At 45.4% G+C, this 288,358-nt stretch overlaps 1 protein-coding gene across 1 annotated transcript; it reads right to left on the minus strand.

Moving 5' to 3' along the window:
* Window positions 1–39,533: 39,533 nt before the first annotated feature.
* LOC138247027 (extracellular calcium-sensing receptor-like) lies at window positions 39,534–187,949 on the minus strand. The gene is made up of 6 exons (XM_069201776.1): window positions 187,200–187,949; window positions 185,973–186,116; window positions 166,110–166,490; window positions 144,413–144,640; window positions 110,701–110,824; window positions 39,534–40,450 (listed from the first exon to the last, which is right to left on the minus strand). The coding sequence occupies exons 1-6, from the start codon at window positions 187,947–187,949 to the stop codon at window positions 39,534–39,536; spliced, it is 2,544 nt and encodes an 847-aa protein (XP_069057877.1).
* Window positions 187,950–288,358: the final 100,409 nt, after the last annotated feature.

The following is a 288,358-nucleotide window of genomic DNA, read 5'->3' on the forward strand; positions in this document are numbered from 1 at the left end:
TTTCCTCCAATGCTGCCCCAACCGCAGTCCCACCAAAGAATCAATTGTCAGTGGTGCGACAACCAGGGATTGCTAGAAAGAAAATTCTAAAGAAGTGTGGGCGGGAAGAGTGGTGGGCCCATTCAAATCCCCTGTATCTGCGACCCTGGTCTGCTCACCTCTTGGTCGGGTCCAAAAGAAAGAGAGTTCTGCTTCACAATTAATCCTTTCCTCCAAGGTTATCCATTAACAATGGTTTGGACCGGAGTTTGTGGTAGTGCTGTACTCTACCTTTGATGAAGCGATTTCCAAGCTGCCGAAGGTGGAGCAAGGACTTTGATATCCAAATCTGATATGGTAGCAGTTTTTCACCTTCTGCTAGTACACCCAAAGGATACCCACCTGCTGGGTTTTACCTTCGAGGGGCAATTATTCATCAACCTGTGCATGCCCATGGGGTGCTCCATTGCTTGCTTTTTATTTGAGACCTTCAGTATTTTCTTGGAGTGGGTGGTCCAAGACTTAGTGGCCTGCAATGATTGGGTGTATTACTTAGATTACTTTTTGTGCATGTGGCCTCTGGGCTCTTTGGTGTGGAGGAAGGCCATGCTGGGTTTCCGCGAACTTGCTCAAGCGATGGGAGTACTATTAGAGGAGGACAAGACACAGGGGCCCTAGACTTGTTTCCCCTTCCTGGACATATAAATAGATTCAGTAGCAGGGGTGTGTAGCCACCTCAAAGCAGGATGTCCGCCTTCAGGGCCTCCATAAAATCTTGCCTGGCGGTCACAAGGTGTGCGCCTTCAGAGCCTCCATTAAATCTTGCCAGGCAGTAAAGAAAGTCATGCTGTATCAATTGCAGATTCTGGTGGGTCAACTTACCTTTGCTCGCAGGGTGATCCCTATGGGGAGGGTGTTTGCTAAGAATATCACCAGTGCTATGTCCGGCCTCCAGGCCAAACACCACCACACCAGGCTCTCACACAAGGCCCGGGAGGATCTGCACGTATGGAGGGACTGACTTGCAAATTTTAATGGAACCCTCTTATGGCATCAGCCCGTGCAGTCCAACACAGAATTCGCCCTCCACACATGCTGGGGTCAGAGTTGGGTTTGGGAAGGTGTTTGGCACCAGGTGGTGCATGCAGCATTGGCTGGTGGGTTGGGTTTCCTCAGGGTTCACCCGCAACATTACCTTCCTGGACCTGTTCTCTATCATTGTGGCCTTGCAGCTTTGGGGTGCCTGCCTAGCCAATTGCAGGATCAGCTTCTGGTCAGACAGCATGTCGGCAGTTATGGTGATTAACAATCAAAGCGCTAGATGCCCTTTTGTGTTGAGGCTGTTCAAGGCCTCTCACTCATAAAGTGTATTTCTCTGCCAACCATGTCCTTGGGGTAGGTAATACGGTAGCGGATGCATTACCCCATTCTAAGTTGGCAGAGTTCAGATTATTGTGGCCACATGCTGATGAGGTAATGTTGGACTGCTCCAAGAAATTATGGAAGCTTGGTGCCCCATTGCCCTAGACTTAGGGTCTGGTTTAGAGTTTAGGGTTACTCCATCACAAATGTGTTGGATATCCCATCTGCCATTTTACAATACCATTATACCCTAGAGGGGTACGTAATACGGCGGATGGGATATCCATAGTATTTGTGACAGAGTAACCGTCCACCAAACTCTAAATCAGGTCCTTGATTGCGGCATCCCTAGCCCCCAGGACAAAACATGCATATAAGTCTGCTTAGTGTATGTACGTATCATCCTTTAGCTCACCCAACATTTCTGAGCATGTTACCCCAGAGGGTGTGTTGCATTTCATGGCTAGTCAGAGAGCTTGTGGTAGGTTGCTACTGTTAGTATAGAGGCAGATGTCAGCAATCGTCTTCTTCACAGGACTGAGGGGCATTAGGGATCTGACTAAAGACTTCAGGGTGTGAAAGGCCATCAAGGGATGGGAATCCTTGTTCCTGTAGCAGAGGACAGCATGAGGCCTATCAATGTAGCCAAGCTATTGTAGGAATTTTGCACTGGGTCTGCTCATCCCAGTGTGAAGTGTGCTTGTTTAGTCTTGCCTACTTCCTGGTCTTCTTTGGGGCCTTAAGGATTTCTAAGTTGGTAAAATCTTCCAGGTTAGGTCAAGGTTCCAGAGTTGACGTTAATGATGTCATTTTGTTGGGGGTTCCCTACATGTGAAGGTTAGGAGGTCGAAGACAGACCTGCTAGGGAAAAGGGCATGGGTGCACCTCTGCACAGCTCCGGGCACCCCTTAGTGCCCTGTGGCCTTGACTCAGGAATATCTGCATTTTTGCTTCACCTGCAGAAGCACCAAGCTATTGGTGCATGCAGATGGGGCCCAACTTACATGCTTTCAGTTTACACAGCTATGCAAACACTCTTCGGCCCTGCTGGGTGAAGAGAAGTCACAGTTTATCTTCCATTCCTTCTGCATCAGAGCAGCCAACACCACAGTGACTTTGACCCTATCCTCTGAGGCCATTGAAGGGGTGGATAAATGGATGTCATCATGCTTCGAAAGCTAAGTTATGCCACACCTGGCCTAGGGTACAGGCAGTCGAGTGACACAGGCCCTCTAGCTCCAAGTAACATTTTTTTCTTGCCTTTTCCACAGCCAGCCAACTGGTGAATGCGTGCAGGTGTGGTTACTCTTTTATTCGTAGAGCAGCTGAATATTTTCATGGATCCAAACTTGAGAGGGCCCAACTGGATGCAAGATTCAAGCATTGCTGGTTCGGTACTGGCTGGCTTAGAATAGAGAACCTTTTTGAACACCTACCGAGGGCACTTGAGGAGGGTGGCTTGCCCACCTAGGATATCCACACGGAGGGCAATCATATGATCCTATTGGTTGGGGGGGGGGGGTACAGGGACACATTATTTTTGTCTGTTTCTAAAGTAAGGAAGTGTTTACCGCAGGCCGCAATCCTGTGATCTGAGATTATACCACGGTAAGTCTGGCCCAGGGGGGCACCAATTAGGGCTATGAATGATTCAGTGTAGAAGTTTAACCACTTAATGCGATGAAACCTGGTGGGCTCCTCAATGGGAATGATACAGCACAGTTTACTTCAGTTAACCAAGGTGGAGCTGTTCCACAGGGATGGGGTTCGGTTGTCTTCCATGGGCCAGGAGCTCTTCATCCAGACTTTCTTAGGGGCCATTGCTGGTCTCTGCCAGTGACAGTGAAGCAAGTTTGCTAGTGTTCTCCTTGCCCTGTGGCGGTGGCCTTGGCAACAGAATAACGGGGGATACCAAGAATTGGACTCTATGCCTTGACTGACCCCTGGGCAGGGTGTTGTTTTGTGTCAGCACTGGGCTGGTGGGAGAGGGGACTCACCTGATGGTGAATCTGGACTTTCCTGGTCTACCCTGCAACGTCTGGTTGAAACTTCTTGGGGCGTCACCTGTGGACAGGTACCCAGGCAGGGCTGGTGCGTTGTGCGGTGCCATGGGTTTGATTTAGCCTGGTACCACTCTGGGATGGAGGGGCTGTGGTGTACTGAAGTTTGCCTTCCAAATGTCTCCTTTGTAATAGTTCTTGGATGTCCTAGGTAGAGAGCGTCTCAAGCTGGGGCCTTTTGACACAATGTACACAGCAGATCTCATGACAATGTGTTTCAAAAATGTGGAATCTGACATTATGTTCTGGAGTCTCGTTGCATCCTTTAAAGCTATGTTTTCTTGACTGTCTTTAGCACTGAGCAAAGTTTTTAAGGGAACTATACCAATAAAAGGCTATGCCATGGGTCAACCACAAAAATTGTATTTTCTTTCTTGCACATCTGCAGCAGGGGCATGTAAAAGTGGAGGCAGCGACTTGCACCTTGTGCAAGCACTATGAACAGGCGCCCCCTGCAACTCGAGGTCGGGGCGCCATTAGTCGCACTATGGGCAAGAACCCACCTCCAGAAGTGCGGCCGTTGGTGTGTCATGCAGAATGTGATTTCACCATGAGCTGGTGAGGGCTCAAGGGGCATTTAAACATGTTACCGGAGTGGCCCTCTTTTGCCCTCTTCATTGCGTGTGAGCAGCATTTTCTGGTTAATTGACTGAAGCAGTGTCCCTGGCAGCAGAATAAAGAGGGATACCCAAGAATTGGACTCTGTGACTTGACTGACCCCTGGGCAGGGTGTTGTTTTGTGTGGGCACAGGGCTGGCGGGATAGAGGGATGTCCTGATGGTGCTTCTGGACCCTCCTACCTTACTCCTCAATGTCTGGTTTGAACTTTTGGGGGCTTTGCCTGTAGACAGGTACCCCAGCAGGGTCAGTGCGCTATGCCGTACACTGGGTATGATTTAGATTGATACCCCTCTGGGATGCAGGGATTTGGTGAAGTTTTTACTAAAGTTTGCCTCCCAAATGTCTTCCTTGTATTAAATCATGGATGCCCCAGGTAGAAAGCCTGGGAGATGTATCAAGTTGGGGCCTTCTGGCACAATGCATGCAGCAGATCTCATGACAATGTGTTTTAAAGTGGTATAAATGTGGAATTTGGCGTAAGGTTCTGGAGTCTCGTTTTTTGTTTGCATCCTGTAACGCTATGTTTTCTTGGTTGTCTATCGCTGAACAAAGTTTTTAAGGTGACTATATGAATAAAAGTCTACACCAAGGGAGAACCAAAAAATTTTATTTTCTTTCTTGAGCATATGCAGTAGAGGATTGTAAAGGTGGGGCGGCCACTTGAATGTTGTGCACGCACTATTAATGACTGAATACTACTTTTGAAGTTTAGAGTGGAAAACAAAAGGTAGGTTACTGTCACCTAAGCCATTTTGCACCCTACTATATCTCGACGTTTCTGCCTTGCCACTTCTGTCTTTCTTTCAACATTCTCCTTTTCACTCCTCGATTTCTAGCCCTATTGTCCTGTAACTCTGGTGTCCTTCTGCTCTCCACTTTCCACTCTCCTCCTTTTCTATTGTCTTCTGTTACCTATGTCTCAATTTCTCTCTCACTCTGATTATTTCCTCAACAGTCCTTCGCCTTCTATTTATTTACCTCCCCTCTCTCCTTATTGTTCCCCTCACTCCTTCTGTTTCTCTGTTCAGTTTTGCTCAGAATTGAGCAATTCTGTATCCCTAGCGTTTTTGCCTTTCTTGCCCCCAGCAGGTGGTGAACAAGCCTATGCTCTACTAGTGATTATGCTCCATACTTGAACAAAGGACAGTGCTGGCACCTGATTCTCATGTTAATTTACATGGTAAGCGGTGCCAAGAAATGAGTGCCAGTGGGGCCAGCACTGCCAGAGGCGTAACACTGTCCCCTGCAGCCTCCATGGTGCAGGGGTGGCCCAGCTCTTCATGTGGCCCCCAGTCCTTCGGTGGGGGGGGGGCAATAAGCCCAAGGCCAATTAATATTGGTGAGATACGGAGACTCAGGGGCCTCTCATCACAGTTTGCAGGGGAGAGGCATAATTTTATTTATGTCACTGACCATTGCACTGCTCTGTGCTTACTCCACTGCACCACTCAGAGCCATACTACGCAATAATGTACCAGTCTACCCAGTGATATTCTGTACTGCATCATAACAAACATATATCTTGAGCGGGGTGGGCAATGACAGCATGCAGGATTGTACCTGTGCTACACTGCACCACACTGAGCTGAGCTACACTGCACTGCACTGCACTGCATTGTACCACACAGAGGCATGCTTCACAACACTCATGCTACAAAGAAACATTATATGCTGCATCCAGGGCATCCCGCTATGTACACTGAATAAGCAAGGTTGACAATGAGAGCATGGGGGGGGCAGCAATGCATTGCACTACACCACACTATATCAAGCAATACATTGCAGCATACTGCACATAGCCTAGTGAGAGCCTGTAAAGCACGCCATTCACTGTGCTGCACCACACTACATAGAAAGCATAACAATTCAAACATTACATGACAGCAAATCTATTGCAACCAGTTACAAAAACAGATAAATATTATAGTCACAGAACAAACAAAAGAAGAATTTATATGGTTATTATAAACCGGTAATAAACTTTCATGCTAAAGAAAATAAATGAAAAATAAATCACCCCCTTTCTGTTACTTTACTACCTTGCCGATCCCCTTACTTCATAATTTATTTTTCACATGGCGCACCAAGTTTGGCACACCAAGTTGGAGGACTTAGGGCCTGCTTTAGATTTCGGTGGATGGGTTATTCCATCACAACGGTGACAGATATCCCATCTGCTGAAATATAAATCCCATTATTTTCTATGGGATTTATATTTCAGCAGATGGGATATCCGTCACCGCTGTGATGGAGTAACCCATCAACCAAAATCTTAATCAGGCCCTTAATCTTGAACAAAGGGAGGGGTAGAGTCACCTTGACAAAGCTGAAGCTCCCCACGGAACAGAGAGAACAGAGGGAACTCAGGGTCCCAATGTGCAAGCACTATTATGCCAACGCCGCTTCAATGGTCAGACCACTGGCTGGCTGGCCGCAATTTGTCTGAAGTGAGTGGAAGTAACAAACGGGGCAATCAAACCATTGCTCATAAGCTCTTCATCCCTAAATCAACCCTACCTGAGTCCCCAGACAGACTGCTGCATATAGAACATTAGAACTATCATAGGGCCTTGGAGGTCGCTCCAAATGCCACATCCTATACTCTGGAAATCCCCCTTAAGGGCAAACATGCCTTCCAATGAGCTGGGGACGTTGTGCTGCAGGAATATCGGAGAGCTCTGTCATACGTTACACAGGTTAAATTCTCCATGATGGAGTTCTGAATCCCTTTGACACACTAACAGAGCTAACTAACTTCCAGGCGGGACAATATTTAACACAGGGACCACTTGTTGAAGAGCTAGAGTCCCTCTGGGGAGTTACTGACACAGAATCAGGTCTCACCCGTTGCTTGAATCGTTCTTTACTATTGGGTCTGGCCAGGGACTCATCTCCTGGCTAGCCAGAGCTATTCCAGGTAGGTCTGTAGACCCTTTTGTGATAATCCCCCATAAGAGGGAAACAAATATTGGCCAATCTCTAACCTTAAAATAATGAAATAGAGCACTCTCACACTCGCACAAAGTTTCCTCTGATGCATAATGTCAGTAAATACAACACAATATATTGCATAGAGCTTACTTCACCCCGGCTCGGCTTATCAAAATCTATCCTACTGTCACATCAGACTGTCCTTGCTGCCACACCTCAGATGCAACATTCTACAAATGTTTGGGGATTGCTCCCTTGCCCAAACCTTCTGGACTGTGGTCTGCACAATTCTTTTGCAACCCGCAGGCCTGTGTTAATTAAACTTTGCAGAGTGTTGTATATTGGGGCTCTATAAGCACCAAAAATATGGTGAGACGATAAGCCGATTACTTGATATGGCCATTCTCCTTCTTGACTAGGTGCACAATCACAATGAGATGGAAGGCTTTGTCACGGCCCTAAATTATCCAGTGGCATGACACAGTGATTCGCTGAGTGGAGACAGAGTCCATATCCGTAGCCGTGAAGACGCACATGGACTCTGGAAACGTCCCATTGCTTCCATGTGGATTGAACTGATCTTTTCATTCAAAAATGACTTAAAAGATGACATTAGACTGCACTAGGCTGCCTTATATGCTACACCATAGTTATTACTATGTGTACTCCTGTCATGTAGAATCCACCACACAGCCATAGCCACAGTTGGTCTTCCTTGATGGGAGATGAATGGTATGCATTTAGCATAGGTTTTATTTAAACGTAAACTTGTACTCTTTATTAATATGCATTTTTAATAGCAGATAAAAAATGCAGCAACATTAATCAGTATCACAGTTAGTGATCATAATCATTGTCTGGAACTTTCAGGAAGCAAAGGGATAGTTCCTTTATTAGTGGTGAGGAGTATGTAAATGGCAGCTAAAATAATGAAACCTGTGAGCAGATTTTCTAGAATCTTCTTTCTCTAAACCTCCAAAAAGTCTGTCCACCAAGGACTAGATATTTTGGCTGACTAAATAAAATCAATGATTTATTTTCATTAGTTCCTTAGCACTATTTCTAATATTATTTAAATATTCATGAGTGCTAATGGAAGCATTTGGTATAATAGAAAAAGACTCTGCACGAAATGTAGCACTTGGCAGCAAGGACGAAATCCATGATCATTTGCACTATGGCAGTTCTCTGACTCTGTAACTGTTCTGAAGTGAGTCCCAGTATGAGGGCTGTAGCATTCATGACTGCCTCCAAAACCTCAGTAAGTGTTTGAACTTAATTGTCATTTGAGACACATACATAGGAAACAGGATAACAAGGAAAATATCAATCTCTGAGTAGCTTCAGGTAGACTCAGAATGAGGCAGTTGGTTGGGAGTGTGACACTTGGCAGGGACAATAAGCTGTATAACAGATTCAGGACCATTGTCTGGGGTGACTATTCTTCATTACTGCAAACACAGTAAGTGATGTCATTTTGTTTAGGTTGTCCACAATTTTACAGGGCTTCTGTGTGCACTCGAAGTGGGAGCCCCAGTTCTGGATCATAGGTTGGGGCAGAGAAAATGAGGTGTTACTCACTATGTCCTGCAAAGATGCTATAGTTTCTGCCATCACATGCCATGACTACTTAATAGAAGCTCAGCTTGGTTTTCTTGAATGAATGGTACTGGTTGACCACAGTACCAGGGTCAGTGGATCAGACTACTTAAGGTGGGTTTCGACACCGATCTCAACTAATCTTTTCTTGATAGTATAATTGTACTGCCCAACTTTTCTCAAACACTCAGGATAATAATATATTATGCTTTATTCCTAGAGCTTAGCAGTCTGTCTTCATTAAAGACAAAGTGGGTCCCTCAAACAGTGTACAGCTTTAACAGGATCTCGTAACGAGATATGAAGTCCCTAGGTAGCTTTCTGATTACCATAGAAGGAACTGATTCACAAAGGTAAATTTACACTTTTTGTGTATCCACTAACTATAAGTTTAATTTTACTAATAGGAATTTTAAGACTGCAGATATTCGGCAGTTGGGGTGGGGAACGCTGCACATAAAAAGATAGAACAAGGCTATCTTTTTATGCACATAGTCTCCACCATGAGTACAGAGTCTCTGCTGTTGTAAATTGCTATTGGCAAAAATTAAACTTGCAGTTTAGTCTAACAATTATTTATACATAGAACCTATTTTTGATAGGTGAACTGGCAGAAGTAAGCAAATCCCTATAGAACCCTTAAGTCATGGCCCACTCCAAAGACATACTTGGACTCAGTAAATACAGTAGCAGTTGTATGCCATTCTAAAATAGATGCCTAGTGATGGTGAGGGTAACAAACTCAGTTACTTGAGCAGAATTGGCCTCAGCTAACTGTCAACTTTCTACTATGTCAAACAATGTACATACATCATGCACAGCAAGACAATTTCCATTATTATCTCCGAGACAAGATCCAGCCACATAATAAAAAAGTTAATGTTTAGTATTAGAGTACCAGCCGAATCAAGTCTGGGTTTATTTAAATGTTCTGTAACAAGGAGACAGTTGTGCCCCCCCCCCCCCCAGTATAGTGGGCATCAGGGAAGCCAAAATGAGTTCTGGGCAACAGAGTAATGTGATGTGGGAGCTAGAAAGTAATACAATCTCATTTTGAGAAAATGATGCAGTGTACACATGCTAGCTTTTCACTGTAGGTAACAGAGTAGAGGAGGAATATCAATTATGAAAGATGAGCCCAGCAGAATGTTTTCAAATGCTTCAAAAGTGAGATAGCCACAGTCCTCAAACATGGCTTTCATACAATCTGAAGACAGGTGGCTCTATTCAGTGGAGATGTTATGACCTAAACATTGAATATGGGGATGACAAAATTGTACCATCTCTTTTGAAGCCTTATGCCATTTCTTAGCTAATTCAGATTCAGCAGCTAGATGGAAGCAACTGTGCATTGGTCCTGAGTTGCAGAAGCTATTAGCATGTCATCAACCGTTTGGACAAGAGTTAACCCCTAAGGGACACTAGGGTGTCAAGATCCTTTTTTGAGGACTAGGGAAAAAAATAAAAGGGGATTCTGCAAATACCGGTGGGAGAGTCCCACACATCTGCTGCTGATTTGGACTGAGAAAAGATTTTGGCTGTCTTAATGAATAAGAATGGAGAAGAAGGCGCAACAGAAGTCAACAACAATGAAACATTTTAGCTGAAGCGATACTGCATGGCAGAATGGTAGTGGGAAGGGACACCACAGGGAAGCCAGGTATTACAATGTTATTGTTAGACCTGTCAGCCTTAGGATGGTCTTTACCTCAAACATGTTGCCTCACTGCCTCTATTTTTGTGGAATAATTTTTGTTGTCCTTAAGACTCTGTTCACTTTACCTCTGCTAACCACTGCTAAAGTGCTTGGCTCACTCCCCTAAAACATGGTTATACTGGCTTATACCCAATTTTCATATTTAATTACTTATACGTCCCCTGTAAAGTGGTATACCATTTACCCAGGGCCTATAAATTAAATGATACCAGCTTAGCACCTTAAAACATGTCCCAGGCTAGACACTGCAACATGAATTCAGTTTTAAGCTGCCATGTCAACACCAGACATGAAGCTAGACGTGAAGCAAGCCACGAGCTGAGTCGGCTGCTGGCTCCCCCTGAACCGTGAGTGAGCCACAAATCGATCGGCTACTGCTGCCGTTTTTTATCCTTGGTCCGCCATCTGATTCCTGTGTGGACTGACAGCCGCTGGCTCCCCCGCTATGAGCTGCGAGTCAGCACGGCTGCCACCGGCTGTTTGGTCTTCCATTCGGCACTTCTTGTGGGCCATCAAAGCCCACACACATCCCATGTGGGAACTGGACATCGGATATCAGAGTTTGGAGCCCCGCCGGCAGCAAGGAGCCCTGAGGAACTGTGAGGAGTGCGCAGAAGTGTGGTTCCAGGAGTGGCAACAGTTTCTACAGCCATAACACCCACAACATCCAGAACAGAGCCCGCAGTGTGGTGCACCTGATATCGGGAACCTGGTACCAGGTGACTCCGAGGTGCCCTGTCTTTGCCACCACGCGCCTGCACTTTCCTCTAGCTGCTCGTAAGTTGGACCTCACAGCAACACTGCCTTCTCCTGCTCCACTCTTCTAGTTGGGCACCGGCCCGGCGTCAGGTACTGGGAGGAGGTTGTTGGCCATCGCGGTGGAGGGGAACTACTGGAGCATGCAGTGGAAATTCTCCCGCCTGTCTATTTGCCTGCATCTGTTTTAGCTCCTGTTCCTGCCTTTTTCAGCGCTTCCTGTTCACCCATGCAATAAGGTACTGTTGACTCGCCAGTTCATACTGCCTCTATTTATCTTTAATGGCAACTTTGTTTTGCTTCTCATACTTAACTGACATCTGTGCCCGAAGCCCTCCAGCAGAGTTTCTCGCTTATTGGATCATTTCTTGTTGTGGCCCAAGGAAAACATCTATTAAAACCTCCTAAGACATAATGACTGCTAAAAAAGTGAGATCTGGCAGTCTACTGCCGGGGAGATCTTGTTCAAAAACCAAATCTAACCCTCTTTGCAACAAAGGAGCAGCCGTGTCAGGCCTAAAATGCAGAAACCTATTTTTCTCTCTGTGAGACAAAGAGAAGGCTCCCCTTAACCTCTCCAAGCCTGGATCTCTTTGCAGCAGAGACATTTTACCATCAGGAGAACCTCTGAATCTTAGGCCTCACCCTAAGGAATCAGCACGTTTCAATGTTTTGGAAGAATCAATCTGAGGCTTTTCCACGCCCCTAACATCTCCCTCTAATATCGAGGTTCCTGCTTCCTGCAAAGCCGTCTCATCATATCCTAGTGCAACCCTTCCTTCAGTCTATGACTCCACTGGTTTGGCCCCTGCAAGGGAGGACTTGCCTCTCAGAACTGTTAGTAATTCCCCCCTCCGATGTATTGGCCTGGACAACCCTCTGGTTGACTTTACCCGCCGGATTTAGATTTGGAGCTATTTAAAAGATATGGGTCTTGTCAGGTAGGGAAATCTCTCTTGCACCCCTCCCTACTTTCATCCACAGGTTTGCAGCTCTTTATTAGCACTCCCTCCAATTACACTTCATTATGTTCACATCTCTCAGTGACTCCCGATTTGAGCTTAAATGTTAATCTCCTAAGTAATCCCCCTGACCAAAATGTATTGGTCTCTTCCTCCCTTCTAAGCTTAGAGTGACTTTTATCCTCCATTTTAAATCCCTTAGAAAAAAATGGTTGGGGGATCTGACTGTATCTTCGACTCCATAACAGCCATATTAAAGGAACTAAACTCCGGCAAAGGAGTTAACTCTGAATTATCTGCACCACAAAAAGATGATCCTTTAGCACATCCATGTGCTTCTGTGAACATGGATATATTTCTTGGTACTGACTTTTGTTCCCAGGCTGGTGCACCCCAGATTGAGATACCACCTAAGAATCTAGTTTTCTCCAAAAGACCAGTAGACTCCATTAGATTTGTATTGAGAGATTTCTCATCAGGCAAAAGCCCGGTTCCTGATCTTCACAGCTCAGTCCAGGATGTTTCCCATCTTCCAAGCTCGACAAAAGGCAAAATCTATGATCGGAGTCTCTTGTCTTTCAGAGCAAATGCTAACGTGTAAAAGGAAAAAACCTAAGAGGGCTAAAAAAACAATCCGAAGGTTCTCTAAAAAAGGACAGAGAAAGGTGCTATTCTCTGAGGATTACTCTGAGCCACAAGAACCTCTAACCCCTGAAGCTCCAGTTCTCCAACATCACGCCGCAATTACTGACTCTTGAGTAATGGCCGTGCCTCTACGTTCCACCAGCATGCCAGATCAGGTCGACTCAATTTTGATCCAAGATTTGCCTATATCTTAATCACATAGGCTTCCTTTAAATCCCCTAGAACAACCTTTTGGAGTCCCTGCGGGGCTGAAGTTTAAGCCAGTTTTGTTGTATCCCTCAAAAAGGGAAAAGATGCAAAATTCTGAGGATACTTTGATTCTCGGTTTTATGCTCTTATTTGATACAGATCTTTTTTTAAATAGATCTCAATTGTTAAAGCGTTTTTCAGAGCCAGAAACACTCAGATTTATTGAAAGTAGTGACTTATGCTTGGTTACTCTAGAGGATTTGGGTTTTGGTCCCAAGTCCAGAGTGTCCTTTAATTCAAATCTGATTGTTAACAAAAGTTTAAATAATCCTGAATGCTTACAATGTAAAGGTATTGATGTGGTACCTATCTTGAGCGATGTGGGAAGCATGTTAGCTGATAGGGCCTCACAGTATCTTTACGATGGTGTGAGGAAACAAAGCTCTATATCTATTCCCCAGATAATTTTGACAACTATCCCTCTGATTATCAGGGTTACAAATATGGCTGGGAAGTGTCATTTAGGGATCCTCCAACGCGTTCACTCTATGATCTAAGCGTTAATTCCTATTCTTGGAACTGGCTACCAGCTGTGTTAAGTAGCTCATCCACAACTCCTCATCCAATAGCACTTTCACAGTAGCAATGAGCTTACCATCATATCCTGGAACGCGGCAGGTTTAAACAGTAAGGGGAAGAAAATTGCATTTTTGAACTCTTTAAATGCTGACATAATTTGCCTCCAAGAAACTTGGTCCACTGGGGAGTTACTGTGTGATAAATATTACTCACTCTGTTGTAATGCTACCCCTTCAAAGAGAGGTCATGCCAAGGGTGGGGTAGCATGTTTGCTGTCCAATAGGCTTCACTGGCAGTATGAATGCTTCAGAGACCCCAGCAATCTGTTTTTAGCTATAATTCTACACAGCACTGGTGAAGGAGCAGAGGTAATTTAACTTGCGTTGATAAACTCTTATGTCCCCCCTGGAGTCCCTTTCGACAGCCTCTTAGCTAAGGTATTTCATTTTGTTAAGGAGTTTTATGATACGGAGCCAGCAATGCAAGTTATTATGTTGGTGATCTAAATTGTACAATTTCTAATTTAGTCCACTCATCCTGCTGGGACGAGGAAAAAGAGGATGCATTTGGGATACAAACCTGCATTTTCCTCCATAAAATAAGGTCTGATAAGCGTGCAAAGCTTTTCCTTGAGCACCTGAAGGTAAATTATTCCCTTGTAGCAAATGGTAGATTTCCATCTGATTCTCCAGCCTGATTTATGCACAAATCTCTTAGGGTTGCTGCTATTTTGGATTACTTGGTTACAAGCTATCAGACATTTTCCTTGGTACAGGACATAAAAGTATTAGAGACCGTTCTTAGCGATCATGACATTTTGGTTGTTTCTCTTAGCTTAAAGGTGCTCCCTGTTGATCCCTGGAGTTTTGAAGGGCCGAATTCTCAGTTTATGGATCAAATCTGTTTATTGGTATAAAACATAGACAGACAAATACAGAACTCTGTGCCTACAAAACACAAAACAAAACTGTGCTTCCCCTTGCAGTCCCCAGCAGTGCCTCTATTCCTGCCCCCCCATCTCCCGTTCCACAGGAACAGCCCTGGTCCCATATCCCTCCTCTGCACCATTTTGCCACCACCCCTCAGGCATCTCCCAGCAGCCCCAACACCCTTAGATATGCAGGGCAAGTTAATTCGTTGAATTCCGCAGAGAGGATCTGAATGAACGGCCTCCAAATGTCTCCTACATCTCCCACCCTCTGCCTAGACGCCAGTGTTAGTTTCTCCATTGCCAAGATGAACTAGAGCTTATATAGCCAGGAGGTGTAAGTCGGGACCCTGTCCGAACCCCAAAGAGCCAATATCATCTGTAACGCTGCGTTGAGGACTAGAGCCATCTGCCATCTCCTCCGCGAGCGTAGAGGAAAGGTAAGAGGGTTGGGTAAGCCCAGAATAACATATGCCGGGAGTCTAGGAATCTCTGTCTGAAACACTCTGTCTATGTCATCAAGAATGCCTTTCCAGTATATGTTTAACTTGGGACAGTGCCATATTAGATGTATAAGTGTGCCAGTGTTGCCACACCCCCTCCAGCAGAGGTCAGACTTAGCAGGGTCTCATGCATGCACCCTAGCCAGGGTATAGTACCAATAAGTGGCAAGCTTGTGGGCAGTCTCTGTCCCTGACGTGTTGTAGACTGTGTGGTGCGCTCTATAGTGAACACTCTCCCTCTCCTCCTCTGTTAGCTTCCTCCCCAACTCTTCCTCCCATCTCCTCTGCCCCTTGGTTTAGCGGGCTGCGTCTCCGCCTGTAAGAGTTTGTACAATTCGGAAATCATCAGTTTGTTATCTTTTTTCCCCATCAGCTATTTCTCAAACAGAGTAAGCGGTCTGGCTACCAACGGCCTGATCGCCGGCTGGAGGGCCCAGTGCCGAACTTGGTAATACGCCAACCTGTCTGCTTCCGTGAGCCCATAAGTCTCCTTCATCTGGTCAAAGATCATTACTCCATTCACATCAAATAAGCTGGCAACCCTTTTACAGCCCCCTTCATACCAGCGCTGAAAGCGCTCCGCCTGAAGACCCGGGCCGAAGTCGGGGTTTTTGCAAATCGGAGACATCGGGGAGGGGAAGGTCGTCAAACCCCGCTTCGTCGCCAGAGCATCCCACACCCGGAGTGTCGCACCCGTAACCGGAGAGGAATAAAGTCCTGATGCTCTGTGCCTATGCCGGAGCCAGGGCTCCTTCCAGATATGAGACCCGGCCACCGCCTGGTCCATAAAACACCAGTGCTTTTCGGTGAGCGATCGACTCCAGTCCAGCAAGTAGCGTAGCTGGGCGGCTTGGAAATACCTCAGTAGACAAGGAGCAGCTAGGCCCCCCTCTGCCTGTGGACAGTACAGGACACGACGCGGCATCCGAGCAGGCCTTCCCCCCACACGAATTTCAAGATAGCTGACTGGAGGGTCACTATGGTGCGCGGCGGCGGGGTTAAAGGGAGCATCTGAAACACATAGAGTATGCGCGGCAATACTGTCAGCTTGATCGCAGAGACCCTGCCGAACCAAGAGAGTCCGTGTTTCCCCCACTTCTCCAGGTCCCCAAGTATCTCCCGAGATAGGGAAGCATAGTTCATGCTAGACATTCTCGCCGCCGACGTTGCAAAGGCAATGCCCAGATAAGGCACATGGGACGTTGACCATATGAAGCAGTATCGAGCCCGTAGGGCCTCTTCATGCGCTGGTAGAATTGACAAACTCAAGACTTGAGATTTCTGTGTATTCACTTTAAACCCAGATACACGGCCAAATGCGCTGAGGGCCTCCATGAGCGCCAGCAGCGAGACCATTGGATCCGCCAGGGTGAGAATCACATCGCCTGCATAGAGACTAATGAGGTGGTGGTCCCCCAATACTTGATGCCAGAGATATCAGTATCACCACAGAGGCACTGAGCAAGGGGCTCCATATAAAGCGCAAACAGTAGTGGAGAGAGCGGACACCCCTGCCTCGTCCTCCACCCTATCGGAAACGGAGGCGACAGAACCACATTCACGCGGACTGCAGATGTAGGCGCACTGTAAATACACTGAATCCAGGTCCGAAACGCCGGTCCGAGCCCAAAGCATTCCAGCACCCGGAGAAGATAGGGCCAATGCACACGGTTGAATGCTTTCTCCGCGTCAATGGAGAGGAGGAGCGCCTCCCTATGAGATCTATTAGTTTTATCTATTAAGTGTAGGAGCCGCTTCGTGTTGTCCCCGCACTGTCGGTGGGGAATGAAGCCTGCCTGATCCGGGTCAATGAGTCCCGGCATATAGGGATTAAGTCGCTGCGCTAGAATACCCGTAAATAACTTGGCATCAATATTTAGGAGCAAGATAGGCCGTTACGAACCACATTCCTCCGGGTTCTTCCCAGGCTTAGGTATGACCGTGATGGTAGCCTCTAACATGCTAGGCGTGAGGGATCCTGTTAGTAAGAAGGAGTTAAAGAGCCGCACCAAGAGCAGGGCCAACTCAGAGCAAAAAGTACAGTAAAGCCGTCAGGGCCAGACGACCTCCCAACCGTAAGGCGAGAAATCACCACAATCACCTCCTCTATTCGTATGGGCTGGTCAAGGGAGGCCGCATCTTGCTTACGGAGCAGGGCAATCTTACATTCCATGAGATAAAAGGTAGGATCCACTCTGCTCCCCGCGTCCGCCATATACAACTCTCTATAAAAAATCTGCAAACACCTCAGCTATTTGCTGATCTGACCTTACCCCCCTCAGCCGGGGAACGCACCATTTTTATCGCATTGGCCGATCACCGGGGCCCTCAATTTATGGGCAAGGAGTTTCCCGCAGCGATTACCCCCACGTAGAATTTATGCTTAAGCCGGGCAACTGCATACTCCGCCCGATCCCAATCGAGCCGTTTCAGCTTATGGTGCGCCTTCTCCAATTCCCTCCACACCCCAGGGGCACTAGTGTGCTTGTGAGAACGCTCTAAGGCAGACACTTTCTTCTCCAGGGCCTCTTTCAGCTCTCTCCTAGCTTTATTATCCTTGGCCGAGAGAGATATCACCTCCTCCGGATCACGGCCTTCAGCACCTCCCAAAGAGTCTCTAAGCTGGTCCTCCCATCGTCATTGTGACTAAGATAGTCAAGAATCGCTCGCAGCAGCGCCTCCTCCACCGGCCGAGACTGTAGCATAGTGTCCCTAAAATGCCAACTGGGGGCCCGAGCTCACCCGCATCAAGGTGGACCACCAATGTAATAGGGGTGTGATCCGTCAAGGCCCGGGGTTCAATCGCGCTGTCCCTGACTCGAGAACTAAGCTCTGAGGAGGCCAGAAAGAAATCTATGCGCGTGTATGTCCTGGAGGACGCCGAACAAAAATGAATAGTCCCGAAGAGTCGGGTGCGCCCTCCTCCAGACGTCCTCCAAGTCACAGTCAGCCAGCCACTGTCGCCCCGCCGCGTTAGCACCCCGTCTACCCAAAACGTTGTCCAGATCGGTCCAAGTCATTGTCCATAACCAAATTAAATTCCCCCCCACAAGTATAGCCCTGTCCGGTGTAGCGAGCATAGGGGATATAGCTTGTTTCATGAATGATTCTTGGCGGTCATTGGGGGCATATAATGTAGCTACTGTGAAGTGGAAGGACTGGACGGGCACTCTAATGGCCAGGAACCTACCCTTAACGTCATATATCTTAGCAAGTACTTCCCCAGGAAAGGCCCCCGAGATCAAGATCGCCACTCCAGCATGCTTTGTAGGCGCAGAAGACCAAAATTGTCAGGGAAACCACCTGGAGTGCATACAATAAGTGTTTGTAGACAGTAAGTGCGTTTCTTGTAGTAAGCATATATGGCTCCCGGATCGCTCCAGGGCAGAGAGGACTGCCAACCTCTTGTCGGGACTATCAAGCCCACGAACATTAAGGCTCAAACACTTAAAAGACATGGGTAGTTGAGGGAGTGAAGCTCGTCAACCATAGGCCTCCACCCAGGGACAGCCCCCGCATCCCACCCGGGGGAGGGCTCACCCATGAAAGAGCAGCGATCATGTCTCGGGCACCCAGGATTTCCGGAGGAAGCACTACAACATAAAACAAAGGTACACAACAGGTGTTCATCTAACTCGCACAAGTCCTCTAGCGAATGTCCAAACAGAGGCAAGTTCCAGACAGGCGTCGCCCACACCTCACAAGGTTGTTATTCGGCGCCCAGAGACCCCGCCGCCCAGACCCAACTCCAGCAGCTTCACCAATACTCTCAAACGACCCCAGACCTATGCAACGACCTTCAAGGACGGTCTGCATCTAGGCACTGGGCCCTGCCGCGAGGCTATTCAATACAGACTTTCTCTCCAGCGCTTGTTCAGTCGCAGACGGCCTTGGTTGCCTCTGCTTCTTCTCTTTCCGCCGCCAATGCGGCGGTCCTCGGAAGTAGCTTCTCCATGTGGCCCATCACTCCTCTCCGGCTCCTCCAGGCTCAGGATCCGACGTGCTTCCTGCAGCGATTTCACCTGGCCCAGCTGATCTCCCCAGCGAGCACAAGTCGAAAGGGGTGACCCCAGGTGTAGGTCGTCGAGTGCGCTCAAAGGTGCTCTGTGATGGGCTTAAGTTCTCGTTGCCTCTGAAATGTCCGCAGCGAGAGATCCTGGAACAGCTGTAACATGTTCCTCCTAAACTGAACCTGGGAAAGGTTGCGCCTTTTCTGCAGGATACTTTCTTTAGTCACAAAATTGTGCAGGCACGCTAAGATATCCGGAGGGCGCTTACTGGCTCCCCCCACCGCCCTGCTCTGTGGACCCGGTCGAGCATGATCTACTGTGAATCATCAGGTCCCAGTATGGAGCGGAACAGCGCCGTGACAAACTCTCTGATGTCTCCCCCTTCCGCCCCGGACCCGAATGTTGTGCCTTCTAGAGCGATTTTCCAAATCCTCCGTCGCAATCTGCAGAAGCTCCTGCTGATCACGAAGATGCAAGACCTCTTGCTGCAATTGTTCGACCTCTTCCCCCCGGGAGATCTCGTTGTCTTCCATACTCAACACCCTTTCCCCGAGTGACGTAATGTCCGCTCGCATGTCCCACATCTCCTGAGAAAGGTCTCTACGCAGCTCCTGCAGATCCATTCTGAGAGAGTCAAATAAAGAGGTGAGCGACCGGTGACCCTCCACCCTCCTCAGCTTCGCCCCTGTCATCTGGACCTCTAGCTAAGGTAGCCCCCTCTGGCTGCTTGCCCTGTGGCGGGTGAGACCGTGTCAGCATCTCCCTCACCGACTGGTCTCTCCTCGGCTTAGAGGACGCCATCAGAGTCATGCTCAACTGCCGTTGGTGAGGGAAAACCAGCACCTGTCGAAGTTCTCCACGCTGCTCCGCTATCTGGCTCCTCCACTGGGTCACCACCACTCACCGGAGCCGCCCAGTTCGGACCCGGGCTCACGACCCCACCGAGGCGAAGCAACTGACCTCTCCTCCTCTGCCCAAAGAGCGCCGGCACTCTGCTGCTTTCCCCGGTTGGGGGCCCACCGGGGGGTAGCCCACTACTACCTGGGCCCAGCAGACCGTCACCAGCCCAAGTACGTTGCGGCGCGGGCCGAAATGTCCCGCTGAGCTGCCACTCCGTCTTCTCCCTTAAGCGCTACAGGGCCTACAGTCCCTCACAGTCCTAGGGGACCACGGGAGCTCCAGCCCCCTTATGCCACCTTGCCACGGTCCCAAGCGGGCCCTCTTGGGGCCTGACAATCACCACTGCGGCAGATGGCCTATGCCACATGCTGCCGACTCCCAAGTGTGGCCCCATCCCCTGGCTCCGCACCTCCGTGGCCCGACTCCTGCCGCCAACTCCTCCGGGCCCATGCTCTGCTCAGGTCCGGAATGGGCCCACAGCCCCGTTGCCTCCTGCTCTGCCACCCCTCACTGTCGTAGCTCCCGGCCGCCGCGCCCGCAGCACTCGAGCGCAGCCTAGGCCCGCACCGTCTCTCAGCCCAGCTGCTCCGGTCGGGCCGCCATACACCCCGCCGAGCCCCGGGTTCCACTCACGGGGTATCTCTGTGACCTCCGGACACTGGGGCGGCCTCTCCAAAGGGTGCCCGGGGCCGCGTTGTGGCTGGAAAGGCCTGAGTGGCGGAGCTCGGAATCACACATCCGCTCACGCCGCCATCTTGGCCACGCCCCAGAATTCTCAGTTTAATGTCAAAACGGGCAGAACGCATTGGTCCCTCAGCAGGCATGAGGGGCTTAATGATATCTTAGAGATCATCTTGAATGACCTTGGTAATTGGGTAGTGAATGTTTTAGAGAGATTAATTGTGTTTATGCAGCAGCTAACTTTGACCACCCTCCAGAAGGCCCAGAGCAAGTATATGGTAAAATCCCACCCTCTACTTTTACTAAAGAGAGAAATTAACACTCTCTTTCGTAAGCAATATAGGGATTACATGTTAGAAAGGCAATGTCGGTTAGACTTATAAAAAAGGAGAAGGAAGCTTTCAAGAGCTCGTCTAAAAAAAGGATGTTATGGATGGATTCTGGTTTGCGGTAAGGGAAGCAGCCCCAATGGCCATACCAGGCATATCTGGTCATTGGTTGCAGACGGATGTGGCACGAGAACTAGATCGCTCCCAATTGCCATTAATGAATCCAGCCTTTATATTTGGCCTTTATACTTCTAATGGGAATACCGTGGAACTCCTGCAAGTCGGGGCAGATCCCTTATATACATACCCCACTTTAAAAGAAATCAAGGGTGTAATTAGAGGAATGCAAAGTTCTGCCACAATGGGTTCCGATGAAATCCTTATATTGGTAATAAACATGATATACCTTACTGGCGCAAGATTTTGTTCATGGTTTTTCAATATTGTTACGAAACCAGGAATAGCCCCTTGTCCTGGAAGGGTAGTATTATTGTTCCCTTATACAAGAAAGAGGACTGAAACTGCCCTGGGAATTATCGCCAGATCGCTCTTTTGGATGTGGTCGGGAATTTTTTTTCAAAATTTCTGCTTTGCCAGATTAATGATTGGGCACAAAGGAATAAAATGATCCCCCTGGAGCAGCCAGGCTTCAGGAAAAAACATGGTACTGTCGATAGCATCTCAGGCCTCCAAGTAATTAACGAGAAATATGTCTCCTTGAGAGGGGAGGTCATCTATGCTGCTTTCATTGACTTTTCAACCACATTTGATAAAGTAGATCATGGCATATTGTGGAAAAAGCTCTTAAGACTAGGCATGCCTGGCATTCTTTTTTGACCTGGTGATTGCCCTTAACTCCGCCACCTGGAGAAAGAGGCCTGTCACTTGAAATTACAACTGAGAATGGCAACTGAGAATGGCCTAAAACAAGGTTGTATGTTGGCCCAGTTGTTTTTCTCCTTGTACATCTCTGATTTACCCACCTATTTAACCCGGTGGAGGGTTTTGCCCCTAAATTGGGAGGTAGACCGTTATGTTGTCTGCTCTATGCGGATTACATAATTATACTGGACCGTACCCCGAAAGGGCTTAATAACCCTCTTCAAGTGCTTGGCCAATTCACTGAAGCACATTATTTAAACGTAAACTGCTCCAAAAGTAAAATCTTATGTTTTCATGGGAAACAAGGTTTAAATATAGCAGTTTCCATTGATCCTTGGGAGCCCAGCAAATTGAAAGAGTAAACTCATACACATTCTTGGGCAAATTCATCTGTGGGGATCTTAACGATAGGGAGCATATTGAACATAGTCAACATAAGGCTCTATCCCAGGCTAACGGGTTGAATGCCCTGTATAGGGCAACGGGTAGGAGACATTTCAAATACCTCCTAGAGGTTTATCAGGCAAAGATACCCCATCTCTGTTCTATGGCATAGAACATATTGACGTTTCCAAATGGGTATTTCTTGATAAACTCGAGGGACGTCTTTTGAGGAATCTCACATCCGTAAATTCCGCCTTTTTGGCAGCTATATTAAGGCGTGAGTTGGGCTTGAGCAGCGCTTTTATTCAAGGACTAGATGTGGTCATTTATTGGGTGATTAGCTTGATGTCGTGTGGTGGTGACTCTTTGCGGTCATTGTTAAAAAAAGAAATCTTGGCCAGCTGCAGAACGAAATATACTAGTAGCAGGAATTTCATATATGCCTTAGACCTCTTACAATTAAATCCCCCAACAATTTTTACGTCCTCTCCCATGCTGCTTAAATCTATAATTAGGCAAGCAACCTAGGCCATGAGTCTCCGCTTGGACAAGCAGGCTTGTGCATATAGGCAGAGTTTTCAATCTATATCCGATACCATACGATTGAGGGTAATGCAGCCCTTTCTCAGTTGGAACCTGCCTCATGAGGTGAGAAGATTCTGGCTCCTGCCGCAACAGGGGCTGCTTCCTCTTAATATGTTACAGGCTAGATGGTACGGCTCCTCAGCCATTTGTAACCTTTGGCAAAATGGTGCCCCAGATTTGAATCATGTATTTATTTGTCCGGCTTTGTCGCAAAATCGCCTTAGATGGCTGCGCCCCATTTGTCTCACTCTCTTACTACGCACTGCTTCAGAGTTATTGCAGGCTTTCTCCGTTCCGCCAAATGAAATGTTTTGTATTAGAATTTTTTATTATTTTAAGTGTTTTCTTATATTTGCATTAACTTATTTAGCTGTAAATGAAGGATCAGTTTTTATTTTATGTGTGTTTTATGTGGACCTCCTGTGGAGTTCTGTATCATAATAAATATCTACTGTATGTGACTTGGCATTTAAACCCCATAGTCAAGCCGGCAACTCCCCTTTTATTGCATTTGTCACCTCTAAGGTAGACCCTAGGTAACCCATAGAGCTAAATGGGGCACATAGCTATGTCATGTTTATGTCTTTGGAATTAGAATGAAAAACCCTATTTAATGGTAAAGTCAGGTTTTTAATAACAATTGTGAAAATGCGACTTGTAACTGACATACTTTGTGAATTCCACTCAGGCAGTTGGTCAATAGGGGGATTAGGTGTGTCTGAATGGGGCAAATACTGGCAGGATAGGGGGTGGAGCTGAACCCAGCCCCACTTGCAAATGAATAGGGTAGGCTCTTCTTTCACACAAAGGACCTATAACCTCTACATTGTCACTGTAGCCAGTTTGGAGCAAAAGCAGGGGAGTCAGGAAATTACATGAACTTCAAGGACACTGTCTACAAGCTTCTCCCATCTTCTAGAAGGAGTGTATCAGGGTATGAAAATAGGACCTTGGACTCTTCAGTTCATTCCTCGACCTGCAGCAAGTCTCTCAGAGGACTGCCTGCTCCTGTGACCTGCTGTGCACATCACAAGACTGCTTTGCTGTACCTGGAAGGGCAGCTTTGCTACCTAAAGCCTGCCTTTAACCCACAGAAGCCTGACTTGCTGTTACGCTCCGCACCATCCCCTGAAATCAGGACTACCAGAGTGACTCCAAGGGCTAGTTTGCTGGCCACCTGCTCAGAGCCACAGGGATACAATAGGCTCCAACAATCTTGAACACACACCTGGACTTAGCCTGAGTGAGCCGTGAACCCCTAAGTGGTACCCCATCAGTCCTGGACCCTTGATTGTGGGGCTAAAGATGCCCAGATGGCCAAATCCCAAAACTGAGGAGTTTATTGGCCCAAATCTACTCCGAGTACTAGGAGGAGACTGTGACCAACCAGCTCACCTATCTGCCAGATGTGCATCAATAGTCGGTTTTGACTTTCCTGCTTTTCCCACTACGTTCTTCTTCACAGCAGCAAATCTTGTTCAGCGTTTTTTTGCCAAAAGGGTATTTGGCCACCTTGAACTGTCTTTGGCTACAGCCCTCTGCCTCATCCCATTGCCGATTTTTGACTTCCAAAAAAGAGACCAAGGGCCTGATTATGACTCTGGTGGATGGGATACTCTGGCACAAATGTGACTGATATCCCACCCGCCGTTTTTCAAGTTCCATAGGATATAATGGAACTTGTAATACGGCAGACGGGATATCCATCACGTTTGTGACAGAGTATCCCATCCCCTAAGGTTATAATCAGGTCCTAAGTCCGTATGTAGAAATCCTCACAGAGGCTTTGACCCAAGGTTCGTCGAGGATGATGTTCCCAACTCCGACACAACCTGCCCCACTGAACTTTACCTTCTCAGGACATTGTTCTCAAAATTTCCTCTGTGTTCGAAGGTAAGCATTGTATGGGCTCAATCTACTTCTTGTATCCTAACCATTCTCCATCGAGGTTTGACATATTTTTTGACTTTCACCCAGTCTCGTGGACTAGATGTCAACGATTGGTGATTTGATCTTTTAGGCACTAGTTTTAACACAAATATTTAAAATTTCATAATTCGGGTTCTACTGACTGGATGTTTGATGTATTGTGTCCAGTAATTTATTAAAATGTATTCTATTTTAATAAATTGGTCCATGATATCTATTTTGTTGTCTTTTCTTTTTATTACTGTTTGTGTGCTGCATAAATACTTTACACATTTCCTTTAAGTAAAGCCTGACTGCTTTTTGTGCCAACCTACTCAGGGTTAACCACAGGTCTATTTAGTGAAAATGTGTGGTTTACCCTGCAAGGGATTGTGGCTGTAGATGACCAGGACCGGTTCTCCATTAAACCCAATTTCTCACATTTATTGATCAAGTACAAATCGAGCATAAATCTGTAAGAATTTTTCATTCTTGCCTTTAGATTGGTAATGGGGGTATTGCAGGAACTAGAGGGTGCTAACACTCCTTGATTTTTATAAAGTTGCAATGATAGGTCAGTTTCAGGATGTATAGGATACTTGAGGCTACAAGGCAGTTTTTTTATGCGATTAACCTTAATCTTAAGTGGATCAGCTGAAGTTAAACATCCTACATCATTTACATGCTGGAACCATAAAGAAGGTACTTGCTTGAGCATTTCTGCTAATACCTTTACATGACACATTTCCATTTTCTCATACAGCTCTTCAGATTCGCACAAAACTACTAAGATTTTTTTTTTGTTTACGTATACCCCATACGAGGTGCAGTAAGTCAAGCAATTAAATTTACATAACAAGTCTTAACCTAGTACATTTCCAGGTGAAGGTGGACTCAACAAAAAGCATGTTGATCAGTAATAGGTCCCAAAGTGATGGGATCCCATTCAATTATATGATGGAGAACTCACGTATTGGAAATGCCAAAAGCATCACTGAACAATCCCAAGAGAGGTAAAAAAGGAATCTCGGAGGTCTCCAGCGATGATCGGCTGCTGCCAGAATCAAACAAACATGTGTTGGCTCCTCAAGTGCTGTTCTAGTACTTTATGTATAAGGATGGCATTCTTTGGTTAAATGCAATGCAGATTTAGGTTTAGTGGTAGCATTAGAAACAAGATTAGGACAGGGAATTTCCAATGATTCACTTGGCCATAATTAAAACATAAATCTCCTCATCTACTCCCCATCTCCTTGTCCTCATCGCCTCACTCTCCTCCATTATTCCCTTGTTCTCCCATTGTGTTTATCACTTCCCTTTTCATCCCTTTTATGATTTGCTGAAATGATTCCATTTGAGAAACCGTTAGTTTTGATTTGTTTAAATCCTTATTTGTCTCTTTTACTTGGACACAGTGATTGCCAACATTGAGTGACTCAACAAAGCCTTTCTTGTGCCACTCAGTGCAGTTAGTGCTTCTGAATCTTTGCCAGTAATCCCTGCACAAAAGCAGCACTACAGCTTCCTGAACTTGTTCTACCAGTCGGGCAATGCCAGACTATATCGCTAGAACACATTTGTCAGTCTGCAAGTGATAATCCTTTATTTTGTTTACACTTAAATGTTTTCATTCAATCAGTCTTGACCGGAGACACATCTATCATATCATTTATCAGTTCATCCTTAGCATCTGCCAAGGCAAGGCAGCTTCATCAGCAGCAACACTTTGCAGCAAATTAGCTTTTTTGATCGATAGATCGCTCACTACACGTGGCGCCACTGAACTCAGCAACTAATTCACATCCGCCTAGTAACTCCTTACATAGGTGGTCATTACAACCCTGGCGGACGGTGTTAAAGCTGCGTAAATACCGCAAACAGGCCGGCGGACAAAACAAGGGAATTATGACCCTGGCAGTAACCGCCAACAAAGACAGCCACTTTAACACACCGCCCGCCACGGCGAAACAGGCACGCAGCGCGGCGGTTACCGCCAACAGACAGGCGGGAGACAATGTACCGCCCACACAATTACAACCCGCCAATCCGCCACCTTTTCCAGGGCAGATTCACCGTGGATAAAAACACTGCGGAAACAGCTTTTGCTATGGGAAAACGCTCACCTGAACACATCGCACGAGGAAGGAGGACACCATGGAGCCCGAATTACAAATCCTACCTGCCCTTGTCTTTCTGCTCCTCTACGACCAACAGCTACGTAGGCGCCGAAGACACTGGTGAGTACTGCACCTACGACACGGGGGAGGGGAGAGGCAAAAGTTAGGGGGACAACCAACAAACACCCCCTCCCCCACCCTTGCATATTACAACATACACACCAATGCAGTCACAAAAATCACAGTAACAACCCACAATCCCCCCGGAAGAATGAAAACACAAAGCGAATTTTGGGCAAACATTGTAATGTGTCAATATACATGTCATACAAAAATATACAGATATATATATCTCAAAATCACTCTTATTTACACATACAATCCGAGAAGTAGTGCAGATATGTACACAACAATGTCCGTGCACCAACAGTCCAAAAATGCATGGGCGAGGCCCACAAACTATACCTGACCAAAATTGGAGAGAACACTGCCGGGGCATCAGATAGAAACACTACAGGCACCTCAGGGGGAAGGGAAGGGGGGCCACTGTGCCATCCTGGGGAGTGCAAAGCCACAGTCTCACAAGTCTCTACAGTGGGTGGGTTGCCCACTGTGCCATCCTGGGGAGTGCAAAGCCACAGTCTCTCAAGTAGATGCAGTTCTCTACTGGTACTGGGTGGGACTGGTGCCCAGACTGGATGAGTCTCCCCGTGAAAGTTCATGTCCTGCCACTGTCCCAGCTGCACATGGGAGAAGGATGCCTGATGTGGCGGCCTCTTCATTCCTACACGGTGCATGCCCTGTTCAGCGGTGCTTTGACATGGCGGTCTTTGCCCTGTTCAGCGGTGCTTTGCCATGGCGGTCTTTGCCCTGTTCAGCGGTGCTTTGCCATGGCGGTCTTTGCCCTGTTCAGCGGTGCTTTGCCATGGCGGTTCTGAAATGTTCAGCGGTGCTTTGCCATAGCGGTCTTTGCCCTGTTCAGCGGTGCTTTGCCATAGCGGTCTTTGCCCTGTTCAGCGGTGCTTTGCCATGGCGGTTCTGGAGTGTTCAGCGGTGCTTTGCCATGGCGGTTCTGGACTGTTCAGCGGTGCTTTGCCATGTCGGTCTTTGCCCTGTTGAGCGGTGCTTTGCCATGGCGGTCTTTGCCCTGTTCAGCGGAGCTTTGACATGGCGGTTCTGATACGGACATTGGTGTGTGGCATGACGATCTCCACACTGGGCATTGCTGTGTGGCATGACGTTCTCTACAATGGGCATTGGTGTGTGGCATGACGTTCTCTACAATGGGCATTGGTGGGTGGCATGACGTTCTCTACAATGGGCATTGGTGGGTGGCATGACGTTCCATCATTGCCCAGCGGGGCTGTGGCATCCGGGCCCCTCCTGGCACTGACTCCGGCGGTGGTCTCCTGACCACTGACGATAGTTGGGTCCACCTGGGCTGTGACTCCGGCGGTGGTCTCCTGACCACTGACGATACTTTGGCCCTCCTGGGCTGTGACTCCGGTGGTGTCTCCTGACCAGTAACGATTCTTGGGCCCTCCTGGGCTGTGACTCCGGCGGTGGTCCCCTGACCAGTAACGATACTTGTGCCCTCCTGGGCTGTGACTCCGGCGGTGGTTTCTGGACCAGTGACGATACTTGGGCCCTCCTGGGCTGTGACTCCGGCGGTGGCAGTGGTCTCTGGACCAGTGACGATGGTGCTGGCGGTTGTGTCTGGACTGCCGGAAATGATGGCGCACTTCTCCGCCGTGACACTCACAACTGGCTGGGCAGACTTCCTCTGGACCTTCCCCACCTTTGTTGGAGTTACAGCTGACTCATCAATCCCCTTCGAACCCATGTCACTTGTTGTCCCACCAGGAGTCTTAACACGGTCCCGTCGGCCACTCTCCAATTTTAGTGCCTTTACAGGGGGTGGGCTGCCAGTGCCTTGGCTCCGGGTCCTACTGCCTGCCCTGGTGGCCGGTGCACTCCAAAAACCTTGAACACGCACCACTGGTATTGGAGGCTTTTAGCTGAGGCGCTACGACGGGACTGATGAATTGGAGGGGGTGGGGGTAAAAAGGTCAATTTGACATAGGGACAGTTTCTGACGGACACTGGGATGGGTAGCTGGAGGGGGTCTGGGAGTGGAGGAAGAGGAGGTGGTTGTAGGAGGTGTAACTTTAGGTGTTTTGGGTGCAGGTGCAGTTACTAGAGGCTGTCGTGAGGTGGATGGATGTTGGGTGAGTGATTGCCGGCATTTGTGTACTTTGGGAGGGGGCGTCACAGACACACTGGGAGAGGACACAGGGGACGTGTAAATGGCAGTGGAGGTGGTGAGTGCAGGTGAGCGGCTTGTGGTGCTGGGTGTCCTGGGGCGAGTCCTAGTGCCTGTAGATGTGGTGCATGCAGGTGTGTGTGTAGACGAGACTGGGAGGGAGGAGGGAGAAGAGGAGGAGGGGGACACAGTGGAGACAGTGGATGTTGCTGTGTCTGTATGTGGGTGAGGCTTGCGTGAGTGCCTGTGGTGTGTGTGGTGCCTATGTTTGCTTGAGCTACTTGTGTGTGTTGACTTGTGTGCATGCTGGTCTGTAGGTGTGCTTGGGATGGGCTGGGGTACAGGGGATTCGGTCTGGGTGGAGGAAGTTGGAGGGGGAGGCTGGACACAGGGACAATGGCTGCCATCAGTGCTGAGGCCAGAGATTGCAGGGTTCGCTGAAGGACAGCCTGACCAGAATGAATGCCCTCCAGGAATGCATTACCATGTTGCAACTCTCGTTCTACACCCTGGATGGCATTCACAATGGTAGACTGCCCAACAGTGAGTGACCTGAGGAGGTCAATGGCCTCCTCACTGAGGGCAGCTGGGGTGACTGGGGCAGGACCTGAGGTGCCTGGGGCAAAGGTGATGCCCACCCTCCTGGGTGAGCGGGCACGGGGCGAACGCTGAGGGGCTGCTGGGAGGGCGGTGCTGGTAGGGGAGGTGGCGGCTGTACCTGTAGAAATGAGGCGCATAGATGGTGCCGCCACCACAGGGGAGCTCCCATCGGCAGACGAGTCTGTGTCGCTGGTTGGTGATCCGGTGGCCGACCTGAAGCTCCCCTCGCCCTCCGTCTAACTGGTGCATTCAGAGTCTGTGGTGTGGCCCTCCATGGCCATGTGGGATGCAGCTCCCTCGTGCTCCGGTGCCACTGTACCTCCCCCTGATGATGCTGATGTACAAGAGGACAGGGAGAGCAGGAAAAGGGGGGGAGACAGAAGAAAGAGAGTTTTAGTGCATGGCATTCCGCTACCGTTGCCGGACAAGACAGACGCAGCAGCCCCCTGCATAACGCCGTGCTCCTGCCCTCTGCACATGCAATTTCTGGGATATGGCCTTCATGGCAATGGTGGACATCTGCGCACATGGATGCCACAGGGGCAACTATACCTCAACTTGGCACTCTGCTGAGGTGGGGTTGAGTGCCACATGGCCTACATTACGGAGGGGCCTTGCCTACCGATTTCGCCCTGGCCTAGGGACACCCACAGCCCACCTCCCGCACCTAGACCCCTCCACTGCACGCAAAGTCCGCAGAATGAGATTGTACTCACCCCCTTGTGTCTGCTGTGATGCCCTCAAGCACCCATCCAACTCCGGGTAGGCCACTGCCAGGATCTGGAACATCAGGGGGGTCATGGTGCAACGGGCACCCCTCCCACGTTGGGAGGCCATCCCCAGCTGAGCCTCCGCCGCCTTCTTGCTGCAGCGGCGAATGTCCTCCCATCTCTTCCGGCAGTGGGTGCCCCGTCTCTGGTGGGCCCCCAGGGTCCGGACCTCCTTGGCGATGGCACGCCAAATGTCTCTTTTCCGGTGGGCGCTGCCCTATATGACATGCACAAGGGAAGAGGAACAGTCATTACCAACTGCACCGTCAATGTGAGTGGCCCCTTCCCTACTCTGGCCATGTGGCCCATTCATTCACATGCATTAATGTTCTATGTACTCTGCCCCCTTCCCTCTTCCACCCAGCCCTCTCCACCCAGGCCTAGCCCATACAACGTGCTCCCTGTGTACTAACCTGTTGGTCTGGAGGACCGTAGAGTAGCGTGTACTGGGGGAGGACCCCATCCACAAGTTTCTCTAACTCCTGTGCAGTGAAGGCAGGGGCCCTTTCCCCAGACGCAGCAGCCATCGTCACTTCCAGACCGAGGTCACAGCAGCACTAGCAGTATAGGTCCTCTCCTGTCGAAGGTCAGGTATCTAGTGATTGAACAGATAGAAAATGGCGGTGACGTCCGCGGCGGTGACGTCCGCGGCGGAGCGCATCATCACCGCCGGCGCACCTGTTCATTGGCTCCTGGGACCCAGAGGGTCCAATGTTAACCAATGCAGCATTGCACCGCGGTCTACGACCGCCTACCGCGACGGTGTGCAACGCCAGCGCAGTTACCCCACAATCCCATTGTCCCAGTTTAGAGGTCAGTCAGCCGCCATTTCAGGGGCCCACATGGCTTTATTTACTACTGCGTCACACATAGCTAGGCCTACACTCAACACACATACAGGAAGGGTTTTGTGTCTGGTGTAGTCTTGTGTGTAACTGTGGGTACATACCTGGAGGAATAGTGACTGGTTCTTCACTGTTGTCCTTTGTAGGCACCGTCAGCTGGGACATATGAGAAGATGGTGGAATCCTCCGGTGTACTGACCGCTGGTGGACCTGTTGACAATGGAAGAAAGACATGTCATCGTCACCTACAGGTTTGACCGTGCCACTATCCAGGAACTACGTACCCAGTTGGAGCCAGACCTGATGTCACCGATCCGCCATCCAACTGGAATCCCCCCTGATGTGCAGGTGCTGTCAGTGCTCCATTTCCTTGCAAGTGGGTCATTTCAGACAACAGTGGCCATGGCATCAGGGATGTCCCAGCCTATGTTTTCCAACATCTTGTCCAGAGTGTTGTCTGCCCTGCTGAAACACGTAAGGAGATACATCATATTCCCTCAGGTGGAGGATTTACCTACAGTGAAAGGTGACTTCTATGCCCTTGGACATATCCCCAACGTCATAGGTGCCATTGATGGGACCCATGTAGCTCTGGTCCCCCCCCCGCAGGAGTGAACAGGTGTACAGGAACAGGAAGAGTTATCATTCCTTGAATGTCCAGATGGTCTGTTTGGCAGACCAGTACATCTCGCAGGTAAATGCTATGTTCCCTAGCTCTGTGCATGACGCCTACATCCTGCGCAATAGCAGCATCCCTGATATGATGGGTCAACTCCAGAGGCACCGTGTATGGCTATTGGGGGACTCTGGTTACCCCAACCTTTCCTGGCTATTGACCCCAGTGAGGAATCCCAGGACCAGGGCAGAGGAACGGTACCATGATGCCCATGGGCGGACTAGGAGGGTTATCGAACGCACCTTCGGCCTCCTTAAGGCCAGGTTCTGGTGCCTCCATATGACAGGTGGATCCCTATTCTACTCATCGAAGAAGGTGTGCGACATCATCGTCGCCTGCTCCATGCTCCATAATTTGGCATTGCAACGCCAGGTGCCTTTTCTGTAGGAGGATGATCCAGATGACGGTGTTGTAGCAGCTGAGGAGCCTGTGGAGCCTGTGGACAGTGATGAGGATGAAGCTGAGGAAGAAGAAAACGACGACAGGGAGTCAGTCATACAGCAATATTTCCAGTGACACACAGGTGAGAACATTTTCTGGTTTGACATTACATTAACTTTCACACGTCTACCTCTATCCTGTACCTACATTTCACTCACTATTTGTTAATTGAGTTGTACCCTTCCATTTCAGTTTCACAAGTGTGGTAACCTACGTGTCAACTGCTTGCATCCTTCAAGGGCTTGTGATGTGTGACATAGGTATGTTAGCCTTACAATGGGTAACCCATTATGACACTGTAATTGATAATACAAAGTACCAAATCATAGACTGACTCCAGATTTTTTGGTGTTTCAAGGGTGTTTATTTAAGTGCTCATAAAATGATGGGGGGTTGTAAAATGGTGATGGTGGAGGAATGTCCATGGCAAAGTCCAGTCTATTAGTCTCACAGGTGCACTGGCCATCTGGGCATTGGAAGTGGAGCTGGGGCAGTTCGAATATGGACAGGGTAACAAAGTGGGACAGTGGGGGGACAATCAGGGTGGTCTTATTTCCTGACGGGGGTATTGCTCTATCCTGTTCCTGGATCTCAGGGACCTCTTGCGTGGTGGCTGCCTGTCTGCAGGGGGTGGGGTGCTGGTGTGGTGGTCCTGTGGCGGGGCGTCCTGTCCACTAGCGCCGGCGGAGGTGGTGGGCAGTTCATCATCCTGGCTAGTGTCAGGGGCCCCTTGGAGTGCCACGGTGTCCCTCAAGGTCTTTTGAATGTCCGTCAGCACCACTACGATGGTGCCCAGGGCGGAGCCGATGGTCCTGAGCTCCTCCCTGAACCCCAAATACTGCTCCTCCTGCAGACGCAGGGTCTCCTGCAACTTGTCCAGGACCGTCGCCATCGTCTCCTGGGAGTGGTGGTAGACTCCCATGATGGAGGAGAGGGCCTCGTGGAGATTTGGTTCCCTTGGCCTGTCCTCCCTCTGTCGCACAGCAGCCCTCCCAGTTCCCCGTTGTTCCTGTGCCTCCGTCCCCTGGACCGTGTGCCCACTACCACTGCCACCAGGTCCCTGTTGTTGTTGGGGTGGTGGGTTAGCCTGGGTGCTCTGTAGTGGTGGACACACCGCTGATTGACCTGTCCTGGGTAGGGAGGTTTGGGCCCGCAGGGTGGGTGCTGTGCTGGTGTTACCAGAGGGTGGAAGCTCGTTGTTGGGGTGTGGCTGGGCAAGGGGAACCGACTGTCCTGAGGCCCACAATGGTCCGGGCTGGTCATCAAGATCCAGTGGGGCAGAGCTGCTGTCGTCACTGTGGGCCTCTTCTGGGGGTGGAGTGGTGTTGTCTGGACCCTCTGGTGTGGTGATGGACCTTCGGGTTCCTGCAGGGGTATAAGTACATGATTATTGCATGTGTGTGTTTCATGGTGTGCAATGGGTGGGTGTGTGTGAACCCCAGTGCAGGCATTCCTGTGTGGGGGCTTGTGTGATGATGGTTGGGAGGGTGTTCTGGGTATGTACAGTGAGCATGCTTTAGTGAGGGGTGACCATGCTTAGTTGTGTCATGCAGGGCTTGGTGTTGGGATGGGTGGTTTGTGTTATGGGTAGATTAGTGAGGATTTGGGGTGATAGGGGAGGGTGTGAGGGTGGGGGTGTGTGATAGCATGCAGGTTGGGTGGGGGATGTCATAGTTAAGATTTGACTTACCAGTGTCCCATCCTCCACCGACTCCTCCGAGGCTCTCAGGACGCAAGATGGTCAAGACTTGCTCCTCCCATGTTGTTAGTTGTGGGGGAGGAGGTGGGGGTCCGCCGCCAGTCCGCTGCACCGCGATGTTGTGCCTGGAGACCGTGGAACGCACCTTCCCCTGTAGGTCGTTCCACCTCTTCCTGATGTCCTCCCTATTTCTTGGGTGCTGTCCCACGGCGTTGACCCTGTCCACTATTCTGCGCCATAACTCCATCTTCCTGGCTATGGATGTGTGCTGTACCTGTGATCCAAATAGCTGTGGCTCTACCCGGACGATTTCCTCCACCATGACCCTGAGCTCCTCCTCGGAGAAGCGGGGGTGTCTTTGGCGTGACATGGGGTGGTGTGTGTGAGTGTGGGGTGGTGTATGTGGTGATGAGTGTGGTGAGTGTAGTGGTATGTGGTGTTTTGTGCGTGGATGTCGTGTGGGTGATGGTGTTGTGTGCCTCTGTGTGATGGGGTTGTCAATAGCTGTGCTCTCTCTCTCGCCTTCTCTCAGAATTTCTGGTTGTAGGGGTTTGTGGGTGATGTGGGTGTGTATTTTATATTGTGTTGGGTGTGTGGGAGTTGTGTGTGTATGTGTATAAGGTGTGTGTATTTGGAATTGTCCAATGTGGCAGTGTTTTGGAGCTGTGTGTGGATTTTGAGCGTGGCGGTGTGTACCGCCAATTGAATACCGTGGTTGAATGACCACAGCGTGGATTCGTGGGTCGTAATAGCATGGGCGTGTTTCTGTTGGCGTGGAGGTGGAGGATTTGTTTCCGCATGTTTATCGCTGACCTTTGGTGTGGCGGTGTTGTGTGGGTGTCTGAATTTCGGCAGATTCCGTGATGTGTGTCATAATTGCTGTGGCGGTCTACCGGCACCGCGGCAGTGTATTGGCGGTCTTCTGCACGGCGGTAAGCGCCTTATACCGCCAATGTTGTAATGACCCCCATAATCTTAAATGGATTTCATGGGTATTAGAAAATTGATTCTTGATGTTGATCAGGTCTCCGAGGGACAACAGGAGGTACATACATTATCCTTCCTGGATAAGGGTAATCTATTAGGCCCTATTTAGGAGCTCCACGTTGCTAGGCTGTTTTTATCTATTCTGTGCAGTAAAATCATGCCATTACTGTGCAATTATGAGTAAAACCCGACAGAATAGGGAATTACCATGTGGGGCTGTGAAACTACATGGAATGCCCCGAGCCGATGGTAAAAGTATGAGTGGGCTAATACATGCTATGAGAGGTCAGAGAGGCGTGGCGGAGGTAGGGGACAGAAGAGGATTTTTTTTAGCAGGAGAAAGCATTGTATGCTACAGCCAAGATCCCATTCAGTTTTTCCAGCCAGTTAGGAACTTCAGTAAATCCAGACGCGGACAAATCTAGCCACTAATAATCAGGCAGATCAAATTTAATGCATTGTTATCAGGCCATAAGAAGAGGGAGGGTTTTTGGAGAATCGCCTTAGGGGTCATCTTTATCACTGACACTAGAAGGTGGTATGTGCTGTTCTTCATGGTCTTTCGGCTTAGAAGCTGTATCTCATCGGCTCACAGTGCACCTAACACTCTCCTGGGAAAACGTCAGACTGTCATCCGAAGTTGTTTGGAGTCTAGCTGGGAGTGATTGGGCCAGAGGTCTAGACTGGGGGTGCTGATTTGCAGAGTACGCTAGAGCATTCCCACCAGTCATGCCGCTTGCTTGTTGGTTTTGTGCCCTTGGACAACCTGGATAGCCAGTGCTGCTCTACATATGGGACCTCCAGCTGACGCTCACCCATCATCACCCCAAAGCTTAGAGAAGCTTAAAACATCCAGTACATCATAGTTCTTTCCTTCCTCTGGTTCTAATTTGTTAGCAGTAGTCTAGGGATAAAATTATGGAGGAGGTGGGGCAGTGGATGATGAGCCTTAAGGCTACCCCTAATGCGGTTACTTAGGTATTTGGTACTGGAGTATCCTGTGAGTTTGCTTTATTCCTTGCATTTGTAACTTATGCTTTGTTTTGTTTGCTTCCTCATACCAAGTCAGGAAAACCAGCCATTGTTCATTATTTATCTTATTTTTAAGATCCTTCAACTGCCTTTTCAAGTTGCTGACGCATTCTAAATGAAGGGTACCTTCCTTCAGAAAGAATTCTTTCTTTTCTTCCTCGTTAGTGTGCACCACCCACTGTTTCAGAAACCCTAATGGTAGTACATGCTGGGGGGTTCTTCGTTCTTAGATATTGTCACCGTCATCATTAACTCACTTGTTAGAAACACACAAAGGTTTTCGCTAACCTGGGTTCTAACAGTTATCGGTTGAACTGCTCTTCTGGCGGGAGGACAGGAAGCACCTTAATAGGGTTTGGACACTCCATCATCTCGTCACCATATCCGTGCAATTTCTAGAGGCCACTTGCTCTGTAGTACAAAGGATTACATTCACATTCTCCGGCATCCTGTGACTTCCCCAAACCTAAATGCCAACACAGATTGTTCTGTCATCTCCCACCCAGATAATACTTCACCTTTGCCCAGCTTGCCCATTCAAAGCATCCGAATAGACATGTACAGATGTCTCATGTGTGGTTAATCACGAAATGATGTATGACCTGATCAAAGGGTCAAGTGCTGGGCCTCGCTCCACCCCCCATTGCTCTGGAGGAATCTTTACCTTTAGCCGCTGACACTCTTTCCTCACCTCAGTCAAGTGTAGGTAGTTCCCGGCCCAGGTACCAGATTGTCAAAGAGATACCACAAAATGCAAGTACACTTACCTGAACTATGCACACATTTATTTAGCAAGTCAGTCAAAGTATAATATTGCTATGCAATGCAACAGCAGGTCCTCTCTAATACAAAGAGCTTCTAATGCGGAACCCTCCCCAATTTGCATCACTTTTATAGGTGTTTTTAAATGAGGGTACATGTGACAGAAACTGAATCTCAAGATTGCAGATGCTCCCGATTCCTATGAAGAGTGCAAAAATAACTTGAAAAAGATACAAGACAACAAGAGCTAATAATTTATGAATCGTCATAAAGCCGCGCCAAACGTGGAAACTAGGACGAATACATCAGAAGGGAGAAAGCAGAGAAGAGCTGTGATTTACATGGGCACAATACAAAAGCAAGAGCTGAGCTAATATTGCAACATAGCGTTAACAATTGCAGTGGACTTTCATGCAGTTTCTCACACTAAAAAGCACTTGTTAAAATGAATGTTTTCTGGTCCAAAAAGTGGAGTGCCTCAGTGGGGTGTAGACTCCAAATGTTAACAGGCATTCAATTATTACATTATAATGTGATGTATAGCAGGCAGGGCTACTTGCCGAGCTATTGAGGGATGTATTCCACTTCCAACGGAGCCAGGAAATGAATCGGTAGCAAGCCTTTGCCAACGTGAGTTAATTTAAGCAAGACACAGTTTTAGACACCGGGCAGTAGAAAGAATGGCTGGCTTTACTGTAAAGCTGAGAAGAAGGACAAAAGAGGTTCGATTAATGTTAGTGGGTTTGATGTTGTTTGCTACGAGAACACTTCTGCTACAGAATAATCTCCTCTCTGAAGTAATATGTTTAGGTAGTTTTGTAGAATGTTTGAAAACACATTCTTGAAGAGTTGTTAGGGTGGCAGGTTCTAAGATTTTGAAAGTCGCAATACGGCCTTTTATTTATTGTTTTGATCAAGATAGTTTGTGAGAGAAAATAATAATTTCTGCCTTTAGCAGAAAATTTGGAAAATCTTTCATATGCTGATCAGCACAGGATTTTTACTCCTGTATAACAAGTGTGAGAAAAGTATCTACATTTGGAAGCAATTTGTAATAACTGGCATTCTTAAATTCTTCAATCTGTTCCCGGGAATACATTAAAAAAACAATTTTTATATTGTCAGAAAAATAGAATGTTAGTGCTTGAAAATCTGGCAATTAATTCGAAGGTCTTTGTATCTTCTTTTAACTATGTAAGATTGTAGACTCCTCTTGGCCCTTAAAATGGAAAAGTGTGCCGGCGCATGAAACGTTTTATTGCAGTGGTTCCCAACCTTTTGACTTCTGTGGACCCCTTTTATCAATACTGGAACCCGGGGACCCCCAATGAATCATTATTGGAATTCAGGGTCCTCCCCACTGAGTCATTACTGAAAGCTGGGGACTTAGGGCCTCATTATGACCCTGGCGGGCGGCGGAGGCCGCCCGCCAGGATCCCGCCCTCCAAATTACCGCGCCGCGGTCAAAAGACCGCGGCGGGTATTACGAGTTTTCCCCTGGGCTGGCGGGCGGTTCCAGTTAAACCGCCCGCCAGCCCAGGGGAAAACGACCTTCCCACGAGGATGCCGGCTCGTAATCGAGCCGGCGGAGTGGGAAGGTGCGACGGGTGCTACTGCACCCGTCGCGTATTTCACTGTCTGCAAGGCAGACAGTGAAATACATTTTGGGGCCCTCTTACGGGGGCCCCTGCCGTGCCCATGCCATTGGCATGGGCACGGCAGGGGCCCCCAGGGGCCCCGCGACCCCCCCTTCCGCCATCCTGTTCATGGCGGCTTTCCCGCCATGAACTGGATGGCGGTAGGGGGGGTCAGAATCCTCATGGCTGCGGAGCGCGCTCCGCAGCCATGGAGGATTCCAATGAGCAGCGGAAAGTCAGCGGGAGACCGCTGACTTTCCGCTTCTGACCGCGGCTGAACCGCCGCGGTCAGAATGCTCATTGGAGCACCGCCAGCCTGTCGGCGGTGCTCCCGTGGTCGGTGGCCCTGGCGGCCACCGGCCGCCAGGGTCAGAATGACCCTCTTAATCTGTTAATATTACTGAATTTTCTAAGCAGTCGCGGACCCCCTCAGGAGGCTTCGCAGACTCCCAGGGGTCCCCGGACCACAGGTTGGGAACCACTGTTTTATTGAATACATTCCAATTTTTCCTTCGTGTTTAAAAGATTTGACTGAAAGAGCAGTTGCAACATTAGAAAATTTAACTGTTTCAAGAAGTGATATGGAAAATATAGACAATGGTCACCCACTTATTTTAACCTACAGTTGGTATAGTTTTACAGTCCAACTTAATTCCAAGTAAACCATTTGACCATTTGATAAAACCCTTGTCCCATCAGATAAATATAGAATGGACCCACACAGAACAAGAGCAGAGTGAGTGTGATGCCAATCCTGCCCTGCCACCAGCCGGCAATGAGGTAAAACCTGGCCAAGCAAATACCAGGGACAATGGAAAAAAATAATTGTGCATCTGGGGTACAGGTTTTTTGGACATTCTGTGTAGCATTGAAATCCTACCATGTGGTAAAAATGTCTGATTGGTGCTTGAAGAATAAGGTTCAAACGATACACATTTCTGTAACATTCTTGAACAGGGATGACTATTGGAAAATGTACTCTGGAGGGAGGAGCTATCTTAGTGAAATAAGTTGTGTCTTTATTACATATTTTCATGTTGAAGTTTGTTTTATGACAATACTCTTCAGCGAAGGATGATCAGTTACTTGAGAATACATTGGTAACTATTTTAGCTTAATTGTCAAAGTTTTAGTGTAATAAAATGTAGGTGAACATGGAGTCTTCATATAGGTCCCGATTTTGTCCTGCAACTGCTATAATGTCGAATCAGCTCTACTCCTCCCTATTAAATGTTCTCGGGAGTTCATCTCAGGTCTCAGAAGAATAATATAAAGTTTGGGGAAGAATATACAGCAAAGCACTCCAGTGCTGGATGAGAGGATTGCAAATACTTCCTCAGCAACCACATATTTTCCTCTTGTGCTTAGATAGGTTGGGACAAACAACAACCAAACGCTGCAGAACACAAGCATGCTGAAGGTGATCAACTTTCCTTCATTAAAGCTGTCGGGCAACCTTCGTGCTAAGAAAGCAACGATGAAGCTAATGGAGGACAAAAAACCCAAGTATCCCAGGACACAGTAAAATATGATGAAAGAGCTTTCATTACACTCAATAGTTATCTTTCCCAATTCACTTTTCATGTTGTATTCTACAAATGGAGGATAAGTTGTCAACCAGACAATACAGATGATAATTTGTGGGCAGGAGCAGAGCACAATAAGATAGAAAGGCACCCTAGGTTTCATCCAAAGCCTCAGTCTACTTCCAGGTCTTGTAGCTCTGAAAGCAATTATCACTGTGATGGTCTTTGCAAGGATGGTTGAAACACAGACAGTAAAAACAATGGAAAAAACCACTTGGCGTAGTGTGCAGGTCTCTCTTTGGGGTTCACCAATAAATATCAGTGAGCAAAGAAAGCAAAGGACAAGTGCAAGCAGAAGAAGATAGCTGAGGGCCCGATTATTGGCCCTGACAATAGGAGTGTTGCGTTGATTTAAAAAAATGCACAGAATAGCAAATGTGAAGATGGCAAAAGAGATGCTGATGGAGGCCAGGGTTGCCCCCAAAGGTTCATGGTAAGATAGGAACTCTAACCGTTTGGCAATGCATTCTTTCTGTCCTTCATCAGGCCACAGGTGGTCCTGGCATTTTTCACACTCTGTGGCATCTAAAAAGCAATAAGACAAACACAGCCTATTCAGAGAAAGCAGAAACGGTAATGTCAAGACAATCTCTTGGAAATTCGTACATTTTTATAGTAATTTTATTTTTGTAAAACAAATCTTAGAGAGGCCTAAGAAAGGAAATTACTTTTTATGTGGTATTTTAATTTGGTTTTAAACAATATGTCTTTGGACCTTATTGTATTTTTCAAGCAGGTGCATGTCGGAAATTGGAGGAGGTTGTAGGACAAAATGGCCATTCACACTTGTGGTTCTTGGATAGAACGAACAGGGAATGACACAGAGGCCCTCTTTACGGGTTTGGTGGACGGCAGAGGCCTCCCGCCAAATTGGTACTGCCATCAGGCCACCTGTGCGACCAGAACACCACCAGCCCTATTAAGAGTTCACCGCAGGGCCGGGCCTGCGGTGAACAGGTCCTTAACATTGATGGTGCAACGGGTGCAGCAGCAGCCGTCGTGCTTTCCACTGCCCGTAATTCAGGCAGTGGAAATGGTGATGGGGCTGTCCCCTAGGCCTCGCTGCACTGCCCATGCCAAGTGCATGGGTCAGTGCAGGGGCCCCAATGGGACCCCCTTTCTGCCAGCCTTTGCATGGCTGGGCTACCGCCATGCAATGGCTGGTAGAAAGAGGACTTGTATTCTCCAGGAAAACGCTGCAAGCAGTGCTGCCCTGGTGGATTGAGACCACTGAGACTGCTAGGCTGTCACCTGTTGGCAACCTGGCGGTGTCAGCGGTCCAACCGTGGTGGCTCGCCAGGGTCATGTTTTCATGGTCGAAGGACCACTTTGGTAGTAGTCCAACCACGACCGTGACCCTGGCGGTCTGATAACTGCCAGGGTCATAATGAGGCCCAGAGTCTGCATGAGATTACTGCATTTCCCGATGGTTACAGGTGACAAGAAAATATAGTTCTCAAGAACAATATTTGTAAGTTAGTTTAATATGAAAGAAAGTCTAAAACTATGCAATGGAAGATCACTGGACATGCAAAACAAGTAAGGTGGCTACTGCATAAAATGAGAAGCTGCACAGATTCACAAAGATCTGCGCTGCAGCAAAGTGAGTTGGTTACCACTAAATTGTCCAGTTTCTTCCTTGTAGGCTGGTGTAGTAACTAAGGCGAATAGAAGTTCCAAGTATTTAAATTTGTCCTCATGGATATTGTGTGTTTGCCGTTGGTTTTATTAGAAAGCCATCTGATTAAACAAAAGCTGTCATAGTTCTGTGTTTCGTATTTCTACTTCTGTCTGCAAAGATGTTCTTTCATAAAGGTTTGGTTTTGCTGTTCTTGATTTCTCCTGGTAAAATGTGTGTTGGATCATTGGTGCCTATTTGAAAATCTGTCTGTGGCCTTCCTTTCAGTTTCCAAAGAAGCTGCTTTTGGATTTGAATTAGATTTTCTCACTGGAATTAGGCTACAACTGACTCATTCAGAAATTTGGATAATTCTGTGACCATTTCTGATTGCTTCTCTTTTCTGACAACTCATTTTTGTATTTCTTGCTATCATTTTTTTAACATCTCAAACTTTCCCTCATAGTGCCTTGAAGTGAAGGTGACACGCAGGCAAGAAAGGTAGCAGCAATAAAAGATTTATTGGCCGTAATAACAACACATAAGTAAAATGTGCTCAGAGCCCAGAAGACACCTCCAGATCCCAACTGCTCCGCTTGGTGTCTCACTGAATACTCTCCCTCAGAAATGTATGCATGTCCGTAGAGGGCTGGCCTGGTGTGTAGTGGGTACCTATGGTACTGACACTTTATACCAGGTCCAGTTATCTCTTATTAGTGTAGGGTAGGCAGTGCCTAGAAGCCAGTCTCTATAGAGGTAGCTATGGATGAGTAGCCAAGACTTATCTAGGAGTCATGCAAAGCTCATACAAGACCACTGTAGTCACACAGTACTCACTCACATGAATGAAAATACTCAGTGTTACAAAAATAAAGGTACTTTATTTTGGTGACACACATACCAAAAATACCATAGAGACTATAATCCCTTAGGAGGTAAGTAATACACAAATCATATACACTAGTATGCAGTAATAGACATAAAAATAGTTAGAAAACAGTGTTAGTAATAATCACAATAGTTAGAAATGGGCCTAGGGGGAGCACAAACCATATATTAAGAAAGTGGAATGTGAAAGTCAGTCCCCCACCTAGGCAAGTGTAGTGTGTAGAAGGGAGCTGGGAGTACTAGAAAAGCCCAAAGGTAAGTAGCACAACCCACCCTAGTGACCAGGAAAGCAGGAGTAAATCACAGTAACTTTCCCAGAACACACACAGAAACGAGAAGAAGAATTATGCAAAACCCAGAAGAGACTGCAAGACACCAACAGTGGATTCCTGGACAAGAAGACCTGTGGAAGAAGGGGACCAAGTCAAGAAGCACAGAGTCCAGAAAGAGCAGGAGCCCCTGGTAAACCAGATGAGGGTGCAAAAGGTGAAATACTGGTGTAGAAGAAAAGTCAGCACTGCACCAAAAAAGACGAAGTCAGGAATCTGGAGGGTGCAAGTGATGTCCCATGCTGGACGGAGGATTGCAGTCGGGTTTGTGTCATCGGATTCCGCCAACAAGCCTTGGCGCATACAAAGCTCGCGGTTAGCGGAAAATGACGCTGCTGGGGACCAGGAAGAACCAGGTGGACTCTTCTCAAGAGGGGAAGCCAGAGGGGGCCCTCAGCGACACAGGGAGCTCACAGAACACCAGGCAGCACACCACAGGATGGGGCAAGAAAGTTACAGAAGAGGCCAAGGCAGCGCAACGACAAAGGCTCCCATGCTGCTGGAGAACCACTCAGGAAGCTGTGAATTGCAGGATAGAGTGCTGAGGCCGGAGCTACAAGATTCACGAAGAACTTGGAGGAAGGATGCCAACAAGCCTTGGCAGCTGCAAAACATGATGTGCACGGGGTACTGTCTGATGCAGGATGAAGACAGGCTGTGTTTAGAGGATGCACGACGGGAAACTGTTGCAGCTGCTGGCAGGAGCTGAAGATACAATGTTGCAGGAGGTGTCTTGCTTCTAGGCGTCTTGCTTCTAGGCGGCTTGCTTCTTTGTTGCAGCTTGTAGGTTCCTGGAGGTTCCAGAAGCAGTTTCTTCAGTGAAAAGTCAAAGTGGAGGATGCAGAGGATTCCTGATGGAGTTTTGCAATCCAAATCTGAGGAACCACCCAAAGGAGAGACCCTAAATAGCCTTGAAAAAGGGACTGGTCACCTAGCTGGGTGACCACCTATCAGGAGGGGGCTCTGGCGTCACCTGCTGGCACTGGCCACTCAGATGCTCCCAGAGTTCCCTGCCAAACTTTAATCCAACATGACAAAACTCAGGAACCCTGTGGAGGAGCTCTGAGCACCACCCTTGGAGTGGTGATGGACAGGGGAGTGGTCACTCCCCTTTCCTTTGTCAAATTTCACGCCAGAGCAGGGACTGTGGGTCCCTGAGCTGGTGTAGACTGATTTATGCAAAGAGGGCACCACATGTGCACTTTAAAGCATTTCCAGTGGCTTGGGGAGGCTCCCCCTCCCATGCCTGTAACACCTATTCCCAAAGGGACAGGGTATAACACCCTTCTCCCAAATGAAATCCGTTGTTCTTCCTTCCTGGGCTCAAGCGTCTCAAGCAACAGGAGGGCAGAAACTTGTCTGTGAGGTGGCAGCAGCTGAGGCTGCATGGAAAACCTCAGAAGGCTGAAATGGCAATACTAGGGGTCCTCTTAAGGAGCCCCCAGAGTGCATGGAATCATACAACCAATGCTTGCAAAAGCCTTGGGGTATGATTTCAACATATTTGATACCGAACATGCCTATATTCGGAGTTACCATTTTGTAGCTCGACATAGGTAGCGACCAATGTCCAGTACATGCGTAAAATGGCGTCCCCGCACTCATGAAGTCTGGGAAATTGGGCTTGGAGTTCGTGGGGCACCTCTGCTAGTGCAGGGGTGCCCTCACACACAGGTACTTTGCACCCTGCTCTCAGGGCTGGAGGACCTGCTATAGGGGTGACTTATAAGTGACCTAGTGCAGTGAAAATGGCAGTGAAAGGGTGCTTGCACCTTTTCATGCAGGCTGCAATGGCAGTCTTGCAGAAGCCTTTGCATGGGCTCCCCAGGGGTGGCAAAATATCTGCTGTAGCCCATAGGGATCCCCTGGAACCCCAAAGACCTGGGTACCTAGGTACCATATACTAGGGACTTATAAGGGGGTACCAGTATGCCAATTGTGGGTGAAATACAGACTTTTGGGAGAGAGAGCATAATCACTGGAGTCCTGGGCAGCAGGAGCTCAGTGAATACAGTCAAACACGCTGACATCAGGCAGAAACTGGGGGTAACCATGCCAAGAAAGGGTACTTTTCTACACAACCGCCCCAAATGAGGGACAATAAGGTTAACCTTTCCCAGATGAGTCTTCATTGTCTGTTCCGACAATCCCAGAGTGGAACCTCACTATGTCACAGCTGCCACAAAAACAAATATATACAACTTTATCACACTTGGGGCCATATTTATAGTTTTTGACGCACAACTGCGCCAACCCAGTTGTGCGTCAAAACTTTTACCACCGGCTAACGCCATTCCTACGTGCCATGCGGGCGCCTTATTTAAGGAAGTACGTTAGCCGGCGCTGCAGACTGGTCTGAGTAAAAATAAAATTGCCTCAAACCAGGCAGCTCCGGCATAGGGGAAAATGGGGGTTGTGCGTCAAAAAATAGTGCAAGTCAGGTCTGAGACAAAAATCATGCCTCAAACCGGACTTGCGCCATTTTTTTACCCACAACCCCCATTGAAATGACTCCTGTCTTAGTAAAGACAGGAGTCATGCCCCCTGACCAATGGCCATGCCCAGGGGACTTCTGTCCCCTGGGCATGGTCAATGGGCACAGTGGCAGGTAGAGGGGCCCAAATTAGGCCCACCTATGCCACTTTAAAAAAAGAATAAAAAATACTTACCTCAACTTACATGTACTTACCTGGGATGGGTCCCCCATCCATAGGTGTCCTCCAGGGGTGGCCGAGGGTGGCAGTGGGGTGTCCCTGGGGGCAGGGAAGAGCACCTCTGGACTCCTTCCGAGCCCACACGTCCCTTAACGCCTGCCCTGAACCAGGCGTTAAAAAACGGCGCACATCAGGCTGCGCGCCGTTTTTTAAGGCCCACCCCCTCCTGTGCGTCAAAATGACGCTGGGGTATAAGTAAGGCGCACAGGCCTTAAAGTAATTTTTTGGGCGGGAACGCCTACCTTGCATATCATTAACGCAAGGCAGTTTCCCGCATCCAAAAAAGGACGCACACAGTGGAATTTTGACATCCGTGGGGTCGGGTGTCAGAGTTTAAATATGGGGCAAGCTTTGCACAGAATGTGCATCAAAATTTTTGACGCACATTCGCCGCAAACAGAGAATAAATATGCCCCTAGATGTTTTAGGTTTAGCAACACCCTTCAGTTCCACCCGCCCACATAAATGATCAGTCACTACAATAAAGTACTTCATATGTACAAGTAACACATGGAATGGGCCTAAAAAATCAGTAGACACTTTCTTCCAAACTCTATGAGGACTCAAAGCCACTCTGGGTTCTGGCACTGAACTTACCAAATGTTTGTCACTCAAACAACATTGAAAATACCTTTGCACTAGCACATCAACTACAGGGTCCATGGAAGGCTACCAAAACATGGGTCTCTCACGTCTTTTGGTGGCAGTCATGCCTAAATACCTTGCAGTGCTGTTTCAATGATTCTTTGTCTATAGCAAGTGGGAGGAATAAGCTTATCTCCTCTGAATAGGATGCTACTTTCTAACTATAATTCATCAGTAACTTTCCAGAATGGTTGTAAACAGACCGTGACACTCTTTTATCATGGCCATCCCTTTAACACGTTTCATGACTTTTTTAACTCACAATCCTTAACTGTAGCCTTAGGTTATTCCTCAAGACATTCACACATTACTTGGTCCTCAACCTTAGCAATCATACATTCTTCAATCTCCTCTTCATCCACAGTTTCTATTTGATCACTCAAATGAAATCTTGTTAAACAATCTGCCTTGCAATTTTGTCTCCCTGGAATGTAAGCCACATCAAAATTGAATTCTAGTAATTTTACAGATAGTCTTCCAATCTCGCTGTAGATTTCTTCACTTTAACCCTTTTTAGATTATCCAATAAAGGTCTGTAGTTTGTTTGTAGACAACATGCTCTCCCCCATGTAAACACCAGCATTTCTTTTTTAATAACGTAGTATCTGGTTTCAACATCTGTTAATCTCCTGGATGCAAAGCTCATCATTGTTTCTTTGCCTCTATTGCACTGGGACACAACTGCTCACAGGTCATATGCATTTGCATCTACAGTGATAAATGCTTTGCATCCTTCTATATATGGTTGTAATGCTGGAACTGACAATGTATTTTTTATGATATCAAAATTCTGTTCACATGTCGTAGACCACACAAAATCAGAATTCTTCTTTAGTAACTTTCTGAAAAATTCAGGTTATCAGAAAAATTGCTCTTGAACTTAGAGTTGAACTCACATACATCCAAAAAAGATATGAGTTGGTTCTTGTCTTTGGGACGAGAAGCCTTGAAAATAGCATCAATCAAACCTGATTTATATTTGACTCCTTTAGACAACAAGATACAGCCTAAATACTTAATTTCTTTGACAGAAAACACACATTTGTCTTTTCTTAAAGTGACGCCATTGTTACTTAAAGCAGTTGGCACCAGACATAGTTTAATTTTGTGTTTGTCCATATTATTTGCAAAAACGAACACGTCATCTTGGAAAACCACAATGTTTTTAATCCCCTGGAGGATTTTTGTAAACACTTTCTGAAAAACAGAAGCAGCAGAGGCCAAACCAAATGACATCCTACAAGGTCAATCAGGTGTCATAAAAGCTGTCAAATGATGAGATTCATTGTCCAGCACCACCTGATGATACGTTGCCTTTAAATCTAACTTGGTATACCATTTAGCCGGTCCACCATCATAATAAGATCTTCAATATGAGGAATGGGAACATTTTCCATCAAGATAGCATCATTAACACTTCTCAAGTCGACACGTAGTTCAAGTTTTCCTGAACTCTTTTTCAGCTAGAACAACTGGGGATAGCCATAGTGTTGCATCTACTGGCTCAATTATACCTTCCTGTTGCATTTGAGACAATACATTGGATCAATCTCCTCTTACGCCAAAAGGCACATTCCGCAATTTGTGTTTAACAGGGTTAGAATGCTTCTTAACCTTAATACAGTGCTCAAAATTTTGGATTTTTACAATCTGATCAGTGAAAACATTGGTAAACTCTGACACCCACTGAAGTCTTTCTTTGGACATAATTCCACCAACATTCTGTTCTTCATCAAGTGTCACAGGATTTTTTTTTCCAGGTCTAATAACAATACCAAAATCGGCTTGATGCCACCATCCAAGTACATTGATGCCTTTCTTTGCTACATAAACTTTTCCTTTGATTTCCTTGACAGAAAATTCAATATTTCTGACAAAAATAACACAGGAAATCAATTATACTTCCTTCAAAAGCTGCAGTTAACACATCTGGGGTAACAAAATGTAATCTTTCCAACTTTCATTACATTTAAAAATGTCAATAATAGTAATCCTGACTCCAGAATCCACCAAAAAGGGGCACTATAACTCGTGGCATTAACATCACTCTCAGTTTCTGAAACCTCTAAGGCTAACGCAAGTTCTTCTACCTTCTTTTCCAAACACTGTGGGGCATATTTAAGAGTCCCTAGTGCCAACGGAGCGTCACTTTTCGTGACGCTCCAATGGTGCTATGCCCTGTGCTGTATTTACAAGGTGGCGTTGAGTCACTTTTTGTTTCTGTAAGGCCACCTTGTAAATTCAGCCCGTTCACATGGAGCACTTTGCGTGGAAAGGGCATGCAATGGGTGTTGCTGTGGGTGTGCTACAGCAACACCCATTGCGTTTTGATGCTGCTTCAGAATTACGAGTTTTCGTAAACCTGAAGCAGCACCAAAATCTATCACCGCCCCAAGGGTGGCGTTAGCTTGGCACAACAAAGAGAAAAGCTTTAATTTCACCTTTTTTTAAAATCGCCATTTAAGATTGTTTTTGTGCAGGAAGGTGTTCCTTCTTGTACAAAAACAATCTCCCCGTCAACGAAACCATACTTGTACTATGGTGCAAGGGTTGTTGCGTTGGTACACAGCAGCAAATTTAGTGTCAGCACAGGGGGAAACACAGGTGTGCCATATTCTAGTAAATACGTTGAATCCCTCCGTTTTGAAAATGACGGTGCGCGAACCTGGCAAATTTGGTACTGCACACCATCATTTTCTATTACATCTGGCCCTGTTTATCTTCCATATTTTCTTGACTTGGTACAGTCCTCACATATGTACTTCTTATCATGCCTCGACTACTATCCGGACGTCTGCCCCCTCTACATTCTTTGCCAAAATGACATGGTTTATTACATTTCCAACACTCCTGCAAAATGGCTGGCCAATTCCTAAAACTTGAAACATGAGAAAACGACCCTCACCTAAAATAAATATGTTTGGGGTTCCCTTGCAGCCTAGTTGTACACAACCTGTCTGTTACCCTCTGTTAAAACCAGCGTTTACCAGAGCAACTTGTTGTAAATTAATTTCTAGTTCTTTAGAATCTTCCCTAGAAGATTCTTTGCTCTTTGGTATATTGACTGTCCCATCCAAATATGGATTCTTGCACTCCAACAATCTCTCCTGAATTTTCTTGGAAACTACATCCTGCCACTAGCTGATCCCTTATCAACTAGGAAGTGACACTTTAAAAATCACAGTATCTTGCCAACACCTTAAGAGCAGTCTCATATGTGTCAATGGATTCAGAGGGGGCTCTGTAAAGAACTTACGTCTGTGTACAACCAAATTAATTTTGCTTTTGAAGTGAACTTCTGTTTAACTGCACTTTGGTATTCGTCCAGCTCCTTATGTTTGGTATGGCTAGCATTCGGAAAATGGCCAAAAATATTTTCCCTCTCTTTGCCGAAACAGTAATACAATAAATTCCTCTTTCTATCAGATCTGAATCTCTGACCATCAATGGCACTAAGATAAGCATTTAATGACCTTATCCACAATTGCCATTTCAACAGAGGTTCTCCAGTTTCTTGGAGAAAGGACCTGAAGATGTAACTGTCTGCATCATTTTGACCCTATATGACATAAATATACTCTAAAAAAATATACTAAACCAGGGATACAAAAGTAACGGGATATAATGCATCATGTGATACTACACAAAATAAATCAATATTTCTACAAAAGTCAGCACTCAGCACGTTGATCAGCAGGAATTTAGTGTGCTGGTCACTGTCTTATAAAGTGTGCTAATCGCTGTCAGCACTATGCAAATTGATCAGCTGGATTTTAGTGTGCTGATCTTTGCCAAAAAACAGCAAGCCAATCGCTGTTGGCACAATCACACAAGTTAGTACACTTATAAGGTTTCAAAAGACAGAAAAATCTTCTGCACAAGTATGCAGATCGTGGACAACAAAGTTGTAGCATAGCACTGACTTGCAATTGCAATACTAAATACCCCAAGTAGGTGGTGCTGCAGACAGGGAGAATGTTAACATAAGTGCCGTTCTTCTTGCTTATATGGAGTAGACACTTTCTTGATGCAGAGACTGCAAGAGAAGTGAAGGAGATTACAAACCTGCAGCGCAACCAGCTGAGAGAATCTGGAAGCAGCGACAGTCAGATAATCTGGCAGTAGGAGAAAGATAACAAGCTGAAGGTGATTCAGAGGAACATGGCTAGGTGGAAGGTCTGCAAGCTGGAACAGATGTTTGATGAGGAGCTTAATGATGAGCTGGAGAAGCGAGTCTGAAGTCTGCCAATTGCAACAACAGCTCAGTGTGCAAGGGAGATGTATCATGTTCAAGGGGGAGTGGGGTTTGCATGCAACACACAATGCACAACACCAGTCCCATGGAACACAACACACAAAACAGGTATAAGCGTACCCAACATGGTTCTATTGCAGATCAAAAGTTATGGAAGTAAGGGGCAATGATTTTCAACATCGCACATATCCCACATGTGTGAACTGCATGTCAGACAAATCACACAATCACCATGCCCCTGAGGCACAAGCCGTGACTGGAAAGTGCATCATCACACACTAATACAACCATGAATGCAAATAGGAACATATACAAAGCCAGATGCAAGTCAGACTCTCCACTCCAATGACAAATACTGTGCCAGGACAGTTAGAAAGAAACACAGATGCAAGTCTGACACTGTTTCTCACCTTCCATTGTAGTGGACCAAGGTTACGGCATCCAGCCATGGGTCATGACCCCATATGGAAACCCACACACAGATGCTGATAAGGCTTACAATGACGCACACAAAAGGACCAGAACTGTGAAGAGGATATTTGGTATACTGAAATCCAGGTTCAGGTGCCTAGATATATCTGGAGAAAGGCTATTATATGCCCCACCCCTTTTGTGCAAAATAATACTAGCCTGTGCAATGTTGCACAACAACTGTATTTGCATCAATGTCCCCTGGGAGGAACAGGTCGCGGTCCCAAGTGGGGATGATGAGGACAATGATGCACAACTGGAGGATGGGGAAGAACAAAATTCTGCTGCTGGACCACGCATATGGGACAATATTGTGCAGAACTTCTTCACTGTAGAGACTGCACTTTGATCATCACTGAGCACAAATTTGTAAATAAATCACTTGAGCACAGATTTGTCTTGGAGTACTTCTTTTCACCTTCACAAGCTTTATCAACTCACCCACATCTTGGAAAGCATGATTAGGCCACAACAGTTAGAATACACTCAAGAACAACTAACTACACACAATGCACCTACTGTATAAATGAATGTGTGGGTGAAGCTTATGCATGTACAAATATTTTACATTGTAACACACATATCACACAAGTGTATCTGAATGACATTTGACAGCAGCCACACAGAAAAAATATGTGAAAACTACTGTTCAGATGTATGGCCTAGGTCGGACACGAGTAGTCAGTACCAACAACAGTAGGTCAGTGTCTGCTAATATCTGAATGTCACAATCACAGGCCACAGTTACAACATACCCCTTAGTGGCACTCACTTGTATGACAAATAGAGATTAAAATATACAGGACATCAAATCTGAATGTCTTGGTCTATCAGACTTTATCCATTTGGTATTTTACATGCAAGTCAAGCAATGTCAAAACAAGTCACACACCCTTGACAAAGTGTACGTGTGAATAAGGAGACAGACATGTTAAAACATGCATGTTTTGCTCATAACTGTCAGAAGTATTCACACAATCCAAACACACTTGTATTGCATGGGACAAAGAATGGTGACTAAAACTGTATGTGAATGCTCATATCAAAAAAACAAATGTGGAAGGACAGCTGAGACACTCCTCTACTTAACGTTGCCAGACAATATGTGGAGGTGACTCATACACTACACAAATGCGGTGGCTGGTGTTTAGTGGGGGTCAGTCATCTCATCTTGCAAACAATGGAAATGGTATGGCAAATCTTGCTTAGCCTGTAGAAGAAGCAATGTCAGTTAGTAAAGTTCACAAGTATGACGTGCATGAAGGAGAGGTCAGTGAGGATAAGGAAAATGAGCAACAAGGAAAATCTGCAACCTGGCTTCGATGTGTGAGTGATCACACAGTGTCAAATGCTCAATGAACAAAACAACATTGTAGCCATGTAAGCCCAGGCACATTTTCACACACATTGTGTAAAACAGTAAATATCAAAGTCACATTGCCATCAACTACACTTATGTCCTTGGCCAGCCCAAACAAGTGTGACTAATGAAAGGGGCAACTGATACTATCTGTACTCTGAGTCTGCAGACATGACCCTATTGCACTATCAACTAATGACCTAGCAAAAATATAAATTTTCCAAACATAGTTATGTCAGTCCCTAGTAAATGATAAGATAAATCCACCATGACCAACCTGTAAGTCCATAGGACATAATAGGGCAAGGCTGACATCAACAACCTGTAAGTCCCTAATACATAATATGGCAAGGCTGAGATCAACAACCTATGAGTCCTTAGTACATAATACGGCAAGGCCAACATCAACAACCTGTGTGTGCCTAGTACATAATAGGGAAAGGCCAACAACAACAACCTGTAAATCGCTAGAACATAACAGTGCAAAGCTGACAACAACAACCAATAAGTCCCCAGTACATAATCGGGCAGGGGACTTCAGTTGTGCAGTTGGATTTCTGAACTTGACTGTACACTGCATTGCTGAAATTAAACTTGAGGATGTCCCCCAACCCTTCCCCCTCATCTCCCCAGAGGGGGCTCCATCCACTCTGTATACTGTCAGGGGCCTGCCGCCTGTGCACAGTGAACTTTGCTGATGGGGCCACCTTGATCTCGAAACCGGATGAGCACTAATGGGGCTATGGAGGCATTTTAAATGCCACTGGTGCACTGATGACTGACCTGCCGTCCCTGTCTGATAGCAGCCCTGCCATGGAAAGTGTGTGCTAAAAGGGAAGTCCTTGCAAAACAACATGGTGAGTAATTGTGCAGTCAAAGTGTATGTGCCAACAATATTGACACAAAATTAATTCCCACATGTTCCCCCTAGGTGGCCCAGGCATGCAGTGGCCTGTAACTTTGAGCATGGACAGAGGAAAACATGCAACATATGGCATGGTGTTTGTGAAAAAAACTCTGAACATTTAGATACAGTACACATGTATCTACATAGGGGAACATGTTAAACACTGATATGAGCAAAGAGTTTTGCCACAATGGTGCGCAATTACCCAGGAAGGATTCCAAGGTATGTAGAAGTTACATCCTTATTCACTCCACTGTAGTAGGCATTACTGATCACACAGGAAGAACACATTCCACTCATTAGCATTTCACATAAATACCAAACATGACTCATGTCAGTCCACCATATCCAAATACTTCCATGCATGGGGAACTGTAATTTATGTGTGTTGCATCACATCATGATGTCAGGCCCTTGGTGTACACTACAGGTTTTTGTTAGAAATTGGGTTTTTGGTTGGCAGTCAGGTTACCCCCTGTCCAAGCAAAAGCCCTCACTTTAGTCAGGGTACGTCACACACAATCCAAGATTATCCTGTGCCCACCCTCTGGTAGCTTGGCACGAGCAATCAGGCTTAACTTAGAAGGCAATGTGTAAAGTATTTGTGCAATAAATCATACAATACCACCATATAGCACCACAAAAATACACCACACAGTGTTTAGAAAAATATAGAATATTTATCAGGATAATTGTAGGTCAAAAGAATAAAGTTGCAATGGGAAATTGTAGAGATATCACTGAAAAGTGATAGAAAGTGTCTTAAGTCTTTAGAATATAAACAAAGTCTCTTTCAAGCACAAGTACCTGGTTTGGAGTGGAAAAATCTCCTTAGAGGGCCACAAAGGAAGAGGTGCGTGGAAAAAGGGTGTGTGCGTCAATTTCTCCCCAGCACACACAGACTTGTGTCGTTATTTTCCACGCGGGGAAGTCGTGCGTCGTTTTCCGGCGCGCGGACAGTTTCTTTCTGTGGGTCGCGGGGATTACCAGATGTCCCGGGTCTGTGCGTGGATTTTCCTGCTTGTTTTCCGGCTGCGTGTCGTTCTGCGGGGCTGCGCGTCGAAATTACGATCTCACAGCAGGCGTCGCGTAGATTTCTCCTCTAGAGGTCGGGCGGCGTTGTCCTTGCGAAGCCGTGCGTCGGATTTTCGGTCGTCCCAAGAGCATCGCGTCGATCAGCGTCGGTGTGCGGCGTTTTTCTCGCCGCGGTACAAGCTGTGCATCGACATTTTCGGCGCACGGAGCGTCCAAGTGAAAAAGAGAAGTCTTTTTGGTCCTGAGACTTCAGGGAACAGGAGGCAAGCTCTATCCAAGCCCTTGGATAGCACTTTCACAGCCAGACAAGAGTTCAGCAAGGCAGCAGGCCAACAGCAAGGCAGCAGTCCTTTGTAGAAAGCAGACAGGTGAGTCCTTTGAGCAGCCAGGCAGTTCTTCTTGGCAAGATGTAGTTTCTGGTTCAGGTTTCTTCTCCAGCAAGTGTCTGATGAGGTAGGGCAGAGGCCCTGTTTTATACCCAAATGTGCCTTTGAAGTGGGGGAGACTTCAAAGAGTGGCTAAGAAGTGCACCAGATCCCCTTTCAGTTCAATCCTGTCTGCCGGGGTCCCAGTAGGGGATGTGGCAGTCCTTTGTGTGAGCCAGCCCAGGAAGACCCATTCAATATGCAGATGTATGCAAGTGAGGCTGAGTACCCTGTGTTTTGGGTGTGTCTGAGTGGATGCACAAGGAGCTGTCAACCAAGCCCAGCCAGACGTGGATTGTAAGGCACAGAAAGATTTAAGTGCACAGAAATGCTCACTTTCTAAAAGTGGCATTTCTAGAATAGTAATATTAAATCCAACTTCACCAGTCAGCAGGATTTTATATTACCATTCTGGCCATACTAAATATGACCTTCCTACTCCTTTCAGATCAGCAGCTACCACTTCAATACTGTATGAGGGCAGCCCCAATGTTAACCTATGAAGGGAGCAGGCCTCACAGTAGTGCAAAAACGAATTTAGGAGTTTTACACTACCAGGACATGTAAACTACCCAGGTACATGTCCTGCCTTTCACCCACACTGCACCCTGCTCTAGGGGTTACCTAGGGCACACATTAGAGGTGACTTATATGTGGAGAAAGGGGAGTTTTAGACTTGGCAAGTACTTTTAAATGCCAAGTCGAGGTGACAGTGAAACTGCACACACTGGCCTTGCAATGGCAGGCCTGAGACAAGGAAAAAGGGGCTACTTAAGTGGGTGGCACAACTAGTGCTGCAGGCCCACTAGTAGCATTTAATCTACCAGCCCTATGCACATAGAGTGCATATTACTAGGGACTTATAAGTAAATTAATAGTCCAATCAGGTATGATTCAAGGTTACCATGTTTTAAGGGAGAGAGCATATGCACTTTAGCACTGGTTAGCAGTGGTAAAGTGCGCAGAGTCTAAAAGCCAGCAAAAACAGTGTCCAAAAAGTGGAGGGAGGCAGGCAAAAAGTTAGGGGTGACTACCCTAAGGCTGTCAGGTCTAACAGTTTTCATACACATGCACATACATAGCTCTGGGTTAGTGGATCATATGCCAGACAGAGGGGGTCATTCTAAGTTTGGCGGGCGGCGGTCGCCGCCCGCCAAACTTACGCCACCAATTGACCGCTCCGCGGTCAGAAGACCGCGGGGGCCATTCAGACTTTCCCGCTGGGCCGGCGGGCACCCGCCAAGGGAGCGCCCGTTGGCCCAGTGGGAAAGGGCCTGCAACACAGAAGCCGGCTCCGAATGGAGCCGGCGGTGTTGCAGGGGTGCGACGGGTGCAGTTGCACCCGTCACGATTTTCACTGTCTGCTATGCAGACAGTGAAAATCATGCTGGGGCCCTGTTAGGGGGCCCTTGCACTGCCCATGCCAGTGGCATGGGCAGTGCAGGGGCCCCCAGGGGCCCCACGACACCCGTTCCCGCCATCCTGTTCCTGGCGTGAAAAACCGCCAGAAACAGGCTGGCGGGAAGGGGGTCGGAATCCCAGCGCCGCCGCCATGGAGGTTCAGCCCAGCCAGGGGAAATCCGTCGGGAAACCGCCGGATCCCCTTTTCTGACCGTGGCTTTACCACTGCTGTCAGAATGGGCAATAAAGCACCGCCAGCCTGTTGGGGGTGCTTCCGTTGCCCGCGGCCTTGGCGGTCTTGGACCGCCAGGGTCGGAATGAGGGCCAAAGTCACCAGCATCCCTAGGTATACAGTTGTCAAGGGTATTATGTGCATGAATCTATCTCACAAATGGGCCAGCTAGCAGAAGCTGTGTGGTGAAATAAGTAGTAGAAATGTAAAAACTGCATTGTGTAAGGCCAACAATGCAATTTTACTTACATATGTACACTTACAGTACACACATTGTACACATGTGAAAACATGTATGTATCATACACATGCTAACTTGCACCCAATATCACTCCTCCCATGCATCCCATAGACCAAAATACATAAAGTAACATGTTTGCATAAAGAAACAGCACATGCGGTAATTTTCAACCTTTGCGTATTCCAAAAATGACGTATCACACCTGCGCATAAAAATGTAAGCGTTATATCCTGTCAGCCATCCTTCAAAAAACTTGCATGGCTGTCACGCATCAAAAAATATGACGCATAACATCAAAACGTGACTCATACACCCTCGAAGGGATGCAATTGAGCTTCCTTGCTGTACACATGGAAAAGTGAACTTACTTTCACTTTCCCTTTACAGTCGTATTGTCTGTGCTTGGAAGAGATTGTGTGGTGCTGGTGTAAGGAGTGGTCTTTTGTGAGTATTTTGTGCTGGCTGCTTCCTCTGTTGTGTCCCTAAAGTCTTTTTTGTAGTGTATTTTGTTATTCTGTGCTGTCATTTACTGTGTTTTGTCCGGTGTTTGTTTCTGGGGTAGATAAGTTGGTTTGGGTAATTTTGTTTGTTTTTAGTTTGCACTGGAGTGTGGGTGCAACTTGTCAGGGAAGGGAAGGGCAATGTGAATAACTGATGATGAGCTGGGATTGTTCACTTGGCTGGTCTGCCACTACCTCCCCAATATGGTGGCTATCGTGGCCTTGAAGAGGAGCCTAGGAGTAAGGCTCCAAAACATGTAGACTAGGAAGTCAGGTACATTACATCCCCCACTTCCGCAGCCCCTTTTTAATCATACTGCCTCCAAGAGATCTATTAAATCATTGAAATTACTAGGAGACAGGTATTTTTAACCCACCCAAGACCCCACCACTCCTATCCCTCATGTGATTCACATTGATGAGACTACATCAGTTCTCCCATGTATCCTGTGGTTGTAGCACGCCACCCTACGTAGCGGAACAGGAAGAAACACAATGATGAAGCATGCCACAAAGGGGTAATCTTGGTGGGTGAGGGTTTTTCTATCCATCCATTGGTAGTCCTTTTAGCTGGGCCTCTGTTGTAATGTTATATAGGCTATAAGGAGGTCAGACCCAGCGCCCAACATCCTTTTCCCCCCTTTTTTTTTATACATCGGTGGGAGTGTAATCCTGGAGTACAAGACAGAGGCACGGAAGCTGCGGCAGGGTGTGGTGATATCTCAGTTGCCACGCATCTTTGGTGTGGAGCGCACAGACCACCAATTGAAGCACTGGTGGGCAGACCTACCTTACCAGGAACAGAACCTCCTGAGTCACTTGGAAATAGAGGTTGGCGGAACTGTTGGTAAGTACACCTTATATGCTGCTCATACCTAGTTTGAAATTGCATGACTGGTAGCGATAGGGGTTACTTTACCATGTCATGACAGAAGCCGGAGTAGTGTGTCTGTGCCAACCAGCATCCATGAGAAGGGCAGCAATGAACCGTCAGTAAGACAAAAGGCATATTCCTGTCCTTGTTCCCTGTATTTAGCCTGAAGATTTTGAAGTGCATCCAAGCTAACACATGGGTGTGATGGTGCATGAGTACTTGGCTACCAGGCACAACTGTCCATGTCTATCAAAGGCCAGGCCACTCTGGTATGTTGCATGATCATGTACATGTGATGACAAATATGACGCAGGAGTAGAGGTGGTAATGGATGAGTGTGTTCCATGAGTCATGTATTTTCAGAGTGACACAACAATGTGCTATGCTTGTGAAAAATGTCAGTTGACTGTCCTCTGCAAAACGTTACCATTGTAGCTGAGATATGTACATATGGTTCAAGTACATATCTGTACATGTTAGCCTGGCCTACCAATGGCTTTCAAATAGACATTTTGTAGGGCTCCTTGAATATTCCCTAAACTAACTCTTCTATGTTCGTCTGCAAAACATGTGTAATGTGTAACATTTGTCAATGGTGTTTATTGTTCAACATTCACAGTTCTATGTTTAATGTGATGTCTTGCAGGTGGACCCACCCACTACACCACTGGTGAGGTTGCAAGGTTTGCGGACCCCGATGCTACAAGTAAGTGTCATCCTGTATGTCTAATGTGTAGTGAAAGAGTTGTGTGTGATGTTGTATGATGTGTTCAATGGCATGTAATAATTCCGCGTGTGACAATTTGGACAACATTATCCTTCCTTGGATACTGACAGTATGTCAGATGTTATTTCGAGGATGTGGAGTACAACAAAGTAATGCACAGGTGGCAACGTGTGCTGCAATGGCTTTGTGACAGTTGGAAAATGTACATACGCAGACAAACTCAGTGATGACAGTCAAGACGTGCCAGAAGTGCTGGGTTATAAACATGTATGGAGGGTGGCAATATGTTGGTCACAGTAGATGATACTTCTCTGTGTGCCACACATAGCACACAGTAACTCAGGGCATGTTAGGATTAAGGACCATGTGATTAGATCACTAATGGCCAGATGTAGGTAACAGTTTGCACGTCGCAAACAGCCTTTTTTTTACTGTTTGCGACGTGCAAACTGCACTATGCAATGCACAAAACCCATTTTGCGATTTGGTAACCTGGTTATCGAATCGCAAAACGGGTTTGCGAGTCGCAATTAGGAAGGGGAGTCCCCTTCCTAATTGCGAGTCGCAGTGCAATGCCAGATTGCTTTGTGACCGCGAACGCAGTCGAAAACCAATCGCAGTTTGCACCCATTTGAAATGGGTGGTAACCCATTCGCAAAAGGGAACGGGTCCCCATGGGACCCCTTCCCCTTTGTGAATGGAACTGCAAAAAAAATTCAGAGCAGGCAGTGGTCCTATGAAAATGTTTAATTTTTTGTTTTTGTAATGCATCTCGTTTTCCTTTAACCCCTTCTGTGCCCAGGACGTAACCATTACGTACTGTGCACAGAGCCCAGAGGGAGCGCTAGCGCTCCCTCTGTGGGGTTCCCCCCCACCCCCCCCAAGTCAGGGATGGAAGGGGAAGCCCTTCCCCTCCCACCACCGACCCCCCCAACCCCCCCTGTGACGTCAGTGTCTCTCACAGGGTTTTGAAACCCCACTAGACACCAGGGATTTTTTTTTTCTTTTCTGAAACTTTCAAAAGGGAGCGACCCCTTGGGCAAGGGTCGCTCCCAGGGGGGGCATTGTTTTGGGAAGGCCTTTTCTGCCCCCCCTGGGGGCAGATCTGCCTATTTTTAGGCCGATCTGCCCCCAGGGGGGGCAGAAACCTCTAGACACCAGGGATTATTTTTCTTTTTTTTGTGATGTTTGCTTTTTTTTTTAGGTGGGGAGCGACCCCTTAGGCAAGGGTCGCTCCCCTAGGGGGCAATATATATTGAGGCCATTTCTGCCCCCCTTGGGGGCAGATTGGCCTATTTTGATGAGGCCAATCTGCCCCCAAAGGGGTCAGAAACCATTAGACACCAGGGAGTTTTTTTTTGCGTGCGAATTTCAAGCAACAGGAGCGACCCCTTGGGCAAGGGTCGCTCCCAGTGGGGGCATTGTTTTGGGAAGGCCTTTTCTGCCCCCCCTGGGGGCAGATCTGCCTATTATTAGGCCGATCTGCCCCCAGGGGGGGCAGAAACCTCTAGTCACCAGGGATAATTTCTTTTTTATTTTCCTTTTTGTTATGTTTTCTTTTTTTTTTAGGTGGGGAGCGACCCCTTAGGCAAGGGTCGCTCCCCTAGGGGGCAAATTATAGTTAGGCCATTTTTTTGATGGGGCCAATCTGCCCCCAAGGGGGGCAGAAACCATTAGACACCATGGACTTATTTTTTTTGCGTGAATTTCACGCAAGGGGAGCGACCCCTTAGGCAAGGGTCGCTCCCTGGGGGGGTGGGAATTATTTTAGGCCATTTCTGCCCCCCTGGGGGTAGATCAGCCTATTTTGATTAGGCTGATCTGCCCCCAAGGGGGGCAGAAACCACTAGGCACCAGGTTTTTTTTTTTTTGTTTGTTTTACAGATGGAGAGCGACCCCTTGGACAAGGGTCGCTCCCCTGGAGGGGCAAATTGTATTTAGGCCATTTCTGCCCGCTTTGGGGGCAGATCAGCCGATTTTAGGTCAATCTGCCCCCCAAGGGGGGCAGAAACCACTAGGCACCAGGGATTTATTTTTTGCGCCGTCACGCAAGGGGAGAAACCTTGTAGGCAAGGGTCGCTCCCCGGTGTGGGGGTGGGGGGGGCAAATTTATTTTAGGCCATCTCTGCCCCCTTGGGGGCAGATCGGCCTATTGGTATTAGGCCGATCTGCCCCCAGGGGGGGCAAAAACCTCTAGACGACAGGGCAATTTTTTTTTTTGTGTTTTTTTTTTTGTTTGTTTGTTTTTTTAGAGATGGGGAGCGACCCATCAGGCAAGGGTCGCTCCCCTGGGGGGCAAATTGTATTTAGACCATTTCTGCCCCCCTTGGGGGCAGATTGGTCGATTTTAGGTCAATCTGCCCCCAAGGGGGCAGAAACCACTAGGCACCGGTAATTTGTTTTTTGGCGCCAATATCACGCAGGGGGAGCGACCCCGTAGGCAAGGGTCGCTCCCAGGGGGGGGGGGGGGGGGGGTGAGGGTTCGGTGGGCAAATTTATTTGAGGCCATTTCTGCTCCCCCGGGGGCATAAACCTCTAGGCGCCAGGGCAAATTTTTTTTGTGTGTTTTTTTAGAGATGGGGAGCGACCCATCAGGCAAGGGTCGCTCCCCTGGGTGGCAAATTGTATTTAGATCATTTCTGCCCCTCTTGGGGACAGATTGGTCAATTTTAGGTCAATCTGCCCCCAAGGGGGCAGAAACCACTAGGCACCGGGGATTTGTTTGTTGGCGTCAATGTCACGCAGGGGGAGCGACCCCGTGGGCAAGAGTCGCTCCGGGGGGGTGCGGTTGGGGGGACAAGTTTATTTTAGGCCATTTCTGCCCCCCCGGGGGCAGAAACCTCTAGGCGCCAGGGCAATTTTTTTGGGGTTTTTTTTTTTTTTTGTTTGTTTGTTTTTTTAGAGATGGGGAGCGACCCATCAGGCAAGGGTCGCTCCCCTGGGTGGCAAATTGTATTTAGATCATTTCTGCCCCTCTTGGGGGCAGATTGGTCAATTTTAGGTCAATCTGCCCCCAAGGGGGCAGAAACAAATAGGCACCGGGGATTTGTTTTTTGGCGCTAATGTCACGCAGGGGGAGCGACCCCGTAGCCAAGGGTCGCTCCTGGGCAGGGGGGGTTTGGGGGGGGTGGGGGGTCAAATTTATTTTAGGGCATTTCTGCCCCCCCCCCCCAGGGCCGGCTGAGCTAGAGGCCAAAATCCACAGGTAGGCACTTTGCAAAAAACATGTTGTGTCCATGTTGTGTTTTGGGCCATTTCCTTTCGTGGGCGCTAGGCCTACCCACACAAGTGAGGTACCATTTTTATCAAGAGACTTAGGGGAACGCTGGGTGGAAGGAAATTTGTGGCTCCTCTCAGATTCCAGAACTTTCTGTCACCGAAATGAGAGGAAAAAGTGTTTTTTGGCCAAATTTTGATGTTTGCAAAGGATTCTGGGTAACAGAACCTGGTCAGAGCCCCGCAAGTCACCCCATCTTGGATTCCCCTAGGTCTCTAGTTTTCAAAAATTCGCTGGTTTGCTAGGTTTCCCCAGGTGCCGGCTGAGCTAGAGGCCAAAATCCACAGGTAGGCACTGTTTTCTATGAAAAAATGTGATGTGTCCACGTTGTGTTTTGGGCCATTTCCTGTCGCGAGCGCTAGGCCTACCCACACAAGTGAGGTATCATTTTTATCGGGAGACTTGGGAGAACGCTGGGTGGAAGGAAATTTGTGGCTCCTCTCAGATTCCAGAACTTTCTGTCACCGAAATGAGAGGAAAAAGTGTTTTTGGGCCAAATTTTGATGTTTGCAAAGGATTCTGGGTAACAGAACCTGGTCCGAGCCACACAAGTCACCCCATCTTGGATTCCCCTCGGTCTCTAGTTTTCAGAAATGCACAGGTTTGGTAGGTTTCCCTAGGTGGCGGCTGAGCTACAGGCCAAAATCTACAGGAAGGCACTTTGCAAAAAACACCTCTGTTTTCCTTCAAAAATTTGGATGTGTCCACGTTGCGCTTTGGGGCGTTTCCTGTCGCGGGCGCTACGCCTACCCACACAAGTGAGGTATCATTTTTATCGGGAGATGTCGGGGAACGCTGGGTGGAAGGAAATTTGTGGCTCCTCTCAGATTCCAGAACTTTCTGCCACAGAAATGTGAGGAACATGTGTTTTTTTAGCCAAATTTTGAGGTTTGCAAAGGATTCTGGGTAACAGAACCTGGTCCGAGCCACACAAGTCACCCCATCTTGGATTCCCCTAGGTCTCTAGTTTTCAGAAATGCACAGGTTTGGTAGGTTTCCCTAGGTGGCGGCTGAGCTACAGGCCAAAATCTACAGGTAGGCACTTTGCAAAAAACACCTCTGTTTTCCTTCAAAAATTTGGATGTGTCCACGTTGCGCTTTGGGGCGTTTCCTGTCGCCGGCGCTAGGCCTACCCGCACAAGTGAGGTATCATTTTTATCGGGAGACTTGGGGGAACGCTGGGTGGAAGGAAATTTGTGGCTCCTCTCAGATTCCAGAACTTTCTGTCACCGAAATGAGAGGAAAAAGTGTTTTTTGGCCAAATTTTGATGTTTGCAAAGGATTCTGGGTAACAGAACCTGGCCCGAGCCACACAAGTCACCCCATCCTGGATTCCCCTAGGTCTCTAGTTTTCAGAAATGCACAGGTTTGGTAGGTTTCCCTCGGTGGCGGCTGAGCTACAGGCCAAAATCTACAGGTAGGCACTTTGCAATAAACACCTCTGTTTTCCTTCAAAAATTTGGATGTGTCCACGTTGCGCTTTGGGGCGTTTCCTGTCGCGGGCGCTAGGCCTACCCACACAAGTGAGGTATCATTTTTATCGGGAGACGTCGGGGAACGCTGGGTGGAAGGAAATTTGTGGCTCCTCTCAGATTCCAGAACTTTCTGCCACAGAAATGTGAGGAACATGTGTTTTTTTAGCCAAATTTTGAGGTTTGCAAAGGATTCTGGGTAACAGAACCTGGTCCGAGCCACACAAGTCACCCCATCTTGGATTCCCCTAGGTCTCTAGTTTTCAGAAATGCACAGGTTTGGTAGGTTTCCCTAGGTGGCGGCTGAGCTACAGGCCAAAATCTACAGGTAGGCACTTTGCAAAAAACACCTCTGTTTTCCTTCAAAAATGTGGATGTGTCCACGTTGCGCTTTGGGGCGTTTCCTGTCGCCGGCGCTAGGCCTACCCGCACAAGTGAGGTATCATTTTTATCGGGAGACTTGGGGGAACGCTGGGTGGAAGGAAATTTGTGGCTCCTCTCAGATTCCAGAACTTTCTGTCACCGAAATGAGAGGAAAAAGTGTTTTTTGGCCAAATTTTGATGTTTGCAAAGGATTCTGGGTAACAGAACCTGGCCCGAGCCACACAAGTCACCCCATCCTGGATTCCCCTAGGTCTCTAGTTTTCAGAAATGCACAGGTTTGGTAGGTTTCCTTCGGTGGCGGCTGAGCTACAGGCCAAAATCTACAGGTAGGCACTTTGCAAAAAACACCTCTGTTTTCCTTCAAAAATTTGGATGTGTCCACGTTGCGCTTTGGGGCGTTTCCTTTTGCGGGCGCTAGGCCTACCCACACAAGTGAGGTATCATTTTTATCGGGAGACTTGGGGGAACGCTGGGTGGAAGGAAATTTGTGGCTCCTCTCAGATTCCAAAACTTTCTGCCACAGAAATGTGAGGAACATGTGTTTTTTAGCCACATTTTGAGGTTTGCAAAGGATTCTGGGTAACAGAACCTGGTCCGAGCCACACAAGTCACCCCATCTTGGATTCCCCTAGGTCTCTAGTTTTCAGAAATGCACAGGTTTGGTAGGTTTCCATAGGTGGCGGCTGAGCTACAGGCCAAAATCTACTGGTAGGCACTTTGCAAAAAACACCTCTGTTTTCCTTCAAAATTTTGGATGTGTCCACGTCGCGCTTTGGGGCGTTTCCTGTCACGGGCGCTAGGCCTACCCACACAAGTGAGGTATCATTTTTGTCGGGAGACGTGGGGGAACGCTGGGTGGAAGGAAATTTGTGGCTTCTCTCAGATTCCAGAACTTTCTGCCACAGAAATGTGAGGAACATGTGTTTTTTTAGCCAAATTTTGATGTTTGCAAAGGATTCTGGGTAACAGAACCTGGTCCGAGCCACACAAGTCACCCCATCTTGGATTCCTCTAGGTCTCTAGTTTTCAGAAATGCACAGGTTTGGTAGGTTTCCCTAGGTGCCGCCTGAGCTAGAGGCCAAAATCTACAGGTAGGCACTTTGCTAAAAACAGCTCTGTTTTCTGTGATGTGTCCACGTTGTGCTTTGGGGCATATCCTGTCGCGGGCGCTAGGCCTACCCACACAAGTGAGGTATCATTTTTATCGGGAGACTTGGGGGAACATAGAACAGCAAAACAAGTGTTATTGCCCCTTGTCTTTCTCTACATTTTTCCCTTCCAAATGTAAGACAGTGTGTAAAAAAGACATCTATTTGAGAAATGCCCTGTAATTCACATGCTAGTATGGGCACCCCGGAATTCAGAGATGTGCAAATAACCACTGCTTCTCAACACCTTATCTTGTGCCCATTTTGGAAATACAAAGGTTTTCTTGATAGCTAGTTTTACTCTTTATATTTCAGCAAATGAATTGCTGTATACCCGGCATAGAATGAAAACCCACTGCAGGGTGCAGGTCATTTATTGGCTCTGGGTACCTAGAGTTCTTGATGAACCTACAATTCCTATATATCCCTGCTACCAGAAGAGTCCAGCAGACGTAACGGTATATTGCTTTTGAAAATCTGACATTGCAGGAAAAAGTTACAGAGTAAAACGTAGAGAAAAATTGATGTTATTTTCACCTCAATTTCAATATTTTTCTTTTTCATTTGTTATTTTCTGTAGGAAACCCTTGTAGGATCTACACAAATTACCCCTTGCTGAATTCAGAATTTTGTCTACTTTTTAGAAATGTTGCGGTTTCTGGGATCCAACGCTGGTTTCATGCCCATTTCTGTCACTGACTGGAAGGAGGCTGAAAGCACAAAAAATCGTAAAAATAGGGTATGTCCCAGTAAAATGCCAAAATTGTGTTGAAAAATTGGGTTTTCTGATTCAAGTCTGCCTGTTCCTGAAAGCTGGGAAGCTGGTGATTGTAGCACCGCAAACCCTTTGTTGATGCCCTTTTCAGGGAACAAAACACAAGCCTTCTTCTGCAGCCCCTTTTTCGCATTTTTTTGAAAAAAAAGAAATTTTCAATGTATTTTGGCTAATTTCTTGGCCTCCTTCTGGAGAACCCACAAAGTCTGGGTACCTCTAGAATCCCTAGGATGTTAGAAAAAAAGGACGCAAATTTGGCGTGGGTAGCTTATGTGAACAAAAGGTTATGAGGGTCTAAGCGCGAACTGCTCCAAATAGCCAAAAAAAGGCTCGCACAGGAGGGGGGAAAGGCCTGGCAGCGAAGGGGTTAAGGGAAACGGGAAGCATTACAAAAAAAAAACTGCTTTATTAAAAAGCAGTCACAGACATGGTGGTCTGCTGTCAATAGCAGGCCACTATCCCTGTGAATGCCACCACTCGCAAGGGGGTCGCCAATTGCGACCCACCTCAATAATATTAATGAGGTGGGCCTTTGCGACCCCTTTGCGAGTCGCAGATGGTGTCAGGGGCACCGTCCTACATTACAATTTGCGACTCGCAATTTGCAAGTCGCAAATTGGAATCTTCCTACATCTGGCCCTAAGGGGCTTATCATTGAGCCCCTTGAGCCACCAGTGCTTCACTTTTTCCCCTATGGAGAGTGACACACCGGTGGTGCCAGTGGCTCATAAATAAGCACCTCAGATAGTCAGGACAAAGCTCATCATACCACTTATGAACACTGAATTTGATTTGCACACACACGTTGTTTAAACGCCATACTCTATGTTAGATGTGGCAACATTGACAACCCATGTCATCCTCATAGATCTTGACATGTGCGTATGAGGAATATCCATACAACATTGTCGTATGACATGACATTACTCAGTAAATTTTCAGAAAGGTCAGGTCCTGAGATTGTCCAATGATGTAATACAAACAGCTCCACACAATGAACAGTATCAGCCAGTGCTGTTACTAAATCACTGAGCCGATGAGATGTGGGGCATGCATGCACTCACATGTGAAATGGAGTGTCGTTGTGCAACATGCTGACCTGAACTTATTGTGTGACACACTGAGTTGTATTAGGACTCTGCATGTTGTCATGGCACAGACCATCACGTAGTGAGTTGAGTGGATATTGGAGTGGATTCATACATCTATATATCACATGAGTGAGTAATCCACACTACATTTCCACATACAATACATGTCACATGTAGATTCAATGTAGCAGTGTGTCCAGACATATGTCCTTGCCATATCAGGCACATAGGGGCTTCTTTACAAGCCCCTTGTGCAGACGGTGCGTCACCTTTTATATGTAAAAAGTGATGTTCTGGTGGCGCAGAGGGCTCGTATAGAAGCCCCATAGTTTGTTGAGTCCACATTTAAGTTGCTGGCCTTGTACAGATGCCTGTGGCCCATGTCAACGGATCTCAGGTAAATGACGTATGCAGAGGGACATTCACGAGCTATCCAGTATGATGAGTGTGACCAACAATGGTCACATAACCACTGTATAGGATGAGCATGGTGAATGTTTTCCTGGTAACTAGGAGAAGTTACAAGCTTCTGCATTGGTAGTGTGCAACATTGGTTAGCTTTGACACCTCGCACATGAACAATATGTAGATGATGGTGGTGATGCAGATGTGTTTTCGCCTTGGCCTTGATGATGGTATTGTAAGTTATGGTGGCCAACGTGTGTGATCTGAAGATGCTGTTACTAATGCATGCTTGCTTTTCCTCTGCCCAACGCACAATTTGATGACATGTTCCCTTAATGTTTCATCAGCCACCATGAATTCAACACAGAAGCGTGCTTTTGAGAAGCATGCTGAAAGGTATCGGCATAACTGTGCTGTTGCAAAAGGATACCGGAGGATGGGCCGGTGTTACAACATTGAGAAAACACTGTAGTCCTGGCGGACTTTTCCCCATCGAGGACCTCCCAAACAGCCAGCAACCAGCACCCACACACCAGGAAAGTCAATACAATAGGGCAGGGAGGCTCTGCAAGTTCTGCACCCTCAACCTCAGGAGGCCCTACTCCAGCAGCATCACATCCCCAGCAAGGACCTCCACTCATTGCTTCATCATTTGACTAGGAAATGAAAAAGAATTTGGACGCTTTTTGCTCTTGTTACCTTCCCTTCTTCATCCTCTGATGTGTGAGGGGCCTCCTGTGCCATGGGTGGTGCTGTTGTTGATGGTATGCACGCACACATCACGAGCTGGAGATGTGGTTTCAAAGGTGGAAAGATGAAAGGTATGGAAAGATGAAAGGCATCAAGGCATCAAAGAAGATCTGCTGGTTTCACAACACAGCAGCAACATCACAGTGGTAGGCAGCCAGAATGTCAGTGAGGGAGTCCAGCATCCAGTGCATGGACTCCAGGACAGTTTGGATAGCCCCGAGCCTGTTGTCAATCACACTGGTGGAACTTAGGAAGAGGATTTGTATGACCCTCTGCCTCAAGAAACCAGCTATGTCGGTCAGGGACTGCTGGAGAGTAGGTGCCTCTGATGGCAGCGGAGCTGTCCTTAGTTAGACCGAGGCACCTATGGACTCCCTCCATGTTTTGGAAGATAATTTCTGGTTCTTGAGTGTCCAGGGCTGTGGGTGAGGTGGCCAGTGGTGTATGTAGGGTGTTTGGTGGGTCACGTGGAGACCCCCCAATGCTGTGTGCCTCCCTGCGACTAGAAATGGTGTCCGGGTGGCACCCAGGATATCCTGGAAAGTGTTGGCATTGATGGTCTGCAGCTGGTCATCCAAATTATCAGAGAAATCCAGGATAGGCAGCTTGGCTGGAGGTAAGGCATCATTCTCTGCAACGGGATAGTGAAATGGCAGTCTTGGACTGTAGAAGCTGTTGACATAAGTCATAAGGTTCTAGATACTGGTGCCTTAGTGACATGGTGCAGAGCCACATATCAAGGCCATCCTTTATGGGCCGCTAGTGGCACACTGTACTGCCAGAGCTTCATTTTTAGATTTGCTCCATTGGCACAATCTGTCAGTCCCCAATTCCCATACTGTTATGCCCACCTTGCATGCCTTTTAATGGCCTGGTATTACATGCCCCTCTCACACCTGAATGTAGTTGACATTCCATGTGTATTGCTAGAAGTATTCCCATGCAACACATGTTTAACCCACGCAGCTTTTGATGCCTTCCAAATTTGTCACATCTGGGTTTACTTCAGCTTTAATCAACAACTCAAGGATGGTGAAGGAGTGACAAGAGGGTTTATGAGACCTTTGTATGTCCTGTGAATTTAGTTGTTTAATGTGTCTTGCACTGTGCATCACGCATAGGCCACAATGTGCATGGCAATGGTGCATCGATCCTGATGCAACACTTTTCTTGCGACCCCCCCTTGCCCCACCTAACAATACCATGGTAGCACCATATTTACAATAAGGTGCACCATGGCGGACTTTTCTACAGTAGCCTCATGAGTTATGGCACTATTGTGGTGCTTTACTGCATTAGCACCATAGATTATGGCACTAGTGCAGCTAAACACAAGGATATGCTTTGATTACAATGGGTGTGTCACTACGTCTGCCTTTGGTTGGCCTTACAATTAACATCAAAAGATCGCAGAGTGAAATATTTAGGAATCAACTGCCCCATTTTTTCTGCCTCCCCTGCGTAGGAACATCCTCCTTGCATACATCATATCTTGCACAGGCATATTGTGGTGCAAGGATTTACAAAGTGGTGCTATACATGCATTGTGCAACTATGTTCATATGGCAAACGGGGAGTGGCCACCTTAAGGCCACATTGGCATCAATCTAAGTGATGATGATGTTGCGCTAAGGCCTTGAAAATATGACCCCTAGTGAGACAGTAAGACCACTTGTAGCTGATGTTATGCAGGAAGGTGTCCCTTAGTGCACAACACCAACCATCCCCACTACACAAGCACTCTTGCAGCATGGTGATATGGCAGCTACTTGTACAGCAATAAGGATGATGATCATGGAAATTCCCAATATATGGTGTATTATCACATTTGTACCCATTCCCAATGGTGCTGGGAGGCATATCCTAGTTCTTGCTGGCCCACCCTCTGCAACAGGCCTTGTACATGTTGCCCAATGAGAGTTACATATGAGCAGCTGGTACTGCTGCCAAAGTGAAGGGAGTGATGGGAGGGTTGGGAAATGGTCTCTGCATTTAAGGGGGGGGGGGGCATGAGTGCCCATTACATGTGTTTAGCCATTATTGTGTCCCCATGCAACTGTTTTGCATGCATACAGGTGGCCTTATGTGCCTCCCCCTTCTGCCATTTGTTAGTTACCAATTGCCCCCCACTACAACTTACCCTGTATTTGCGATAGTTCTTGAAAGGCTGCACTGTCCTGTCCTGGGACTCCAATGACCAACTCCTCCAGGATGACTTCTGCCACCATGTCCTCTAGCTCATCCAGCTTCCCCTGGGGTGCCGGACTTCCACCTCCAGTCTGCAGTGCTGCCTTTTGGTCACTGGACAGTTTCTCTTTAGTTCTCCACTTGCAATCATGCCTGCCCTTCTTACAATCGGTCACAGTCCTCTACACCTCTGCCACACTGTTGACTTTATCGACTATAGACTACCATTTGGTCTCCTTCCTACCTATTGGCAATTTAGAGGTGACAAATAGTTGATGTTGGTGCTCCGTCAGCTCTCTGACCAAGATCTTATTCTCCTCCTCACTGAAGCAACACTTCCTCTTTCTTTTCCCCTTCTCCTGTGAGTCTGACTGTCCATTCTGGCTTGTACAGGGCTGATTGAGGTCTCTCTGGGGTCTCGCCTGTACTGCATTCTCTATCTTGGGTCCTCGTTGCTTGTGTTTGGTGTTTTCGCTGTCTTTTTCTATCCTTTCAATGCAAAAATGGCACTAGCACGATTAGCACAAGAAAACATGCAGCAAACCATGCTAGCACTACTTTTACAGCATTAGCATATTTTTTCTTTATGGTAGTCTTGTCTTAACGCCATGGTGCACCATTTTATAAATATGGTGCACACATGGAGCTAAGAAAAGTTGTAATGCAGCTTTAAATGACGCACAACTCCTCTAGTGCAGTTGTGCTTCATTTTTCATAAATATGCCCCTTAGTATTTATGCATATCATAGTGAAACCTCACTATGTCACAGCTGCAACAAGAAACTACAGTACAATAATGACAACACCACATGCCTACTTTGTATTGTCCAAGGAAGCAACATGAAAATGAGAATGTAAGGAGAAGGCTCAGTATATCTCTCCATAAATTGTATGATCAAGGAGACAATGTTCATATTCTGTCATCTAAAATACTTGTAGAAAATGCTATGTGACAGCATAAAGCGATCTGACTAAATGTATTCATTTATTTGTTTTTGGTGATCTAGAGGATGCTAAGTGTCATCGTGTGGCTACATGACATACTACAGTAATTTAGTACCAGTGAAGAAGTGCATGTGACAGTTAGGTTACTGCCAGAGACATGAGAACTGATCTGAATTATTAGAGTAAACAAGAGATACAGATGCCTTTTTAACAAAACCTTTTAAATGAAACATTCTCATTCCAAATATTCCCTGATTTCTGACTTCATAATAAGATAGGTTCAAAACATATAAGTCAAATGTTCAGTAAGTGACATAAGGATATATGCATACATATGTGCCCTATCTGTTTTGAGATGAAAGATGACAGGTGCTTGTGTATACATGGAAGTACCAGTGTGTGGTGTTGTGCCATCACTTGGGACATTTACTGAGCATGTGCTGCCTCCCTGTCATCACACAAGCAAACCTCAAGCTGAAAAGCTGGACCTAGGGGGTGTCCTGCTTACTTGGTATGCGATCTCCCTTTGTCGTAGGATTCTCATTGTACCAACAAGACTGCTGGATTTGGGCAACAGCACCAACAAGCGTCGGTGGACTGAGTCTGATCCCACACTGTGTGAAAGCTGTTGGCCTAACCCTTTTGGCTGGCTAGCAGTACCTCACCAGACCCCAAGAGTAAAGGTGATTTGTGGCAGTCTATTGCATGACCCTCTAAGACTTCTCAGTGGTGAAACAGATCATACCTCTTTCTCTTAGTTATACACATATCATACATGCAAAGACAAAACAGAAGCAGGGCTTGATTCAATACATTGATTGAAGCAACTGTGTTCTATGTAGAAAGACATGAATTGAGATAATTAGGACAATGAAACACATTACCATCAGAGCAATGACTAGGAAAGTGAAACAAAGGAAAAATCTCACCATACTGTCACAATAATTATTCTAAAATCCCTACCTGCTCTACTAAGATTCTACATGAGAGCGATAGCAGTGTTAGCCCCAATCTGCCCATCTAGTCCCCAGAATATACCCAACCCCCATATCTGTACTATAGGCAGAAAAGAGGTCTGTTGGTCTGCTGGGATTCCTCCCACATAGAGGAAGATAAGGCGCAGGGTTTCAGCAGAAACTGTGATGACAATGTGCAGCATGAGATGGAAAGCTGGCTGGAATGCCCCCTTTACAATGGTGGGGGAGAGTGGTGTTTCATAATAAAACATCTGATGTTCCAAGAACACCCCAGAATTGACAACATGTATATTGCCTGTGTAGGGGAGACATCATACTCTTTGTATAGGCAATACCCAGTAAACCATCATGTGCAACCTTGGGTTGAGCACAGGATCAAAATGCTGCCCAAAGAAATGAAATGGTGTTAAAGGGCAGCTGATAAAAATAATAAAACATCTGTACTATAATGAAGCTTGTGCTAAAATAATTAGAGGAATAAAATGCAACTAGGTGAAAGGGCATGTGTCGCAGGCCTACAGCTAAAATAATATGCCCATGTAAATGCTAAAATAACCCCACAACACTAGCAGCCCTTGTTCTTATCACCTGTGCAGGGCTGCGAGCAGCCAATATGGGACCAGTGCTCCACCTTACTCCAAGCATGGGCTCTTGGAGGAGTGATGAAGCAGAAAATGAAGGTTTTGATTTATTAACGCATAAACGTAGTGTGAAATAATCATGTGTGACTTTAACCGAACTAATAAAGATTGTACGGGGACAAAATGTGCCCTCAGAGTAGTTTGCCAACATTATACGCGTGCTATATAACGTAGTGTATTAGAATTGCACTAATCTGACATAATCATAAACGTGTGCTTCGATTTGCTTGTTTGAACTATGTTAGCTTAGCATTACTTTAGAGGAGGCTTTGGCCTAGTGGCCTGGTCTCACGGTTTAGATGCTCGTATTTTCCAATGTGCTATTAAACGTGTATTTCTGCTTGAAGCTGTACTTTTCCACAGAAACTGTTCACATGCTTATCTTAAAGTTTCGTGCCAGCCTGGCATATTTTCTCTTTAATTCAAGGTCGACTTGCAGGTGCGGACAATGGAGGCTCTGAAAGTGAGCTAATTGATAGACAATGTTGCGATTTGCGTACCCATCTCCAAGGATAATGTATGCTTAAGTAAAAGCTTGAGAACTGTCGTTTTTGATTGGACAATTTGAAGCTAACCTATGAACCCTCCAATGGAGACCCTACTGGATTCAAACTGTTGTCTATAAAAACCAGGTGCACGAGAGGAAAGTATCCATTATTGGACATCCCGCCATATTGCAGACTTCGTAGCTATTATGGCCCACTTTGCTGCGACGCCATTTTGAGAGACTTTGATGCTTTCTCTAGTCGAGAGAAAGAGACTTTAATGATTCTTGCCCTAGAGACTTTAACTTTGATTTGTCCCTTTGCATGAAGTAGTAGTCTTAACTTGCCGCCGTGAGGCGATTGCCCCGTCCACCCTTGCCCCTTTGTCCCGTCCCATGCTGATCGAGAAACGGTACCTGTGAGACGAAGACTTCCTTGTACGCTGATCGTAATTGGTAAATATGAAAGGAAATTGTAAAATTGCATTGTGTTTCTTTTAGGTAACCAACTGCTGATTTTTTATAAGATCCCTAGCTAGGAGTTTTTTCTAAATTAATGTTGCTAAATTGTTTTGCATGAAGTCCCACATGCTGATGCTAATTTGAGGTTAGATGAGGATTCCATATGTTGCACGATGCAATTTGAGATCTTGTTATGCTGACTAAATGTACGCAATTAGCCCATTACAGATTATCGTATTAGTGCTTTGCATTGCCATTATCGAATGCCTTGTGATTCAAATGCTACATAGATTACACTTGTTTCGACGATATGGACAGCTATTAATGTTCATCTATGTTTATCATTTGGTGTTGAGACACATTTATATTGTGCTAGCTTTGTTAATATAGGGAAATAAATTCACTAACTTTGCAATAAACTGGTGTGGTTATTCCTGACTGAAAGGTCAGGGTTCGCCGAAATGTATTCTGGATTAATCATTAAGTGTTATGTTGATCAAGGTATTGCTTATGTACGTTATTGATTATTGATTTGATGCGATTGATCGATTAAGAGTACAGAGAGTTCCCACTTAGTCAAAAGATCCATCGGCCTAAAGAGCGTCCGAACACAGGTAAATTGTTACCACGGTTCGCTCTATCAGGAGTACATGGACCTAATAAATAAACTGCTGTTGAAATGAGTGACATCAGATGGTTGCTCCCTGAATTTGGTTTTATCACAGATATGCAGTGAAAATTTGAGCTGGTGGTTGCCAGTTGGGCCCCCGGCACTAACTTTTTTAAACAGGTACTTACTTTAGCTCCTCAGGCAGCTACCAAGTGCAAGAAAGGGAAAACAAACAAAATGTAAGCACAAACGAAGGAACAGAAAAAACGTCCCAAAGAGAGACCGCAGAAACCTGCAAGAGTGAAATAAAAGGGCAGGAAGTGTCTGGAAATGGATTAAGAAGGCCTGAGGTAGATTTCTGACTATGAAGTCTTGGTATTCAACACGCTGGTGCCGCTGCTGGCTTCTGAGCACAGCTTTGGTCACTGGAACTTATTCTTCTACAAAATAAGCACTGCAGATGTGCATTTCAGTAGGAATTCACTGTACTATGAGGTGACAGTGTTCTTTGAATATAGTACTGAGTGGTGGTAATGTTTATCAAAATAATCTATGATGGGTGATTTAAATGTTCACATTTTAATCTGAACCTGACATATTTTCTGTTAAAGAAATTAGGATGAAAAGATTATGTTACACTGTGCTGTTGTAGGATTAATCAGACTGTGAATGTCGAAAAAAATACTTTTTCAGAGCAGGCAGTGGTCCTATGGGCCACTGCCTGCTCTGAAAAAAACTAAACCAAATGGTTTCGGTATTTTTTTCATTTTGCAACTCGTTTTCCTTTAAGGAAAACTGGCTGCAAAATGAAGAAAAAAAAACTGCTTTATTTAAAAAGCAGTCACAGACATCGAGGTCTGCTGACTACAGCAGGCCACCATCCCTGTGAGTGCAGGGACTCGCTATGGGGTCGCAAAATGCGACCCACCTCATGAATTATTGATGAGGTGGGTCTTTGCGACCCCATAGCGAGTCGCAGAAGGTTTCTGAGACACCATTCTGCATCCGATTTTGCGACTTGCAAATTGCGAGTTGCTCAGACTCGCAATTTGCAAGTCACAAAATCGGATTTTGCTACATCTGGCCCTAATTTACGTGACTTTTGCATTGTTAATATAGGGAAATCAATATTCTAACTTTTACATGAAGGTGTGGTTATTCATGACTGCAAGGTCATGGTGCGTCAATTACTGACTCCTTTTGACTACTAATGTTATTGATTATTGTTGATAACTAATGTTAATAATTGACAATTGGTTGTTGATCAACATTGGTACAGGGCCTATATGGTGGGAACATCTCAAGCGCTGGTCCAAAGGATCATTGACCTATTCGCGTCCCTTGGTAATTTTACTTATTTATTAAGGTCTGATGTGCCAATAGGGCCTAAGTATTTTGCTCTGGAAAGTTGGCTTTTCACTGCTGCAAATTCACTTTGCACCTTTTGTACATCAAAGGTGTGTTACTCGGGCGGAATCCTCACAAACACCTGCAGGTTTTGATGGAAAGTCCGATTTACTAAGGTAGAATGACTATCATAAGCTATTACCAAGATGGAGCAGACACTAAAAAAAGGGAATGCATTGATTTCCTGAAGAAATCGACACATTACATTTCTGCACCAGTGCGCAGTATGGCCCATATTTCAACTTTTTTTGTGCCTCATTTGCATCATTTTTTTGACGCAAAAGCAGTGCAAACTTACAAAATATAATTGTATTTTGTAAGTTAGCGCCGCTTTTGTATCAAAAAGTGACTCAAATGCGGGACAAAAAAATTATAAATATGGCCCTATGTATCTAAAGTTGTGACCCTGTGTTTGTCTATGAATAGGAATTTTGTACTGAAAGGGTATGTCTCCAGCTCCAGTCTTACAGTGGACAGTCCACGTTTGTCTCTGCGCCACGGTGTGAGGTTCGCATGATCCACAGCAGCCCATTTGTTCACTGTTGTAGGGAGTATCTTCAACAGCAAGCCAATCTTAGTACATATGACTCTGCACAGTGTTTTCCCCTTCATACAAAAAATTGGATTCTGCGCTGCATTCCTTAAATATAAACCTCGATGCTTTCATTTCACAGCCGATTGCTGTATCTTTCATTTTACAAGCTCGTTCATGCAGGTTTTAACAAACAGATTAGGATTTAAAGTTTCTGGTATCATTTTAAGCAGCCAGATAAGTATTTGCACAGTCACGTGCCCTTGAAAGAGGGATGGCGTTCCCTTGTTTTGCTGAGGTCGTTATGTTATATTCATTGGAAATGTCGTCAGCTCTACAGACCTCTAGCAATGACTTGACGTTCTGTAGCCTGCATTTGTGCCTGCATTTGTGTCTGAGTGCTGGGATTTCTAATAATGTCATTAGGAACTGTGTGCCTGTTGCAGCAAAATTTGTGTCTCACTCTACAGACCTCTAGCAAAGTCTTAATATATTGCAATCTGCTAGAGCAAGAATTTGTGTCTGACTCCAGGTCCCATTAGTACGTTTTAAGCACTGGGCCTGCATTTGTGCCTGACTCCACGTACTTTTAGTAACGGCGTTAGCTTAGGTTACCGAAGGCCTGCTACAGCAAGCATTTCTGTCTGGCTGCAGGGGCTTCCTGTAATGGCTTAAGGTACTTCACCCAACTTCAGCAAGCACTTCTGTCTACCTCAAAGGATCTCTAGTTATCGTTTAAGGTACTGAGGAATGACGCATGAGATATGTTTGTCTTACTCAAAGAACTTAGGAAAGATGCTGCTGCCTGCATTGCGAAGGGCTAATTGCAAATTGTCAGGGGCATGCAAATGTGCTTATTTGAAATGAGACATATTGGAACACCCACAAATAATGTTAAGGGAAGCAATATGGCAGCCGTGTGAGACAGCTGTGTGTGGCCCTCCTCCTGACCACTCAGCGGTAATGGATTGAGCAAGAGGCTGTTGCTCCTACTCCAGAGTATGTGCCCTGGAACAGCTAGCTGCCTTTGGCGCATACAGTGGTGGCTTGCAGAGACAGGATGGCTGATCTGCAGTGATAGTGAGGCAGCTGCACTGGCCCTTGCTCACGGCGGACACACTGAGGTCAGTGGTAGAGGGAAGCACCCACAAAGAGTAACTGCCGGCCTTATGAGCCGAAGAGCAGGGGTGCCACGGAAGCCAAAGGCATCGCAACGCGGGTTTTCTAAGGAGGAACAGGTGCCAGCATTGGGTGGGAGAAAACCTGCAGGAGCTCCTGGCCGGGAGTCCTGGCAAGCACCAAAATGGATAAGATGAACAGAGAGGAGAATACTGATGCAGCGAGCCTCATTCCACCCAGACTCTCAAGAGTATCTATTGTGGACGTATTAAGTAAGCCGCCAGTAAAGAAGAGACAAGTGGCGCATGGACGGGATGAGCAGCTCTCATACCTTGCATCGCAGGGCATTACTACGGTCAGAATCAAAGGTGCTACTTGAGGAATAGGACAAGTGCACTCTGCAGAGATGATCAACTTATAGAAGAAGGCATGGAGCAGGGAGAAGAAATGCCACTGCCGATAGATACAGAACCCCCGGAAAGGAATGACATTAGGCCCCCAGTTCACTCAGTCATAGGTGTCATGCCACTGATGTGGCAGACCAACATATTAGTTCCAACCTGTTGTGGGCGACTGGAGGGACTGTGGAGGAGTTACAAGTGCCCTGTGACTCTGAGACGGGGGAGGGCATCAGAGAGGAGACATCCCATGACAAGGGTACCTCTCTCGACCATGGGACAGGCTGCTGGGCAAAAGTGGTGAAGGGCAGCTGAAAGAGGGGAAGTGCTGTTGTAAGGAAAACAGGCTCAGGCCTGATGCGGCTGATGGTGGTTTTATTTTACTACCAGACAGGTCAGACTGGTCAGGTGATGACTGGGACTCCTCAGGAGGTGAATCTAAAGATAGCACATTGAGTGACATACGTGATACCCCTGACAGTAACATTTGGCTAACAGCCAGAAAGATCTCTAGTAAAGGTGCATGGAAAGGGGGTACTGGAAGAGATCTGAAAAGGGACTGAATCACACAGGGTCTAGGGAGAAGCACTACAGAGTCCCCAGACCAGCTAATCCTGGGGCTTTTGTGTCCATTTATTAAGGCATTCTGGCACATGGAGATGAGACTTGGGCTGACCGGCACAGAGCTAGGTCTATTACCAGGAAGCTACAAGGGGCAATACAAAAACTAGCTAAAACATGCTTAGTGATATCAGAGAGGAAGTCTGTGCTGGAAGACAGGGCCAAAAAACTAGAGACGGATGTGGCCGCCATTAAGGGATGAACAGAGGCACATGAGGCGCAGCTTATGGACACCCAATTCACGTTTGAAGATTTTGGTAACCGGCAATGCCGCAACAGCTTGAGAGTACTGGGAAGGAAGAAGGCTGGGAGGGGAACAATATAAGGAAGCTAATAGTCGACCTGTTCCAGGAGGCCTTCCCCGAACATGAGGGTTGGAGGTTTGGGCCAGTGAAATTCAAATAGAAATTGATTTCCATTAATCAGGAAGCAACTCAATCATGGGACAGAGACACCAAGAGCCATTCTATTTTTTTGAGGTACTTTCTCTTGAGATAGGTGGTGTTTGAGAAAGCTCTACCAGACTCTAAGCGCAGTGTGAATGGTTGGTCCTTCTTCGTGAGACCAGATTTTTGTCATATGATGCTTGAGAGACGTTGGAGGCTTAGGCAGTTGATCAAGCCTTTTCAAGATAAGAGTCCACAGGCCTTTCTGATGAATCAGGCCAGATTAAAAATGATCAAGAATGATGAAACTCACATGTTCATATCAGAAATCAAAACCAAAGAGTTTTGGGAAAAAAATGAATTAATAGGATTTTGCATGATTTGACAAAAGTTCTTGAGTCGGGGTCCTAGGCTCTGATTGCTGTTTGACTGTGTAAGGCTATGAAGGCCAATCTGGGGCAATGTAGGCTATACTATTTTTTATGATTCATTTTGTTTGCTTTATATTTACACAATAGTTTACTAATGGTGATCAATGAAGAATTAACAACAAGCTCTGGTTAGGGGCTGAAGGGTACACAAACCCTTGACAGACCAATCTTGGGTCTGAATGCTTCACTAGGGTGGATGGGAATGTGGAGGCGGGGGGGTGGGGTTTGGCTTGGGGGCAGAGAGGGCAGATGGGGTAAACGGGGGTACTGAAAAAAAGGAGCAAGAATGACCAACATTGGAAATTACCTTTGAATATGAATGGGCAGATTTTTGGTAATATAGGAGTTTGGCTGAATTAAATATGTGGGACACTCCCCCCTGTTTGGGAAGTAGGCTACCATTTTTTACTTGGATTGTTTTTTAACAGTTGGTTTTAATGATTCAAGCTAAAACAAATACATATTTGCACTGCCAATGTGTGGGGGTTAAATGACAGAACTAAAAGGCAGAATGTTGCTGAGGTGTTAAGAACTATGGGGGCGGACTTTATCTGTGAGCAAGAAACACACCGACCATGGGATACAAGAGACTGGTTGGAGATCAAGGGCTACACTTTCCTTGTGTTTAATTTCTCAGGGCTCCTCTACAAGGGAGGTGACAATCTTGGTCCCCTTGTCTCTAATTGGCTCCAGGTTGATTGCTGTCCCCAGTTCCGGGAAACCACATCGATCGTAGGTTTGCAGTTGGAACCACGTCTTCACATTAGTAAGTGTACTGGGTACGGGCTTTTTACTTTCCTTCTAGCCCCTTCTTCCCAGTAGTGAGTAAGATTTCACTTGATTTCTTTTACTTGTTCCGAGATGCGTTTCCGCATCGGAAGCACCTCCGATTCTACACCTAGCCCTTCGTGGGCTGGGATAGGGACGCGACTGCTAGCATCAGGGATAGGGACGCGCTAGTAGAGGGACGCGCTTGTTAGCATCAGAGATATTCTAGGGGTAACTAAAATACGCGTCAATCGACGCGCTCTACTACCTACCATCTCTATTCACTACCAACGGCTGCCGGCATTATTTAACCGGCTTTGCGCTTTTTTATGGACTATCTGAGCCCTTCCTTCTCCTTTACCTGAACTTACCGCCTACTTGGCATACCGCTAATGTTGCTGTGTGTGGGCCTTAGTTAACCCCTTTTTTTGACAGTGTTGTTCTTCATGCTTACTCTACCCGATATCTAACCATACTGTAATTCAGTAAACATCACACCTATGTGCTCGTGCATATACCCTGTTTGATGGGTTTCTAAACTTTTACTACTGCTTTTTGCAATATGTATTTTTATTATCTTTACTTTCCCCAGTCCTGCTAGCTGGGGAGGGTAGATTCTAGTAGAGGACCCCTGACTAGACCTGTTCATTATTTTGTATACCAAGGTCCTGCTTACATAAAATGTGATGATGATCAAACTACTTGTTTATTCAACATACGGCCTGTGTGTTTCTTTCATGCATATTTAGACCATAGAGGTTTCTTTCAACACGATGTTTGTCCCCCCAAGAGGCCCCGCATTTAGTTTTTCAAGGGTAAGCATCCAGGAAGTCACACTAATCTGTGCTTCCTCTTTTTAACCATTGTTTGTTGATAACACAGCACTTTTGGGTTTTATCACGAGTGGAGTTTGCATTTTTGTCAAAGCATTGAGTTTATGTCACCACTGTCCAAATTTTGTTTTTCTTGTTGTGATGTCCGTTTCTTTCTACTTTTTAGGTTCTGCTTTCCCTAGTATGGGCAGCCCAAGTATTTGAAGGATTAGGTACGTTTTTTGAGGTCCTGACCAATCGCATAGCGAGAAACATGTTGACCAGTGATGTAGAGTAACACAGGGGACCCTGTGTTTACCTCATTTCACTTATACCACTCCCTAGTATGAGAGGCAGTAGCTATAGATAGCATTTTTCACGTTTTATGGGGAGTGTAGACATTATTTTACTATATACCTAGTCTTTTGTTTTTAATCATGCCAGAGGTACTAACATTTAATTAAAGAATTCAACAGTTTTTACCTCTAGACATTTTTAACCTTTCCTATTCCAATCCTCGTTTTCTACTTTTGACCGGTACGCATTTTCACTCTAAAAGATCTCCGGCAAAGAGCCCTCGTGTGGGGCCCGTCAGGCATTGCAGCGCCGGCTTGACGAGGAGCACAGCCCTATGATGAAGCATGTCACCGAAAGGTGAGTGAGGGCTCGTGCTTACAACCTTTTGGTTTCCCTGATTTGCAGAACCGGTAGAGACTATTTCCCGCCTTTTGGAACTGTGTGTGCAATTTTTTGGTTTATACAGCTCCCTAGAAATAGGCTGTCCCCAATTTTAGATATTACTACTGGTCATCATTAATGCAGCATATCGGAATCCTCATCACAGAGAGAAGGGAAATTGGCACAGTACATCCAGGGTTACCATCTATATACGAATTGACCTTGGGGGCAGATGCCAAGGGATGTTTTACAAGGAATGTTGAGTATAGTTATTACACGAAAGTCACATTTAAGACAGTTGGTGTGGCTTTTAAAATATGAAAATTGATCATGACTAAAATAGGAATTACAAAACATTACAAATATACTTCGTTATGGAAATCATTCATAATTCCAGCGATTTTTTATGTTGAAGCCTGCAATGCATGGGTGCAAGTAGGGGTGGCCAGATTTGGGATTTATTCAGATATGGTTAACTTTACTAATTTACTGACCTCCAGCAAAAGCACAGCCTGGCACGTCAACATTTCTTGAAGTACTCGCAGATCAAGGACTTGATACTCAAGTTTGGTAGCGGTCAACGCTCTGTTGATAAAATCCTGCTCTTCGAACTCACAAGGAGCACTAAGGTAGGCAGAATTGGGAAAATGTAGTATTTCAGTGCTGGATGATATAGAGCATCAAGTCGAAAATGGGAGACAATAAGGCCCATGTTTATACTTTTTTAGCGCCACATTTGCATATTTTTTTTAGCAAAAGCAGCGCAAACTTACAAAATACAACTGTATTTTGTAAGTTTGCGTTGCTTTTGCATCAAAAAGCAGTGCAAATATGACGCTAAAAAAGCATAAATATGGGCCTAAGTCTCTCGAGGGGGGGCATGGAAGTGCTGCTTACCGCAGGTGAGGAGCCAACATTATATGACTGTCTTTAACTTGTATTACACTCCTCCCAAGATTCTTAGCTGGAGAAAGAGATCTGATGACAATTATCTTCTCTGTGGGAAGGGTCCGGCAGATGTAGTGCACAATTGTTCGTGTACAAAACTACAGGCATGAAGAGATGGAATTGAGGCATTCTTTAATGGCGTACTCATAGTGGAAGTGAGAGATTACCCCACCTTGATGCTAATTGGAATCGATCTGCATTTTTATGGGCGAGCACAAAGCACTCCATCCTATTCTGTAATCTCTCTTTGGGCTTCCAACCACGCATCTGTCACTTACATTGGTTCGTGGGGTTGCCTTTTAAAATCCACTTGCTTTCATTTGTGAAAGGCATGCATACATCATGCCTTTTCCGGTGTTTAACCCACCTACACAGCACCAGTAAACTACTAAAAACATACGAGGCTCGATGTTATCAGAATGGTGTCCGGACTACTTTATATGTTTATTTTCCACGCACCGCGATCGCAATGGTTTTTTTTTTAATTTACAACGCTAATAGCTCTAACTCGAGCAAATATGAGAGCCGTTGCATTGAAAATGCTTGTTTGTATAACTGCAGCTTGGGTTCCTCAATAGTGCAGCATTGGTTTTCACGAATGCTTTGTACGTGCAATCTGGAGAAACCCCTATATAACTGTCAGGGAAGATGGGTCTGGACTCCAGTGGCAGAATGCTTGGAGAACAAATTTAGAATCGGGGACTGGAGATTTTCGTGTGGGTTGAAAATTACGGTTAGCTAAAATGGCCATAAGAACTGTAGTATCTCGATCTATAATCAAACCTGATGATATATGTCAACAGTTGGGGAACAGGTACTAACAAAGGGGAGAAGGCAAATGCCAGATGTAGAAATCAATGGGAAAATGTTCTGCACATTCCCTATGTGTTAGCTTTCTTTGTTTTTGCTTCTTGTGTGTCTTCAATTCCAAGAATTAACTACTCGTGTATATATTTAGGAATGTAATTGAATTTGATGTGTAGCAAGGTGCTAGGGGCAAGAATACATTTGGGTGAAGGGGCTGGTTAAGCCAGAGCACACCCCAGAATTATATATAGCTATGTAGACGTTAAAGATTGTAGGGCACACTATACAACTCTACCTATGGTTATGTCCGAATGTATTGAATTGGAATGTATGACTTGAGCAGGTATATAATTGAATTGTTTTAGGGGCTGGGGGGGTATTCAAATATTTAAATATGAAATGTAGTATGATAATGAGCAGATAATATTTGTCTAGAATTGCTGCTGGTAGCCATATGTATGTAGACATGGGAAGGAATTTATATGATTTGTGTTCTATAATAAAATGTAAAAAATGGTGAGACATTAGTTTTGCCAAGGCTTGTTGATAGTGGCATTTTGTTTCTGCTTTGAATCACGCAAGCTTAAAATAGGCATGCTGAAGTGTAAATTTAAACCCTTACAGCTGCAGCAAATCCCTCAGTTCTTTGATAAAAGCACTTTGTAGAGGGATGGATGCCCGCCATGGAAGCATGTATATTGTTTTATTATCATTATAGTGCGTGGTTCAGAATGTTGCGAGAGATTTTAAGAATGAGGTTGAGATTTCAGTGTAAATAAATCCCATAAAACTTGAGGGTATTAATGCTTATTGACTCCAGTAGATCCGCCCTGTAATGCTGTATCTCACAACCAATAGATCTAGTTTTTGCGCTAGACTGGTAAAGATACCGACATACATTCTATGTAGTGACATTAAAAATGGTGATAAGGCTCCAATAAATTAAAAAAAACAATTGTTTTATGTTTATACTTTTGCAACAGTACGGTGGTCTGTGCAAGAGGTAGTCCGTATATCTAATATAATTTAAAAGTAGTTATTTATAGAGTAGTTATTAGTTGTTGGTTTCCAAAGTGTTTTTTTTCTGACTATTTATGGATCCTCTGATGTATTCAGAGCCTCACCAGATAGTGCGTGCCCCAACATAAATACATTAATTCAAAAAGAGGTCTGTTGCTTTGTATATATTTACAATCAAACAATCTTAGAAGTTTAATATACAAATATTATCATATACAGGTCTGGAAAGTTATAAACATGTTCTAATACTACCAAGAGTTTTCACAGGAATGTTTTATTCAACACCCCGTTGCTCATATGAGGGGTGCATGAAAATGTGCAGCAGTTTGCCACTGGGGCTAAATTATGAACAACACTCAAGTGAGGGTGGCGCGCCAATGTTGTTGTGACTGACTTGCACTAAAAACACTGTTTAAAGGCGATGGCAAATGTTGCGCCAAGGTGCAAAACCCAGCCAATACTGACGTGTGATATTTACACTCGAGGTGTACCCTGTAGCATAAATGTGGTGATATTTGCTCCTAGTATGCATTGGAGTGGGATGGGTTAGTGTCAACAGGATGCAGACAGTCTGCGGATGTGTTCCTAGTATGCATTACAGTTTGTTCAGTTACTGTCCCTTAACAAAAGTGCAGAGCAGTAGGATAGTATCCCTCGGATGCAGCACAGTATGGTGGTTTTGTAAGTTAACGTCCCTACCATGCAGACCCCACATACCAGCATCAGAACACAACATTGTTTAAAATAACTCACTGGGTATGTTACACGCAGCCGTGGTGTCTCTCATAGGTGATTGTTGCAGATAAATGGCAGTCCCTTCCAGATCTCATGTTGCAATGCATCATGACCAATTTCCGTCTGCCACAAGAAGTAGCTGAAGATATTCCTATCTTTCAAACATCCTGAGCACTTTATGATGCTTGTAAAGATTTTTTTTGTTTAAATCGCAAAGTCATCACTGCAACATCGAACACTCAAAGTGCAAACATTATATGGGCACTTTAAGGTAAATCGTTCTATTCCTCCAAGACGCTTATCCACCTTTTGACCATTTATATGTCGAGCCTAGATAGCGCTCCTGTGCGGTCTGCAACACCTGTTGGATGAAGTATAGGCATTTTCTCCTGCCTGCTGCTTACAATAGGTTAAAGCTAGTGTCGCTCTTGTTGTGCTGCCTCCTAACTGGGTTGGCAGCCAATACGTCACTTCCTGTACTTGGCTGAGGAGCACCGGGCAAATACAGTTTAATTACGCTTGGAAGGTTTTTCTGTTGTTTGGACGACAATTTTTCATTGTTTCCTGCCTCTCGTGTTTGTCAATAAGCACTCGTGTTCACGTGTGCAGTTTGTTTTTCCGCTTTTGCCCATTGTTAGAAATGGGGTCTCTAGTTGACAGAGGTATACACCCTTGTCCAAATAGGGACCACAATCCTAGTCAGGGTAAGTCACACACAGTCCAAATTATCCTGTGCCCACCCTCTGGTAGCTTGTCATGGAGCAGTCAGGCTTAACTTAGAAGGCAATGTGTAAATTATTTGTGCAATGTATCATACAGTAACAGAGTAAAACACCAGAAGAATACACCACACAGGTTAAGAATACTATATGATATTTATCTGATTAAATTAGGATCAAAACAGTAAAGATTCAATAAGCACATGTTGAAATATCAATTTTGAAGGATTAAAAAGAGTCTTAAACCTTAGAAATCAACAGTTGTCTCTTGTTAGCACAAAGTACCTGGTTTGTGTCAAAATTACCAACCACGAAGACCGCAGACGAGGAGATGCATGGAAAAATAAGATGTGCGCTGGATTTTCCGGCGCGGCACAGACAATTCTTTGTTTCTAACCACACTTCAAGGGGGTTTGCATTGATTTCTGGTGCGCAGCCTTGGTCCCTCTATGCGATGCGGGGATCTTTTGATGCCCAGGGATGATGCAGGGAAAATCCTGGGTGTGTGGGGCAAAATCACCGGCGTTGCATCAATCCAGTTGGCGATGCGTCAGAGTTTCTGTTGCACAGCAGGCGCTGCATCGATTCTTCACTCAGGAAGTTGGGCAGCGTTGTTCTGGCTCAGCTATGCGTCGAACCAGTAGGGCTGTGCATTGATGTTCCTGTCGCAACACACGCACTGTATCAATCTTCGCTCTGGAAGTCGGGCTGCGTCATTCCGGTTCGGCTGTGCGGCAATTTTCTCATCCCAGGGCAGGCTGTCCATCATTTCCAGCAGGCTGTGTGTCCATTTGTGTGCACACGGAGTTCCTTGAAGGGATGAAGTCTTTTTGGCCCTGAGACTTCAGAAAACAGGAGGCAAGCTCAATCCAAGCCCTTGGAGAGCACTTCTCAGCAAAGTCAGAGGGCAGCAGGCCAGAAAGGCAACAGCAGAGCAGCCGTCCTTCACAGTAAAGCAGTCCAGATGAGTCCTTTGGGCAGCCAGGCAGTTCCTCCTGACAGGTTGCAGGTTCAGGTCCCGAAGTGTCTGATTTAGTGGGGTCAGTGGCCCAGGTTAAATACCCAAAAATGCCTTTGAAGTCAGGGAGACTTCAAAGAGTGGTTTTGAAGTGCATAAGGTCCCCTTTCAGTACAGGTCTGTCTGTATAGCTTCCCAGTAGGGGGTTAGGCAGTCCATAGTGTGAGGGCAGGCCACTGGCCTTTGAAATGTAAGTGTCCACCCTCCTAGCCCAGGTAGAGCTATTCAGTATGCAGATGAGTGCAGGTGAGACTGAGTAGCCTGTGTTTGTGTTTGTCTGGGTGAAATGGAGCTGTCAACCAGATCAGCCAGATGTGAATTGGAGAAAGGCTGTAAGGAACAGATGGATATTAAGTGCAGAGAAATGCTCACTTTCTAAAAGTGGCATTTCTAAAGTAGTAAAATAAAATCCAACCCCACCAATAAACAGGATTTGTATTGCGATTCTGGCCATGCTAAGCATGGCCTGGTTACCCCTATCTGATCAGAATCTACCACTTAACCAGCATATGAGAGTAGCCCTAATATTATCCTATGAATGGAGCAGGCCTCACAGTAGTTTAGGAGTTTTGCACTACCAGGACATATAAAACACACATGTACATGTCCTGCCTTTTACCTAGATATCACCCTGCCCTATGGGTTACCTAGGGCCTACTTTAAGGGTGGCTTATATATAGAAAAAGGGAGTTTAAGGCTTGGCAAGGACCTTTAACTGCTAAGTCGAAGTGGCAGGGAAACTGAACACACAGGCCTTGCAATGGCAGGCCTGAGACATGTTTAAGGTGCTTCTTATGTGGGTGGCACAACCAGTGCTGCAGGCCCACTATTAGCATTCAATCTACAGGCCATGGGCACATGTAGTGCACTTTACTAGGGACTTACACGTAAATTAATTATGCTAATTTGGTATGAACCAAGGTTACCATGTTTACGGGAGAGAGCATATGCACTTCAGCACTGGTTAGCAGTGGTAAGGTGCACAGAGTCCTAAAACCAGCAAAAACTGTGTCCGAATAGTGGAGGGAGGCAGGTAAAAAAGTTGGGGGATGACCACCCTAAGGCTGTCATGTCTAGCACCCATCACTTGGTCCTTACTTTACATAATCAGTAATTACAAGTAGTTATGTCATGCATGTGTTTTGTACTTTTTTGTTGCTTTATATAGCATGAAATCGACCCAGGAATGAATCTTCAACAGAGGCTCTCCCAGCACAACGGGAGAGTTGATATTACAATATTCACTTCACTCAGGGAAACTCACCTCATAATGCTTTGCAGGCATTCTTTTTACAATACATTTTTGCCCAAAACTCAGCATGTGGTGGTCCTAGGGCAATGGGACCACCACCAAACTGGGTGAGAGGGGCCCCAAAACTCATAACCTCTTCCACCATTCAATGCATATTTAAATTCTCTCCTAGCTGAAACTTTTGTTTTTACAGCTGAGAGGAGTTTGTGTTATAAGGGCCTTGTTTGAAATAGTATTCTGATAGCCTTGGTTGGTCTGTAAATGTGTGAAACATTATGCTCTCCAAGGGCTAAAGGATAATAATTGCCCCAAGGCACTACTAACTCAGTTGGCTCCAGAGGGACATCTAGCCACAACCAGTGGTAATGCACCTTCTGCTAAAGTTTGTTTCTGATGTGCTTTTGGCTCCACAGAAACATCAAGCTACATCAGTGGATCTGCACCTTCTGCTGTTGACTCTACAGGAACATCTAGTAACAACCTTTTGGCACTGCACCCTTGTGCCACCGACTCCATAGTTAAATATTATTTAAAATGCCTGTAAGGCCTGAAAATGTGTGATACAGTATGCCCTCAAGAGGCTGATTATATGATTACACTGCAATATTCTTTATCATTCTTTTTATGTGATTATGCCGTGTAGGGGCTGAATACATGTTTACATGACCATGTTTCTTCCAAATGCTATTTTTACTGTGGTGCTCTGTAGGGGTTGTTCAGACCATTACAGCCACACAAACACAGTTTATTTCTGATAAAGGTTTAATGTTCTGCATGGCTAAATATTTATAAGGTCCCAAATGTGAGGCTGTCATTATCATTTACAATGCCAACAGCTCTAACTCTTGCTAATGTGAGACCTATTGCATTGCAAAGGCTTGTTTGCTCTAGTAATTTGATGTTTTCCCCTCTGCGTTCACTGAAGGCTGCTGAACAAGCATAGCCATCTGCGCATTCTTTTTTTTAAAATTATTGTTTATTGATTTTTAAGAATCCAACAAGCTTAAGCCCAACGAATGAAGGGCAACAGTGACAACTTAGCAACTTGAATATCGGTAGGTCACAGGGAGATTTCACATATAAGCCATCTGCTCCTTCTTTACTAAAATCACTATGGTAAGACAACTGTGTGTGCTCAGACATGGGAGACACGATCCAGCATTATATAGAACATCTATGAATTGAAGTTTCAGAACCAGAAACTACAGGCTCCCCAAACTAAGGGTGTCATTACACACCAGGGCTGTTTTGACAGAAGCACCGCCAACAGGCTGGTGGTGCATCCTGGGGAATTATGACCACAGTGGAAGCGCTGCGGTCTCACCACCGGGACCGGCAGTTTTCCGCCACTTTAGTCCCGGTGGTTTAAATCCCCCAGGGCAACGCTGCTTGCAGCGCTGCCCAGGGGATTGCGAGTCCCCCTCCCGCCAGCCTTTTCATGGTGGTTTGAACCGCCATGAAAAGGCTGGCAGAAAGGGGAGTCGCAGGGCCCCTGCGCTGCCCATGCAACTGGCATGGGCAGTGCAGGGGCCCCCTGCCACGGCTCCATGCAGCTTTTCACTGTCAGTGAAAAGTGCGACAGGTGCAACTGCACCCGTCGCACAGCCGCAATACTGCCGGCTCCATTTGGAGCCGGCTCCCGTGTTGCGGATGAGATCCCCGCTGGGCCGGCCGGAGGAAACCAGATTTGGGTAGCACATGTCATTTGAAGAGTAATGAATTTAAAAGAGGGCAGTCGGTGAAGCTGAGAAGCTGGTTAGAGAATTGTACATCATTTTGGTTTTTAGTGGTCCATTATTCTGTGATAGCTTTCTTTGCATGTACCACATCCATAGAAAAGGAAATGTATCACTTTGCTGAAAATCTAGGAGAGGACACTTCATGGCCTGCTGCAGCACTAAAGATTTCATGACTGCTTGATGAAATAGTGGGGAGCAGTGTCTCAAGGTCTGTGTTGATGTTCCCCTAAAGCATTTTTCAAGTCAATCAACTTTATATCGGTTCAAAGAATCATAAAGGTACATTGTATAAAACATAAACAGGCTTATTAAAAGTACAATTCAATATAATACAAGTCAAATAAAATAGATAAAATATGTTTGTCAGAGGGTGAACCAAAAGCAGTGCCCTCAAACTAAATACAGAGGATTTCAGCCTAAAGTGCCACAGAAAGTTCAAAAAGAGATATTAAAAACATATGTGTAGCAGGGATTGTAGTCAGTTAAAAAAACAATTTTACAGTTTTCAAACCACGTCGACCATCATGTCCCTTAATTCAATATAATCTAAAAACGCCTGGACTGAACACAGGTAAAACTGCATATGCATTTTAAAGCAACATTCCCACATTTTTGCTATATATCCATGCCTCTTCTAGGTATTGGCTAATTCCGAAAACCACAACCTGGCTTGTATCGTATCTAAGAATGTGATAAGCTACCCACTATTGCAACAGATTACATAATGGCTTGAATCATTTACGCCTGGGACTTGCCTACCTTGGACAGAAGAATAGAACATGTTCGACATCCTTGCTAGCATATCTACAAAATTCACAGGCTGCTGAAATGGGTTGGTGAGACTCCCACTTATTCGTAGACTTATTGACTAAAAGTATACCCAGCCTGAATTTTAAATATAGTGTATGGGCAATAGGTGGTTGAATCGGATCAAAATACATTTCCTTAGGTGGGGAAGTTTTGTAGTCTAAAAATGCTTCAGTCAGTCCTGCAGACTTTGTTTTGAGGTGATTGTAGGAAAGTACCTCTTTTGGCGTGGTTATCCCCCCTACCTTTTGCCTGATTTTGATGCTAACTTGACTGAGTGTGTGCTGGGATCCTACGAACCAGATCCCACCATCAGTGTTTGTTAGACCTGACAGCCTTAGGGTAGTCACCCCTAACTTTTTGCCTGCCTCCCTCCACTTTTTGGACACTGTTTTTGCTGGCTTTTAGACTCTGCGCACTTTACCACTGCTAACCAGTGCTAAAGTGCATATGCTCTCTCCCCTAAAATATGGTAACCTTGAATCATACCTGATTGGACTATTAATTTACTTATAAGTCCCTAGTAATGTGCACGTTATGTGCATAGGGCCGGTAGATTAAATGCTACTAGTGGGCCTGCAACACTGGTTGTGACACCCACTTAAGTAGCCCCTTTTCCTTGTCTCAGGCCCGCCATTGCAGGGCCTGTGTGTGCAGTTTCACTGCCACCTCGCCTTGGCATTTAAAGTACTTGCCAAGCCAAAACCTCCCCTTTCTCCACATATAAGTCACCTCTAATGTGTGCCCTAGGTAACCCCTAGAGCGGGGTGCTGTGTGGGTGAAAGGCAGGACATGTACCTGTGTAGCTTACATGTCCTGGTAGTGTAAAACTCCTAAATTCGTTTTGCACTACTGTGAAGCCTGCTCCCTTCATAGGCTAACATTGGGGCTGCCCTCATACAGTATTGAAGTGGTAGCTGCTGATCTGAAAAGGGTAGGAAGGTCATATTTAGTATGGCCAGAATGGTAATCTAAAATCCTGCTGACTGGTGAAGTTGGATTTAATATTACTATTCTAGAAATGCCACTTTTAGAAAGTAAGCATTTCTTTGCACTTAAATCCTTCTGTGCCTTACAATCCACGTCTGGCTGGGCTTAGTTGACAGCTCCTTGTGCATTCACTCAGACACACCCCAAACACAGGGTACTCAGCCTCACTTGCATACATCTGCATTTTGAATGGGTCTTCCTGGGCTGGGAGGGTGGAGGGCCTGCCCTCACACAAAGGACTGCCACACCCCCTACTGGGACCCTGGCAGACAGGATTGAACTGAAAGGGGACCTGGTGCACTTCTTAGCTACTCTTTGAAGCCTCCCCCACTTCAAAGGCACATTTGGGTATAAAACAGGGCCTCTGCCCTCCCTCATCAGACACGTGCTGGAGAAGAAACCTGAACCAGAAACTACACCCTGCCAAGAAGAACTGCCTGGCTGCTCAAAGGACTCACCTGTCTGCTTTTCTACAAAGGACTGCTGCCTTGCTGTTGTCCTGCTGCCTTGCTGAACTCTTGCCTGGCTGTAAGAGTGCTCTCCAAGGGCTTGGATAGAGCTTGCCTCCTGTTCCCTGAAGTCTCAGGACCAAAAAGACTTCTCTCTTTCACTTGGACGCTTCGTGCACCGAAATTTTCGACGCACAGCTTGTTCCGCGGCAAGAAAAACACTGCACACCGACGCTGATCGATGCAACGCCTTCGGGACGACCAAAACTTTGACGCACGGCCTCGCAAGGACAACGCCGCCCGACTTCCAAGGAGAAATCGACGCAACGCCTGCCGTGAGATCGAAACTTTGACGCACGGCTCGCAAGGACAACGCCGCCTGACTTCCAAGGAGAACTCAACGCGACGCCTGCCGTGAGATCGAAACTTCGACACGCAGCCCCGCAGAACGACGCGCAGCCGGAAAACAAGCAGGAAAATCCACGCACAGACCCGGGACATCTGGTAATCCCTGCGATCCACAGAAAGAGACTGTCCGCGCCGGAAAATGACGCACGACTTCCCCGCGTGAAAAATAACGGCGCAAGTCCGTGTGTGCTGGGGAGAAATCGACGCACACACCCTTTTTCCATGCATCTCTTCTTTTGTGGCCCTCTGAGGAGATTTTTCCACTCCAAACCAGGTACTTGTACTTGAAAGAGACTTTGTTTACATTTTAAAGACTTAAGACACTTTAAACCACTTTTCAGTGATATCTCTACAATTTCACATTGCAACTTTATTCTTTTGGACCTACAATTATCCTGATAAATATTATATATTTTTCTAAACACTGTGTGGTGTATTTTTGTGGTGCTATATGGTGGTATTGTATGATTTATTGCACAAATACTTTACACATTGCCTTCTAAGTTAAGCCTTACTGCTCGTGCCAAGCTACCAGAGGGTGGGCACAGGATAATCTTGGATTGTGTGTGACTTACCCTGACTAGAGTGAGGACTTTTGCTTGGACAGGGGGTAACCTGACTGCCAACCAAAAACCCAATTTCTAACATTGGTGATCAGCGGTGAGGATAGGACTTGTATTTGTGCAGTGACATACAGTAGCTAAGTATTTCACTACCTACCCACAGTTGAAGGTCAACTTGATTTTTATCTCTTTTTGCAAATTCGTTTTTTCCTGTCAGTTTTCAAAAACTAAATCCTCACTCAACATGTCTCTGACTGGGACTCAGATAGGAGACTTTGACCTAGTCCGGTGGGATACATATACGGTCAAACAACTAAGAGGATTCTGCAGGGCAATGAGGGTACCCACCCAAGGGGCCTCCAAAAAGGAGGACTTTCAAGTGGCACTGAGGGCCTGGGCAGAAGCCCATTTAGAGGATGAGGAAGAGGAGCCAGAAAATGGCCCCTCAGAGGATTTTTCACTATCTGTGGGTGGTGTTACCACTGCAATGGTGCCCCCTTCCAGACCAGGGAGCAGTGCCTCTGTGCAAAGCCTGACCGCAGAGGAAAGGAGAGAGGAAAGGGAGTTCCAATTGCAAATGGCAAAACTGAAAATTAAGGCTCAACAGGAGGAGAGAAGGGCAGAAAGAGAAGCCAAGCAAGCTGAGGCTGAAAGAGCAGCCCAACAGATTGCAGCTGAGAGAACCTTGGCTGAAAATAAACTGTTATTGGCTCATGAACTGAGTCTCAAGGAGCTGGACATCAAGGCAAAACAGACTGAATCCAGCAATAATGGTGGCAGCATACTGACAGGACCTGCTGGAGAAAAGAAGGTTTGTATACCCAAAAATGTGGTGCCCAGTTTTGTGGTGGGAGATGACATAGATAAATGGTTAGCTGCTTATGAAGTTGCACTAAGGGCTCATGAGGTTCCTGAAGGGCAATGGGGGGTAGCTATGTGGGGTTATGTACCGCCATTGGGGAGGGATACACTCCTCACATTGGATCAACCTGATCAAAACACATACCCACTTCAGAAAGCCACTTTACTTGCCAAGTTTGGGCTGACCCCTGAGGGATACCGTCAGAGGTTCAGGGACAGCACCAAACAAACCACACAAACATGGGTAGATTTCTTTGACTTCTCCAGTAAGGCACTGAATGGATGGGTGCGGGGCAACAAAGTAGCTGATTATAAAGGTTTATATGACTTGATTCTGAGAGAGCATATGCTTAATACTACTTATACAGAGTTGCGCCAGCACTTAGTGGATAGTAAGCTGACTGATCCCAGGAAGCTTGCTGAGGAGGCGGACCTCTGGGTTAGCACCAGAGTGTCCAAGAAGGTACCTGGGGGGGACACCCACAAAGGTGGTCAGGGTTCCCAACAGAAGAAAGAGGGGGGAGATAAACTTAGAGATAAGGAACTCTCCAAAGACCCCCAAAAGAATTCCCAGGGAGGGGGTGGCAACCCTTCCTTTTCCAGATTTGGGAAATAGCCAGGGACATATGACAGGTCAGGAAAATCCAACCCCAAATGCATGGAGTGTTACCAGTATGGTCACTATAAAGGCGACCCCCAGTGCTCCAGGAGAGGACCGTCCACTACCAGACAGGCACCTTGGTTGACTAGTGTAGCACTTGGGGGGGAGATGGGCCCAGATAGCTTTGGGGAACAGGTAGAGATTTCCCTAGTGTCCCTGGGAGAAGGAGAAATGGTGCCCAAAGCCCACATGCCCCAAAATACTTCCAAGTACAGGCAGTGGGTCACCATTGATGGGCAGAAGGTGGAGGCTCTGCGTGACACAGGAGCCAGTATGACTACTATCAAGAGTCAGCTGGTGTCAACAGAGCAGATAGTCCCTAATACATTCCACCAGGTCATAGTTGCTGACAATCGTGAGAGTCACCTACCGGTGGCTCTGGTTCCGTTGGAGTGGGGGGGGGTCTCTGGTACTCTGAAAGTAGCTGTGAGTCCTGCCATGCCTGTAGATTGTCTGTTAGGCAATGATCTTGAGCATACTGCTTGGAAAGAAGTGGAGCTCAGGTCTCACCTGGAAATGTTAGGGTTACCTGAGTGGGTCTGCATGACCACACGGTCCATGGCTGACCGAGAGGGAAGTCAAGGGCGTCTGGAGCCTGAAACAATGGCCCAGAGAGCTGCCAAGAGGAGGGGCAAGGGGCACGGGAAACCGGCCCCAGAAGTTCCCGCAGTGGCTGACGGGGCTCCTGAGGAGGAGTCTCCCGAGCCAACTGGTGAAGACATTGCCACCCTAGGTGACTTACCTGAGCTTGCTGGCTGTCAAGTTGAGGGTCGACCCACCAGGGAGGAATTCTGCAAGGCGCAGCGAGAATGTCCCACTCTGGAAGGTCTGAGGAAACAAGCCTCAAACCAGGCGGCCGGTGAAGCCTCTGGCGATCACCACATATATTGGGAGAATGATCTCCTCTACAGTGAGCCTAAGGTTCCGGCCTTTGGGTCAGCGCATATGCTGGTGGTCCCCCAGTGTTACCGAACCTTCCTACTGGGTCTGGCTCACGACATTCCCCTGGCAGGACATTTGGGGCAAGGCAAGACCTTTAACAGGCTTGTCACCCACTTTTATTGGCCCAGAATGAGGACAAACGCCGATAAATTTTGCAGATCTTGTCCTACCTGCCAGGCCAGTGGTAAAGCAGGAAAAAGGGTTAAAACCCCCCTGATTCCACATCCTGTCGTTGGCACCCCCTTTGAAAGTGTGGGCATCGACATTGTTGGTCCATTGGACCCCAAAACTGCCTTAGGCAACAGGTTCATCCTGGTTTTGGTGGACCATGCCACCCGTTACCCAGAGGCAATCCCTCTGAGGACCGTAACTGCACCAGTGGTGACCAGAACTCTGATGGGGATATTTACCCGTGTGGGTTTCCCCAAGGAGATAGTGTCTGACAGAGGCACTAACTTCATGTCTGCGTACATGAAATCTCTGTGGGATGCGTGTGGTGTAACCTACAAGTTCACCACACCCTATCACCCGAGTCTAATGGTCTTGTAGAGAGATTCAACAACTTGAAGGGCATGATTGGTGGCCTCCCTGAGGCCATGAGGCGTAAGTGGAACGTCCTCTTACCATGCCTTCTCTTTGCTTACAGAGAGGTCCCCCAGAGGGGGGTAGGGTTCAGTCCCTTTGAGCTTCTATATGGGTACCCTGTCAGGGGACCCTTAAGCATTGTCAAGGAGGGATTGGAGAAAGCTCCAAAGACACCCCCTCAGGATGTGGTCAGCTACATGTTGGCCCTCCGCAACCAGATGACCCGCTTCTGGAAAGAGGCCCAAAGTAACCTTGAGGCCAGTCAAGAGGTAATGAAACACTGGTATGACCAGAAGGCCACCCTGGTAGAGTTTCAACCTGGAGACAAAGTGTGGGTAATGGAGCCAGTAGAGCCCCGAGCTCTCCAGGACCGCTGGTCTGGCTCATTTGAAGTAAAGGAGCGGAAAAGGGAGGCCACTTACCTAGTGGACCTCCAAACCCCTAGGAACCCCCTAAGGGTGCTCCATGTTAACAGCTTAAAGGCTCATTTCGAGAGGTCGGAGATCAACATGCTTCTGGTCACAGATGAAGGAATGGAAGAGGAGAGTGAACCTCTCCCCGACCTCCTCTCTGCCCAAGAAGGGGATGGGTCAGTGAACGGGTCATTCTTTCTGACTCCCTGACTCTAAACCAGAAAGGAGACTGCTATGAGCTGTTGGAGCAGTTCTCCCCCCTGTTCTCCCTTACTCCTGGACTGACCCACCTCTGTGTTCATGACATTGACACCGGTGACAGTCTCCCTGTGAAGAACAAAATTTACAGGTTATCGGATAAGGTGAAGGCCAGCATCAAGGAGGAGGTCTCCAAGATGTTAACCCTAGGGGTTATCGAGAAATCCAGTAGTCCCTGGGCCAGCCCAGTGATGTTGGACCCTAAGGCTACTGCCCCAGGTGCGAAGCCAGAACTCCGGTTCTGTGTGGACTACCGGGGTCTCAACTCAGTCACACGGACTGATGCTCACCCCATCCCCCGAGCTGATGAGCTCGTTGACAGGCTGGGCGCTGCCAAGTTCCTGAGTACGTTTGATCTTACTTCAGGGTACTGGCAGATCGCCCTGACTGAGGGGGCTAAACAAAGATCCGCATTTTCAACCCCTAATGGCCATTACCAGTTCCGGGATTGAAAAATGGCCCGCTACCTTCCAACGGTTGGTTAACGGGGTCCTAGCTGGCAAGGATGCCTTCTGTGCAGCCTACCTGGATGACATAGCTGTCTACAGCTCCAGCTGCGAGGAACACCTGCTTCACCTCAAGGAGGTGCTTCAGGCCCTGCAACAGGCAGGCCTGACCATCAAGGCTAGTAAGTGCCAGATTGGGCAGGGTTCCGTGGTGCACTTGGGACACCTAGTGGGTGGTGGCAAGGTGCAGCCACTCCAGGCCAAGATTGAAACTATCAAGGCCTGGCAACCACCTAGAACTCAGACTGAGGTGAGAGCCTTTTTAGGCCTCACAGGATACTACCCCAGATTTGTCAAGGGCTATGGTACCATTGTGTCACCCTTGACAGAACTCACTTCCAAGAAACAACCTAGGTTGGTGAATTGGACAGAGGCTTGTCAGAAAGCCTTTGACGCCCTGAAGGAAGCCATGTGCACGGCCCCCGTGCTCAAGGCCCCTGACTACTCCCAGGAATTTATTGTGCAGACAGACGCTTCAGAGCATGGCATAGGGGCAGTCCTAGCTCAGCTAAATGAGGAGGGCCTAGATCAACCAGTAGTCTTTATTAGCAGAAGGCTATTACCACGGGAACAGAGGTGGAGTGCTATTGAGAGAGAAGCTTTTGCTGTGGTCTGGGCACTGAAGAAGCTAAGACCCTACCTGTTTGGGACTCACTTCCGGGTTCAGACAGACCACAGGCCCCTCATATGGCTCATGCAGATGAGGGGTGAGAATCCAAAACTCTTGAGGTGGTCCATTTCCCTACAGGGGATGGACTTTACGGTGGAACATCGCCCAGGGGTTGACCACGCCAATGCTGATGGTCTCTCCAGATACTTCCGCCTTAGCGATGAGAGCTCCCAGGAGGTCAGGTAGCTCTCCCCACTTTCAGCTGGGGGGGACACATGTTAGACCTCACAGCCTTAGGGTAGTCACCCCTAACTTTTTGCCTGCCTCCCTCCACTTTTTGGACACTGTTTTTGCTGGCTTTTAGACTCTGCGCACTTTACCACAGCTAACCAGTGCTAAAGTGTATATGCTCTCTCCCCTAAAACATGGTAACCTTGAATCATACCTGATTGGACTATTAATTTACTTATAAGTCCCTAGTAATGTGCACGTTATGTGCATAGGGCCGGTAGATTAAATGCTACTAGTGGGCCTGCAGCACTGGTTGTGCCACCCACTTAAGTAGCCCCTTTTCCTTGTCTGAGGCCCGCCATTGCAGGGCCTGTGTGTGCAGGTTCACTGCCACCTCGCCTTGGCATTTAAAAGTACTTGCCAAGCCAAAACCTCCCCTTTCTTCACATATAAGTCACCTCTAATGTGTGCCCTAGGTAACCCCTAGAGCAGGGTGCTGTGTGGGTGAAAGGCAGGACATGTACCTGTGTAGCTTACATGTCCTGGTAGTGTAAAACTCCTAAATTCGTTTTGCACTACTGTGAAGCCTGCTCCCTTCATAGGCTAACATTGGGGCTGCCCTCATACAGTATTGAAGTGGTAGCTGCTGATCTGAAAGGGATAGGAAGGTCATATTTAGTATGGCCAGAATGGTAATCTAAAATCCTGCTGACTGGTGAAGTTGGATTTAATATTACTATTCTAGAAATGCCACTTTTAGAAAGTGAGCATTTCTTTGCACTTAAATCCTTCTGTGCCTTACAATCCACATCTGGCTGGGCTTAGTTGAGAGCTCCTTGTGCATTCACTCAGACACACCCCAAACACGGGGTACTCAGCCTCACTTGCATACATCTGCATTATGAATGGGTCTTCCTGGGCTGGGAGGGTGGAGGGCCTGCCCTCACACAAAGGACTGCCACACCCCCTACTGGGACCCTGGCAGACAGGATTGAACTGAAAGGGGACCTGGTGCACTTCTTAGCCACTCTTTGAAGTCTCCCCCACTTCAAAGGCACATTTGGGTATAAAACAGGGCCTCAGCCCTACCTCATCAGACACTTGCTGGAGAAGAAACCTGAACCAGAAACTACACCCTGCCAAGAAGAACTGCCTGGCTGCTCAAAGGACTCACCTGTCTGCTTTTCTACAAAGGACTGCTGCCTTGCTGTTGGCCTGCTGCCTTGCTAAACTCTTGTCTGGCTCTAAGAGTTCTCTCCAAGGGCTTGGATAGAGCTTGCCTCCTGTTCCCTGAAGTCTCAGGACCAAAAAGACTTCTCTCTTTCACTTGGACGCTTTGTGCGCCGAAATTTTCGACGCACAGCTTGTTCCGCGGCAAGAAAAACACCGCACACCGACGCTGATTGACACAACGCCTTCGGGACGACTGAAACTTTGATGCACGGCCTCGCAAGGACAACGCCGCCCGACTTCCAAGGAGAAATCGACGCGACGCCTGCCGTGAGATCGAAACTTTGATGCACGGCCTCGCAAGGTCAACGCCGCCCGACTTCCAAGGAGAAATCGACGCAACGCCTGCCGTGAGATCGAAACTTCGACGCGCAGCCCCGCAGAACGGCGCGCAGCCGGAAAACAAGCAGGAAAATCCACGCACAGACCCGGGACATCAGAACAGAAAGAGACTGTCTGCGCGCCGGAAAACGACGCACGACTTCCCTGCTTGAAAAATATCAACGCAAGTCAGTGTGTGCTGGGGAGAAATCGACGCACACACCCTTTTTCCACACATCTCTTCTTTTGTGGCCCTCTGAGGAGATTTTCCACTCCAAACCAGGTACTTGTGCTTGAAAGAGACTTTGTTTACATTTTAAAGACTTAAGACACTTTGGCGGTCATTCTGACCCCGGCGGTCTGAGACCGCCGGGGCCAGGGTCGGCGGGAGCACCGCTGACAGACCGGCGGTGCCCCGCAGGGCATTCTGACCGCGGCGGTTCGGCCGCGGTCAGATGCAGGAAACCGGCGGTCTCCCGCCGGTTTCCCGCTGCCCTGCAGAATCCTCCATGGCGGCGGCGGAGCGCGCTCCGCTGCCATGGGGATTCTGACACCCCCTACCGCCATCCTGTTCCTGGCGGGTGTCCCGCCAGGAACAGGATGGCGGTAGGGGGTGCCGCGGGGCCCCTGGGGGCCCCTGCAGTGCCCATGCCAATGGCATGGGCACTGCAGGGGCCCCCGTAAGAGGGCCCCACAAAGTATTTCAGTGTCTGCTATGCAGACACTGAAATACGCGACGGGTGCCACTGCACCCGTCGCACCTTCCCACTACGCCGGCTCAATTCTGAGCCGGCGTCCTCGTGGGAAGGTTGATTTGCCCTGGGCTGGCGGGCGGCCTTTTGGCGGCCGCCCGCCAGCCCAGGGCAAATCCCAAAATACCCTCAGCGGTCTTTCGACCGCGGAGCGGTATTTTGGTGGGGGAACTTTGGCGGGCGGCCTCCGCCGCCCGCCGAAGTTAGAATCACCCCCTTTATATCACTTTTCAGTGATATCTCTACAATTTCACATTGCAACTTTATTCTTTTTGACCTACAATTATCCTGATAAATATTATATATTTTTCTAAACACTGTGTGGTGTATTTTTGTGGTGCTATATGGTGGTATTGTATGATTTATTGCACAAATACTTTACACATTGCCTTCTAAGTTAAGCCTGACTGCTCGTGCCAAGCTACCAGAGGGTGGGCACAGGATAATCTTGGATTGTGTGTGACTTACCCTGACTAGAGTATTACTTTTGCTTGGACAGGGGGTAACCTGACTACCAACCAAAAACCCCATTTCTAACAGTGTTCTTTCCCTAAACTGTACCATTGTTTCCACAATTGGCACATCCCTGGCACACAGCTAAAGCTCTTGTAAAAGGTACCAGTGGTACCAAGGGCTCTGTGGCCAGGGAGGGTCTCTAAAGTCTGCAGCATGCATTGTGCCACCCTAAGGGACCCCTCAGCAGACACATGCACACTGCCATAGCAGCTTGTGTAAGCGGGTGGGCAGAAAAAAGTAAAGTTGACATTGAATCCTCTCTTTGTGCCAGGGCTGCCAACCACTGCGTGTGGCATAGGTAAGTCACCCCTCTAGCAGACCTTACAGCCCCAAGGCAGGGGGTACCATACCACAAGTGAGGGCATGGCTGCATGAGCAATATGCCCCTACAGTGTCTAAGTCAATTCTTAATACATTGTAAGTGCAATGTGGCCATATTAAGTACATGGGCTGGGAGTCTGTCATTACAAACTCCACAGCTCCATAAAGGCTTCACTGAAGACTGGGAAGTTTAGTATCAAACGTCTCAGCACAATAATCCCACACTTATGCCATTGTTGTTTTCAATGTAGAATGCACCCAGAGGGCATCGTAGAGATGCCCCCTGCATTTCACCCAACCCTTTAGTGTAAGGCTGACCATTCTGTGCCAGCCTGCCACTAACAGACAGGTTTCTGACCCCATGGGGTGAGAGCCTTTGTGCTCTCTGGGGTCAGGAACAAAGCCTGCTCTGGGTGGAGGTGCTCCACACCTCCCCCCTGCAGGAAATGCAGCACTTGATGATAAGCCTTGAAGGCTCAGGCTTCCTGTTACAGTGCCCCAGGGCACTCCAGCTAGAGGAGGAGCTTACCACCCGGACCAAACCCCACTTTTAGCAGCAGGTCTGGTAGGAAAAAAAGGAAAAACAAGGAAGATTGACCACTGCAGCTGGGACCACCCCTAAGGTGTCCAGAGCTGAAGTGACCCACTTCTTGCTGAATCATCAACTTTGCCTTGGAGGAAAGTAGCCAATAGGGATAGGAATGTGCCCTCTCCCCAAAGGAAGTGGGCACAGGAAGGGTGTAGACACCCTCAGGGACGGTAGCCATTGGCTACTGCCATCTGACCCCATATCACCCCTAAGTCTAGCATGTAGGGTCATGCCTGAACCTTGCTCTTTAGATTCCTGGGTACTTCAAGAAGAAGAAGAAGAAAGACTGGAAAACCGACCCCGGCAGTGAAGACTCCAGACGACAAATGAATTAGCTCGAGCCCTACTAGCCTGTCTGCAGCTTCACTTCAACCTGTTACAAGAAGTCAACGCATCCTGCAGGACCAGTGACCTCTACAAACCCCAGAGGATGGCCTGCCCACCAGAGGACCAAGAACCCCCGAAGACTGCGGTCCTGTCCACAATAAACATCCAAGAAGGACTCCGGAACCTCCCCGGATCTGCGAGCTCTGCCCACTCTGAACCAGACACCCACGGCCTAAGTCCAGGTGGCCCACTAGTCCAGAGAAGGTCCCCAGGTGATTTCACCCTCAAGGCCACCCTGAGTTGACCCCTCCTTCCCACCCCTGACGGCGACTGGATCCAACGAAGATTCCTGATTCCCAAAGGTACCCCTTCACCTGTGGCTCCTTGTCCTTAGGATCTGACTGATGATTCAGCAATGTCCAGGCATCTCTTCTACTTGGCCAGCCTTTGGTTTCCCACAACCGACTCCCTAGACCTAGCCTAAAGCATCTTTGTGACCCCCAGAGTTCCCCCATTGAAAAGCATTAGGCGCCCAACTCTGTGGTTGCACCCTACACCCGGCCACCCCTGTACCGCTGATGGTGTTTGTTTGGTGCTGACCTGTGCCCCCCCCTCCCAGTGCTCACTTAAACCCCCTAGGTGTGTGCCTTGAAGTGGCAGGTACTTACCTGCAACATGTTTCTTTCCAAGTGTCCCCAGTCCTCATAGGGTTCCATTGAAAACCCAACCCAATTCTGCACCCGGTCAGCCCTGTGTTCCTGTGTGGCATAGGCTCTCATTATTCTAATGAGCCTACTGGATTTTGAGTGGCAGGATCGCCTGTGGTGCGGGAGATTGAGTCTGACCCACTACAGGTGACACCTGTCGCTCCAATCTGGGTTTTGCTCCGGCTAACTAGAAGTGCCTCATTTCCACCCAAGGGCAAGGATGATTGGGCAGACGAGCGCATGACATAACTGAGTTCTCAGGGAAACAGTGGTCACTCAGGTCTCATCGGTTTCTCTCAATTACATTAGTCTCACATACACAATGACAAACAGGGGCAGTATATGTTTCAATAATGTTTTAATGAATCAACTGCATCTTAGATAGCAAAGCATGGGCTGCAATAACCAGGGCGATACAGCATGACAAGATTAAGATGGTGACAAGGAGAGTAAAGCATAGAAATAAAGCTACCACATTTTCACTAGAGTCAATAGACTAAATCCTACCAAGGCTATAATAGAGCACAGCATATTAAGATCTAATTCTGCCCTTCAGGTTCCCCTGGGAAGAAATCATCCCCCATACCTGAGCAAAGGCCTGAAGTATTCATAAGCAGCAGTAACGAAGCATTCAGCAATCGGCATTCATTCGTGGTTCTCTGGCAGGAATCTCCCTTTAACGTGTAAGGGACAGGGAAGTGTTTTTATAATAAAACAGCTGATGTTCTGAGAAAATGTCCCAATGTAAGGATGTGTGTTTTTCTATGAATGTCAGAGACAAAACGTTGACCCCGTTCTCTGGCAACCTATCTTACTGCAGCCTTGGAAGAAGCACAGAGTAAGCAAGAATGTCTTGTTTAAGAACAGAGTGCTGGCCTAGGCAAAAACAGTTAGATATAGAGAAATAAAACAAGACTGTAAAAGTGGCTATTATAACAATAATAAAGCGAAGCCAAATAAAATATATCTAGGTTAAACTGCACAGCTGCAGGCCTAGTATGTTAAAATAATGTGCATGGAGCTATAACTAAAATGGCTACACAACAGCTGGTGGTGTACTTTTGGGGTCAACTTGAATCTTGACCTGTGGATAGCCTATCCCTCGAAGACCGGGACCATAAGTTGAGTACTTACAAGTAAACTGTGCTAACACTTTTTCTCCCCTAGGACTGCATTGGTTCCTGCGAGAAATTGTATACTTCTGAAATTGAAAAGTGTTACTTATTTGTAAATTATTTTAGCCGCAAAACACAGACAAGGTACATTTGATATATAAGCTTGATACAAACCTACAACTGTACTTGCCTGCAACAAAGATCCTTTTGTTTCTAGAAATAAAGTAACAAAATATATTTTTGCTATATAAAAGCATTGGCCTGCAATAAGTCATTGAGTGTGTGCCTTATTTCTTCAGTGTGTGTAAACAAGTGCTTTGCACTGTTGTATAGCTATTTTAGCCATGTTTTAGGCACATTATTTTAGCAAACTAGACCTGCTTTTGTGCACCTTAGCCCAGTTACATTTTGTTCAGCTTTGTTTCATTTTTCTAGCATTGGCCACATTTGGGGTGTTGTTTTATTTTCTCTATCTGGTTGTTCTGTCGCCTAGGAAAGCACCATGTTCTTAGCATTGCACTTTGTGCTTTCTTCAAGGTTGCAGTCAGATAGGGTTGCTGGCAAAAGTGGTACGCTGTGTCTCTGACATTCACAGAAACATATATATCCTTACGTGGGGACCCTTTCTTAGAACATCAGGGGCCAGATGTAGGAACCAGTTTGCGACTCGCAAACGGCAAAAATTGCCATTTGCGAGTCACAAACCGGAGTTTCCTATGCAGAAATGCATTTTGCGAGTCGGGACCGACTCGCAAAATGCATTTCCGACTCGCAAATAGGAAGGGGTGTTCCCTTCCTATTTGCGACTCGCAGTGGTATGCAATTAAGCGGTCGCAAATGGAGTCGCAGTTACCATCCACTTGAAGTGGATGGTAACCCACTCTCAAATTGGAAGGGGTCCTCATGGGACCCCTTCCCCTTTGTGAATGGACCCCAAAATATATTTTCAGGGCAGGTAGTGGTCCAAGGGACCACTACCTGCCCTGAAAAAATTCCGAAACAAAAGGTTTCGGATTTTTTTTTAAGTGCATCTTGTTTTCCTTTAAGGAAAACGGGCTACACTTGAAAAAAATAAACTGCTTTATTTACAAGCAGTCACAGACATGGAGGTCTGCTGACTACAGCAGGCCTCCATGTCAGTGAGTGCCCTGAGTCGCTATGGGGCCGCAATTTGCGACCCACCTCATTAATATTAATGAGGTGGGTCTTTGCGACCCCATACCGACTCGCAGACGGTGTCTGAGACACCGTTCTGCATTGCATATTGCGAGTTGCAATTTGCGAGTCGCTCGGACTCGCAAATTGCAACTCGCAATTTGCAAAGTACCTACATCTGGCCCCAGATGTTTTACTATAGAACACTTCTGTGTCCCAAACACATTAGAGGGAGACTGCAGCTAGATGACCATGACTGCATGCTGACTCCTGAATGTCGTCGCTACAGCTGCTTGCTTAGACTGCTGAATCCCTGGCCTCTATGGGGACATTGTCTTTCTAGACAATAGGCTTCCTTGCTCAGGTATGGGGGATGATGGGTTTATCACGCTGTGCTCTAACATAGCTTAGGTAGGAAATAGTGACAGTACGGTGGGACTGTTTTTGTATTTCACTCTTCTTGTCACCATTTTGCTTCTAGCGTGTGTTATCATCCTAGTTATTTCAATACATGCCATTTTATCTAAGATGAAATAACTTCGATAAACCTTATTGAACTATACTCTGCTTCTTTTTGTCTTTGCCTGTGTGAAACTACTGTAACTGAGAGAAAGGGATAAGATCTGATTGACCACGATTCCCTGAGGAGTCCCCTATGTCATGCGCCCGGTTGACACAATCAGCTCCATTCTTTGGTGGAGATGAGGCACTGTTATTTGGCCAGAAAACCTGTATTGTGCAGACAGGTGTCAGATGGTGTGGACTTGTACTCAGTACCCCACAATTCAGGTGATTCTGCCACCCAAATCCAGTAGTCTCATTAGAATAATGAGAACCTATGCAACAGCACCACCTTCTGATAAGCTTAACTGCTTAACCACACTAGCACAAATGAGAGCATTAGTATTGTCTACTTTAGCCTCTGTTAAGCCTTTGGGGATCCAGTGGATTCTGTACACACTATACCTCATTTTGGTATAGTATATACATAGCCAGCTTCCTACAGTGATGTTCATTGATTTTTTGTTCCAGAACTCAGCTTCAACTCTACTTTTGGTGTTAGCTTCAATATTGGAAAGATTACTCCAACACCCACTTAGACATAATCGTTAAGGTGAAACTTCATAAACTTAAACCAAGAAACCAAATGTGCTTTACTGTAGCTCAAGATGTCGTCCACCGCCAGCCTATAGTGGTGGAGGTCTGGGATAGACCACAACCTCACACACTACAGAAGACGTTTCAACATTGCTAAATCTCCCACCCTTTAAAGCCCTGTGTCAAAATATGGTGGTAGCAAAGGAGTACTATGTGGCAGGCTAAACAGAGATCTTAAAAACTTATTTTCTTTGGACATCATACCTTTGATAGCCAAAATTCCCCAGACTTCTGCCCTGTAAAGCACAGCACCCTGTGCTTTTGCCCTATAGACCTCTATGACGAGGATACAGATTTAGGTGCAGTTGCCTTAAACCGCTTGACAATTGCTGAGGCAGGGTGTATCAGCACCATTTCGCTTTTCTCGGTGTGTGATTTCCAAATCCTGCTCTTATTGATTCTCATCCCCACGCAGTTGAATTTGCCCACTAGCTGGAGGGCTCCTTTTTATCAGAAACCTCACTCTTCAGTCCTTGTATGGGTTGAATATCATGATCTGAGTTCTAGTGGTATCGACGGCCAGGCAGCGGGTGACACAAAACTCTGAGAGTTTGTTAGGGAGGTCTGTTTTGGAGCCTAGACAGAGTTTGAGAGAGAAGGAGAGTATCATCTATGAAAAGTGGTGCTGGGGTGAAGCAGCCAGCTAGCTTTGTAAAATCATGAACTAAATCACCTAAAAATGTGGCCACATTATTGATATGAGGTGAAAAAAGTGTTGGTGCAGGTACGCAGCCTTGTCTCACCCCTCGTTGTGCTGGTATGTGATCAGTTAGGTTGCCACCAGGCCCCCATCTAATGTGCGCAAACATATTGTCATGAAGAGTGTCCAACAGGGTGTAATCAATGCCCATATTGGCTACAGTGGTCCAGAGGAACTACTGCGGGACCACGTCAAAGGCTGCTCTGAGGTCCACAAAACCCACTTTTAAGTTGTCCTTGGAAAGCCTAAATTAGTTTGCCTCAATGAGGTAGAAGCAAAAGATGTGATGAACTATTCTCACCCTAGAGCGAACCCCCCTCCTACAAAGGTGTCAAAATAAAAGACTCATCAATCCAGTCTTGTAATCTAGCCAAGATCTGGACACAGACAACCTTCTGTAGGTTGTCTATGAGGCTAATGGGGCAATAATTATTTGGAATTCCTCTATCTACCTTTCTATAAATTGGAACAATCTCAGCGTTTTTACAAGATTCCAGGACTCATCTTCCTGCCAATATGTCATTTGAAAGCACATTTATATAAGGCCCCAAGACAAGAGGTTGAGAGCAGAACAGGTCACCAGGAATTCTGTCTAGGCCCGGAACCTTAAAGGGGGCCATAGCCTGAATAGCTCAAAGGGTTTCATGGAGGGTGAAGTGAGTCAGGCAGTTACAGTGACATTCTCCATATCTGATGCGCTTAACACTGGGGGAACCAGCCCGATACTGGGATGATCATAAATTTTAGAAAAATGTTCATCCAACTGTTAAGGTTGAATTGTACTTGTATGGGACTATTGGATTGGGGACATCCTTGCAAAAAGATATGCCAGAAAGTCTGGGAATCATTTTTGCTGGATGCCTCTACTAGAGCTAGCCAGTTTGAATCTATCCAATTCTGTTTTGTGCTTGTTATCATCTAATTGTAGTTTGCACGGGCATCCCACATTTCCTCATGGTCATTATTTTTGACAGCTTCAACAAGTTGGCCTTTTGCCTTCCGACACTCCTTAGTGTATCATGCAGGAGCCTGTGTGGAGAGGCGTTTTTTAAATCATTTTGAGCCTTAGTGCAATGAAGCTTCAGGGTAGCAAACAGGGCAAGATGATAGTCCTGTAATAGAGAAACATCACCGGGATGTTCAACAAGTGGTTTAAGGATGGCCTAAAATTGTCGCTAATGCCTGCTAGGGTACCCATGTCAGGGCATAGTTTCACCCATTTGATTGATTTCCTGCTGTTATTCGGGCTAACAATTGTTTCTGATTTGTCACCCTCGACAGCCGGATTCTAGAGAGAGGGGCCACCAAATGTGAGCCTCAGTGCACTGTGGTCAGTCTGTACTTCCAACGTTAAAGGTTTTGGCTGAGTTATGCAATGATGACTGAGTAAATGTATTTTCAAGGGCACTGTTTGTTTTGGCTTTGGAGGCCGTAGTGGTTCTCGGCGTCCTGTGATGACCTGCTTGCTTGGCTCTCTTTGTTCTCTTGGTCAAGGAATCTACGGTCACCATTAGGAGATGGCTAAATAAGGGGCATTATGCTTGAAGGTGAGGGATATTGCTGCAGATTTGGTGCAACAATCTCTTTCGTAGGACTTAATGGAATTGGGGGGGGGGGCTCTATATCACCCAACTCTCTGGATGTTCCCTGTGGACTCAAAAAGGACTCATCCAGCTCCTCTATTTTCATGGATAGGCGCTGTTCTGCTAAGGTGATTTTCTTATAAATAACCCCCACAACATGTTCCAGAAAAGAAAAGGGAAAGGCTTCCTTCTCTCCTGGTAGCTTTAGTTTCACCATTATCCGTATGCTTGGGTCAGTTGCCCACTTGACCTTCACTAAAAGACACACCATTTGCAGCTGAAGGACAAGGACCAAGGGGGTGGGCCAGCCTCTTCTGGGCGATGATGGGCACAGGATGGGCCTGCCCTTGGCCCTGGCTTTGCTCAGGCACTGTTTGAGCATGTCCCGCACTGTGGGTAGATGTGCCCAATTTTATGTGCCTGATGGCGCAGTGAGGCCAGTCCCTGCCTCTAGGCAGGACTCAAAGCAGTCTGGGACCTGTAGTCCTTGGTGACCCTGATGAATGCATCCATACAATAGGTAGATACAGCCAATTTTATGTGTGCAATTGTGGGGTGAGGCCAGTCCCCACCTCCAGGCTGTACTAAAATCAGTCTGCGACCCATAGCCCCTGGTGTCCCTGATGAGTGTGTCTCATGCTGCGGGTAGATGTTTATTTTATGCCCCCCATGGGGCGGTGAGGCCAGTCCCCTCGTCCAGGCCGCACTCAAAGCAGTCTGGGACCCATAGTCTCTGGTGTCCCTGATGAGCGCATCCCCATTTTCTTCCACGACTGGTTGGACCACTGCATTGTGGTGCAGAAGACCTGGAGCTTAAGCTCTTGTCTGTCTGGCAGAATTCCACTTGCTCAACTGGGGATGGAAATTTCTCATGGAGCTGACAGCAGAATAGTAAATTTTGGGATAGAAGACTGGAGTGTGAGGAACTAGTCTTCAATGTTTGAAGATGTTCCTTGCTAAGAGAAGTTACACAAAAATGTTACACCTAGAAGATAGGGAGCAGACCTGACAACACTGTCTGAAATGATATAACCTCTAATAAGGAATCCTAGCTTTTTTCCACTCGGAGTATTTTGCACCAACTCAACACTACAGTGATGTTGCTTACCTACTCAGATCCTTTCCCATTACAGCTTCTAGTCTTACCCTACTGAAGAGCTTCAAACTCCAAAAATGTTCTAAGTCCAAAGGCAAATATGTTCAACTGGACCGTAACCACCAACTTCAAGCTAAAACCTTGTTACGTGGGTCAGACCACCATGGACTCCACCCCGAAACCAGTTTACCTTTGCATATTGGATGGATTGAGCATTTTGTGAGCTCAAATTTAGCTTATATAAAGGCTAGAGCCCTTGCCTCCATAGACTAACAAGTACCTGATTCTCTCCACCTGCTCAGCGGGCATGGACTTCCTCAATACATAATTTAAGCAGTCTAGTTGCCATACAATGTTTTGTAGTTAAGTCTACAACCACTAGCTACTTCCCTGTTGGACATTCTTGTTTTAATTCAACACTGGACCGGAGATGAATAGAAGCTAACACTGAGAGAGACATGTGCATACAGTGTTCCTCTGCATACAGTGCCCCCCAAGTCACTTCTATGTCGAGACATCAAGTTCAAAAATATCAACATGCAAACATATGGGGTCCAAAATATCGTTAACCAGAATATAATTTAAATAAGTTTATTATATAGCATGGTAACTATAGATTTTCCGTACCATGAAGGCATAATTCTCTCAGTATACATATATGTAGGTAAGTATAGTAAAGCTATGCATATATTTATTCGAAATATACTGGCAGTCAATATTCTGGTCATGATATTTTTGTATGTCAATATTGAAAACTCTATATTCCCGGATCTATACCTCTGAGCCACAGCTATTAACCTATGAAGTAGAATGTAAGCAGTGACATGATGATACTCAAACTGGGAAAGGTCGGACCCAGAAATAATTAGGAACGGGTGTAACTGATGTAATTACTCGTAATTGCAACACAATTATTCCTAATTACAGGACAGGAACAACAGTAGTCAGCAGCCGATCGCTCTCTCTTTGTTTATTGTTCCTGTGCTCCTACGGTTTTGCACCAAATTAACCTTAATTATTCAAGCAGGCATAATCACGTAATTTTGGTATTTTCGCATCACAAGAGTAATACGAAATTACTCCGATTACTTCAATTTAGTTAAAATTTCACCCAGGCCTAGAAAAATGTTAAGTTAGTAACCCAAACGCTGTACGGTCAAAGATACTGTTATCGCAGAAAATTGAAATCTTTTAACACACTTTTGTGTATTTATAATCAGGTCTGAAAATTCTTCTCTTAGCCTCTGGCTAAACAACTGTACTGTATTTGTCAACTTACCTTTTCTCTTTCATAACCCTACCTGTTTGGTTTGAAATCTCACCGGCCGGACATGGGATGCAGTCAAAGCAACAGGTGGGCTGCCCGAGACGAGCAGCTCTTCTGTGGCCAGGGGGGCAGTTCTCCGTACACACTGAGCGGGGCAGCTGAAAGCACAGACAGACATCACCATAAATCTAGCAACAAGAAATCCACTATACGAGTTAGATGTTGTGATATGTACATGCCAACCGGTGAATTTCAAGTCAATTAGGCATCTGTCCCAATTTATAGGTAATTTTTCTTCAGTGAAAGCATCACACAAAAGTTAGGTTTGAAAGCAACACTGAGCCTTTCAGTCATACAATGCTACTTAATATCAGCTGCAATCAGCAGTCCAAATGTGTGTGTTCCATGTGCGCATTGTTAGACTTGACAGCCTTAGGGTGGTCACCCCTAACATTTTGCCTGCCTTTCTCCACTTTTGAGATACTGTTTTTGCTGGTTTTTAGACTCTGTGCACTTTACTACTGCTAACCAGTGCTAAAGTGCATATCATCTCTCCCTTTAAACATGCTAACATTGGATCACACCCAATTCAGCTATTTAATTTACTTATAAGTCCCTATTAGAGGGCAATGTATGTTCCCAGGGCCTGTAGATTAAAAGCTACTAGTGGACCTGCAGCACTGATTGTGCCACCCACTTCAGTAGCCCCTTAACCTTGTCACAGGCCTGCCATTGCAAGGCCTGTGTGTGCAGTTTCACTGACAATTCGACTTGGCATTAAAAAGTACTTGCTAAGCCTAAAACTCCCCTTTTTCTACATATAGGTCACCCATAAGGTGTGCCCTAGGTAACCCATAGAGCAGGGTGCTGTGTAGGTAAAAGGAAGGACATGTACCTGTGTAGTTTACATGTCCTGGTAGTGCAAAACTCCTAAATTCGTTTTTACACTACTGTGAGGCCTCCTCCTTTCATAGGATAACATTGGGGCTGCCCTCAAACATTGTTTGAGTGGTAGCTGTTGATCTGAAAGGAGTAGGAAGGTCATATTTAGTATGTCCAGAATGATAATACAAAATCCTGCTGACTGGTGAAGTTGGATTTAATATTACTATTTTAGAAATGCTACTTTTAGAAAGTGAGCATTTCTCTGCACTTAAATCTTTCTGTGCCTTACAATCCATGTGTGGCTGGGTTTAGTTGACAGCTCCTTGTGCATTCACTCAGACACACCCCAAACACATGATACTCAGCCTGACTTGCATCCATCTGCATTTTGAATGGGTCTTCCTGGGCTGGGAGGATGGAGGGCCTGCTCTCACACAAAGGACTGCCACACCACCTACTGGGAACCTGGCAGACAGGATTGAACTGAAAGAGGTCCTGGTGCACTTCTAAGCCATTCTTTGAAGTCTCCCCCACTTCAAAGGCACATTTGGGTATAAAAACAGGGCCTCTGCCCTACCACCTCAGACACTTCCTGGAGAAGAAACCAGAACCTGCACCCTGACAAGAAGAACTGCTGGCTGCCTAAAAGACTCACATGAATGCTTTCTGAAGAGGACTGCTGCCTTGCTGTTGCCCTGCTGTCTTGCTGCTCTCTTGTCTTGATGCAGAAGTGCTCTCCATGGGCTTGTATAGAGTGTGCCTCCTGTTCGCTGAAGTCTCAGGACCAAAAAGACTTCTCTCCTGCAGCTGAAATCCCTGTGCGGCAAAAATTCGATGCACCGCCTGTCAAGAACGATGCACAGCCTGCTCGTGGTGAAAATTTCACCGCACGCCGAGTCCAGTACGACGCAGCCCGACTTTGCAAACAGAAGATCGACGTAGTGCCAGTGTTATGACTGGAAATTCAATGCACAGCCCTACTGGATCGATGCAAGCCGATTCAGAATGACGCCTCCCGACTTCCTGAGAGGAATCGACGCAGCGCCTGCCGTGCGGAAGAAAATTCCACACATCCTCTACCGGAATCAACGCAGCTGCTTTGACTTCGCTCTGCAAGCCCAGGATTCCACGCATCCTCCCCGGGGCGTCTGAAAACCCTGCAACCTGAAGAGGATCCAAGTCCACGAGCCGGAAATTGACGCAACATCTTTCCCTCGTGGAAAATAACGATGCAAGTCCGTGTGCGAAGGGGCGAAACCGATGCACACTCACCGTTTTCCACACATCTCCTCCTCTGCAGTCTCTTGCGAGGATTTTTCAGCGCAAACCAGGTACTTTGCCCTGCAAGAGACACTCGTTGTTTCTAGGAGAACTTAAGACACTTTTTATTGCTTTTACAGTAATCTTTTAACTCTAAAGACACTTGATATCACTTTCAGTGATATCCCTACAATTGCTTATTTCATCTTTAATCATTTTGACCTGCATTTATTCAGATAAATATTATATATTTTTCTAAACACTGTGTGGTATATTTTTGTGGTGTTATGTTGTGGTATTGTATGATTCATTGTACAAATACTTTACACATTGCCTTCTAAGTTCAGCCTGACTGCTCAGTGCCAAGCTACCAGAGGGTTGGCACAGGATCATTTGGATTGTGTGTGACTTACCCTGACTAGAGTGAGGGTCCTAGCTTGGACAGGGGGGTAACCTGTCTGCCAACCAAATACCTCATTTCTAACACCCATGTTTTGAATTTGCAGCACATTGGATGTTACTTATAACGTCACAAGCAAAAGCAGGACATCTGCTCAGGCAAACAAAGGATCAGTGTCGTCAAAAAACTGAAACAGGTTCTTGCAGGACTAAATAGTCAATGATTATTTGAGTTCAGGATCAAAAATGTAAAAAAAAAAAACATTGCCAGTTTCAGACACGAATTCAATAAGTATAATAACACAGAAAGTGGTGAAAATGATTAAGTGGTTCAAAACATTTTGAGAAAGTTTAGTCAGTGCTTATTAATTTAATATTATAATACATTCCATCTGGGTTGCAGCATTTCCTAAGCATTTTTCTCCCTCCGTACAGGGACACACAATAACAGAAAAAATATCATCTTGTTATGTTCTGAAACCCAACAGTTTTTTTTTCCAAAGTGAAAGGTTTTCCTTAAAGGTCCAAATTAGGAATCCTGGTACACCCAGATTTCCAAGTTGGTTAGGTTTTTGGCTTCACAAATAATTCCAGTGAACTCAGCTCACGTTAGAAAGATAGTAGTGGTGATAACACGATTTATAAAATGTCCACTACGTCCTCCCAATGCTCAACCAGATAACTGGAATTTAAAACTAGCAACAGACCAGTTAGGTCATCTCGGATCAGACCTCAGTGGAGGTCATCATCCAAAGGTCCAAACAATAAACCAAAGCTGGGGTTACACATTTTCCCTAGTATAGACACATATTAAATTTATCATATATGCATTACATCTTGATGCAACATTTCTATAATGCACGGCATTATATGGTGTAGCATTTTGCATCAGCTATACCATCACACGTCCACTGCATGGGAGACATCTTGGGGCAGAGTTAAGAGCCCCTAGCGCCAGCTTAGCGCCGCCATAGCATCCTTTTTATATGCTAGGGTGGTGCTAAAATGGCATTTTCCTTGTGCCATATTTACAAAGTGGTGCAATGCATGCATTGCGCCACTTTATAAACCCTTGCTCCTCATCATGCCTGAGGGAGGCATAATGTATGCAAGGGGGCGTTCCCCCATTAGGGGGGGGCAGAGAAAATGGCACAAGGAACCTAAGAGTTTTCCTTGCTCCATTTTTTTCGGCACTTTTAACGCCTGCTCAGAGCAGGCGTTAAAAGGGGGATCACCATTGTTTACAATGGGCCCCTACTCTGCAGGAGTAGCGCCATAATTTGGCACTACTCCTGCAAAGTAAATCAATTGCATCATAAAAAATGACGCTATTTCCCCCTCCCTGTGACATGGTGTGCCATATTTTAAATATGACGCCACCATGGTGGCGTTAGGGGGGGCGGTAAAGGGCACAGGAAAAGTGGCACTGCACTGTGTGCAGTTCCACTTTTCTTAAATGTGTCCGCTGGAATTTTACGCTCAAACCAACTCAGAAAATGTAAGTGAATAAAACAAAAAGGGCCATATTTACAAGAAAGTTTTTTTTGCGGCACCCTTGCGTCCCCTAATACCACCATGGTAGTGTTGTATTTACAATGCAGCACACCATGACGCATGTTAGGGGCAATAGCATCATTTTTTTTACACTATTGTAGCGATATACTGGATTAATGTAAAAGAAATGACACTAATCCAGGACAGTGTTAAGAGGCCCATTGTAATCAATGGGAGCCTCATTTTAACACCTGCTTTAAGCAGGCATTAAAAATGAGGCTAGAAATGGTGCAATGGAATCTTGTAGATTCCATTGTTCCATGTTTAGAGACTCTCTAACAAGGAACGCCCCTTTGCCTACTTCATGCATATATTATGCATGAAGTGAAGCAAAAGGTTTACAATGTGGCGCAAACCTAGTTTGCGCCACCTTGTAAATATGGCGTTATGGTAGTGGCCCATTAGCGTCAAATTTGTGGCAAAAATGTTGCGACAAATGTGGCGCTAAGAGCTGCAAGGGCCTTGTAAATCTGGCCCAAAGTCTGGTTCTAAGTATTAACATATTAGCAGCATTACTTGCAGTTGGTTTGACCTGCAGTACCCCGACTCACAGAATCCCATCCCAGCAGTACTGTATACTGTAATGCAACATTTGCTAAACTCGACTTCTGCAGACTCATCTACCAAACAGCAATAATGTCCCTAATAGGTACCAATAACACTAACTGAAGCATAACATGCATTGATGTGAGCATGTGATAGCGAACGCACATCTGATTTGACCTCAAGCTTCTCCAAACTGCCATCTCACATCCATATCTGCCCCTCCGTTCTTCAGCCTCTGCACAGCAGTCAATGTAGCAATTTTGACCTATGTCCATTCCTTCAATCCCTTAACCATTTCAATGGTGGTGGATCCAATTTCAATTCCCCATTTTGTTAACTCCAAAGCCGAGTCTATAAATCTGCATACAAGCTTCATTCTCGTGATGCATTCATCACTCCCAACAGGCATTCTAGCAGGTCTTTTGGAATCCACTACCCGTCAATTCCATCGCACACTGCCGGATTCCCATCCAAAAATGAGAAACGACAAGGCAACTCCACACTATATGGTAAATGTTCACCTCATCACTCACACAATATGGACAAACAGCGATAGCCCTGAGAAACATAAGCCCAATAACCTTCGGAGCTAGGTATGTATGGTGGAGATTATTAAATTAAGTGCATTTCAATCTAGAATTACGTGAAATGGTCTTCACGTATAAGAGACATTTCGTCCAATTGTCGTCAGCCAAAGTCTGTGTCATGTGTGTCCCTCAGCAGCTTTCAGTTCCCCTAATTATTTAAGGTTTTATTGCAACAGAGCAGCCTATAAGGATGTAATGGCATTTTTGTCATATCTATGAGTCAAAAGCATCTGTTACAGTGGAGAAGTGTTCAACTTTTTTTGGGCACTGACCCATAATATGGCCCAAAGGCCAATGTTCCATATAACATAAATTGACCTTGCCCAATACTGTATATCTCCAATAGGTTATCAAAGGATCTCAGCTCCCTATGTTCTGTGATGTCATCCCGTGTCATTATCCCCACCTAGGATCTTGTTTTATATGAATCTCTCAGAGCTGCAAACTCAAGGAGCACCCACAGAGGCATCTCAGGTGTGAACAGTGGTTCCCATTCTCACATAAGTTTCCTTGCACCAATCCACCACCTTCATAAGGTTGTTTGTTGTTTCACAGTGTATCTTTCCCTCAAGCAATCATTCTATCATGCTACCTCCATTCAATTGCCATGGCCCATCCAAACATCCCAAACTTTCATCAGTAGCTAACCAGCACATCTGATATTGCAGCTAAGCTAAGCTACAGCACAGTACCATACATAGTTAGGGAATCCTAGGCACACCCATGCAAACACTGCTTACACGTTACCAACAGCAACCTTGCACGACTCTTTACCTCATATCAGTGAGGTATGTATTCTTTGCAGCTCTCAAAATTATGGGCCTGATTACGACTTCGGCATAGAGGGTTAATCCGTCCCAAATGTGAGGGATATTCCACCCGCACTATTACGAGTTCCATAGGATATAATGGACTCGTAATTCAGCGGGCAGGATATCCGTCACATTTGGGACGGATGAACCCTCTCCGCCGAAGTTGTAATCAGGCCCTATGTGTTTTGGAGTATTACTGGAAGTGCTGCATAGTAGTATGGCAGCCCAGAAAGTACCACAATTTGCGCTATTGCAACTTTTCTCATAGGCGACAATAGGAGTGTGTTCCAGAAGAACACAGAATCGCTGCCACCTGCTTCCCAAATAACTATTGATAGAGATCAAATTTTATAAATACATTAGGGGCATAGAGGTTAGCATGCAGTGATTTCTAAGCCTTCATTTAAAAGCCTTACAAAGGATTTAATATGAGATTTAAAATGTGCACATTTAAATAAGGGTGGACAATATGGCCTCCATTCGTATTTGACATCACGTTTTGCTATGAAAGATGTGCATACATAATTGAGTGAGATACTGACATGAATTAATATCAAAAGCATAATTATTAGATGAATATTATAAATGAACTATGTTAAATGAACAAGAATTAATTGTACTTATATTGACTTAATTGAATTTATTAACATGAGTGACGTGCAGAAAAATAAGTGCACATTTAAACTGTTTCTAATATGTCATAAATAATGTTTGCAATTAAATAGGTTGCTGGTGTATTGTTGAATGTCCCATTGTATTAAAGACTGAGAACCTGTTTTGATGTTAACAAAGTAACAGTATTTGTTCTGGCTGTTGAGCAAGACAGAAGGCCTTAATAATTTCACATGTAAATTCGTCAAATCATCCTGTATACAGTGATAAAGAATCCCAAAAGTTGCAATCAACTAGAAAATGTAATATTTTGGCAGAACTGTATGAATTCATCGAGATGACCACCCATTTTCCCTGAGAAAATCAAGAATAGTTGCACACTTGATGGTGTCAGCAACTATTATTGGATATTTATTGTTGTGTGCAAGATGAGCCCACTGGGAGGACCAATCGGAAACCCATGGACATTTCTAGTTAGGGAGATACTTTTTACATTTTTAGTTAGTCAGCTAGAGTCTGCTGCTGTCTGTTGAAGCTTGAGAGTTCTTCAGTGGTGTTCATGCTGTCACCTCCCTGTCCCTCTCCAAGTCTTCTGCCATACTTGTTTATGAGTTTCCTTTTAGTTCTGATTTCCCCACTTCCTTATGCTGTTCAGTACTAATATGCCCAATCAATTCTGAACTGTTGACCTGCCCTCTGTGCAGCCCGTGCTCTGCATTGCCCTGAAGGTCTGTCTGCTGAAATTGAGAAACAGTGAATGCTCTGGTTTATGAAACTTTCCTGTCTGCTGTCCTACGAAGAGAGGTATAACTCCTAATATTTTTATTGTTCTCACTTGCGCTTAGATAATTACACCAGTGTATTGTTATAGTTAGTTACCTTGGTTAGATGATTATTTCAAATTATTTTTGTCTTTTCTTTTGTTTTGCCTGAATGTGTTAGCCCGTTCCCACACATGCAAGTCCAGATTCGAATTAGAGATAAGGATGGCCCAGTTCTGAAAACTAATTATTATTAACCAAATGTTGATGATTTACTGATGTCACCATCATCTGCTTCAAAATCTGAATTTAATGTTCATTTTATAGTTTTGTTAATCTGTGTTATACTTTTGGAGTGTTTAATAGTATTGATGCTAAGTAAGCTTAATCTTGCAGGACATTTTCGGCAGCCTATGGTTTTCAAGTATGTTTACTATTTAGTCTTGCACACCATTTACATTACATTAACTCTGTCGTTGTAATAAAGCTCTACACTTTATTCAGATTTTTGTTTTATGGTTAAATTGGTCATGATGTTTAAAAGTGTTTATGTATCTCATGTTTTTGGTTTAAATTAAATAAATCCATTTGAGTCCCAAGATCCAGTCAACTTCCAGGGGTGGAATAAGGTATGGTGTCTCACCAGAGTGCTTGTGGTTTCTGAACCCAAGGTGGGAAGAAGACCTCCATGGGCATGCCAGCACTATCAATAAGTACAACCTGGTTATGGTAGTTGTTAACACACAAATATTTGATTTTCTCAAATGCCCACATTAATCTAGTATCAGGGAGAAATCAACACTGTTCACTCGATATGTTTTTGAGGGGAAAGAGTCACGATTTGCCCGAGTTTATTTGTAAGCCAAGCCTTGTCCTGCATTCAGCTAATGCTTCTATCATCACTGACAGTTATCTCAGGCCATTTCAGAGATAAATAAGCACATCATCTGTCTAGAGGGATATCATGTTTCATGTGTCATTAACCACTACTTCCTAATCCGAGCTCCTAGCCCTCAGCAAACATGGCAAAAGTTCCATCACCAATTATAGTTTAAAGAGAGGGCTAAGAGTATCAGGTGATTGGCAGTATCTTTCCAAGAATCTTATATTCAAGATTTAGTAGAAAAAGGGAATCAGTACAAGCTTACAATCATGGGATCTTTCTTTGGGTTGGGCAGGACTACTGTCAAGGCTAAAAGACTTCATGCATAGAGAAGGGCAGAGTCCTGGCATGCTTGCCTTCCTATGGACTTGAATCAATCGGGGAGGGGTACAGTGCTGATCTGTATGTCAAGTACAACTCAATGGGCAGGGAATCTGAACCTGACATCCTGCTTCTAGCCATTTCACCAATTGTCGATCGTATCTCCCCAACTGTTATGGGTTCCTCCAGCTCTAAGGGGCATATTGAAGAAAAGTGGCCCTGCACACCACAGTGCAGTGCCAGTTTTCTTGCACCGTTTAGCACCCCCCTACCACCACCATGTGTGCACCATATTTAAAATACGGCAGACCATGGCGCAAGGTAGGGGGCAATAGCATAATTTTTTTAATGCTATTGATGTACTCTGCAGGAGTAGCGCCACCATTTTGGCGCTACTCCTGCAGAGTACATAGGGGCCCACTGTATTCGATGTCATGCCCCCTTTTAATGCCTGCTCTGAGCAGGCTTTAAAAGTGCCAAAATAAATGACTCAAGGAAATAATTTTTTCGCCCCCCCCCCAATGGGGGCATGCCACTTTTGCATGCATTATGCCTGGCACAGGAATAATATAGTGCAAAGGGTTACAAAGTGGTGCAATGCATGCTTTGTTCCACTTTGTACATATGGTGTGGCGTTTTTGGCCTTTTAACGCCACATTAGCATAGAAAAATGACACTAATGTGGCATTAGAATGGAGCTAGGGGCTCTTAAATATGCCCCTAAGTGTATCATTAGTGGCAGCAATCAATATCTCCCTTAAATGATTATGCCCCCTTCACCTCCATGGGAGGTTTATACAACTTTGCATAATATTCCCTAAATATGTTATAAATATCTGTTTGTGCATTCATGGTCATTCCATTCTGGTTCTGAATGGCTCACATCAGTGCTCTGGAGCTTTCTACTTTCAATAGCCATGCAAGCATTCCAGCTGCCCTGCCCCCTTCCACATGTTTCCGGGCAACATGGATAATCTAAGTCGCATAGGGTATCTAACATATTGTGGTGCTCTAATCTCACTGCAGGCAATGTAGCATTTGTGAGGGACAGAATCTCTATTGGTAGGTCTCTAGTGATGCCCATTCTTTTTGCAGCACAACTGTAGTGTCAATTGTAGTTTTTATGCAAATACCTTATATAACTATCTGGATTGTATCCCATTCAACCAAGTTAGTCTATGGAGTGTCCTCATTTTCTGTGAAGTGCAAGCCTATGTGTTTTCACACATCAGCCCTGAAAGCTTGATCAGAGAGAGAGCTTCAGTCGACAGTCATCATGTATACATTCTTGGTTGCCCCCTTCCCCATTGCATAGCTAATTTAAGGGACTTACAGTCCTCTTAATTATTCTGAATCAACTACCCTCATAACAGCTCCATCATTGTACAAAAGCAATCAATCTTAGTGTATTAAACATACAACCAGGAATAAAATGAGTATTCTCTAAGTCTAAAATGGAAAGATCCTCAGGCTTCGGTCAACCAAGTGTGTCCCTACCATCATTGTAGTCTCTTAGTGGTGTTGATTGATTGTGCCACAACCAATGGTGAGTTTGATCTTTCCTAGTCTACACCTGGAATGCAACTGAAATCACCACCCCAAAAAGTGCATGTGTGTTGTGTATTAAAGCAGTGTTAAGGTAGACAGAAAGGAAGCAAGAACTGCATTGTGGGACATACACTGATATTGTTGTTATCAGCTCTCCATCCAGGAGACAATCCCACCAGCATAGCTCCCCATCTGTATCTATCCTAATGTGTTTCGGTATGAATGGGATCCCCAGATGATTCATATGAGTCCCTCACTGGCACGGTCAGAGTATGTGGTTCCAATTGATGTGCCTTGTCACCTCTTAGCAAACTTTGCCAACTCTCGAAAGGTGAAATGGGTCACCTGCAGATATGCAAAATGTATATGCCTCCATTTCAAATATATACATATTTTGTATCACTTTATCAGTTACTAATGCCTTTTACATTCCAGGTCAGGAAGTGGTACATTTCAGGAGATGTTGTGCCAAGTAAAAGTTATCATTCATGCATACTGCCAACATGTGCTGGTGAACCACAGATCCCATCTCATTTAATTGTATTATATACTGAGGTAAGCAACTCTGCAAGTATCCACTCATACATAAGCAAAATGATACCAAAATCCAATAAGGAGAATTAACTGGACATATGGCAGGCAATTGTTTGCACTAGAGTGGGATAAAGGTTAGTTTTGAGGCCAACCTGAATGGAGTGTTGCTCCGATGCAAGGAATAGGATGGTCTTGTTGAAAGAGTTACTTTCTTACTTAGATAATTTCTGAGAAAGTAGAGTCCTCAGTGCGGCAAGGCAGTAGGCTAAATCCAAAGACGGAGACATCAACGACAAGGTACCAAAGGAGGAGGTCTTGATGACGCGGTTGATGAAGACAGAAAAAACTTCGAGCTGGAAAAGACTGGAGCCCATGTCTGTGTGGCATTGGGTACAATTAAGATTTCTACCATGTGCCTGATTTATAATTTGGCAGATGGCCCACCCTCCGCCAGAGTGATGGAGTAAATTACTCTGTCACCTTGACGCAGATGCTGCTTGCCAAAATATTAAATGTCCGCTGGCCAAGCAGACTTTTCAAGAATTGACAGCCACCATTGTCACAATGCTTCCTGCCAATGCATTGTAACTTGACGGAGCTGTATATCAAAGTTAAAAAAATATATATTTTCAAAAAGAAAATCAAAATTCCCGCCTCTTTATTAGAGTTTCTCTCATGTCAAGGGGGCCATTGAGCCATTTTTAGAGTATATTACCGCCAGGGTTATGCTGGCAGTTCTGGACTTTGAAAAAGGGCTTAAAGGCCAACCATCTAAATTAGGTGGGCATACTTATAGCCAAACCCCAGACAGCCTTTACTCCATCGGGCCATCAGTGGAGACTGAGTAGTATCTGCCTTTGCAAACTACAGTGTGCCTAAATTTAAATTGAGCGGGCAGACCATAATCAAAGGGAAATGCCTCACCATTGCAACGGATTTCTCTCTCCGCCAAGATATACATCAGTCCCTTAGTCTGTTTTTCTGGAAGTCAGATTCCTTCAGCTAGGCAAGGAAGCAGGAGGAGTACACCCCAACACCAGTCAAGGGATCCAGGACCTCAGGAGCATCACTTGGAGGTCTGGACTCATTCCACAGATGCCACCAATAGGGTCCAGTGTAGGCCAACCTGGTCAGCTAGGTTCTTCAGGAAAGTGTACTTCTTGCAGCTTTGGTGTCCCTTCAGCTTAACATGAGGTCAGTCAACTGCCCCTTGGAGTCAACTTCTTTTTCCTGGGTACAAGTGGGAGCAGGTCTAGCTTCTAGGGTTCTCCTCACAGGTCACATCAGCATGTACAGTCCTTCTGCTGTCTTCCACAGGTCCAGTAGTGTTCTGAAGAGGGTGTCCCTGGTGCCACATGTATGTATGACACTACTCTGGTTGAGAGTGACACCTGGTCCCTCCCTGACCAATAGGAAAAAATATCAAGTTCTAATCCAATCCCCATTTGCAGCTGTTCCTGTGTGCCCTACTGTGAATAACCCCACAGTGCCCCTCTCTACATCAACCCAAAATGGCCAAACCTTTCATTCCCTGTGCAAAGTTTTTGTGCCCACACTATGCCACCAGATTCAAACGAGCCTGGCTGAAGAGGGGTGATACCCCAAAACAGGTCCCAGAATGCTTGTTTCTGTTCTAGGGAGGACCTTGCCTGGCAGTTCAGGCTGGACTGTTCTCATGGGGAACAGGGTCAAGACTGTTTTGCATTTGGCTGAGTCCAAACTGGAATTGCGTGGTGAGCAAAACAACTGATGGATTAAACCCAGATCTGTGATTGGGGGAGAATGTTTGATGTGGTCTACACTCCGTCCATCAACTGTTATTTTTGCATTTGTTGCCACAAGTGGGAAGGGTATACCCAGACATGGGTCCCATGCTCACTATGCCACCAGATCCAAGCTAGCGTGGCTGAAGAGGAGTGATACCCCGAAACCAGTCCCAGGATGCTTGTTTCTGGTCCAAAGAGGACCTTGCCTGGCAGTCCGAGCTGGACTGTTCTCATGGGGAACAGAGTCAAGACTGATTTGCATAAGGCTGGGTCCAAACTTGAATGGCATGGTGAGCAAAAAAAGTGATGGATTAAACCCAGAACTGTGACTGGGGGAGAATGTTTGATTTGGTCTACATTCCGTTTATCAACTGTTCTTTTTGCATTTGTCACCCCAAGTGGGAAGGGTATGCCCAGTCGTGGTCCCATGCTCACCATGCCGCCAGATTGTAGCTAGCCTGGCTGAAGATTGGTGATACCCCAAAACTGGTCCCAGGATGCTTGTTTCTGGTCCAGTGAGGACCTCGCATGGCAGTTCAGGCTGGACTGTTCTCATGGACAACAGGGTCAAGACTGATTTCCATATGGCTGGGTCGAAACTGGAATGGCTTGGTGAGCAAAACAACTGATGGATTAAACCCAGATTGGTGACTGGGGGAGAATGTTTGATTTGGTCTACATTCCATCCATCAACTTTTTTTTTGCATTTGTTGCCCCAAGTCAGAAGGGTATGCCCAGACGTGGGTCCCATGCTCACTATGCCACCACATTCAAGCAAGCCTGGCTGAAGAGGGGTGATACTCTGACACCGGTCCCAGGATGCTTGTTTCTGGTCCAGGGAGGACCTCGTCTGGCAGTTCAGGCTGGACTGTTCTCCTGGGGAACAGGGTCAAGACTGATTTGCATATGGCTGGGTCCAAACTGGAATGGCATGATGAGCAAAAAAACTGATGGATTAAACCCAGATCTGTTACTGGGGGAAAATGTTTGATTTGGTCTGCATTCCGTCCATCAACTGCTCTTTTTGCACGCCAAAGGTTTAGTCAGGGAAATAGTCACTTTAAACCAGTCCTGGGGACATATGAAAAAGTAGACAGGACTAAATGAGACCTACATCTACCAGTGACACAGCACCCAGGCAATCCTGCCAGGGAAAGGTCAACTTCTCCCCACAATCAAGCCCATTGTCTCAGGTCTGGGGGCAACTCACAGCTCATCAAGGTGCTATTCAACTCATGGTTGACAAGTGAAAGTTCAGGGGACTGGTCTTCTAGAGCCTTTAGGCAGGCAAAAGGAAACTTTTTAAAAGTACATTTGAAATACATTTGTTACAAATCCGACTTCACCAATGAATTGGATTTGTAATAAATATTTTAAAAAGTCCAATAAGTAACTTTTTTATCTAATTACTGGGCAGAGATAAAATTATTTAAGTTTAACCTTAACTCACAATTGTTAGACCTGACAGCCTTAGGGTGGTCACCCCCAACTTTTTGCCTGCATCCCTACAATTTTTGGACAGTGTTTGTGCTGGTTTTTAGACTCTGCGCACTTTACCCCTGCTAACCAGTGCTAAAGTGCATATGCTTTCTCCGTTTAAACATGATAACATTGGATCATACCCATTTGGACTATTTACTTTAAGTCCCTAGTACAGTGCACTATGGCCCTGATTTATACTTTTTGGGGCAAAACTGCAGCAACGCAGTTTTGCACCAAACAGTTTGCCACCAGCTTGCACCATTTCTGTCCACCAGGCAGGCACCATATTTATGGAATGATGCAAGCCAGTGCAAAGGTAGGCTAGTGTAAAAAAAAATGACGTTAGTCGATTGGGGCTGGCAGTGTGGAAGAAGGGAGTTTTGCACCAAAAAATGACGTTAGGCAGGTTAGTGTTAAAAAAATATGACTCTAACCTGCCTAGAGTCATTTTCTGACACAAAACCATTGATACCACATGAGTCCTGTCTTAGGAAAGACAGGAGTCATACCCACCACCCAAATGGCCAGCACAGGGGACCAGGGTCCCCTGGGCATGGCCATTGCACCCAGTGCCATGTAGGGGGCCCATTTCAGGGCCCCCTATGGCACTTTAAAAAATAAAATAAAATACTTACCTGTACTTACCTGAGATGGGGTCTCCCATCCTCCGCTGTCCCTCTGGTGTGGGTGGGGGTGTCCCTAGGGCCTGGGGAGGGCACCTGTGGGTATTCCACCATGGAAATAGGCCCACAGGTCCCCTAATGCCTGCCCTGACTCAGGCGTTAAATAATGGGGCAAAGCAAGCTTTGCCCCATTTATTTACCCCTCCACCCTCCTGTGCACCATTTTTGCATGGGAGTAGAAATATGGCGTTCAGGGCATAGAGTCATTTGTTGCAGAGGAACGCCTACCTTTCTTCTCATTAAGGCAAGGTAGGTTTCCACGTCCAAAAAATGACTTTAACTCCATAAATTTGGCGCAAGAACTGTCAACTCCAAAGTATAAATATGGAGTTAGTTTTGCACCGAATTAGAGTAAAATATTTGGTGCAAAAAATGCGGAGTAAAAAAAAATGGCGCTAATTCGGTGCAAACAGAGTATAAATATGCCCCAAAAGGTGCCCAGGGCCTGGAGATTAAATGCTACTAGTGGGCATGCAGCACTGATTGCGCCACCCACCTAAGTAGCCCCTTAACCTTGTCTCAGGCCTGCCAGTACAAGGCCTGTGTGTGCAGTTTCACTGCCAATTCGACTTGGCACTTTAAAGTACTTGCCAAGCCTGAAACTCCCTTTTTTCTACATATGACACCCCTAAGGTATGCCCTAGATAACCCAAAGGGCAGGGTGCTGTGTACTTGTCCTGGTAGTGTAAAACTCCTAAATTCGTTTTTACACTGCTGTGAGGCCTGCTCCCTTCATAAGCTAACATTGGGGTTGCCCTCACACATTGTTTGAGTGGTAACTGCTGATCTGAAAGGAGTAGGAAGGTCATATTTATTATGGCCAGAATGGTGATTTAAAATCCTGCTGACTGGTGAAGTTGGATCTAATATTACTATTTTAGAAATGCCATTTTTAGAAAGTGAGCATTTCTCTGCACTTAAATCTTTCTGTGCCTTACGATCCACGTGTGGCTGGGTTTAGTTGACAGCTCCTAGTGCATTCATTCAGACACACCCCAAACACAGGATACTCAGCCTCACTTGCATACATCTGCATTTTGAGTGGGTCTTCCTGGGCTGGGAGGGTGGAGGGCCTGCTCTCACACAAAGGACTGCCACACCCCCTACTGGGACCCTGGCAGACAGGATTGAACTGAAAGGGGACCTGCTACACTTCTAAGCCAAGCTTTGAAGTCTCCCCCACTTCAAAGGCACATTTGGGCATAGAAACAGGGCCTCTGCCCCTTCCAACTCAAACACTTCCTGGAGAGGAAACTTGTAACCAGAACGTGCATCCTGCCAAGTAGAACTGCCTGGCTGCCTAAAGGACTGCTTTCTGTGAAGGACTGCTGCCTTGCTGTTGCCCTGCAGCCTTACTACTCTCTGGCTGAGGTGAAGAGTGCTCTCCAAGGGCTTGGATAGAGCTTGGTTCCTGTTCCGTGAAGTTTCAGGACCAAAAAGACTTCATCTCTTCAAGAAGGACTCCTTGAGCGGCGAAATTCGACACACAGCCTGCCACAAACGACGCACAGCCTGCACCGCAGTGAAAATTTCACTGCATGCTGAACCGGAATGAAGCAGCCTGATTTTGTAACAAGAAGATCAACGCAGCACTAGCGTAGCGACCGGAACTTTGACGCACGGCCCACTGGATCGACGCATAGCCGAGCCGGAACGGCGCAGCCGACTTCCTGAGAGGAATCGACGCAGTGCCTGCTATGCAGTAGAAAATTTGATGCAGCGCCCACTGGATCGGCGCAGCTCCTGTGACTTTGTACTGCCAGTGCAGGAAATTCACGCACCCTCCCCGGGGTGTCTGAAAACCCGCAACCCGAAGAGGATCCATGACCGAGCACCGGAAATCAACGCACAGCCATCCCTGCGTGGAAACTAAACAACGCATCGCTGTGTGCGGCCTGAGAAATCAACGCACACCCATTTTTCATGAGAACCAGGTAGTTTGTGCTTGAAAGAGACTTTGTTTGCTTTTAAAAGACTTAAGTTACTTTATGTCACTTTTTGGTGATATCGCTACATTTACTTATTGCATCTTTGATCATTTTGACCTGCATCTATCCATATAAATATTATAAATTTTTCTAAACACTGTGGGATGTATGTTTGTGGTGCTATATGGAGTTATTGTATGATTTATTGCACAAATACTTTACACATTGCTGTCGCGGTTTTCAATGGTCTTACCGTCGCAGCTGAGAGGTGTAGGGGAACGGTCCTTGTTCCGACGGGTTCTGCTCTGGCCGAGGTAGGGGTGACCCCTTCCGGTAGCCACGGTGCTGTTTGGTATGAGCGAACCACTACAGTCCGTGCCCTCCAGAAGGAGTCCTAGAGGAAAAACCCCAGTAGGGTAAAAAACCTCCACAGGAACTCCCTGAAACGAAAAGGAGGACACCAGGGTATTAGGACCGTAGATCAGGAAGGCAGGAAAACAAGGCAGATCAGGAACAGACAAGATTCGCAGAAGGAAATCAAATAGGAGCGTGACTACCACCAAGAAGTGTTGCAACGCAATGGACAAGCAGTTGGAATCCCCTTATATACCCCTGGACAGGAAATAGAAAACAGGAAGTAGAACACCACCATCTTGGATTGGGAAAAAGAAAACAATAAAGAATTAGGTATGTGTGTTTAACAATGCATGCTGGGCAGAGAGGAAGTGGTAAGCATGCTGGGAAGAGAAAAAGGCGAGTATAAAGAACCCCAAGTGTAAGGGTTCGGTTTGTCCTAGGAACATCGGTAAGTGGTGGGCAGGAAATGGCATGCAGGAAAAATAAATGTTAAGCGCATGATGCGCTGTGTGCGGCCATGCCTGAAACCCCCTTTGGGGTTTCAGGCTCTGCCGCGTCTGCCTTTATGGCAGAACTTAAAAGAAGGGAAGCGGCGAGCGCCGCGGCCCCCAGACCGGCTCCCTGGAGCCTCCATGGCTCTCGCCGGAGCCGCGGCAACCCCCGCGACCTGGGCGTCCGCCGCGGCGTCTACCGCGAGCCGGGCGCCGGCCGCGGCAGAATTAACGTGCCGCGGCAACCTGAGTCCGCGGCCGCGGCATGACAGTATGCCCCCCCCTGAGGCCCCGGGTTTGTGAGGGAAGAGCCGAAAAAAGCGGCGGATCAAAAGAGGAGCATGGACTGAAGAGGCATCCTCCCAGGAACACTCACTCAAAGGATATCCCTTCCAATGAATAAGGTATGGGAGGTGACCATGGAAAAACCGAGAGTCACAGACTTCCTGCACTTCGTACTCAGGCACATTGTCAACCAACAGAGGAGGGGGACAGGGCAACTGCCTATGAAAAAGATCAGGACGGTAAGGTTTCAGTTGTGAGACATGGAATACTGGGTGGATCTTCCATGTCCGGGGTAGGCGAAGACGCATAGACACTGGGTTGATTTTCTTGAGAATGAGAAAGGGACCATAAAAGCGGGGTTTGAATTTGTTTTGGGTGAATCGGAGAGGTAGGAATCTAGAGGAGAGCCAGACCTTATCATGGACCTGATATAGAGGAGCCGCACAGCGTCTCCTATCTGCTATCTTCTTCATGCGGGACTTGGTGGACACAAGGTTGAAATGGATAATTCGTTGTATACCCCGTAGCTGTCGAACGAAGGAGGAGATGGCGGGAAGATTGGAGTTGTCTCTCAGGGGAGTTGGGAAGGCCCTGGGATGGAAAGCATAAGAGCCATAGAAAGGAGAGACTTTAGAGGCACTGTGTAGAGAGTTATTATAGGAAAATTCTGCAAGCGGTAAGTAGGAAGCCCAATTACTTTGTGTAGCGTTACAGAAGCTACGGAAGTACTGTTCGAGACCCTGATTGAGTCGTTCCGTTTGTCCATTGGTTTGAGGGTGGAACCCGGATGATAAGGCCACCTGGATCCCCAAGGTCTTGCAGAATTGATTCCAGAAACGGGAGATATATTGAGGACCCCTGTCCGATATAAAAACTTGGGGTAACCCATGTAGCCTGAAGATTTCTTGAGTAAAGATCTGACTTAACTCCTTTGCCGTAGGTAACTTTCTCAAGGCCGTGAAGTGGGCCATCTTGGTGAAGGAGTCCACAGTTACCATTATGACGTGGTTTCCCATTGAGGAAGGTAATGCGCACATAAAACCGGTGGATATGGTATGCCATGGGCCTGGGGGAACAGGTAATGGGCGGAGTAACCCCACAGGTCTGGTTCGGGGTGTCTTGGCTTGAGCACATGTAGGACAGGATAACACATATGCCTCAGTGTCAGCCTTGAGAGTTGGCCACCAGAAAGAGCGAAGCAAAAGATCTTGAGTCGCTTTCATTCCTCGATGACCTGCAATAGGGGAATCATGGCACATGCGTAAAGCTTCGATTTGCACTGTTTTAGTGGGTAAAAACAGGGCCTTATCATGATAATAGTAGTCATGATCTATGTGCAGCTGTGGACGTAACTTTTTTAGTTCTGTTTCGTGTAGACGGGCATATTCGGACTTGACTTGATCTAAAAAAGTCTGTGCTACCCCTATGATTTTATTGTTGTCAAATAAATTTTGAACCGCGGAATCACCGCACCCAGGATAACGTCGGGACAGGGCATCCGCTAGGATGTTCTGAGAACCAGGGATGTAGGTGATATAGAAATCATATTGGCTGAAGAAGAAGGCCCATCGAGCCTGCCGGCTATTTTGGCACTGGAAATTTCTTAAGCACTGTAGATTTCTGTGATCGGTCCGGGCTTCAAAGGGCTCCTTTGATCCCATCAAAAAGTGTCTCCATTCGGTGCACGCGACCTTTAAGGCGAGTAATTCGCATTCTAGCACGGAATAGTTTCGCTCAGAATCAGATAGAATGTGTGATAGATAAAATACAGGGTGTTCTAGGTCATCATCGTTTTTGTTTTTGTAACAAGGCAGCCCCAATGGCTCTTTCTGAGGCGTCTGTGGCAACAATGAATTGTTTGCTGGTGTCTGGGTGTTGAAGAATAGGGGCTTGAATAAAGGCTTTCTTTAAGTCCTGAAAAGCTGACTCAGCGCCTGGTGTCCAACAAAAACATTTCTTTAGATGTTCCTTTTTGAGGGTTTGAGTAATGAAGCTGGTTCTCTGGGCAAAGTCTGCTATGAACTGTCGGTAGAAGTTGGCTAGTCCCAGAAAACATTGAGTCTCCTTGATGGAAGAAGGAGATGGCCAATTCAATATAGCCTGTACTTTGTCTGAGTCCATGGCAACTCCGGTTTGGTCTATACAGTATCCCAAGTATTTTACTTCTATCTGATCAAACTCGCATTTTTCAGGCTTACAGAACAAATGATGTTGTCGGAGTCTCTCTAAGACTTGGCGAACGTGCTTGGAATGTTCCTCTGGATGAACTGAATAAATTAGGATATCGTCAAGATACACTACCACTGTTTGTTGCAAAAGATCAGAAAAGATAGAATCCATGAATCTTTGAAAGATGGACGGGGCATTAGTGAGTCCGAAGGGCATTACTCTATATTCGCAGTGACCAAAAGGTGTTATAAAGGCGGTCTTCCACTCATCACCTTCTCTGATTCTTAGTAGATGATAGGCTCCTCGGAGATCCAGTTTGGTGAATCTCTTGGCTCCTCTGACTGCTTCTAAGATGTCCTTGATGAGGGGTAACGGATACCGGTCTTTGATAGTGATCCTGTTTAACCCTCTGAAATCGATACAGGGACGCAGATCTTTGGTTTTCTTTGGTACAAAGAAAAGAGGAGCCCCGGCGGGTGAAGAGGAGGGAGTTATCAACCCACTTTGTAGATTCTCATCTAGGTACTCCTTTAAAACTTGTTTCTCTGGTTCTGTGAGGGAGTACATCCGCCCAAAAGGAACTACGGTGTCTGGTTCTAAAGGAATGGCACAGTCGTATTCTCTGTGGGGTGGCAATTCAGGTCTTTCTGGCTTCTGGAATACATCAATATAGTCCTGATAATGTCTGGGAACTCCCTGTAGGACATTAATGGATCCTCCCACCTGAGAAGGTGCTGTTGAGAGACTTTTTGGGGACCAGTAATCCCTGGCCGGATAGCAGGGGTGTTGACAAAAATGGGAGGATAACGAAATGGTTTTTGTTTCCCAGTTGATGTAAAGATTGTGCCGTGTAAGCCATGGAATTCCCAGGATCATGACATGGTGTGGTGATGAGATTAAGTCAAACGAGAGAATTTCCTGATGTTTACCAAACTGTAAACAGAAGGTAGGGGTGGTGTATTGTACAGGTCCAGAGGCCAAGAGTGACCCATCAACGGTATGTACCTATTCTGGTACTTCTTTGGGTATTTGTGTTATCTGTCGTTCTTTGGCCCAGGTTTCATCTAAATAGAGGCCACTGGCTCCGCAGTCCAATAAGGCCAAAGTTCTTGCTTCGCGGCCATCAGTTAAATGGAGGGTAACTGGTAAGAGAAAAAGAGCAGTTCCTTCCTCCCGGGAAGAGCAAATAGAAGGTATATCACGATATCCCGTCCTCACCCTTCTTACTGGGGACAGGAGTTGGCGTTTCCCAAGGGCTTGGTTGGACGAATGGGGCAGGCGCGAATTAGGTGACCAGCTGCACCACAATATAGGCAAAGCCCCTTCCTTCGTCTATGTTCCCTTTCACTGGCGGATAGAGGCCCGCGAGCTGTGTCAATCTGCATGGGCTCTTCCTCGGTATTCCCTTTGGATTCAGGACGGACTTCCTCGGTACGATGGGCGAAGGGACGAGATGGTACTGAGTGAGAAGGCAAACGACTCTTCTTTTTCTCCATTCTTCGTTCATTCAACCGATATTCTATCGTTATTGCCTGGTCCATCAATCCTTTGAGGTTTTCTATCCTGGCAGAATGTACTAGTTCATCTTTGATGTCCTCTCTGAGACCTCTACGGAAGAGTGTCACTAAGGTACGTTCCACCCAGGTTGTTTCTGCAGCTAATTGTCTGAAACGGGTATTGTAATACATCTTGACTCCCTTGTTGGACTTCGCAAAGAGCCTCTTCTGCTGACGCCTCGAGTCCAGGGCGTTCAAACATCTGTTTAAAAGTAGTGATAAAGGTGGAATAATTAGATAGACAGGGATCGTTTCTGGTTACTAGAGGTGTGGCCCAGGCCAAGGCTGGTCCTGATAAGGCACTAATCAATACCCCACCTTGGTCTTATCTTGTACAAATTGCGAGGGGCGAAAGGCAAAGTACACCGTCAAGGCATCCAGGAATTCTTTTAATGTGGTGGGATCCCCGGAAAATCGAGGTGTAGAGGCGGCTACTGCAGGGACATCTGTGGTCCTGGAGGCAAAGGCTTGTCGATAAACAGTATTCTCAGTACGTAATTGCTGGAGTTCTTGAGCCTGTTGTTGTATCGTCGCCAGTAGGTCCTGGTTAGTATGTTCCGTGTTTGCCACTGGGTTATCCATAGTTCCGGACTGCAACTGGAATTTTTGGCTTTGCAATCTGTTGCGGTTTTCAATGGTCTTACCGTCGCAGCTGAGAGGTGTAGGGGAACGGTCCTTGTTCCGACGGGTTCTGCTCTGGCCGAGGTAGGGGCGACCCCTTCCGGTAGCCACGGTGCTGTTTGGTATGAGCGAACCACTACAGTCCGTGCCCTCCAGAAGGAGTCCCAGAGGAAAAACCCCAGTAGGGTAAAAAACCTCCACAGGAACTCCCTGAAACGAAAAGGAGGACACCAGGGTATTAGGACCGTAGATCAGGAAGGCAGGAAAACAAGGCAGATCAGGAACAGACAAGATTCGCAGAAGGAAATCAAATAGGAGCGTGACTACCACCAAGAAGTGTTGCAACGCAATGGACAAGCAGTTGGAATCCCCTTATATACCCCTGGACAGGAAATAGAAAACAGGAAGTAGAACACCACCATCTTGGATTGGGAAAAAGAAAACAATAAAGAATTAGGTATGTGTGTTTAACAATGCATGCTGGGCAGAGAGGAAGTGGTAAGCATGCTGGGAAGAGAAAAAGGCGAGTATAAAGAACCCCAAGTGTAAGGGTTCGGTTTGTCCTAGGAACATCGGTAAGTGGTGGGCAGGAAATGGCATGCAGGAAAAATAAATGTTAAGCGCATGATGCGCTGTGTGCGGCCATGCCTGAAACCCCCTCGGGGTTTCAGGCTCTGCCGCGTCTGCCTTTATGGCAGAACTTGAAAGAAGGGAAGCGGCGAGCGCCGCGGCCCCCAGACCGGCTCCCTGGAGCCTCCATGGCTCTCGCCGGAGCCGCGGCAACCCCCGCGACCTGGGAGTCCGCCGCGGCGTCTACCGCGACCCGGGTGCCGGCCGCGGCAGAATTAACGTGCCGCGCCGCGGCAACCTGAGCCCGCGGCCGCGGCGAGCGCCGCGGCAAGCGCCGCGGCGAGCGCCGCAGCATGACAATTGCCTTCTAATTTAAGCCTGACTGCTCAGTGCCAAGCTACCAGAGGGTGGGCACAGGATAATTTGGATTGTGTGTGACTTACCCTGACTAGAGTGAGGGTCCTTGCTTGGACGGGGGTAACCTGACTGCCAACCAAAGACCCCATTTCTAACAGCAACGCTTTCCCAGCTACACTGAAAATAGCTTTTTAGGCCTTTCACTGTAAGGACATGTCTTACTTCTAAAAATTACAGGTTCTACTCTCAAATACCATGAACCCTGCACTTAAGTCTAACTTATGGGTGATTTATTAATATTTAAAAATAGAGTTTAGGTTTGTTAGTATCATGTTTAGATTCAGAGGTGGTTTTAAAATCTGTAATAGTCTGTAAAAGTTATCAAATTTACTTGTCTGGTGTGAGGAACGTAATGTATTATATGGTGTCCCTGGGCAGCGGTGGATTCAAGCTTAAACAAAGGAGCAATTGTTAAATATTTGAACCACACCAAAACAATTGACATTCCCAAGGTCAGCAGGGCAGTCCTTCTTCAGTCCTCTTCTCTAGTACGGTGAGATCTGATCTCTGGGAGCCATTCACATGTCTCCCCAGGAGGGCAGAAAACTGTCCTGTGGCCAACATCTGCTAATGACCACTGAAAAACATTTATTAATGTAAACATCCCACAAGGGGACCATTTATGAGAGATACCGGTTCATTTTGTATATTTAGACTCCAAAAGGTGGCACCTTGACGTAGGGCCTCATTACAACCTCGGCGGTCTTTCAAAAAGACTGCCGAGGCTGCGGGAGCCAGAATACCGCCATTGCCGGCGATATTCCTGGCTCCCTATTATGACTTTTCTGCTGGCCCAGCGGAAAAGTCACATAAAAATTGCTGCCGGCTCGTAATAGAGCCGGCGGCAATGCTGATGTGTAGCGGGTGCAGTAGCACCCATCGCGCATTTCACTGCCCGAAAATCGGGCAGTGAAATGCGCGACGGGGCTATGACTGGGGGCCCCTGCATGGCCAGTGCAGGGGCCCCCAAGGGCACCCCAAGTCCCCTTACCGCCAGCCTTTCCATGGCGGTGTTTACCGCCACAGACAGGCTGTCGGTCGGGGATTATGTTGGAGGGGCCGGCGGTATGGTCGTGGCTATTGCGCCACGGTCATAATAGCTGGCGGAACACCGCCAGCATGTTGGCAGTGTTACCACCAGCTTACCGCCGGCCGCCAGGGTCGTAATGACCCCCTTAATCTGGTGATGATATCAATGAATACAAATATAGATGATCAAAAAGAAGGAGAAAACAAGTGTACATGAGGAAAGAAAATCTATGTTCTTAGTGAAGTTAATACCAATTACAAGCATTTTCTGGCAGTGCACTTTGGTAATATCATCATTACATGTTTGAAAGTGTTTAACCATGCCACATGCCTTTTCTTATATATGATGAGCCACTTAAACTATGCTGCATTTGTTTATTGGTATTTATATCATTTTCATTAATTATCCATCAGGGTTATGTGACTAATTTCTGTAGCCAATACTGTACTGAGAATGGTCTCATGGAATGAGTACATTAGAGGCAGAAATGTTGAGGTTGTTTCCACGTCTTCTACATCTGCATCCTTGAATTCTTTGTTCTACACTAAGGACTGGTATCTGATACCAGAGTGAAATGGTTATACATTACTTTGTGATCCCTGATTTTGCAGATTGATCCTTTCAATCTGACTGGTGTATGATTGTTTTGAGTGTTATGGACCCCATTTTAAATAATTGTTTTGCAATGTATTTGCATTTGCAGAGAACTTTAATGAGAATATTTTTTTCCTTCGCATACACCAGTTTCTTCTTCTTTTTGATCATCTCTATTTTCTATTAATTGATATCACCATTCGATTGGGTAAAGAAGCCACCTTTTGAAGCATTAACATACAGAATTAATCAATATATTTCATACATGATACCCTTGTGGGCAGTTTACCTTAATACTGTCGAACACCAAAGCTTGCAAGGGGTTATTGGGTTGCCTTTTTGTTTGGATTACTTGGGCAACAGAGAGGTGACTTGCTAAAAGTTGCTTTTTCTGAACAGTTTTTTTTAATTTGAACTGAGCATTAAGTCAGGTTTAATGTAACAATTAGCTTGATTCCTTGAAGTACCAACTTTGGCAGTCCCATTCAGGAGCTGGCACAGCTGAGTTGTCAACATGGAACCCTACACTGGCTAATAATCAATCAATCAATTAGGGGATTTGTAAAGTGCACTACTCACCCATGAGGGTCTCAAGGCGCTGAGGAGGGGAGGGGGAGAAGAAAGGGGGGAGGTGCTGCTACTGCTCGAACAGCCAGGTCTTGAGAAATTTCCACAAGGTAAGGAGGTCTTTGGTCTGGCACAGGTGGGTGGGAAGAGTGTTTCACGTTTTGATGGCAAGGTGTGAAAAAGGTCTACCGCCAGTTGTAGTTCTGAGGACGCATGGGACGTTGCAAGGGCGAGGTCAGCAGAGCGGAGATGCCGGGTCACGGTGTAGAAGGAGAGTCATTTGTTGAGGTATTCTGGTCCGTTATTGTGCAGTGCTTTGTGAGCATGGGTGAGAAGTTTGAAGGTGATTCTCTTGTTGACTGGGAGCCAGTGTAGGTCTTTCAGGTGGTCTGTGTTGTGGCAGTGGCGGGAAATGTCCAGGATCAATCAATCAATCAATCAAGGATTTATAGAGCGCACTAATCACCCGTTAGTGTCTCAAGGCGCTGGGGGGAGAGCTACTAGTCAAAGAGCCATGTCTTGAGGCGTTTCCTGAATGTCAAGAGGTGCGATTCAGCCTCTTCTGGAGTTTGGCCTTGGTTCCTGCGTAGAGGGCATTGCCGTAGTCCACTTTGCTGCTTACGAGGGCTTGGGTGACTGTTCTTCTGGTTTCAGTGGGTATCCATTTGTAGATCTTTCGGAGCATGCGCAGGGAGTTGAAGCAGGAGGAGGAGATGGCCTTGACTTCCTGGGTCATGGATAGTGAGGGGTCCAAGATGAATCCTATGTTGCGTGCGTGGACGGTGGGATTTGGAGCGGTTCAGAGAGTGGCAGACCACCAGGAGTCATCCCATGCGGAGGGGGTGGAGACAAAGATAAGGACTTCCGTCTTGTCTGAATTGAGTTTGAGGCAGCTGCTCATCATCCATTTGGCGATGGCCTTCATTGCTTCGTGTAGGTTGGTCTTGGCGGAGTCCTTGGTGAGAGAGAGGATCAGCTGGGTATCGTCGGCGTAGGAGATGATGTTGAGGTTGTGGGATCAGGCGATGTTAGCGAGCGGGGCCATGTAGACATTGAAGAGGGTCGGGCTGAGGGACGAACCCTGGGGTATGCAGCAGATGATTTTGGTGACCTCTGAGTGGAATGGGGGGAGGCGAACTCTCTGGGTCCTGCCGGTGAGAAAGGAGGTGACCCAGTCCAGGGCTCTGTCATGGAATCCAGCATTGCTGAGGCGTGAGCGTAGGGTGTGTTGGCAGACAGTGTCGAACATGGCCGAGAGGTCCAGGAGGATGAGGGCGTGGTTTTGCCGCTGTCCAGTATGGTTCTTATGTCGTCGGTGGCGGCGATGAGGGTGGTTTTGATGCTGTGGTTGCTGCGGAATCTGGATTGGGAAGGGTCCTGGGTGCAGTTCTCCTCTAGGAAGTGGGTTAGTTGTCTATTGACAGCCTTCTCGATGACTTTTGCCAGGAAGGGGAGCAGGGAGATATGCCGGAAGTTCTTGAGGTCCTTTGGGTCCGCCTTGTGTTTTTTGAGGAGGGCGTTGATCTCGCCGTGTTTCCAGCTCTCCAGGAAGGTGGCAGACTCGAAGGAACTGTTGATGATCATCCGTAGTTGGGGTGCGACAACGGAGCTTGCTTTGTTGAGGATGTGGTGAGGGCAGGGGTCAGATGGAGAACCAGAGTGGATGGTGTTCATGATTTCGATAGTGTCATTGTTGTTGACAGGGGTCCAGGAGAGCAGGAGGTTGGTCGGAGGTGGATCTGTGGTGTTGGCGGTTGCCAGGGGTGTCTGGGTGCTGATGATGTCGTAGATGTCTGCAATCTTGCGGTGGAAGTAGGAGGCTAGGGAGTCACAGAGATCTTGGGATGGCAGGATGTCGTTGATGTTGGAGCTAGGATTGGAAAGTTCCTTCACAACGTTGAAGAGCTCCTTATGACAGTGTGCGTTGTTGTGGATTTGGTCTTTGAAGGCGGTTCTTTTGGTGGCTCAGATGAGTTGGTGGTGTCTGCGGATGGCGTTTGTGAAGGCTGTGTTGGTAGTCCAGAGTCTGATCTTGGAGTCTGATCTAAGGCTATTAGTCTTTCCGCAGTGAATTCAACAATTTGTTTTTTTTTATTGGTAGGACACACAAAAATACATGTCCTACTTTTAAATATACAGCACCCTGCCTTAGGATCCGGTGGACCAATCTTAGGGTTGACTTATGTATGTTAAATAGGGAGGTTCAGACTTTGTCACTGGTTTAAATGGAAAAGTCAAGTTAGCAGTTTTAAACTGCTCTACCAGTCTGCAATGGCAGCTGGGATACATGTTCTACTTTGTCACAGCCAGGGTGGCACAATAAGTGCTGCAGCCCATGAGGGATACTGTAACTTACAGGCCCTGGGTAACCCTAGTACCATATATTAGGGACTTATACGTAAATTAAATTATGCCAATATGTTGTAGCTAATGAAACATACATATTTAAAGGGTCAGGTCACATGCACTTAGTCCTGTTTAACAGGGCTCAGGGAATTCCAGAGTTCTTACACTAGAGCCTAGTAGTCAAAATGAAGGCAAACAATTGGGTTTGAACCTGCAAAGAGCCTGTTTTCTCAATTTTGGTTTTGAAGAGTATTTTCTATCTGGCTCATTGGAGCACCTGCCTCCTTGCCTCCCATGCACAATGACATAAAATTACCCAGGGCCCCCTTTTTTGGTGGCTTTTGGCTTTCCTATATTGGATGGTCAAGCTACCAACGCTTGGCAGGAGGCCATAAGTCATCATTCAAATATTCATCTTAGAACAGAAGGCTGTAGCAGGCATTACAAATAATATTACAGGCAATATTGTATATAGTGTGTAAACCTGGCACATAATGGTGTTTGTAGCATAGCTTCAATTATGCAATCTCTTAACAAGCAACCAAAAAAATGTCTGATTACAACAGCTCCTCCAATAGGCACCCCAGCATAGTCAAGGCATCCAACAATGGCTGTCACATAAACTTTTGACTGCCTTTTATGTGTTCTCAGGAGGAATTTGTCTAAGATGTCTAAGGAAGCTGTTTCCATATGATTTGAAATTACCTAAGTAATCATAAGAGGGGTGATTGGCGATGATGTGCTCTTTAAGTTTATCACATGCCTTTGCAATGGTCTTGGTGATTACTGGTAGGTGAGTAATAGATTGATAGTTAGCAAAGTTGATCAGGGTACAGTGAGGGGATATGTCCTGTGTTGAGAGCTTATGGTGAGTGCTTTTGAGTCATGTGTATTGTCAGTAGAAAAAAACAATGTTAATAAGTATTCTTTATGTTATATCTGATGAACTTGTTACTCTAAAAATCATTAAGATCACGGACTCAGGGCCTTATTTAGATACTGGCGGATGGAATACTCCTTCACAAATGTGAGAGACATCCCATCTGCCGTATTATGATCCCCATAGGACATAATGAGTATTTGTCCACCAGGATCTTAATCAGGCTCTTAATTTTCAAATCAATAGAGGTAGCTATTTAAATAGAAATGCATATTATACTTCTAGTTATTTTGTAGATTTAGAATAAAGGTTTAATTTTTATTTCAGCTTACATTATTATCATTTTTTTTAATTCCGTGTCCTGTTACTTGACATTCCTGAAATAATGCCATTAAGCCAGCGCCTTGAAACCCTATGGGTGATTAGCCGCACTGTACAAATCCTTGATTGATTGATTGGTTGATTGAAATGACAGATTTCCATTTTGTTTAATTATGTGTGAATTCTCACAATTTTGCAGTCATTTTGTGCATTTATGCAAAAGCAAATTATGTGAATTTAGCACACCTGTAGTTTAGACCAACCAGAGAGAGTCGGTTATGTACAGATTGTCATCAGGTATTTCATATATCTTAATGGGAAAGAGAATTGGAATGTGAGTACTTAAGTAGAAGAAGGGTTATTTCTTGTTACATGCATCAAAGCTTCTGCAGTGTATAATGAGCCTAACTTTAAGAAGAAGCAGAGTGAAGATTTACTATTTCTATGTTTCTCTCTCTCATATCACATTCCTCTTTCTCTGTAACTGCTGCTGACCAGCATGAACATCCTTTGCAGTGGGTTCATGCAAGTATGCTCCTGTTTCTGCTGGATCGGGATTTTCAGTTTAATGCAAAACGTACAAAGGAACACTGTCAATATTTTTTTGGCTCTATTTTTGTGATTACATGTGAGAGACACCTGTACTATCAAGTCAGACCTACAGAATTTGCATATTCAGTAGGTGGGAGAATTACCTTCAGACAAATCCAAGAAGCTAATGCACAAACTGCATTTTGTAATAGGTATAATTATACTACAGTAGTACTACTCATGAACACATGTATTACAAAATGCTATTCACAAACCTTTCCTCTCATATATTGCTAGAAATTGGGTCTTTGGTTGGCAGTTAGGTTACCCCCTGTCCAAGCAAGGACCCTCTCTCTAGTCAGGGTAAGTCACACACAATCCAAATTATCCTGTGCTCACCCTCTGATAGCTTGGCACTGAGAAGTCAGGCTTAACTTAGAAGGTAATGTGTAAAGTATTAGTGCAAACAATCATGCAATAACACAGTATAAACTCCACAAAAAATCCACCACACAGGTTTAGAAAACTATTGAATATTTATCTGAGTGGATTAAGGTCAAAATGATCAAGATTTGATAAATACAAGTTGAAATATCACTCTTGAAATGACCAATAAATTCTTTAGTGCTTAAAAAGCAATGTGTCTCTTGCAAGCACAAAGTACCTGGTTTGCGTCTAAATTATCCGCACAGGACTGCAGAGGAGGAGATGCGTGGAAAAAGGCGAGGTGTGCGTCGGTTTCTCCGGGCGCACACAGACATCAATGTTTTTCCACGCAGCAAGGGCTTTGTGTCGATTTCCCATGCACAGGCTTGGATCCTCTTCTGGTTGCGGAGTATTTGGATGCCCCGGGGGCGATGCGAAGAAATCCTGGGCGTGCAGGACGAAGTCACAGGAACTGCGTCGATCCAGTGGGCGATGCAGGGAAATTTCTGTCAGGCGGCAGGCACTACGTCGATTTTTCTCGCAAGAAGTCGAGCTGCATCGTTCTGGGTCAGTGATGCATTGATCCAGTGGGCCGTGCGTCAAAGTTCCGGTCACAACGTTGGCACTGCATCAATCTCCACTCGGGGAGCTAGGCTGTGTCATTCTAGTTCGGCGTGCAGTGATTTTCTCTCTGCAAGGCAGGCTGTGCATCGATTCCAGCAGCCTGTGCGTCGATTTTCGTTGCACAAGGAGTCCTTTGCAGAGATTAGGTCTTTTTCGCCCTGAGACTTCAGGAAACAGGAAGCAAGCTCAATCCGAGCCCTTGGAGAGCACTTTTTAGCAGAGCCAGAGGGCAGCAAGGCGGCAGAGCAACAACAAGGCAGCAGGTCATTTCAGCAAAGCAGTCAGGTGAGTCCTTTGGGCAGCCAGACAGCTTCTCTTACCAGGTTGCAGGTTCTTGTTCAGAGTCCCTTTCCCAGTAGGTATCTTTTCAAGAAGTGTCTGAGTTGGTAGGGTCAGAGACCCGGTTTAAATACCCAAATGTGCCTTTGAAGTGGGGGAGACTTCAAGGAGTGGCTTAGAACTGCACAAGGTCCCCTTTCAGTTCCATCCTGTCTGCCATGGTCCCAGTAGGGGGTTTGGCAGTCCATTGTGTGAGGGCAGGCCACTGTCCTTTCAAATGTAAGTGTCAGGCCCTTCACTATCGCAGCCCAGGAAGATCCATTCAGTATGCTGATGTGTGCAGGTGTGACTGAGCATCCTGTGGTTGGGGTTGTCTGAGTGTAATGCACAGGAGAGCTGTCAACTAACGCAGCCAGACATGGATTGTAAGGCACAGAAGGATTTAAGTGTAGAGAAATGCTCACTTTCTAAATGTGGCATTTCTAGAATAGTAATTTAAAATCCAACTTCACCAATAAGCAGGATTTTCTATTACCATTCTGGCCATACTAAATATGACCTGGTTACTCCTTTCAGATCAGAATCTATCACTTAAACAGTATAATAGGGTATCCCTAATGCTATCCTATGAAAGGAGCAGGCCTTACAGCAGTGTAAAACAAATTAAAGAGTTTTACACTACCAGGACATATAGTAGACACATGTTTATGTCCTGTCTTTTACCTACATAGCACCCTGCCCTATGGGCTACCTAGGGCATACCTTAGGGTGACCTATATGTAAAAAAAGGGGAGTTTATGGTTTGGCAATTACTTTTAAATGCCAAGTCGAAGTGGCAGTGAAACTGCACATACAGGCCTGAAACATGGTTAAGGGCTACTTATGTGGGTGGCACAACTAGTGCTGCAGGATCACTGGTAGTATTTAATTTACAGGCTCTGGGCACATGTAGTGCACTTGCTAGGGACTTACAAGTAAATAAAATATGCCTATTGGGTATGAGCCAATGTCACCATGTTTTAGGGTGAGAGCATATGTATTTTAGCACTGATTACCAGTGGTACGCAGAGTCCTAAAGCCAGCAAAAAATGAGGTCAGAAAAAGTGAAGGAGGAAGGCAAAACGTTTGGGAGTGAGCCTGCAGAAAGACCATTTCCAACATATATTTTCTGTACAGAGATGTTGTTGTAATAAATGCGGGAGTAGCAGAGAAGTGGCTGTAGAATGGTGAATACATCCTACTAAATGGGGATGGTGGGTTAGGGATGTTTAAGGATGGATTTAGGGTGGTGTAAGTGGGTAAGAGACATACCAATTCAAACACCCTTCCAGAAAAGACTAAGGGCCTCAATTATGAGGCCCTTGCTCCACCAGAGAATCACTTTTAGTGATGCTGTACCCTGCTCCATATTCACAAGGCGACGTTAAGTCAACGTGCAATGGATGTTTCTGTGGGCGTGCCCACGCAACACCCACTACACTTTGATGCTGCCCCATATTTTCGAGACATTGTAAACCGGAGGCAGTGCCAAAAATGAACGCTTTCCTAGGGATAGCATTAGAGTGGCGTAACAAGGAGAAATACTTTCTGCAACACACATAGAAGGAGCAAATCGCTATTAATGATTGTTTATGTATAGGAAGGTATCCTTCCTATACATAAACAATCCCTCCTGCAACGCAGGCATCCTTGGACCATGGAACAAGGGTGCCTGCGTTGGCGCTAGGCAACTGATTCAGCGACTTGAAAACACGTTTTGGAAATGACGCAGCTTGGCGCAAAAATACTGATTGCGCCATCGCGCTGCACCATTTCCTAATAAATGAGGCCCTAAGGGTCTAATTATGAGTTTGGCCGTCCAGGAATGGCTAAACTCATGGGGGCCAACGGGCTTGCGCAATCCTGGAGGGCTGACCGCTGCCTTACAATTCTGGTGATCAGACCGCCCGGAGACCGCCTCCTCTGCCGGATCAGGGATCCCGACAGGTTTGCAGCGGTAAAAGTTGTGGTCAGTCACTGCTGTGCTGATCACAACTTTGCTTTCCGCCAGCCTTTTCTTGGTAGCCTCACCACCACCATATTGAAGTTGTGACGGTTGAACCGCCTAACTCGTAATCAGGCCCTGAGACCATTGCTGTTTCACAAACTACACTTTCAAAACTACTACAGCCCTCTACGTCACAATACAGTAGTAATGTACTTAAGCCCAGTCGTGGAGGAAGTCTAGTATAACATATGGCAACTCAAATGAACTCCAACACACTCCCATAGAACCTTTTCACTCATAAAAATATAGAGAATATTAATTTTGAATTATTTTGTTATTTTAAAAAAGGAATAGACAACTTTTAGATAAACATTAAATAAAATGTTTCTGTATTAAATGTACAAAAATGTTTACCATTGATTAAACACACATTTTAATTAGAGTTATTAAACATGTTTTTATTTTGTTCAAAAATATTTATAAAACTATTTAATATATTTAAAATATTTAATCGCTTAAGAAACATGCAATGTGTAGAGTTTGATTCCTTTAACATTTTATTTTGTTCTAGGGCATAACTAATTATTTTAATTAATTGTACATGTTTAAGTTCCATTAAAATATGTTTAATATAGATTTTCAAATTAATACACTTTGCTAATTTCCCCCACAATTTCCCATAAGAATACTTCTGCCACAGTGTTGGAGATTTCCACCTGCGTATGAAAAGTCTAGTAGTATCTTTACATTTGGAAACTCACTTTTAGATGTCCCTACCCTGTGAGCTGAGGGGAATGGGGGCAATAAATCTACACTCCAACATGGTGAATAGCGAAAAAGTACAGAATAGTATCTAGATGCAGAAGAACATTAGCCTTTGTTAATAGGGTTCTGTGTACATCTGAAGGGCAGTAAGTGAAAAGTGCCATTATAGCAGATCGTCTGATCCTCATTCACTGGTATATTTTAAACCTCAGCTGCAAGTTTCATTATTTGGGGTAAAGTTTCTAACAATGAAAGGGCTCAGATTGAAAATCGAAAAACTCACACTGTTGGTGAATGACAACCAACACCTATGTTAAAAAATAACACAGCACACTCAAGTGCATTCACATTGACGCATATTATTATTACCTCTGCGTATCCCCCGCTCCAAATGATGGCGCTGACATTAATGGTGATAGCGTGATTTTCATCCCGCGTGGAATCATATTGTCCAACTTTTATAAATCGGCTGGTGTGATCGGGTAGCAGCTGCCAGTTTAAAATGTCATAAATGGCAGGAAAATCGCCATTGTGATCAAAAAATAATGTGTCCCCATCTGAACTGTGTAAGACAACATTTCGTATGTGTCGGAGCAGCTGGCGAGATAAAACGTTTTAAAACCGAATGTTAGTGGCATAATAAGTTAAATTAGCATCTGAAATAAATATGACCGAGTTTGAGCAGTCACCTTAATTCCATTTTGATTTCCATTTTGACTAACAGATCACACTAGTGCCTTACCAAAGACCTTCGCCAGCATAAGTTCTTCACCAGCACAAACGTGAACCACTGATTATTAATCTGGGCACACTATTAGAGCGCCTCAGGCCAGTTGCCAAAAGATGGGGGTAGCCGGGGCACCACTTATGCTCACACCATGTTTACAGATGCCCGCGAAGGTAGCACTGTTTTTCCACTGCTGCAACTCCTGCTTCTACTATACACGCTCCTTTAGACAGACCCGCCAGGATATTGCGGCATCGATTTGCAAATTGGAAAAAATTGGAAAAAATTGGAAATTTTGCTGCACAAAAAAGGACATTTTGCGGCATTACAGGGAGTGCAGAATTATTAGGCAAGTTGTATTTTTGAGGATTAATTTTATTATTGAACAACAACCATGTTCTCAATGAACCCAAAAAACTCATTAATATCAAAGCTGAATATTTTTGGAAGTAGTTTTTAGTTTGTTTTTAGTTTTAGCTATGTTAGGGGGATATCTGTGTGTGCAGGTGACTATTACTGTGCATAATTATTAGGCAACTTAACCAAAAAAAAATATATACCCATTTCAATTATTTATTATTACCAGTGAAACCAATATAACATCTCAACATTCACAAATATATATTTCTGACATTCAAAAACAAAACAAAAACAAATCAGTGACCAATATAGCCACCTTTCTTTGCAAGGACACTCAAAAGCCTGCCATCCATGGATTCTGTCAGTGTTTTGATCTGTTCACCATCAACATTGCGTGCAGCAGCAACCACAGCCTCCCAGACACTGTTCAGAGAGGTGTACTGTTTTCCCTCCTTGTAAATCTCACATTTGATGATGGACCACAGGTTCTCAATGGGGTTCAGATCAGGTGAACAAGGAGGCCATGTCATTAGATTTCCTTCTTTTATACCCTTTCTTGCCAGCCACGCTGTGGAGTACTTGGACGCGTGTGATGGAGCATTGTCCTGCATGAAAATCATGTTTTTCTTGAAGGATGCAGACTTCTTCCTGTACCACTGCTTGAAGAAGGTGTCTTCCAGGAACTGGCAGTAGGACTGGGAGTTGAGCTTGACTCCATCCTCAACCCGAAAAGGCCCCACAAGCTCATCTTTGATGATACCAGCCCAAACCAGTACTCCACCTCCACCTTGCTGGCGTCTGAGTCGGACTGGAGCTCTCTGCCCTTTACCAATCCAGCCACGGGCCCATCCATCTGGCCCATCAAGACTCACTCTCATTTCATCAGTCCATAAAACCTTATAAAAATCAGTCTTGAGATATTTCTTGGCCCAGTCTTGACGTTTCAGCTTGTGTGTCTTGTTCAGTGGTGGTCGTCTTTCAGCCTTTCTTACCTTGGCCATGTCTCTGAGTATTGCACACCTTGTGCTTTTGGGCACTCCAGTGATGTTGCAGCTCTGAAATATGGCCAAACTGGTGGCAAGTGGCATCGTGGCAGCTGCACGCTTGACTTTTCTCAGTTCATGGGCAGTTATTTTGCGCCTTGGATTTTCCACACGCTTCTTGCGACCCTGTTGACTATTTTGAATGAAACGCTTGATTGTTCGATGATCACGCTTCAGAAGCTTTGCAATTTTAAGAGTGCTGCATCCCTCTGCAAGATATCTCACTATTTTGGACTTTTCTGAGCCTGTCAAGTCCTTCTTTTGACCCATTTTGCCAAAGGAAAGGAAGTTGCCTAATAATTATGCACACCTGATATAGGGTGTTGATGTCATTAGACCACACCCCTTCTCATTACAGAGATGCACATCACCTAATATGCTTAATTGGTAGTAGGCTTTCGAGCCTATACAGCTTGGAGTAAGACAACATGCATAAAGAGGATGATGTGGTCAAAATACTCATTTGCCTAATAATTATGCACTCCCTGTATAGCAGCACTTTAATTTACTTTGATCATTCCTTTTCAGTCTTAAATCAATGGAAACTGTTTTAGCAGCAAATTACGGAAAAAGGAGCAATAGCCGGCATGCATTGGTGGCATGGTACACTAGTTAGTCAACACTTTTTAATATGGGATTGTTTTCTATATGGCACATACTAGCTCTTAGAACATCAGTGCCTTTCATAACACAGCAACACATTTACTTATGCAGCTGGGGCAGTCTATGGGAAGGTCAATGAGTGAGATCAGTGGAATCAGTTATAAATGCACACAGACTATTCAAGAACAGGATAAATCCCAGGATTTTTCAGCAATTAGTGTTGCCCTTGATATTAAGATAAATGCATTTAAGGAACACATGAAGAAGACATGGGGCCTGATTACGGGTTTAGTGGATGGATTACTCCGTAACAAATGTGGTAGCTATGCCAACTGCTGTAAACACGTTCCATAGGATACAATAGAATTGTAATTTGGCGGATGAGATATCCGTCACGTTTGTGACGCAGTAACCCTGTACTTCAAACTTGTTATCAGGCCCATAATCTGCAACAATGAACCTACTATGTACAAGCAGATCATTACAGAGGCTTCGTTGAATGAAAGAGTCAAACATCCAACCATTCCCTTACCTCAGGGAATATGCATAGTGCAATAACATACAGCAAGATTTTGCAGTTGATTAGGGATCTTGTGAACAAAGCAGGCAACTTTAAAAATGGACCGCCCACCAATATCCAAACCAGCTTAACTAAGGCAACATTGGGGTGATGCAGTCAGCCCATGAGGCCAGACGGGCAGCAGCATGTAGTAAGACTTTCATCTGAGCAATATATGCTTTGGGGATCCCAGATACTATGGTAATCCCAAAGTCCAGTCTGGATAGATTTACACAGTGTATCACATTTTTCATGTCTTGTGTGGATAGGTAAGGTTTGATACCTCATATGAGTTTGAGTTGGTAATTTGCCACTCTTGTTGACACATTAATGGCCTTGAGGAAATTTATTTTTTTACAGGGTGAAATCTAGAGATTTGGCTTTTTCTGGGATAGTAGCTGGGAAGTCTGGGAGGGTGTTTGAGGCTAGTCATTCTCCAAGAGGCATAGCAGATGCACTAGGTGTAAGAAGAAGTCTTCTGGGTATTTAATTTGAGATGGTGAGTTTTCACTAGGATTGTATACTGTCAAGAGTTTCGCCCAGTTTGTATATGTCAGCGAGGGAGGAGATTCTCAGATATAGTTGTGTATCCTCTGCAAATTGATGATAATATATATCTGAGTTCTTTAGGAGATTACTTAAAGGTTCCAGATAGGTACTGGACATAGCAGGAGCTAAATTGAAGCCTTTGTGGCCTCCTTTAGAGACTTTCATAGAGTTCAACAATGCATTCTCTACTTTGATCAGTTGAGAATGGTTTTTCGGGGATGATTTGCACCTTTCCAGGACCCTTGAGAGAGCGCAATTTAAATATTACATGTTGTAGACGTGAAAAGCTTATGTTTAACAATGCTGCATTAATAATTGAAATGTATTCATAAACGTAGAGAATTGTTCACCTGTGTAAAACTAATGTTAACTAGAAGAAATAATCATTTACAACAGAGCACATTAACACGTATAAAACTGCATTCATTAGAACTCGTATATCTTAAGTTAGCGTGAGTTGAAAATTAGCTGTGTAACTCTCATATTGAAGCATATTTTCTGTTTCTCCAGTGTGCTGACTTGCAAAAGGCCATGACCCAGCGATTGTTCTTTCTTCTTATTTATTCGCAACAATGCCCAACTCTCTCATCCGCATGCTAGTAGCTTTATTATAACATTTATAGGCTTTGCAACAAACATGGACACTTTCAAGGACAATAAAGCGAGGAGAAGAGAACTCTTGACCCGAAGTGTGTGCCAAGGAAATGAAGTAACCCGGGATATGCCACCTACGAAAAACATCAATTATGAAGACGAATTAGGTTTTAGAGAAATATCGAGAAATGACAAATGCATTACTTAATGTATAATTTGATTGGTTACCAATAGTGGAGTATAGTGACTGACCAATAGAAATTTGGGGGAAGGTATCCTCGAAAATGGATAAAAACCCATGACACGGGAGACTCGAGAGACTTAGGTAGGGAATGATATCGATTGCATCCAGAAACTCTGTCACTCTGTTTGCTGACTTGAGACTTAATGAACCATCCTTGTACATAGACTGCCCAGTTGCACTTTTCCTCCTTAAGGGGAGAGTGTCCCTTGCTTTTAACTTAGGTAGACTGATGGCGACCTAACTGATGTCCTGAAGACGAAGACTAATCCTGTATGCTGACCTATTTCGAGGAGGGTAACTATCATTAATGAAATCTATTTTGCCTTTTCTTTCTAGGTGCCATCTGCTGTATAATTTTGTTTGGAGACATTAGCTAGATGTTTTCCAAATTGGTGTTCTAAATTGTTTTTGCATGAAGCCCAACATGCTGATGCTAATTAGTGGGTAGATGAGGCATTCATCTTGACTGACAAAACTGACGTGACTGACTTGATGTTATGCTGAACTAAATACTTACGAGGCTTTACGCATTAGATTTGTTAATCTTTTCATGTTACTATCCTCTGTTGGAGATCTTTGCATTATTGTCGCAATCATGTTTATGCCTTTGTTTCTTGATTAATCCATTTGCTATTAGATTGTAATCAATAGGGAATAAAATTCACAAAACTTTAATAAGGTGTGGTTATTCATGACTGAAAGGTCATGGTTGCGTCGAAAGGTTTAACTAATGTGTAAAGTGAACTATATTGTGGTGTTATATGTTGAAAATGTTATCAATGTATTGATTGGTATATTGATCAGTTATCTCGTCTTACGGTGTCTCACCACTGGGTCCAAAGATTCATCGGCCTAAAACGAGTCACGATGTGTATAAATTAACATAGACGGACCCGTTATCAGTTCTGGTAGCAGAGCGACGGTTTGGCCCTTGGGGGCCCTAGGACGGAGTTTCATTGTTTGATTTGTTTTTCTATGATAATACAATTTGGAGAGATGATGAGTGGCTAGGTTTGCCATGGTTTTCCCGGGATCTCGGAGCCTGCCTAAATGAGTTGGGAATGTTCTCCGCGGCATAGTATGCGTGGTTAGGGTCTTTGCGCTTATTAAATCTTATGCATCTTGCAGGTGGTTGTGGAAATTTGCGTGTGTCTAGGACAAATTAAGTGTTGATTAGAAGGAGTGGGCGTACTCCACAGTATGAGAGTAGGGAAGTCGGCGTACTTCATGTGAATGCAGCACTTAATGCTAAAAATTATCCACGTGGTTGGTTGTTGTATACGGACCTACTGAGGTCTAAGACTCCGGAGTATGATGGTAAATATGGTTTATGTTGTAATCTGTGCGGTTTAATAGGTCAATCGGGCGTGGTTGACAAGTCAAGTTTCGAGTTTTAATGGATGTGTGAAACCTTCGATGGAGATTTGACAAATTCTAAAGTACACTAGAAGGAGTCATTGACAAGTCGAAAGTAGGATTTGCAGGTCGAATTCTGCTTGCGTATGTGGGAACTGAGAAGGAGAAAGTAGCGGCCGAGGCTTCAAGTGAAATCTCTGTAAAGTTCTGAAGCGAATGTGTTACCCTTCCTGTAGTAAACCGACAGATTTGTGTTGTCATTTTAAGGTGCTTGCAATAATTCGCATTAGTTTGTATGAATCGTAAGGAGTTAATGAGGTGTGAACAAGCCGCAAGACTTTGTCAGCCGCAGTGTGTGTGAGTGTGACGTCAGTGGTGCCGCGCTGAGATAGGTCAGATGTCTAGAGGGGTCGCGAACGGATTGGCTGCCGTCCGTGAGAGGCAATAGGTTGAAAAAAGGGTAGGTGAAGAGTGTCCTGGGAATTAAGCCGCTTTCTGATTAAATACAAAATAAAAGAATTGCAAAAATGAATTTTGTTAAGGCATTCAAAAGCGCTTTGAAAGGAGACGTATATATTGTCGCAACCGATGGGGAACCTACACCACCTGAGGGTACTCCAGCTTACACAGTTATGGAGGAGAAGGGTGTTGCACCTTGTTTATGGATGAAACAATGGCGCAAATTAACAGAGAAAGAGGGGTGTCTAGCGTTTCCAGAACATGGAACATTCAATCCGAAGGTGTTAGAAAACTTGATGTGGATGTTAAGTACGCAGAAACCACCTCCGAGACCGGCACAATACGAGGCTTTGGCGATTTGGGACCTGATGGCTCTTAAACATAGGCAAGAAAGGTTTCACAGAAGATTGACAAGAGCAGAAAAATCCTATGCAGAAGCGAGATGGGACAATGAGAATAAAATGTGGAGACGAGGAATAGTAGATGGGTTAAAGCTGTTTCCAGCAATAACACAGGGAGAAGAGACACAGGGAAAGAAAGCTTCTTGTAAAACCAACAAAGATTCAGGTAAAATTAAAGAGAACAAAAGGTCCTGGGAAGAAGAAGATGATTCGGATGATGAGGCGTTTATGGATAGATTGTTACATGATCGACCGCCACCGTATGCGGTGAGCGACAGTGTTCCGAGTACTAGCTTGGATCCTGGGAACCAGACGCAAGAGAAGGGAGTTACTGATACAGTACAGACTAGTGATACAGCCTCGATACAGAGTGGTGACAGTGTACCCACTGCACCAGACTTACCGATACAGTTGCAGCCTCCACCGCAGATAAAGAGAATTTACCCTGATGTCCCAGTGCTTGAAACTACTACAAACTTGATGGTGCCGCCCGACCCGATATACACAAAGCCAAGGCTGATTCAGATTGAGTCAACTCCAAAGCTGGTGTCTCAACCACCACAGCTGATACCGGGGTATAACCCTGTAGCAGGACCACCATTAGTACCTGTTCCGGGTACGCTGGAACAGACCTATGGTGTTGCTGCCCCAAGGAGTCTGGGTCCAGGCCAGACACCGTCTGCTATATCGCTACCTATTACTGTTGGTCCCCCAGTACCGTTATATGGGCAAGGTAAAACAGGGGTGTGCGATCAAGGAGTGATGACACAGGAAGCGATAAGAGGAGGGCCTATGGGAACTCCACAGATAATGGCTCCTGGAGAACAAGTAAATGAGGTGCCGAGACCCCTGATGGATCTTAGTCCAGTCGGGGCACCTCTTGAAGCGATGCGTCAGGCAGGTTTGGGAGTCTTAACTCCCCAAACTATGAGTACAAATACCTCCCACACTCCAATGATACATGCAGGGAACATTTCACTACAGGGGTTTACAGTACAACAGTTAAATGAGTGGTTAGAGAAAACTTGTGCTTCACAAAAGACTACAGTGACCACAATCGATCCGGAAAAGAAAAAACAAGATGAATATCTGAATTTTGTACAATTAGGAGCAGAAGCTGCTGAATTGGTGGAAGGAACTATGGGAGTGAATAGGTTGGAATCATACACTGAGGCAGAATTGAGATACCTATGTCCCAAGATCACAAAAGAGGTGGGAAAAATACATCAGAGATTAGCAAACCTGGCAGACAAATATAACATCGATATCGGAAACACTAAACATCTAAAGAGAAGTTACAGATTAGATTTTGACACTAAAGATTTTGAACACATGAGATCTGCAGGCATGAAGACACACTTGAAAGAGTTGTTGCAAAGTGCACAAATTTGGGGAGCACTAGAGAAATGGGAAGGCCGGTGGGCAAAGAAAAGAGTTAAGGGGAAAAAAGATAGCCCAGGGTCTAATGAAGTAACAACCACACCCAATTTAGATTCGGTAAAAATCCTACCTATGAGAGAAACAGCTGGTGGTGTCTTAGTCCATGTGCCTTGGTCCAGGGGAGACATTTTGTCCTTTATGAATGATTACCCTAGGTTAAGAGAAAAAACGATCGAGTGGTATCAACAGACAGATAGATTCGTGAAGCTTGCAAAGTGTCTTTGGGAAGACTTGAATACTTTATTTGAGATCATTGTTCCACCAGACTTGTGGCTCGAGTGCAAGAGAGGGGTAGATTGGCCCACGAAAGAGCCGGCAAAGGATAAGGTGACTGGAGCACATTCTGAAGAGGTGATGAAATATTATCATAAAGTGATTGAGTTTTTGAAACAAAAGGTGTCGCCGAAGGTGACTGATTGGCAGAAAATTGACCGGACCTCTCAAGAGGTTAAAGAATCAATACATGCGTATTATGAGAGATTGTTGAAAGCGTTCAAACATTACAGTGGTACTGAGACCATCGAACCAAAGGACATGAATCATCTTGTGTTTAGGTTTGTCGAAGGGCTGAGACCGGAGGTCAGCCAGATGATTAAAAATCATTTGATTTGTTGGCAAGCTAAACCAATTGATGAAGTGTTGCAGTATGCAAAATACTGTAGTGATGAAATTGAGTTGAAGCAGAAAAAGTTGAAGGAGAAGGTGATGGTGATGCAGATAAGGGCTGCACAAGCTGGAATTCAGGGAAATGGTGTTCAGCAGATGATACAACAACAACCGCAAATGAATGGTGTGTTTCAGGCACAGCTGACAGGTAGAGGTCGAGGTTTTGTGAACCGTAATTCTGACATGAATAATGTTGTTATTCAAAATGACGGTCAGGTAATGAAGAAGATGTCACCTTGTCATGCGTGCGGGGGCATGGGGCATTGGAAACGGGATTGTCCGAATATGGTGCAGGATGGTACAGTTCAGCAGAGCATCAATGCCGGTACACTACAAAATACACGAGGTCCAAGAATGAGATACCAGAACCCGAATTTTCAGAATACTTTGGTGCAAATGCCAGGGGTACATCCCATGCAGCAAATACAAATGCCGCGTTACCAAACAGTGTCAGTACAACCGATGCAACAGCAGATCCCTATGGTGCCTAGACAGCAAATGCAGTTACCTCTAGCTCCGATGGGACAGCAACAGGTGACGCTTCCTCAGCAGGTCACAGGCCAGGTAACAAATCAAAATAACACTGTACAACAATTCCCATTACGAGGTGAAAGTGACATGAATGAAGAATGGTCAGACGACAGCTCAGACAGTGAAGACTGTAGGCTTGCAGCATCTTTAGAGGTAGATCAAAGAGGCCCATATGTAGAGGAAAAAGTAATGGGCTATAAGGTTTCATTTTTGGTTGACACAGGAGCTACACGCTCTACAGTTCGCAGTGTAGAAGTACCGAGATTACCTCTTTCAGGGCGCACCATACAAGTGGTTGGTGTGGCTAACCAGTACCTGACAAATCCAATTACTGACCCAGTGCAGGTTGAAATTGGAAATTTCCAAGGCCTGCATAGATTTGTTGTATGCGATTCAAGTCCAGTGTCCTTACTAGGAAGGGACTTACTATGTAAGACCAAATGTTCGATTACCTGTTCCAACGATGGAATAGAAGTTCAGACAAATAGTGATGATGAAGGAGATGAGGGTCAATTAATAGAAGGAGGAGAGACGAATGAAGATTACCCTCTAATTACTCTATTCCCAGTATTTACTTTGATCGATCTACCTGCTGATCTACAAGGGTCGGTAACAGAGAAAGTGTGGAATTTGACTGGAAAAGAGGTTGGATTAATCAAGGGAGTAGGGCCAGTCAAAGTGCAAATAAAACCAAACGCAGTGTTCCCACAAGTACCACAATACCACATGACTCAAGATGTCCTCATCGAAGTGACACAGATAATTGCAGATTTTCTCAGACAGGGAGTTTTAAAAGAAGTTCTGAGCAGCCCATGTAACTCACCTATTATGGGTTTAAAGAAGCCCTGTGGAAAGGTTCGAATTGTGCAGGATTTGAGAAAAATAAACGAAATTGTGATAAAATGCTGCCCTGTGGTACCTAACCCAGCGGTAATAATGTTCCAGGTTCCTTGTGATGCTGAATGGTTTACTGTAGTAGACCTATCACAAGCATTTTTCTCAATACCTTTTCACGAAGATAGCCAATTTTTGTTCGGTTTCAAATTCCTGGATAAGGTGTACAGCTGGTGCAGAATTCCTCAGGGGTTTTCTGAGTCACCATCCATCTTCAATCAGATATTGAAGAAGGATTTGGAACCTCTTGTGCTGCCTTTTAATTCGACTCTTGTGCAGTACATTCATGATTTGTTGATTGCATCCAAAACCAGAGACAGCTGTAAATACGATACCATTGCATTATTGAATCATTTGGGAAAGAATGGAGACAAAGTGTCACCTAAGAAGTTGCAGTACTGCCAAAAAGAAGTGAAATATTTGGGACATCTGATTGAGAAAGGATCCCGAAGAATATCAAAAGAAAGAATAACAGCTGTTTTACAATTGAACCCCCCAACAACAAAGAGAGATGTCAGGATGTTTCTGGGAATGGTAGGCTACTGTCGCCAGTGGATACCCAATTTCTCGATCATCTCAAAACCCTTAATAAAATTGACAGGAAAAGAGGTCAAGGATGAACCATACACAATCACTTTGACAAAAGAAGAGCTTGAGTCATTCTTAGAGCTGAAGGAGTGCATGTGCAGGGCTCCAGCACTAGGAATGCCTGATTATGAGAAACCTTTTCTGTTGTTCTGTCATGAACGTGATGCTTGTTCTTTGTCTGTTTTAACACAGGTCCACGGAGATGCAAATCGCCCTGTAGCATATTTTTCAGCTACTTTGGACCCTGTCGCAGCAGCCTTACCGGGTTGTTTGCGAGCAGTCGCAGCAGTTGGTCAAAGCCTTTCACAATGTGAGGGCATAGTCATGGGATACCCTTTGACAGTATTGGTTCCGCATTCTGTTGAAATTCTGTTGACCCGAACTAAGACGCAACACATGACAAATGCACGACTTACCAAATATGAGACGATTATTTTGAGGTCACCAAATGTTACACTAAAAAGATGCACTGTGCTGAACCCGGCAACTCTACTTCCCAATGAGAATACAGAAATCAAAGATGGGGAAGAATTTGAGCATGATTGTCTTGAGGTGACTGAGCTCTGTACCAAACCTCGCCCAGATATACAGGATACCCAGTTAAAAGAAAACGATTGCATTATGTTCGTTGATGGGTCCTGTTTAAGAGATTCAACAGGAACATTGAGAGCAGGTTACGCAGTATGTACCATATCTGGCATAGTCGAGGCCTCTTGGTTCGAGAAAGTGTTTTCTGCACAGGTGGCAGAATTAATAGCTCTTACAAAAGCCTGCCACGCTGCTGTGAATTTGAAAGTCACAATCTATACTGACAGCAGATATGGATTTGGAATTGTGCATGATTTTGGCCCTCTGGTCACAGAGGGGTTTCATGACATCCTCTGGTTCACCAGTAAAAAATGGAGAACAAATAAGAGATTTGTTACATGCGATTCAGTTACCTTTTGAAATTGCCGTGGTGAAGTGCAGTGCTCACACCAGATCACAAGACTTTGTGTCAATGGGAAACGGTTACGCAGATCAAGTTGCAAGATTTTGTGCATTAAACTGTATATCATTTAAGGAACAGTGGGAATTGTTACCACAACCTGAGAACGACACAACCCTAAGCCTGGCATTACGAGTGGTTGATACCCTAGACGAATTAAAGACATTACAGAGCCGTGCTAGCAAAGAAGAAAAACGTTCCTGGCAGAAAAGGCAGTGTGTACAAAGAGCAGATGATATGTGGGTTTCAGAGGAAGGAAAACTGGTTCTGCCAAATAGTCTTCTGTCACAATTTGCTCGATTATATCATGGGCAGGCACATTTAGGAAGAGATGCCATGATCAGATCTTTTAAAATTGATTGGTTCAATCCAAAATTCAGACATGCCGCAGAAATTACTTGTCACAGGTGCATCATCTGTCAACAGATGAATGCGGGAAAAGGAACAGTGGTAACTTTGAGCCACATTGGAAGAGCTGGAGGTCCATTTAACAAAATGCAAATGGATTTGATTGAAATGCCTGTTTGTGGAGGATTGAAGTACGTGTTGTTGATTGTGTGTGTTTTCAGTCATTGGATTGAGGCATACCCCACACGTAGGAATGACAGTCTTACAGTTGCAAAACTATTACTCAGAGAGTTAATACCAAGGTTCGGGTTTCCGGTTTCTATAGAATCAGATAGGGGAAGACACTTCGACAATGAGGTGATCAAACTTCTGTGTGCCGCACTCAACATTGAGCAGAAGTTGCACTGTAACTATCGCCCTGAAGCACCAGGACTAGTTGAACAGATGAATGGTACCTTAAAATCAAGAATAGCAAAAATGTGTGCAGCAACAAACATGAAATGGCCAGATGCATTACCTCTAGTACTGATGTCTATGAGAAACACGCCAGATAAGAAAACAGGACTGTCCCCCCAAGAAATCCTCATGGGTAGAGCAATGAGGTTACCAGCAGTACCTGCAAATGCACTACTAAATATTACAGATGATATGGTGTTGGACTACTGCAAAGGTTTGTCTGACGTGATTCGCTCTTTCTCTCACCACGTGGAAGCTAACACATTGCTGCCAAACGGCGAACCAGGACATTCTTTGCAAGCAGGAGATTGGGTGGTTGTCAAGAAGCACGTGAGGAAATCGTGTCTTGAGCCACGTTGGAAAGGGCCATATCAAATAATATTGACAACCACTACTGCTGTGAAGTGTGCCGGGGTTCCCAACTGGATACATGCCAGTCACACAAAGAAGGTAACGTGTCCTGTTGAAGAGGAACTTGAAGATTCCGGTACAGCAACTTCAGGAGGAGAAGTCTCAGAGTCAGAGATCAGTCAAGAAAGATCTGAGACTGCGGGAGAGCCCACTGAGAACAGCCTCGTCCCTCAAGCTAACAGTGAGTTCGAGAGAGGTGACAGAGTGCCTATCTCAGTTGAGGCAGCAGGAGAACTGAGACAAGGAGAGGTTCTCCCAGAAGCAGACGAATACAATTCAGAGCCTGAGTACAGTGTAGAACCGGAAGACGACAGAGACGGAGAAGTTGAACCGGTTGCAAGTCCGTCAAGAGAAAACACCATATCACAAGAGGAGGGTACTGTTCAACGTCCCGAAAGAAAACATCGAAACAAACCACACAGAGGTGATAATTGCCCAGACAAGCCACATCTCAGAATAAGGGAAATAGCAAACGAGACAATAATAGAAGAAAGTGATACTTCACAGGCAGATGATCTGAGTGAAGGAGAACAACAAGGTGAATGAAAATTAAAAAGAAAGAGGATAGCAAACTGAAGATACACAGGTCCTGAATGGGCATATGCTACAACCTCTGAATGGCAACAAGAATTCTTAGCATTCTGCTTTGATCGAGAGGTGCCAGGCCAATACTACGGTACCTGAAGGTGTTCTGCAAGAAAATTCGGATAGAATTGAAATCGTGAAAGCTGAAAAGAGAAAGAGACTTTAGAAAACTACTGGAAAGTGACATTAAACAGGATTTGACTTTAAGAAAACTTGATTATGACAAGCTGCTAACCTGAATTGACGAAAAGGGTCCTGGAGTGAGTGAAGACGCTGTAAAATACGCAGAAAGAGTTTGCCTTCTTAAGTTGATTGTTGATCTACTATTCTGATTCTATACAAACATGGCTTATAGTAGCAAAGGAAGTAAAGTATGTGGTTGGTTAGGTCTTATAATAGGTGTTGTATGTGCAATAATGATTGTAGGAGTGATTGTGGGAATGCTATAGAGGGAGAAAGAAACTATTAACGCAACTTCAAAACATGAAACTACCACTTCTAAACTATCACCATGGGAGAGGTTTGAGCAAGACGCAAGACACTTGCATGAGGGAACTAACGCAAAAGGGGAACTCTCTACTAATGTCTTCTATCGCTTATTGAATGAATATGTGGAAACTATGGATGCAAAAGATTGTTATGTGTGTACAAAAAATCCTTCATCTGTGCAGGAGGGAGTTACTTATCACAGCCTCCCTCTTATTTATGGGATTAGCTGCAGCTTGCTATTAACAAGATTCTATAATCAAGAGCATGTGCAATACTTTTATTCAAACTTGAATGTTGTGTTCTCTTTTGTGCCTGTGATTGAGTTCTTAAATAAGTTAGCTAAAGAGCATGATATTAAAATAGTTAGAGGTTTATTTGAGCCAACACTTACATTTGGAACTGCTTATGCACATCGCAATAATCTGACTTGCTTATTGTCTCCTGTAGAGAAAAGCTTTTTAGACCACACAGACGATAGACGCAAAGCATTGAAGGAAAGGTTAGAAAGAGGCTTAGAAAAACGCACTTATGCAAATAATTATGCTTACACGGCAATTAAAACACAAGGTAAATTAGCTATGGATGCATTACATGTAGGTAGACTATGGGGGTGATTATGACCTTGGCGGACGGCGGAGGCCGTCCGCCAAGGTACCGCCACCAAATGACCGCACCGCGGTCAAAAGTCCGCGGCGGCCATTCAGACATTTCCTCTGGGCCGGCGGGCGCTCTCCAAAAGAGCGCCCGTCGGCCCAGAGGAAATGCCCCTGCAACGAGGACGCCGGCTCAGAATTGAGCCGGCGTAGTTGCAGGGGTGCGACGGGTGCAGTTTGCACCCGTCGCGTATTTCAGTGTCTGCATTGCAGACACTGAAATACACAGTGGGGCCCTCTTACGGGGGCCCCTGCAGTGCCCATGCCATTGGCATGGGCACTGCAGGGGCCCCCAGGGGCCCCGCGGCACCCCCTACCACCATCCTGTTCCTGGCGGGAGACCCGCCAGGAACAGGATGGCGGTAGGGGGTGTCAGAATCCCCATGGCGGCGGAGCGCGCTCCGCCGCCATGGAGGATTCCCCCGAGCAGCGGGAAGTCGGCGGGAGACCGCCGACTTTCCGCTTCTGACCGCGGCTGAACCGCCGCGGTCAGAATGCTCGTGGGAGCACCTCCAGCCTGTTGGCGGTGCTCCCGTGGTCGGTGGCCCCGGCCGGACCCCCTATGTATATATAGGCCAAAATCTGATCAAGACAATCTATTTGTAGGTACGAGTGAATGTAGACATGTGTTTCTGTTTCAGAGTAAATGGACCTTTATGTTAAATGGACAAGACCCCGCGCTTCCTGGAATCTATTACATCTGTGGGTTAAATGCATATTATCGTCTCCCTAAGGGATGGTATGGGACATGTTATTTGGGAATAGTATTCCCAAAGATATACCAGATTGATGACTTAAAACAAATACCTAAAACGTCTGAAATACAACATACTAGACAAAAGCGAGAATCAGTGGCGGCTGTCATTGGTGACATATTTGGAGCTATAATCCCATCAGTAGGGGTTATCTTGAATTCTATGAAAATTCAAAGGTTGTCTACTATTGTGGATAACATGCTGACAAATTTTACAGGAGCTATACTTCTGATGGATACTGAACTTGCTGCAGAAAGAGCTATGACTCTTCAAAATCGGCTTTCTTTAGACATTCTTTTAGCACAGAGTGGAGGAGTTTGCAAAATGCTTAATGAACGACATTGTTGTTCATATATACCGGATAACAGTAAGAAAATTAGAAACATGCTTACTAACCTTACTAGAGATAGCACAGATTTAAAGGATCTAAAAGAACCTGGTGTTTGGGAGAAATTTGGAAAAGGAATTGCCCGAGTGGGAAGCTGGTTTACAAACATTTAGAATGGGGTACTTGCAAAAATTATGTTGGGTCTATTAATTGTCTTAGTTTGTTTATTAGGATTATGGGGGGCATGTAAAATTAATGATAAAATAAAAAGAAATTGAACTAAAAGAACCAGAAGAAATGAAGAAAGTGAAAGAGAGAAAATGTTCAATGAGATATGGGAAAGCTCACATAAAGGGCAAGATGTTGAAATGCGTATCATGCGCAAGGTGAAAAATTAAAATAAAAAATTGTATGATGACGAGCATCATCAGAGGAGGGACTGAGAGAGCGTAATTTAAATATTACATGTTATAGACGTGAAAAGCTTATGTTTAACAATGCTGCATTAATAATTGAAATGTATTCATAAACGTAGAGAATTGTTCACCTGTGTAAAACTAATGTTAACTAGAAGAAATAATCATTTAAAACTGAGCACATTAACACGTATAAAACCGCATTCATTAGAACTCGTATATCTTAAGTTAGCGTGAGTTAAAAATTAGCTGTGTAACTCTCATATTGAAGCATATTTTCTGTTTCTCCAGTGTGCTGACTTGCAAAAGGCCATGACCCAGCGATTGTTCTTTCTTCTTATTTATTCGCAACAATGCCCAACTCTCTCATCCGCATGCTAGTAGCTTTATTATAAAATTTATAGGCTTTGCAACAAACATGGACACTTTCAAGGACAATAAAGCGAGGAGAAGAGAACTCTTGACCCGAAGTGTGTGCCAAGGAAATGAAGTAACCCCGGATATGCCACCTACGAAAAACGTCAATTATGAAGACCAATTAGGTTTTAGAGAAATATCGAGAAATGACAAATGCATTACTTAATGTATAATTTGATTGGTTACCAATAGTGGGGTATAGTGACTGACCAATAGAAATTTGGGGGAAGGTATCCTCGAAAAGGGATAAAAACCCATGACACGGGAGACTCGAGAGACCTAGGTAGGGAATGATATTGATTGCATCTAGAAACTCTGTCACTCTGTTTGCTGACTTGAGACTTAATGAACCATCCTTGCCCATAGACTGCCCCGTTGCACTTTTCCCCCTTAAGGGGAGAGTGTCCCTTGCTTTTAACTTAGATAGACTGATGATGATCTAACTGATGTCCTGAAGACGAAGACTAATCCTGTATGCTGACCTATTTCGAAGAGGGTAACTATCATTAATGAAATCTATTTTGCCTTTTCTTTCTAGGTGGCAACTGCTGTATAATTTTGTTTAGAGACCTTAGCTAGATGTTTTCCAAATTGGTGTTCTAAATTTTTTTTGCATGAAGCCCAACATGCTGATGCTAATTAGTGGGTAGATGAGGCATTCATCTTGACTGACAAAACTGACGTGACTGACTTGATGTTATGCTGAACTAAATACTTACGAGGCTTTACGCATTAGATTTGTTAATCTTTTCATGTTACTATCCTCTGTTGGAGATCTTTGCATTATTGTCACAATCATGTTTATGCCTTTGTTTCTTGATTAATCCATTTGCTATTATATTGTAATCAATAGGGAATAAAATTCACAAAACTTCAATAAGGTGTGGTTATTCATGACTGAAAGGTCATGGTTGCGTCGAAAGGTTTAACTAATGTGTAAAGTGAACTATATTGTGGTGTTATATGTTGAAAATGTTATCAATGTATTGATTGGTATATTGATCAGTTATCTCGTCTTACGGTGTCTCACCACTGGGTCCAAAGATTCATCGGCCTAAAACGAGTCCTGATGTGTATAAATTAACATAGACGGACGCGTTATCACCCTCCTTTCCATCCTCATGTGGTCATTCAAGATAGACAAGGATAATATGTTTGCAGGCTGAATGCAGCTGAGAGGCCACTTAAGATAAGCACGTACAAGCCTTCATTATCCATTACTGTAAGTGCATTAGCATTTATTTGCAAGAAGGCTATCTCTGGATCTGATGTTCTTGAAATCCTGATTGAAACTCATCAAGCTGATTATTACCTTTAACAAGGCAATGGGCAGCAACGGGTTGGCCACGCATGAGGTTGGCCACTCTTGGGCCAGAGCCAGGCCCTGTCGGAAGCCAACCATGTTGCATGCCCAAGAGCAGTGCTTAATAGGGGAGTTGGGTGAATATGAAAAAAACAACTGGAAAGTCATCAGAAAAAAAAAAGCTTAAAGTGACATCATAATTAGGCATGGTAATAGGATTTTAGGTTATGTTAAAACAACCTAAAAATGAACTGAAAAACTAAAAGTTTAATTGATGTTAATATGTAAAATAATTTTCCGTGAAGCAAAGGGACCTTTGTTGCAGTGCATGGGAAACATGAGAACATTTTTCTTGACTGGTTCCGGCATGCAAAGTATGGTCGTCCTGGACAGGTAGTCAGCTGGCAGACATGATGTTGGAAGGATTGTCTTTGATAGGGCAAGCCTTCAGCACTATGCCCCTAATGAATGTTCAATGGTGAGGGTTTTCCAGATGGCAGAACCAAGGCAGCTTTGCATAAAGTTGGGTTCTTAGGTGTCATGGTGACATGGTGGGCAAAAACATAATGCACTAGAATGCATCCCAAGTGCCAGTGGCTGAAATGAATTCAAGCATTTCACCCCTCATTTTTTTGTTTTCCTCAATGCATCAACCTTAAACATGCCCAGACATGGGTCCCATGCTCACCATGCCATAGGAGTCAAGCTGCACATTTTTGATGAAGCCGAAATAGGCCAAAACTAGTCTGGTATTTCTTGTGTTTCTGTGCAGAGGGAAGCTCGCCTGGCAATTTGGTCTGGGCTGTTTCTAATGGAGCAGGGCACAGGGCTGATTTGCATATGCTTGATTACTCTCTTAGGTGACATGGTGGGTAAAAAAATGGTGGACTGGAACGTGACTATGAGTTATTAACAATGGCTGAGCCTTCAGAACTGGTGACTGAGCCAGTAGCATCTCCAAACATTTGCTCCAGTTACCTTTTAATGAAACAGAAAAACGAATTTCTCATAGTTCTCTTTTTTTTTAAGTCTTTCTTCATTTTGTGATAATAACCAATGGAACATTCTTCTTCATGTGCTTGTGCTGGTTTGTACATCCCTTATTTGATTAACTGTATTGGTGTTGCATTTTTAAACTATTATCAATGAGTGAGTCGTGGATACGTTTAAGGGACATTTGGTTAGTCTATGGACACCATTGTCAAGTCATCCATCTACTGTCTTCTGAGAGGTGCTCAACGTTATTGAGAAATATGTTTTCCCATGTACATGATCTTTGACATTTAGCGATGGGACTGTATTTTAACCACACAGGCTATCATCCAGTAATCCTGCCAGACACAATGCCATCACTGCCCACAATTTTGATGGCCTATTTACTAAATTGCATGTGCAGTTCATCTTACCAACCTCCACAGTAACCCGCCCAAGCAGAAGAACATGTTAAGACATTTGCCTATAGAAACTAAAGAACTACACCAATGTTTTCCCTTGGTGCCCAAATGTAAATGCAATTACAAAGAATATGTCATACATTTGCATAGTTCATGAGTCCACATCCTGTTGTCCTTTGTCAGTCAATGGTGATTGTTCTCAATTATTATGATTAGGTTTCATTGGGTCGTCATGGTTTTTATGAGTACCTGAGTGGGTTGAAAAGAAGCCCTGAGATAATTTGGGAACTGGAGATTAGGGACCCTCCACTGGACACATGTATAGATGTTAGGTTGATGTCACTGAGAGTATGAAGACAAGTAGATTGTGAAACTCGAGAAAAAACAATGATGAGAACATAAACCACCAAAATAGAGGTTGGAACAGTGCACAGGATGATATCTCAACTTGAAATGATTCAGGGGCATATTTATACTCCGTTTGCGCCGAATTTGCGTTGTTTTTTTCGACGCAAATTCGACGCAAAACTAACTCCATATTTATACTTTGGCGTTAGACGCGTCTAGCGCCAAAGTTCATGGAGTTAGCGTCATTTTTTGGCGTGAACACCTTCCTTGCGTTAATGAGATGCAAGGTAGGCGTTCCCGTCTTAAAAAATGACTCCCAGGCATGTGCGTGGTATTTATACTCCCGGGCAAAAATGACGCCCGGGAGTGGGCGGGGCAAAAAACCCCGCATTTGCGCCTCTTTTTAACGCCTGGGTCAGGGCAGGCGTTAAGGGACCTGTGGGCTCAGAATGAGCCCAGAGGTGCCCTCCCCTGCCCCCAGGGACACCCCCTGCCACCCTAGCCCACCCCAGGAGGACACCCAAGGATGGAGGGACCCATCCCAGGGAAGAAAAGGTAAGTTGTGGTAAGTATTTTTTTTTATTTTTTTTGTGGCATAGGTGGGCCTGATTTGTGCCCCCCTACATGCCACTATGCCCAATGACCATGCCCAGGTGACATAAGTCACCTGGGCATGGCCACTGGGCAAGGGGGCATGACTCCTGTCTTTGCTAAGACAGGAGTCATGTTAATGGCGTCTGGGCGCCCCAAAAAAATGGCGCAAATCAGGTTAAGACGATTTTTTTGCCTCAGCCTGACTTGCCCTATTTTGGGACGCCCAAACGCCATTTTTCCCTACGCCGGCGCTGCCTGGTGTACGTCGTTTTTTTTCACGCACACCTGGCAGCGCCGGTCAGCTAACACCGGCTAACGCCATTCAATAAATACGGCGCCCGCATGGCGCTTCAGAATGGCGTTAGCCGGCGCTAATTTTTTTGGCGCAAAACTGCGTCAGCGCAGTTTTGCATCAAAAAGTATAAATATGGCCCTCAATCTCTAATCAGGTGTAAACGGACAATCAACATTGTATATTCTGTGTTCTTCACAACATGTCTGTTAGTATGCTTAGTTGGACCAGGGTGGGTTCTCTATAAATATTTGTGTATGTTAATTTCAGGTGTCCCAGAGAATATGAATACTGGACAAGAATGAGAGCCCGTGACTGTACAGGTTAGCATTAAACTACAGGCCAAAATGTCACCCAAGAGGGGTAGTTAGTTGTTATAAGCTACAGTGATGAATATCATTTATTCTACTCTGTAATGTTACAAATCAATGCTGAATCGTTCTTGTAAATAAAGAAATCTCTATGTATCTACCATGCACTGTATCTTCACATTTATCCTATATTAGTAAGAATTGAAATAAATATCCACCTGAGTAAATACTAATGCATTATTATTTCTTTTTTTGCTCTCTTTTGCTTTCAAACATTTATTTTAGATATATGAAGTATGACCATGGAGTATCACTGTCACACTGTATTTGTGCACTGTCAAAAAGAAATGTGCTATGGAACAACTGTTCTGCCATCATTATTCTAACCATAATTTGCCTCCTGCCTATTTCTTCGTGATGAAGCTGGGGTTTGAGTGCATCTTGTAAGCAAAATATTTAAAGAATCAAGAACTGCATTGAAGACGTGGTAATGGATTCTTACCTCCCAAGGAGTGATTGTCATTATTTTGTCCCATGCTCCTGTATCAAAGGATTGGTATCTGCCAGAGGATAATAGATGATGCAATCCAAGTGCTACAGCATATACAGCAGTGTAAACACTGTACACTGCTCTAGAGTTGTGAATGTCATATATGTTTACATCAAGAGTGGACACCAATTCTTCTCCAGTGCATGTTCTAGGTTGCTCCTTAGTCCCAGCACTGTTTAAGCTTGCAGAATGTGAATCATTGTTTGTCCAGCGACAAGCAAAAACATTCTCCCAAAATGAGTAAATGAATATGTCTCTTTGGTGTTTAGAAGGATGAACTAGGGAAAGGAATGTACTGAATCCAGGTATTGCTCCCTCATGGAGCGCAAAAACAATAGTGCCATGGAAGATACTCCACAGTTCTTTCCGAACAAAAGCAGGGAATGCACTCCAGCTGGTGACACCTAGCCAAACCTTCCCACTGACATTCTCTCTCAGGAACGCCTCCATTAATGGAATAACTTGCAATTTGGTTACATATATTACAATTGCCTTAACAGATGATTTCTTAATGATTTGGACAAGTTTAAGAATCTTGGCTCCGGGATTTTGCACTGGAAAGGTCTCAAAGAAGTCAACACAAACTTCACGTTTTTTCACTTCTTCATAGAATGTAAGAGCTCCAACTTGCCCAAAGTCATTGTCTGATGCAATGATCCCAATCCATGTCCAACCAAAGTGTGCTACCAGTCGTGCTAGTCCTGCAGACTGAAAATTATTATTGGGCACAGTGCGAAGAAAAGCTGGGAACTCAAGTTTGTTACTCAGGTAAGACAGTGATGAGGCATAACTAATCTGAAAAATAATGATATAAACATTGCTCGTGCTTATTAAGGTTCGCAAGCTATTTTAAGCATGTCAGAAGAAAACTATGTAGTACATATGCATAGTCTTATATGTAGTTTGAACATATCACTACTTTTCCACAGTTGTGGAGGAGTACCTTCCCTACCAAACTTGCAGTTCCCACGGTCTATTTGGAATTGGTGAAACTGACACGTTTTGCTGGTAGATCCTCTTTTTGTTCCTGTGGCAGAAAATGTGGACCATCTTCAGGACCTTCTGACATTTGGCCATCGATCAAAATACCTCAGACCACCCACCCTTTGTTGGGTGATAGCCTAATGTATTCAATTTACTTTTTACTACCAACGACAACGCTTGATGGTCCCTACCAGGAAAATAAATAACTGACTTCCAGACATTGGAGAAAACTCTCAGAATGCTAGAGGCATTTACTTTCAAAGCAAATAAATAAACACTGCTTTGCAGTTTGTTTTTTAAAAAACAAAAAAAGTTTTTGTGTAGGCACATTGAACATGGCACATGCACAGCAATGCACCCACTGTGGCAACAGCTCCTCTGAAGGCACGGAGATCTCGGACTGTCTTTTCAGAAAGGGATGCAGATTAGCAATCTTTAAATGAAGTCTATTGATTTAAAACATGTTACGAGTCCATGTCATGTATATATTATAGATTTAATATATGTATTTTAAATGTATGTATGTAGAGCGAGAGGGGTAGAGAGAATGCATGATGGATAACTATATAATGTCGGCCTATAAGAGATTATGGTGGGGTTTATAAACCATGAGGCTGAAGGCTAATGTTTCTTCAAGGCTAATATTAAGGTACAACATATGTTTATTTTGACAGACTCATTTCCAGTCTGTTTCTGCACTAAACTCCCCGAGATCGTCAAACAATCAATTCTGTTCAGGTTTCTTTGAGAATTCTGTGCAGAAATGCAAGGACTGTCATGAAGAGGAATATGAAAGATATGGGACTGAACAAATGAGAGCTGTACCTGTAATGAGGTGTTGTGCATTAGTTAAAATCTATGTCTTCCTTTAGAAGAGCAAGGAAATACAAGGCAAAATGTTACACTGAGAACGAGTCTGTCAAAATAACCATCAGTTATTTCTCAAAATTAGCCCTTTAGAAGCATTGTAAATATGTCACTTGTTAGCTGTGATCAGAAGGCTGTGGTCAAAGGAAATAAAGTCTGTTTGGGCCCAGTAAAACCTTATGTGTGAGGATCATGTATGCAGCTTCTTTTATCCATTCTATAAAAACAACAAGGAAAAGGGTGATGAAATCAAATGACGTGGTATCAGAAATCACCTGTATCTGTTAAGTGTAACATTCAAATAAGTGTTACTGATTTAGACCTTTATCGAGGGTCAACATAAAATCAACAAGACTTTAGAGTTTTAATCAGTAAATTATAGATAACATTATATCTTGAAAAACAATTTAAAAAGTGGGAAACAAAATGTCAATAGGTTAGAGCATACAAACTTAGGAGGAGACATTACTGAATTAATCAGTACATCACTTTTTGTTATATTACATTTAAAATAGAGTGCAAGGGTATAACACTTCCTTGTTTGAATGACAGCAACATCAGAGCAAATAAAATGTACATGCTTTAAGTCTTGTGTTCCTCCATAGCAGAGGTCACATATACTATCCACATTTCACAAATTGGACAATTTCTTTTTATAGAATTTCAAAGGGAAAGTACCCAAACGAAGCATTAATATTACACCTCTTATGATATGATTGAAAGACAAGAATAAATATTTTTCAGGCAGCTTAAAAACAACTATACCAGGAATAGCCTTGCACAGTTTCAGGTTCCTGCAATAAGTACTATCATTTAGATAACTTAACCTAGAGGTTGCTATAAACAAAATACAAAAATAAAAAAACCCTACTTTGAGCAGGTAACCAGGACTGTAAGTAGTCTATTGTACATTCTAGTTTGATAAAACAAACCTGGGATTAGTGTTAAAAGTAGAATCCCTTGTGCACATGTAAAATGTTTCTTGCTTCAACAAATCTCTTGAAGTGCCATCTGGTGCATGAAGAAGATTACAGGTCAACCTTAGTATACATATCATTGCTAGAGAAGCTGAACTAATTAATGCAAGTTCCATATGCAATGTGTGCATAGAAATGGCCTGACATACCAACTTTCATTTGCACAGTATCTTCCCTTCATACATAGTCAAAGGAGACTATTTATCATAGGTATGCATTCCAATGCATATGGCAGTGTAGGTAAAAGTGTAGCTTTAGAAAATTCCATTAGTGACTTAAAATGCTGTCTGCCTGATGAATTGTTTACTCTAATCAAGTATGTTAAAGTCCCATTAAGAGATGGTGTTAGCATCCTGCCAAAATAGGTATTCAGTGTCACTGTTTCAAAGGGGATTCCACCTAAATCCCAATGGGAAAAAAGGTGCTGCGTTTTCCCTTTAAATGGCATCACTTAAATTTTTTCAATGTTAATTTTCAGAAAATGTTCAAAGATAATTACATCATCTGTGTAAATCAGGACCTATATGTCTTTAGTAGAGAGACTTAGGGGACTGGAAGGTCATGCAGAAAACAATAAAAGGGCTAACACACAGCCCTGTTTCAGGAAATTTCATGTTCACATTTTTGGAGTTAGGCCTTTATCCTTGCCCATTAGAATTTTGTACCAGGTGAAAAAGTGTAGGGCAATGATCAGGCTCAACAAATTTGGTGTATTTCTAACTCAAGCAGTTTCTTTCAGAGAGGTGGTCTACCCACTTTACCAAACGCTGTTGAGAAATTGACAAAACCAGAGTACCGAATTTGAGATCTGAATACTACATACTTACAATCTGAGATTGCACAATTATCAGTTACTGAATGATTAGCTCTAAAATCCACTTGTACCAAGGAATCATACCTCTTGCTTTAGACCAATCTTTAAGATGTTCTAGGGCACAATACATGAAAAACTTTCCGACCGCGTCAAGTAAAGCGATCTGGCAATAATTTCCTGGGATCAAACAGTAATTTGTTTTATGGGTAGAACCGCTATACTTTAGGATCAAGAATACAAGGTTTGACCCATTTCATAACAATGTTCAAAAAAGGAGGTGTTAACCCCTTCTGTGCCCAGGACGTAATGGTTACGTCCTGAGGCACAATGCTGCTGTGCCCAGGATGTAACCATTATGTCCTGGGCACAGAGCCCAGAGGGAGCGCTAGCCGTCACAGAAGGGGAGCGACCCCGTAGGCAAGGGTCGCTCCCCTGGATGGGCAAATTGTATTTAGGCCATTTCTGCCTGCTTTGGGGGCAGATCGGCTGATTTTAGATCAATCTGCCCCCAAGGGGGGCAGAAACCACTATGCACCAGGGATCCTTTTTTTTTGCGCCGTCACAGAAGGGGAGCGACCCCATAGGCAAGGGTCGCTCCCCAAGGTGGGGATGGGGGGGGCAAATTTATTTTAGCCATTTCTGCCCCCGAGGGCAGATCGGCCTATTGTTATTAGGCCGATCTGCCCCCAGGGGGGGGGCAGAAACCTCTAGTCGCCAGGGCTAACTTTTTTTTTGTGTTTTTTTTTTAATTTGTTTGTTTTTTTAGAGCTGGGGAGCGACCCCTTAAGTAAGGGTCGCTCCCCGGGGTAGGCTTGGGAGGGCAAATTTATTTTAGGCCATTTCTGCCCCCCCTGGGGCAGATAGGCCTATTGTTATTAGGCTGATTCGCCCCTGGGGGGGAGAAACCTCTAGGCGCAAGGGCTAATTTTTTCTTGTGTATTTTTTTTTTGTTTCTTTCTTTTTTTAGAGATGGGGAGCGACCCCTTAGGCAAGGGTCGCTCAACTGGAGGGGCAAATTGAATTTAGGCCATTTCTGCTTGGTTTGGGGGCAGATCAGCCGATTTTAGATCAATCTGCCCCAAAGGGGGGCAGAAACCACTAGGCACCAGGGATCTTTTTTTTTGCCCCGTCACACAAGGGGAGCGACCCCGTAGGCAAGGGTCTCTCCCCGGGGGGGGGATTTATTTTAGGCAATTTCGGCCTATTGTTATTAGGCCGATCTGCCCCCGGGGGGGCAGAAACCTCTAGGCGCCAGGGCTAATTTTTTCTTGTGTATTTTTTTTTGTTTCTTTCTTTTTTTAGAGATGGGGAGTGACCCCTTAGGCAAGGGTCGCTCCCCTGGAGGGGCAAATTGTATTTAGGCCATTTTTGCTCGCTTTGGGGGCAGATCAGCCGATTTTTGATCAATCTGCCCCCAAGGGGGGCAGAAACCACTAGGCACCAGGGATCTTTTTTTTGCACCGTCACACAAGGGGAGCGACACCGTAGGCAAGGGTCGCTCCCCGGGGGGGTGGGGGAAAATGTATTTTAGGCAATTCTGCCCCCCCTGGGGGCAGAAACCTATAGGCGCCAGGGCTAAAAAACAATTGTTGTTTTTTTTTTTTGTTTGTTTGTTTTTTTAGAGATGGGGAGCGACCCCTTAGGCAAGGATCGCTCCCCTGGAGGGGCATATTGTATTTAGGCCATTTCTGCCCGCTTTGGAGGCAGATCGGCTGATTTTAGGTCAATCTGCCCCCAAGGGGGGCAGAAACCACTAGGCACCAGGGATCTTTTTTTTTGCGCCATCACACAAGGGGAGCGACCCCGTAGGCAAGGGTCGCTCCCCAGGGGGGGAGTGGGGGGGGGGATTTATTTTAGGTAATTTCGGCCTATAGTTATTAGGCCGATCTGCCCCTGGGGGGGGGAGAAACCTCTAGGCGCCAGGGCTAAAAAAAATGTATGTTTTCTTTTTTTTGTTTGTTTTTATTAGAGATGGGGAGCGACCCCTAAGGCAAGGGTCACTCCCCGGGAGGGGTGGGGGGGCAAATTTATTTTAGGCCATTTCTGCCCCTCCTGGGGGCAGATCAGCCTATTGTTATTAGGCTGATCTGCCCCCAGGGGGGGCAGAAACCTCTAGGCGGCAGGGCTAATTTTTTTTGTGTGTTTTTTATTTTGCTTGTTTGTTTTTTTAGAGATGGGGAGCGACCCCTTAGGCAAGGGTTGCTGTCCTGAAGGGGCAAATTGTATTTAGGCCATTTCTGCTTGCTTTAGGGGCAGATCAGCCGATTTTAGATCAATCTGCCCCCAAGGGGGGCAGAAACCACTAGGCACCAGGGATCTTTTTTTTTGCACCGTCACACAAGGGGAGCGACCCCGTAGGCAAGGGTCGCTCCCCGGGGGGTGGGGGAAAAATTTTTTTTAGGCAATTTCTGCCCCCCTGGGGGCTGATCGGCCTATTGTTATTAGGCCGATCTGCCCCCAGGGCGGGCAGAAACCTCTAGGCGCCAGGGCTAACTTTTTTTGGGTGTTTTTGTTTTTTGTTTGTTTGTTTTTTTAGAGCTGGGGAGCGACCCATTTGGCAAGGGTCGCTCCCCAGGGGGGGTTTGGGAGGGCAAATTTAATTTAGGCCATTTCTGCCCCCCCGGGGGCTGATCGGCCTATTGTTATTAGGCCGATCTGCCCCTGGGGGGCAGAAACCTCTAGGAGCCAGGGCTAATTTTTTCTTGTGTATTTTTTTTTGTTTCTTTCTTTTTTTAGAGATGGGGAGCAACCCCTTAGGCAAGGGTCGCTCCCCTGGAGGGGCAAATTGTATTTAGGCCATTTCTGCTCGCTTTGGGGGCAGATCAGCTGATTTTAGGTCAATCTGCCCCCAAGGGGTCAGAAACCACTAGGCAACAGGGATCTTTTTTTTGCGCCATCACACAAGGGGAGCGACCCCGTATTCAAGGGTTGGTCCCCGGGGGGGGGGGATTTATTTTAGGCAATTTCGGCCTATTGTTATGAGGCCAATCTGCCCCCGGGGGTCAGAAACCTCTAGGCGCCAGTTTTGTTTGTTTGTTTTTTTACAGATGGGGAGCGACCCATTAGGCAAGGGTCGCTCCCCTGGGGGGCAAATTTTATTTAGAGCATTTCTGCCCCCCTTTGGGGCAAATCGGCCGATTTTAGGTCAATCTGCCCCCAAGGGGGGCAGAAACAACTAGGCACCGGGGATCTTTTTTTTTGCGCCAATGTCACACAGGGGCGACCCCGTAGGCAACGGTCGCTCCCTGGAGGGGTTGGGGGGGCAAATGAATTTTAGGCCATTTCTGCCCCCCCTGTGGCCGGCTGAGCTAGAGGCCAAAATCCACAGGTAGGCACTTTGCAAAAAACACCACTGTTTTATGTGATGTGTCCACATTGTGTTTTGGGCCATTTCCTTTTGTGGGCGCTAGGCCTACCCACACAAGTGAGGTACCATTTTTATCTGGAGACTTGGGGGAATGCTGGGTGGAAGGACATTTGTGGCTCCTCTCAGATTCCAGAACTTTCTGTCACTGAAATGAGAGGAAAAAGTGTTTTTTGGGCCAGATTTTGAGGTTTGCAAAGGATTCTGGGTAACAGAACCTGGTCAGAGCCCCACAAGTCACCCCATCTTGGAGTCCCCTAGGTGTCTAGTTTTCAAAAATGCGCTGGTTTGCTAGGTTTCCCCAGGTGCCGGCTGAGCTAGAGGCCAAAATCCACAGGTAGGCACTGTTTTCTGTGAAAATATGTGGTGTGTCCACGTTGGGTTTTGGGCCATTTCCTTTAGTGGGCGCTAGGCCTACGCACACAAGTGAGGTACCAGAACGGATTCTGGGTAACAGAACCTGGTCAGAGCCCCACAAGTCACCCCATCTTGGATTCCCCTAGGTCTCTAGTTTTCAAAAATGCACAGGTATGGTAGGTTTGCCTAGGTGCCGGCTGAGCTAGAGGCCAAAATCTACAGGTAGGCACTTGGCAAAAAACACCTCTGTTTTCTGTCAAAAAATGGGATGTGTCAACGTTGTGTTTTGGGGCATTGCCTGTCGCGGGCGCTAGGCCTACCCACACAAGTGAGGTATCATTTATATCGGGAGACTTGGGGCAACGCTGGGTGGAAGGAAATTTGTGGCTCCTCTCAGATTCCAGAACTTTCTGTCACCGAAATGTGAGGAAAATGTGTTTTTTTAGCCAGATTTTGAGGTTTGCAAAGGATTCTGGGTAACAGAACCTGGTCAGAGCCCCACAAGTCACCCCATCTTGGATTCCCCTAGGTCTCTAGTTTTCAGTAATGCACAGGTTTGGTAGATTTCCCTAGGTGCCGGCTGAGCTTGAGGCCAAAATCTACAGGTAGGCACTTTGCAAAAAACACCTCTGTTTTCTGTCAAAAAATAGGATGTGTCCACATTGTGTTTTGGGGCATTTCCTGTCGCGGGCGCTAGGCCTACCCACACAAGTGAGGTACCATTTTTATCAGGAGGCTTGGGGGAACATAGAATAGCAAAACAAGTGTTATTGCCCCTTGTCTTTATCTACATTTTTTCCTTCCAAATATAAGAGAGTGTGTAAAAAAGACGTCTATTTGAGAAATGCCCTGTAATTCACATGCTAGTATGGGCACCCCGGAATTCAGAGATGTGCAAATAACCACTGCTCCTTAACACCTTATCTTGTGCCCATTTTGGAAATACAAAGGTTTTCTTGATAACAATTTTTTACTCTTTATATTTCAGCAAATTAATTGCTGTATTCCCGGTATAGAATGAAAACCCACTGCAGGATGCAGGTCATTTATTGGCTACAAGCCCTATATATCCCCGCAACCAGAAAAGTCCAGCAGACGTAACAGTATATTGCTTTCAAAGATCTGACATTGCAGGAAAAAGTTACAGAGTAAAACGTCGAGAAAAATTTTAGTTTTTTTACCTCAATTTCAATATTTGTTTTTTCAGTTGTTATTTTCTGTAGAAAACCCTTGTAGGATCTACAAAATTTACCCCTTGCTGAATTCAGAATTGTGTCTACTTTTCAGAAATGTTTCGGTTTCTGGGATCCAGCACTGGTTTCCCACCCATTTCTGTCACTGACTGAAAGGAGACTGAAAGCACAAAAATCGTAAAAATGGGGTATGTCCCAGTAAAATGCCAAAATTGTGTTGAAAAATTGTGTTTTCTAATTCAAGTCTGCCTGTTCCTGAAAGCTGGGAAGCTGGTGATTTTAGCACTGCAAACCCTTTGTTGATGCAATTTTCAGGGAAAAAACCACAAGCCTTCTTCTGCAGCCCCTTTTTCCCATTTCTTTGAAAAAAACACAATTTTCACTGTATTTTTTCTAATTTCTTGGCCTCCTTCTGGGGAACCCACAAAGTCTGGGTACCTCTAGAATCCCTAGGATGTTGGAAAAAATGGACGCAAATTTGGGGTGGGTAGCTTATGAGAACAAAAAGTTATGAGGGCCTAAGCGTGAACTGCCCCAAATAGCCAAAAAAGGCTCAGCACAGGAGGGGGAAAAGGCCTGGCAGCGAAGGGCATAAAAGCTTGCCCCAAACTTCAGGGCCCTCTTTCAGGACTTTTACCAGGATCTGGTCATAATATAAAAATTACATTGACGGGACCAATAGTATCGATAAATTATAGATTGTGGATTAAGATATATTTTAACGTTTATATGTATATAAAGAGCACATGAATATTAGTTGCTGGTAAATTTTTTGTATAAAATAAAATGTAAAAAACTTTCTATCTATGTAATTTAATTTTGGAGATTTCTGTTTACATCACCCCAAGAGAGAGTAATTAAAGGTATGTCATGGGGTTTCTCAGGGCTCCATTCTTTCCTCACTTTAATTCAATATTTATGAGACATTGCTTTCCCATCCTCTTCAGTCCTTTGGTTTTGATTTGATTAACTTATACTGACAATTCCAGTGATTTGATTAATGCTGCTGCCCATCTCAGGGACTGTCTATGAAATATTGAGTCCCAAATGTGTTGTCACTGTTTAAAAACATGTACCTTCATCATGTGTGAAGAACATGGCCGTCAAATTTTACTCTGCATTGACCAAAGCTGATCTGGTTGAGGCTATTTTTAGTTCCTGTTTATATCAACTGTGAATCTTGAAACAAATTCTATGATTGCTCTCCTTTTCTCAGAAGAACCAAATTTAAAATTATTTAGTTTTAGCATAAGTAAATTATTATTTCAACTTAATTGGATGTTCTTTCCTTTGTCAACCATATCGCCAAGTATAGCAAGATAGTAGGCAATTCATGAAAAGATTATTTTAACAAAAGACATCTAACACAGAAAACCCCCCACAAAACACATTTTATCTTCTTAAATATTTTGTTATTGTGTTTTTTTAAATACAAGTCTCCCACAACCTAAACTTTTTTTGAGTTGCTCCTACTGAGGCTGGATACATATGTTCTTGATCTGTGACTCTCTTCATGTTAGCCAAACACTTCGAGCTATGAGCATGGAAACAAGTCTCAACTTACTGCACTTGTCTGACAGTCCCATTAAAAATTTGTGTCTGGGTAACATCTTTGCACAATTATGTGGCAATTTAATATTTAACTTATCTGCACAGGATTTCAAGACTACTTTCCAGTAAAGATCTAACATGGAACATCCAAATGTAACATGAGACCATTTTCCCTTTTCTCCTGAATCAAGCCTGAATGAACTCACTGAAGGTTCAGTGTTAATCTTATTTAAAAACAAGGGAGTGCAATAAATTTACTATTTTGCATAAAATTGCATCTCACAGTAAGTGCCCCTCTTAAAACTCAAAAATATATATTTTCTTTGTTTTCCACATGTACAGTGTTAACATGAAATTCTCTTCCTTTCTTTCATTTATCAGACACTATAGTGAACATTTCTGATTCTTTTAGATTGTCAAAATAAAGTTTCCAGAAGCCAGCAGACCTCATGTTTGAGTTTCCAACTATATCTGAGATCAAGACAGTATTACAAAACTACATACCCAAGCCAATTTTGAGTAAAAAAGGATACAAAATATTATAGGATGGGGTCAGCCATTCTGTACATTTCTTAATCAATGGTTTTGGACTTGCCCAAGATCACAATGAGCCATTTATTAAAAAGGCTTGCAACTTCAAAAATAATAATAATTTGCCATATAGATATTGTGACAATTATCCAGGAATGGCTATTGTGTCATGTTTATCTCTCTAAAATGAGTAGCAGCATTTTTATATGGAATGTAAAAATTCTTTAAAAAAAAGATCTTTCTTTCTTTTCTTTGCAAGGAAGTTTCTTAAGTGATTTTGTGAGCTTCATAATACCCATAATTCTATTTTTCTCATGTACTGTAATCATCAAATAATTATCAAAATACTTATGGGAAAGATGCATGCTTGTACAAGATGGATCATGAAGATATGCATCCAAAAGTTGCAAAAACATATGTTTTCACATTCAGATGGGCTACACCTCACTCAGCTAAAGGTCCATAGAAAGTGCCAACTGATAATTTGTGAGTTATTACATATATAAATGAGGAGAACAAACTCTTAACTTCTTTGAAAAAACTATAATACAACACACATGGAACAGTGGCAAAGACAAATTTGAATAATGGCAGAACTGGCATTCTAATTAGGACTATTCTGCCAAGAATGGAAGAAGAGAGAGGATTCCATCTGGATAACAATGATTTTATTTAAAAAAAATATTGGTTTATAATTTAAATCTTAAAGGTACACTAAATATGATGTAAGATAAATCCCCAAGTAGTGCTTAGCTCTGTTATTAAATGGCCTTTCAATTTCAGTGGCTAAAATGTCTAAAGTACATTTATATAACAAACTACTCATTTTTGATTTGTTATGTTTATATACACTTAGCTTTGAAACTGTATAAACATCTTAAAAGTTCTCTCCTGTATTCCCATTTCTGGTTACAAAAATAATGTGCTGTTCTCTGCTCACAATTTACTTTAAGCCATTCTTGAAATGGAAGGGTTAATAGTTTTCTGAGCCAAATTGCTATAGCGAGAGGCTCTATGAAAAAAGCTACTAAAATCAGGGATAGTGAGCATTCCAGTCTGATTCATCAATCTACATTTAAATTGCCAATGTCTAATTAGTTCATTATTAGTCTAACCTTATCCTCTATAAATGTTGCTGAAGACCGTAGTGAGGGGAGAAAAAGCAAACATTTGTAAAATGAAAAAGCTCCTGAGGTTGAAAGCCTTCACAATGGCATGGCCCAGGAAACCAAAGCAGCTCTGGCATATTTTGTCAGACCAGTCCCCATAGGGTGCATAGCGAGTGAGCCTGCCCACTAGGTTCTACCCCCAAAAGACAATTTGGGAAAAAGTGGCAACAATGGTGCATTCTATAACATATTTTTCATTATATATTCAATTGTGTTATTTTTAAAGCTTAGTAAATGATGACCTTACAGTGCACCAGGATACAGCAATCTTTATTGGGGTTCTTCAATGATTTCCTCACCATCACCCTCTAACAGTGCCCCTAATCTCTCCGTAGCCCCTCTCTCAGACGCATATACATATTGACCCTCTGTGCTACCTTAGATGAGTCAAAACTGCCACTAGACAAAATCCTTGATCTCTCTCCAGTAGGTACATTATTCACCAGAGTTATCTTGGCACTTTTATTGTTGCTTGAAACATGTTGGATATACCAGTAACTCTGCAGTGCTTTTAAAATGACTGCACTGCTACAAAACTGTCCCCCAGAAACAAAGCAGCCCCCCACCATTCCAGCCTCCTGGGGATACACCCGATGCCTGATATGGCCAGGCTGTCCTTGTACAATGTTCAATAAAAACACTATTCCTTTAATTTGCATAGTGTTAAATTGAACATTTAAGGCTTCTATTAAGCAGTTTGTATTTTCAAACAATTGATGCACAACAATAAAACCATTTTGATCTTTATGGACCAGTTTAGCAGTGAGTCTATTTATTTTATTGGGTATTAATGTAGTAATAATTTTATAATATGAGTTCAGCAAGCTGATTAATTGATATGAATTCAAGTCTTCCAAATTTTTATCTTTTTTAAAAAACTTACCACCATAGCTATATCAAAAAATGGTGAAATATCACATCTGTTTAAACATAATTTTCCAATTTTAAAAGGATTTAAACCTTTCCTAAATGTTTTGAAAAATAAGTTTAAAAGCTTCTTCTCCACTGGCTTTCCCATTTGGCAGAGATAGAGCTACAAAGTCAAGCTCTTCAATTGTGAAGGGTTCTATTAAGCTAAGTGCTGATTCTTGAAATAGGACAGGAATAAGCAACACTTTAAGAACATTTTCCAGGTTCATTATTTGAGTTTCCCAACACTGATTATAAATATTTTTATTATGTTCAAAACCATGACCTTAATTTTATCTATATCATTAATTTTAATTTTGTTTATTGGGTAATTTTGGGCCTCCTTACGAGGCTGGCGGTCTTAAGACCGCCAGCCTCACAATGGTGGTCGGACCGCTGCAGACAGGGTGGTCTGACTGCCCCATTATGACCCTGGCAGTGCCACCACGGTCAAACCGCCAACACTGCCAGGCTGCAGCCAGCCTGTAGCCTGGCGGTCCAGGTGGTTGTAATCCGCCAGGGCAGCGCTGCCCTGGGGATTACGAGTCCCCAGCCGCCATCCTTTCCATGGCGGTAAACACCACCATGGAAAGGCTGGCGAAATGGGAGTGTCAGGGGCCCCTGCAGCTCCTGCCCTGCCCATGCGCTTGGCCCCCATGCACAGCCCTAATTCAATTACGAGCCGGCGTCAATGTTGTGGTGAGTGTTCTGCTTGGCCAGTGGGCGAAAACAATGTGTTTGCCTGTTGGCCCAGCAGAACACTCCTAATATGGCAGGAAAAAGACCTTCATTACTGGTGGTCTTTTGCCTGCAGAGGCTTTGGCGGTCCTGTGAAAGGACCGCCGAAGTCGTAATGAGGCCCATAGTGATTTAACAGTTTTTTTCAGTGGACTTCTTTGAGAACCCACTTTTTCCTGGGTTTTTCAACCCTTTTGCTGGTAGCTCCCCTCCCCCTGGCCATCTCATTCTGAGTGCTTTTTTTCACTATTTGGGGTAATTTGCACAAAGGGTTCCATAACTTTTAGTCCACATAAATTATCCATGCCAAATTTGCATCCATTTTTTCCAAACATCCTGGGCATTCTAAATACACCCAGGCTTTATGAAGTTCCTTTGACGATTGAGCATCTCACCAGGAAGAGGATCCCTAGTGGCAAGGAGTGCATAACTAATGGCCCATCTAGTCTTCCAGATGCTAATCCTGCCTGGAGTCTCCCAGGACCAATGTCTGAGGTACTGATGCTGGTTGCAAGCACCAAGGCTTGTATGTGTTCAGCCGGAACACCACCACCAAATAAACTTACTTGCATTTCAAGGGTTTTCAACAGAGGCCAGCTACACGCCAGACGTTGTTCTTCTGTGTTTCTTTCCCCTAGTCTGCAAGAACCCCAAGAATCGTGAGTGCCTCTAACTTGCCAACCTGCCAGAGAAAACTCCTATGCACCTCAGCCCCATAGACCGGGCTAATTGAAACCAACAGTGTCTCTGTGGAGCTGAGAGCCTCAAGAACTGAGCCACGCCATGGGCTCAGCTGGAATGGTCACCACAGCCCCTACTTGCAGCCTTTTTCTACAGGTACTGCTCCCATATACATCAACCCCTAGCGTTTGAGGCTACCACCGCTAGGAGCACCTCTCACCCAGACACACTAGGGCAGACTATCCGAAACTGCTGGTCGTTCTGAGGACCTTGGCCACTATTTACCTTAAGTCCAGAAGAACAGTCCTGTAAGTCATTTGCAAGTAACCCTGTGCAGTATCTGTTTTCCCCATAGGATAACATAATTGTGTTTGTGGATCATGCCTCAAATCTGACAGCTGTATTTTCTGTATGTCTTAAAACTTATCTTGCTAACTTGAAAAGTACTAACCTGATATTGTAGATCTTGATGTCTAAATTAATATAAAAAGTCTGTGCTATTTGTCTATATTGGTCTTGAGTTTCTTTGTGAGTGTGTGTCTCATTTATTGACCCTGTGTGTTCAACAAATGCTTAACACTATCCTCTGATAAGCCTGAACTGCTCACCCACCCTATCACAAAAAGAGCATTTGTGAGTATTAATTTAAGCCCTGTAAACCAATAAGGGTCGACTAGACTATCTGCATAGTGTACCCCTAAATTGGTACACTATATATATTGCCAACTTCCTACACATAGGTTATCTTCTTGGATTTCTGCTATAGTCAGTTCTAATCTTGTTTGAATTACTGAAACATTTCACAAGTTCAAAACCTGATGACATTAAAAAACATATTTGTTTCTGCAGCTGATTTATGCCTAGTTGGAATTCAGACCCTCAATTTTAATGCATCCACCGAATGACAATGCAGTGTATACAAATATGCAAATACATCTTATATGTATGTTCAAACATACTCCTATTTAGCTGTGTGTTATCAAATTAAAGTGCAAATGTGCAAATATACACATACTCCACATGCACGAAATGGAACTGTCTAACTCTTGCTAATACAAAATACAAAACTAAAAAAAACACACATCTTATATTTTCCGATGTGGGAATGCTTACACTCCTTACCCTACACCCAGCCTGTTCTTGGCTCCATCCTATACCAGTGATACATGGCCCTTGTTGCCCATGTTTCCTGTGTTCCCATTGACCTCCTCTTCTGCAAATTTTGCCCTCAGGCATGTAGGCCTAAGAATTACCTAAAATAGCATCAAGCATCAACGCAACAAACCTCATTCTCGAAGGTCTGCACTTCTTTGACTACAGTGAAGATGTGAAATTGGCCCTTGTGGCGAACCTTTATCTTAGCTTGTTGCACTAAGAAGGCTTGATTGAGCTCCTACTTCAGGAAACTGTGATAACATATGCCCGTATTTATACTTTTTTAGCACTGTATTTGCGTCATTTTTAGATGCAAAAACAGCACAAATTTACAAAATACAGTTGTATTTTGTAAGTTTGCGCCGCTTTTGCGTCAACACACGACGCAAATGCGGCCCTAAAAAAGTATAAATATGGTCCATATTTTTCAACTCCCTGCGCCTGCAAGCAGTTTCCACATGCATATCTGAAAAGATTTGAAATGAGTGTTCTATTCATTGTTCAAAGACCTTTTCTCAAATTACTTTGATAAGTATCAGTCGCTTGACCCTCTAATCGGAAAAACTGACCAACGTTCTCAGCATGTGGTACAATGTGTACGGCATCTTTATGTGCCTGCATTGTAGTAATATCTTGAGAGTACTCTGGAAGGACGTGTCCTTATTAGTGCCTCTCCATAGGAAATAACGCCAATAGTATCCTCCTTGGGATGCCTGTAATTCAGCGGTGTAACAAAGGCCCCCACAGCCCCTACAGGGGGGCCCTGAGATCCAGGGCCCCCCCTCAGCACAGTACACTGTGCATGGGCAGCGGAAGGCAAATGACTGAAACCAAATTACAGGCGGGAGGTTAAGCTACCAAAAGTCACATTGATTCATTATCCTTTGGATCTGACCCAACGTTAACAACGTTGACATTCCTGAACTCCCAGTTGGAAGTGTTATCATATTGTTCGTGCTCCTTACAGAGTGAGGTTTAAACACTCTCTTTGACTGTTTGTCTACAAGCTTTCCACCTCCCCCTCCCCCCCCCCCCGGCACTCCTTCACACAACGCAATGTTTCTCCGAGATAGAGATATGCTGAACGTGATGACGTATGGAGAGAATTGAGAGGTGGGTGCTTTTACTCAGCCACTGTGTTCGGAGGGGCAGACTTTTCAATAATTTATAGTTTATTTAACTGGTATTTTATCTGCGGTGCACACACACAAAGCTCTCCTACCCTATCTGCACTCGCAGTCTCATACCATAGACACACATACGCTTCCACATAATTTTTAACTATTTATATTTCATTATCTCTCTCTCTCTTTTAACAAACCGCTTCTTTCTCTCTCTCTGTCTTGCTCACTCACTCTTCTCTCTTGTGGTTGATCTTTCCCTGCCTCTCTTTTACTCTCCACCTCAACTGTCTCTCTCTCCCCCGGCCATTTTCTCTTTCTCTCTGGCTGTCTGTCAAGGTTAGATGACTCCCAGTACGTGCAGTTGAATGGCTGCTATACAATCCATCCACTCAGATGCTTTCGTTATCTATGGATTGTGTGGCACTTTTATCAAGCACCGGGGCCTTGGCACCACACCCAACACAGAGGCCTGCTGAAGAATGGATCTGTGTTAGCTCTGAAGGCCACTGTTTTCCAACAGAAAGCAGACGAACATTCTCACGTTGGCCTGCTAGTATTCTTTCACTTAACAAGGCGACACTACAAAGAAATATTGAATGTTTTATCTGTTTAGGGGCTTCACCCCTTCCTCTGCATGGGCTTTTTTAACCTCCGGCCAGCTGTCCAGTCAGGCCATGGTTAAAAGCCACAGATAAGCAAGCATTTCAGGGTCTGAAACCCCACTTCACATGCTCATTCCAGAAATTCCCTTAGCCCTCGGACCGGGGTAAGGACAGAGAAATATCATGCTAGCCACAGAATGCAAGGAGCATGCCTTTTGTCCCTCAGGCTTTCTAAATATAGCTCAGAATGAGGGGGGGATATAATGTGGCTCTGTGTCAGCCGGGGTGACCCGCTGCCCCTTGCAAACAGGCTTCCAGGCTGAACATGTATATGAGATTTTGAAAAACACAAACAATGCCGCCCCAACCTCCTCCCCTCAAAATGGTGCACATTACGCTGTTCCAGTGATTTGTGTAGCTCACATTCTTTGGTGTGGCCTTGTAACACTACATTAGGAAAATCAATCAATCAATCAGGAATTTGTAAAGTGCACTACTCACCTGTGAGGGTCTCAAGGTACTGAGGAGGGGGGGGTGGAGGGGAGAGGAGCTGCTACTGCTCGAACAGCCAGGTCTTGAGAAGTTTCCTGAAGGTAAGGAGGTCTTTGGTCTGGCGCAAGTGGGTGGAAAGAGTGCTCCACATTTTGGTGGGGCGGTGCAAGAATGATCTACCGCCGGTTGTAGTTCTGCGGACGCGTAGGACAGTTGCGAGGACGAGGTCAGCGGAGAGGGGCTGCTGGGTCGGGGTGTAGAAGGAGAGCCGTCTGTTCAAGTATTCTGGTCCGGTGTTGTGCAATGCTTTGTGAGCGTGGGTGAGGAGTTTGAAGATGATGCTCTTGTTGACTGGGAGCCAGTGCAGGTTTCTTAGGTGGTCTATGATGTGGCAGTGGCGGGGGATGTCCAGGATGAGGCGTGCAGAGGCGTTCTGGATTCGTTGCAGCCTCTTCTGGAGTTTGGCCGTGGTTCCTGCGTAGAGGGCATTGCCATAGTCCAAATTGCTGCTTACGAGGGCTTGGGTGAATGTTCTTCTGGTTTCGGTGGGTATCCATTTGTAGTTCTTTCGGAGCATGCGGAGGGTGTTGAAGCAGGAGGAGGAGATGGCGTTGACTGGCTGGCTCATGGATAATGAGGAGTCCAAGATGAATCCTAGGTTGCATGCACGGTCAGTGGGAGTAGGAGCGGCTCTGAGAGTGACAGGCCACCAGGACTCATCCCATGCGGAGAGGGTGGAGCCGAAGATGAGGACTTCCGTCTTGTCGAACTTGAGTTTGAGGCAGCTGCTCTTCATCCATTTGGCGATGGCCTTCATTCTTTCATGGAGGTTGGTCTTGGTGAGGGAGAAGATCAGCTGGGTGTCGTTGGCGTATGAGGTGATGTTTTGGTTGTGGGATCGGGCGATGTTAGCGAGCGGGGCCATGTAGACATTGAGGGTGGGCATTGTCCAGTATGGTTCTGATGTCGTCGGTGGCGATGATGAGGGTGGTTTCGGTACTGTGGTTGCTGCGGAATCCGGATTGGGAAGGGTCCAGGTTGCAGTTCTCCTTGAGGAAGTGGGTTAGTGTAAAGATGAGGACACACGTAATCTTGTATTTCTTAAGTTTATTTTCTCAAGCTGGTCCACACATCCTTTCTCAACCGTCTCCCATATCAGAATGCCTCAACCTCCAACCCCCAGGTTCCATCTCCCCACATTCTACATTCCACCCCTCAACCTTCCACTATACTTAAACATACAACACACTTTCCCTCCTTAAACAAAACTAACAAAAGAAATATAAACATTAAAATACATATAACAACAGAATACAGAAAATGTATTGTAAATCAAAACATAATGTAAACACCATACTTTTTTCTAAACAAAGTCTTTGAGCTTTGCAGGCTGTCGTCTCGTCCTGACATAGGACTTTACACGTGACGCAACAGAATTATAATTCACAGGATGATAATTCACAACAGAATGATCATCCATAGTAACATTACCATTACTGTCACCCAACTCCATATTAGCCTCTCCTTCACAAGAACCATTCTCCATGACTTCCTGTTGTTCACAACTTGCCCCTTTTTTTATACAAACACCAGATTGCATCCCACTTCCAAACATCACTAACGGATCAGTTCCACAATTTCCGTCATGATACTCAAAATTACCAGCACATTTTGCCAATCTGCTCACATTCCACACTTTACCATCCTGTGTAACAACACTTTTTTTGAACACTTTTACAACCTTCAAAGCCCTGCCAAACTTAGATGCACCTTTCCTCACAAAACCTGGCTCACGCACCTTTACCCAATCACCAACCGAAAAACTAGGTTCCCTCACCTTCCACTTGTCATCATATCTCTTCTTAAATTTCTCTTGTTTCCCCCTCACCCTTTCTCTAACTTCCTCCACTGAGATATCCTCCCAGTCCTTACTCAGTTTCTTCTTTAACCACCACGGACACAATTTAGACACAGGATGTCTTCCTTTCAGTAATTTGAATGGACTCACTTCCGTGGTACTTTGCGGGGTAATGCGATAATACCACAACTTCTCCCTTAATTTCTCTTTCCACATTCCCCCAAATCCTCTTGCCCAGCAAATACTATCCTAAGAACTCGATTGAATCTCTCTACTTGACCATTCCCTTGAGGATCATACAGAGGTGTAGTAACATGTTTGATATTACTATATTTAAAAAAACTTTGCATTTCACCAGAAGTCAGTTGGACGCCATTATCCGAAATCAACACCTCCGGATATCCTTCCCTAGAAAACACCTCCTTGAAAAACTCAATAATAGTTGCAGATGTCACCTGAGCAACCAACTTCACCTCTGGCCATTTGGAAAAATAGTCAATTAACACCAAAGCATAACGTGTATCTGTTGGAAGAGAAAAAAATGGGCCAGAAACATCAAAACCTAACTTCTGCCACGGACAATTCGGCCAGGGAATAGGTTCAAGGGGAGCAGGTACTGTTCTCAGCATTTTCTCCGCATTTACACACACACAACACTCCCTCACAACCCGATCTGCCATTTTGTCTAAACCAGGCCACCAAAAACAAGTGCGTATCAATCTTTTCATAGAAGACATTCCAGGATGACCACGATGGGCCAGTTTCAAAATCACATCTCGCATACCCTTGGGTGGAATGCACTTCCCATTCTTAAACAACAACCCACTCTCTATATGCAATTCATCCCTAACTTTACCATATGGTTCTAACTCAGCAGCTATACAATTCCTTCCTGGCCAACCGTCCCTCACATATCTCTTAACCTCTTGGAAAACTAAATCCTCATCACACTTCATCCACTCATCTTCATGTATACTACCAAACTCGGCAGACATGTATCCAGACACAGAAGATACCACATCCCTTTCCACAATACTCACACCTTTCCCTTCATCCTGTGGAAGACGCGACAAACAATCCGCTACAGCATTACTTCTACCCAGCACATACTCCATTTTAAAACAATACTCTTGCAACCTGAAAACAAGTCTGGCAATACGGGCAGTGGCATTCCAACCTCCCCCAGGAGATAAAATACCTACTAAAGGCTTATGATCTGTCTGCAGAATGAAATTGGACCCCCAAATATAGTCCCGAAAGTGCTCCACAGCCCAAATGCATGCTAGCAATTCCTTCTCAATTACTGCATACCTTCTTTCTGCATCCGTCAATGTGCGAGAAGCAAACGTAACATTCCATTTGTCTCTCCCACATCTCTGAGATAAAACCCCACCAATCCCATACATGCTTGCATCAACAGTAACTATGCATTGTGCCCCCACACAAAAAGGTCTCAAAGTAGGCGCCTGTATTATCTCTTTCTTAATCCTCTCAAATGCATTACTCTGTTTTTCTGTCCATACATATTGGACTCCTTTTCGCGTAAGCTCCCTCAAAGACTCCATTTTTGTAGCAAAATTCTCAATAAATTTGCTATAATACTCACACAAGCCAGTGAATGATAATAATTTTTCACGATCATCAGGAGCAGGAGCATTTACTATTGCTTCCACTAGGGATCGTTTTGGTACAACACCTTCTCCCGAAATTGTATGACCTAGGTACTCAACAGATTTCAAGAAGAATTTGCACTTCTTCTCCCTTAAAGTCAAACCATTCATACTCCACACTTTACAAACATTTTCTACATGCAGTTTGTGTTCAACTTAATCTTTTGAGAAAATTAAAACATCATCCTGGAAACACTTCACATATTTGTCCATGTCTTTAAACAAATGAAACATCGCTCTCTGGAACACTGACGCTGCTGACGCTAATCCAAACGGCATTCTCTTAAATTGGTATAACCCTTGCGGGGTGATAAACGCCGTGAGATGTCTAGAATCTTCAGTTAATTCAATTTGGTGATACGCCGATCTCAAATCCAATGAGGAAAAAATATTCGCCCCCTCCAACATACTAATGACCTCATTTATCTTGGGTAAAGGATGGCAATTCACAATGATGTTAACATTTACAGCTCTCAAATCCACACACAGTCTCAAAGAATTGTCAGATTTTCGTGCTAAAACAATCGGAGAAACCCACTCAGAGGATTCAGTCTCTTCTATCACACCCTCATTCACCATATCTGACAAGATCTTCTTTAATTCATCTCTGACACTAATGGGAACATTCCTAAGTTTCTGAATTACAGGTTTGGCATTAGCCTTGACTTTAATTCTGTGGCTGTAGTTGATCAATTTGCCCAATTTAGTAGTGAAAACTTGTGGAAACTTAGAAGTAATCCACTCTGTTGCCTCCCTGGACTCTATCACTAATACAGGTTCACTACACCGGGGATTCAAAATTACACCCAATTTTCCTTGGTCCCTCCATCCTAGGACATTAACCCCCTTAACTGCAACATACAATTTAATATTGGCACGTCTCTCTTTAAAAGTGATTCCAGTTTCAACAAAACCAGTCACATCAATAGTCCTCCCTTCAAAACTTTCAGCAATAATATCTGGTTCCTTCAAATCGGTCAATTCCCAAATTCCCTCAAAGACTTGCTTAAAATAATCTTGTGTAACAATTGTCCAAGGTGACCCCGAGTCTGCCATTAACTCCAGCCTCCTCCCAGCGATTTGTACCTCACATCTAGGTCGTTTTATCTGTTCGCACCGTATTTCATCCCCATGCTTGAGTGACAACACCATGCCCTTTTGCTCATTATCACCCTTCAGCCAATCATGACCATCTTTACCACTACTAACACACGCCATCTTCCCTTTGGCTACATAGTTACTTTTCTTGAAATCTTTACATACCCGAGCAAAATGTCCCAACCTTCCACATTTCATACATTCTTTTCCAACTGCCGGACATTGGGGCGACGATGCAAGATGGTTCACACTACCACAACGGAAACAGGATAGTTTCTCCATCCTATCTTGTCTCACCCATTTCTTACCCACACCAGTATTCTTGAAACCAGGATTACCACTCGAATTACTACCCATCATTGCACCCACCACCTCAGATTCTATATTATTAACTTTATCGACATCCTGTACAGATCTCATCCATTTCTCGGATTGCTCTAGAGCTTTCGCAGTAGAGATTACATCTTGCAATTTAGGATCCCCCATAACCCACAGATGTTCTTGGATCTTCCTGCTTTTCACATGCACTATAATTTGATCCCGAATCATCTCATCAGTCATATCACCAAAATTGCAATGTATAGATAATCCTCGTAGTGCTGTTAAAAACTCATCAAATGTCTCATCAGAATGCTGTGCCCTAGTATAAAACTTGAATCTATTTAATGCCAGACTTGCAGTAGGTTTGAATCTCTTCTCCAATCTCATTAGCGCTTCCTTGAAAACGTCCACTTCTCCCTCCGTATGATCTGGTAACAGTACTGGTGGTAAAGTTCTGAAAACCATCTGCCCCTCAGAGCCTAAACAATGTAATAAAATATTTTTTTTCCTATCTTGTGACATTTCATCATCATCAATAGCTTTCATATAAGTCAAAAACTCTTCCTTCCACCTAGTCCAATGCAATGGTGGTTCTCCCTTGTTCTGTAAAAACTTTGCAGGAGGTTCAAACTGCATCTTTTCTCCCTTTTCCTTTTAATAAGTATACTTATATATAAAAAGGGGGAAGAAAAAAAAATATGAAAAAATAAAAAATAAATAAAAAGAAATTTATGTAAGTGACTTTAGTTGTTCATAAAGTTAATGAATATTTGTCACAAAGATGTTCCTTTTCCGCATTTTTCCTTTAAAGACCTTCTTTAGTGACAATAATAGAAGAAACCATCCGATAGTCCTCTGTTTATGTCTAGAAGACAAAGTCCCGGCTCCGCCCAGAACAATATGCAGAGAACAGCACAGACGGCAGGAACAGCAAGAAACAGGTGTACTCCAACACAGGGCTGCGCAAACAAGTAAGGTATATTGCTAATGTAATCCTCATGTAATCCTCAACACAGCAGTCTTCCACTTAAATTCAATCCGGTACGATGCGAAGATTCGCTACTGCGCGTAGAGCACAGAATGTACAGCACGCTCTAGGATCCAGAAAAGGATGTCGCGCGGCGCGTTGTTTAAATTAGGCCGCGTGACCAAACCCACAACGGCAGTTCAAACTGGCAGGCAAAGGCAGCGAAGAAGGAGGAACAGAAAGCACTAAAATAAAATAAAAACTGAAAGCCCACCTTCACTGCCGTGCCTCCATATCGCGCACTCGTTCAATTCATGTGTTTCCTTCTGTTGAAATTGCGTGAAGTACTACTCCTTCACCTCCTCCGTAGTGTGCGCCTGGAGTACATCCTGTCAAACCTTTAAAAGTCCACTACTTCTTTCATTGAATCTTCCTTTCCCTCGTCGCCAAAATGTAAAGATGAGTACACACGTAATCTTGTATTTCTTAAGTTTATTTTCTCAAGCTGGTCCACACATCCTTTCTCAACCGTCTCCCATATCAGAATGCCTCAACCTCCAACCCCCAGGTTCCATCTCCCCACATTCTACATTCCACCCCTCAACCTTCCACTATACTTAAACATACAACAGTTAGTTGTCTGTTGAAAGCCTTCTCGATGACTTTTGCGAGGAAGGAGAGCAGGGAGATAGGCCGGAAGTTCTTGAGGTCCTTTGGGTCCGCGTTGGAAAATCCAATTTAACATCCTTTCTAGGCAGTCATGATTGTTTTATCCATGTAGACAGGGGAAACCTTGAAAACAGGTGACATTAGGTGGTTTATTCTCATTCTTGCTTCAAAAGAGATTCATGGTCTCACTCACTGGTGATGAAGCACTGGTTTCCTTATCAAGTGCCGTGCAGTTATCAGATGCCAGTGGACCGGACTCCTCGGGAAGAGAGCTGGCTTTGGAGAGCGTCGACAGCACAATGGTAGAGTTTCCTGAAGAGAGGCATTCTGCCAGAGTTGTGTTCTGTGTGGTTTTGCACACTTTGGGTGTTTGTAAGACTTCAGTATTTCACTGCCTCTTTCTTCCTGTAAGGCTTTCAGGTGTCTTCTTTCTTTGAGGATTGCATTTGTTTGCTCCGGGTGTGCCCCTGAACTGTGCTCAGCATCACCTGCTTCTTTTTGTGCAAGGAGAAAGAGAGTTGTGTTGTCCTGCACTCATTCTTTGGTGGAGGGCCGCACCCGGTTGTGCCACACTGGGCTACTTTTGTAATGTATGTCCCTTTGTACTTTATTTGAATAATTGTGTTTTCATATTTGAATCAGCTGGGTGAACTCTGACCTTCCTAAAGGGAAGTATAGTTTTACATGTAAAAAATCTGGTACCTTTGTACTGATCTTAAGTTTCCTCTTAGTTGGATTGGAAAGCTTAGGTTTCTTCTTGTGCTGCCATAAAGGAAGGTGCGACTAGAAGATGCTGTGGTGTGAAAAGCGTGCACACGGTTAGTTTCATAGCAGGCAAGTGGATTGGTGGTAGTGTGGTCCCACTAATCAAAGGTTTTTATTCTGACTAATCACTTAACCAAAGTATGTGATCCTCTGCAAATCCCTTTTTTGGCATGCTCTACTACGCCTCAAATAGCATTAATTACAAACAAACTCAAACCAGAGATAAGCAAATAAAAACTTGCAAAATGCCTTTACTATATTCCTTTCCTTTACAGCCAAGCGAGACAGATTGGCATTGGCACCTTAAGGCCAGCCCAGCGCATTTTTGGAAGCGAGCTCTCTATGTTTTCACTTTTCTGAGCTTTTGTGTAACCAGGCTGTAAATCTTATTTCATACCATTTGCTGTTCATTCAAAGTCCGAGATCAAACTTCAATCGCGGTTTCTCCAAGGGCTCCTGATGCTTGGTATGTTTGTTTGATAGCCACCGTGCAATTTCTTTCCTTATCCAGACACAAGCATATGATTAGAAATCGTAATAACCACTATCACAAAACATTGTTTTCAAGAGCTTGTATGAACTCCAGGGCACTTTAAGGGAACCAGATGGACAGATATTACCTGTTTTTCTATAGCACAGAAGCCATTGCTTTTATTCTTTCAAAAGTACTTTTTACATCATAATGGAGCAGTAAACTATTCTGATAATTTTTTTAAAGAAAAACTAAGTTAACCCCAGACTAAAAATTAGCAATCGTTTTTAAAAGTGCACACTCCAGCAAATCTAATTTTAATTGAATATGCAGGAACAGCAGTTCATGTATACTGAGATTTACCATTCCCTACCTGCCACTAGACATTGCTGCGAGCTGGATTCTTCTACTCACAAGACTGTGCCAACCCCTCCCAATTCGCTTCAGGTAATCATGCCTTAAATAGCTTTAATGTGTTATCTTCAGTCCTTGCATGTTATCTGCATCCCCTACCCACTTAATGGCTATTTGTGAAAGAAAAATGAGCTCCAACATGGTGGTTTTCGTGTCTTAGGTACTTTCACTGTTCAACTTTTGTGTGTCCTCTAAATGGCACTGTACTAACTTCTTTTATTTACTTTTTCATATTTCAGTACCAATCAGCCATCTTGAAAATATAAATACAAGTTTTCAAATAATATGCCAAAATGGCAGTCACTGCATGACAATGTAGACAATCTAGGTGCACACAAGGGCACACATCATCAGCCATATACACATTAGATTTATTTAAAAAGATCTAGAACTTAAACTGTTGACTGTGGAACCAGTAGATCTGGGTTTTAATCACGACTTGCTGACTTGACTACATTGTGTAATCTTGGGCAAATCCAGTAATATTTATTAATGTGAATCCTATCTGAATAATCTGTTTTAATTTTACCAACCACCTTGATCTGTCTCACGCTCTAGACAAAACTCTTACTAGTCAAGTATAATCTATAATCATTTTCTTCTTAGCCCAATAACATCACTTGTGAAGTACTGCAAGTCCCTGCTCCATAACTAATCCAGTTCAACATACAGATCATTGCACAATAATTCACGTGGCACCTGGGGATTGTCAGTAAGTTAAGGAGGTTGTGTCTCACATTGAATTGTTTCTCGAACAAGCACAAGTTAACTGCATGGGGTTTGAGTGACTTTTGACCATTAGTTTCCCTCATAAATATTCACAAAAGTCCTGAAAGCTGGTGGTAGAATGTAATACCTAGTTGCCTTTTGAACTTCAAATGAATGTAAGCACCTAAAATGCATTCCAGCATCCCAGCACCAGAGCCTCCTTTATAGTTTGCTCCTCCTTTTGTTCCTGTCACACTAATAGCCTGGGTCCTCATGACAGTTCTGACAGTTCTGTTTGTCATCAACTGTTCGTGTGCATCTATTGTACTATGGGTAAATTGATGTTCAAAACCCACAAAGCACAATACTATCCAGGCAGACCTAACTTAGGCTTAATGTTCTTTAGCATTAATGCAGTTGCTTCAGCTTCCCTTTAAACAAATGGTGCGTTAAAAAAGCTTTGGCCTGCTCACAAAGCTCTACACTGGTGTGCCCTAAGCTACTTTAACCAGGTTTTGCTGGTAAAAAAAAGGAAAAACATCTGCAAACAGAAAGACTTACAGCCCTAAATAGGCTTTGGCGGACAATGTTCTGCCCGTCAAAGTTGAGAACATTACCTTTGTCACCCTGATGGACTTCCAATTGCCAATTTTAGAGATGATCATAGACCCAGCCATCATCTCAGTACCTTGAAAGAAAACGATATTACTGCAGTCGAAAAAGTGCACAGCATTAATTATTTTAGATGGTAGTTCACCAAATTTTTTAGTTTTTCTGTTTTTCAGGCAGTTTGTTTCAAGGAGTTTGTTTTGGAAAACAAACAATGAATGAACCTCCCACCTGGGGATTTTTCTCCCTGGTTGCAGTGGTGCTTATTTTTTTTTTTCAGTCTCTCACTACCAGGCTTTACCTGTATACTACACCGTCTTCCCTAAACTGGCTGAGCAGTGTAATGCCTTTCCTCTGACTGCCCCTACTCCATCGGGCCACTGGAGGAAACTTATGGTCCACCCATCTCTATATGAGCCATGCAGACCCAGAGTGTTGTGGGCAGGGTACTCCGTCACATTTGCAATAGAGAACCCTGTACGCCAAACCCTAAATCAGGGCTTTAGAGCCTCATTATGAGATACCAGGAATTTTCTATGACTGCAGTCCCTCCTGGCGTTATGGATATGGAGCCACCAATAAATCGGTAAGTGAGTAAAAGCCAAAATCCAAAGGCCTTTACATCCTTAAGATTGCTATGGTCCATAATTATGCTGGAAGAACCCTCCCCCTCATAAAAAATGCTGAAAAATGACTAGGAGCAAAATGCTACCTGAATGACATGTTAGATGTAATGCACTGGTTCGCCCTATCTTACCTACATAATGAAAGCAGTCAACACAATGAAAAATAGGAGAGTCACAAACCCACTAAATGATTTTTAAATGCTTTCTTAAATATCCATTGAGATTGATGGATATAACTTTTCAAACCGTTATATCAGCACTGTGCTACACTTAAGTTATTCCACACATCATCAATAATTGGTATTGTTGTACCAATCTAGAAATAATGGGCTGGATTCACAAAGGTAAACTTAGACCAAAAGTCTAAGTTTACGAGTTTCGGTGTTCATAAAGGTAAGTTACGAGTAATAGCGTCTTTACGTCCACACTCGGGTGGAATCTCTACAGTCAGGGTAGAATGTCTGGCCCGAGCTCGGAGATTCCACTCTGCACCTGGAAAGGAATGTCTGCCCGAGTGCATATATTCCACCATGAGTCCACAGATTCCACCTAAGCGAGGACGTAAAGATACCGCTCATAACTTACTTTTGTGAATACCAAAAAAGTAGTAAAGTTAAACTTTTGGTCTAAATGTAGACCAACAGTCTAACTTTTCCTTTGTGAATCAGGCCCAATGTGAGCTAGAATATCCAAGTTAAAACTGGTCCATCATAGTAATAGACAAAGAACAGAAGGTCTTAATTTGAACAAAGATAAGATTATGTTTGTTTAGGTTACTTGTAGAGTGTAGTTTACAACTAGGTAGATTTTCTTGCTGCTAAACTGAAAAAGGCTATTGCAGAAGTATTATAGGTTAAAAGAAAGGGGTTTAAAGTCTTTCTAAAATAAACAAGGGATGGTTGCTGGAGTAAATGTCAAGGAAGAATGTTCCAAGCTTTTTCAGCTTACACTGAGAAGACTCTCTGAAGGTGGAAATCTGCCTTTGCAGGACCCTAACAGGAATTGCTGATTGGGCCACACGTTCTTGTGTGAAGATTATCAGGAGAATCTTTTGGCCACATAGTCTAACATTTGCCTGGGTTTGTGCACAATTGTTATGGCCTTAAATAGACTTTGAGAGTGTATACGGAGCCACTGTATATGTTTTATGGCCTTTGTGGCTGAGTCTCTCTTTTTTAAGCCTTAAAGAAAGGGAACAGCAGTATTCTGAATTAGTTGGAGTTGTGCTTGATGGGTTTTTGTTGCAGCTACGAAACTAACATTAACATTGTCAACCTAGACTGTATAATGGCTAGAACCACAGAGCCTTTGAGATTAGAATCTAAAAAAAAGATAAAATCTACTGTAACCTTTTAGTGAAAGCAGGCTTTACAAGTGTTTGTTACTAGTATCCGCAAGTCAAGTAAGGAAGATTCCTAGGATCCAGACCGAATTAGGTACTTGGACAAAATTTTGAATAAAAAATATTGTGATATCAAAATATCAGGGCAATATCTAGATGTCAAAATTGTCGTGAACAGGAACATTTAAGGTAAGGATCTTGATTTAAGTGGCTCATTTAGCACCACAACCAAGGGTCCAGGTGTGGATAGAGACATTTTGGGGGTTCAAGGCTCCCTCAGGTTGGGTCCAGGTGCAGGTTAAGTGCCTGCCTCAGGAATGGATCACCCAGGGTCAACAGTTGCCCTAATGTAAGGACCAACATTGACCGTTGTGTGATATATTTCTGACACGGGCACTAGGCCTACCCACACAAGTGAGGTACCATTTTTATTGGGAGACTTAGGGGAATGCTGGGTGGAGGACATTTATGTTTCCTCTCAGACTCCAGAACTTTCTATCACCGAAATGTGAGGAAAATTGTTTTTTTTGCCAAATATTGAGGTTTGTAAAGGATTCTGGGTAACAGAACCTGTTGCGAGCACCACAAGTTACCCAATCCTGGGTTCCCCTAGGTGTCTAGTTTAAAAAAATGCACAGGTTTGGTAGGTTTTCCTAGGTACCGGCTGAGCTGGGGACCAAAATCCACAGCTAGGCACTTTCCAAAAAACACGTCATTTTTCAATGTAAAAATTTGATGTGTCCATGTTGCGTTTTTGGGCGTTTCCTGTCACGGGCACTAGGCCTACCAACGCAAGTGAGGTACCATTTTTAGCTGGAGACTCGAGGAAATGCTGGGTGGAAGGACATTTGTGGCTCATCTCAGTTTCCAGAACTTTTCATCACCAAAATGTGGGGAAAAAGTGTTTTTCCTTGGCAAATTCTGAGGTGTGCAAAGGATTCTGTTTAACAGAACCTGGTGAGAGCCCCACAAGTCACCCCATTCTGAATTTCCCTAGATGTCTAGTTTTCAAAAATGTATAGGTTTGCTAGGTTTCCCTAGGTGCCGGCTGAGGTAGAGGCCTAGCACACTTAGCAAAAAACAGTTTTGTTTTCTTTGGGAAAATGTTATGTGTCCATGTTGTGTTTTGGGGCAGTTCTTGTCGCGGGCACTAGGCCTACCCACACAAGTGAGGTACCATTTGTATCGGGAGACTTGGGGCAATGCTCGGTGGAAGGAAGATTGTGGATCCTCTCGGATTCCAAAATTTTGCAGCACCGAAATCTGAGGGAAATTTTTTTTTTTTGCCAAATTCTGAGGTTTGCAAAGGATTCTGGGTAAAAGAACCTGGTGAGAGCCCCACATGTCACCCCATTCTGAATTTCCGTAGGTGTCTAGTTTCCAAAACTATATAGGTTTGAAACGTTTCACTAGGTGCCGGCTGAGCTAGAGGCCAAAATCCACAGCTAGGCACTTTGCAAAAAAAATGTCAGTTTTCAATGGAAAGATGTGATATGTCTACGTTGTATTTTGGGGCATTTCCTTTCATGGGCACTAGGCTTACCCACAAAAGTGAGGTACCATTTTTATCGGGAGACTTGGGGAATGGTGGGTGGAAGGAAGTTTGCATCTTCTCTCAAATTCTAGAACTTTGCAGCACCGAAATCTGAGGGAAAAGTGTTATTTTGCCAAATTTTGAAGTTTGCAAAGGATTCTGGGTTACAGAACCTGGTGAGAGCCCCACAAGTCACCCCATCCTGGATTCTCCTAGGTGTCTAGGTTTTAAACATGCACAGGTTTGGTGGGTTTCCATTGGTGCTGGCTGAGCTAGAGGCCAAAATCCACAGCTAGGCACTTTCCAAAAAGCGCATCAGATTTCAATGTAAAAATGTGATGTGTCCATGTTGCATTTCCTGTCGCAGACATTAGGCCTACCCATGCATACCCATTTCTGTCACTAACTGGAAGAAGGCTAAAAGCACAAAAAAATAGTAAAAATGGAGTATGTCCCTGTAAAATGACAAAATTGTGTTGAAAAATGTGGTTTTCTGATTCATGTCTGCCTGTTCCTGAAAGCTGGGACTATGGTGATTATAGCACCACAAACCCTTTGTTGATGCCTGTGAGAAAACAGGGCTGATTGCAGAGGCCCCATAACTTTTTGCCCCCATTTTCCTCTTTTTGCTGGTGTTTTCCTGACTTTGTTGGTGCCCTGGGTACTGCTAACCAGTCCCAGGGCCTGTGCTCTGTGTAAAATGGATATGCAAATTAGGCTAATTATAATTGGCTAAGTTAACCTACCTATAAGTCCCTAGTATATGGTAGGGCATGTAGGTTTAGGGACCACAGCATAGGTGGTGCACACCTAGGTGCACTGCTGAGGTGCCCAGAGTCATTTTAAAAGCAAGCCTGCCTTGCTGGCTGCTTTTAAATTAAAGTTATATGCAAATTCGACTTTGGAATTAAAGGTACTTCCAAAGTCTTAAACTACCTTATTTTTACATATAAGTCACCCCTAAGGTGTGCCCTATGTGCCCCTAGGGCTGGGTGCCATGTAACTATAAGCAGGGACTTTATAAAAATAGATTTATAAGCCCTGGTGAGGTAAAAACAGCCAAATTTGTTTTTCCCTCATTGAAGTAAATGGCCTTCATAGGCTAGAATGGGCAGACTTTATTTTAAATTTTAAAGTCTCCTTAAATGTTACATACCGAGAATTTGGTATCAAATTAATTGTTGTAATAAATCCCACAACTTCCAGTTGTTGGATTTAATATAACTTGTTCAGGTAAAAAGTTTAGACTTTACCTAAAAAGTTGCCAATTTCAGCTCTGCATTGTTTTTGCTGCTGTGCTCTGATTGGCCAGCCTGCAGCAGCTTCTGCCAGGCTGCCTTGATGAGGTGTGAAGTGGCCTGGCTTCACACAAAGGAATGTGCTTGGGGGAGAGAATCTCCCCTCAGCAGATGGTGAGGCAGGAAGGGGGAGGGCTGCCAAACTGGTCTTCAAAGGCAGAGAAGGACATTTGGAGCACTCAGCAACACCCCCACATCCTGCAACCCCAGACAATTAGGTGCCCCCTTGATTAGATTAGGAGAGGGCAGGAGAGGGGTGTGTTTATGATTTTTAGCCACACCAGTGGGTGGGTTCAGCCAGATGTAACCTCCAAAAATCAGATTCATCCATGTTGGATTTTTAGAGACTGTTGCCTTCTGGGATGGATTTTTGCCACACTTCCCAGGAAGTGGTCATCACAGGGGGACGACCCTGTCCCTGATTGGAGAACCAGGGCCCCCCTGCTTTTCACCCAGGAGCAAGGATAAAACTGGCAGACCTGCCCCCACACCTCAGATCCCCACCAAATTTCAAGAAGAAAGAACTTAAGGAGAAGAAGGACTGCCCTGCTGGACCCCTGGCCTGCACCTGGAACCTGCACTCAGAAGGACTGCACCAGCTGCACACTTGGGCTTCACCACAAGAAGGACTTTGCCTGGCTTCAACTGGTTCAAGGAGGGACTCCCTGTTTGCTACAGGTGAAAAATTGCTATCCAGAGTCCCCTGCACCAACTGCTGAAGAAAGCGACCAGCTGACCACTGTCCAGTGGCCAAAAAGGAGTTTGCGCCAGGTGCATTCTGGGAGTTGAAGTCCGTACCCCCCAAGGACCATCACAGAACTTCTGGACCCTTGGGGTGAGCTGTGGACCCCAAAAGAACCTTAAAAGAACATCTGGGTGAAGCCCAAGAAGTTTGGAAAAGATTTGAGAATTTTTGGAAAAAAGCTCCAGAGAGGGACCGACCCGCCGTGGAAATTCTAGCCGGCTTGCCTCAACCGCGACCCGGCCTGACTTCGTGGTTCGTCCCGGTAAAGAAAAACATCCAAAAAAGAGACTAAGTCCGAAGGTAAAAAGTTGACCGGGACCTCCCAGCCATCGTATCCGAGAAGGGCTCCATGGACATCGGATCAAGATCCAGGTTTCCCCGGTCGAAGGATTTTCATCTCGAAAAAACGACTAAGTCCGAAGGTAAAAGTCTCCACCGAGGAAACCCACATCGCGTATCCGGACAAGGGCTCCAGGAGGTCGAATTCAACTGGCAGGTTCGTCCCGGTGAAGAAAAACTTCAAAATAAAGACTAAGTCAGAAGGTAACTTTTTAACCGAGGCCTCCCGCGACCTGTAGCCGAGCAGGGCTCCATCGCGGTCGGCCTGAAAGTTTGACTTTGCCCCGGTCGAGGTGCAACCAGATGACCCGATTGGCGCTTTTTGTTTCTAAGCGCTACAAAAGTAATAATTCTTTAAAAATTCATATCTCCGGTTCCCCTGAACCGATTTTAATCGTTTTTGTGTCATTTTAAAGATAAAAATATAAACTATTTTTATAAATTGGTTTTGGATTTTTAAACTGTTTCCTGTGTTTTATTTGATTACTGTTTTGTGATATTTGAATGCTTTACACTTTGTCTCCTAAGTTAAGCCTTGCCAAGCTACCAAGGGTTGAGCTGGGATTAATTTACTGAGACCTAACTGTACCTAGGTGGAGGTTAGTGGCTTGTTGCTAGGTGTAGGTACCTACCTGCCCTACCAATAACCCATTTTCCAACAATGCCATTTTCAGGGAAAAAAAACAAATGCTTTCTTCTGCAGCCCTTCTTTCCCATTTTTCAGAAAAAAACTACATTTTAGCTATATTTTGGCTAATTTCTTGGTCTCCTCCAGGGGAACCCACAAACTCTGGGTACCTTTAGAATCCCTAGGATGTTAGGAAAAAAGGGATGCAAATTTGGCAGTCATAGATTATGTGGACAAAAAGTTATGAAGGCCTAAGCACGAACTACCCCAAATAGTCAAAAAAGGGCTCAGCACTGGGGGGGGGAGGGTATGGAAGAAGAGCGGAAAGGCCCAACAGCTGAGGGGTTAAACCATTTACAGTGCTGATTTGATCCAAACGGTGGAACAGCAGAATCAATTAGTAACACAGAATTAATTAATTACTCCAGTTCCTCCTGCAGAATTAAAAATTCCACCCACTCCTGGTAATGAAAAGCTGTTCCTATGAGGGATTTATTGAAAATAGAAATTAACAGTAATGGGGCTATTCCTAATCTAAGGTTTCTCCTTTGGTTGTATAATCGGAGCTTTGATTATAAGAAGCAAGTCTCAGATTGGATTTTCGGGTGATCAATACAATACTCTTTTAAAGACATTCTTTTAGGCACTGTAATCAGTGTAATGCCTGGAGGACAGGGGCCATTTGAATCTTGATGCTTAAGGCAAGGACTTTTCTAGCAGTACCGTGTTCTGCAGTGTTTGGAGTTTAGCAATTGATTTTCTAATGAGTCCATTACAGAGTATTTTTTGTAATCCCATCTTAATATCACTAGTGCCTGTGATGCCTGCATCCTATGCGAGAACCCAGTGAGGGGGTTACTGTGTCATAGAAGACTCGTAGTGTAGAATGAGTCTCTTGATATTTTGTTGACTTGGGATTGAAGAGAAAGATTGGAAGGATGCATGTGATGCTGAGCTATTTGGTGCTATTCAACTATCAGATTCAGTTGTTTTTTGGGTGACGTTCACCTTCATCAGAATGGACATGTGCTACCACAATTCACAAATTGATTGTGATAAGTAGGAATTTCATTACCCAAAGACCTGATGGTTGGTCTCTTACCGGAATCACAAACCACATGTCACAGTGGATTCTAGTATTGTTTAGTCTCTTCTCCTCAATTTTCAAAATGCGTAGCAATTGTGACATAAGGAGCAGAGCTACATTGGTGCTCATGCACAAGAAGAGCATTGTCCAGCCACTTACCAACTACAGTCTATACTGTGCCAAGCTTAAATTGTGTGAAAATGATTGCACGTGCATTTGATGGAACGGTTTACCTACAAAATAGAAAGGTTTTTGGTGGGCAGTGTCAGCAAAGTACAATGTAACTGCTCTCATTCTTATGGCAGGAGTCCTGCTGTATTATGCATATGTCATGCGTGTTGTTTCAAATGCTCCAGTGGAGTGTGCTGCTATGATTTGTCAATCTTCTAAATGAGCTCTTCAGTGAGACACAAAAGTGCATCAAGTCTCCCTTCAGTAGAGTATTGTCAGAGTCCATTTATTGCTGCTTTATGTTAGTGATTGGGGAATGAGGAGAAGAGGGCAGCTTTCCCTCAAATTTGGGAATAAGATTGCCCCGCCTGTTTTTCACTGTGGATGTAATTTCTGCTTGATTCCTCAGCCAGATGGGATTCAGTGCGAGCTTCATTGTTAGGGAAATTTATCTTCAGAGAATTATCTGCTAATGAATATAAATAAGACCAAAATTATTTATGTTACTACCGCCAGATGAAGTATGATTGGTCACTGAGAATTTATGAACTGGAGGTTGTTGATAACTGTAACTACCTAACAACTACTTAGGATTTTAACTACAACGGCCTAGGATTTATGATTGATCGTAAACCATAACATCCTGGCTGCACCATACATTTGAATGAGTTAATTGTATAGAAGTGCTGAAACTCTACACTGGACTATAGGTAGGGTAAATGTAGAAGGTTCTCCCTGTCCTGACCTATAGAGCTCTTATATGGCTATCCAGTATTAACTTTCATTTCAACAAAACTGAAGGTCAAGGCTAATATGGCACTCTCTGTTTTAAGAGATCCCACAGATTGGTTTCGCAATACCATTGGTGCAATTATAAATTGCCAACATCGGATGGGTCTATAGATTTGGGTTGCATGTATGAAGATTAGGTTGGTGGTCAAGAGAGGATGGTTGGTGGATTATTTCAGTATTTATATCGGGGGCCTGGATTTTTAGGACCTAAGAGAAATATTTCACCCATACTTAATGAGCATTTGAAAGCAGCCTCACACAACTACGTTGCTGCAAGTGTAGTGTAAGGAGATATGTCATATTTATGTCATTTTTATTTGCGCCCCCTCTAATGTGCATTATATGGAGGATTTTAAATTTGCACCACTAAAATGCTATATTAGCATAATTTTGTTTAGTTTGGACATACTTCCATTTCTTGTGACATGTGTGCTTGTGCCACCAAATCCACTAGTGCCACAAAGAGGCAGAATCTGTGCGGTATGTAGTCGTGGACTGCAACAAGCTGGATGAGGCCTGTGATTAATTCAGTATCCCACTATTTGCATGTCAGGGAATTTGACATGATTGTAGGCATTAAATAATTGGCATTATTCTTTAAAATGCAAATGACACAACAAATTGTATGCAACTGTCTTTGCACTTTAATCAAGGCGTTGCCTTACGTGGAAATGTATTTATGACAACTAAAAACCCATCCAGGCCATCAGTTCGAGTCACAGGTGGAATGACTCATGCGTTTTCCCTAGGTATTTCCGTTGGAGTCAACATTGAACTTGGTGGAGCCGATGAACAGGATGGTCAATATTATTGTTATTAATTCAAGAAGCATCTGACTTACGGAAAAGCCATCTTTTTCATAAGAATAAATGTGAAGCAATTGGAATCATCCTCCTACTTTAACAGAACAACTTCATTAGACTTACTACAATGAACTTAATCTAGTCACCACTCTTCCCTTGTTGCTTCTCTTCTATTGACACCAATATTTTTACTGATTATGTTAATGCTTCATTACTCTTTTAACACTTACTAAATACCGTTTCCATCTCTGCATTTTTCTATTCTGGATTTCTAGAAATTATCCCGAAGTTTTTTACTTCTACATCCACTCACTTTTTTTTCTCTTTTTATTTTTTAACATGGTTTTTCATCAGCATCCAATATTCTGCTGCATTTTCTTATATCTCCGTTTATACACATTTAAATTATTGAAGTGACTCTTGTACAACAAAGACTAGATTGAGCAAACACAGTCCATAATTGAAATAGGATCAACCACACCACCACAGGCATTTTCCAATATTTTAAAAAATGTCTTACTTGGGGGATCCTATAGATTCCCAATAGTCTAGCTATTTGAACTGAGGATGAAGAAAGGGTATCTCCAATAACTGCAGTCATCTTGGGTTGGGCTTGACAGCTGTAGTTTGGTACTGTGTCCCGCTGTCCAGATAGAAGGGCCATGGTTCCCTGCATGGCCTTCATGTCTAAGTAGCATGAATCAAAAATACTAAAGCCTAAAGTGATGTTTGGTAATAGAGTTGGGCTTTGGTTAATTTCATTAATGGCGAAGACCATGGCCAGTGTATATTGATAGGCTTCCACAAAAAATCTAGGAAAAAACACAGAATGTTATTACACAGAAGTATCACAATCAAATGAAATCTAGAGACAAGAATTTATACAATATAATCATATATTACATACTTAGGTTGTTTAATAAGATAATACGTTGAAGTAGAATAGGGTAGTTTATTGGGATGGACACACATCCATTTAAGGTGTAATTAACATAGTACAATGTACAATCTTTTGAAAAGAATGATACATGATGTTCTTAAACTATTTGTTAATTGTGGCATTTTAAAGATTTTTTGTTTCAGCTAGGAGTGAACATTTTTCATCATTAATCAAGTTTTGCTTTCTTTGATGCCCTGCTGTCGGGTGAGATTAATGGAGGATTTTTTACTGTTGGATGCTTTCTGTAGTTTATGCATTGCTATCTAGGCATTTCCTTTTATTTTTCTTGTTTCTTGTTTGGAGGATGTTGATTGCTTGTTGTCTGCAGTGATTTAAGGTATTCTGTTATGCCGCAAGCTCATTTATTAAAAAGTATTGTCATGTTAATTCAATTATTTTTCAGTTCATAGCCAGTGTATGACCTTACCCACAAAAGGAAATATACAATTTGCATAGAAAAGAATACATGTAGGTGTCTGTCACTTCCTTGCCTGTGAGTTTTAGAAGTCTGCCAAACCTCTCAGAGAATCTTTTATCTGCAGGTGATGAGCAAATCAGCACACACACACGTAACGGATGTTTTTTGCTGTTTTATTGATGTTGATTTTAAAGTGTTACTCAAGATATTATGAGTATTAGAATGATCATAAATGTTATATACAACACATCAGATAATTTCTTATCAAGCTAAATATTAGAGATGCCCTGAACATATTTCATCACACATCCTTAAGCTATTAGTCTATTCTTTGCATCACGACCAAAGTGATGTGAACCATCTTACTTGTATGGCCATATACATTTACCAAGCCTTAAATATGTCAAGCCATTTATAGTTTACCTGCATAATTTATTCTAGCATTGTGTAGCAATTAGAATTCAGCCCTTCAGCATCCCCGCTCAGCAACCTGTCCTTGTGTCTAACTCTGCCCTTGCTTTTGTACGTATCCTACTGGGAACAAATGGAGGACACGACACGCCGAGTGCTGTAGACTTTCTTTATTCCTATGATCTTTCAGTACCACACGCTACACCTCCACTGATCTCTCTGCAGCGTATCCCTTCTGTTTCCTGTCTGTCCCAATTATACCTCCCACCTGCGGCTGAGGATGTGATTACACAGCTGGCTGGAGCCAGAGTGAGGGACCTAGAGAGCCCGACTCGACACCTCCCCTCGTTTAAACATGGCCCACCATTCTTACAAATTCAAATGTCTTTAATATGTCTCCGAGGTCTAGTCACCACTCTGAGTGGTCAGCATTGCGGGAATCAGCTCAGTACTTCTGTGGTCACTCAGAACCGGAGTTGGCACATCAGGTCTCACTGCCATAGCTGAGAGGTCATATGGGTCTTGACTGTGTTTTGTGGACTGGATGTGTGATGCGTTTTGGGTTATGGACTTTCCAGTGTGAGACGCTGTGAGCATGCTCCCTTTAACTGCCGTAATTTTCTATGGTTGAGTGTTGAAAGGGTTCTCTGCTTTCTCCTGTTGCTTTTGTTTGGCTACCACCCAGTCACCTGGTTCAAAGAGTGCCTCCTGTGCCCATCATCTGACATCAGAATGAGCATTCATTTTCTTTTTCTTTACTTTGTCTGTGGCCCTGACCACATCCAAGTTTACTTGTCACTCTGAAGTCCAGTGTGGTAACTTGGTGTGCACAGAATGCCCAAACATGAGTCTTGCCCGACCTTTTCCCATTGCTAAGTGCAGGGTGGTCCAGTATGACCTCTGAACCTGACAGACCATCCATCTTCAAAAACAAGTCCCTATTCTGTGGCTCATTGCACAGTTTGTTTGAGGGTTCCCATCAACCACTCCACGCAAAAGCAGTGTCATGTGTTGGTGTATACTATCAAGGCATTTCAGGGCATTTTTTAATTCTCCACTTGTGAATGGTGGCCCATTGACTGGTGAATGGTGGCCCATTGCCAGATTTTAAAACAATGGGAGATCCCCAGGTTGCAAAGATGTCATTCAGAACTTTGAAGATGCTGGCTGCACTGGTGGAGGAGATAATTTTGACCAGTGGGAACCTAGAGCATTCGTTGATCAGAACTAGGTGGTATTTACCAGTTTCTAGTGTGCCAAACAAGTCAACCGCTATGGTCTCCCACACACCTTCCAGTATCTCCAACATCTCCAGTGGCAAAGGAGGCATGACTGGCGCTAGGCAGATGCATAGGTGGCATGTGAGAAGTTATTTTCCACCATGGCATCTAATCTAGAAACCACAGACTATCTCGGAGTGCCTTCTTGGTGGCAACAATCCCTTAGAGTCCTTCATGGTGCAAGGTCTATGGCTTGTTGCAGAGTGTCTTAGGAATCACTATCTGCGACCCTCTCAGGATCAGTCCTACATGAGCTAGTTTATCTCTGATGTCATAGAATACCCTACTTCTCCGAATCACCACTCCAATCCTTGCTGTGCTTCTACTTGTTTTGTCTGATGAGACACATTATGACAGTCAGAGTTCTCTTGTGGCCTCTGTTGTTTTAGGAATTGAGGGAGTGTTAGGTATTCTTGTGCTGTCAATCAATTGAAGGTGTTTCTCAGCCATGGAGGAGTGTTTCTTTGGTGACTCCTGAGGCTGCCTGGAGAAGTAGTTAGTGGATTGTTCTCCTTGCCAGGCTTCTTGGCTCTGGGACTCCCAAAGATAGGCAGGATGATCCTGATAATCCATGATGGTGGTTAACTTCTTACTGTACCTAAAAACACAGAAGTGTTCCAATGCCCATGCTACTGCTAGACTTTCTTTCTCAGGTTGAGAGTAAGCCCTTTCAGTATTCGACAGGCTTCTGCTGGCAGATGTGACTATGTGATTTTGGGCCTCTGGGTTTCCAGAGTGTTTACCTAGACTAGCGCCAAACCCTACTGGACTTACATCAACTGTCACTTTAGTATGTAGCTTGGGCTAAAATAAGCCATGACAGTGGCCTTCGGCAGAGGAGTCTTTAATCCATTGAAATCTCCGCTCACAGTCCAGAGGCTAACCCCTTGCCTCATGAGGTGTTGGAGGAGGGTGCTGATAGTAGCAGTGTTGAATGTTTCAGGCACAGTAGTTAGGCATGTTCAGGAAGGAGCAGAGCATGAGAACGTCACCTGGTAGGCCAGCAGATGTAAGGGCAGCAACCTTTTATGTGTCAGGAGTCATTCCCTCTTCTCAGAAGAGGTGTCCAAATAATTTCAACTTGATCTTGTGGAATTCACACTTGCTGAAGTTGGGGGTGAGACTAGCTTCTTAGAGTAAATGACACACCTTATCCAGCGCATCATGTGGTTCCCAGGTGACCCCCAAAGAAGAGTATGTTATCACTGTAGTTTAGCACATTTGTCACAGGCTGGATGATATTGCGAATTACTTCTTGAAAAATCTCAGCTGCAGAGGCGATGTTGAAATGTAATCAATTGTAGCAGAACAGGCCCTAGTCAGTGGTTAATGTTGTGTTCTATTGGCACCGTTGATCTAACATGTTCTGATGGTTGCCCTTGTTGAGATCTAGTTTGAATGAGAGTTTGCAACAATTGAGTTGGATGATCATGTCAGCGACGTGTAGACCAGGATGGCACTCTGGTTGTATTGTCTTGTCGGCTCTAGCATATAGAAGCACATGTGGACAGCCCCTGGATTGTCATTTTCGGGAATACCACAAAGGGAGACACCCCTGGTGGGGCCCTTGGATGGCTCAATGATGTCAAGGCTGAGGAGGTTGTCCACAGCTTCTTGGAGAGGAAATTAAACTATCCTGTGTCTCTGTGCCACCAGGCGGACAATCACATCAATGTGAAGGCAGACACAGGTATCGTTCAGTTTGTCAAGACCAGTGAAAATGGTTGAGAAGTGGTGAGTAATGTAGGGCACCGTTTTGAGGTGGAAATTGATGGAGATGAGTCACAATGCCACCACCGTGGCAAAGCTGAGAAGACAGGCACCTGCCGTCTAGCCTTATAGCACATGATGGGCGCTGAGATGGATTTTGTGCCATATGACAAAGTTTTTTGAAGGAACCACGGCTATGTAGTGGCTTGGATGGGGCCCAAATTTAGACTTTTACGGGCCAGTGTTCGATTTTCAGAGGTAGGTCAAGCATGGTGGATTGATCAAAGGACATTACTTTAATCGATGCCCCACTATCAATGATGAAAGGTATGGACTGTCTATTCAGGACTAGCTGAACAACCGGGCAGGTGCTTGAGGCATCTGATGAATGATTTCGGCACCTGCATGTACTTGCACGAGTCTCAGTCTTGTGGCAGTATCCAGACATAGGACCCTGCCGATGGCTACTTGACTGTCGGGAATGTTAAAAATAGCGGTGCAGTACATGAGGTCCTTTCTGTATTGTTTGCACTCTCATTTACCTGTTACTCTCATTTACCTGTTATGGCATACCACCTATGTTTTCAAATTAGGTTGCCCGATTTGCATAGAGGTCTCATCAATTTTTGAGGCCATAGACACCCAGGGTACAAAAAAATGGCATGGAGATCATGGAGACCAATAATGCCATTTTAGAAGTGCTGGAAATGTTAGTGTTCTTCCCAATCCATCAGGGTACCTTTTTCTGTCAGAAACTACAAAGACTTCCCAATCCAATGTGGCGGGCTAATACTTATAGGTCATATTAGTAAGAGACAGTATTTAATGTTGTCTGTTGGGGTTTTACACTCTCATATCAGTCTGCACCCGGCCTTCCTTTCTTAAGCACCTTTGTTGTTTTGGTCTCACCTTTAGCTGCCCTCTGATGATATCCTGCTTAACCTCTGCACTTCTTCACCTCCGTTTGTACTACTGTCCCTTCCTTTCCTCTGAGTCCACTGTTGGAGGGTTTACTCACACATTGGGTGACAACTTACTCTTACCATACAGTGGTAAGTACTATCTATTAACCTGACAGATTGCAGGATTATTAATACCATACTCTGCCTTGCCATAGGTGGTGGAAAACTGCAGAGCGAGGGTAGCAAAGCTAAGCAGTCTGCGAGCCATTTAAATGGTTTTTCCCTTTCTGTATCCTTCTTCCTGGTTTTCCTCAGGATCTCATATGTAAAGTTTGTTCTACTAGGTACTTTTGGTAAAACTGGGGAAGCACATAATCAGCATTGACATCCATACTACAGAATCCTGAAATAGGGTTACTTTTTAATTAACTACTGAATGTTATCAATCTAACTACAATATAGCGGCATTTGGCACATGTGTGTCACTGTTGTTTTCACATACCATTGCCACTTTTGCTCATTCAAAGAACTTGTTAGATTAGATGCTGCTACCTGAGCACACCAGCCCAGATTTACAAGAAAGTGGTGCATCAGCTGTAATGCGACACTTTTCTTGCACCCCCTAGGCCGCCTAACAACACCTTGTGTGCACCACATTTACAATACAGTGCACCATGGCTCACGTTAGGACAGTAGCATCAGAATTTATGTTGCTATTGTGGTACTTTGCAGGATTAGCTCCATAAATTGTAGCACTAATCCTGCAAAGTAAAGGAAGGCCCATTGAAAGTAATGGGTGCATCATTTTAACTCCTGCTCTGAGCAGTTGTTAAACATGACATTAAAAATGGCACAGTGAAATGTTGTATATTTCACAGAGCTATTTTTATGGCCCTCCCTGCAGGGGAACTCCCTCCCGTGCATACATTATGCCAGGCACAGGCGTAATGTGGTGTAAGGGGTTTCAAAGTGGCGCAATGCAAGAATGCCCTCCTTAACACCACATTACCATAAACAAATGATGCTAGAGTAGTGCTAAGAGGCACCAGGGCCTTGTAAATCTTGCCCATTATTTTTTTAAACTACCTCAGATATGTTTTACCTTTGCCACCACTTCCCTGTAATGCTCCTTTGTCAGTCACACAAAAAGTTTGTGTGCAGCGGTCTAGGAGTAGGGCTAGTCAATGTAATAGGATTAAAGACATACATTTTTAACAGAGCACATTAGAATCATCAGGAAAAACAGGCATACTTGAAAAAAAAAAAAAAATCTCCCCAAGGCTTTTATAGTATGGCAGTTCGTGTAATTATGTTCCCAAGCATATTTTGTTCGGATTTCCCTTGTAAAATTATTGTAAGAGTTCTTAAAAATATATTTAATGCAATCCTAATAGTAAACCCATGGTAAGCTTTCTTTGAACTAAAGTTACATTTTACTATATATTTTTACTATGAAAGAACTGATTGAATATAATATTTCGCTTTGTCTAACAAAACATGAAAAACAATTTACATAATCACATTTATTATGCACCGGTGACATCCTTAGAGAGATGTTTTTATGGCATTTTTAAGGAAACTAAAATATTACGATTTTGAATGTGTTTTTCTGTTCAAACATTGTAAAGCACAATTAAAAGAATGATATATTTGTACTTTAAAACCACAGTGATGACTCACGTTTCACAGCGCAGTAGTTTAGGTTGATTTGTGAATGTAAGATCAGAGTAAATGGCCTTGAGGTTTATCGGAACTATGCCTCCAATAACGAGGTGTCCTGGTTGGAAATACACCTCATTGTTCAGTGCTGTAAGATCACATCTTGTTACATCAACTGCAGGAAGCAGCAACAGTAGCACCTGCAACAAGACCAGCGTGTGATGCATGTTTTTGCAGCGCTGATTATCGTCACCATTCAGAAGATGAAGATCCTGCCTAAAGATAGAAGAAAAGATTTACTCCTAGACATGCTTTAGTTTTTACCTGTGAAGGATGTAGTTCAGAAGGATAGGTAATAGTTCATTTTCCTTGCTACAAGTAGTGTTTCAGAAATCACCTTAGAACCAATCGCAGTTGGCGACTGGGCAAAGTGGCGGGGTGGGAGGGGAACACAACAAAAGTAGAAAAATATTTTTAAAAAACTTACCTTAACCATTTGACCACCACACTGCAGCTCTCTGCCACACTGAAGGCACAGGCTCTCAGTCTGCTCTGGGCCAATCCTGACACAGCGGGGAGCAGCGTTAGGATTGGCTGGAGCGTCGAGGCTGCTCTCTCCAACCTGGCAACACAGTGCTGGGTTGGAGAGAGCCCTGTGCATATGTGTGTTTGGCCGGACCGAGATGGCTGAGCACTCCCCCTCCCTGCCTGTCATCTCCCATAGCCCTGCCCCTTTAAAAATAAAACGATAATAAACATTTGTTTATTATTGTTTTCTTTTTAAAGGTTTGCAGCTGCTACAGGCAGGGGTGACACTCCTGCTTAGAACATAAGTTGCTATTTCATTCTGGGCCTCCACATACGGGCCAGATGTACAAAACCCGTCCCAAAATAGGAAATCGCAAATAGGGATTTACTATTTGTGAATCCTATTCTGATGTACAAAGCATTTCCTAAATGAGACTTGGGCATTTAGGAGATGCAATTACCACTGAGCTGAAGTTGGGGGTAACCAGGTGCAATTTAAAAAGAGCACCCCAAGGTGCTTTTTTTAAATGCAATAAAGCACACACATGCCCCTTAGGCATATGTGTGCTTTACAGGTGCACCCTTATTTTTGGGATGACCCAAAGGGATTTCTTAATCCTATTAGATAATCAGTATCTCTGTACATAGCATTTTGCATTTCTTGAATAGAGATTTCTATGAAGTCGCTATTTAAGAAATACAAAATGTTATTTTTGTACATCTGGCCCATGGTGACTTAAATGACCATAAGGAGATTGGAGGTGGAGACTCACTTTGAACTTGGAGACTTATGCTTGCTCACCTAAAACCGATTTCTTTCATTCCTTTCAGATTTCTGAAACAAGCTATGCTGCAGTTACCTACAGAGAAAAGCTGGAGCTCCTTTTCAATCTGTGTTGACCACACCCAGATGCTAGCTAGTTCTGGTGACCAGCCACTTACCCAATTTCCACTGTTCCTTGTATGGCTGTTAATGCAGTTTCTTTGCTTTTTCCTTTCCTTTCCTTTCCTTTCCTTTCCTTTTCTTTCCTTTCCTTTCCTTTCTTTTCTTTTCTTTTCCTTTCATTTCCTTCCCTTTTATTTCCTTTATTTTACTTTCTTTCTCAAATTCAAGAAGCTTGCAGCCAGTGGCAGAACAGTAGTTTTAAGTCTGTGTTAGCCAAGATCTTTTGATTTTAGTAAAATGGTGTGCATGATATAGTTAATTAATGGAGTTCTCAATCAGAATTCATCCAGTTGTCACAACAGTTACAGTTACCCGACACAAGGGAAATCCAATCTGTTCAAAGTACATACATGTGCCCCACACCCACAAACAATGAAACGAGAGACCAGGGATCCAGAGTGTGCCGCCAAAAACACAGGCCACACATCAGCTTTTAATTCTGCTGTCTGAGCAAACGATTTGGATAAAAGGCCAAAGGCCAGTCCATAGTGCAACAAGTCCCGTGGGCCCCAATGGCCCCAACCTGACTCCCACAAGTGCTACGGTACTCCACCTCATAGGGCCAACAATGGGGCATCCAGGCACCTCAGGGAACAGGGACAGGGGGTGGTGGGGGTGGGGATTTACAACGGGGGTGGGGCTTAGATTTTCGTTCGGAAGGTGGAGGGGGTTTGGGTTTGGCCTTGGAAGGTGGGGGAGTGTGCTTGGACCGGGTGGAGCCAGATGGAATAGGTTTAGCACAGGGCTTCTTCCTCTCTGGGGAAGGGGCATGGGAATGTGAAGGGCAGACAGGGGTGGGCTGTGACGTGGAAGGAGTGGAAAGGGCAAGGAGTTGTGCACATTTATGGACGAGACGGGGTGGGCCAGTGGGTTGGAATAGGTCAACACAGAAGAGGAAAAGTTTATTTGGTGCAATTGGGTTGGGCTTATAGGAAGGTGTGGGAGTGGAGGTAGAGGGAGTGGTCGTAAGTGGTGTAGGTGTGAGTGTTGTGGGTGCAGGTGACTGGACAGTATGCTGAGGTGTGGTGGATGTGTGATGGGTGGGTGTTTTGGTGCGTTTGAGTGTTTTGGGAGGAGGTGGGGTGGACACAGTGGGACAAGACAGGCTGCCAGTGTGAATGTATGTTGTCTGGGTGTCTGCAAGTCTGGTGAGTGTGCTGCATGTGTCAACCAAAGTAGTTGTGATGAGTGCAGGTGTGGTGTCCGGGGTGCATGTATGGATGTGTGCTATTGTGGTGACCGCAGGAATAGGGTCAGCAACAGTGAATGAAGGTGCAGTGCCTGGGGGTGTGTATGTAGAGGGGACAGACAGGGAGGCGGAAGAGGTGGGCACACTGGGGGAAGTGGATTTTGCTGTGTGTGCATGTGTATGTTGGCTCTATGAATGCTCGTGGTGGGAGGTGTGTTGCTTGTGTTTTGAAGTGTGCTTCTTGTGTGTTGAGGTGTGTGCCTGCGTGTCAGAATGTGTGCTTTGGACTGGTGAAGGGAGTGGGGTGCTGGAAGGAGTAGAGGAGGTTGGAGGGGGGACGGAATAACCAGGGACACTGGCTGCCATCAAAGAAGAGGCCAGAGCCTGAAAAGATCTCTGTAGGCCAGACACGGCACCGTGAATGCCATCCAGATAGGCATTGGTCTGCTGCATCTCTGATGCTAGCCCCTGGATGGCATTAACGATGGTTGTCTGCCCTACAGTGATGGTTCTCAGGAGGTCAATAGCCTCCTCCGTGAGGGCAGCAGGGCTGACTGGGGCAGGGGAAGAGGTGCCTGGGGTGAAGGAGATGCCCACCCTTCTAGATGAGCGGGCACGGGCAACTCAGTGGGGAGCAAATGGGAGGGCGGTGATGGTATGGGGTGGTGGAAGATGACACAGTAGGTGTAGGCCCACTAGGGTCCGCCACCGCCAGGGAGCCCCCATCGGAGAAGGTATCGAAGTCACTACCTCCAGTGGTAGTTGCCTCCCCATGGCACTTCCCTCGCCCTCCAACCCACTGGTCCCCTTGGCGTCGGACGACTCTGCCTCAGAGGATCCGTGGGCCACTGCATCCCCACTCGCCGGTGCCTCAGCTCCCACGCCAGATGATGCAGATGTACACAGACAACACAAGAGAACATGGATGGGGAGACAAAAAAGCAGAGAGATTTGTAACTAGCTGAATGGAGTTAATATAGTGGTTCATACATACACCCACCCAGATGACCCTCCAACATACAGCACCTACCGCTATACCCATGGCTATGCCCCTGACTAGTGCCTAGAACCCTGCTCTACAGCCATTCCCCAAATAACTTAAGGAACCGATGTGTAGGAAACCTGACCAAAACACCCCTACTCCCCACGGGGGCCAAAATGTAGACAGACATCAGTCAGAGTCCCTGCAACTAAGCAGTATAAACCCAAATGCACACACACACATCCATCAAGGTTCAAAAATATGGTATGTGTACTCACCCCCTCGTGACTGCTGTGCAGCCTTCAAGCGCCCATCCAGGTCTGGGTACCCCACCGCCAGGATGCATAGCATAAGAGGGGGTCAGTGCCCAATGGGCACCCCTTCCCCGTGGGGAGGACTTCCCCAGCTGGGCCTCGCAGATTTTTTGCGCCCAGCACCGCAGGTCCTCCCCCCTCTTCCTGCAGTGGGTGCTACACCGGTTGTAGACCCCCAGGGTTCGCACCTCCTTGGCGATGGCATGCCAAAGGGCCCTCTTCTGGTGGCGCTTACCTAAAAGGGACTCACAGAAATGTAACACAGAGGTCAGGCACTGGCCAATCATATACAGCTGGCTATACGTCCACTATGGGACGGACAGAACAAACGGACTAACAGCACATACACAAGCAGCATGTCTGGGACCCTGGCCCATCCAGTGTCGGAGGTGCACACATGTATGCTGCCAACACCAACCATTACACACATCCATGGCCCCCAATCATCCTACTCACCTGTACCTCTGGCCGTCCGTAGAGTTTGACGTACAGGGGCAGGACCCCGTCCACGAGCCTCTCCAATTCCTCTTGGGTGAAGGCCGGGGCCCTTTCCCCTGTAACACGTGCCACTTCCATGACCAGAGCCAGGACACAACAGAACACTCAGTGGAGTACCTGCTTGCACAAGATCAGGGGGTCAAGTGAAGTTTGGGTGACGAGTTCGTGTACGCACAGCGGCGGTGTGCACCATCACCGCCGGCATCGATCATGATACGCTAGGATTCCCCATTGACATCCATGTTAACCAATGAATTTGAGCATTGCGGTGAACACCGCCTTACGCTGTTACGAAAACCGCTAGCGGCAGGAGGTCACTTCCACAACAACAGTTCTGGATTACAGGGGGCAGACATTTTGGCAAAAACTACGCATTTATAAAACTCCCATCTGCACAATGCAGGCCCTACTGTTCCCCAAACACCGATAGGCATGTGACAATTAACATTACCTCACCTGACAAGCCCTGATCTATCATTGTGGTCAAGTTGCTGTTATGTCATACACACTATGCATCTCTGAATTTATTGATTCTTTTTTACAACCTCTGGTACGCAATCTTCCTTCGTACATACAGGATTCTAGACACTTACTATGCCAATTGGAGGACACCGATTGGTCAGAGGAATATATTTTTGTAACTCTGGATGTTAGCTCACTTTATACCTCCATTCCATTGACTAAGGGTTTGGAAATGCTTGCTATCACACTAGCAGACCGTGATGCTACCCTCTACGAACATACTCAAATGCTCTTAGACCTTACCAAACTTGTACTTGAAAACAATGTATTCCTACATAATGGACGTTGGTATCAACAACGTCAAGGGGTAGCTATGTGTGCTAAGTTCTCACCTTCCTATGCCAACCTCTTTATGGGTCAATTTGAAAAACAACATTTATGGTCCAACTGCCCCAATCAGTTCACCCAACATATTCTGTTTCGGGGTAGATATATCGATGATATATTTATGATTTGGACTGGTGGCATCCCTGACTTGAATTTTTTGATTGATTTTCTAAACACCAATGACTTTAATCTTTCCTTTACTCTCAAATTTAACAGTACCCATATTGAATTACTTGATCTTTTTCTCTATGTGACCGGGAACAAGATTGCATCCAGATTATTTAGGAAACCCACAGCGTGCAACTCTATTCTTCATGCAAAAAGTGCACATCCCAAATCACAGATCCAGACCATACATTATGGGGAAATGATTTGAATACGTCGAAATTGTAGTGACGACAATATCTTTTCACAAGAACTTGGAGATCTGGTACAACGTTTTCGCACCAGAGGCTATTCTGAAGACCTTATTTCAATGGCCAAAAAACTTATTACCTTGAAATCTCGTCAATCTCTAATCATCAGAGGCCGCAACAAAGAAAAACAGTCGGCCAGGCATGAGGGAACTATCTCTTTTGTTACTAAATTCAGCCCCGCCAGCATGCTAGTATATCGGATACTAAGGAAACACTGGCACATTCTGTTACTGGACACGGGCCTGTCTTCTGTTATCAACAAAAAGCCATCCATTACACACAGCAGAGGTAAAACACTTAGGAACCTTCTCTGTCCGAGTTTCCTCACACCATTAAGTAAGATCCCACAGCCTTCATGGCTCCCTGACAAACCTACTGGTTTTTATAAATGTGGCCGTTGTGTGTCCTGCTTTATGGCTCTTAACAAAACCACATCTTTCTCTTACAACACTAACATTTCCTACCATATTAGACACTTCATAAACTGTAACACCAAATTTACAGTCTATTGTATAATCTGTGTATGTGGCTTAATATATGTGGGCAGTACCATTCGTCCAGTCAAAGAGCGAATACAGGAACATATCAGAGCCATTAGGAACCACACCTCAACCTATCCTATTGCTTCTCACTTTAATCTTCTACATGGGGAAAAAGATATTGTTAATATTAGAATCCATGGAATTGCACATGTGGATGCTTCCCCTAGATTTGGTAACAGAACTTTAGACCTACGTAGATGTGAGGCAAAATGGATAATTAAACTTCGGGCTGTTGAGCTGGGCCTTAACGTGGACCGAGAATTACATGTCTTTCTGAGCTAGTCATATTGGACCTTTTCTTTCTACACTTATTTCCCCTGACCATTTAAGAAAATAGTTTTTGTGCCCGACTATATTCATGTATTTGGATTGATTGCCTCTGTTATAACCTATGAGAACGTGTATTCTGATTTGATTGTCCACAGTTATGTAATTATTGTCAACTGTCCTTTGCTTACCCACTTCTTTTTACCCAATTGTTAATTATTTTTTGACTGTTTCTCTGTCTCTGTTCACAATGTTTTTGCAATAATATGCATGTATTTCCTCTTTTTACTTTTGCATTTGGAGTTGGAGTCCCCCCTTGTTTACTTTATTCTGGTCCTGTATGTGTTTAACATCTTTGGCTATTTATGGTGTTGGCTCTCTATATACTTTCTTTTAATTTCTATTCATGGTTTTCTTATGTGTCCTGTTATATTTTCACATTATATTTGCCTCCTATCACACGAATCTTTCTATTTGTTTCTTGGCGCTGTTGATATAAACGTGGTATTTTTCATTTATTCTATTCCCACACTTTCACTCCTCTACATTCACCCGGACACTCCAAGATGGGCGCCATGCAACCGGTCACGTTCTTTTGATTTTGTACTGTTTTTATTCTGGTTTTGGCCTTTGTCGATTTCCATGGTTACTTTCCTCTCTCCCGCGTACTTTTAAGTTGCGTCATTTAGGAGCTTCGGACTGCTTTGTTGCCACGCTGCTTTAGCCAGTGACTGAGGTCTCCTTTGGTAAGTTTGTTTAAGCTATTGATTCGAACCCCGCGGGCACTGTCCCGTTAGCTACTGCGTTTTTGGACTTTTAGGAATACTTTGAAAATACGTTTCTGTCTTTCATTCTTTGCTTGTTACCCTGGCAGCTCGCATGCCACCTTGGACCTTTGACTTGGCCTATTACGTTCTCGGCGGGTTTTTGCGCTTTTTTCTCACTTTCATTTGGGTATTGACTAATACTGCCATTTTCATACCATAACTTTTTTTCATTTTCAACCTGATCTCATACTAGACGCCTATTTTTTCCATTACAGTTTGTATGGTATTCTTATATATTTCCTTATGCTCTGATCTTTCTGTGCTTATCTTAACTTATTTGGGTTTTGTTGCCAATAACATCTTGGGGAAACTGGTTTCTTTCTAGATTACTAGCATTATTGCTCATAGGTCTACTTTGGTGTTTTACTTCTCACTTTTTGGATTATATATTCTACTTTCTCCAGGATGGTGTTTAGCTATGTTTTTCTCATTCTCTTTTAGAATTGGTGCCTGGACTTATCATGGTCCTTAGTACTCTTATACTTGTGCCTTTATTTGGAACTTTCCGTTTGACTGATTGACTTGCCTATTCTCAGGTACCTTTTGTATTATTAGGTGTTCTTGGTCTGTACATTACTTTGCGTATGGTTTCAAAACATGCAATTTTGGACTTTCTTGTAATTTATTATATGTAACTTTTTGTGTGTGCACCATTTTTTTGCTCTTATATTTCCAGACGTATGGATTCTGACTTTTTGCCTGATTGATGTCTTTAGTTGTCGTGCCTGTATTACGTTTAAATAGGTAGGAACGATTATTCTTTCTACTAACCTGTTTTGTTTGACTATTCTCGCTTGATTCCTTTGTAATTTCTAGGCTATTGCATGGTTTGGTTTTTGTGTATCCTTCTTATGGAGCTACTTTCGGGCATATTGTTGATTCATTTATACTTCACCCACTCACCCACTCTTTTAGTTTGGTTCATGTCTGTTTCGTGTTACTCTGATTTCCCCTGCCGGGTTTATACACCTTTTTGGTTGTATCTTAAAAAATTCACTATGACCTATGGTGATTTGCACATGGTCGTTTATTCTCTATGGGTGTTCTTATGCTACTTATTTAGATTTTGTGTTACAATTGGTTTGCAAACAACATTTAGGGGATGTATATATGTGTTTTTTTACAGCCTTGAAAAAGTCACCAGCGTGACGAAACACATGTTGACTGTGTTTGCAGTGAAGTACAGTGTGTACCCTGAACACCATAATCCTATTAATAAAGAACATCATCTGCCAAATACTGTCTGACTTGGACATCATGTATTGTTCATCCCGTCTACTCATTGGATATTAGACATCATTTGTTATCTATTGGACTCTTGTTTTTTTCAAAAAAAAATTCTCTGTCCTGTGTGCGGTGTTCTTTTTTTTTTGTTTAACACTATGCATTTGTGTCGACGACAATCAAGCCATCAGTGCTCAATAACTGACAATGTGTGCCGATGTATGTGTGTTCCTCACACGTGTTTCAAACTCCTCCTAGGTACAGACTCTTGTGGCGAGGAAGGGCCCCGTCGATGTACAGACCACTTGTGGATTTGCGAACCATGGTGCAGTGTAACATCATTATCAATTACAGACTCACTCGTACAACTATTCTTCAACTTTGTGCATTACTGGATCCTGCACTGACTCCGGCAAATCGTAATCAGCATGCCATCCCTAATGAAGTGCAGGTGCTTTCTGCATTCCATTTCCTGGCCACGGGCTCATTTCAAGTGACAGTGGGCCTGGGTGCTGGTTTTTCACAGCCAATGTTTAGCATTATACTGACAAGATTCCTGAATGCATTTGTACGACACCTGCAGTCCTATGTGAGGTTTCCCCAAAGTACTGACCTCCCTGCCATCAAGTCGGACTTCTATGCCTCTGCCAACATACTCCATGTGATAGGTGCCATCGATGGCACCCACATACCTATCATCCCCCCAAGAGTCAGTGAACAGGTGTACAGAAACCGGAAGAACTTTCACTCCATGAACATTCAATTGCTGTGTATTGCAGACCAATACATCAGACATGTGAATGCCATGTTCCCTGGTTCAGTCCATGATTCATTTGTGCTGAGGAACAGTAGTGTGCCACAGAAGATGGAACAAATACAATAGGACAGAGAGTGGATCATAGGTAGGTGTTTCTGTCACTGTTTGCCACCTTGCAGACAGCCAGGCTGTCTGCCTCTGAAGATTGTAATTTTAAGTTGTGTTGTGAACCTTTTTCTAGGTGATTCTGGCTATCCCAACTTGCGTTGGCTCCTGACACCAGTGAGGAATCCTGGAATAGATGCAGAGAGGAATTACAATGAGGCCCATGGACGTACTAGGAGGGTGATAGAGCGCACAATAGGTCTCCTGAAGGCTAGATTTTGTTGTCTACATATCTCTGGCAGTTCCTTGGCCTATGGGCCGGAAAAGGTGTGTAGAATAGTGGTGGCCTCCTGCATGCTGCACAACTTGGCTGTGAGAAATTCTATCCCCCTCTTGGAGGAGGAGGGTGCTGTATGTCCAGATCAACTTCCTCAGAGAGGGGACGAGAGTGATGGTGATGATGAGGAAGGGAAAGATGTAAATTCCAGGACCCAACTGATACAACTCTACTTCCAGTAACAATGTGGGACAATTGGATGAGATTGGTGTCTGCAAATCATACTGTCAGTGTGCCTTGTCATCTGGTGGGGGGGGGGGTTGGATTAATACTAATTGTCACTGTGTCCAGGTCTGCATAGGACAGATTACAATTCAGTGTATTTTTTCTAAACATATTTGGGCACAGCAACATGTAAGGCGAGGGGTGCTTTTCATGCTATGCAGGTACAAATAAAGGAGTTATCAACCAGTTGCATCCATACTTCAGTTTGTTCACACATAATGACAGGGGACATTGTAACAGGTGTGATATGTGTTTTATTTGGTGCAGGGATAAAATTGTGAAAATTACAGTGATGGTAGTGGGTCAATGGTGGTTATCCAAAATGGCAACATGGTGGCAGCATTGTTGTCAGTATTGGTAGGTCCATCCATGCTTACATGAGTTTTTAATTATTGGTAGCACTGTTTGGTGGTTGATTGAATGGGATAGTTGGTTGACAGTTTTTTGCAGAGCCACTTCTTAGAGGGTACCTTGTTTTTGGCAGGTGTTCCTGTCCCATATCTTGGCCTGAGGGTCCATTTGGGCGCCTGTTGTTGGCCTGTAGGGGATGAGATGGATGTCTCCTGTATTTCCTCAGAGGGTAGTACATGTGAAGTTGCTGATGCTCTTGTTGTCCGGTCTGTCTACTGTGCTGTAGTGGGGGCTTCCTGTTCTGTGTGGGCCTCAGGCTGTGTTTGGACAAGCTGCAGCAGCGCACCTGATATGCTGGCCATTGTGGCATTGTGCAGTTTCCACTGCTCCATGGACTCTTGGTGGTGTGCTTGCTGCATCCTCTGACTCTGCTCCAGGGTGGATACTATCTGGGCCAATCTGTCCTGGGTATGGTGGTAGGCGCCCAGGACCTCAGAGATCACGTCCTGGGCTGCAGCATCCATCCTGTGGCATCCCACCTGGGCCACTGATGCCCTCCCACTGGGCCTAGCCCCCTGTGCCTGTGTCCCCTGCACAGGTCTGGCGGTACCATTTGTACTGGGGCCATCGTCTTCCTGCCTGTTGGTAGGGGGTGACTGTGGCCTCTGTACTTGTGTTCCACCAGTCTGTGGCCTGGATACACAGGTGTGGGGACGGTTGCCCTGGGCTGATGTTATTGGCTGGGTGGTAGGGGTGTCAGTGGTATCCTGGGTGGGGCTGCTGGATGGTGACAGTCCAGGACTGTGTGAGGGGCCAGCCTGATCATCAGTGTCCAGGGTTCCATCCCCAGTGTCCTGTGAGGTGCCTCTGTCTCCCTGGGGGACACTGCCACTCCTTGTCCTGTCCGTCAGGGTGGCATGGGTGGTGGTGCCTGTTGGGGGAAATGGACATGTCTGTTACATTATCACGGTCGGATGGGGGGCAGGGGCCTGGGTGGGTTTGTGCAGCTTACACACTTTGGGGCCATGCAGGATGCTTTAGTGGGGTTAGCTTTGCTTTTAGCTTAGGATGTGGAGGTGCATTGTGGGTGTTATAGGCCATTGTGTTTCCTTGCTGGGGTGGGTGGCTGTGCACAGGGGGAGGGATGTGGGCCTATTAGTGGGTTTGTGGGCATGCAGGGGGAGTGGATTTGGTGCCTGTGGGCTGGATGGGGTAGTGGTCCTGGTGGGTGTTGATGGGGTGGGGTGGTGCATGCATTACAGGTGTGATGGATATGGGGTAAATGTAAACGACTTAGCCAAGTCCATTCCTCCAATGAGTCCTGTGAGTGCCTCAGGGTGCAGGATGGCCAGTACCTTTTCCTCCCAGTCAGTGTAGTCGGTGGTGTTGATGGAGGTCCTCCCCCAGTCTTCTGGACTGCAATGTGGTACCTAGATGCCATGGCCCTGACCTTCCCCCGCAGGTCGTTCCATCTCTTGCGGATGTCGTCCCTGGTGTGTGGATGGTGTCCCACTGCATTGACCCTGTTGACTATTGTCTGCCATAGCTCCATCTTCCTGGTGATGGGTGTGTGCTGCACCTGAACCCCGAAAAGTTGTGGCTCGACCTTCAGGATCTCGTCCACCATGGTCCTTAGCTCCCTTTCTGTGAAGCGTGGGTGTTTGGGGGTGCCATGGTGAGTATCGTGGATGGGGTCCGGTGTGGATCTTGGTGAGGGTGCTCTTCTATGGTTGGGTGTAAGTGTCATGGAGTGTGGCGTTCGGTGTCTGCTTCTGGTGATCTCTGTCTTTGTTTGCCTACTTCAGTTGCAAAGGATTGTGGGGTATGTCTGTGAGTGTTTTATGGTGTTGTGGATGTGTGTCAGGTGTGTGGGTTTCTAACTTATCCAATGTGTGCACTTCTTACTGTTGGATCCACTTGCCGCCCGTGGCGGTCTGCACCGCCAATGGTTATTCGTCTTCCACTGACCGCCAAGGTGATTTGTGCATCATTATTTGGAGGGCGGGGTGTTGGTGTGCTCAGCAGTGGCGGGGTGGGAGGTCCAGCATTTCCACCGACAAGGTCCTGGCAGAGACTGGTGGACTGGTGATTTTTGTCAGAATCAGATTTTTGTTCCATTATATGGAGGGTTTCTGTTCACCGCCAATGGCGGTCTTCTGTTCACCGTTGCCACAGCGGTCGGCGGTGTTTACCGCTATGTTCATAATGAGGGCCAAAGTGCCAGGAAGTACTATGGTAATGTGTGATTTTTCATCCCAAAAAACGTTTTTGGCTTTAGGCAATATTTTTGTTAAGACTGACAAACACCTGGCAGCTTCCTTAATAATAATGCTTTGCAAAACCCATGACAAAACAAAACAAGAATTTTCAAAAGGCTGATGCACAACGACAGACCTATTGGGTATACCAGTCCTTGTTGTTATTTCCATGGATACTCAATGCCACAGGTTAGTTTGTTTTGTATGTCCCTCTTCTCCTACATCATCTCATCTGTTTGACACCGGACTGCATTCTCCCTTAGGCTGTCCTTGTCCCTTCCATCATACAGTGGCCATAGTATTGTGTCAGTTGTGGCAGGTTGTTTTGGTCTTCAGGAGGAGCCCTTTTGTTCCACCATCTCTCCTCCCTCTCTGCACCATATCATCTGCACCCACCCTATCTGTTTTCTTTTGATTGTCTTCACGCCATGTCTGTGTTTTATTTACTTCTGAGTTACTGGCTGTAATTCAAACTGACTACTTACAGTCTAGAAGACTCCTGTGCTACCGTATATCTCCGGTTTGAACTGGTTGCAGACCCTGATGACCCTAATTGTTTCCGTCATGTTAAGACACCATGGGCCTCATTATGAACTCGGTGGTCACTAGACCACCAGGTTCACGGGTGGCGGTCCGAGCGCCACATTACAAGCCTGGCGATCGGGCTGCCAGGGAACCCAGCAGTCTGGAGGTGGTGGCGTTCCTAATCCGCCAGGGCAGCGCTGCAACAGTGGTTTTATGGCGGTGCCACTACCATGAAAATGCTGGTGGAGAATGGGTGCAGCGGGCCCCATAGGGGCCCCTGCACAGCCCATGCACTTGGAATGGGCAGTGCTGGTGCACCCCACAGGCTACAGCATTACCGCTGGTTCGATTACGAGCCAGAGACAATGCTGTAGCCTGTTTCCCGCTAGGCCAGCAAGTGGAAACTTAGGTTTCCTCCTGCTGACATAGCGGAAAACTCTTATTAACTCTGATGGGAAGGTCGCCACGTATGCGACAGCCACCCTGTCAGGAGTTTGGCTGGCTGGAGGTTTCCGTCTGCCAAACTCAAAAACGGGCTGTTAGAAATGGGGTCTTTGGTTGGCAGTCAGGTTACCCCCTGTCTAAGCAAGGACCCTCACTCTAGTCAGGGTAAGTCACACACAATCCAAATTATCCTGTGCCCACCCTTTGTTAGCTTGGCACTGAGCCGTCAGGCTTAACGTAGAAGGCAATGTGTAAAGTATTTGTGCAATAAATCATAATATAACACCACAAAAAACATGTGTTAAAACATGTTAGAAAAACATATAATATTTATCTGACTAAATGCAGGTCAAAACGATTAAAGATGAAATAAGCAAATGTAGGGATATCACTGAAAGTGATATCAAGCGCTTTTAGAGTTAAAAGATTACTGTAAAAGCAATAAAAAGTGTCTTAAGTTCTCCTAGAAACAACAAGTGTCTCTTGCAGGGCAAAGTACCTGGTTTGCATTGAAAAATCTTCGCAAGGGACCGCAGAGGAGGAGATGCTTGGAAAACGGTGAGTGTGCGTCGGTTTAGCCCCTTCGCACACGGACTTGCATCGTTATTTTCCACGCGGGGAAGACATTGCATCGATTTCTGGCGCGTGGACTTGGATCCTCTTTGGGTTGCGAGGTTTTCAGATGCCTCGAGGATGATGCGGGGAATCCTGGGCTTGCGGAGCAAAGTCACAGTGGCTGCGTCGATTCCGGTAGGCGATGCGCGAAATTTTCTTCCGCACGGCAGGGGCTGTGTCAATTCCTCTCAGGAAGTCGGGCGGTGTCATTCTGAGTCGGCTTGCGTCGATCCAGTAGGGGATTGCGTTGAAGTTCTGGTCACGTCGCTGGCGCTGTATCGATCTTCTGTCGCAAAGTCGGGCTGCGTCATTCCGGACTCGCCGTGCAATGAATTTTTCCCCTCGAGCAGGCTGTGCGTCGTTCTTGGCAGGCGGTGCATCAAATTTTTGCCGCACGGGGATTTCAGCTGCAGGAGAGAAGTCGTTTTGGTCCTGAGACTTCAGGGAACAGGAGGCAATCTCTATCCAAGCCCTTGGAGAGCACTTCTGCAGCAAGGCAAGAGAGCAGCAAGACAGCAGGGCAACAGCAAGGCAGCAGTCCTCTTCAGAAAGCAGGCAGGTGAGTCCTTTAGGCAGCCAGGCAGTTCTTCTTGTCAGGGTGCAAGTTCTGGTTCAGGTTTCTTCTCCAGGAAGTGTCTGAGGTGGTAGGGCAGAGGCCCTGTTTTTATACCCAAATGTGCCTTTGAAGTGGGGGAGACTTCAAAGAGTGGCTTAGAAGTGCACCAGGTCCCCTTTCAGTTCAATCCTGTCTGCCAGGGTCCCAGTAGGGTGTGTGGCAGTCCTTTGTGTCAGAGCAGGGCCTCCACCCTCCCAGCCCAGGAAGACCCATTCAAAATGCAGATGTATGCAAGTGAGGCTGAGTATCCTGTGTTTGGGATGTGTCTGAGTGAATGCACAAGGAGCTGTCAACTAAACCCAGCCAGACGTGGATTGTAAGGTACAGAAAGATTTAAGTGCAGAGAAATGCTCACTTTCTAAAAGTGGCATTTCTAAAATATTAATATTAAATCCAACTTCACCAGTCAGCAGGATTTTGTATTACCATTCTGGCCATACTAAATATGACCTTCCTACTCCTTTCAGATCAGCAGCTGCCACTCAAACAATGTATGAGGGCAGCCCCAATGTTAGCTTATGAAGAGAGCAGGCCTCACAGTAGTGTAAAAACGAATTTAGGAGTTTTACACTACCAGGACATGTAAACTACACAGGTACATGTCCTGCCTTTTACCTACACAGCACTCTGTTACCTAGGGCACACCTTAGGGGTGACTTAAATGTAGAAAAAGGGGAGTTCTAGACTTGGCAAGTACTTTTAAATGCCAAGTCGAATTGTCATTGAAACTGCACACACATGCCTTGCAATGGCAGGCCTGAGACAAGGTTAAGGGGCCACTGAAGTGGGTGGCACAATCAGTGCTGCAGGCCCACTAGTTGCTTTTAATCTACAGGCCTTGGGCACATATAGTGCACTCTACTAGGGACTTATAAGTAAATTAAATAGCCCAATTGGGTGTGATCCAATGTTACCATGTTTAAAGGGAGAGAGCATATGCACTTGGCACTGGTTAGCAGTGGTAAAGTGCGCGGAGTCTAAAAACCAACAAAAACAGTATCTAAAAAAGTGGAGGGAGGCAGGCAAAAAGTTTGAGGTGACCACCCTAATTCATATATAAGGAATACAAACACATTTAATAATAGAGAGATGGACATTTCAAGGAAGATTCACAAACACCTGTAAGAATACATAAAACATTTGTTTATTATTGTTTTATTTTTAAAGGTTTGCAGCTGCTACAGGCAGGGGCGACACTCCTGCTTAGAGCATAAGTTGCTATTTCATTCTGGGCTTCCACATACGGGGCCAGATGTACAAAGCCCGTCCCAAAATAGGAAATCGCAAATAGGGATTTACTATTTGTGAATCCTATTCTGATGTACAAAGCATTTCCTAAATGCGACTTGGGCATTTAGGAGATGCAATTACCACTGAGCTGAAGTTAATGGTAACCAGGTGCAATTTAAAAAGAGCACCCCAAGGTGCTTTTTTTAAATGCAATAAAGCACACACATGCCCCTCAGGCATATGTTTGCTTTACAGGTGCACCTTTAGTTTTGGGATGACCCAAAGGGATTTCTTAATCCTATTAGGAAATCAGTATCTCTGTACATAGCATTTTGCATTTCTTAAATAGCGATGCTAACGCGTCCCAAGTTAATTAATTTATTCACTCTGGGACTCGTTTTAGGCCAATGAATCTTTTGACCCTGATTGAAGACACCTTAGGACAAGATAACTGATCAACATGTCAATCAACAAGTCAATAACGTCATCAATTAGACTCAGAAACCACCATGACCTTTCAGTCATGAATAACCACACAGTTTAGTACAATTTTGTGATGTTTATTCCCTATTGATTACAATTCTACTAGCAAGTTTCTTAGTCTCAAAATCATGAAACACATCAGCATTGTCATAATATTGCAACTTGAATAAGATTTCATCAAAGCAAAGATCACAAACATTAGAATATAGCACAACGTCAACATAGGTTAACCTTAGCAGAGTATAATTAGAGCATTATTCAGCAAAGCATTGAACCAGTCATTTGTCTATTTGCGTCCGCTTTAGTGAACCCCTTAACTAACCTCGAATTAGCATTGGCAAGTTGGGCTTCATGCAAAACAATTTTGTAACATGAATTTGGAAAAACATCTATCTATGGTCTCTGTCAAAAGAAGCAGTTGGTACCTAGAAAGGAAAGGCAATCAGACAATTACAATTTTATCATCATGTAGTTACCCTCCGTAATGCGTCAGCATACAGATTCAGTCTTTGTCCTCAGGACATCAGTTGATTCGCCATCAGCCAGGGAAACACAGCAAGACGGGTAAAAAGGGCCACTTCCCTCATAAGGAGGAAAAGTATATAACGGGCAGGTAAGGCAAGGATGGTTTGAAGAACCAAACAGCAAAGTCTCTATGCAGAGTAACAAAGTGTCTGGGTCATAACAAAAGTTCGCAATGGCATCTCCCTAATGGCTCCTCATGTCAAAGGTTTTTATCCCTTTTCTGTTGTACAGTCCCTTAATTCCTGATTGGATAGGGTTGGCACCCCACTATCTTCATCCAATGGGTTTACAGTGTTAGTATCAAATTTTGTCACCCCATAACAGTTCTCACGTAGTTTATTGGTTCTTATGATTGACATCTCCAGCGGGCAGAATGTCTGGTATGATTTCATACCCTCGTGGTCCTCTCGCATGTTCAGTCAGTAGGTCCATTGTCTGTACCGGTTCAGGCGACCTTGTACCTGTAACTAGTCTACAGTGTTGCATTCAGCAAAAATGTTTCTTCTAGTAAGTCGAATTTCATGAGAATGGATCTACTACGGTTACATTCATCCTATAGCTTTGGAAAAATACGAGTACATGTCCTTCAGCAAGTCAGCACACTGCACGTTAGAAAAACACATTTAGGCGGTCATTACAACATTGGCGGTAAAAGCCGCTTACCGCCGTGCAGAAGACCGCCAACACACCGCCGTGGCTGCGGAAATCCGCCACAGCTATTATGACCCACAGCACAGAATCCGCCAAAATTCAGACACCCACACGAGTCCGCCACACCAAAGGTCAGTGATAAACTGGCGAAAACAAATCTTCCACCGTCACGCCAACAGAAATACGCCCACACAATCACGACCCACGAATCCACGCGGCGGTCTTTCAACCGCCGTATTCCATTGGCGGTACACACCGCTGCGCTCAAAATGCACTTACATATACAAAACACTACCACATTGGACAATTCGAAATACACACACCTGATACACATACACACACCACTCCCACACACCCAATACAATATAAAACACACACCCACATCACCCACAAACCCCTACGACAACAATTACTGAGAGAAGGCCAGAGAGAGACACCACCATCAACAATACTAGCATCCACAGGCACACAACACCATCACCCACATAACTTCTACGCACCTCACACTACACACCACTACATATCAGCACACTTATCACCCCACACATCACCTACACCACCCCATGGCACGGCAAAGACACCCCAGGTTCTCGGAGGAGGAGCTCAGGGCCATGGTGGAGGAAATCATCCGGGTAGAGCCACAGCTATTCGGAGCACAGGTGCAGCACACCTCCATATCTAGGAAGATGGAGCTATGGTGAAGAATAGTGGACAGGGTCAACGCAGTGGGACAGCACCCAAGAAATCGGGAGGACATCAGGAAGAGATGAAACGACCTACGGGGGAAGGTGCATTCCGTGGTCTCAAGACACCACCTGGCGGTTCAGCGGAGTGGTGGCGGACCCCCACCTCTTCCCCCCCACAACTAACAACATGGGAGGAGCAGGTCTTGGCGATTCTGCATCCTGAGGGCCTCGCAGGAGTCGGTGGAGGAATGGACTCTGGTAAGTTAAATCTTAACTATTACATCCCCCTCCCTACCTGCATGCCAGCACATACCCCCACCCTCACCCTAACCCCCATCACTCTAACTCCTCACAAATGTCCCAACATCACAAACCACACATCCTAACACCAAGCCCTGCATGCAACACCAAAGCATGGACACCCATCACTAAAGCATGCCCACTGCACATACCCATACACCCCCCTAAACCACCATCACACCAGGTCCCACACAGGAATGCAAGCACTGGGGTACACGGTCACCCATCCATTGCACACCATGCCACACACAGATGTAATAAACATCTTTTTATACCCCTGCAGGATCCCTACCCAACGTCACTGGACAGTAGGGTCCAGACATGTCCATACCACCAACAGAAGAGGCCCTCAGTGATGACAGCAGCTCTGTCCAACTGGATCTAGATGACCAGCCCGGCCCATCGGGGACCTCTGGACAGTCGGTTCCCATCACCCAGTCACAGGCCACCACAGACCTTCCCCCCTCTGGAAACACCAGCACAGTACCCACCCAGCGGGCCCATAACTCCGTCCCCAGGACACGTCAATCAGCAGTGTGCCCACCACTACAGGGAACCCAGGCTAACCCACCAACCCAACAACAACAGGGACTTGTGGGCAGTGGTAGTGGGCACACAGTCCAGGGGACGGAGGCCCAGGAACACAGGGGAACTGGGAGGGCTGCTGTGCGACAGGGGGCGGACAGGCCCAGGGAACCCACTCTCCACGAGGCCCTCTCCAACATCATGGGAGCCTACCACCACTCCCAGGAGACGATGGCAACGGTACTGGCCAAGTTTCAGAAGACCCAGCGCCTGCAGGAGGAACAGTCGGGCTTCAGGGAGGAACTCAGAGCCATAAATTCCACCCTGGGCACCATCGTAGGGGTGCTGAAGGAAGTACTCAACACCAGGAGGGACACTGTGGCACTACAAGGGGCCCCTGACATTAGCATGGATGATGAACTGCCAACCACCTCCGCAGGTGCTAGTGGACAGGAGGCACCGTCACAGGACCACCACACCAGCACCCCACCCCCTGCAGAGGGAGAACCACCTCGCAAACGGTCCCTGAGATCCAGGACAAAGACAGAGAACGATGCCAAGACCCCCGGCAAGAAATGAGACCACCCTGAATGTCATCCTACTGTCCCACTTTGTCACCCTGTCCATCCTTAAACTGCCCCAGCTCCACTTCCTATGCTCATTAGGGCAATGCACCTGTGAGAATAATAGACTGGACTCTGCCATGGACATTCCTCCACCATCACCCTCACCATTTTACAACCCCCTCCAATATTGAGCACTTAAATAAACACCCTTAAAGCACAACACAATCTGGAGTCAGTCTGTGATTTTGGAATACTGTATTAGCAGTCACTGTGGCAAAAAGCTCTTTCATTTGTAATGTCCACATACCTATGTCACACAGCTGTAGTCCATGAGGAATCAAAGCAGATGTCACACTGTGGGGCCCACATCTGTGAAATCGTAAGGGAAAGTGACAACTCAGTGACCATACACTGGGTGAAAACGACAGACAGTGGAGAGGTAGTAGTGTTTAAGTACATGTAGTAGACAGGTTTGTATTCTTACCTGTGTCTCACTGGAAATATTGCTGGATCACTGAGTCCCTGTTGTCCATGTCTTCTTCTTCTGCTTCCTCGTCTTCACTGTCCACAGGCTCCACAGCTGCAACAACACCGCCATCTGGACCATCCTCCTGCAGAAGCAAACAGCAGGCCACGATGATCTGGCACACCTTCTTTGGTGAGTAGAATAGGGATCCACCTGTCATATGGAGGCACCTGAACCTGGCCTTCAGGAGGTCGAAAGTCCACTCGATCACCCTCCAAGTTCGCCCATGGGCCTCATTGTAGCGTTCCTCTGCCCTTGTCCTGGGATTCCTCACTGGGGTCAGTAGCCATGACAGGTTGGGGTAACCAGAGTCACCTGCAAATGGCGAGGGACAACTGTTAGACACAAACTAACCTGGGGGGATATCCCCAGACCCAGACAACCATTCCCACTGACTAGCTTCCAGGTGCTCACCTAATAGCCACACACGGTGCCTCTGGAGTTCACCCATCACATAAGGGATGCTGCTATTCCGCAGGATGTAGGCGTCATGCACTGAGCCAGGGAACTTGGCATTCACATGGGAGATGTACTGGTCTGCCAAACATACCATCTGTACATTCATCGAATGATAACTCTTCCAGTTTCTGTACACCTGTTCACTCCTGTGGGGGGGTACCAAAGCCACATGTGTCCCAACAATGGCACCTATGATGTTGGGGATATGTCCCAGGGCATAGAAATCACCTATCACTGTAGGCAAATCCTTCACCTGAGGGAAAACGATGTAGCTCCGCATGTGTTTCAGCAGGGCAGACAACACTCTGGACAACACGTTGGAAAACATAGGCTGGGACATCCCTGATGCTATGGCCACTGTTGTTTGAAATGACCCACTTGCAAGGAAATGGAGCACTGACAGCACCTGCACTTGGGGCGGGATTCCTGTGGGATGGCGGATAGCTGAATTCAGGTCTGGCTCCAACTGGGTACACAGTTCCTGGATTGTGGCACGGTCAAGCCTGTATGTGATGATCACATGTCTTTACTCCATTGTCGACAGGTCCACCAACGGTCGGTACACCGGAGGATGCCACCATCTCCTCACATGTCCCAGCGGACGGTGCCTGTGAAGGACAACAGCGAGCACATAGTCAAACAACACAGAGGTACGTACCCACAGCTTACACAGAACACCAATCATAATCTAAAAAGTGGCCTGTATGTGTGTTGAGTCTAGGCCTAGGTATGTGTGACGTAGTCGAAAATGAAGCCATGTGGGCATCTGAAATGGCGGCTGCCTGACCTCTAAAGTGGGACAATGGGATGTGAGGTAACTGCGCTGGCGTTGTACACCGTCGCGGTAGGCGGTCGAAGACCGCAGCGCAATGCTGCATTGGTTAACATTGGACCCAATGGGTCCCAGGAGCCAATGACGATGTACGCTGGCGGTGACGGTACGCACCGCCGCGGACGTGACTGCCATTTTCTATCACTTCAATCACTCAGTACCTGATCTTCGACAGGAGAGGACCTACACTGCAAGTGCTGCTGTGACCTCGGTCTGGAAGAGACAATTGCTCGAGTGTCTGGGGAAAGGGCCCCTGCTTTCACATCGGAGGAGTTGGAGAAACTCATGGATGGGGCCCTCCCCCAGTACACGCTACTCTACGGTCCTCCAGACAAACAGGTAAGTACACTGGGAGCATGCTGTATGGGCTATGCCTGTGTGGAGAGGTGTGGATGTAAGAAGGAAGGGGGGAGAGTGCGGCGTGCATGAAACGACAGTGAGTGCATGTGCCACATGGCAAGGGTAGGGATGGGGGCCAATGACTGTGACGTTGGTAATAAGTTTCTCTTCCCCCTGTACAAATCATGTAGGTCAGTGCCCACCTGAAAAAATATATTTGGCGTGCCATCGCCAAGGAAGTCCGGAACCTGGGGGTCTACCACAGACGGAGCACCCACTGCCGGAAAAGATGGGAGGACATTCGCCGCTGGAGCAAGAAGACGGCAGAGGCTCAGCTGGGGATGGCCTCCCAACGTCGGAGGGGTGCCCGTCGCACCATGACCCCCCTGATGTTCAGGATCCTGGCGGTGGCGTACCCGGAGTTGGATGGGCGCTTGAGGGCATCACAGCAGCCACAAGGGGGTGAGTACACTCTCATTCTGCTGAGTTTGCGCGCAGTGGAGGGGTCTGGGTGGGGGAGGTAGGCTGTGGGTTTCCCTAGGCCAGGGCGAGTTCCGTAGGCAAGGTCCCTCCGTAAGGCAGGCCATGTGGCACCCCACCGCACCTCTGTAGAGTGCCAAGTACACCTAGTCATGCCCCTGTGTCATCCATGTGTGCAGATGTCGTCCATAGCCTAGTAGGCCATTTCCCAGGAATTGAACAGTGCCATTTCCCAGGAATTGAACAGTGGAGCCCAAGAGCGCGGCGTAGTGCAGCGGGCTTGTGTGTCTGTCGTGTCCGCCAATTGTAGCGGTAATGCATGCACTCAACATGTCTTTCTTCTGTCGTTCCCCCCCTTTTTGTGGTTTCCCTGTTCTTGTGTGCATTAGCATCATCAGGCGGAGGAGCAGTGGCACCGGAGCACGAGGGGGAGGCATCCCACATGGCCATGGAGGCCCACACTACAGAATCGGACTTCACCAGTGGGACGGAGGGCGAAGGGAGCTCCACGGTGGGGACAGGACCTGAGACCAGTGACACAGACTCATCCTCTGATGGGAGCTCCCTTGTGGTGGCGGCAACATGTGTGGCCCCCCCATCTACAGGTACAGCCGCCACCCCCCCTTCCAGCACTGCCCTCCCAGCAGCCCCTCAGCCTTCGCCCCGTGCCCGCTCACCCGGGAGGGTGGGCATCACCTTCGCCCCAGGCACCTCAGGCCCTGCCCCAGTCACCCCTGCTGCCCTCAGTGAGGAGGCCATTGACCTCCTCAGGTCCCTCACTGTTGGGCAGTCTACCATTTTGAATGCCATCCAGGGTGTAGAAAGGCAGTTGCAACAAACAAATGCATTCCTGTAGGGCATTCATTCTGGTCAGGCGGCCCTTCAGCAAGCTTTTCAGACTCTGGCCTCAGCACTGATGGCAGCCATTGTCCCTGTGTCTAGCCTCCCCCCTCCAACTTCCTCCACCCAGACCCAATCCCCTGTACCCCAGCCTATCCCAAGCACACCTCTAAACCAGCATGCACACACGTGAACACACAAGGGAAGCTCAGGCGAACATAAGCACCACACATCCCACAGGCACTCACGCAAGCATCAGACACATGCAGACACACCAAGATCCAATGCCTCCACTGTGTCAACCCTCCTCCTCATCTCCCTCCTCCCTCCCAGTCTCGTCTACACTCACACCTGCATGCACTACATCTACAGCCACTACTGCCATCACCAGAACACCCACCATCACACCCCTCTCACGTGCAGTCACCATCCCCACTACCATTCACACGTCCCCTGTGTCCTCTCCCAGTGTGTCTGTGACGCCCCCTCCCAAGATACACAAACGCAGGCACACACCCACCCAACAGCCTTCCACCTCACGACAGCCTCCAGCGCATGCACCTTCACCCAAAGTCAGCAAACGAACACCTCCTACAACCACAACCTCTTCCTCCACTCCCAAACCCCCTCCAGCTACCCGTCCCAGCGTCTCCAAATAACTTTTCCTGTCCAACCTTGACCTCTTTCCCACACCTCCCCTACCCCATCCGTCTCATAGCTCCCGAACTAGCACCTCAGCCACAACATCTCCTGGACCAGTGGTGCCTGTAGTCTCCAGAATCTGGAGTGCACCGGCCACCAGGGCAGCCAGTGTGGCACGGAGCCACAGCACAGACAGTCCTCCACCTGTCAAGCATCAGAAGTTGGCCAGTGCCCGGCGGGAGAGGGGGAAGACTCCAGCCACCAAAGCCGCTCCCAGGGGTCCCGGTGGGAGTGTGGAGTCAGCTGCGACACCTTCCAAGGTGGGGAAGGGCCACAAGAAACCAGGAAAGTCTGGGAAGAGCAGCACGGCTGAGGAGACCGCCATCATCCCCGCTGCCCAGGAGGTCACCACCATCATCCCCGCTGCCCAGGAGGCCACAGCCGTCATCCCGATGCCCAGGAGGCCACAGCCGTCATCCCCGCTGAAAAGGAGGCCATAGCCTTCATCCCCACTGACCAGGAGGCCACAGCCGTCATCCCCGCTGACCAGGAGGCCACAGCCGTCATCCCCGCTGGGACAGAGAGGGCCGCCAGCACAAGCCCCGCTGGGCTAGAGAGGGCCGCCAGCACAAGCCCCGCTGGGCTAGAGAGGACTGCCACCACAAGCCCCGCTGGGCTAGAGACTACCGCCAGCACAAGCCCCGCTGGGACAGAGAGGACCGCCAGCACAAGCCCCGCTGGGCCATGAAGGACCGCCAGCAGCTGAGTCACTGCAAAGGAGCCCGCCGCTCCAAGCACCGCTGAACAGGGCACCGCCGTCTCAAGCACCGCTGAACAGGGCACTGCCGTCTCAAGCACCGCTGAACAGGGCACTGCCGTCTCAAGCACCGCTGAACAGGGCACTGCCGTCTCAAGCACCGCTGAACAGGGCACTGCCGTCTCAAGCACCGCTGAACAGGGCACCGCCGTCTCAAGCACCGCTGAACAGGGCACCGCCGTCTCAAGCATCGCTGAACATGGCACCGCCGTCTCAAGCAACGCTGGCCTATGAGCACCAAGTGCACTGACGCTACTGAGTCTGTCACGGCCAGAATGAAGCACTCTGGGCACCATGCCCCCTCCAGAACCAGTGGAGAAAGGCATCCACTACCTCTGTCCTTAGCAGGATGAAGCACTCTGGGCACCATGCCCCCTCCAGAACCAGTGGAGAGATCCATCCACTACCTTTGTCCTTAGCAGGATGAAGCACTCTGGGCACAAGGCCCCCTCCAGAACCAGTGGAGACTGTTATCCACTTGAGAGACTGTGGCTTTGCACTCCCCAGGATGGAACAGTGGCCAACACACCCACTGTAGAGACTTGAGAGACTGTGGCTTTGCACTCCCCAGGATGGAACAGTGGGCAAACCACCCACTGTAGTGACTTGAGAGACTGAGGCTTTGCACTCCCCAGGATTGAACAGTGGGCATGTGGCCCTGTCGTGGATTTGGCGTTGTGCACTCAACCGGCTGAGGTGCCCCCCCTTTCCCTCCCCCTGAGGTGCCTGTTTTGTTGCTCTCTGATGCCCCTGCAGTGTTCGTTCCGTCATGGTCGGGGATCTTGTGTGGGCCTCGCCCATACCGTGTGGGCCCAGTGTTCCACGGTCTTAATTGGAGCACTACCTGGACTACTATGCTTGGTGTATATTTTGTTAATGGTGTATATATAAATTTTTGCCTATTTGATTTTAATATATTACAATGGTTACACTCATTTTCTTTTGTCTTTGCATTCTTCCGGGGGGTTGGGGGGTGTATCTGTGATGTATCAATATGTATTAGTGTGTGTGTTGTCGTGGGTGAGGGTGGGGGTGTTGCGTGTTGCGTTTGTGTGTCCCTGTTTTTTCCCTTCCCCCTCCCCTGTGTCGTAGGTGCAGTACTCAACGTGGTCTTCGCCGCCGGCGTTCGTGCTCCTGGTAGAGGAGCAGGAAGACTATCGCAGGGAGAATTTGGAGTTCCGGCTCCATGGTGTCCTAGTTCCTCGTGGGGTGTGTAGAGGTGAGCGTTTTCCCTTCGGAATCCTGTTTCCGCTGTGTTTTTATCCGCGGTGAATCTGCCCCGGAAAAGGTGGCGGATTGGTAGGTTGTGATACTGTGGGCGGTACTTTGTCCTCCGCCTGTCTGTTGGCGGTGACCACCAAGCTGTTTGTTTTTACCGCCGTGGCGGTCGGAGTGTTAAAGTGGCTGTCTTTGTTGGCGGTTTCCGCCACCGTCGTAATGGCAACATTTTTACCGCTGGCCTGTTGGCGGTCTTACCGCCGCTTTAACACCGACCGCCAGGGTTGTAATGACCACCTTATTATGAAACCGGGCAGCTAGGCCTCACCTCATGCTAACTAAGGCCTAATGATTTATTAGCAAAACTTTAACATATAACTCTTAATATTAGTGTAAAACCATACATTAGACTTATTATTATTTCATTATTAGTCAGCTTCATTAATCATTGTATACATTGATGGCCACTCCCCGTGGGCACATTTCAAGCATGTGTTTAGCAATAACACATTAACACATTTTCTATGCGGCATTATTATGCATTAGTTCATCAACATTTCATGTTAATTTTGAGTATAAGTGCTACGCTCCCTCAGTGATTTCTATGAACTCGCTATTTAAGAAATGCAAAATTTTATTTTTGTACATCTGGCCCATGGTGACTTAAATGACCATAAGGAGATTGGAGGTGGAGACTCACTTTGGACTTGGAGACTTATGTTTGCTCACCTACAACTGATTTCTTTCATTCCTTTCAGATTTCTGAAACAAGCTACGCTGCAATTACCTACATGGACGTGCTGGAGCTCCTTTTCAATCTGTGTTGCCCACACCCAGATGCTAGCTAGTTCTGGTGACCAGCCACTTACCCCATTTCCATTGTTCCTTGCTTGGCTGTTAATGCTGTTTCTTTTTTTTTCTTCCTTTCCTTTCCTTTCCTTTCCTTTCCTTTCCTTTCCTTTCCTTTCCTTTCCTTTCCTTTCCTTTCCTTTCCTTTCCTTAATTCAAGAGGCTTGCAGCCAGTGGCAGAACAGTAGTTTTAAGTCAGTGTTAGCCAAGATCTTTTTATTTTAGTAAAATGATGTGCATGATATAGTTTTTTAATGGGGTTCTCAATCAGAATTCCTCCAGTTGTCACATTTTTCTACAACCCACTCAAGCATGTATCAAGGGTCAATGCATCAGTCAATTTCAGCTGTTCGCAGACTTCACCATGATTGACAGCATATTGCCCTTTTGCAATGAGCACATTCACACTCAAAGTGCCCGAAAGAACTATGGTAAAGTGTGATTTTTCATCCCCAAAAACATTTTTGCCTTTATACAATATTTTTCTTAAGATTGACAAACACCTGGCGCTTCCTTAATAATAATGCTTTGCAAAACCATGACAAAACAAAACAAGAATTTTCAAAAGGCTGATGCACAACGGTAGACCTGTTGCGTTTACGGTGTCCTTTTGTTCCACCATCTCTCATCCCTCTCTGCACCATATCCTCTGCACCTACCCTATCTGTTTTCTTTTTATTGTCTTCAAGCCACATCCGTGTTTTATTTACTTCTGAGTTACTGGCTGTAATTCAAACTGACTACTTACAGTCTAGAAGACTCCTGTGCTACCGTATATCTCTGGTTTCAACTGGTTGCAGTAACAATATGACCCTGATGACCCGCCAGCCAGCGCTGCAACAGTGGTTTCATGGCGGTGCCACTACGATGAAAATGCTGGTGGAGAATGGTTGCAGGGGGGCCCCTACAAAGCCCATGCACTTGGAATGGGAAGTGCTGGTGCACCCCACAGGCTACAGCATTGCCGCTGCCTCGCTTACGAGCCAGAGACAATGCTGTAGCCTGTTTCCCGCTAGGCCAGCAAGTGGAAACTTAGGTTTCCGCCTGCTGACATAGCAGGAAACTCTTATTAACTCTGATGGGAAGGTCACCTCGTAGGCAACAGCCACCCTGTCAGGAGTTTGGCTGGCCGGAGTTTTCCATCCGCGAAACTCGAAAACGGGCCCTATGTTTACGTCCACTGCATCATTTCATTCTTCTGTATTTCTGTATCCCCACTTTCGCTTTACAAAATTCATATACAAGGAATACAAACGCATTTATTAATAGAGAGGTGGAGATTTCAAGGAAGATTCACAAACGCCTGTAAGAATATGTAAAAGAGAACTACCAGGGCACTTTTTTACATACCCTAAAATACTTTAGCAAATATGCCCTATGTTTTAACCTCTTTAAAGTGCATAATTCCAATTGTGACTCCATCCTACAAACTTTGGAAAATGTAAATGAATTGGATTGGGCAGGCAGAGTTACTATTGTAACTCAAGTCTTACTAGGTTCATATATTTGGGCAGAGGGGTCAGAATTACTATTCTATCTCCATTTGCTACTAAATTGGAATAAGAGATCATGGGCCAGATGTACACAGCCCTTTTACATTTCTTAACAGTCCGAATTGGTATTTCAGGTTGTTAAGAAATGTAAAACGGCCTTTTCTTATGTACGAAGGCCGTGAAGAAATCACAACTTATGATTTCTACCCTGTAGAAATCACAATTTGCGATTCCCAAAATAGGAAATTGCAATGCGATCCCTATTCTGATGTACAAAGCATTTCCTAAATGAGACTTGGGCATTTAGGAGATGCAATTATCACTGACTTAAACTTGGAAGTACCCAGGTGCAATTAAAAAAAATTGCAATAGAGCACACATGCCCCTTAAGCATATGTGTGCTCTACAGGTGCACCCCTATTTATGGGGTGCAACGAGGGGACCTTTTGCCCTTTGCCTCCCCTGGTTTTCCATTTTCTAAAAAGAAATTGCTATTTAGGACATGCAAATCCAGCCCAATGACTAAAATGCAATGGGATTGCTTAATACCATTTTCCTAATAGCGATTCCTACTTTGTAGGAATTGCTATTAGGAAACCGGTATCTCTATACATAGCATTTTGTATTTCTTAAATGGCGATTTCCATGAAGTCGCTATTTAAGAAATGCAAAATTGCATTTTTGTACATCTGGCCCCATATACTTTGGTAGTGAGATTAGCCATTCTAACTTGTGTACTAATATTGAGTAAAGTTCATATATTTAGGGTGTTCAAATTTGCTATTATATCTCCTGTCCTACTAACATTATAGAAAGTGCATACATCTGTGAGGATGATGAGATTAGTGTTCTATCTCCAGTCCTACTAAAATGACTAAGGGGGTCATTCAGACCCCGGCGGGCGGCGGGAGCCGCCCGCCTGGCGGGAACCGCCGAATGACCGCACCGCGGTCAAAAGACCGCGGCGGCCATTCTGTGTTTCCCGCTGGGCTGGCGGGCGACCGCCAGAAGGCCGCCCGCCAGCCCAGCGGGAAACCCCTTCCCACGAGGACGCCGGCTCCGAATGGAGCCGGCGGAGTGGGAAGGGTGCGACGGGTGCAGTAGCACCGGTCGCGAATTTCAGTGTCTGCAATGCAGACACTGAAATTCTATGTGGGGCCCGCTTACGGGGGCCCCTGCAGTGCCCATGCCATTGGCATGGGCACTGCAGGGGCCCCCAGGGGCCCCACGACACCCCTCACGCCATCCTGTTCCTGGCGGTCGGAACCGCCAGGAACAGGATGGCGGTGAGGGGGTCGGAATCCCCCATGGCGGCGCAGCAAGCTGCGCCGCCATGGGGGATTCCTCAGGGCATCGGAAAACCGGCGGGACACCGCCGGTTTTCCTGTTCTGACCGCGGCCAAACCGCCGCGGTCAGAATGCCCTGCGGGGCACCGCCAGCCTGTTGGCGGTGCTCCCGCCAACCCCGGCCCCGGCGGTCCTTGACCGCCGGGGTCGGAATGACCCCCTAAATCTCCTTGACATTGGGGAACATGAATATATATTTGAGGATGGGGTGGGGGGCAGCTTTAGTATTCTAAGTCTAATCCTACTAATATTGGTGAACATGCATACATTTAGGAGAGGTGGTCAGATTTACCATTCTAACTCATGTCCCACATACATTAAGGAACATGCATATATTTGAAAAGTCTAAATTACTATTGTAGCACCTGTCTGATTATCATTGAGAACCTGAGTCACTGCCTTAATGCAAAAGAAGTAAAACGTAAAGTTTACTGTATATATATATATATATATATATATATATATATATATATATATATACAGTAATATATTATGTATGTGTATATATACATATATATGTATATACATATATATGTGTGTGTGTGTATATATATGTGTGTGTATATGTATATATATATCTACACACACACATACATACATACACACATATATACACACACTTATATATATATATATACATATGTATATGTACATGTATGTGTGTGTGTATATATACACACACCACACACACACACAGATGTACGCATATATATTAAATGTGTTTAATTAATTATCCTATTAAGAGCCATACCTTATTACTCTTTATTACTCTTTACTACACCTTTAAATTAAAAAAAATAATATTACACATTGAATGGAAATCCTAAATTCTTCAACCCATCTTTTTATGCAACTGCTATACAGTTTGAGAAAGACTGACGCTCTGAAATGGGTCACCTGGCTGCTTAAGTAATTCTAAGGGGCAGAGCCCCTAGCACCTCCTTGAGCTGCATAAGCATCATTTTTGTTTGCGCTAATGTGGCCCAATTAGACCAAAATCCCCCGCCAAATTTACAAAGTAGTGCAATGCATGCATTGAGTCACTTTGTAACCCTTTGCAACCCTCTGCATAATGTATGCAAAGGGGGCATTTCCCTGTTAGGGGGACTGAAAAAATGGCACAAAGAAATCTAAGAGATTTCTTTGCACCATTTTTTGGGCATTTTTAACACCTGCTCATAGCAGGCATTAAAAGGAGGCACACCATTGTTTACAATGGGCCTCAATGGGCTTTGAAGTATTAGCGTCAAAACCTTTGACGCTAATCCTGCAAAGCTCCAAACTAGCACCCCCAAATTTGACGCTAGTTTCCCTAACTACCGCCATGGGTACTGTATCTTAGATATGGCGCACACATGGTTAAGATAGGGGGCGGCAAGGGGCATAAGGAAAGTGGTGCTGCACTGGGTGCAGCGCCACCTTTCTTAAATCAGACTCTAAGGCCCTCATTACTACCTTGGTGGGCGGCGGAGGCCGCCCGCCAAGGTTGGACCGCCGAGCGGCCGCCTATGCGGCCGCAAACCCACCAGCCACATTACAACATCCCCGCTGGGCCGGCGGGCAGAAACAGAGTTTCCGCCCGCCGGCCCAGCGCGGATGTCGGCTGTAACATTGCAGCCGGCTCCTAATGGAGCCGGCGGTGTTGCGGCCGTGCGACGGGTGCAGCTGCACCCGTTGCGCTTTTCACGGTCTGCTGTGCAGACAGTGAAAAGCAGGGTGGGGCTGTGCCTTGGGGCCCCTGCACTGCCCATGCCAAGTGCATGGGAAGTGCAGGGGCCCCCAGAGGCCCCGCAACTCCCCTTCCCACCAGCCTTTCCATGGCGGTCTCTACCACCATGGACAGGCTGGCGGGAAGGGGAGTCATAATCCCCAGGGTAGCGCTGCAAGCAGCGCTGCCCTGGCGGATTATAACTGCCGGGACAATGATTGCGGGAAACCGCCGGTCCCGGCGGTGAGACCGCAGCGCTACCGCAGCGGTCATAATATCGCGATTTGTACCGCCATCCTGTTGGCGCTACGATCACCAAAACAACTCTGGCGGTTATATGCAGTAATACCAGTAGTGTAACAAAGCCTGAGGGCCCCTCTGCAAAGTACTGTAAGGGCCCCCCTCCGAACTCACTCAGGAGCTCTCAAGCCAGGGTACAGTTTAGAGGAGGCTCCCTGGAGTTCAAGGGCCCCTCTGCACTACGGGACCTGCAGGGGCCTTTGTTTCGGTACTGAGTAATACCATGTCCTGTATAACCACATGTCTTATGTCAGAAGTGGCATGCCCTTTGCCAAAAGTGGCATACCCCATGCCACACGTGTCATACTGCAAAGTCACAACCGAATCCATAAAGAATTTCTTCATGCACACCATGTTTTGTTGTTTTTGAAACAGGAGTGTGTCAGAATGAGTTAAATGGAGTCTGATAGCACAATCCAAAATTAGCTCTGTGATTAGATACAGTTTTTTGATGTGTCTGGGGACGTCTCAGTGAACACTTAACGTAGGATGGTTTTATTGAACCTTTCTTTGATGTTGGAGTGCAAAAAGGTTGTTTGGAAATAGTGAATTAAAAATAAAAATGTTTAGGTAAGATAGTGGACACAATAAAAAACATGCATACATATGGAAATAACTGTCTAATGAAAATGTATTTTGTTTACTCATGAACAAATGTCCTGAAAAATAAATATTAATATGTACTAAAGGAATTAATAGTTTAAATATTATGAAATGTTTTATCATTGGCTTTAAAAAGGTCTCACGTTTTAGTAATTTTCCAGAAGCAATGTTTTAAAATGTTAACTCTGCAAAATATGTTTCTGTAAGAATGTTCTTATGTTGTAACATTTGCTTTTCTTCTTGGGTTGAGATAGCGTGTACCCCTGGAACAATAGTATTCAGTGCTCATGTATAACCTGCAACACTTTCAGTGCCTTGCAGTTCTCAGCTGTGTACAGATTTTTCTTTTCTCATCTAGTGTAGTGATGTGTTCCTGTTTCTGAGCTCTTTGACTATGATTCTGTCAGTTCAGATGCATTAAGGCCAAACTTTACTGAACTTTTCCCTATTATGTCATTGCCCATGGAAGACGACCAGAAGATGCTAAACTGATGAAGGCATTGTTGCTTGCTGATCCATTTCAGAGAGGTATAACCAAATGTGCATTTGTCTTTCTTGCAGATTTTTATGTTTTCTCTCTCTAGAAAACCCAACCGCTATTTTTGGTTAGCGCCATAGTCAGATGTTTAATTTTTGTCTTCTTTTCTTTTTGCATGAAGTTCAAAGATACTTATCTAATTGGAGTAATAGTTAAGGATGCCACAATCTAAATTTGACTATTTCATATAAATTAATTGTAAACAATTCATCTGCGATAACTAAATGTACTCTGTGTCTAACATTCATCTGTTATTGTTATTATTCTGCATCATGGTTCTTGAATGTTTAATGAGAAATAATCTGTCCAGGCTAAGATTTTTTAGAAGGTTTGGTCAGCCTGTGCTATTCTTGTACTTATATCATTAAGTCTTGCGTTTGATTTACGTGATTTTAGCATTGTTCATCTAAAGGGCAATAAATGTTTGTACTTCACAAAACTGGTGTGGTGATTCATGGCCACATAGGTCATGGTGCGTATAAATTGCTGACTCCAATATCGAAAGTAATGTTTATTGATTTAACATTATTCATGATGATTGTTAAGATGGTATCTCACTCCTATCTGAGTCCAAAGATTTTGTGTCAACCTCTAAGGGTAATTGGTTACCCTATAAGTGTCACCTTATAAATAAATGTATCAAAAGAAATATAACTCTAGACACCCACAATTTTAGTAGCAGCATAGAATGGCTAGATCTTAATAGGAGGGTATCATCTAATGGTTACGTCTCAATCGGTGGGTATCGTCCTGTTTTTATTAATTATGTGTCATTTAGAAAGACTCAGGAGATTTGGTTTTACCAGTGCTTAATGACATTTTAAAATGTGGTTTGCCAATGCTTGTTTGGATGAAATTTGGTTTTACCAGTGCTTGTTTGGAGATGTTCCAAGTGTTCCTAGTGCGATTTTTGTTTGGGTTAGGGTTTGCGCTTGCAGTGCTTTATCAAATCGAATGTGAATTGTGCTGTTTGTGAGAATTAGGGAGTTTGCGTACTCCAATGTAGTTTGTTAGGGAGTGTGCATACTGCAAAGGGTGTGTGTAGGGATGTAATTGTACTTCAATTGGGTGTGGTGCTTTGTGCTCTTAAATTGCCCACGTGGTTGTTGGTATACAGATCCTGCGAGGTCTAAGACTACACAGTATTGTACAAGTGTAGAAGACACTTGGTTGTTGTTGTTGTAACTTGTCTGCTTAGTTGGTCAATCGGACGTGATTGACAAGTAGTATTCCTAGAGTGTGTTAAAAGGGAGCGTTAGCTTGACATATATTGGTGAATACTGACTGCACAAGGAGGGTCTAGTATTAGTCAAGGGTGAAATTTGGTGGTCGAATTTTACTTGTGAATCAGAGAAAGCAAAGATTGAATGAGTAGTTGTCAGAGCTAAAAGCTGAAATCGAAATATTTGTGAAGCTTCCAAAGTGATTGTGTTCCCTATCTGTAGTAAGCAGACAAGTTGGTGTGTTGATTTTTTTCTTTGATGCTCGCAATATTTTGCATTTGTTTTTGTGTGAATTGAGTTTTGGAAGACAAGCTGCAAGACTTTGTCAGCCCCTGTGCGTGTAAGTGTGATGGCACGAATTCCGCACTGGGATAGGTCGACTGGGGAAAGGGAGTTGCGAACAGATTGGTGGACAACTGTGATGCATTATTGGTTGAGAGAGGCAAGCGAAAAGGATTTTAGGATTTAATTACTTCCTGTTTTTAATTTTAATCATAATTTTAAGCCTGATCAATGTAAAAATTTAATGTTTTAAAGCGTTAGAGTGTGCTGAAGGGAGCTACTTTAATTCAGCCAGAATAGGAGAAATTTCCCCAACAGAAGGTACAGCTGCATATATCCAAATTGAAGAGAAAGGTACTGCAGCATGTAATTGGTTGAAACAATGGTGCAAACTTACAGAGATGGACGGGAGATTAGTATTTCCTGTCTATGGAACTTATAATATGAGAATTTTAGAGAATTTGCTGTATGAATTAAAGCCTCCTCTGAGACCAGTACAATTTGAAGCTTTAGCCATTTGGGAGTTAGTGGCCAGACAACAAGAGAAATTAAAATTTGAGAGGAGAGTAAGAAAAGTTGAGAAGACATTATTAAAGGCAAGGTGGGACAATGAGCAAAAGTTTCACAGAACTGAAACTTTAAAGGTTATTTAAATGTTTCCTGCAATTACACAAGAGAAAGAGAGCAGTGTCAGACAAAAGACAAAGAAAAAGAATAAGGACTCTTCTGAAGAAGATGAGTCGAAGTCAGATGAGGCTAAGAAATCATTGACGCATGATGATGACTCAGATAATGATGAATTTAAAATGCAGTTACTGAGAAGTCGTCCTCCACCATATGCAGCACAAGAGACAAGTCCAAATACTAGTACCAGTCCAAGTGCTCCAGTACCAGTTGTAGTAACGCAAAGTCATATACAAGTTCCAACTAACTTTCCTACTATCACAGTTACACGGACACTTATGACTGAAGTTGAGCTACCTGTAGTCTATCATACAATTTCTGTTGTAAGTTTTGCACTGAGCATGACAGTACCAGTGGTGTAATCATCACAGATATCACGGGCATACCAGTAATCATAAATGGTTCAGATGGATCCTACACCTAGTTTAATGGCTCCAGTGCAAGTTTAGAAAATGGCGAGGTGTACACCTGTAACAATATCACAGTTAAATTCTTCAATGCTGTCAGGTCAGAGTTCTTGAGTAATTTACTCAAGAAATCAGAATGTTCAATCAAGTCCAGAAGCATTAACAGTACCGGTTACTATTGGTCCTGTTGTACCATTGTTTGACAAGGGAAATAATGAGAGTTATATACAGATTTTTTTTTTATTTGAATGCAGAAATGGAGGGACTCAACGATACTGCAGGAGGCATGTCTCCAATGTATCAGACTTTTGACAAGACAGGTCTGATTGACTTGAACTATTCTAGAACTTCACAGAATTTGGGAAAGTCAGAATTAAAATCAAATTGATTTTTGATGAGTCCTGAGACTTCATGCATTACTCCACAGAGTGTGCCCAATGTCAATAATAATGTCTCATTACGAGGTTTGACAGCTCAGTATTTAACAGACTGGCTGGAAAAAATAAGTGAGCAAAAACAAATGGTGAAGGGGAAAATTAATTGAACCTGGCAAGACTTAAATATTGAATTAAAGAATTAAATGAAATAATTGACGGAACACTTGAGTTAAATAGCGTTGACTCATTTAATGAAGATGAATTTCGCTTCATGTGTAAAAATGTTAAAAACAGAGCAGGATTGGTACATCACAAATTAGCAGAACTCGCAGAGAAATATGAGATAGAAATTGAGAAATCAAAGTCATTGAAAAGAAGTTATAGATTCAAATTTAATTCAAAAGATATTGAAAGCATGACAACACCGAGAATGAAAATTCATAATAAGGTATTAATTTAAAATATTCAAACATGGGGAGCATTAAATAAATGGGAAAGCAGATGGGTGAAGAAAAGAGAGCAGAAGTAAAAGGGGTCTGTGAATTCAAATGCAGATGTGGAGCAGACTTATAATCCAGTAAAGATATCACCAATGAGAGAAATTCCTGGAGGGAATTATGTACATGTCCCTTGGAGCAGGAGTGATATTTTGTCATTTACAAATGCCTAGCCGAGATAGAGAAAGAAACCAGTGGAATGGTACCTTCAAACAGATAGATTTGTTAAGCTCAGAAAATGCAAGTGAGAGGATTTAAATACCTTGCTAGAAATAGTGGTTCCAGTCGATTTGTGCGTTGAATGCAAAAGGAGTGTTGACTGACCAACAAGAGAGCCTCCACGAGATCCAGTTACAGGTACACCATCTGCTGATGTAATGAAAGACTATTACAAAGTGACCACATTTTTGAAAACGAGAATTTCTCCTAAATGTATTGATTGGCAGAGAATCAATAGAACAGCTCAGGAAACAAAAGAGTCAATACATGCGTACTATGAGAGATTGTTGGAAGCATTTAAACATTATAGTGGTACAGAAACAATTGAGCCCGTACACATGATTCATTCTGTGTTCAGATTTGTTGAAGGATTGACACATGAAATTAGCCAGCCAGATGCTGAAGAGTAATTTGATTTGCTAGAGATTAAACCCGGTTGATGAAGTATTACAGTTTGCTAAATACTGTTGTGATGAGATTGAAACGAAGCAGAAGAAATGAAAGGAAAAGGCGATGGTGGTGCAGAATACAGCGGCACAATCAGGAATGCAGGGAATTGTAACACAGCAGTGAAACATGCCAGTTTTTCAGAACTGGGCAGATAGAGGTGTGGTGGAAATGGAAATTAAAATTGTGGTTTTGATTTGAATACGATTGATAATTCTGGTGATATGCAGACAATGAAAAGGATAAGAGGATGTTACCTTGTCACGCTTGTGGGGACCTCTGGCATTAGAAACAGCAGTGTCCAATGATGGTACAGGAAGGTGTTGTTACGCAGATGAATGAAAACAATCTTTTTCCAAATTTGAGAGGACCGAGAATAAGGGGTCCTAATTTAAATGTCTAGAATAATAATAATCAAATACAGATTCCTCAGCAAGTACAAAGTCCCCAAATGATACAACAGATACAGGGGCTACGTTTTCAGGTGCCACAGTCACTGCAAATGCAGCCACAAATGCAAATGATACCAAAGCAACAAACGCAGCTACCTAGAGCTCCAATGGCACAGCAGCATATGATGATTCCCCAGCAGAACACAGGTCAAAAGTTAAATCTAAGTAATCAGACAGTCCAACAATTCACACTTCACAGTGAGGATGAATCGAATGGTGAAGGAATGTGTGTTAGCACCTTCATTAGAAGTGGATCAAAAGGGTCCTAAAGAAAATGCAAAAATAATGGTTCATGATTTTTCACTCCTACTTGATACAGGAGCTACACGCTCTACAGTACGAACTGCAGAAGTTCCCAACGTGCCACTTTCAGGGAAAACAGTGCAGAATGTAGGAGTTGCACATCAGTGTAGTCTGTGACTCAAGTCCAGTTTCCTTACTTGAAAGAGACCTGTTGTGCAAAACAAAATGTTCCATTACCAGTACAAATGATGGAATTGCTATTCAGATGATTAGTGATGATGATGATGATTCATCTATGCAAATCAAATGTGAATCAGTTAATGACCAATTTCCACTGATTAATTTTTATCCTGCATTTACAGTACAAGATTTACAACTGATTTACAGGGTAGAGTTACATTAAAGGTTTGGGATCTTTCTGGGAAAGACACTGGTCAGATCAGAGGAGTTGAACCAGTTAAAGACACAGTTAAACCTAATGCAGTTTTCCGCAAACTCTGCAGTATTGTATGACACCAGATGTAATTGAAGGAGTCATTCAGGTAGTCCTAAAAGGAGTGCTGAGCAGCCCATGTAATTCTCCAATTATGGGTTTGCGAAAACCAAGTGGAAAGTTTGGAATTGTTCAAGATTTGAGGAAAATGAATGATATAGTGATCAAATATTGTCCAGTGGTACCAAATCCAGCAGTGATTATATTTCAGGTCCCATGTGATGCAGAATGGTTCACGGTGGTGGACCCATCACAAGTATTTTTCTCAGTGCCTCTTCATGTGGATAGTCATTTTATTTTCTGTTTTAAATTCTGCAATTGTGTATATTCCTTGTGTACAATCCCACAAGGCTTTTCAGAGTCTTGGTCCATATTTAATCAGGTTTTGAAAAAGAATTTGGAATCATTGGAAATGCCTTTCCAATCAGAATTAGTTCAGTACATTGATGATCTTTTGGTTGCTTCAAAGACAAAGGAAGCATGAAGGCAAGATACTATTGCATTGTCGAATCATTTGGGTGAGAATGGTCATAAAGGGCATCATTATGATTTCGATGGACGGTTCAGGCCATCCGTGAACTTCTGCCGAGGAGGTTGCCGCCATAGTGACTACCTCCCCGCCGGGCCCACTAAGAATTTCCCACTAGGTCAGCCGGTGGAAACCTCAATTTCTGCCCACTGGCCTAGCGGAAAACGCCCTACAGCATTGTCTCCGGCTCGTAATGGAGCCTGCAGCAATGTTGTAGGATGCAGGGTGCGCCAGCACCCTCTCAATGTTCACTGTCTGCAAAACAGACAGTGCACATTGCGATAGTGCTGGCCAGGGGGACCCCTGCACTGGACAAGCCAAGTGCAGGGCAGTGCAGAGGCCCCCCTGTGGCCCCCTGCACCCATTCACCGCCAACCTTTTTATGTCAGTGTTACTGTAATGAAATCGCTGTCTGAGAACGAGGACATAGGACCGCCACAACTGCCAGACCGCCAGAATCTGTGATCCTGGCGGTGCTGACAGTCTGACCGTGGCACGACCGCTGTGGTCATAATCTGGCACTTGGACCGATGCATTGGCGGTGGTCTGACTACGAGTCTGGCGGTAAAGTGACCGCCAGACTCGTAATGACCCCCAAAATGTCCCCAGTGAAATTACAGTGCTGTCAGAAAGAAGTGAAATATTTGGGACACCAAATAGAAAAATGTGCAAGGAACGTTTCCAGAGAAAGAGTTACAGCTGTTTTGCAAATGAATCCTCCAATTACACCAAGAGATGTCAGGATGTTTCTGGGAATGGTCCGTTACTGACACCAATGGATTCCCAATGTTTCTGTTATTTCAAAGCCATTACAGGGATTGACCCACAAAGATATTTCTGACCCAGTGCCATTTGATGAAGCTTATATGAAAGATTTTACTGAGCGGAGTGAAAGTCTGTGCAGAGCACCGGCTTTGGGAATGCCTGACTACATGAAACAATTTATGCTGTTTTGTCATGAATGTGATATCTGTGCTCTTTAAGTTCTCATCCATGTACATGGTGGTGTAAATCATCCTATAGCATATTTTTCTGCTACATTGGACCCAGTCACAGCAGCTTTACCTGCTGTTTGTGGACTGTGGCAGTGGTTGGATTGAACCTCACAAAGTATGAGAGTATTGTGCTGGGACATTCTTTAACTGTCCTGGTTACTCACTTTGTTGAGGTCTGGCTTACCTGAACAAAGACCCAATATTTGACAAATGCAAAGCTCGCTAGGTATGAGTTGTTGATTTTAGGCTCTCCAAATGTTATCTTGAAGGGGTGTACAGTGCTTAACCCAGCAACCTTGCTCCCAGTAAACAGTACTGAAATTGAAAAACTGAAAGAAGTTGAACATGACTGTTAGTAGGTTAGTGAATTGTGCACGAAACCCAGGCCTGATGTTCAAGATTCTTCATTAAAGGAAAATGATCAATTTATTTTTGTTGATGGTTCCTGTCTAACAGATAATGCAGGAACATTGGAATCTGGATATACTATGTGCACAATTTCTGGTATACTCGAAGCTTCATGGCTTCAAAGAGTATTTTCTGCACAAGTGGCTAAATTAGTGGCTCTTACTAGAGCATGCTATATATCTGCACAGCTTAACGTTACAATATTTACAGACAGTCAATGTGGATTTGGTGTTGTTCATGACTTTGGTCAGTTCTGGTCACAGAGAGGTTTCATGACCTCTTCTGGATCACCAATTAGAGATGGTGACCAAATTCATGACTTGTTACAAGCCCTACAATTACCTGAGAGGATTGCTGTGGTTGAATGCAGTGCACATCAGAAATCAAATGATTTTGTTTCAGTGGGAAATGCTTATGCCAATCAAGTAGCACGATTTTGTGCATTGAACTGCATCTTTTTTAATGAAAAATGGAAAGAACTAAATGTTGATGAAGTACACCCAAGTTATACGTTAACAGTAATTGATACACGGGAAGTTTGGAAGAAAATGTGTCTGAAGATAAAAAGAAAGGTTGGATAAAATTGAAATGTTTTCAAAGAGACGTTGACGAAACCTGGATTTGAAATGAAGGGCAGATGGTTTTACCAAACTTTTTACTGACACAAATGGCAAAATATTATCATGGTCAAACACACATTGGCAGAGATGCAATGGTTCACACATTGAAGCAATTTGTCACCGATGTGTTACATGCCAGCAACTGAATATGGGGAAAAGAACAGTTGTCAATTTGAGCCACATTGGAAGAGCAGGAGGTCCATTCAACAGAATGCAAATGGATTTCATTGAGATGCCTGTGTGTGGTGATCTGAGATACGTCTTGGTGATTGTCTGTATTTTTAGTCACTGGATTGAAGCTTTATCCACACGTAGAAATGATAGTATTACAGTAGGAAAGCTTTTACTTAGGGAGTTAATTCCTCGCTTCGGGTTTCAGCCTCTTTAGAATCAGATAGAGGAAGTCACCTCAAAATTGAGGTGATTAAATTACTATTTTCAGCCTTAACCATTGAGCAGAGGTTGCACAGTAGCTATCACCGTGAATCTTCTGGCTTAGTAGAGGAAATTAATGGTACCCTGAAGGCATGACTTGCAAACGTGTGCATCTACAAATCTGAAGTGGCCAGATGCTTTCCCTTTGGTTTTGATAAGCATGCAACACACACCTGATGGACTTTCTCCCCATGAAATCTTCATGGGCAGAGCAATGAGATTGCCAGCTCTTCCTGCAAATGCTCTTGTGAATGTAACAAATGATATGGTGCTGGATTACCGCAAGACTCTAGCTGATGTGGTTCACTCTTTTTCTTACCAGGTGGAAGCTACAGCCGTGCTGCCATCCGAAGACCAGTGTCACAGTCTGCGAGCTGGTGATTAGGTGGTCATCAAGAAGTACGTACGAAAAACCTTTCTGGAAGCTAGGTGGAAGGGCCCGTACCAGGTCACACTTGTTATGAAAACTGCTGTGAAGTGTGCTGGGATTCTGAACTGGTTTCAAGCCAGCCATATTTGAAAAGTGCCCTATCCTCTGGAAGATGAAAACGAGTTGCTGAGAGCACCAACAACTATTGTACAGTCTCAAGGAGCATGAAGAGAGACTGTGGAGACGGAAACAGAGACAGTGCAAACTGGTGAAGATCCAGGTTCATCTCTGAGAGATGAAATAGAAGTTCTGAAGTTGCTCAAGCATCAGCAAACATAGCAGGAGAGTCAAGTCAGAGGAGGACTCTACCAGAAGCAGATGATTTGGAAGCTCAGTTGAAACAAATCACGTTTCCTGAAGCAGCTGAAGAGGGAGCCGAGTTGAAACAAAGTCCTGCAGATTTGACTCGCCCTGAATTGGCTAATACTGCAGGTACCTCAAGTCAAAGTCAAAATCCTACTGAACCAAGAAGAGTTGTAATTCCAGATTTGCAAACAATACTATCAAATAAATCTGTGAAAGAAGACAAGTGTCCCAAACTGCAAACAAATGAAAAGGTTCCAGATGTACTGTCAACCATAGATGAAGAACCAGACACAACAACCAGAGCAGATACAGATGAAGATCTGAGTGAAGGAGAAATAAGTGCAAATAAGAGATCAAAGAGAAAAAGAGTCACAAGTCGAAGATACTCAAGTCCTGAATGGGGGTACTTTACAACAGATGAGTGGCAACGTGAATTTTTGTCCTTTTGTTTTAATCATGAATTTCCAGCTCAATATTTTGGAACTTGAATTATTTTTTTTACTGAAATTTGAAACTATATTGTAAACTGAACAAGAGAGACATTATATTCTAGAAGTGATAATCACTGTCCAATAGAATATAATCTACTGAAAAAGACTTTGAAAACTGATTTTTTTACATCACCCAACACACTCTCACCAACACACAACATACAACACCCATGGCACCACAAAGGCACCCCCGTTTCACTGAGGAGGAGTTAAGGGTCATGGTGAAGGAAATTGGTGGAGCCACAGTTGTTTAGAGCACAGGTACAGCAGATTTCCATTGCTTAGAAGATGGAGCTATGGCGGAGAATGGTGGACAGGGTGAACGCCGTGGGACAGCACCCAAGAACAATGGACGACATCAGGAAGAGGTGGAATGACCTACGGGGGAAGGCACGTTCCATTGCAACAATGACTGCCTTTCAGTGGACTGGCGGTGGGCCCCTTCCTTCTCCCCACAGCTCGCAACATGGGAGGAGCAAGGCTTGGCATTACTGCATCCTGAGGGACTCGCTGGAGTTGCCGGAGGACTGGACACTGGTAAGTCAACATTTAACACTTATCACCCCCCATACCTTCATGCCATCTCACACCCTCACCCTTACTCCCATCACTCCACTACAACCCATGCATTGCACCTACACATATGACTAACCCCAAGGCCAAATCCTACATGCTATACCAATGCATGGACACCCCTCCCAGCCCTGCATGGACACCCATCACCAAAGCATGCACAGCATAGGGAAACTAACAATGCCACAATACATTACCATACACAAAGAGAAGGTGGCAGGGCAACATTAACCATAGAGGGGGGGATAGGGATGTACAATATGTCACACACATGAAGCATATTACATCACTTACATCCCCACAGGTACCCCAGCCAATGTCAGCGGAGAGGAGGTGCCATGACTATCCAGTCCCCCAACAGAAGATGCCCCCAGTGATGACAGTAACTCTGGACTTTTGGATCTGGATGACCTACCTGGCCCATCAGGGACCACTGGACAGCAGGTCACCTAAACCCACTCACAGACCAGCACAGAGCCTCCCCCATCAGGATCCAACACCACAGCACCCACCCAGCATACCCACACCTCTGTCCCCAAGACATGTCAATCAGCAGTGTGCCCACCTGTTCAGGGATCCCAGGCCATACCTCAACCCCAAGACAATCAGGGACCTGGGGTCAGTGGCAGTGGGCACACCGTTCAGGGGACAGAGGCACAGGCCAACAGGGACACTGGGAGGACTGCTGTGCGCCAGGGGAAGGACAGGACCAGGGAGACGACTCTCCAGGAGGCACTCTCTAAGATTTGGGAGCCTACCAACATTCCCAGGACACGATGGGCCAGATCCTAGACTTTGTGCAGGTGAACAGGCGGCTGCAGGAGGGACAGTATCAGGGGATCAGGGATGACTTGCAGGACATCAACACCACCCTGATCTCCATAGCAAGGATGCTGGCAGACATGGCCAACAACATGAGGGAGGCAACAGCACACCAGTGGGCCCCTACCACTAGCCAGTCCATTGACCAGCCCTCCACTTCTGCTGCCGCTAGTGGGCAGGAGGCCCCGCAACAGGAACCACAGGCTACTGGCATCCCTCCCCCTGCAGAAGGTGAACCACCCTGCAAACGTTCCCTGCGACCCAGAGAAGCCAGAGACACTTGCCAAGACCATTGCCAGGAAATGAAACTCTCCTGGCTGTCCCCCTTGTGTCCCACACTGTCACCTTGTCCACTTTGAATTGCCTTTGCTCCCCTTTCTATGGCCACTTGGACACTGCACCTGTGTTACAAACAGACTATAACAATAACCTGGACTTTCCTCCATCATCACCCCATTCCATTGCACTTTCCCCTCAATTTGTAGCACTACAAGAAACACCCTTGGGCATAACTCACTACTTGTATGTCATGTGTTGAAAATGTATATTCATGAAAACAGTACATCCATTGCAAATGTACTGTACATTGCGAGAGCATAGAAATAAGAACCTGTAGCTGGCTGTAGTCAGCACATCAGTACACAGTTCTTACATTACCGAAATATGCAATATGACAAACCATAGGTGACAGTAAGTAGAGGTAAAAGGAAATGAATGCCATTTTGCCACAGCCACACAGAATACACCAATAGTCATAGAAATGTTAATCTACACTGTCTCACCTGTGTGTCATTGGAAGTACTGAGGGATTACTGATGTTCTGTTGTCCTCATCCTCATCCTCAGCATCTTCATCCTCACTGTCCTCAGGGTCCACTGCTGCCACAGGGGAATCTCCAGTCTCCTCCTCCTGCAGAAAAGGTACATGGCCTCTGAGGGCCAAGTTATGCAACATGCAGCGACATGCAGCATGCCACTACTATCTGGCAGACCTTCTCAGGTGAGTAGCAAAGGGATCCACCTGTCAGATGGAGGCACCTGAACCTGGCCTTCAGGAGGCTGAAGTTTCTCTCGATGATCCTTCTGGTTCGCCCATGTGTCCCATCATAACGTTCTTCAGCCCTTGTCCTGGCATTCCTCACAGGGGTCAGCAGCCAAGATAGGTTTGGGTAGCCAGAGTCACCTGAAAGTATTGAGGGACAGCATTTAGCCACACACAATCCTATGGGGTTGACACAAGAGGCATACAGTATCATACACTGGGTGGGGACCAAGGCTCACCTATTAGCCACACCCTGTGCCTCTGTAGTTGGTCCATCACATTTGGGATGCTGCTATTCCTCAGAAGAAAGGCATCATGCACCGACCCAGGATACTTAGCATTTACGTGGGAGATGTATTGGTCCGCTAGGCACACCATTTGCACATTTATTGAGTGGAAACTCTTACGATTCCTGAACACCTGTTCATTCTGGCGACGGGGGGAGGAAGGTTAAGAATGGGGATAGAATCCGACCTTCACTGTGGCCAAATCTTCCACCTGGGGAAAAGAAATGTAGCTGCACATGTGTTTCACCAGGGCAGGCAAAACTCTTGCCAGCACAATTGAAAACATTGGCTGTGTCATGCCTGATGCCAAGCCCACTGTCACTTGGAAAAACCCAGTTGCCAGGAAATGGTGCACTGATAGCACTTGCGCAAGAGGGGGGGTCCCAGTGGGATGAAGGATAGCTGATATCAGGTCAGGCTCCAACTGGGCACAAAGCTCTATGATTGTGGCGCTGTCCAGTCTCTAGGTCAGTATTATGTGCCTGTCCTCCAGTGTAGTCAAGTTCACCAGAGGTCTGTACATGGGATTATGTCTCCACCTCCTATTCATCCGCAGCGGTAAGTATCTAAGGGACACAAGAGTGAGTACGCTGTCACAATTGGAACAACAAAACCACAACTGCAGTCCACATGGTGCACTTATGTATTGGGACAGTGTAAATGGCAAAATATGTGCCAATTAAATTGTCGATAGGCCTGTTCCCCCACCCTGAAATGACGACTGCCTGTCCTGTATGGAGGGACAGGTGGAAGTGAAGTTATTCTGCCGATGTTGGGCATCGTGGCGGAAGGCGGTCTTGCACCGCCATGCAATTCCTCATTGGATAATATGGATCTCTATGGAGTACAGTGGCCAATGGGGATGTATGCTGGCGGTGATGGTGTACACTGCCGCGGACGTGACCTTCATTTTCTATCTGATTCTTCACTTGTTTCCTGAACTTCAACAGGAGAACACCTACACTGCGTGTGCTGCTGTGACCTGTGTCTGGAGCCTACCATGGCCCGTGTGACCGGGGGAAGGGCCCCAGCCTTCACTTCGGAGGAGTAGGAGCGACTGGTGGATGGGGTCCTACCCCAGTACGGACAGCTGTATAGGCCTCCAGACCAACAGCTGAATACACCTGTGGCAAGGATGCCTGGAGATGTGTGTGAAAGCATCGGTGTAAGGGTGGGTGGGGAGTGGGGGGATTGTCTGTTGGCGGTATACATGTTGTGCGCTGGCCTATGTGTGTGTCATTGGAATCAGGTATGGTGGGCCATTTGTGAGACCAGCTGGACTGTTTGTCGAATGGTGTTCTCCTGTCTGTCTTGCCCCAGCAGGTCAGCGCCCATCAAAAGAAGGGAATATGGCGTGCTGTCGCCAAGGACGTGCAGCCCCTGGGGGTCTTTGGCAGGCGGAGCACCCACTGTCCAAAACAGTGGGAGGACCTGAGACCGCTGGACATGGAAGATCATGGAGGACCAGCTGGGGATGACTTCCCAGCGAGGAAGGGGTGCCTGTCGGACCCTGACCCCCCTGATGGCCCGCATACTGGCGGTGGCCTACCCTGAGCTGGATGGGTGCTTGAGGGAATCACAGCAGCCACAGGGGGTGAGTAAATTGGGTTTCATTCCATATTTTGGCTGGTGGGGTGATATCCAGGTGGTGGATGTGTGATAGTGGGTGCACCTAAGGCCGGGCCAGACATTGCAGCGTCGGTCAACTGAAGGGTAATGGTTGCATGGCAAGTACAGGTAACCTAGCTTGTTAGCAGTTCATTTCAGGCAGGGCATTGTGGGTTCCAGGTGTGCTGCAGTTGGTGGTGTGTGGTCCTCATCTTGCATTAGTGACTAGCCATATTACTGGTAGTGCAATGAATAGTGCTTAAGCATGTTCCCTGTGTGTGACGGTGATGTGGATGCCAATGGTGGTGTTGGTGCAGTCATTGAAAAGTGTATCCTTTGTCTCCCCGCTTTATTGTTTTGTTATCCTGTCCTTGTGGGCATTAGCATCATCTGGCAGAGGAGCAGGGGCACCGGTGACAGAGGGAGCTGCATTCCACAGGACCCTGGAGACAGAGTCCACCGACGCTGAGGGAACTAATGGGACGGAGGGTGAGGAGAGCACCACGGGGGACACTGGAGGACACAACACAGACTCAGATACCTCCTCCAATGGGAGCTTCCTGGTGATGGTGGATACCTCTGTGACCACCCCAGCTCAGGTACAGCCGCCATCCCGTACCAGCACCGCCCTCCCAGTAGCCCCTCAGCGAGTTGCCCGTGTCCGCTCACCCAGGAGGGTGGGCATCTCCTTCACCCCAGACACCTCAGACCCTGCCCCAGAGAGCCCTGCTGCCCTCAGTGAGGAGGCTATTGACCTCCTGAGATCCATCTCTGCAGGGCAATCAACCATTGTGAATGCCATCCAGGGGTTTGCATCCCAGAAGAAGCAATGCAATGCATTCCTGGAGGGCATTCAGAGTGGATTAGCGGCCCAAGAGATCAATTCAGGATCTGGTCTCCTCTCTGATGGTAGCCATTGTCTCTGTTTCTACCATCCCCCCTCCAACTACCATTTCCCAGTCCCATTCTCCTCAACCCCAACCCATCCCAGGCACACATGCAGACGAGCATGCACACAAGACAACACCCAAGAGTGGCACAGGCAGACACAAGCACCACACTTCATCCCACAAGCACTGACGCAAACACCATACAGTTGCAGACACAACCACATCCACTACCTCCACTGTCTCCCCCTCCTCATCCTCCACCTCCCTTCCTGTCACGTCCACACTCACACCTGCATGCACTGCCTCAACACCCACCACCAGCATCACCATACCAAGCAGCACACACACCTCACTAGCAGACACCTCCACAACATCCATCCACTTGTCCCTGTGTCCTCTCCCACCGTGTCTGTCCCCCCTCCTGAAGACCACAAACGCAAGCACTCAGACACCCAACAGCCATCCACCTCACACATGCACACTGCCCATGCACCTGCTCCCAAGTCCAGCAGACGTACACCTCAAACAACTACTCCCTCAACCTCTACTCCCATCCCTCCTCCCTCCTTCCACCCTACCATCCCTAAAAACCTTTTCCTTGCCCAACTTGGCCTCTTCCCTCCCCTTCCCCCCATCCTGCCCATAGAACCAGGGTGCCAACCAACCAGCCCAGCATCTCAGCCAAACAGTCCACGGGGACAGTGGAGGCACCTCCTAGTTGTGGAGGCTGGACTGTGAGGGATTCCAATCCAACAGCCAGAAAGGGGAAGGAGCCCACAACACCCACAGACATGAAGGGAAACAAGCCCACAACACCCACAGCCAGGAAGGGGACGGAGCCCACAACAACTACAGCCAGGAAGGGGAAGGAGTCCACAACACCCACAGCCAGGAAGGGGAAGGAGCCCACAACAGCTACAGCCAGGAAGGGGAAGGAGTCCACAACACCTACAGCCAGGAAGGGAAAGGATTCCACACCTCCTGCCTTGGAGGGAATGAAGCACTCAACTCCAGCAGAGCCTGGGAGGGTGAAACCACCAACACCACCGCCACCACCTATGGTCACAGAGCCCTCACCGCCAGCAAAGGCAGACCAAGAGGCACCATCACAAGTTGCCACAGAGCAGCACTCCACACCAGCTGTGGCAGTGCAGCTATCACCTCATTTGAGGCAGCCCAGTAGGCACTGTCACTTGTTGCCACAGAGCAGCACTCCACACCAGCTGAGGCAGTGCATCTATCACCACCAGCAGAGGCAGGCCAGGAGGCACCGTCACCTGTTGCCACAGAGCAGCACTCCACACCAGCTGAGGCAGTGCAGCTATCACCACCAGCAGAGGACATGTAGGCCACCCGCCAGGGACTGCTGCAGAAGGGGCCCGCTCCAGAACCAGTGGGCATGTTCCCCAGCTCAGAGACTGTAACCTTGCACTCCCCAGCAAAGAAAATTGGGCATGGAGCCCCCTCCAGAATCAGTGGGCATGTTCCCCAGCTCAGAGACTGTAACCTTGCACTCCCCAGCAAAGAGAAATGGGCATGGAGCCCCCTCCATAACCAGTGGACAAGTCACCCACTCCGAAGAATATGGCCTTGCACTCCCTAGCAAAGAGGAATGGGCAGAACCAGTGGGGAAGTACCCGTATTCGGCTGAGGTGTCCCCCCAATCCTCCTGAGGTGCCTGCCCACTTGCAGAATTATGTCCCTGCAGTGTTCTCTCCGGATCTGTCAGGATACAACTTGGGCCTTGGACTGTGCCCTGTGGCGTGTGTGCCCTTATGACTTTGGAATGGGAATTGGCCCTTTATGAACATTTGTATATATTTGATTTGTGTGGTGTGTTTTGCTATGCTAATACATTGTCAGTACTTCTGAAATCTGGTCCTTTTTTTATTATGCCGTATATCGTGTGGTATTGGTTTAACTCTGTAGCTGGTTGTGTGTATGGTGTGTGTGTGTCGGGTGTGTGTCGTGCGTGTGTGTCACTCTTGTTTTCCTCCCTCTCTCCCTTGTGTGCTAGCCGGCTGTACTCACCGTCGTCGTCTTCGTCAGAATTGGTGTTCCAGGTGGAGCATAACGTAGAAAATCATCGGGAACACTTGCAGTTCGGGTTCTATGGCGGCATAGCTCAGCGTAGGTAGCGGTTTACAGTGTCTTAATATGGTGAGTGTTGTTTCCGCCCCGGCGGTTGGTGTGGTACATTGGCTGTCTATGGGAGTTATCACCGCCATGGTCATAATTTGGCGGAACTTACCGCCAGCCTGTTGGTGGTATTACCACCACTTTATCACTCACCACCAGGGTTGTAATGAGGGCTTTTATGTTAAATGGACAAGATCCTGTGATTCCTGGGGTATAATACATCTGTGGAAAGAGTGCTTATTATCGTCTCCCAAGGGGATGGTACGAGACTTGTTATTTGGGAGTTGTATTCCCAAAGATTTAACAGATTGAAAATGTAGATGACTCAAATGAATTGCAAATACCAAGATCAAAAAGAGAAACTTATTCTGAAATAATTGAGAATATATTTGGAGCAATTATTCCTTCTGTAGTAGTTTTTCTGAATGCTTAGATAATTAAAAAGTTGTCTACTATTATTGGATAACATGCTGACTGATTTTTATGGAGCTGTAATTCTAATGGATACTGAAATGGCTGTGGTTGGTCCTATGTTTCTTCAGAACAGACATGGGTTAGATATACTTTTAGCAAAGGAAGGTGGAGTCTGCCAGATGCTGAGAGTGAAGAATTGTACATACATACCTGGCAATGGTAAAGGATTTAGCAATTTTATTAAGAACCTGACATATTCAAATTTCAGACTTAAAAGATCTGAAAGAACCAGGGGTATGGGAAAATATTGGCAAAAGTGTTACTAAAGTAGAACATTGCTTGGTGTTAGAAATGGGGTCTTTGGTTGGCAGTCAGGTTACCCCCTGTCCAAGCAAGGACCCTCACTCTAGTCAGGGTAAGTCACACACAATCCAAATGATCCTGTGCCCACCCTCTGGTAGCTCGGCACTGAGCAGTCAGGCTTAACTTAGAAGGCAATGTGTAAAGTATTTGTGCAATAAATCATACAATAACACAATATAGCACCACAAAAATACACCACAAAGTGTTTAGAAAAATATATAATATTTATCTGGGTATTTGCAGGTCAAAACGATAAAAGATGCAATAAGAAATTGTAGAGATATCACTGAAAAGTTATATGAAGTGTCTTAAGTCTTTAAAAAGCAAACCATGTCTCTTTCAAGCACAAAGTACCTGGTTTGGAGTGAAAAATCTCCGCAAAGGGCCGCAGAGGAGGAGATGCGTGGAAAAATGGTGTGTGTGTGTCGGTTTCGCCCCTTCACACACAGACTTGCGTCATTATTTTTCTCGCCGGGGAAGATGTGCGTCAATTTCCGGCACGCGGACAGGTCTCCTCTGTGGGTCACGGGGTTTTCAGACGCCCCGGGGTCTGTGCATGGAATCCTGGGCTTTTTGTCCGGCTGCGCATCGTTCCGGTGGGCTGTGCGTGGAATTTTCTTCCTCACAGCAGGCGCTCCGTCGATTTCCTCTCTGGAAGTCGGGCGGCGTTGTCCAGACGCCCATGCGTTGAAGTTCCGGTCACACCGCAGGCGTCGTGTCGATCTTTTCATTGCGGGGTCGAGCGACATCTTTCTGGATCGGCGTGCGTTGAATTTTTCACCGCGGAGCAGGCTGTGCGTCGAATCTTTCGGCGCACAAGGAGTCCAGTTGAAAGGTAGAAGTCTTTTTGGTCCTGAGACTTCAGGGAACAGGAGGCAAGCTCTATCCAAGCCCTTGTAGAGCACTTCTGCAGCACGGCAAGAGTTCAGCAAGGCAGCATGGCAACAGCAAGGCAGCAGTCCTCTGTAGAAAGCAGTCAGGTGAGTCCTTTGAGCAGCCAGGCAGTTCTTCTTGGCAGGATGCAGGTTCTGGTTCAGGTTTCTTCTCCAGGAAGTGTCTGAGGTGGTAGGGCAGAGGCCCTGTTTTATACCCAAACATGCCTTTGAAGTGGGGGAGACTTCAAAGAGTGGCTTAGAAGTGCACCAGGTCCCCTTTCAGTTCAATCCTGTCTGCCAGGGTCCCAGTAGGGGGTGTGGCAGTCCTTTGTGTCCGAGCAGGCCCTCCATCCTCCCAGCCCAGGAAGACCCATTCAAAATGGAGATGTATGCCAGTGAAGCTGAGTACCCTGTGTTTGGGGTGTGTCTGAGTGAATGCACAAGGAGCTGTCAACTAAACCTAGCCAGACGTGGATTGTAAGGCACAGAAAGATTTAAGTGCAGAGAAATGCTCACTTTCTAAAAGTGGCATTTCTAAAATAGTAATATTAAATCCAACTTCACCAGTCAGCAGGGTTTTGTATTACCATTTTGGCCATACTAAATATGACCTTCCTACTCCCTTCAGATCAGCAGCTACCACTTCAACAATGTATGAGGGCAGCCCCAATGTTAGCCTATGAAGGGAGCAGGCCTCACAGTAGTGTAAAAACTAATTTAGGGGTTTTACACTACAAGGACATGTAAACTACACAAGCACATGTCCTGCCTTTTACCCACACAGCACCCTGCTCTAGGGGTTACCTAGGGCACACATTAGGGGTGACTTATATGTAGAGAAAGGGGAGGTTTAGGCTTGGCAAGTACTTTTAAATGCCAAGTCACAGTGACAGTGAAACTGCACATACAGGCCTTGCAATGACAGGTCTGAGACAAGGCAAAAGGGGCTACTTGAGTGGGTGGCACAACGAGTGCTGCAGGCCCACTAGTAGCATTTAATCTACAGGCTCTAGGCACATGCAGTGCACATTACTAGGGACTTATAAGTAAATTAAATAGTCCAATTGGGTATGATCCAATGTTACCATGTTTAAAGGGAGAGAGCATATACACTTTAGCACTAGTTAGCAGGGGTAAAGTGCGCAGAGTCTAAAAACCAGCAAAAATGAGGTCAGAAAAAGAGGAGGAAGGCAAAAAGTCTGGGGATAACCCTGCAGAAGGGCCATTTCCAACAGTTGGGTAATCTTGGTCAGGATATTGTGGGAAAAATATTGAAACCATTATTAATTGTTTGTTGTATGTGTCATCTGTATAATTGGATTTTACAAACTATAACTCTTGATAAAAAGACAAAGGAAGAAAAATTAGCAGAGGAGGGAAGATATTAAATTAGAAAAGATGAGAAGCAGATACTTTCATGATTTGAGAACAACTGAAAACTGGAGAAAACCGAGAAACTATAGATATTCTGCACAAAATAATTTTTGAATTGACTCATAAGTATTAATGCAAGTATTAATAAGTATCTTTTGTGATGACACATATAACATATGATAAAATAAAGGGATTAATGGTTTAAATATTATGAAATGTTTTATTCTTCATGTTTTAGCATTTGTTTTAAAAGGTCACACATTTTAGTAATTTTCAAGAAGCAATGTTTTAAAGTGTTAACTCTGCAAAAGGTGTTTCTCTGAGCATCCTGTGTCTTACACACTGTGAAAAAGTTATGTTCTTATGTTGAGATAGCATGTACCCAGGAACAATAGTCTTCAGTGTTCATGTATAACCTGCCACAATTGTATTCTACTGCGGAAACTACTGACTGCAGTGAGAGAAGATGAGACAATCATGGTTACAGAAAGTGAAGAAAATATATTTCTGATCTAGGGATTTAATATAACAAACTCAAGTGATGTAAGGGGAGTTCCTTTCAGTGCCTTGCAGTTCTCAGCTGTCTGTAGATTTTCCTTTTCTCATCTAGTGTGGTGATGTGTTCCTGTTTCTTGGCTCTTTGCCTATGATTCTGTCAGTTCAGATTCATTAAGGCCAAATGTTGCTGAACTGTTCCCTATTATGTCATTGGCCATTGAAGAAGGCCAGAAGATGCTCAACTGATAAAGACATCGCTGCTTGCTGATCCATTTAGGAGAGGTGTATCCAAATGTGTCTTTCTTGCAGATCTTTATGATTTCTCTCTCTAGGAAACCCAACCTCTATTTTTGGTTAGCACCATAATCAGATGTTTCCCAAATTAATTTTTGTCTTCTTTTCTTTTTGCGTGAAGTCCAAATATGCTTATCGAATTGGAGTAGTAGTTAAGGATGCCACAGTCTAAATTTTACTGTTTCATATAAATTGATTGTAAATAATTCATCTGTGATAACTAAGGGCCATATGTATGAAGAAATGGCTTTGCGAATCGCAAATCGCAATAGGCCATGTATCATAATTGCGATTCGGAATTAGCAATTTCTTAAAAAACGCTATTTGTGGTTTGCGAGGCCGATTTACCGAATCGCAATTTGCATTTTTACAACTTGCGATTCGGTAATTGAAAATCGCAAATTGCGAGAAATTGCGAGAAAGCACCTGGAGGAGCCTGATTACATCACAAGCAGGAAGTGAGTCAGCCCAGGCAGTTTCAGGTGCCACACCCAAACCAGCATTCAGAGAGAGTCAGCCCAGCCACACTGAGCAACACTCTGAAGGAGGCAGCACACCAGACCAACCATGGTCACCTCAGGCCAAGGAAAAGAGAAGGGAGAAAGAAAGCGTAAGCTCAAATTTAGCGAGCAAGAGCTGGAGGTGCTGACAGAGGAGGTGGTCAGTAGCCATGACTGGTTTTTTGGCAAGAGCTCACTCCAGGTGCCTGAGAGTGAGAAAATGAGACTCTGGGCAGACATACAAACAAAGATCTGCGCTGTTGGAGTGGCACAGCGCTCGGGTGAAGAAATTAAGAAGAGGTGGTACCTCCTACTTTGGTGGCCTTGAATCTGCTTGTTGCAGCAGCAGCGCCTGCAGAATAAAAAGATCGCTGCATTACAAAAACAGATGCAGCAACATAATGCCAACATGGGGGGGCCTGCATCGCCAGCTGGAGTGCCTGAATGCAAATATTGAACAGCTGCATGAGGGACAGGTGCAGGCATCGCAGGACACAAGGGAGCTCACTTCTGCTGTGCGGGAACTATGTCAGGAGCTGCGCCATGACAGGGTGAGCCATCGCAGGCAGGAGTGATGTTTCATGAACATGTTTGGGGAATTTTGTCACAATGTCACTAGGCTGGCTAATTCCACCTCCCAAATTTCACATCATGCAGTGGCTGCACAGGTGGAGGCAGCACACAGCAGTAGGGATGTGTCTCACGGACTCGTCCAAATCACAAATGTGATTGACAACATCATGGCAAACAGGTCAGCCACACCTAGTGAGCTGGGACGGGGGGACACGGAGGACACATCCAGCCTCAGCAGCCTAGCTGTGCCCGCAATGGACCCCAGACGGCGCAGTGCAAGGCACAGCACTGCCACAGAGGCAGACAATCGAGGTGCCAGTGAGGCAACTGGGCACCCGAGTGGCGTGCGTGGGCGCAAGAAGTGACTGTGGTGGCCACAGGGGTAAAGAGTACACTATGCAAGAATAGTGCTTTACTGTGGACTTCTTTTGTTTTTCGTTAAATTCACTTTTGTTGGTATTCGTTGGACTAACATTACCTGACATTAAGGTAATAAATTTACTCACTACAGGTACATTTTTCAGTGGATTTGTGTTGTTCATACTTACATCTGAAATGGTTGTGTGTGATGTCAGCACGCCTTTGCCTTCCCTCTGCTGCACTGGTCCTGTCTGCTGGCTGTAGGGGTGGTATGGGATCATCATCCTCATCAGATTCATAATCGCATATTTCTACAGGTATGCCCCTGGTGGTAGCTATATTGTGCAAGATTGCACAAGTAGCCACTATTCTACATGTCGGCTCTGGGCTGTACAGTAGTGCCCCTCCACTTTTGTGGAGGCACCGGAAGCGACTCTTCAGCAGTCCAAAGGTGCGCTCCACCACGTTGCTGGTCGCCCTGTGTGCTGCATTGTATCTCCGTTCAGCAGGTGTTGTAGGATTTAGGTAGGGCGTCATCATGTAGGTGTGCACTGCGCAGGCACTGTCTCCTGGAAGGGACAGAGGGTATGTTGAGTAACTGAGCCATCTGACATCAGCACGCCATCAATGCGCCAGTGTACAGGGGACAATACCTAGTCGATATCCTTCTCCAAACTCCCCAGCTAGCAGTCTTGTGTGAATGCCGCTATGGTGAAAGATGTATGAATCATGTGTGCTCCCTGGGTACCTGGCCACGAGATCAGTTATGATGTACGAGGCATTGCATATCACCTGTATGTTCATGGAATGTTGGTATTTACGGTTGCAGTACACATACTCTGTGGCAGATGGTGGACAGAATGCAACATGTGTCCCGTCTATGGCACCTAGGACGTGGGGAAACTGTGCTATCTGGTAAAAATCTATTTTTGTCTGCTGTATTTCCTGTGGGGTGTGGGGGAATCTGATGTACTGGTGTATCCTGCTCAGCATGGTGTTAATAAATGCTTAGAAAAATCTAGAGAGGGTACTCCGTAATACCCCTCCAGCGGCTGCTATGACCCCTTGATAGCTCCCTGAGGCAAATAGGTGGAGTGAGCATAATACCTGCACATGGGTGGGGATGCTATGAGTCCTCTGTGTTCTGCGCTGCAGTATGGGTTGTAGCTCAGCTATCAGATCAAGTATCATGGCTGAGTTCAACCTATACCTCTCAAATATTTCCTCCTCTGTCTGGTCAAAAAGTGTAATGCGCACTCTAAAAATGTGCTCCTGTCTCCTCCTCCCTCCCCTCAAACCTGCCAAGATCCTCATCCTCCTCGCCATTACGCAGAGTGCAGCCATTGTGGAAAAGAGTCTGAGGCATTCTGGGCCTCTTTATATAGGTTTCACCTGTTTACCACCTGGTTTCACTTAGTGTGTGCAAAATGCCATTCTGCAAAAAATCGCAATTTGCGATTTTTTGGTGCATAGAATTGCGACTTGGATTTTGCAATTCGCATTTTGTGCCTCGCAATTTCCTACTGGAAATACCGAATCGCAAAATGCGACTTGCAAAACCAGGTCGCAACGCGAAAAATCGCAATTTGTGCGATTTCTTATTTTTGGTCTGCGAATGCCTTTCATGCATCGCAGACCACGTTTTTGAATTCGCAAACGGTCTAATTTTGCGATTCGCACCGTTTGCGAATGCAAAATTTTTTGATACATCTGGCCCTAGATGTATTCTGTGCTTATCATTCATCTGTTATTGTTCTGCATGGTAGTTCTTGATTGTTTAATGATAAATATTCTTTCCAGGCTAAGAATCTTTAGAAGGTTTGGTCAGCCTGTGTTATTCTTGTACTTATATCATTTGGTCTTGCGCTTGATTTACATGATCTTAGCATTATTAATTTAAAGGGCAATAAATGTTTGTACTTTACTAAACTGGTGTGGTGATTCATGGCCATATAGGTCATTGTGCGTATAAATTACTGACTCCAATATTGAAAGTGATGTTTATTGATTTGATATGATTGATGTTGATTGTTAGGATGGTATCTCAATCCTAACTGAGTCCAAAGATTTGTGTCGACCTCTAAGGTTAATTGATGGTTACCTTATACACATCACCTTATAAATAAATTATCAAAAGAAATATAGGGCTAGGCACACCCACATTGGAGATGTATTAAATGAAAGGAGTTAGCAGCCTCGAATTCTAACCTTATACCATCTGGTTGTGGTGAACGACGAAAATATTGTTTAAAAACTATTGCGTGACATGAATATTGTGTCAAAAATATTGCCACAATGAAAATATGAAGTGACATACAATATAGAAGTTATGTTAATAATTTTGGTTTATGAAATAATTTTTTTAAATATAGTTGTCGACAATATTGTTTACCTTCATATAGTTGTAATAAATATCATAATATAATAAATATTTGTTATTATATTAATTAATTTTAGGTGTTAATATTATTATTGTTCCTGTTTCAGATTTTTAACTATAGATTGAAATTTGATTATTTATTTTACATTTATTTAGTAATTTACAATTTATTAGTGGTTTGTTGAACCTGCAGGGGAAAAGGGTAAGAAGATATTTAAATTATAATTCCTGTTTTTAATTTTATTTGTTTTTTGTTTGTTAAACATTTAATTGGCGAATAAATATGTACATTGATTAATTGGTTATTTACTCATTTAAGTGTATTTTCGAAGTTTACATTTTTCTATATAAATGTGTAATGTATATATTGTTACTTTATGAGTTTGTAGTTGAATGTTTTCATTTTAATTAAATATTTGATGTTAATTAATTGTGTTAGGAGGTACCCTTTCTCACTGATTTAAATAAACTTACCACAAGCCACTAGAGCCCAAAAAGCCATACTGCTAACATTCATGAGAGCATTGAAAAACTATAGCATTTATCAAAAGCAGCAACATCTGAATTAGCTGTATGTAAATCCACAAAGGAATTGCAGGAGAGAAGGCCACCATCTCCACTGACCCCACCGACTGACTCTGATAGTGAGCTATCACAGGGCCAAGAAACAAGTTTCACAAGTTTCTTCACCAGGGCTCACATGAAATCCAAACCCAATTCAGTTTTTCCAAGACAGGGTTATGAGAAAAAGGAGATTGCATTCAGAGAAGGAAGCTAAAAATGAGTGGGGATGAAAGACAGTTGTTCATCACTTTTAAGTAACCTGCCCCTTTACAAAGCTAGGTTCCTAAAGGAGGCAAAGAGACAGATGAACCATTAAATACCAAGTTAAGCATCACAAAAAGAACACTTGAGGGGGTAGCTGTAATAACATGCCTAAGCACAAAAGATGAGGTTAGGCTACTAGGCACGAGAATTGTGACGAATTCACGGTTAATGACCCAGGGAAACCACTGTGGAGGCTCACGAGGCTTAGTAGAAAGAAGTAGTCCATCTACGTATTAAGTCTGGGTATGGTGTATTGTGTTGGGCAATTAGTGAGTCTTGAAATATTTTACAAAAAATATAATTTAATTTCGAGTAATAATAGAAAATCTACAGCAAATGGTACAATTTTTTTCAACTATATTTAGGACACAATATTTATGTCAGACAATATTCGGAGTTACAACCTAGTTGAGTGTAAATGAGGTCCAATGATCACTCCGGCTGTCCATCCTTTCAGTGAGAACTTAATGGTGAGGATCCAACTTCAGGTGAATTAAAAAATCCTTGTCCAAAAAACCTTGCCAAGTTAGCCATGGCGAAGTCATACTGGAACATGCATGATTTTACTAACCTCACTGCAAGCCAAATATTCCTTCTTTAGACTAAATTTAAAGGGCTTTGTTGCACCAGTCATCCCTCTCAGACAACTTTAACTCACCTAAAGAGAACAAAAAGTATAGAGGTTGTGATGGCGTGCTTGGAACCAACTCTACTCAGCTAAGAGAGCTTACTCCTAAGAGGTGACATTACCTTGTGCCAATATGCCACTACTGCACTAAGATTTTCCAACAGCAATGTTTGCAGACTAATTGCTCCTGCCCTTCAGGCTTATTTATCACAAGCTGTAGCTGCTGGGACCGGCGAGGCCACTTGTGTGAGGGGGGGGGAAAGAAATTTGCAGGTTCAAAGAGACTGGAGAACCAATTCTTACAGCGTCTTCTTTGCGTTGGCCTAGAGACCCCAATGGAGGCCTTCAGGTTGGAGATGGGCGTAGCACTTCGACCCCTCTTCCAGTGGACCAGAATCCGGAGAAAGCCTGAGCTCAGTATCTACATGAAAATCCTGTGAGAGCTCAGGTGAAGTGGTGAATCAACTAAGCTACTGTGATATAACCACATAGCAGCCACTTTGAATTCCATAGGCTGCCCAGAGTTTTGGTCTATTCTCAAGGGCATATCTGCAATGAACGGGCCATTGGTGAAAGAGACACTCCGGGGCATGTTTATGAGCTCCTTGTGCCACCATTGCATCACTTTTTGCGATGCAACACTGACTCAAACCTTCAACTCATATCTATGAGGCCACGCAAAGCCACTTTGCGTGGCTTTGAATGGCCTCATAGATATGGAGTACGGCAGGCAGCGCAAATTGCTGTGTTGCTTTCCTTTGTGCAAGGGAGTCATTTAATGGGCATTGCGGAGAGTGTTCCTATGCAACACCCATGGTTTTCAAGAGCTTGTAAACTTGGGAATGTGCCAAAACCTTACACTTCCCCAGGGGAGGCACAACGAGGAAAAATATATTTATTTATCCTCGTATTTTCCTCTTTCTATATGTGCAGCACACATAGAAAGTGGAAAAAGCTCCCAGTATTCTTTTTGTGCATGGAAGGTGCATCTTGCTGTACAAAACCAAGCCAGCCTACAATGCAGACACCCTTACACTATGGTGCAAGGATGCCTGTGCCTGCCTTGGTGCTAGGCTGCTAAAATGGCACCAGCACAGTGGGAAAATATGGTAATTTCCTGCCCTTTCCCTTTGACAGAGGCAGCTCAGCAAGGTGACTTGCTGCTCTGCCCTGCGTCAAAAGTCCAAAAATAAGGGTCCTCCTTGACTACAATCTTGCCCACCTTAGTGGGAAACTGTTAAAACACTTTAACGTTTTTAAACCTCTTCCAGTGTATGAACCCTATATGGATTAACTTCATCCAGAAACAAAAAGAGCTCTGTACATCAAATTCAGATTAGGCACATTGCCAGTGAGGTTGTATAAAGGTATCTGGACAAATGAAGGAAGAAGCTCAGCTGCGTGTAGGTGTGAGCTAGAAGGAGATGAATCCATCACTCTCTTGTTGCCCTGTTCATTTATGCTGCAGGTTAGAAGACATTACCTTTGCCCCCTTTTTTAATCATTACATCAGGCATTGTAGGGATGCCTTAGCTGTTTGTATGCACACTGACTCTGATCTAATTTTTAGTCAGATATCTTCACAAATCTATGCTACATGGAAGGCTACTAGACTGTTTTCAGCCATCAAATGCACCAATACTGGCACATGATTATAAATAATCTTGTTGTCCCCTTCAGCCTCTGCACTCCATGAGTTATCCGCATTCATAGCTGGTACTTTGGTTTTATATTTTTTACTACTGTATGCTAAATTGTAGATTTTCTAGGTAAAATATTCCTTCTGTTTTTAATCTTTATTCTCCAGTTCACATCAGAAGTTGCTATTTAATGGTGGGAAGTCTCAGATTGGCTTAATAATGTTAATGAAGTTACATTTGATGTCTGATAACGTATACATTTGTGGGTCCCTTGTTTTCCTAGCGAGTTCCTTTGTTTCTTATTTTGCAGTATTGTACGTAAAGGTTTTCGTTTTTAGGTAGGACATTCTTTCTTTATTGTATCTATCATGAGTTAGCGCTCGCAATGTTTTATCTAGTTTATGTCAGGAGCTGTAACTCATTGACAGCAAAATTTAGGTTGGATTATTGATTTTATCACAGCAACATTCTTTGTATGATGATGTGGCAATATGTGTATTTTGTCTCATGTCCAGTCTTACCTTAAGTCCATGTTGTGTATTGTAGGGCTGACACAATTTTTGAAACTATGTGAAAATCAATTTTTAATCACCATTCCAACTTTTTCCCAAATGGAGATTACTCCTCAGTGAAATTTAAATTATGCTGTATTAATTTGAATACTTTTGGGAAATTCACATTACTTTGTTAGAAAAGTTCCAGAAAATATACTATTATGTGACTTCACATAATTACATGCTATTTGTAGACAAATATGCTGCAGATTTGCCATTCGCAGTAAAAGTTCACCGCAAACGCAAGGGAACAGCAGAGCATGAGTAGCTGTTGTTCACGGGGGTGTTTTTTGCACTATTGTTAAGCACTAAGGTGCTCATTTAGACTTTGGCGGTCTTTTCGTAAGATCGCCGAAGCCCTCAGGCGCCAAAAGACGCCAGTGTTGGTGGTCTGAAGACCACCATATCACAACGTTGTGCCGATTTCCACCCGATTTCAGGTGGAAATCTGACACCGCGGGCCTGGCCGATGTTGTAATAGAGGCAGTTTCCACCTGCAGCACTGCCACGTCCACAGGAGTCCACCCGCCATATTACAACCCGCAATACGGCACAGCTGTTTCCTGCACGGCAGTGCAGTGCCATCGGTGGAAAGCACAGGGAACCCATCCCCTCCTGGAAGGCCACCTGGCCAAAGCAGGTAAATGGATTGTTCGAAAGGCGGGGGTGAGAGGGTGGGGGGTGCTGTGTGAATGTGAGTGGTGTCTGCGTGTGTGTATGAATGTGGGGGGGAGGAAGTGTCTGTGTGTGTGTGTGTGTGTAAGTGCATGCATCCCGAGGGGGGGGGTTGTGTGTGTGTGTTTGTGTGAGTGCGTGTATTTTTGTGTGAACGCAGGAGGGCAGGGGGTGTCTGTGTGTGTGTGTAAGTGCGTGTATGGAAAGGGGGAAGGAAGGGTTGTGTGTATGCGGGGGGAAAGTGGGTGTATGTCCGAGTGTGTGCATGCGAATGAATGCGTATGTCTGAGTGCGTGCATGCGAGTGACTGTGTATGTCTGAGTGCATGCATGAGAGTTAATGTGTATGTCTGAATATGATAGTGAAAATGCATCTTCATTGCTATTTTTGATATGAGAACACATTTAGGCCCTCATTTCGAGTCTGGCGGTCTTACCGTATCCTGGCCGGCGGTAAAGACTGCCATATTATGACTGCATTTGAGTGAATGTGTATGTGTGAGTGTGTGCATGCGAGTGAATGCGTATGTCTGAGTGCCTGAAGGCAAGTGGATGTATTTGTTCGAGTGCGTGTGTGCAAGTGAATGGGTGTATCTGAGTGAGATTTTGGGTGCGAGTGTGTGGGGGATGAACAGCACTTAGGATCATGACCCACTCCAGCAGAGGCCACTAGCAAAGTTCCTGTAGCCACACAGGAGGTCAGCCAAATGACACTTGCAGTCCACTTCTCAGTTCTGGGTGCAAATAGGAGCCGGTCCAGCACCTCACCACTGCACATGTGTCACAGACAGAAGATCCAGTCCTCTTCTGTTCTTCCACTGGTCTAGAAAGTGATTTGATGAGCTAGGGATGAGGTTGCCACTTGTGCAAGATTCACTACCCAGTGGGTAGGGGTTAACCTATGTAACTCAGGACAAAAATGATCCCAAAGGCAAACCTTCTAAATGTTCTAGCATATCTTGTTTGCAATACTGTAATCTATCCCAGAGTGCACTATTCTGAGTAAAATCCAATGTAGTAGAACTCTTCTGCCCTGAAAGTGGGTGCAGTCCCGGACATAGGTATGTGTAGGGAAATGAACAGCCTTTTGCTCCTCTACCACACCAAACTGGTTCTGGAAACAACTCCCTCTCCCCCTGGGTTGGTGCCAAGCAGGCTATAGCTGAACCAGAGAATAAAGGCTTCTCTTCAGCAGGTCTCCCTTCATACTTACCTATGATTGGGCTAGTCCCACCCTGGTCCCTTTCAAATTATTGAAGTTCCTGAACCCTCCCACCCAGCTGGCCTTCCTGAGCTGGAAGGAGCCACATGCCTCACACACCTTACACTGAAGTTTTACTCTTAAAAAACTTGAGCTTTTGTTTCGGCTTTAGAAGCAAATTTCAATCCTCATTAAGGTGAAGCAGTGGCAATAGCCATCTGCTGACAGGCTCAAGCTATACAGCTTATTGGAGTTTCAGGCAGACAAAGTCTAACTTTTTAAAAGCTACTTTTCCCAAATATTTTTTAAAAATCCTACACCATTTAATTGGATTTTATTAAATATTGAAAGAGTGGTTGAAACATTTCTGTAGCATATCTCAACCCTGAATTAGCAAAAATAGAATTTTAATTGCACTTTAGTTTTTTTCATAAGATCATCTGCATGAAAATACATTGAAAATAGCCTTTGGGGCTAGTGAATGTAGGAACATGATAATAAAAAGGGCCTCAATCGAGCCACTTGGAAAGGGCAGAAATGTGCTGTATCTACAAGGTTTGGCTCATTTCTGTCCTCTACCCCTGCACCAGTGAGCAAATTGCTGCCATACGCTAACACAGGCACCCTTGCACCATGGTGTAATGGTACCTGCGTTGTGGGTATGATTGTGGGTTTTCACAAGAGGTGTTTTCCTTCTTCTATGTGTGCTACAGAATGCTCTGATCCTGGCTTGCTCATTGTGAACCATGGCATTGCCTGTGCAGCCCCTCCCCTGAACTCAAATGGCCAAAGTCAGTGCTGAGAATACAGAGGTGGCTCTAAAAATGATTTTAAATGTATGTTTTGAGCATGTGAGTTAGAGTGTTTTAGTATTAGAGGGAGCGCATGTATGCACCAGTTGCAGGTCTTTCTGGGTAAGCATGTGTCTGTGTCAGTGACAGGTACTAAGTGAGAATGAGCAAGAGATGAGTGTGAATGAAAATCTGGGTGACTGAGTGACAGTGAGTGAGAGATTGCAAGTATTTCAAAGTGAGTGAGAATGAGTGAGTGCAACTGATTATGAGTGAGAAAGTGAGAAAGTATGAGTGAGTGAGAGTATCAGTGAATCTGAGTGAGAATGAGTGAGTGTGAATGAATGGGTGAGAATGAGTGAGTGAGAGTTAGGGCAAATATTACCCTTCACCACTTTCAAAGATCATGTCAGCAACCTAACATAAAATAGTCATTTGCCTCTCTTGTATTGTTATATTAATGATGCAGGTATTACTGAAGTTCTGTGATGTTAAATATTGTGATGCCATTAGGGTTAAAGTCAAGTGACATCATATCCTGGGAAGAGTTAGGATGAAATGTCATATGACATCACTTCCTATAAATACATTAAGGTCAAATAATGCGGAATGTCATTTTCATTACTCCTGGCATATTAGTGAATCAATGTCCATGAACCCTCCCTTCTTAAAGAGTCAAGAGCATAATGTATTGAGTCCTTCACATAACTGAGTCCCGTCATCGACAAGATAACAATATCAGAGATCAATAGCACCTAAGCTCATTGTATAAGAGGCTCACTGCACTCCAGTTATGGCAGTCTCTTACCACCCAAATGGGGGAAGGAGGTACTCATTTTATTTTCTTGCATTAGGTTGCCTTAGGGTACAAAGCATCCTTGCTACACCACTACAGTTAGTGCTATGTGCTGAAACTCGAGTAACACAGACATCACCTGTGTTTAATGACAGTTTTTTTGTGCTGTTTGCCTCAAGGTTAATTTTTTTGCAAATCTCTAATAGATCTGGTCACTTATGCTTTCCTTCGTGTAGAAAATGATTCACTTGGCTATGAGTCTGCAGGAAGAGCAACTCCTACTGACAGATTGATTACATTACTTTTTGTCCCCTCTTCTAATGACAGCTTTACAACAGGTAAAGCTAAACAATACACACAAACACATGCATGAAATGGTCGCAGAAAAATAAATATCAACAGCAGCCTGAATGCACACCAACAGCTGTAGCAGCTGTGTCCTCTGTTCTCCATGGAAGGCATGCCAACGCAGGCAGAGTGAATGGACGATGGCAGGAGGGTGGCAATCAATCAATCAATCAATCAATCAATCTCTCGGGTTTTATAGAGCACACTTATCACCTATGAGAGTATCCAGGCACTTGGGGGCGTGGCCAAGCCACCAAGCATGGCGCTGCGCCGCACTCGGCCAAACCAGCTTCCCAGAAGGGGTACGGGGGGGGCACAATACTCTTTACACGCTGCGCGGGAGCTGTGACCACGCCGGGATCGCCTAGGCTGGGAGCGGACTCCCGGCGATCTACATTCAGGGACCCGCGCCGAAACCGCATGGGCTGTACCTGAGGACCGGGCCGCGAGGCGGTGATTACACGAGAGGGGGAGCGGCCGGTGCGGCTGGAACCGCGCACTGGAATTAAGGTACTCTCCACTCCCCCGCCAATCGGCTGATACATCCTGTTGAGAGGCGGCGCCTCCCCCTCTGATGCCAAAGCAACGGGGTGTACGTGTGTCCTGTGCGGGTGCCGCGCCAAGACCAGAGGCCGCAAGGAGGGAGGTGACCGCTGCGGCCAGAGCCACGTATTGGAACCGGGACGCCCCCGGGACTCTTCCCCCGCCCTGCAGACGACCGCGCCCCAGAGGCAAGGATTGATCCGCCTCCCGGCGGCGGGGCGACGGGGTAGACGCGTGGCCCATCCAGAACCTGCACTGCAGCCAGAGGTGGGCCCTGGGCAGTGCACACGGGCCCTCGAGCGAACTGACAGAGGCCGGAGGACCTCATCTCCCATTGCTAACAGTGGCGACGGAGGAGAAGGCGGCCCCCCCTGATGGCTGGAACCTTGTGCTGAGGAACGACTGGGGAGCCATGGAGAGGGGGCTCTCTGGACATCTCTTGGACCTGTGGGGATCGGCAAATCTAAACTCATGCTGACGCTGGACCCCCTCGGCCTGCCGGGACCTCTTGGCAACCGCGGAGCACCACAAAGACAGAAGTAAGTGGCGCAGGACCAGGGGAGAGGAACTGTTCGATCGGGCTGCTCGTGCTGTCGCGGGGAGGTGATCCGCTGCCCCCGACAAGCGGGCCCGACCCTCCCTGAATAATATAGGCGCCTAAGAGAGTGGAGGCAGCTTTGGAACTATGGGACCTGCTGATGATCGAGTACGAATGAAACACTTAATAGGGGACACCACCAGATGTAGTTCCTCACAGGACTGACCGCAGCGAGAGCTCCACACTGCGGAATCAGGAGCGAACGCCGGAGGTGAGACCTTTCGCCGAGCCACTCGGAGCAGGCGACGAACAGTATACCTGCCCTAATTGAAACCAAACCATGGTGCGGCGCACACGCGGATACTAGTCGGGCGGGGAGCACCGATCCGAAGCCAAACAGAACCTCCCAAGGATTTGGACTATGGCCTGAACAGGGCATCTACGCTCTGGAACTGGAGCTGGGAAAACACAAGACACGCTAACCCAAGACAGCCAAAAACTAGATGCAGTGCTTGCCGCAGTGGAACGCATCGGAGACTCACTGGAACGTGCCCGCACGTCGCTGGAAGCTAAGATAGAAAAGGTGACTAGTGACCTTGTCCTTCTACACGCAGACCACCGCAAACTAACAGACAAGACCAATGAGATCGAAGCCACAGTAAAAGAACTAATGCCTGCGACCATCCAGCTGAAAGCAGGAATGGAAGACATACAAGCCAGGGTGGTGGAGCTGGAGCGCCGGGCGGAGGATGCAGAGGGCCACTCTAGAAGAAACAACATCCGTGTGGTGAACCTGCCGGAAGGCACTGAAGGCCGAGACCCGACGACTTACTCGGAGTGTTTGTTGCGGGGGCTGGCACCGGACAGAGTGCTTACCCCCTTTTTTTCCGTTGAGTGTGTCCACCGGATTCCAGCCCGGGTGATACCGCCGGGGAGCGCTCAGCGCCCATTCATCATTCGCCTCCTTCACTATGCGGATAGAGACATCATACTGCGAACGGTAAGGGCCGCGCCGCCGCCCCGGATAGATGACATGCAGATCTTGCTATTTCCAGACTACACCTTAGCGGTGCAAAGAGACCGGGCCTCTAACCTCCCTCTGAAACGCAAGCTACGATCACTTGGCCTAACTTACTCTTTGCTGTTTCCTGCCAAGCTACGAGTTGTGGTGGAAAATAAAACACACTTCTTCCCCACACCGAGGCGGTTTGGGAGTGGCTTGAGTCGTCGGGACTATCTACTGGTGGCGTGCCGAAACAAGCCGAACCGACGCCCCGAACCAAGCGTAGTCGAAATAGGCGAGACCGGAGAAGAAACACAACTCACGCAGGACCAATGAAATGCGCCCCAGACCTGGAACAGCTAATTCAGGAGAGAAGGGAGGCGATCCACACTGCAGCAACGATCGGTGCATCCCCCCGGGCTCGGGGTCAGACACAGAACTCTCACAATTGACCAGCGACCGTCCCCTCACACCGGATCGCTAATCGAAGTCAGGCCTCACCGAGGGGCCCCCTGTGACACCGGCCACCGCAGATGAACTCTTCTAAAAGACCCCTGAACAATGTAAAGAAACAACACGCAGCAGGAAATACCCAACTAGAGACACCTACGCGGATATGCCTTAAAAGACGAGCAAACAACAAACCTAGCTGTGAAACATGCGTGTTGGTCCTCATGGAGTTACGAGCGCACTGACGGGCATAACACCCGACCTCACGCGCTGCGCTTCTTGGCGATCAAATACAATGAGTCCCACCTCAGGTCCCCCTCTATCTTCTTAGTTATCCGTCACAGCCGAACAAAAAGGCTTAAGATTACATCATCCTCCTACATGTTTGGCCTACCCCCACGCTCCTACCAGTGGAGGCACAAAATGTATAGATGTGCGATCGCACGTTATTGTTCTTGTTGTAGTGTTTGGGCAGTGACCCGTTGTCTAACTGCTCTGATGGCATTAGTTATGTTTTGTTCCTGCCGGTGGACACACACTAACTCCCTGAACATTAGAGGGGAACAGAAGATCAACGAAGTGGCGCTGCGTAGAGGGGCTGGGCGGGTGGAATTGAAAAAAGACCCAACACTCATGAAATGGCCACATACACAACAATTACCTGGAATGTAAGAGGCATTCACACCCCCAAGCGGCGATACACTATTTATTCCTACCTTAAAAGACACTCAATCCAATTAGCATTCTTACAGGAGACACACCTAACAAGCCTTGAGATTCCCCGACTGCGCCAGCGCTGGAGAGGGCAACTATATGCGACAGGTCAATCGGCATACGCCAGAGGCATGCTGATTTGGATTAGGGCAGGCACTCCCTTCGTGGCGGGCGAGCAGATCATAGACCCACAGGGTAGATTTGTACTCGTCAAGGGAAGGCTGGCAGGTCGCACAGTTGTATTGGGTTCCATATATGCCCCAAACACAGACCAGACTACCTTCCTACATAATCTATCACACCATCTGGCGGGCTGGAGTGCCCTTCCGTGGCTACTGGGGGGAGATTTTAACAGCGTGCTTGACGTCGAACTGGATCGCTCCTTTCCCCCGCTGCCCACCTCACCGGTGGTAGCTGCCTCGCGTGGTCTGGTAAACTGGACCCAACAATGGCAATTGGTGGATGTGTGGCGGCAGAGACATAGGGAGGACAGAGTCTACTCCTTCTACTCCGCCCGCACTCCCTACATGTGCGCCTAGACCGTATACTTTGCACTGCGAGCCTTGCCCCGGTGGTGGTGAACTCGGAGTACCTGGGGCGCACACACTAGGACCATAACCCACTGATAGCGCGCTCGTGCTGGAGATCCCCTTGTTCAGCTATCCCCACGAGGAGACTGAGGCAGGAACTACTAGAAGATGCTGCTTTTAGAGTGTCATTGAGTGCTATAATCCCAGAATTCTTTGAGCAAAACGAGGGCACGGCTACCTTGGGGTTGATAGAATGGGATGCATTCAAGGTCTTCATCTGGGGGCACTGCCAGGGGGCCCAGTGTAACATGCGCCGTTCCATCGAACGCGACCTGACCGGGGTAGAGCAGGCCCTGCTGCGGCCAGAAGAAGAAATCACTAATAATCAAACTGAAAAGACGAGACTACCAGAATTACGCGCCTAACACCTGTCACTACTAGATCGTCTGAGATGTCTAAATTACACTGCACACTCCGCGAGAACTCATGCATCAGCGGATAAAGCAGGCAAATTATTGGCTTGGCTGATACGTCGGGACTGTGAGAGGAAACCGATAATGGAAATTCACTCACAAACAGGGGATTTAGTATACACACACGTGGAGATGCAGGCCGAGTTCACGAGACATTATGGGGCGCTCTGCGCTTCAAGGGCAACCCCTGGGGGTGATTCCAGCACTGAATTTCTTGCTGGAGTGAAACTCCCACACTTAGAAGACGACCAGACTGAGACGCTCGAGGCGCCTCTCGACCTTGAAGAGATCAAACCTAGTATCCAGGAACTTGCATCTGGAAAAACGCTGGGCCCAGACCGGCTACCAGTCGACTTTTACAAAGCCTTCCTGATACAGCTGGCACCCAAGTTACTTCAGGTATATGAGACGGCTGAACAAGAGGGCCACTTATCGGCCACACAGAGGGAGGTGCTACTGGTCTCCCTTCCCAAACCAGGGAGGGATCCAGTGGATATGGGCTCGTATAGGCCCCTGGCAATGCTAAACACCGATTATAAAATATTAGGCAAGGTATTGGCGACAAGCCTTGCGCCAAATGTGCAAGACCTAATACACCCCGACCAAAACAGGTTTGTACCAGCCAGAGACACCTCCCACAATATCAGAAGACTATTCCAAGTTATGCAATATGTGAGTCGTGATTGGCCACGGGTGGACTGCCTTGTCCTTGAACTAGAAAAAGCCTTTGACTCCTTGGAATGGCCCTACCTGTTCAAGGTGTTGCAACAATTCGGCATGGGACCACCCTTCACTCGTCTAGTTAAACTATTATACACCAGACCACTGATCCAGGTGGGGCTGGGATCCGAGATATCGGAACCAATCCGAGAATGCAGAGGCACGAGACAGGGCTGCCCTCTCTCACAGTTACTATTTTCACTTTCTTTGGAACCCCTGGCGGCGGCCTTACGCGGGGAGGGAAGCAACTGAGGAATTCCTCTAGGAGATGACTTACACATAGTGTCACTGTACGCTGACGACCTCTTACTATATTTCAGAGATATTACGCAGATCCCACCAATGGCTGGTTCGCTCCTACAACACTTTGCGTCGAAATCTGGCCTAAAGGTCAACTAGTCTAAGTCATGCCTCTTTCCAATTGACCCGGACCTTCTGGACCCAGGACTTAGCCTGGCCGGAGTTCTGTCCCATGGCAACCAAGCACATTCAGATATCTGGGCATCCAAATCTACCACAGCGCAGAAGATATATTTGAGGGTAATCTTGTAAAAGCGGTATCCTCAGTCAGGTCTCAAATGGCGTTCTGGAGGATGCTGCCACTATCTGTGGCGGGCAGGATAGCACTCCTAAAAATGGTGGTTCTTCCGCGGCTCGTGTACTTCTTCTCTAACCTCCCGCACTATGTTCCTCCCAGCTTCTTCAGGGCAGTGGAGACAGGACTGAGGGAATTTATTTGGAACGGCGGCCGCTGCAGGGTTGCCCTTAAAAAACTGTACCTGCCGCCTGACAAGGGCGGACTAGCGGTCCCCAACCTGGAACACTATTATCTGGCAGCCCAGCTTCAGTGGATATCCAGATGGTTGGCCGGCATACAAATTGCAGACACAGCATCGGAGAAAGGACCATGGCCGCTCCAACAAATACAGCATTTATTCCACGCACTCACACACGCACAAACCCCATGGCAGCTGTTCCTCAGAATAGCCCATAAATGTTTCCGCAGATCGCTCCACCGCACAAGATCGGTGATCCCCTTTGCGCCCACCCTGGCGCTATCAGGCACACCAAGGTGCCCCAGGGTCACGTCAGACTCAGAATTGCGCACATGGCATGAAATAGAGTTATACACACTAGGCGACCTCCACGAAGAAACCCAACTACTGTCGTTTGCTAAGCTGCAGGAAACGGGACTTCCACCTGGCCAATTTCTCTTATACTGCTCCCTGGTAAGGACTCTTGGGTCCAAGTCGGGAGACATCACGACTGCTCCACCTACCCACTTGCTGGTCCAGTACCTACAGGTGGTGGGCCGTGGCCAACACCAGGTTAGCTGGCTGGCGGATGCCTTGAGAACCCAGATCGCCCCTGAAAACGATGCACTGCGCGTGGCATGGGAGACGGACACTGGCGATTCGATTGCGATAACGTGATGGAGATCTGCTCTCTCAGGCCACCTCAACGTACCACGTAACTCACGATTCCAACTAATCCAATACTATATAGTGCACAGAGCCTATCTCGCACACGTGAACAGATACTTCGCCCGCCAAGACGCGGCCTGTCCCCGATGCCGCAAGATTGGGGCAGACTTGTTACACATGGTGTGGTCCTGTCCTAGCTTGAACGCTTACTGGAGGGTGGTAATTGACAATTTATCTTACTGCATAGCACAACAAATACCCTTCACATGGGAGGCATGCATCCTGGGACTGTTCCCTAGAAGCAAACAACACAGAGCAGAGGCGCGCTTCACAGACCTAGGACTCACTGTGGCGAAACGACTGGTGACCCGCAGGTGGAAGTCACCAGACCCCCGCCGATACAGGCTTGTAGACGCTCGGTCGAGGTGTGGGTAGGAGCGGAGGGCTCAGCACTGAGACAAGAGGAAGTACTAGGACTGTGACAATTTCCGATCTCCACCTGTTGGGAGTGGCTCTTGCTGCACTGCGTAACATAGAAGCACACCCAGTAGGGGATGGACTGGACTAACGCGGATTGGTATCTGTGGGCGAGAAAGTATATCATATAAGGGGACTGAATGCAGAAGCTGCTAGACACACTATGGTATTAAGGGGTGGGAAAATCACACACACCGGACCTGATAACTGACCCAGCCCCTCCGTCAGCAAACTGATCTGTTGAAATTGATTCCCCAACCCGACATGGAAATAGCCATGTCTGAAGTAACCACACAAGTGTCTGATCCCGGCAAATGTTATTGTTGTTCTCTTCCTTTTTCTTTCTATCCAAAGGTTAACCTATATAAATTTCATAATATCTGCCTCCTTAACAAAAGCGCAATAACTGAACATTTGTGACTAAAACAATGTTATACCAATAAGTGCTACCAAAAAGCGCGCCAACTAAACAGACGCTAAACACACTAACGATCCCTCAAGCTGCACCCACAGAACAGAGTCACAAGAACATGACACACTAGAAAACAAAGGCTATGCAAGGTGAAAACCAAAAGTATCAAAGTGATTGTGATGAACACTTGAACAACTGCAAAAACACGCTGTAACATATGCCGCATCACTGTGTTGCCAATGTACTGAACACTACTTAACAATGTGGGCACTGCACATCAGAATATGTTAATCTGAAACGAATGCCAGAATACGAAACAATGTAAAGTTTAAAGATGTTAATAAACAGATTTATGAAGAAAAAAAATGAGGGTATCCAGGTACTTTTAATAATCTGCTTGGGTGGTTGAGATATGCTGGCCCTTGGTTTTAAAGGGCTTTATAGGTGTGTGTCACTAGCTTGAATTGGCATTGTTTGAGTATAGGTTGCCAGAGGAGAGTCTTCAGGTGGGGGTGATGTGGGTCTGTATTTGGAGGTTCAAGATGAGTGTACAGAGCATTGCCGGTGATGAGGCTTGTGTAACGGGTCATCTGATGGAAATTGAGAGCCTTTTGAAAATCATACAGAACATGTGGAGGGTGAGGAAGCAGGCAGAGGCTGCACTGATCTGGTTCTTCATGTTGAGTTTGTAGTCCAGGATGATACTGAGGTTTCTGGCTTGGTCGGAGGGGATGGGGACCCAGGTCGGCAAGTCACCAGGAGTCATCCCATGTGAGGCGTTGTTCCCGAAGATCAGAACCTCTGTTTTGTCTGTGTTAAGTCTGAGGCAGTTGTCCTTCATCCAGTCAGTGACGTTGGTCATACAGAGGTGGAAGCTGGCCTTCATGGTGGTGGGGTCTTTGGATAGCGAGAGGATGAGCTGGGTGTAATTTGCGTAGGACATGATGTTCAGTCCGTGGTTTCTGACGATGTTGGCCAAGGTGGTCAAATAGGTGTTGAAGAGGGTGGGGCTGAGGGATGATCCTTGGGGAATTCTGCAGATGATGTCCTTTGGTTTTGAGGGTGGAGGACTTTATGAGTTCAGTGAGTTTACCGCTGATAGTACTTTGCTGAGTTGAACATATCGTGTGGGCAAGGGTCCATTGGGGATCATGAGTGGATGGAGCGGTTGATGTCAGTGGTGTTTTGAATGGTGAGCGCGTTTTATCTGACGATTCTGTTGTTGGTGGGGGCATCTGTGGGGTCTAGAAGGCTGAAGGTGGCAGCAGTGATGGGTTGGGGAGCAAAGTTTCTGTAGATGGTGGATATTTTGTCATAGAACTAGTCAGCAAAGGAGTCGCACAGGTCCTCGGAGTTGCTGTTTTCAGATGCTGAGGGGTTGGAGAGCTCCTTCATGATGCAGAAGAGTTCTTTGACGTGGTTAAAGCTGGCTTGGATGTGATTGGCTAAGACGTACCTTCTGCTGTGTTTCTGGAGTTTATGGTACTGGCTGAATGAATTCTTGAAGGTGGTTCAGTCAGTGGGATCCATGGTGGTGCCAAGAAATCTAAACCCACCATTCCAGGCAATTTCAAGAATTGGATGAGGTGGGCTCACTCACATAATGTGACATGCTTCATCATTGCCCACATCACTCCTCCCTGGTAAGATAGTACTACTAGGGCTTACTCGACCACAAGGGGGGATTCGCTTGAGGGAGTTCTTAGAAATTACTAATCTGCATAAGTTTTCCAGGATCCAGTTGTTCCTATTAAAAATACCTTAGGATAAACCACAAGATCATTCTTTAATTGGTGGTACCCTCTATATACCTAAAACATACTATAAAGTATTGATTGGAGGACAACGCTAGGTATTATGGCCCTTGTGTAGCTCTCTTACGCTGACATGTCTCTGCCCTTTTTAAAGCCTAATCTGCTCTCGGGCATTCTTCGGGGCTTCTTACGATCCCGATTATATCTTGGATTTAATAGCGTAGTGATGATAAAGGAAAGGATCTACCTCTCCTCATCGCATAACAGGTAATTTACTTAATTTTTTAGACCCCGTGCCTCATGATCTATAGGGCAGAGGGTGCCTCCTGTAGTCACATAATTATCAAGGAGAGTCGCCCTCTGAATTCCTACCCTGCTCCTTCCTACAGCCAACTCATCTTTGGTGGTGCACCATCTCATTTCCAGTTGTTTGTAGTTACGTTTTGTGATTCTAAGTTCTGGCGTGTGCCAGCTGGCTTGTTTGGAGGGTCTGTTGGGTTTAGAGGTTTTTCTGGGAGCGACTTTGTCAATGCTGTTGGAGATTCAGGTGGTGAAGCTTTTGATGGCTTGTTTGATGTCCGAGGTGGTATGAGGGGGAGTTGGTACTCTGACTCTCAGATAATTTGCCACAGCTGCGATGAGAGGTGCTTAGCAGGCTGGTGGCATGGCTCGGTGCCATTGTGTGGTTGATTTGGACAATGGTGTGGTCTGATCAGGTGAGCTTGGTGGTGTGGCTGTGTTTGACTCTGTTGCTGACAGTGAAGCTGGGTTCTAGCATGTTTCCTGCGATGTGCATTGGGTTGGTGACTATCTGGGTTCATACTGTCAAGAAGGTGGGTGGTGTTGGCTTCATTGGGGTCATCGAGGTGGTAATTGAGGTCCCTGAGGAAGATGTAGTGATCGCCGCAGATGTCTTGGGGGGGGCGATGAATTCGGGGATAGCATCACAGAAGCTGCGGTGGGGTTCCAGGGATCTGTAGACGAGCGTGCCTTTGTTGGTGGTTTTACTGTCTACACAGAGCTGGAGGTTGAGGTGTTCCATGATCGGTGTGTAGTCATCCATCGTGGTGGTGCAGTGAATGGATTCCTTGTGGATGATGGTGATTCCACCTCTGAGTTTGATGATGCGGTTTCGGTGGATGATCTTGTATCTGCAGGCAGTGGCTGCAGCGCTGTTGAATGCGGATGCAGTGGTATGCCAGGTCTCTGTCAGGAAGATGATGTAGTGGATGAAGGTGGTGATGGTGTCCCATATCTCGGTTGCATGCTTGCAGAGGGAGCGGAAGTTGAGTAGGATGCAGTGGAGTTAGCGGGTAGTGATTGTTGCTGGAGGTATGGCGAGTGTAGGGCATGCTCGCGATTTGCTGTTGCAGGTGAATCGGCAGCTTCAGCAGGTGAGGGGACCTGCTGTGGTGCAAGGAGAGGTGCCGCAGCAGTTCCTATTGTGGGTCTGGTGTTCAGGGCAGTGAGCTCGCTTCTGGAGTAGCAGTGGATGGTGGGAGAACCAGATTTCTTGGCGCTGGGTGTGGTCCAGGCACAGATGGGTGTAGACCGGCATGCCTTTGACGCGTCAGCCGCACACCCACTGCACACTGCTGCACAGTGGCCTCCATAAGTAGTCCTGGGAGGTGGAAGGAGCTGGTAGGAAAATGAGAGGGTAGGGAACAAGAACGGGTGGGCAGGGGAAAAGAGGGCTACAAGCTGCATGACGGAGAGAAAAAACCACGGATACCAATAAACTGCAAATAACTAAAAATAAAAACCAAAAATGCCAAATAACCTACACTTAACCATAATTACCAGTAAATAAGCTCCAGCAATTCAGTGCAGCAGTGTACCAGGCAAGCAGTCACCCAACGGCAGGAACGAACAGGGGGGCCTCGATGACTGTGACAGAAGCACAGTCTCATGGAGCTAGGCAGCTGTGGCAGCAGCACTGGAGGAGCAACACATGAGACCAGGAGGTCAAGGACAGCACTAATAACAAGCTGGGAGAAACCGTTGAACAGCATATCCACTTTTAAAATGTATTCTGTGTCCTCATGGTAAATGTGCCAGCACTATTTGATTGCATAATTCTGTATATGGTTTATTCTGGGACTATATAGAGAATAAAAAATGTTGTTATGAATAAATACCTGGTAATTTCAATACAGTTCCTTGAAGTTTACAGTAGTGATTTGGATTTTATAAAATGTTTTATAGCTCAAGGAGAATATCTACAATAGGCAGGGGCAGTTACTTTCAGAAGACGGGGACATGCCATTATCTCTTTAAGATGTATCATAAAAATAGTGTGAGGCCCCTGTGGCATTGAGTCTAAGACCGGTGTTTACCTATTTAAAACCGCTGAAGAATGGATGTGCCCGGAGGGAGCCACTTAATGCTCACATGTTAGGGCCTGGTCACAAAGTGCATTTTATAGTACGTGACGTTCTGCAGTAGTACTACTCATGTACAACAAAATACTATTCACTAACCTACAGGGGGTTCTTCACCTCGCCCAGCTTTTTGATGCAGAGATCTCTGGCACAGTAGCCTACATTTTAGTAGTAAAGTTATAAAAGTGGGAGGAACGAGGGGGAGTGGCTGGAAAAGCCAGCCCACAAAAAAGTACCCTTATTCCTATTAAAAAACTACACTTCTAATGTTACTTCAGCACTAAAGGTGACTAAACAGTAGCAAATGTACTCCAACTCAGCCTTAGGGTAAGTCAAGCACCACACAATACCACTCACAGTTACTGCAACACACTCCTTTATAAATACTAGAGATAAAGACTTCACTGCATTGAAAATTATGCAAAATAAAGAACATTATTTTGGGGCCTATTCATAAAGGTAAATATACATGAGTAGATTTAAACAAATGTAAATTTACTCCCACACTCAGGATTTACTTTAGTATTTTTGGCTATTCACCAATCTCAAGTATAAAGTTACTCATAGGAGTAGACTTACATGTTTCTACCCCCTCAATTCAGGGGGTGGAGTCTGCTACAGTGTAATTTACTGGCATAAAACAAATTCTCCTCAAAGTACTATCTCAGCAGATGACACTACACAAGAAGAAGGGGGGGACGAACAGGAGCTGGATGAGGATGACGAGGAAGGAGATGGGGAGGAGGTGGGCATTGTTGCCCTCAGGTGGAAAAACACAAGCAAGACCTCTTCATGCCTGGGCAGCACTGTTTCTCTAAGGTCAGTTCTGAGAATTCCCAGCCCTCAACCTTTAGCTAACTCACTAGGCAAGACCTCTTCATGACTGGGCAGCAGTCTTTTTCTAGGGTCAGTTCTGAGGATTTCCAGTTCTCAACATTTAGTTAACTAGCCATAGGTGCTAGTTCCGCCTACACAAGACTCGCCTCCACACTTCCCTCAATCAACCTCTGTAGAATCTACATACTCCTCCCATAAAGTTGCATCTTTAGTCATCTTTTCTTAATGTAAGGGAGAGACATCTCCTGGTAAGGAACAGTCCTCAATCATCATCCAATTTCCCCCATAAAGTGATGGACAACTTGATGGCCAGACATGCAGAGGGATTGGCATGGTCCAATCCTGCACTCTAGAAGGAACATTTTTCAAACAGCAGGCCACAGTGTGGGAGGATGTTCATGCAATAGGGGCAACTTTCTGTGAGAGAGCTGGCTCCTTTAAAAAGATCCATCAGGTGACTGCCGCGCAGATTCATGCCCTGGATACACTGTGAAACATTACCTTTATTTGGCAAAGATGCACAGAGAAAGTCTTTGTAGTTTGAGGGAAGAGAATGAAAGGCAACATACCTTGACCATGAAAATGGTAGCCCCTTGACTTCAGGCCCCACTTGCAAATCTTCCAGGAGCCCCAATACCTGCCTCCTCCTGGCTAGTGGTGTCCACATCCACAACCCCACACAGCTGGCTCTGCAGCCTCCACCAGAGTATTTGTTTTAAGGATTGAGTTTGTCTCTGGGAAGGTGCACACTCTCTGCTGTTGTTAGTGTCCTCCTACTTGATGTGCCCGCCTGGCAGTTGAGTATGCATTTATAATTGTTCTTAGTTCCTGCTTTGTTTGACCAGCTCTGTCTGCTGAAAAGAAATTAGTAGAAACGAAAGAAAACATGAGTGTATATGTAAAATACCTTATTTCCATTGCAAGATCTTAAAGGGAGATTTCTTTCTGAGCGAGTCAAATGGCATTTCATAACTTTTTATAATTCTTAAAACACAATTGTTATTACAAAATATACCGACATTTCTTACACAATATTACATCAAGAATAAGTGAATTTTATATATATTTTTTAAATCATGACACACATTTTTTTTTTTTCTTTCCTGTGACTCAATACCTTTGTTTTCTCAAACAGCATACTTTGATTGCATAAACACCCATTGTAGAGTTTAAAATCTCACAAAACAGCAACTATATTTAACTTTTTTCCACCTTCTATAATCCAGGGTCATCTGGCCACCATTTGTTAATTGCAGTACAACCAGGCCATTGCTTTTCATTGTTCATACTTCAGAGCGTGCCCTCACATCGATCAGCAACTGTTCGGTCTGAATGCTGATCGATGTGAGAACGTATTGTGCATGATAAACAATGGCCTGGAAATAAGATGTCAAGTTGGATTGTGCTTGCTTGGGGAAATACAACCAAGAGGATTTTGAGTCATAGTAGGGCCAAGGGTGTGCAATGTTTGCACTCCTCTGAGCTTCCACAGGAATACCCGATTTGGAAGGTAGTGTATGTAAAATATGCCACACCAATCCAATCCATACTTTTAAATGGGAGGGCATTCATGGAAAAGAGGGGTTTAGGGAGGGCTTTAGAGAGGGATGCAAATACAAACACCCACCCACAACAGTCAGAAGGGTAAAAACAGTAGTAAATGTTCTTCAATCAAACCTTGGAGTAAGTCAAGGCCTACACAAAGTTACTCACAAGTACTGCAACACCCTTACACATCTATAAAAACATAATGGAGGCACCAAAAAGCAATAGAATTATGTGTTACAAAGATGAGGACTTTTCTTTGCTCTTCATCATTTTTTTTATCCAGTAACTTTTTTTCATTTGACTATTTTAAATAAAGCTTACAACATTTGCAACACACCTGGTAATACGTGATGG

The sequence above is a fragment of the Pleurodeles waltl genome, chromosome 7, assembly GCF_031143425.1.
Source record: "Pleurodeles waltl isolate 20211129_DDA chromosome 7, aPleWal1.hap1.20221129, whole genome shotgun sequence".
Lineage (NCBI taxonomy): Eukaryota > Metazoa > Chordata > Amphibia > Caudata > Salamandridae > Pleurodeles > Pleurodeles waltl.

What these genes read in the sequence shown, in the direction of transcription:
- LOC138247027 (XM_069201776.1), bottom strand. Translation starts at nt 187,949, where the DNA reads ATGGCGTGTGTTAGTAGTGGTAAAGATGGTCATGATTGGCTGAAGGGT. An exon ending in TGTGTGTGGATTTGAGAGCT is followed by an intron (nt 186,117 to 187,199) that starts GTAAATGTTAAC and finishes CGTCTTCCACAG; the next exon opens with GATGAAGGGAAAGGTGTGAG. An exon ending in GGAGCGGGGGATACGCAGAG is followed by an intron (nt 110,825 to 144,412) that starts GTAATAATAATA and finishes CTGTGCTTTCAG; the next exon opens with CTGCCCCGCTCAGTGTGTAC.